This window comes from Heterodontus francisci, chromosome 34 (genome assembly GCF_036365525.1).
Source record: "Heterodontus francisci isolate sHetFra1 chromosome 34, sHetFra1.hap1, whole genome shotgun sequence".
Classification (NCBI taxonomy): domain Eukaryota; kingdom Metazoa; phylum Chordata; class Chondrichthyes; order Heterodontiformes; family Heterodontidae; genus Heterodontus; species Heterodontus francisci.
The window spans coordinates 5,636,426-5,924,783 of NC_090404.1; the positions used below are offsets into that span (position 1 = coordinate 5,636,426).

General features: G+C 45.5%; 10 protein-coding genes, 1 long non-coding RNA gene, 2 other non-coding genes and 1 pseudogene across 41 annotated transcripts; 9 read left to right on the plus strand and 5 right to left on the minus strand.

The window, feature by feature from the left end:
* Positions 1 to 6,457: 6,457 nt before the first annotated feature.
* On the plus strand, positions 6,458 to 12,551 carry LOC137348546 (zinc finger protein 16-like; the record flags this gene model as incomplete). Its single annotated transcript, XM_068013847.1, has 1 exon — positions 6,458 to 12,551. A coding segment is annotated over one exon (963 nt), but the record flags the coding sequence as incomplete, so codon positions are not given.
* A 16,579-nt stretch (positions 12,552 to 29,130) lies between these two features.
* On the minus strand, positions 29,131 to 32,627 carry LOC137348475 (zinc finger protein 436-like). Of its 3 annotated transcripts, none has more exons than XM_068013781.1 (2): positions 32,569 to 32,627; positions 29,131 to 30,669 (listed from the first exon to the last, which is right to left on the minus strand). In XM_068013781.1, exon 2 carries the CDS (start codon positions 30,345 to 30,347, stop codon positions 29,670 to 29,672), a length of 678 nt encoding a protein of 225 aa, XP_067869882.1. In that variant the 5' UTR covers positions 30,348 to 30,669; positions 32,569 to 32,627; the 3' UTR covers positions 29,131 to 29,669. The 3 variants fall into 3 exon arrangements, with proteins under 3 accessions (XP_067869882.1, XP_067869883.1, XP_067869884.1); XM_068013782.1 differs by lacking the exon at positions 32,569 to 32,627 and adding an exon at positions 32,369 to 32,478; XM_068013783.1 differs by lacking the exon at positions 32,569 to 32,627 and adding an exon at positions 31,547 to 31,576.
* A 354-nt stretch (positions 32,628 to 32,981) lies between these two features.
* LOC137348954 (zinc finger protein 22-like) lies at positions 32,982 to 37,498 on the plus strand. Of its 2 annotated transcripts, none has more exons than XM_068014190.1 (2): positions 32,982 to 33,151; positions 34,030 to 37,498. In XM_068014190.1, the coding sequence occupies exon 2, from the start codon at positions 34,662 to 34,664 to the stop codon at positions 35,058 to 35,060; it is 399 nt and encodes a 132-aa protein (XP_067870291.1). In that variant the 5' UTR covers positions 32,982 to 33,151; positions 34,030 to 34,661; the 3' UTR covers positions 35,061 to 37,498. The 2 variants fall into 2 exon arrangements, with proteins under 2 accessions (XP_067870291.1, XP_067870292.1); XM_068014191.1 differs by having other exon boundaries at positions 32,982 to 33,115.
* A 3,778-nt stretch (positions 37,499 to 41,276) lies between these two features.
* On the minus strand, positions 41,277 to 64,373 carry LOC137348473 (zinc finger protein 774-like). 5 transcript variants are annotated; one of them, XR_010969115.1, is made up of 3 exons: positions 64,217 to 64,373; positions 63,325 to 63,436; positions 41,277 to 41,557 (listed from the first exon to the last, which is right to left on the minus strand). XR_010969115.1 is itself a non-coding variant. In XM_068013779.1 (3 exons), exon 3 carries the CDS (start codon positions 50,895 to 50,897, stop codon positions 50,073 to 50,075), a length of 825 nt encoding a protein of 274 aa, XP_067869880.1. In that variant the 5' UTR covers positions 50,898 to 51,389; positions 63,325 to 63,436; positions 64,250 to 64,373; the 3' UTR covers positions 49,239 to 50,072. The 5 variants fall into 5 exon arrangements, 4 of the variants coding, with proteins under 4 accessions (XP_067869880.1, XP_067869878.1, XP_067869881.1 ...); XM_068013779.1 differs by lacking the exon at positions 41,277 to 41,557 and adding an exon at positions 49,239 to 51,389 and having other exon boundaries at positions 64,250 to 64,373; XM_068013777.1 differs by lacking the exon at positions 41,277 to 41,557 and adding an exon at positions 49,239 to 51,389.
* Positions 64,374 to 82,148: 17,775 nt separating this feature from the next.
* Positions 82,149 to 86,658, plus strand: LOC137348955 (zinc finger protein 229-like; annotated as a pseudogene).
* On the plus strand, positions 85,333 to 90,355 carry LOC137348547 (zinc finger protein 239-like). Its single transcript, XM_068013848.1, has 5 exons — positions 85,333 to 85,417; positions 86,910 to 87,034; positions 89,415 to 89,807; positions 89,893 to 90,096; positions 90,194 to 90,355. Exons 1-5 carry the CDS (start codon positions 85,333 to 85,335, stop codon positions 90,353 to 90,355), a joined length of 969 nt encoding a protein of 322 aa, XP_067869949.1.
* An 18,112-nt stretch (positions 90,356 to 108,467) lies between these two features.
* LOC137348548 (zinc finger protein 91-like) lies at positions 108,468 to 211,948 on the minus strand. The gene is made up of 27 exons (XM_068013849.1): positions 211,704 to 211,948; positions 195,418 to 195,789; positions 181,206 to 182,006; positions 181,022 to 181,098; positions 180,616 to 180,731; positions 176,088 to 176,225; positions 174,158 to 174,200; positions 173,520 to 173,570; positions 167,351 to 167,361; positions 161,563 to 161,884; positions 155,362 to 155,559; positions 152,217 to 152,321; positions 150,520 to 150,709; positions 147,772 to 147,895; positions 146,586 to 146,770; positions 146,177 to 146,273; positions 145,338 to 145,412; positions 143,913 to 144,062; positions 129,781 to 129,840; positions 128,817 to 128,995; positions 128,515 to 128,694; positions 127,652 to 127,859; positions 127,342 to 127,412; positions 126,236 to 126,364; positions 124,719 to 124,963; positions 114,939 to 115,102; positions 108,468 to 109,222 (listed from the first exon to the last, which is right to left on the minus strand). Exons 3-27 carry the CDS (start codon positions 181,676 to 181,678, stop codon positions 108,596 to 108,598), a joined length of 4,218 nt encoding a protein of 1,405 aa, XP_067869950.1. The 5' UTR covers positions 181,679 to 182,006; positions 195,418 to 195,789; positions 211,704 to 211,948; the 3' UTR covers positions 108,468 to 108,595.
* LOC137348956 (zinc finger protein ZFP2-like) lies at positions 143,700 to 176,938 on the plus strand. Of its 19 annotated transcripts, none has more exons than XR_010969163.1 (5): positions 143,700 to 143,745; positions 151,291 to 151,379; positions 158,516 to 160,042; positions 167,009 to 167,196; positions 176,701 to 176,938. XR_010969163.1 is itself a non-coding variant. In XM_068014193.1 (2 exons), exon 2 carries the CDS (start codon positions 158,984 to 158,986, stop codon positions 159,968 to 159,970), a length of 987 nt encoding a protein of 328 aa, XP_067870294.1. In that variant the 5' UTR covers positions 147,524 to 151,379; positions 158,516 to 158,983; the 3' UTR covers positions 159,971 to 160,421. The 19 variants fall into 19 exon arrangements, 1 of the variants encoding a protein (XP_067870294.1); XR_010969160.1 differs by lacking the exon at positions 143,700 to 143,745 and adding an exon at positions 147,524 to 149,505; XR_010969162.1 differs by lacking the exon at positions 143,700 to 143,745 and adding an exon at positions 147,524 to 149,223.
* On the minus strand, positions 199,174 to 212,022 carry LOC137348957 (zinc finger protein ZFP2-like). Of its 2 annotated transcripts, XM_068014195.1 has the most exons (4): positions 211,948 to 212,022; positions 211,108 to 211,228; positions 204,290 to 205,517; positions 199,174 to 199,997 (listed from the first exon to the last, which is right to left on the minus strand). In XM_068014195.1, exon 3 carries the CDS (start codon positions 205,399 to 205,401, stop codon positions 204,538 to 204,540), a length of 864 nt encoding a protein of 287 aa, XP_067870296.1. In that variant the 5' UTR covers positions 205,402 to 205,517; positions 211,108 to 211,228; positions 211,948 to 212,022; the 3' UTR covers positions 199,174 to 199,997; positions 204,290 to 204,537. The 2 variants fall into 2 exon arrangements, with proteins under 2 accessions (XP_067870296.1, XP_067870297.1); XM_068014196.1 differs by lacking the exon at positions 211,108 to 211,228 and having other exon boundaries at positions 211,948 to 212,019.
* Positions 212,023 to 222,045: 10,023 nt separating this feature from the next.
* Positions 222,046 to 222,831, plus strand: LOC137348549 (zinc finger protein 664-like). Its single transcript, XM_068013851.1, has 2 exons — positions 222,046 to 222,520; positions 222,737 to 222,831. Exons 1-2 carry the CDS (start codon positions 222,046 to 222,048, stop codon positions 222,829 to 222,831), a joined length of 570 nt encoding a protein of 189 aa, XP_067869952.1.
* A 6,132-nt stretch (positions 222,832 to 228,963) lies between these two features.
* LOC137348963 (uncharacterized) lies at positions 228,964 to 261,525 on the plus strand. The gene is made up of 3 exons (XR_010969176.1): positions 228,964 to 229,020; positions 229,904 to 230,040; positions 251,559 to 261,525. It is a non-coding gene; the product is annotated as an uncharacterized lncRNA (long non-coding RNA).
* A 4,662-nt stretch (positions 261,526 to 266,187) lies between these two features.
* Positions 266,188 to 271,265, minus strand: LOC137348476 (zinc finger protein 271-like). 3 transcript variants are annotated; one of them, XM_068013785.1, is made up of 3 exons: positions 271,228 to 271,265; positions 268,752 to 268,834; positions 266,188 to 267,745 (listed from the first exon to the last, which is right to left on the minus strand). In XM_068013785.1, the coding sequence occupies exon 3, from the start codon at positions 267,406 to 267,408 to the stop codon at positions 266,314 to 266,316; it is 1,095 nt and encodes a 364-aa protein (XP_067869886.1). In that variant the 5' UTR covers positions 267,409 to 267,745; positions 268,752 to 268,834; positions 271,228 to 271,265; the 3' UTR covers positions 266,188 to 266,313. The 3 variants fall into 3 exon arrangements, with proteins under 3 accessions (XP_067869886.1, XP_067869888.1, XP_067869887.1); XM_068013787.1 differs by lacking the exon at positions 271,228 to 271,265 and adding an exon at positions 270,870 to 271,129; XM_068013786.1 differs by lacking the exon at positions 271,228 to 271,265 and adding an exon at positions 270,865 to 271,129.
* A 10,976-nt stretch (positions 271,266 to 282,241) lies between these two features.
* trnan-guu (transfer RNA asparagine (anticodon GUU)) lies at positions 282,242 to 282,315 on the plus strand. Its single transcript has one exon. It is a non-coding gene; the product is annotated as a tRNA-Asn (tRNA).
* Positions 282,316 to 283,778: 1,463 nt separating this feature from the next.
* trnae-uuc (transfer RNA glutamic acid (anticodon UUC)) lies at positions 283,779 to 283,850 on the plus strand. The gene has a single exon. It is a non-coding gene; the product is annotated as a tRNA-Glu (tRNA).
* Positions 283,851 to 288,358: the final 4,508 nt, after the last annotated feature.

Genomic DNA, 288,358 nt, shown 5'->3' on the forward strand with positions numbered 1-288,358 from the left:
CTTGAAAGGTTTACCCCGTATCCTTAGACTATGACCCCTGGTTCTGGACTCCCCCACCATCAGGAGCATCCTTCCTGCATCTACCTTTAATGCTAGCTGCCAGTTTCTTTTCACGCTGTCTCTTTGCTTCTCTTATTTGCTTTTTCACTCCCCCTCTGGACCTTCTATATTCAGCCTGGTTCTCAATAGTATTTTCTACCTGGCATCTGTCATAAGCACACTTTTTCTTCTTTATCTTAATCTCTACCTCTGTTGTCATCCAGGGAGCTCTGGATTTGTTTGCCCTACCTTCCCCTTCGAGGGAACATACCTTGACTGTGCCTGAACTATTTCTTCTTTGAAGGTAGCCCATTGTTCAGCTACTGGTTTTCCTGCCAACTTTTGACTCCAATTTATTCGCCCCAGCTCCATTCTTGCCCCATTGAAGTTGGCTTTCCCCCAGTTAATTATAATTACTCTGGATTTCTCATTGTCCTTTTCCATAGTCAGCCTAAACCTTATGATACAATGATCGCTGTCCGCCTAAATGCTCTCCTCCTGATGCTTGATCCACTTGGCTCACCTTATTCCCAAGAACCAGGTCTAGCAGCGCCTCCTTTCTCGTTGGGCTAGCAACATACTGTGTAGAAAATTTTCCTGAATGCAGTCTAGCAACTCTTGCCACTCAATGCCCTTTACACTACTATCCCAGTCTATGTTTGGATAATTAAAGTCCCCCATTATAACTAAACTATGTTTGCACCTCAGTAATTTCCTTGCAAATTTGTTCCTCCACATCCTTCCCACTAGCTGGTGGTCTATGGACAACACCGAGCAATGTAACTGCACCTTTTTTTTCCCTTAACTCCAGCTAAATTGATTCTGTCCTTTACCCCTCTGGAACGTCCTTTTTCTCCAGCACTGCAATGCTCTCCTTAATTAATACCACCACCCTTCCCCCTTTTTTCCCTTTCTTGTCCTTCCTGAACACCTTGTATCCAGGAGTATTTAACACCCAGTCCTGCCCTTTGAGCCAGGTCTTTGTTATAGCCACATCATATTTCCACATGGCAATCTGCGCCCGTACCTCATCGATCTTATTAAGGAGACTCCGTGCATTCATATGCATGCACATTAACCCTGGCTTAGACTTTATTGCTTTCTCCCTTACTCTGACCTCACCTAATAACTTACTATCCCCTATTCTAGTGCTATCTATCTCCCCCAGTATTCTGTGCACCTTGCTATTCCTCTCTGATATTTGCTGCTGGTTTCCACACCCTGACAAATTACCAGTTCTTCTTCCCTCCAATCTGAGCTGCCTCTCGGGTTCCCATTCCCCTGCCAATCTAGTTTAAGTCCTCCCCAACAGCACTAGCAAATCTCTCTGCAAGGATATTCGTCCCAATCCTGCTAAGTCCTACCCCAGAACTGATCCCAATGCCTCGGAAGTCTGATGCCCTCCCACCTACTCCAGTTCTCCAGCCATGTGTTCAATTGCTCAATTCTCCTATTCCTATGCTCACTCACATGTGGGACTGGGAGTAATCCTGAGATTACTGCTTTTGAGGTACTGCTTTTTAATCATCTTCCTAGCTCCCTAAATCTTGCTTTCAGGACCTCATCCCCTTTCTTACCTATGTCATTGGTGCCAATGTGGACCATGACTTCTGGCTGTTCACCCTCCCCCAGAAGAATGTCCTCTCGCCATTCTGAGACATCCTTGACCCTGGTACCAGGGAGGGAACACATGATCCTGAAGTCACATCTACAGCTGCAGAAACTCCTGTCTGTTCCCCTAATTAACAAATCCCCTATCATTACTGTTCTTCCGCTCTTCTTCCTCCCCTCTTGTGCAACTGAGCCACCTGTGGTGCCACAAATGTGGCACTGACTGCAGTCCTCTGTGGAACCATCACCCTCACCAGTATCCAAAACGGAAAACCAATTGGCAAGCGAGATCGTCTCAGGGGACTCCTGCACTACCGTCCTGGTTCTCTTCGGGAATGGGTGACTGCCAGGCAGTCTCCCATTCACTATCTGCCTGCATGTTTCTAACCTGTGGTGTGACCACTTCTCTAAACATGCTATCCACATAGTTCTCTGCCTCACAGATACAGTGACTCCAGCCGCCACTTGAGTTCCGAAACCCAGAGCTCAAGCTTGTGCAGCCAGTGACTCATCCTGCAGATATGTTTGTCCAGGACACATGGTGCGTCCATGACTTCCCACATGCCGCAGGCTGTACATTCCACTCGGCCGAGCTTCTCTGCCATACCTTAACTTTACAGACTATTATAAGTATAATATAATAGCTTACTAGTTACTCATCAACAGGCTCCTTCCACTGCACCGAAGCAAGGACCAAATACTGGAAGGTGAAAAAAAAAAGCTCCCCCCCCCCCCCCCCCTCACCGAACTTGCCATTCACCAAACCAGCCAGTACCTTGTCAATAAGTCACTGAAAGTTAACATGCAGGTGCAGCAAGCAGTTAAGAAGGCTAATGGTATGTTGGCCTTTATCGCAAGAGGATATGAATACAGGAGTAGTGAAGTATTGCTTCAGTTGTATAGAACCTTGGTTAGACTGCACCTGGAGTACTGTGTGCACTTTTGGTCCCCTTACCTTAGGAAGCATATTATTGCCATAGAGGGAGTTTGGGAAGCTGGGCCTGTATTCTCTAGAGTTTCGAAGAATGAGGGGTGATCTCATTGAAACCTACAAAATACTTTAAGGGATAGACGTTAGATTTAGGCAAGATGTTTCCCCTGGTTGGGGAGTCTAGAACCAGGGGACACAATTTCAAAATATGGGGGAAGCCACTTCGGACAGAGATGAGGAGAAATTTCTTTACTCAGAGGGTTGTGAATCTTTGGAATTCTTTACCCCAGAGGGCTGTGGAAGCTCAGTCATTGAATATGAGTATTAAAGCAGAGATTGATAGATTTCTAAATAAAAATGACATAAGGGGATATGAGGATCGTGTGGCAAAAAGGCATTGTAGTGGATGATCAGCCATGATCATATTGAATGGCGGAGCACGCCCGATGGGCTGAATGGCCTCCTCCTGCTCCTATGTTTCTATGTATCATAAGAACTTGAACATAAGAAATAGGAGCAGGAGTAGTCCATTCAGCCCCTCGAGCCTGCGCCGCCATTCAATAAGATCATAGCTGAACTGTCCCAGACCTCAACTCCTCTTTCGTGCCAATGCCTCATAGTCTTGAACTCTCCAATGTTTCAAAAATCTATCTACCTCCTCTTTAAATACTTTCAGTGATCCAGCCTCCACAACTCTCTGGGGTAGAGAATTCCAGACTTCACTACGCTCTGAGAGAAGAAATTCCTTCGCACCTCAGTTTTAAATGAGTATCCCCTTATTCTGTAACTATGTCTCCTAGTTTGAGATTCCCCCACTATTGGAAACATCTTTTCAACATCTACCTTGTCAAGCTCCCTCAGAATCTTGTACGTTTCAATAAGATCACCTCTCATTCTTCTAAACTCAAATGAATAAAGGCTTAACCTGTTTAACCATTCTTGATAAGTCAACGCCTTTATCCCAGGAATCAGCCTAGTGAATCTCTTCTGAACTGCCTCCAATGCCAGTATATCCTTTCTTAAATATGGGAACCAAAACTCAACACAGTATTCCAGGTGTGGCCTCACCAACGCCCTGTACAGTTGTAACAAGACTTCCCCCTAGCAATAAAACCCAAAATTCTGTTTACCTTCTTAATTACTTGCTGCACCTGCATGCTAACGTTTTGTGCACATGTTTCATGCACAAGAACACCCAGATTCCTCTGTGCTGCACTTTTTTCGAGTCTCTCTGCATTTAAATAATAGTCTGCCTTTTGATTCTTCCTACCAATGTGCATGATTTCGTACTTTCCTACATTAAACTCCATCTGCTAAATTTTTGCCCACTCATTCAACCTATCTATATCCCTTTGCAGATTCCTTATGTCCTCATCACAACATGCCATCCCACCTATATTTGTATCGTTATTACTATTATCGTTATTATCTCCACACTCAGCATGCAGTCTGCTTTGAGGAGAGATGATCTGCTAAATGAATCATCAAACAAGGCCAAATGGGTGGAACTCAGAAATAAAAAAGGGGCAGCCACGTCATTAGGAGTGTACTATAGACCCCCAAATAGTGAGAGGGAGATAGAAGAACAAATATGTAGGCAGATTTCAGAATGCAAAAACTATAGGACAATAATAGTTGATTTGAACTACCCTAATATCAACTGGGATACTAACAGTGTGAAGGGCACAGAGGAGACAAAACTCTTGAACAGCTTTCAAGAGAACCTTTTAAGCCAACATCTAACAAGCCCAACGAGAGGGGTGCTATTCTAGATTTAGTCATCAGTGATGAAGCTGGGCAAATGGATGAACTAATAGTGGTGACCATTTTGGAGATAGTGACCATAATACAGTTAGTTTTAGCACAATCATGGAAAAGGACAAAGATAAAACAGGATCAAAGGTTCTAAATTGGGGGAAGGAAAATTTTACAAAACTGAGAGGTTACCTGGTGAAAGTGGACTGGATACAGCTACTTGAAGGCAAACCAGTGGGAGACATTCAAAATGAGATACTGCAGGCACAGTGTAGGCATGTCCCCACAAAGATAAAGGGTGGTACTGCCAAATCTAGAGCCCTCTGGTTATCTAAAAGCTTACAGTGTAAGGTCAAGCAAAAAAAGAAAGCTTATGATGATCACAAATATCTTAATACTTTAGAAAGCCAAGAGGAGTATAGAAAGTGCAGGGGTGAAGTAAAAAAGGAAATTAGAAAAGCAAAGAGAGGACATGAACAATTATTGGAAGGTAAAATCAAGGAAAACCCAAAGATGTTTTATCAGTACATTCAGAGCAAGAGGATAATTAAGGCAAGGGTAGGGCCTATCAGAGATGTACAAGGGAACTTGTGCGTGGATGCAGAAGACGTGGGCAGAGTTCTTAATGAGTTTTTTGTCTCTGCCTTCACAAAGGAGAGGGATGATACAGACATTGTAGTTAAAGAGGAGGAGTGTGAAATATTAGATACGATAAGCATAATGAGAGAGGAAGTGCTAGAGGGTCTGACATCCCTGAAACAAGTGTTGAAATGTTTACTCCACATGCACAAGGCTTCATCTGTTTAAAGCCACAACAGGAAGAGCCAATTTTCTCCTTTTCCCCGCCCCTCATTGTCTCTGGTTGGTTGGAGGACCAACCACCCGCTCGGTCCTCCAATCCTGCCCCACTCTTCCCATTGTCTTGGATGACGTCAATCATCCTGGCATTGTGAGGTGTCCATGGCTCGACGAATAACAACAACTTGTATTTAACAAAATAAACTGTCCCAAGGCACTTCACAGGAGAATGTTAAAACAAAATATGACACCGAACTACATAAGGAATTTTAGGTCTGATGACCAAAAGCTTGATCAAAGAGATAGGTTTTAAAGAGCCACTTAAATGAGAAAAGAGAGATAGAAAGGTGGAGAGGTTTAGGGAGATAATTCCAGAGCTTGGGTCACCAATGTTGGAGCAGGGGGGGCATAGAGGTAGAAGTAGAGACCCCTGCTGAATTGGAGGTCTCTGATCCTCAGCGCCCCACCCAGAATAAGAGGCAGAGGTGCCCTTCCTCTGAAGGGGGCCATAAGTTGTGGGGTCCGTCTCCTGCCGCAGGTCCATGGGCCCGCCCCCCCCACCACCATTGGGGCCTCGAGCGCTAAGCGGCTGCCCCCTGCCCCTCAGGGTAGAGTGGGGAGAGAAGCCCCTGTTAATTTAGCAACTCCTGATGAGGGGGCAGATAGACCCCCTGTGTTGGGGGAGCCTGTGGACCCCACAGAGGAAATCCCTCTTTCAGCTGATGGGTCGGATGACCTGGGTGGGGGCAAGACCTGTGAGGGTCAACTCTCCCAGCAGCCTGATGCTGGCGCCCAGGATATACCCTACCAGAGGCCAATTTGGAGAGTGCCCCGTCTGCTATGACTCTGGGCACTGGCGGGGCAGAAAATGGCCTCTCCGCCTCTGGTCCCGGCCCTGACTGGATTTTCAGAGTCAGGAACAACCGTCTCCCCTAGGCCGCTCACTAGCCCTGAGGTGGAGGGGGGTTCCTGAACCGCTGGTACCCATAGGCACAAGTTCCCTAGAAGAACCCAGAGAGGACACCTCTGCTATTGATCCTATTTACAAGCTGGTGGAGGATCTATGGGTTCCCTTTTAGGCTGACTGCCATTCTATTTTCCACCACAGGCGATTTACAGCTTTGGGGGAACGAGAGAGGAAAATATGTTCCATAGAAACTAGAATTGTCTGTTCTGAATTTCTATCCTGTACTTACAATGATGACTTATAAAAACCTTTTACAGGGTATTAGAAGGGGAGGATTTGCAGACAGGAAACTCAAACCAAAGATCAGTGGTGAGAAACCGTTCACGTGTTCTCTGTGTGGCTGAGACTTCAACTGATCATCCAACCTGGAGACACACAAGGACGTCCACACCACGGAGAAACCGTGGAAATGTGGGGACTGTGGGAAGGGATTCAGTTACCCGTCTGAGCTGGAAATTCATCGACGCACTCACACAGGGGAGAGGCCATTCACCTGCTCCGTGTGTGGGAAGGGATTCATTGATTCATCTCACCTGCGGGCACACCAGCGAGTTCACACTGGGGAGAGACCATTCTCCTGCTACGTCTGTGGGCAGGGATTTAAACGATTGTCCAACCTTCTGACACACCAGCGAGTTCACACTGGGGAGAGGCCATTCACTTGCTCCGTGTGTGACAAGGGATTCATTGATTCATCCAACCTTCTGACACACCAGCGAGTTCACACTGGGGAGAGACCGTTCACCTGCTCCGTGTGTGAGAAGGGATTCATTGACTCATCCAACCTGCGGTCACACCAGCGAGTTCACACTGGGGAGAGACCGTTTACCTGCTCTGTTTGTGGGCAGGGATTTAAGCGATCATCCAACCTTCTGACACACCAGCAAGTTCACACTGGGGAGAGACCGTTTACCTGCTCTGTCTGTGGGCAGGGATTTAAGCGATTGTCCAATCTTCTGACACACCAGCAAGTCCACACCGGGGAGAGGCCATTCACCTGCTCCGTGTGTGAGAAGGGATTCATGGATTCATCCCTCCTACTGAGACACCAGCGCATTCACACCGGGGAGAGGCCGTTCACCTGCTCCATTTGTGGGCAGGGATTTAATCAATCATCCAACCTTCTGACACACCAGCGAATTCACACAGGGGAGAGACCTTTCACCTGCTCCATGTGTGGGAAGGGATTTAATCAGTCATCCAACCTTCTGACACACCAGCGAGTTCACAGCGGGGAGAGGCCGTTCACCTGCTCTGTGTGTGGAAAGGGATTCACACGATCATCCCACCTGCTGAGACATCAGCGAGCTCACAAGTGACTGCAGGCTTTGGAGTCTGCTGTTATTGTTGCTGTTAATCACATCCAGGATGGAACCATGTTCATTCTGATATTTGGGGTTTGTTTCTGTTGATAATTAATTGATCAGCTGGGATCTAGTTGAATGGTGCAGCAAGTTCGATGGATGAAATAGTCTAATCCAGTTCCTCTGTACTTTCTCCCCAGACTTTCCCCAGCTCACTAACTCTGCTCTAGAGCTGGTTTCCTGTTTCACTGCCTCTTCCCCAGTTCTCCCATGACTTTCCATTCATCAGCTGTGTTTGACTCCACATTTATTAGGGACAAGGAAACAGGAGTCAGCCATTTAACCCCTCGAGCCTGTTCTGCCATTCAGTGAGATCATAGCTGATCTGCAACCTAACTCGGTGTACCCAGATATTTTAATACCATGGAGTTATACAGCACAGAAACAGGCCCTTCGGCCCATCGTGTCTGTGCTGGCCATCAAACACCTAACTATTCTAATCCCATTTTCCAGCACTTGGCCTGTAGCCTTGTATGCTATGGCGTTTCAAGTCCTCATCTAAATACCTCTTAAATGTTGTAAGGGTTCCTGCCTCTACGACCTCTTCAGGCAGTGCGTTCCAGATTCCAACCACCCTCTGGGTAAAAAAATGTTTCCTCAAATCCCCTCTAAACCTCCTGCCCCTTACCTTAAATCTATGCCCCCTGGTTATTGACCCCTCCGCTAAGGGAAAAAGTTTCTTCCTATCTAACCTATCAATGCTCCTCATAATTTTATATACCTCAATCATGTCCCCCCTCAGCCTTCTCTGCTCTAAGGAAAACAACCCTAGCCTTTTCAGTCTCTCTTCATAGCTGAAATGCTCCAGCCCAGGCAACATCCTGGTGAATCTTCTCTGCACCCTCTCCAGTGCAATCACATCCTTTCTATAGTGTGGTGCCCAGAACTGTACACAACTCCATCATAACCTCCCTGCTCTTATATTCTATGCCTCGGCCAATAAAGGCAAGTGTCCCATATGCCCTCCTAACCACCTTATCTACCTGTGCTGCTTCCTTCAGTGATCTATGGACACCCAAGGTCCTCTGACCCTCTGTACTTCCTAGGATCCTACCATCCATTGTATATTCCCTTGCCTTGTTAGTCCTTCCAAAATGCATCACCTCACACTTCTCAGGATTAAATTCCATTTGCCACTGCTCTACCCATTTTACCAGCCCATCTATATCGTCCTGTAATCTGAGGCTTTCCTCCTCACTTTGCAACACCACCAATTTTCTGTCATCTGCGAACTTACTGATCATACCTCCTATACCAGCTTCCCCAGTCTGTTGAAATGTGATTTTAAAAATAACTGTCATCTACATTGCATCTTTAAGGTAGGAAAGTGTCCCAAGGTGCATCTCAGAAGCTTAAACTGACAAATCAGACAAAAATTGAGACTGAGCTAAAGAAGAGGGCTGACTAAACGTTTGGTCAAAGACGCAGGTTTTTAGGAAGGTCTTAAAGGAGGAGAGATGTGGACTGGCAGAGAGATATAGGGAGGGAATTCCAGAGCTCAGGGATGATGACTGAAGGCACAGCCAATGAGACAGGGAGAGTGAGGGAGGTGTAAGACAACTGAGAGGTGATCTGATTGGAATGTGTAAGATTCTGAGGGGCTTGACAGGGTAGCTACTGAGAGGATGTTTCCCCTCGTGGGGGTTATCTAGAAATACAGGGCAGTGTCAAATTAAGGATCTCCCATTTAAAGAAGGTGATGAGGAATTTCATCTCTCAGAGGGTCATTAGTGTTTGGAATTCCCTTTCCCAACAAGCTGTGGAGGCTGGGTCATTGAATATATTCAAGGTTGTGTTAGACAGATTTTGGTTGACAAGCGTATGGGGAGGCGGGCAGGAAAGTGGAGTCAAGGCCATAGTCAAATCAGCCATGAACATGTTGAATGGCAGAGCAGGCACGAGGGGCCAAATGGCCTACATTGGCTCCTATTTCTTAAGCTGTTATGTGACTGAGGTGGAAATAGGCGGTATGAATGATGGCGCTGTTATGCAGTCGGAAGTTCATCTTGGAGTCAGAAATAACATCAAGGTTATGAGCGGTTTAGTTTAGCTTCAGACAATTGCCAGTGAAAGGGATGGAGACAGTGACTAGGCAGTGGAGTTTGTGGCAGGGACCGAAAACAATAGCTTCGCTCTTCCCTATGTTCAATTGGAGGAAACGGCTGTTCATCCAGTACTGGATGTCAGACAAGTCAGGACAGTGTGTGACTTGAAGGGGAACTTGGAGATGATAGTGTTCGCATACACCTGCTGCCTTTGTCCTTCTAGATGGTGGAAATTGAGGGTTTGGTAGGTTCTGTCAATACTCTGGTCATGTTGTAGATATATAAAATCCCTCTCCTTTGCTCCCTGCCCCTCCCACCTTTCTCTCCCCCTCTCCTCCCATGGTGGGCAGAGTCTTGTGTAGGTCCAGACTGGGTGGCAGGTTCCCTTCCCTGAAGGACATTAATGAACCAGTTGTTTTTTTTATGACAATCCAGCAGCTTCCATGGTCACTTTTTCCCAGGGCTGGCCCCATACATTACCCCACAGATTCATTCAGCTCACTTTCACAACCTGCCTTTGTGTTTCTGCGGGTTCTCTCACACTCCATTTTTCATGTTTTAAATCAATTTCACAGGGTATTAGAAGGGGAGGATTTGCAGTTGGGAAACCCAAAACAAACATCACATCATGATCTGATGGAGTCGCCCAATTTATTGTAACCTGAGTATAATCAGATTGTGAGCATGGAAGGAAAAAGCACCAATCACAAAGGAAACAAACTATACACGTGTTCTGTGTGTGAACGAGGTTTTAGCCGGTCATGTGGCTTGTTCCAACACAAGCACAGTCACACCGGGGAGGAACCATGTAAATATGGGGGCCGTGGAAAGGGATTCACCTATCCAGTTGAGCTGGAAAGCCATCCACGCAGTCACAACCCGGAGAGGCTCTTTACCTGCTCTGTGTGTGTAGGAAGGGAGTTACTGGGTCATCCAAACTCCGGAAGCACTGGAGAGTTCACACTGGGAAGAAACCTTTCAAATATCCCAACTGTGGGAATTGCTATAAACGTTCCGCTCAATTGAAGTCCCAGCACCGTGTTCACACTGACGAGAGACCGTTCAGATGTTCTCAATGCGGAACTGGATTCAAGTGACCTCACTGTACACCAGCGCATTCACACTGGAGAGAGGCCATTCACCTGCTCCGAGTGTGGGCAGGGATTCACTTGGTCATCCCACCTGCTGAGACACCAGCGAATTCAACTGGGGAGAGGATGTACATCTGCTTCTTTTGTGGGAAGGGATTTGCTGTTCATCCACCCTGCTGGCACACCAGCGCATTCACACTGGGGAGAAACCGTTCATCTGCTTTGTGAGTGTGGGAAGAGATTTGCTCATTCATGCCACCTGCTGACCCATGAGCAATTTCACAATAATGAGAGTGATTGCATTCTGCTGTTAATCACATCCAGGCCTGAAGCATGTTATCACAGTCATGAGAAGTGCAGCAATGAAAATACAGAAACAAACTCGAGTTGTAAAAATTATAACAATTTCGAAAGACTGGTACATTTGCTGTTATGACCAAGGCGGGAGTAATGCACTGTTAATTCCGTCCCACTACCCCACAGGTCACAGCATTATCAAGAACGTTTTCCACCTATCAAAGAACAGCCAAATTAGACACTATTTGTCCCACAGAATAAAGCACACCAAACCGGGTTTCTTTAAACAATAACAACATTAACTATGCATTTAAAATAAAGAATAAGTCTTAACTACAACAAGATAAATCTATATACATGAAAAGATTTTTAAAAACTCCTTATTCTTCCTAGCCCTCAAGCACAAATTCAAAAAAAATGGTTAATCGGGGAAAAGGATTTTTAGTTTACAGCTGTTTCTTAGGAATAAAAAGGAAAATATAAAATAATTGCGTTTATCACGTTATGGTAGGATGTTTTCAGTATGGTGAGGTGTCCCAGAGTTGAAAAGTCACATGCCACTCTATGTCTCTCCAGGCAACATTGATAAACAGTCTCTGATGGGTAAGCATTCAAAGCAATTTGTCTGCAGCAGGCATCACACAGGTCTTTCAGCAGGGGTGCAGCAACCAGTCTGCTCAGAACTCAGCAACAACACAGCAGTAAAAGCTTTCTGCAGGTTCCAGGGTTTCCCAAAATACAGGAGTGGCAGGGACCACACTGGATGCAGGAATTCTTCAGAGACAGGAGGCAATAGAAATCTGCCACCTTTCAAATGTAGGATTTTTTTTTTTACAGAGAAAGGACATTTCTCTGGTCTCCAGGCGGGTCACAGCCAGATTTCCAAAATGCCTGCTCCTTGTCCAAATCACTGGTCTTTTCACAATCCAAAAGTGAAACTAAACTTCAACAGTCAAGTCACATGACAATTGTAAGATTATTAGGTTACTAAAAGTTACTAACCAGCATACTAATTGTTAAAATCCAGCTATTATAAACTAACTTGTTATCATCAACTAACATTTAGCTTTATTAGAACTCTTCTTTGCAGTAAAGGCAGAGGGATTCTGGGAGATTGTGTCACGTTTTAAAATGCTTACTTGCAGCAAAAGTATGAGACCTTGAGAGAAGACAATGAAAGCATCTTCTGTGTAGATTTGCCTTGTAATGAGATAAGGAACCTGGAAATGTAAAAGCATTGAGATAAAGTAGTCAACACAAAGGGGTACTACTGGTTGAGCAAATCTGAAGGTTGCTAACCATCACAAAACGATCCTTGGTTGATTAAGAAAGGCAAACTTTAATACAAGACTAATCACGAATTGGGAGAGGGGAGGGTTAACTGGAAAGCTGTCAGGATAAAATAAGTCTTGTCCTTGCTACTGTACGGCAGAGAATTTTGAACAAGAGAGAGAGAGACTGAAAACTTGAAGACCACAAGCTGCAAGAGAAAGTTGTGTGTTCTGCCATCCAGTCTCTAATATGGATAGTATCTGTGTTACACTGTTATTTACTGCCTGAGTTTGTGACTATGGTTTATCTGAAAACTTAACAAACTTGTCCTTACATTTATCTCAATAAAGTCGATTCACAAGCTGTTGTGCTGCCATGTCTGTTCCCACCTTAGAAGGGGGTATAAAACACCCCCATCTTATCAAATCTTACATCTTGTGACTAATCTTACACAATCATAAATCTTGACCTGTCATTCCCTTGCTGAGTTGTTTGGAAGCAGCTGCCTTGCAAACTGTATTTCACTCAGTTCAAACCCACTAAGTTTCAGCAATCAATGTCTACAGAAAAATTATTTCTTCAGCTTTTAAAAGACCCCACAAAATTCTTAGTTTTCAATACCAAAACAACACTCTTGTCACACATCTGCTCTTGGCGAAATGAAATGGCATTCTTGAATGTGTTTCATTACAATGTAAAAACAGAAGTTGAAAACTTGGAAAGCATATTTTCGCACACATGCCCCTCATTTACTCTACTGGTAGTTAAAGCAACTTTGCTTTGTACCATTGTTACTCGTAACTCAACAAAGTTAAATTTGTGACAAAGTATTTGCGATGACACTTTTTTCCTGAAATGTGTACAATCTTCAAGAATCAGCCAATTGCAACTTTCCAAACATAGTCTCCCAGTTGTTTCATGTGTTCCTTCCAAGTGTCCCTATAGACCAGCCCTAGGCAAGGTGAACTGCATAGTTAGGAACACTGACCATGACTGGGTTCACTAGTCTCTGAGAAGTTTTTTGAGTATCCATTAACCTGTGTGGTATCACTTGACACTGCTAAACCCCATCCAGTGGGATAAAAGCTGATTCTTTCTTAGCTTAGATGTTAAAGGAATTTGCCAGTATCCCTTTAACAAATCTAACTTTCAAAGAAATATGGCACTACCCCTATGTCAATACAATCTTCCATGCGAGGAATTGGGTAGGAGTCTGCCTTCGTTACGGCATTGACTTTGCTGTAATCTATGCAGTCAGTTGACCCATCAGATTTAGGCACTAATACTTGTGGTTGATAGGTAAATTGTCCATTAGCAATTGCCCCTAGTATAGGTAGGTGGTAGGGAAATATAGGGACAGGTGGGGATGTGGTAGGAATATGGAGTTAGTGTAGGATTAGTATAAATGGGTGGTCGATGGTCGGCACAGACTCGGTGGGCCGAAGGGCCTGTTTCAGTGCTGTTTCTCTAAACTAAACTAAACTCCGACTGTATTGGCTGGGTTCAATTAAGCTGTTCTCCAGCATGTATTGGATTTCACCTACCTTAGACCAGAGCGGCGGCAGTCGGTGGCGGACCTGGAAGGAGGCGGATCTGGAGCGGGACCTGGAGAAATAAAGAGCAGGGCTCGAGGCCCTTGCCTACCTTAGACCAGAGTGGCGGCGGGCTCTCTATCTGTGTCAGTGGGCGCTGGGTTTGAAAAGAGGAAATAAAACTACCAATGACAACACGGGAAATCTGTAAGCTGATTCCCTGTTCCCTGGAGACAACAAAAGAAGCTGATTGGCAAGTAACTGGTAAGTTATTCCACTTCTTACATTAGCTAGCTTGTAAAGCTAAGGAATGGCAGGGCTGCTCGGCCAAGCAGAATGTGCCTCCTGTGGCATGTGGGAAGTCGTGGACATACCATGTGTTCTTGACGAACACATCTGCAGGAAGTGTCACTGGCTGCAGAAGCTTGAGCTCCAGGTTTTGGAACTCGAGCGGCGGCTGGATTTACTGCCGCATCCGCGAGGCAGAGAATTACATGGATAGGCCGTTTCAGGAGGTAGTCACCCTGGATCTTAAGAGAGCAATGGCAGAGAGGGAATGGGTGGCTGCCAGACAGATAAGAAGGTCAAGGCAGGTAGTGCAGGAGTGCCCAGAGGGCATCCCACTTTCTAACCGGTATTCAGTTCTGAGTACTGATGGGAGAGAGGATTCCTCTGGAGAGTGCAGTGAGAGTCATGACCAGAGTGCAGCGAGAGGTAGTTCAGCTGTGCAGGGAGGGAGGAGAAAGGCCAAGAGAGCAATAGTGATAGGGGAGTCTAAAGTTAGGCGAACAGACGTCATTCCAGGATAGTATATTGCCTCCCTAGTGCAAGGGGCATGGATATCACGAGTGGCTACAGGACCTTCTGGAGGGCAAGGATGCACAGCCAGAGGTCATGGTCCACATTGATACCAATGATATAGGAAGAAAGAGGGATGTGGTCCTGCAGGCTGAGTTTAGGGAGTTAGGAACGAGATTAGCAAGCAGGACCTCAAAGATAGTAATCTATGGATTACTCCCAAGGCCATATGCTAGTGAGTATAGAAATAGGAAAATACACCAGATGAATGTGTGGCTGGAGGGATGGTGCAGGAGGGAGGGCTTCAGATTTCTGGGGCATTGGGACCGGTTCTGGGAAAGATGGAACCTGTATAAGTTGAACGGTCTGCACCTGAACAGGACTGGGACTAATATCCTTGCAGGAAGGTTTGCTAGTGCTGTTAGGGATGGTTTAAACTAGCTTCACAGGTGGATGGGAGCCTGAACGCAGTCTTAGATAGGAAAATTTCAGGGCAGGGAACAGGAGGCAGAAAATTAATGAGTGACTCTGAAAGACAGAAGAAGCAAAGGTTAAAAAGTGTGCAGCAGAGGAATTTGGCAGGGTTAGAGTATTTATTTAAATGCAAGGAGGACAGTAAATAAAGCCGATGAGCTAAGGGCACAGATAGACACATGGCAACATGATATTGTTGCTATAATGGAAACTTGGCTTAAGGAAGGGCAAGAATGGCAACTCAACATCCCTGGTGCGGGATAGAGAGGGAGATAAAAAAGGAGGTGTAGCATTATTACTTAAGGAATCAATAACAGCTTTGAGGAGGGATGATATGCTAAATGAATCATCAAATGAAGCCATGTGGGTGGAGCTCAGAAATAAAAAAGGGGCAGCCACACTATTAGGAGTGTACTATAGACCCCCAAATAGTGAGAGGGAGGTCGAAGAACAAATATGTAGGCAGATTTCTGAGTGTAAAACCTATAGGGCAATAATAGTTGGGGATTTCAACTACCCCAATATCAACTGGGAAACAAACAGTGTGAAGGGCAAAAATGGGACAAAATTCTTGAACTACGAACAAGAGAACTTTTTAACCAGCACGCAACAAGCCCAATGAGAGAGGGTGCAATTCTATATTTAGTCTTCAGTAATGAAGTTGGGCAAGTGGTAACAGTGGGTCACCATTTTGGAGATAGTGATCATAATACAATTAGTTTTAGCATAATCATGGATGAGCTGGACATACAGCCAACAAAATCGGAACTCAGTGATGCCATTGATTCTCTAGCCAGCGGAAAAGCCCCTGGGAAGGACAGCATTACCCCTGAAATAATCAAGAGTGCCAAGCCTGCTATACTCTCAGCACTACATGAACTGCTATGCCTGTGCTGGGACGAGGGAGCAGTACCTCAGGACATGCGCGATGTCAATATCATCACCCTCTATAAAAACAAAGGTGACCGCGGTGACTGCAACAAACTACCATGGAATCTCCCTGCTCAGCATAGTGGGGAAAGTCTTTGCTCGAGTCGCTCTAAACAGGCTCCAGAAGCTGGCCGAGCGCGTCTACCCTGAGGCACAGTGTGGCTTTCATGCAGAGAGATCGACCGTTGACATGCTGTTCTCCCTTTGTCAGATACAGGAGAAATGCCGTAAACAACAGATGTCCCTCTACATTGCTTTCATTGATCTCACCAAAGCCTTTGACCTTGTCAGCAGATGTGGTCTCTTCAGACTACTAGAAAAGATTGGATGTCCACCAAAGCTACTAAGTATCATCACCTCATTCCATGACAATATGAAAGGCACAATTCAACATGGTGACTCCTCATCAGACCCCTTTCCTATCCTGAGTGGTGTGAAACAGGGCTGTGTTCTCGCACCCACACTTTTTGGGATTTTCTTCTCACTGCTGCTTTCACATGCGTTCAAGTCTTCTGAAGAAGGAATTTTCCTCCACACAAGATCAGGGGGCAGGTTGTTCAACCTTGCCCGTCTAAGAGCGAAGTCCAAAGTACGGAAAGTCCTCATCAGGGAACTCCTCTTTGCTGACGATGCTGCTCTAACATCTCACACTGAAGAGTGCCTGCAGAGTCTCATCAACAGGTTTGCGGCTGCCTGCAATGAATTTGGCCTAACCATCAGCCTCAAGAAAACGAACATCATGGGGCAGGACGTCAGAAATGCTCCATCCATCAATATTGGCGATTACGCTCTGGAAGTGGTTCAACAGTTCACCTACCTAGGCTCAACTATCACCAGTAACCTGTCCCTAGATGCAGAAATCAACAAGCGCATGGGAAAGGCTTCCACTGCTATGTCCAGACTGGCTAAGAGAGTGCGGGAAAATGGCGCACTGACACGGAACACAAAAGTCCGAGTGTATCAAGCCTGCGTCCTCAGTACCTTGCTCTATGGCAGCGAGGCCTGGACAACGTATGTCAGCCAAGAGCGACGTCTCAATTCATTCCATCTTCGCTGCCTCCGGAGAATACTTGGCATCAGGTGGCAGGACCGTATCTCCAACACAGAAGTCCTCGAGGCGGCCAACATCCCCAGCTTATACACACTACTGAGTCAGCGGCGCTTGAGATGGCTTGACCATGTGAGCCGCATGGAAGATGGCAGGATCCCCAAAGACACATTGTACAGCGAGCTCACCACTGGTATCAGACCCACCGGCCGTCCATGTCTCCGCTTTAAAGACGTCTGCAAACGCGACATGAAGTCCTGTGACATTGATCACAAGTTGTGGGAGTCAGTTGCCAGCGTTCACCAGAGCTGGCGGGCAGCCATAAAGGTGGGGCTAAAGTGTGGCGAGTCGAAGAGACTTAGCAGTTGGCAGGAAAAAAGACAGAGGTGCAAGGGGGGAGCCAACTGTGTAACAGCCCCGACAAACAAATTTTTCTGCAACACCTGTGGAAGAGCCTGTCACTCTAGAATTAACCTTTATAGCCACTCCAGACGCTGCTCCACACACCACTGACCACCTCCAGGCGCTAACCCATTGTCTCTCGAGATAAGGAGGCCACAGAAGAATCATGGAAAAGGACAAAGATAAAACTTGAGCATAAGTTCTACATTGGGGCAAGGCAAATTTTAAGAAACTGAGAGGTGACCTGGCGAAAGTGGACTGGATACAGCTACTTGAAGGAAAATCAGTGGCAAACCAATGGGAGGCATTCAAAAGCGAGATACTACAGGCACATTGCAGGCATGTCCCCACAAAGATAAAGGGTGGTACTGCCAAATCTAGAGCCCCTGGTTATCTAAAAGCTTACAGGGTAAGTTAAAGCAGAAAAAGAAAACTTATGATGATGACAAAAATCTTAATACTTAGAAAGCTTAGAGAAGTATAGAAAGTGCAGGGGTGAGGTAAAAAAGGAAATTAAAAAGCAAAGAGAGGACATGACAGGTAAAATCAAGGAAAACCCAAAGATGTTTTATCAGTACATTAAGAGCAAGAGGATAACAAGGAAAGGTTAAGGCCTATCAGAGATGTACAAGGGAACTCATGCGTGGATGCAGAAGCTGTGGGCAGGGTTCTTAATGAGTTTTTTTGTCTCTGTCTTCGCAAAGGAGAGGGTTGATGTAGACATTGTAGTTAAAGAGGAGGAGTGTGAAATATTAGACACAATAAGCATAATGAGAGAGGAAATACTAGAGGGTCTGACATCCTTGAAAGTGGAGAGCCGGATGGATTGCATCCCAGGTTGTTAAAGGAAGCCAGGGAGGAATTAGCAGGTGCTCTGAGCACCATCTGCAAATCCTCACTTGATACAGGAGAAGTACCAGACAATTGGAGGTCTGCGAACATTGTACTATTGTTTAAAAAGGGTGCAAGGGATAGGCCAAATAATTATAGGCTGGTCAGTCTGACCTCAGTGGTGGGTAAATTGTTAGAATCTATTCTGAGGGACAGGATAAACTGCCACTTAGAAAAGCATGGATTAATCAGGGATAGTCAGCATGTATTTGTTAAGGGAAGGTCATATCTTACTAACTTAATTGAGATTTTTGAGGAAGTAACACAAAGAATTGATGAGGGTATTGCAGTGGATGTGGTCTACGTGGACTTTAGTAAGGCATTTGACCAGGTCCCACATGGCAGACTGGTCAGTAAAATGAAAGCCCATGGGATACAGGGGAATGTGGTAGGTTGGATCCAGAATTGGCTCAGGGACTGGAAACAAAGGGTAGTACTCGATGGATGTTTTTGTGAATGGAAAGCTGTTTCCAGTGGTGTGCCACAGGGCTCCGTGTTGGGTCCCTTGCTGTTTGTGGTATATATTAATGATTTGGACTTAAATGTGGGAGACATGATTGGGTAATTTGAAGATGACACAAAAATTGGCCCTGTAGTTGATAGTGAAGAGGATAGCCGTAGACTCCAGAAACATATAAATGGTTTGGTTGAGTGGGCGAAAAAGTGGCAAATGGAAACTAGAAAAGCATGAGGTAATGCATTTGGGGAGGGCAAATAAAGCGAGGGAATACACAATAAACGGGAGGATATTGAGAGAGCTAGAAGTAGTGAAAGACCTTGGAGTGCATGTCCATAGGTCCCTGAAGGTGGCAGGACAGGTAGATAGAGTGGTGAAGAAGGCATATGGAATGCTTTCCTTTATTGGCCGAGGTAGAGAATTCAAAAGCAGGGATGTAATGCTCGAACTGTATAAAACGCTGGTTAGGCCACAGTTGGAGTATTGTGTACAGTTCTGGTCACCACACTACAGAAAGGACTTAATTGCTCTGGAGAGAGTACAGAGGAGATTTACAAGAATGTTGCCAGGGCGTAAACGTTGCAGCTGTGAAGAAAGATTGGATAGGCCAGGGTTGTTTTCCTGGAACTGAGGAGGCTGAGGGGAGACTTAATTGAGGTGTACAAAATTATGAGGGGCCTACAGTAGACAGGAAGGACCTGTTTCCCCCAGCGAGGCAGAAACCCTCAATTCTTTTAAAAGGTACCTGGACATGCACCTGAAGTGCTGTAACTGGCAAGGCTGTGGACCAGGTGCTGGAAGGTGGGATTAGATTGGGCGGCTAGTTTTTTGTTCAGCCGGCACGGACAAGACAGGCTGAATGTCCTACTTCTGTGCCATAATTTTTCTATGGTTCTGCTTTTACTTGGGACTGTTTGTCTGGAGTTAAGCAGTAAGGATGCTGTTTTATAGGAATAGATTCCCCTACATCCGCATCATGTGTGACTAAGGTTGTCCATCCTGGCTTATCCCTACAAACTCTTTTAAATGCTGTGAGTAGCCTTGTTAGGTCTTCTCGTTGTTCTGCATCTGAGTACAAAAGCATGTTGTCCAGTTTTCTTAGCCATTCTGCATTAGCTAACCAGATAGCAGAAGGTTCAATTTGTGAATTATATAGGACTCCTTCTGCCTCATACTCACTATCCCTTTCATTCTTATCTGTCCCTATTACCTGACATACCTGCATTGGCTTATCCTCCTCTCTGCAATAATATTGCTTTAACATATTGATATGACACAGCCAATTCCTTTTCTGGAAATCTGGGGTGTCAATCAAGTAATTTACCTAATCAACACTTTGGACCACCTTATACAGACTACTGAAATGTGCTTTTAATGGTTCACCCTGTAAAGCTAATAATACAAATACTTCATCCCTGGTTGAAAAGTTCGGGTCTTTGCGTTCTTGTCTGCCCACTTTTTCATGGTTGTTTGTTATACTTTAAGGTGTTCCTGAGCCACATTGCTAGCTTTTGTGAGCCTTTCCTGGAACATGAATACATAGTCTAGTACCGAAGATTCATTCTTTTGTTCTAAGAACCTGTCTTTGATGGGTTTTAGAGGATCTTTTAACTCATGTCATTAAACCAATTTGAAAGGACTAAAACCTTTAGTCTCATTCTGTGAATCTCTAGAGGCAAATAAAAGACAGTCTTGCCCTTTATCACAATCTTGGGGATATTCATGACAGTATGCCCTAATCATTGTTTTGAGAGTTAGATGTTACTTGCTAAAGCTCCCTGTGTCTGTGGGTAACGTGCCAAAGACCCTAACTGTTTGATTCCCAAATTACCCATGGCTTCTTGAAATATCTTAGATATAAAAATCTTGATCCGATTGAACTTCAATTGGTAATCTATATCTTGTAAGGAATTGGGTTAACTTCTCCACTACTGCGTTAGCAGTAATTGTCCTCAAGGGAATGGCCTCTGGAAATCAAGTGGCCATATCCATGATAGTGAGTATATATTGATGCCTCACTTTTGTTCTTGGCAAGGGTCTTATGCAGTCTACCAACAGCCTACTAAATGGTTCTTCAATAACTGGTACGAGAATTAGGGGTGCCGGTTTTATGGTAGATTGCAGATTTCCCACCATTTGGCACATATGGCATGTCCTACAAAACTGCACCACGCCCTTTGTAAGGTCTGGCAAGTAATAATGTTGACTTATAGGTGATTTGGTCTTCCAGATTCCTATATGTCCTGCTAGAGGAATGTCATAGGCTAACCTTAATAATTCCCAGCGATATTTAGGTGGTATCACTACTTGTCGAACAACTGTCCAGTCTTCGTCCGCAGGTCTATGAGGCAGTCTCCATTTCATCATCAGAACTCCGTCTCCAACATCATGGCCTCATGGAACTCCTTTTGCCTCAGCTTCTGTCAGAGTCGACTGTGCTATTCGATGTAACTCTGGATCAGCTTGTTGTGTTGCAATTATAGAAGACTTGTTAAACATCTCATTTAGATTATTTAAATCCCAAAGGAAAGTTTCAGGTACTCGGCTATCTGTTTGTGATGCCAATTTTACCTCCGGCAATGGAACTTGTTTAGCCATTACTCGGGTTACTACACATGCAGGAAATATTCCTGGAACTTGTTCCTGAAATTGTTCTGTTTCATTAATTTCACTTGGTTTCCCTGTGACTACAGGAGAAACTGATACTTTTTTTTTAGAGATACAGCACTGAAACAGGCCCTTCAGCCCACTGAGTCTGTGTCAACCATCAACCACCCATTTATACTAATCCTACACTAATCCCATATTCCTACCACATCCCCACCTGTCCCTATATTTCCCGACCACCTACCTATACGTTCTGGCCAAATCATTCCCGAGGAGTAGGTCAATTCCCTCTACCAGCAAACTATGGACAACTCCGACGGTTACCATCCCAGTCATTAGGTCACACTCTACGTGCACTCGCTACAGAAATATGGGTATATACTCCCCACCAATAGCATTAACTAAAACTTTAGCATTCAGTGCGCTCTCTGGTGGAAAAGAGTTTGGGTTTCTCCTGTATCCCTAAGTATAACAATCGGTTCACCTGCCTCACTTGAGGGATATGGAGTTACTTTTCCTTTCGACAAGAATGCCCTGTAACTTTCAGTTTATCTCATTCTCAACCCATACACTCACTTTGGTTTTTGTATCTGATTTTACAGCTGCCGTTAAAGCTACAGCCTGGTCTGCTGTACTTCTAGTCAGAGCCCCTTTCTCTACATTAGCTTTGTGTACCCCAACAAGTCCCTTGGGTTGACCTCGCAACTTCCAGCATTCTGAACAAAGATGTCCCACCTTGTGGCAATGATAACACTTTGGCTTGCACACCTCACGTGTACCCTCAGCACCTTCCTTTCTGACCTGAGGAGATAATCCTAGGGCATTCCCAGCTGTTCTTTCCTGTCCCTGACTACTTGCCTTCCTTTCCTGTCCCTGACTACTTGCCTTCCTTTCACTCTCCCACTTTCTATCCTTCTCGGGTTTGTGGGTGTGACAGACAAAGGGTTTTGACTTATTCACAAGCTCAAAATCATCAGTAATTTCCACTGCTTGCCTGGCTTTTGAAAGGTTTTGGTTCTTTACATAAGTTCTCACTACTGGAGGAATTGAATTTTTAAACTCTTCCAAGAGAATCAATTGTCTAAGGTTCTCTGGCATGGCTTCCATCTTCACTGCCCATATCCAACCATCAAAATTAATTCGTTTTACCCTCTCAAATTCTACACAAGTCTGTCCAGCCAATCTCCGGAGGTTCTGAAACTTCATTTGGTAAGCTTCAGGGACTAACTCATACGCAGCAAGAATAGCTTTTTTTGCCATCTCATAATCTGCAGAAGCCTCTTCAGAAAGCATGGCATAAACCTCTTGAGCTCTGCCCATCAACATGCTTTGCATAAGCAGTATCCAGCTTTCCTTTGGCCATTTCATTTGTTTGACTACTTTTCAAAAGAAATGAAAAAGGCCTCTATGTCCCTTTCCTCAAACTTAGGGAGAGCTTGCATAAATTTAAACAGTTTTTCACTGGGCCCTGGGCTGGATTCAGATTCTTCCTGACCAGTATTTTCCCTGGAGTCAAGACTACCCCTTTGTCTTAGTTCCATCTTTTTTAATCCAAATTTCTTGTCTTCTCTTTCACTTCTCTCTGAAGTTCAAGTTTTCTTATTGCTATTTCTTTTTCTGTTTCCTGTTGAAGCCTAAGTTTTTTTCATTTCTTGTTCCTGCTCATGTTTTTTCGTTTCTAACTGAATTCTAGCCAATTCCACTGCATCACTCTCTGACTTACTATCTTCTTCTTCCAATTTCAGATTTTGGATTATTCCGTCAATTATCACTGCTTTTTTGGCACCTGATTTCAATTCTAACACCAACTTTGCCACCAATTCTATCAATTTATACTTGATTAATGTTTTCAAGTCAGTGAGGGACACATTCTCCTTTTCCAGAAACCCTGCTGGAACTGCTAATGCTATTCCGATAGTATAGCCTTTACCCTATACGAGAAACCTGGTTCTTTATTTTTCTTTCACATTGTTACTCCCCTCACAATTAAAGTAATTAAGTGTTCGAAACGACCCCAACAAGAGACCCCCAATTCATATGTTATGACCAAAGCGGGAGTAATGCACAGTTAATTCAGTCCCACTGCTCCACAGGTCACAACATTTAGATTAGATTAGAGATACAGCACTGAAACAGGCCCTTCGGCCCACCGAGTCTGTGCCGAACATCAACCACCCATTTATACTAATCCTACACTAATCCCATATTCCTACCAAACATCCCCACCTGTCCCTATATTTCCCTACCACCTACCTATACTAGTGACAATTTATAATGGCCAATTTACCTATCAACCTGCAAGTCTTTTGGCTTGTGGGAGGAAACCGGAGCACCCGGAGAAAACCCACGCAGACACAGGGAGAACTTGCAAACTCCACACAGGCAGTACCCGGAATCGAACCCGGGTCCCTGGGGCTGTGAGGCTGCGGTGCTAACCACTGCGCCACTGTGCCGCCCTAACATATTAGTAAAGTTTCCCACCTACCAGAGAATTAGCCAAATTAAGCATTGTATTTATTCCCCAGAATAAAGCACACCAAACCAGGTTTCTTTAAACAACAAAAAATTAACTATTTATTCATAAACCAATTTTAAACGATAATGAGATAAACCTATACGTCTGAACAGATTTTATAACTTCTTATTCTTCCTAACCCTCATGCATACACATACATTCAAAACCCAATGGTTAACTGGTTTTAAAATGATGTTTTAAATTAAAGCTCTTTCTTAGGAACAATAAAATAACTGGGTTGTAAATCCTAGTGGGTTAGTTCTGATTTGGTGAGGTGTCCCAGAGTCGAATAGTCAAATGCCAAAGGTGAAATTAATGAACACTCTGTGGTGGGTCGGCATTCAAGGCAATTTGTCTGCAGCAGGCTTCGCGTAGATCTCCTGGCAAAAGGTTGTAGCAACAGGTCTACTTTGATTTCTATATACCAGTCCAGCAGAAGAAACTTTCCTCAGGTTTCAGGATCTTTCAAACACACAGAAAGGCAACAGGACTCACCTTTGTGAGGCAGAGAGTTTCCAGAGATGGGAGAAAACAGGAATCATTCCACCCTTAAGGTTTCCTATCAGCAAAGGATCCTTTCTCCAAAGCAGTGATTCTCCACAGAGTGTAGCAACTCCTCTTCCTGGGTCTTTTCTCTCTCCAGGGGTCTTCTCAACTCTCTTTAGGCAGGTCAAAACCAAATGTAACATTCCTTTTTTACACAAAAGAGACAAGCATTCCACTCAGGGAGAGTTCTTTGTCTGGTCTGCAAACCCCAGGTTTCCAGCAGCAACTGGTCTTTTACTTTCTTTCAGAGAGGTCCCTTTCTCTGGTTTCCAAAAACAGGTTCCTATGACTTTTTTTTCTTGCAAAAGAGAAACTAAAAACTCCCAAGCCACCAGTTATGTGACAGTCATTTCTCTCTGCTGAGTGGCTTGGAAAAACAGATTGCCTTGCAATTGCCCCACACAGTTCAGCATTCACTGTTCACAGAGAAATCATTTTTCTCAGTCTTAAAGGCACACAGACAACTTTTGTGACAGTCTGAAGAGATGTCTGTTGCATAATTGTACCAGCAGTTAACAGGTTCCTGTGAACTCCTCTATCTGCTATCTTAATGCAGATTTTAATCTAATTATCTTAAACGTGTCTATTTTTTAAACTCTTAAAATGGTTGACTCAGCACTGTCACACAAAGATGTTGAGTCTTCGTAGAATAATTCCGACAAGTCATTTTCAGACTGGAAACTTAAACCTGCCATTTCATGGCAGCTGGTGGAATTTAAATACAATTAATTAATAAAAATCTGGAATCGAAAACTCGTCTCAGTAATGGTGCCATGAAATTATCATTGATCATCATAAAAACCAACCTGGTTCACTAATGTCCTTTAGGGAAGGAACTCTCCTGTCCTTACTTGGTCTGGCCTACGTGTGACTCCAGACCCACAATGTGGTAGGCTCTTAACTGCCCTCTGAAATAGCTTAGCAAGCCACTCAATCGTCAAAGGCAATTGGGGATGGGCAACAAATGTTGCCTTGTCAGTGATGCCCACAACCCATGAAAGAAATTTTTTTAAAAGCCTCTTTTATTGCTGCTGTTACTCCAGGGCAGAGTCATGTCTAAAAGCCTGTTTCCATTTGGAGTTCCACAGGTCTCAGTAGTAGGGCACTGACTCTTTGTGGTGTATATCAATGATTTAGAGTTAAGTGTAGGGGACCATGATTAAGACATTTGCAGATGATACAAAAATTGGTTGTGCGGTTGACCGTGAGGAAGAAAGCTGCAGACTCCAGGGAGATATCAGTTCAGGTGGGCAGAAAAGAGGCAAATGGAATTCAACTCGGAGAAGTGCGAGGTAATGCATTTGGGGAGGGCAGACAAGGCAAGGGAATGCACCGAGAATGTAGAATCCTCCAAAATGTCGAACAACAGAAGGACCTTGGAGTGCATGTCAATAGATACCTGAAGGCAGCTGGGCAGTTAGATAAGCTGGTCAGGAATTAGCTGAAGGTTACATTCCTTTATTAGTCAAGTTCCAAAGTATAAAAGCAAGGAGACTATGCTAGAACTGTATACAACACTAGTTAGACCTTCCCCACAGCTAGAGAACTGTGTACAGATCTGGTCACCTCATTAATCATATAGAGTAAGACCAGATCAATTAATTAGCATAAACTAAAGCCATAGAGTCATTGAATTATACAGCATAGTAACAGGCCCTTCGGCCCATCGTGTCTGTGCCGGGCATCAAGCATCCATCTATTCTAATCCCATTTTCCAGCACTTGCCCCATAGCCTTGCATGCTATGGTGTTTCAAGTGCTCATCTAAATACTTCTTAAATGTTGTGAGGGTTCCTGCCTCTACCACCACTTCAGGAAGTGTGTTCCAGATTCCAACCACCCTCTGGGTGAAAATTTTTTTCCCCAAATCCCCTCTAAACCTCCTGCCCCTTACCTTAAATCTATGCCCCCTGGTAACTGATCCCTCCGCTAAGGGAAAAAGTTTCTTCCTATCTAACCTATCAATGCCCTCATAATTTTGTATACCCCAATCAGGTCCCCCCCTCAGCCTTCTCTGCTCTAAGGAAAATAACCCTAGCCTATCCAGTCTCTCTTCATAGCTGAAATGCTCCAGCCCAGGCAACATCCTGGTGAATCTCTTCTACACCCTCTCCAGTGCAATCTACTTCAACGCCAGGAGCATCCGGAATAAGGTGGGTGAGCTTGCAGCATGGGTTGGTACCTGGGATCCTGATGTTGTGGCCATTTCGGAGACATGGGTAGAGCAGGGGCAGGAATGGATGTTGCAGGTTCCGGGATTTAGATGTTTCAGAAAGAACAGAGAAGAGGGTAAAAGAGGGGGGGGTGTGGCATTGTTAATCAAGGAAAGTATTACAGCGGCAGAAAGGACGTTTGAGGACTCGTCTACTGAGGTAGTATGGGCCGAGGTTAGAAACAGGAGAGGAGAGGTCACCCTGTTGGGAGTTTTCTATAGACCTCCGAATAGTTCCAGAGATGTAGAGGAAAGGATAGCGAAGATGATTCTCGACAGGAGCGAGAGTAACAGGGTAGTGGTTATGGGGGACTTTAACTTTCCAAATATTGACTGGAAATACTATGTTTCGAGTACTTTAGATGGGTCTGTTTTTGTCCAGTGTGTGCAGGAGGGTTTTCTGACACAGTATGTGGACAGGCCAACCAGGGGCGATGCCACATTGGATTTGGTACTGGGTAATGAACCCGGCCAGGTGTTCGATTTAGATGTAGGTGAGCACTTTGGCGATAGTGATCACAATTCGGTTAGGTTTACCTTAGCGATGGGCAGGGACAGGTATATACCGCAGGGCAAGAATTATAGCTGGGGGAAAGGAAATTATGACGCGATTAGGCAAGATTTAGGATGTGTAGGATGGGGAAGGAAACTGCAGGGGATGGGCACAAACGAAATGTGGAGCTTATTCAAGGAGCAGCTAATGCGTGTCCTTGATAAGTATGTACCTGTCAGGCAGGGAGGAAGTTGTCGAGCAAGGGAGCCGTGGTTTACTCAAGAAGTTGAAGCGCTTGTCAAGAGGAAGAGGGCGGCTTATGTTAGGATGAGACGTGAAGGCTCAGTTAGGGCGCTTGAGAGTTACAAGCTAGCCAGGAAGGATCTAAAGGGAGGGTTAAGAAGAGCAAGGAGAGGACACGAGAAGTCATTGGCGGATAGGATCAAAGAAAACCCTAAGGCTTTCTATAGGTATATCAGGAATAAACGAATGATAAGAGTTAGAACAGGGCCAATCAAGGATAGTAGTGGGAAGTTGTGTGCGGAATCAGAGGAGATAGGGGAAGAGTTAAATGAATATTTTTCGTCAGTATTTACAGTAGAGAAAGAAAATGTTGCCGAGGAGATTACTGAGATACAGCCTACTAGGCTAGATGGGATTGAGATTCACAAGGAGGAGGTGTTAGCAATTTTGGAAAGAGTGAAAATAGATAAGTCCCCTGGGCCAGATGGGATTTATCCTAGGATTCTCTGGGAAGCCAGGGAGGAGATTGCAGAGCCGTTGTTGTTGATCTTTAAGTCGTCATTGTCGACAGGAGTAGTGCCGGAGGACTGGAGGATAGCAAATGTTGTCCCCTTGTTCAAGAAGGGGAGTAGAGACAGCCCTGGTAATTATAGACCTGTGAGCCTTACTTCGGTTGTGGGTAAAATGTTGGAAAAGGTTATAAGAGACAGGATTTATAATCACCTTGAAAAGAATAAGTTCATTTGCGATAGTCAGCACGGTTTTGTGAAAGGTAGGTCGTGCCTCACAAACCTTATTGAGTTTTTCGAGAAGGTGACCAAACAGGTGGATGAGGGTAAAGCCGTGGATGTGGTGTATATGGATTTCAGTAAGGCGTTTGATAAGGTTCCCCACGGTAGGCTATTGCAGAAAATACGCAAGTATGGGGTTGAAGGTGATTTAGAGCTTTGGATCAGAAATTGGCTAGCTGAAAGAAGACAGAGGGTGGTGGTTGATGGCAAATGTTCATCCTGGAGTTTAGTTACTAGTGGTGTACCGCAAGGTTCTGTTTTGGGGCCACTGCTGTTTGTCATTTTTATAAACGACCTGGATGAGGGTGCAGAAGGGTGGGTTAGTAAATTTGCGGATGACACGAAGGTCGGTGGAGTTGTGGATAGTGTCGAAGGGTGTTGTAGGGTACAGAGGGACATAGATAGGCTGCAGAGCTGGGCTGAGAGATGGCAAATGGAGTTTAATGCGGAGAAGTGTGAGGTGATTCACTTTGGAAGGAGTAACAGCAATGCAGAGTACTGGGCTAATGGGAAGATTCTTGGTAGTGTAGATGAGCAGAGAGATCTTGGTATCCAGGTACATAAATCCCTGAAAGTTGCTACCCAGGTTAATAGGGCTGTTAAGAAGGCATATGGTGTGTTAGCCTTTATTAGTAGGGGGATCGAGTTTCAGAGCCACGGGGTCATGATGCAGCTGTACAAAACTCTGGTGAGGCCGCACCTGGAGTATTGCGTGCAGTTCTGGTCACCGCATTATAGGAAGGATGTCGAAGCTTTGGAAAGGGTGCAGAGGAGATTTACTAGGATGTTGCCTGGTATGGAAGGAAGGTCTTACGAGGAAAGGCTGAGGGACTTGGGGTTGTTTTCGTTAGAGAGAAGGAGGAGGAGAGGTGACTTAATAGAGACATACAAGATAATCAGAGGGTTAGATAGGGTGGATAGTGAGAGTCTTTTTCCTCGGATGAGGATGGCAAACACGAGGGGACATAGCTTTAAGTTGAGGGGTGAAAGATATAGGACAGATGTCAGAGGTAGTTTCTTTACGCAGAGAGTAGTAGGGGCGTGGAACGCCCTGCCTGCAACAGTAGTAGACTCGCCAACTTTAAGGGCATTTAAGTGGTCATTGGATAGACATATGGATGTAAATGGAATAGTGTAGGTCAGATGATCGGCGCAACATCGAGGGCCGAAGGGCCTGTACTGCGCTGTAATATTCTAATTCTAATTCTAATCCTCCCTTTAGCGTGGCGACCAGAACAGTACACAGTACTCCAGCTGTGGCCTAAATAGCTCTTATAGTCTATGCCTCAGCTAATAAAGGCCTAATAAAGGATAAAAAATCCCATATGCCTTCCTAACCACCTTATCTACCTGTGATGCTGCCTTCAGTGATCCATGGACAAGTACACCAAGGTCCCTCTGACCCTTTGTGTTCAATTAATCAATCAGATCTAGGGGATAAAGTTAAATAACAAGGGATAGTGACAATAAGGGTTCTGCAGTCACACGTGAACTCGCTGGTACCTCTGCAGTTTCTCTGAATTGGCAAATCCCTTCCCACACACAGAGCAGGTGAACGGCCTCACCCGGTGTGAACTCGCTGGTGTGTCAACAGATTGCATTTACTTTTAAATCTCTTCTCACAGCCAAAACATTTAAAAGGTCTCTTAGCAGTGTGAACAAGTTGGTGGCCTGTGAGGTGGGACGACCGAGTGAATCCCTTCCCACATTCAGAGCAGGTGAACGGCCTCTCCCCAATGTGAATTTGCTGGTGTCTCAGAAGGTGGGACGACCGAGTGAATCTCTTCCCACACTCAGAGCAGGGAAACGGCCTTTCCCCAGTGTGAGTATATTGGTGTTTCAGCAGTTCGTTTTTACTTTTAAATCTCTTCTCACATTCAGAACATTCAAAAGTTCTCTTATCTGTGTGAGCAAGTTGGTGTCTCCGCAGGGTGGATGGATTAGGGAATCCCTTCCCACAGAAGGAGCAGGTGAATGGCCTCTCCCCTATGTGAACTTGCTGGTGTCTCAGGAGCTCGGATGAATCCCTGCAATCTTGCCCACACACAGAGCAGGTAAATGGCCTCTCCCGAGTGTGACCTCGCTGGTGCCTCAGAAGATGTGATGACTGAGTGAATCCCTTCCCACACTCAGAGCAGATGAATGGCCTCTCCCCGGTGTGAGTACGTCGATGGGTTTCCAGCTGGGATGGGCAACTGTATCCCTTTCCACAGTCCCCACATTTCCATGGTTTCTCCATGGTGCAGGTGATCTTGTGTCTCTCCAGGTTGAACAATCAGTTGAAGCCTCAACCACACACAGAACAAATGTACAGTTTCTCCCTGCTGTGATGTTTTTTCAGGCTGTGGAACTGGTTAAAGCTTTTTCCACAGTCAGTGCACTGGAACACTCACTCGGGTGTGCGTGTTTCAGTGCTTTTCATTCTTTTCCCACAGACAGAATAGACAAACATTTCTCCTTCCACATTCAGAGGCTAATGATATTCAGGTTCCGATGAATCGAGTCAGATCTTGCAAGATGTTTGGTTTGTTTCTTGTCTGCAAATCCTCCTCTACTAATTCCTGTAAAAGATAATATAGAATACACAGTAAATGCCATGCAGTCCAACTGGTCTGTGCTAGTTCTTATACACCTCATGAAGGGACTGAGTTGTGACGAGGGCAAGGAGTCTGCAAAGTGATACAGATAGGTTAAGGGAGTGGGGAAAAATTTGGCAAATGGAGTATAATGTGGGAAAATGTGAACTTCGGTAGGAAGAATAGTAAAGTAGCATTATTATTTAAATGGAGAGAGATTGCAGAACTCGGAGGTACAGAGGGATCTGGGTGTCCTGGTACATTGATTAGAGATACAGCACTGAAACAGGCCCTTCGGCCCACCGAGTCTGTGCCGAACATCAGCCACCCATTTATACTAATCCTACACTAACCCCATATTCCTACCAAACATCCCCACCTGTTCCTATATTTCCCTACCACCTACCTATACTAGTGACAATTTATAATGGCCAATTTACCTATCAACCTGCAAGTCTTTTGGCTTGTGGGAGGAAACCGGAGCACCCGGAGAAAACCCACGCAGACACAGGGAGAACTTGCAAACTCCACACAGGCAGTACCCAGAATCGAACCCGGGTCCCTGGAGCTGTGAGGCTGCGGTGCTAACCACTGCGCCACTGTGCCGCCCTTAATCACAAAAGGTTAGTATGCAGATGCAGCAAGTTAGTAGGAAGGCAAATGGAATGTAATCATTTATTGCAAGGGGAATTAAATTTAAAAGTCGCGATGTTTTGCTACAGTTGTGTAGGGTATTGGTGAGACTGCATATGAACTACTGTGTATTGGTTTGATCTCCTTATTGATAAAGGGCATAAATGCATTAGAGGCATTTTAGAGAATGATACCTGGGATGGGCGTGCGGGGGGAGGGGGTATCTTACCTGGAAAGGTTGGACAAATTGAGTCTGTATGCATTGGAGTTTAGAAGAATGAGAGGTGATCTTATTGAAACATATCAGATCCTGAGGGGACTTGACAGGGTGGATGCTTCCCCTTGTGGGAGAGACTAGAACTAGGGGACACAGTTTAAAAATAAAGGGTCACCCATTTAAGACAAAGATGAGGAGAAATATTTTCTCTCAGAGGGTTGAGAGTCCTTGGAACTCTCTTCCCCAATCCGCGGTGCAGCCAAGGTCATTGAATATTTATAAAGCAGAGGTAGATAAGTTCTTGACAAACAAGGGAGTCAAAGGATATCGGGAGTAGACGGGAAAGTGGAGTCGAGGCCTCAATCAGATCAGCCATGATCTTATTAAATGACAGAGCAGGCTCGAAGGGGCCAAATGACCTACTGCTGCTCCTAATTCGTATGTTTGCTCCCATTCCATCAATCTCATTTCAGCCTTTCAGTAGACCGTTTTATTCCCTTTGTTCTCATGTTTTCATCTAGTTTCCTTTTGAAAGCATCTCAACTTATTTGCCTCAACCCCTTCCACATTCGACCCACTCTGTGAGTAAAGAAATCTCTCCTTATTTCCCTATTGGATTTATCAGTAACTGTATTCACGGCCACTGGATTTGGATTCACTCACAAGTGGAAACATTCTCTCCACATCTACTCTGTCCAACCCATTGATAATTTTAAAGAGCTCTATCATGTCACCGCTAAGTCTTCTGTTTTCGGAATATAAAAGCTCCAGCCTGTTCAATCTTTCCCAATCGCTGTAATCTCTCAGTTTATTGAATCCATCACTGTCCCTCACCAAGACTTGTGCAGGATGGCGGCCAGTGACCCCGCTCCCCCGGGTCTGTCACCGCGTGGTAAACCCGGGGCCTGTGGCCTACCCCGGGTGTTTATGAAGCTTCCCAGCCCACTCACGGTTCCAATTCCTCCCCTGCGCCCACAATCTCCTCCCTCCTCCCACCTCCCGAGCCGCCTATTCCGCCTCACTCCGACTCTCACCCGCTGCAACAGCGTCTCCAACACTCCGAACAAAATGACACTGCGCATGCACACTGAACTCCTGTCGTGTGAATGGGGCAGATTCACCCGCGCGGAATGCTGGGTCCCAATAAACCAACACTAAAATTGAAATATACCGCATAATATTTTGCCCATGTGAAACGGAAAATAATTTACATCCCAGCCTGCAGAAGATAAATACTTTTTTTACAAAACAAACCATTTTGTGAAATGTTATTATGGGGAGTTGCGTCCATCTTTCTATGGGGCAGTGGTGCTTCATTTCGCCTGGCTAAATTGCGTTGGAGGAGTTTTGTCCCTAACAAAGATGGCGACAATGGGGCGGGGTTATCAAAACCCTTGGACGTCTGACGTTTTAGCTCCGACCGTAGGCAGGTGTGCGTGCGCAAATTACGAGTGGCGGATGTTGGGGGCGCGCGGAGGATGTTTGTTTCCGCATCGAGAAGTTTGAAGGGAGACAGTTAACGGTCGCTGGCGTCGCCATGGCTGCGGGGGCGGGGCTTGGTAACGGCGCGCGCCGGCACAGGTGGGCCATCGAGCTCGAGCTGTGCAGGAGCAGCAGGTGAGCGGCCAGGAGCAAGGCCGCGGAGAGAGCCTGGGGCTCGAGTGGGAGGCGGCAGCCGGCAGGCCTCTCTCCTGGGGAGAACACCACTCTGACTGGCGCCACCTGAAACACGGGGATTTTAATGTCACAGCCTTTGAGGGGGAGGCAATGGGTGTGAGAAAACCTGGTTGATAATTACTGTAAACAGGCAGTAAGACAGGAGCTCGAGACAGAGTGTTACCATCCTGACTTGGAATTATATCGCCATTCCTTCAGTGTCACTGCGTCAAAATCCTGGAAATCCTTCCCTGACAGCACTGTGGGTGTACCTACACGGGCTGGAGAACTGAACCCAGCCAGGGTAGAGGGAGAGAGAAAACTGGCAGTGGAGGAAAAGAGATGGTGCAGATGGGTTTGGATTTCAGCACAGGGGGGAGGGAGAGTATGTTTATGTTTAGAGATACAGCACTGAAACAGGCCCTTCGGCCCACCGAGTCTATGCCGACCATCAACCACCCATTTATACTAATCCCATACTCCTACCACATCCCCACCTGTCCCTATATTTCCCTACCACCTACCTATACTAGGGGCAATTGCTAATGGTCAATTTACCTATCAACCTGCAAGTCTTTGGCAAATGGGAGGAAACCAGAGCACCCGGAGGAAACCCACGCAGACACAGGGAGAACTTACAAACTCCACACAGGCAGTACCCAGAATTGAACCCGGGCTGCTGGAGCTGTGAGACTGCGGTGCTAACCACTGCGCCACTGTGGGGATTTACAGCTTTGGGGGAACGAGAGAGGAAAAAAATTTCCATAGAAACTAGAATTGTCTGTTCAGACTTTCTATCCTGTATTGACAGTGATAACTTTTGTAAACTCCTTTTCCAGGATGTTAAGGAAATAGTTTGCAGTTAAGAAAGTTAGACCAAACATCATGTGAAGATTTGACAGAGTCACTCGATTCATCAGGATCTGAATATCATCGGCCTTGAATGTGGAAGGAGAAATGTTTGTCTTTTCTGTCTGTGGGAAGAGATTTCAGTGTGACCGGAAAAGCACCGAGATACACACACACCCGAGTGAGAGTGTTCCAGTGCACTGACTGTGGAAAGAGCTTTAACCAGTTACACAGCCTGAAAAAACATCACCCCATTCACAGCGGGGGGAAACTGTACACGTGTTCTGTGTGTGGATGAGGCTTCAACTGATCATCCAACCTGGAGAGGCACAAGGACACCCACACCACGGAGAAACCGTGGAAATGTGGGGACTGTGGGAAGGGATTCAGTTGCCCATCCCAGCTGGAGACTCATCGGCACAGTCACACAGGGGAGAGGCCGTTCACCTGCTCCGTGTGTGAGAAGGGATTCAGGAATTCATCCAACCTGTTGAGACACCAACGAGTTCACACTGGGGAGAGGCCATTCACCTGCTCCGAGTGTGGGAAGGAATTTATTCAGTCATCCAATCTGCTGATACACCAGCGAGTTCACAGTGGGGAGAGGCCGTTCACCTGCTCCATGTGTGGGAAGGGATTCATTGATTCATCATACCTGCTGAGACACCAGCAAGTTCACACTGGGGAGAGGCTGTTCACTTGTTCCGTGTGTGGGAAGGGATTCATTCAGTCATCCCACCTGCTGATACACCAGCGAGTTCACACATGGCAGAGACCGTTTACCTGCTCTGAGTGTGGGAAGGGATTCATTCAGTCATCCCACCTGCTGAGACACCAGCGAGTTCACACTGGGGAGGGGCTGTTCACCTGCTCTGAGTGTGGGAAGGGATTTATTCAGTTATCCCACCTGCTGAGGCACCAGCGAGTTCACACAGGAGAGAGGCCGTTCACCTGTCCCGTATGTGGGAAGGGATTCATTCAGTCATCCCACCTGCTGAAACACCAGCGAGTTCACAAGTGACTACAGGCGTTGGATTCTGCTGTTAATAACATCCAGGACTGAACAATGTTCATTCTGATAGTTGGGGTTTGTTTCTGTTGATAATTAATTGATAAGCCAGGATATAATTGAATGATGCAGCAGGTTCGATGGGCTGAACAATCTACTCCAGATCCTCTCAAATTTCTCCCCAGACGTCCCCCAGTCTTTAATTCTGCTCAAGTGCTGGTTTCCTGTTGCACGGCCTCCTCCCCAGTTCTTCCATGACTTTCCATTCATCAGCTGTGTTTGACTCCATGTTTATTAGGGACGTGTGAACAGGAGTCAGCCATTTAACCCCTTGAGTCTGTTCTGCCATTCAATGAGATTATGTCTGATCTGCAACCTAACTCCGTGTACCCAGATATTATTTTAATACCAGCTTCCCCAGACTGTTGTAATGTGATTTTAAAAACAACTGTCATCTACATTGCATCTTCAAGGTAGGAAAGTGATCCAAAGTGCATCTCAGAAGCTTAAACTGACAAATCAGACAAAAATTGACACTGAGCTGAAGAAAGGGTTATTAGGAGGGCTGACTTAAAGCTTGGTCAAAGATGTTGGTTTTTAAGGAGGTCTTAAAGGAAGAGAGATGTGGACTGGCAGAGAGATATAGGGAGGGAATTCCAGAGCTCAGGGCCAATGACTGAAGGCAGAGCCAATGGGACAGAGAGTGAGAGTGTAAGAGGCCAGAGTGGGAGGAATGTAGAGTTCTCTGAGGGTTATATAGCTGGAGGAGGTCACAGATATAGGGAGGGGTGAGGCCTTGAAGGGATTTGAACCCAAGATGAGAATTTTAAAATGGAGGCATTGGTGGACCTGGAGCCATTGCAGGTCAGTGAGCACAGTAATGATGGATGAGTGGGACTTTGTGGTGGTTGGGGTAAAAGGCAGCAGAGTTTGGATGAACTCAAGTTTAAGCAGGGTGGAGGTCAGACAGAACAGCATTAGAATATATAAGCAGGCTGACAACACAGAAGCACTGGAGGGGTCAAGACAGGTGGTGCTGAGGTAGAGATGGATGTCATCAGTGTACATGTGGAACATGATGTCATGTCTTCGGATGATGGCACCACAGGGTAGCAGATAGATGAGGGATAGAAGGGGCCATCAATAGATCCTTGGGAGACTCCAAAGGTAATGGGGTGAGAAGAGAAGCCATTGCTAGAGATTCTTTGGCTCTGATTGGATCTGTCTGAGTGAAGGCAAGTGAGGTCAGTCCTGCTCAGTTTGTAGTAAAAATCTTGTTTAAAAAGCTTGTAGTACAGTTATTTGTAATACTTGAGTAATCAAATTATATTAATTGATTGACCTAATATGTTCTACTTAATTGTAATCAATGTTGGACACTGTTCCCATGTCACTGCATCTTTATCTGTGAAGATGTAGCTACATTCTTATCTGACAGGTGAAACAGACCACATGGCCGAGGCCTACGTGTAAAACTACAGTTTGTGGTTTAATCACAGAGTTATTGCAGTGAAGACAGTCAAGGTTGAATAGTCCAGTGTCTGGAGCTGTGTCCAGACACAAACTCCCTAACCATTAAAATGTATCAGCTATACCTGATACATAAAACTGTCAGAGCCTTCAGCCTTGAGTTCTGTGTTTTAAATTAGTTAGTTCTTTTAATAAAGCATTCACTTGTTAATTGCACAGTAATTCCTTAAAAAGCAGTTATTTTCTTTCGAATTATAGAATAGCCTATGCATTACTTTGGCTCTAAGTTTAAGAATTAAGTTCTGTAATTAGTTTTGTAGTCTTTTCCCTTTTGCTCTTGTTACTTATCAGCCTGCATTCAGTGAGTGTATCCAGCTGTATTTCATAAGTGTATCTTTCTCCCTCATCTTTACACACTGATTGTCTTTATACGCTGGTTTCATACATGTCCTGTGTACATTTTATGTATGAAGTAGTTTTATAATTTCTGTATTAAAGTTGAGGCTGTGTAATGTGCTATTGTGTAACTGATGGGTACTGCGTATCACATGGCGCCATAGAATCTTATTAGAAAACCATTAAATTTAATGAAAGGACAAAAAATGCTGTAATGAGGGGTTCTGTTCCGCAGGTGACTGACACCTGAGGGGAACCATTCAAGAAATGACATCCGCCAGTGACTGGCATTCTAAAGAACCCTATCAGAGGCTGATCACACTGCCTGAACCAATCACAGGCTGGGAACACCACTGATCATGAGTATGGGCAGTGCACCAGAAAGGGTTAAAAAGACTAGCTGCCAGCAACACTGTGTGAAGTTGGAGACTGCATACCCAAAGTGAGAGAGAGAGGAGACCACTTGTCAACTTGTGCCCAAGGCTGAATCAGGAGGCAAGACTTGCATTGTGCCAGTGAAGTCGCTGCCTAACTTTTGATAACTAATATTTTTGTTACTTAATAAATATTTCCTGGTATTACAACTCCAGATTATCTCTTATTGCCTGCATGGTTATAGTTTCAAAAGGACAAATTAATATTAATTATGTAAAGACTCACATAGTTAGAGTTAATAAGACCCAGAACTCTTACAGTAGGGATTCACTCAGTCATCCCACCTCACTGAACATCAACTTATTCACACTGATCAGAAACTGTTTACATGTTCGGACTGTGAGAAGGGCTTTAAAAAAGGATCTGCCAAAACACCAACGCACCCACTCGGGACAGGCCGATCATTTGCTCTGTGTGTGGGAAGGAATTCACTCAGTCATCCCACCTGCTGAAACACCAGCGAGTTCACAAGTGACAGCAGGGATTGGACAAAGTCCCACATAAGAGATTAGCATGTAAAATTAAAGCGCATGGGATTGGGGGTAGTGTATTGCGATGGATAGAAAATTGGTTGGCGGACAGGAAACAAAGATTAGGGATAAATGGGTCTTTTTCGGAATGGCAGGCGCTAACTAGTGGGGTACTGCAGGGATCGGTGCTAGGACCCCAGCTAGTCACAATATACATTAATGATTTAGATGAAGGAAGTAAATGTAATATCTCCAAATTTGCAGATGACACAAAACTGGGTGGGAGGGTGAGTTGTGAGGAGGATGCAGAGAGGCTTCAGGGTAATTTGGATAAGTTGAGTGAGTGGGCTAATGCCTGGCAGATGCAGTATAATGTGGATAAATGTGAGGTTACGCACTTTGGTAGCAAAAACAGGAAGGCAGATTATTATCTGAACGGCTATAAACAGAGAGAGGGGAATATGCAGTGAGACCTGGGTGTTCTCGTACACCAGTCGCTGAAGGTAAGCATGCAGGTGCAACAGGCGGTAAAAAAGGCAAATGGTATGTTGGCCTTCATAGCGAGAGGATTCGAGTACAGGAGTAGGGATGTCTTGCTGCAATTATACAGGGACTTGGTGAGGCCACACCTGGAATATTGTGTGAAGTTTTGATCTCCTTATCTGAGGAAGGATGTTCTTGCTATAGAGGGAGTGCAGCGAAGGTTTACCAGCCTGATTCCTGGGATGGTGGGACTGACGTATGAGGAGAGATTGAGTCGGTTAGGATGATATTCACTGGAGTTCAGAAGAGTGAGGGGGGATCTCATAGAAACCTATAAAATTCTAACAGAACTTGACAGGGTAGATGCAGGAAGAATGTTCCTGATGGTGGGGGAGTCCAGAACCGGGGGTCATAGTCTAAGGATACGTGGTAAACCTTTCAGGACTGAGATGAGGAGAAATTTCTTCACCCAGAGTGTGGTGAGCCTGTGGAATTCGCTACCACAGAAAGCAGTTGAGGCCAAAACACTGAATGTTTTCAAAAAGGAGTTAGATATAGCTCTTGGGTTTAAAGGGATCAAAGGGTATGGGGTGAAAGCGGGAACAGGCTACTGAGTTGGATGATCATAATGAATGGCGGAGCAGGCTTGAAGGGCCAAATGGCTTACTCCTGCTTCTATCTTTCTATGGATTCTGATGTTATTGCTGCTGTTAATCACATCCAGGTCTGAACTATGTACCTTCTGACAGAAGGGGCTTATTTCTGCTGACGTTAATAAACTCCAGCCCAGTTATCGTGGTTAATATTCTGATAACTTTCAAACGAATTAATGTTGTTTCAAACACACACTTTATTGGGTCCTTAATTTCTCCAAGATAACTATAGACTAATTGATGTCCTGTTACCAACTCTTCTATTTTTGGGCCTTTTCTCCTTTCGAACTCTAGATTATTTCAGTTCTCATAACATTGGTTACTCTTACGGACAACTCCCATCTCCCCATACCCTTCCAGAGTGCCTCTGCTAGCCTTAGGATCCAGGGCAGATATCAGTAACACACCCGGGATAACTAAACACAAATTCCAGTCTGTAATTCACTTTCAGCTACTGGACTTAGAATGTGTCGCACAGCATCTCTCACAACTTCAATGTGTGAATATAGCACCACACCTGCAAACCTGATTTAAATGTAAATCCACTCAGGAAATTATTTAACAGGAGCCTTTTAGGTTGATTAGACTCTCTGAAGGTGCCAATATTATAAACCCACAACTCCACCTGCAGGTAATAAAAGCAAAATACTGCGGATGCTGGAAATCTGAAATAAAAACAAGAAATGCTGGAAATACTCAGCAGGTCTGGCAGCATCTGTGGAGAGAGAAGCAGAGTTAACGTTTCAAGTCAGTGACCCTTCTTCAAAACTGGCAAATATTCGAAATGTAAAAGGTTATAAGCAAGTAAAGCAGGGGTGGGGCAAGAGATAACAAAGGAGAAGGTGTAGATAGGACAAGGTCACAGAATAGCTGACCAGAAGGTCGTGGAGCAAAGGCAAACAATATGTTAATTGTGTGTTGAAAGACAAAGCATTAGTACAGATAGGGTGTTAACGGACTGAAAATTGAACAGCCGCAAGTACAAATATGAAAAAAAAAGTGGGTAAGCAAACTGAACAAACTAAGATGAAATAAAATAAAATAAACACAAAAGAAATTTTAAAAGAGAAAAGAAAATAACTAAAAATAAAAGTAAAATGGGGGGCCCGTCATGATCTGATTATTGAACTCAATGTTCAGTCAGGCAGGCTGTAATGTGCCTAATAGGTAAATGAGATGCTGTTTTTCGAGCTTGCCTTGATGTTCACTGGAACACTGCAACAATCCCAGGACACAGGTATGAGCATGAGAGCAGTGGGGGGGGGGGGGGGGGGGGGGGGGAAGTGTTGAAATGGCAAGCATCTGGAAGCTCGGGGTCCTGCTTGCGGACCGAGCGGAGGTGTTCCGCAAAGCGGTCACCCAGTCTGCGTTTGGTCTCCCCAATGTAGAGGAGACCACATTGTGAGCAGCGAATGCAGTATACTACATTGAAAGAAGTACAAGTAAATTGCTGCATCACCTGAAAGGAGTGCTTGGGGCCTGGGTAGTGAGGAGAGAGGAGGTAAATGGGCAGGTATTACACCACCTGTGATTGTAGAGAAAGGTGTCATGGGACTAGGACGAGGAGGTGGGAATAATGGAGGAGTGGACCAGGGTGTCACAGAGGGAACGATCCCTTCGGAATGCTGACAGGGGGAGGGGAAGATGCGTTTGGTAGTGGCATCACGCTGGAGGTGGCAGAAATGGCAGAGGATGATCCTTTGGATATGGAGGCTGATGGGGTGGAAAGTGAGGACAAGGGGAACCCTGTCGCAGTTCTGGGAGGGAGGGGAAGGGGTGAGGGTAGAGGAGCGGGAAATGGGCCGGACACAGTTGAGGGCCCTGTCAACCACAGTGGGGGGGAATTCTCGGTTGAGGAAAAAGGAAGGCATATCAGAAGCGCTGTCGTGGAAGGTAGCATCATCAGAGCAGATGCGTCAGAGACGGAGAAACTGTAGGTAATTAGTTCAAATCATCTCATGTTTCAAATTCAAGTGGGGTTTATATTGTGGCGACTTTTACACGTCTGGATAAATTTAGGTTCTTGATTTCGTAAATCCATGCTGACTCTGTCCAATTCTTCCACTGTTCTCCAAGTGCTCTGCTATAAAATCTTTGATAATGGACTCTAGAATTTTCCCCACTACCGACGTCAGGCTGACTGGTCTATAGTTCCTTGTTTTCTCTCTACCTCCCTTTTTAAATAGTGGGGCAATGATTAGATTCTCTCTTGTTGGAGATGATCATTGCCTGGCACTGTGTGGCATGAATGTCACTTCCACTTATCAGCCCAAGCCTGAATGTTGTCCAGGTCTTGCTGCTTATGGGAATGGATTGCTTCAGTATCCGAGTAGTTGTAAATGGCACACAGCACTGTGAAATCATCAGCGAGCACCCCCACCTCTGAGTTATATTGGACAGAAGGTCACTGATGAAGCAGCTGAAGATGGTCGGGCCTAGGACATTGCCCTGAGGAACTCCTGCAGTTTTCCTTCTGATTCCCATTGACTTCAAAAAGTGGAGGTCAGATAGATTCGGAAACTTGGTAAAATGTTATGTCGAGAGATAGGTAATGGGAAACCTTTTAACAATTAATTCAGAATTCACAGTGATTGCCCATTTCCTGAAAAAAATAATAAAAACACAATAATAGTGGTTGAACTGTGGCTAACAAGAGAAGTTAAAGATATTGAAGAAGGAGGCTAATAATGTTGCCTATAAGAGTTGTAAGTTTGAGGATTGGGAGGATTATAAAATTCAGTAAAGGATGACCAGGAAATGGTTAAAGAAGGAGATAATAGGATATGAGAGTAAACTAGGGACAAAAACAGGTTGTAAAAGCTTTTATGGGTATATAAAATGGAAGAGATTAGTGAGAGTGAATGTGGGCACCTCAGGGGCAGAGACAGGAGAAATTATATTGGGGAATAAGGAAATGGCAGAGACATTAAACAAATACTTTGTATCTGTCTTCATGGTTGATGTGCCAGACACCCTGGACACAGTCCATAATCTCTCAAGATGGGATGACACCATCACGGTAGAAGACACATTCTGGAAGTAATAGCGAACCAAGGGTCTAGTGAGAATGAGGAACTTAGGGATATAATCATAAGTAATGAAATAGTCCTGGAGAATTTGATGGGAATAAAAGCCAACAGATCTCCTGGACCTGATGGCCTACACCTAAGGGTTTTAAAAGAGGTTTTGATCTTCCAGAATTTCCTAGATTTTAGAATATTCTCCAATGATTAGAAGGGAGCAAATGTAACACCACTATTCGAGAAAGGAGGGAGAGAGAAAGCAGGGAATTACAGGCCTGACATCAGTAGTAGGGAAATGCTAGAGTATTATTAGGGAATGTAATAATGTGGTTCTTAAAAAAATCATAATATGATTGCGCAGAGGCAGGAATCCTCACAACATTTAAGAAGTATTTAGATGAGCACTTGAAACGCCATAGCATACAAGGCTATGGGTCAAGTGCTGGAAAATGGGGTTAGAATAGATAGGTGCTTGATGGCCGACATGGACACGTTGGGCCGAAGAGCCTTGTTTCTGTGCTGTATAACTCTATGGCTCTAAATGTGGAGTTGGGGCTGAGATGAGATCAGCCATGATCGTATTGAATGGCAGAGCTGGCTCGAGGGGCTGAATTGCCTACTTCTGCTCCTAGTTCTTATGTTCTTAAATCAGCATTTGCTGCACAGAAGTTAGCCTTTTCATAACACTCATCGGAAGGAGATGGTGATATCACAAAAAGGGACGATCAGTGGGGCTTTAAGTCAGTACCTGACTCACACCAGGATGAGTCCAATTTCCTTCCACTCTGGGGGGGTTAATGTTGTTCTTATCCACCATCGGCTTCACGGCCCCTGATTAGAAATGACTGGAAACATTGGTCCAATTGTGTCTGTATGAGGTCACAGCCCCGGGCTCATCTTGGGTATTGTGTCATAGAGTCATATAGCACAGAAACAGGCCCTTCGGCCCATCGTGTCCACGCCGGCCATCAAGCCTATCTATTCTCATCCCATTTTCCAGCACTTGGCCCATAGCCTTGTATGCTATGGCTTTTCAAGTGCTCATCTAAATACTTCTTAAATGTTGTAAGGGTTCCTGCCTCTACCACCCCTTCAGGCAGTGTGTTCCAGATTCCAACCACCCTCTGAGTGAAAAAAAATTCCTCAAATCTCCTCTGAACCTCCTGCCCCTTACCTTAAATCTATGCCCCCTGGTTATTGGCACCTCCATGAAGGGAAAGAGTTTCTTCCTATCTATGCTCCTCATAATTTTGTATACCTCAATCAGGTCCCCCCTCAGCCTTTTTTGCTCTGAGGAGAACGACCCTACCCTATCCAGTCTCTCTGCATAGCTGAAATGCTCCAGCCCAGGCAACATCCTGGTAAATCTCCTCTGCACCCTCTCCAGTGCCATCACATCCTTCCTATAGTGTGGTGACCAGAACTTACACAGTACTCCAGCTGTGGCCTAACTAGCATTTTGTACAACTCCATCATAACCTCCCTGCTCTTATATTCTATGCCTTGACTAATAAAGGCAAGATCCCACATGCCTTCCTAACCACCTTATCTACCTGTGCTGCTGCCTTTAGTGATCTATGCACAAGTACATCAAGGTCCCTCTGACCCTCTGTACTTCCGATGGTCCTACCATCCATTGTATATTCCTTTGCCTTGTTAGTCTTCCCAAAATGCATCACCTCACACTTCTCAGGATTAAATTCCATTTGCCACTGCTCTGCCCATCTATATGATTAGATTAAATTAGATTAGAGATACAGCACTGAAACAGGCCCTTCAGCCCACCGAGTCTGTGCCGAACATCAACCACCCATTTATACTAATCCTACACCAATCCCATATTCCTACCAAACATCCCCACCTGTCCCTACATTTCCCTACCACCTACCTATACTAGTGACAATTTATAATGGCCAATTTACCTATCAACCTGCAAGTCTTTTGGCTTGTGGGAGGAAACCGGAGCACCCGGAGAAAACCCACGCAGCCACAGGGAGAACTTGCAAACTCCACACAGGCAGTACCCGGAATCGAACCCGGGTCCCTGGAGCTGTGAGGCTGCGGTGCTAACCACTGCGCCACTATGCCACCAACTCCCCACTCACCCCTGGAGCAGGGAAGCAGGCTGCAGTTGTTCGTGCCGTGCTTCCCGTGCAGAGACAGGGCTGCCTACCGTACAGCTAATTGCGGCAGTGGCAGGATGAGGCCTTTAATTGGGCATTAATTGTCCAGTTAAGGGCCTCAGTTGGTGGTGGGGCTAAATTGTGGCTGAGGTGTGAAGGTGGCGGGGTCCCCCCTGCCACCATCCTGTAATCTAAGGCTTTCCTCCTCACTATTTACAACACCACCAATTTTCGTGTCATCTGCGAACTTACTGATCATACCTCCTGATGACCCTGGAGTAGCAGCTGCTCTGTGTCTCAAGTGGAGAGTCAATATCAGCATAACAGAAAATGAGATCAAGAGAGATAGACAGAGAGAGTGAGTGATAATCAGAAAGTGAGCCAGTCAAATGGAGAGAGAAAGACAAAGAGAATGAAAGACAGAGAGAGAGAAAGAGTGATAGACTGACAGTGAATTTCAAATTTTGATATGGATATATTTTAGTTGGGTAATGTTATTAAAGGATATGGAACCCAGCTGAGTAACTGTACCTAGGGAATAGGTCTTTCAGAGAGCCAGTGCAGATACAATGGGCCAAATGGCCTCCTGCACTGTAACAATTTTGTGAATTGAGATATTGATCAATCTTGAGGTAACTAAATGGTGGAACAGATTCGAGGGGCTGAATGGCCTCCTCCTGTTCACATGTTCCTCTATTTTACAGGATCATGAGACTGATGCCCTGAGGCTCCTCTCTCAATACCAGGGCCTTCAATTCCTGACAGTTATGGAGTAAGGTGTTATGATCCCCATGGAGATCACCAAAACAGCAGACAAACCCTACTCAACGACCTCCCTTTCTGCAGCTGTGATACTAACCCGGATTAACAATGCCATTCCCCCACCTCTTTTACCTCCCCTCCCTATTCCTTTTGAAACATCTAAACCCCGGAACATCCAACATCCATTCCTGCCCCTGTGATATCCAAGTCTCCGTAATGGCCACAACATCGTAGCTCCAAGTACTGATCCATGCTCTAAGTTCATCACCCTTATTCCTGACACATCTTGCATTAAAATAGACACATTTTAACCCATCATACTGGCTGCAACTTTGCCCTGTCAACTGTCTAACCTTCCTCACAGACTCTCTGCACTCTGTATCTGCTTGTCCAACAGCTACCCCATCCACTGATCCATAGCTCCGGTTCCCATCCCCCTGCCAAACTAGTTTAAACCCTCCCGAGGAGCTCTAGCAAACCTCCCGCCCAGGATATTGGTGCCCCTCCAGTTCAGATGCAACCCGTCCTTCTTGTACAGGTCCCACCTTCCCCAGAAGGTATCCCAATGATCCACATATCTGAAGCCCTCCCTCCTCCACCAGCTCTGTAGCCATGTGTTCAGCTGCACTCGCTCTCTGTTTCTCGCCTCACTAGCACGTGGCACCGATATCAATCCTGAGATTACTACTCTGCTTGTCCTGCCTTTTAGCTTCCAACCTAACTCCCTATATTCGCTTTTCAGGTCCTCATCCCTCTTCCTAGCTATGTCATTGGTACCGATGTGTACCACGACTTCTGGCTGCTCCCCCTCCCCCTTAAGAATCCTGTAGACTCGATCCAAGACATCCCTGACCCTGGCACCCAGGAGGCAACATACCATCTGGGAGTCTCGTTCGCGACCACAGAATCTCCTGTCTGTTCCTCTAACCATCGAATCTCCTATCACTATAGCTCTCCTATTCTCCCCACTTCCCTTCTGAGCCACAGAGCCAGGCTCAGTGCCAGAGACCTGACCGCTGTGGCTTTCCCCTGGTAGGTTCTCCCCCCCCCCCCCCCCCCCCCCCCCCCCCACAACGGTATACTTATTATTGAGGGGAACGGCCACAGGGGATCCCTGCACTGTGCGCCTATTCCCTTTCCCTCCCCTGACGGTCACCCAGCTACCTTTATCCTGTAACTTAGGTGTCACTACTTCCCTATAACTGCTCTCTATCACCCCCTCAGCCTCCCGAATGATCCGAAGTTCATCCAGCTCCAGTGCTTAAAGATTATAAATTAAAGATCAGATGCAAAGATAGATGTCTCAGATTTATTCGGCAGTCCGCTCAGCAGAGATGGCACTGAATAGTCATAAAGTTCCTCAAAACCATGAACTTCTTCAGGTGCATTTCCAACTCCTGTTCTCCAAGACACAAACACAGATGTATTGCCTTCTCGTTGATAGCGAGCGTTGCAGACTTCCCTATAATGTTTCAGTCTTGTCACCTCTCACCAGCCTCAGTCCTACTCACAACAGTTTTACTGGTGTGGTTCCACCTGTAACTCTAAGTCACTGAAAACAGCTGTAGCAACTCATGTTTGCCAAAGGCCAGCTCCCAGAAATAAGTATTCCCATTTTGCAACCTGTCTTTTGAAAAACTAGCAGCTTGCCTGGAAGAACAGCCTGCAGCTTGCTTCCACACTGCAGACCTGGGAACTGACCATTTAATAGCTCTGGTCGCATGACTCTTTCATTTAACCTTGTTCTGACTTCCCAGACCTCTGAAAATTTTCGCTGCATTTCCCAGTAAATGACTGTCTCAAAAAACAAGCTTCGACACCAAAGTCCTTGCACCTAACAGGACATTCAATAAGTCAACTGTTCAGATAAAAGTCTGCACATGAGGGTATTCAGGGTACCCTAGACAGGACAACAACCTCCCCTTCATAGATACACGATCCCGACTGAAAGACAATGGTGAGTCTGGGCAGAATGATGGGTGGATACAGTGTGTGTTGTCATTATAATGATAATCCGACCCTCAATAAATAAACCAAGGAGTGAAATATGAAACATGAGATTTAATTTGGAGCAAATCAGATCTGGGATTGTCTTTCTCACACATGAATGTCAAGATGGCCCATGTTACCGGGGCTGGTGGAGCTGGACAGGGCCTGACCCAGCACCGACAGGACAGGACATTCCCACTGGGAGGTGATATAAAGCTGAATTAACACTCGTGTATCATTTTCATTGTTTAATTAATTTTACAATGAGATTCAGTGGATATTTCCTGTCAGGTTACCCTCCAGCTGAAAGGAAGATAAAAGTTTTCACATCACCAATCACATCAATGTTCACTATAACAGACAGTCCTGGAAAACGTTCCTGCAAATCCCTTTAACAGGATGCTGATGAACTTTACATTCAGAAATGTAAATGTACAAGGGGTTTATAGTATCATTTAGGTGTGGGATCTGTGATTACTAATCCATTTGAAAAGGGGACCTTCAACCAAAACTCTGAGAATCACTGCTGTTGATTCGATGTAACGCTACGTACTCATTGTAATTCTCTGTAACTCTATGTTACTATATCTGACTCCTGACGTAGCTGGAAAAGCTTTTCCTATTAATACCACAATTATGCACCATCTCTGAGCTTCTCTAATGGCTGCTTTTTGTCTCCCTCAATTGTGGGTGATATTTGTCCCTATTAACCTGTAAACTGAATTCATCTTGATCCAAACTGGCTTCAATGTAAGACAGTTCAGGGAGTCAGGAATCATTCACCCCAAGACCTACACTAGCAGGTAAAACCCCAGACAGTTCCTTAGTAAGGATTCCTCTATTTCCTCAATGTATATTTGTCAGGATACTGAAACCCAGCTCCTGGAGGCTCCACTCCCTGAGCCTACAACCTTCAGCAGGGTCAGTGATGGAGTTCCACAGCAGGAGTGATTCCAGAATAACTGTCGGGATCACACCCTCATGGATGCTCCGGGTTATTTAGTTTTAATTATCCTGGTGTCTAACTTGCACACGTCAATAAAACAGGGAACTCCTGGTAACACTGCAGGTTCTTCATTATCTGGAGATCAAATGTGTGTTGTATTATTGTCCCAGCAGTTAACAGACTCCTGTGAACTCCTCTGTCTGCTATTTTAATGAACACCTTAACCTATTTATTTTAAATGGGTTTGTTTTAAATAAGTTAACATCTACTTTGAAATGGTAGATTCAGGACTGTCACACAAACATGTTAAATCTTTGTAGACTAATTACCACAGTCATTTTCAGATTGGAAGCTTAAAACTGCAATTTCACTCAGTCAGGAACAGATCACAGTTTTACACCTATCTCTGATTTGACATCACATTTCTAGCATTTACCATTGTTCTTCCTGACTCTAAACACATTTGTAAAGGAATCGTCTGTTCCGCACCCAGCCGCTCGAGAGCGCGGCTGGGACACATTTCTTACACACCTCAGGATTAACCCACACGGGGACTTTGCTGTCAGTGAAGAGAGAAGAGAAAGGCCAAAAAGTGCCTTTTGTCCCTCTCAGTGAGACCCTGATGGACTGTGTCCAGGCTGAAGTTCAGTTCCTTCCATACGATCCTTCCCCAGATTGTCCTTTCTGAGCTCCAGCCTGGTGATGTTAAACACTCAGAAGGAAAGACAAAAATCTACAACAATGTGTTTAAATCAAAGTTGATTTATTGATAATTTATCCAGAATATTAACAGCCAGCCCAAATGGAGAGGTTATCAGCAGGAACACTTCCCAACTATCAGAATAGAAACATAGATAACATATGGAGTAGAAGGAGGCCATTTGGCCCATCATATCTATGCCAGACAAAAACAGAGCTATCCAGCCTAATCCCACTTTCCAGCCCTTGGTCCATTGCCCTGTAGGTTACAGAAACCCAAGCGCGTGTCCAAGTGACTTTGAAATGTGATGAGGGTTTCTGTCTCTACTACCCTTTCAGGCAGTGAGTTCCAGACCCCCAGCACCCTCCCAGTGAAATGATTTCTCCATTTCCCTCTAACGCTTCTGCAAATTACTACAAATCTATGCCCCTTGGTTATTAACCTCCCCACAAAGAGAAACAGGTCCTTCCTATCCGCTATATCTAGGCCCTGCATAATTTTAAACACCTCAACTAAACCTCTCCCCAGCCTCCTCTGTTCCAAAGAAAACAACCCCAGCCTATCCAATCTTTCCTCATAGCTAAAATTCTCCAGTCTTGATAACATCTTCATAAATCTCCTCTGCACCCTCTCTGTTGCAATCACTCCTACCCTATAATGCGGTGACCAGAACTGTCCATGTATTCTGGCGGTGGTTTCACTTTAGGGGAGATGGTGATGTCGTGGTAATATCACTGGACTAGTAATCCAGAGGCCTGGGCAAGTGCTCTGGGGACGCAGGTTTGAATCCCACCCCAGCAGATGGTGACATTTGAAATCAATTAATAATAAATCTGGAACTAAAAAAAGCTAGTCTGATGATGGCCATGAAACCATTGTCGTTTGTTGTAAAAACCCATCCGGTTCACTAATGTCCTGACCTGGTCTTGCCGACATGTGACTTCAGACCCACAGCAATGTGGTTTTCTTTTAAATGGCCTCGCAAGGCTCTCAGTTCAAGGGCAATTTGACATGGGCAATAAATGCTGGCTCTTGTACGACTAAAGGAAAGTATCCCGTATGCCTTCCTCACCATTTTATCTACCTGCCCTACTACCTTCAGACATCGGTGGATATGTACTCCATGGTCCTTCTGTCCTTCTACACTTTGCAGGATCCTATCATTCACTGTTTATTCCCTCGTCTTCTTTGTCCTCCCCAAATGCATTCTCTCACTTTCCCAGTTAAATTCCCTTTGCCAGTTTTCTGCCCATCTGACCAGTCCATTGATAGTTTCCTGCAGTCCGCAGCTTTCTTACTCAAAGTCAACCACATGACCCATTTTGTATTATCGGCAAACTTCTTAATCATGCCCCCCTACACTTAAGTCTAAATTATTGATACATACAATGAGAACTAAGTGGCCTGGTACTGAGCCCTGTGGAAACCCAACTGAAAACGAGCTTCCAGTCAGGATTCAGCCCCGGATGTGACTAACAGCAGCAATAACAGCAACAGAATTCAAACCCTGCAGTCACTTGTGAACTCGCTGGTGTCTCAGCAGATTACTTGAATCAGCAAATCCCTTTCCACACTCACAGCAGGTGAACGGCCTCCCTCCCAGCGTGAACTCGCTGATGTCTCAGCAGATTGCCTTTACTTTTAAATCTCTTCTCACAGTCGGAACATTTAAAAGGTCTTTTATCTGTGTGAACAACTTGGTGTATTTGAAGGTGAGATGACTGAGTGAATCCCTTCCCACACACAGAGCAGGTGAATGGCTTCTCCCCAGTGTGAACTCGCTGGTGTTTTAGCAGGGTGGATGGATTAGTGAATCCTTTCCCACAGTCAGTGCAGGTGAACTGCCTCTCCCTAGTGTGAATTTGCTGGTGTCTCAATACATGGAATGACCGAGTGAATTCCTTCCCACACTCAGAGCAAGTGAACATCCTCCCCCCAGTGTGAGTACGTTGGTGTTGCTGCAGGTAGCTTTTACTTTTAAACCTCTTCTCACAGTCAGAACACTTAAAAGGTCTCTTGTCTGTGTGAACAAGTTGGTGTGTCAGGAGGTGGGACAACTGACTGAATCCCTTCCCACACAAGGAACAGGTAAACGGCTTCTCCCCAGTGTGAACTCGCTGGTGTGTTAGAACGCGGGTTGACCGAGAGAATCCCTTCCCACACACGGAGCAGGTGAATGGCTTCTCCCCAGTGTGAGTACGTTGGTGTTGCAGCAGGTCATTTTTACTTTTAAATCTCTTCTCACAGTCAGAACATTTAAAAGCTCTCTTATCTGTGTGAACAAGTTGGTGTGTCAGCAGGGAGGATGGATTAGGGAATCTCTTCCCACACACACAGCATGTGAACGGTTTCTCTCCAGTGTGAACTCGACGGTGTTTCAGCAAGTGCGATGAATTCATGAATCCCTTCCCACACACGGAGCAGGTGAACGGCCTCTCCCCAGTGTGACTGCGTCGATGAGTTTCCAGCTGGGATGGGTAATTGAATCCCTTCCCACAGTCCCCACATTTCCACGGTTTCTCCGTGGTACGGGTGTCCTTGTGTCTCTCCAGGCTTGACAATCAGTTGAACCTCAGCCACACACAGAACACGTGTACAGTTTCTCCCCACTGTGAATGGGGTGATAGTTTTTCAGCCTGTGTAACTGGTGAAAGCTCTTTCCACAGTCAGTGCACTGGAACACCCTCACTCGGGTGTGTGAGAGACTTGGTGCCGTTCCAGTCACACTGATGTTTCAAATCTTTTTCCGCAGACAAAACAGACAAACCTTTCTCCTTCCACATTCAAAGGATTTTCAAAGGATATTCAGGTCCTGACGATCTGACTCAGTCAGATCTTGATGTGATGTTTGATTTGAGTTTCCCATCTGCAAATCCTCCCCTTCTAATCCTCTGTAAAAGGAGATTATATAGAATGACATAGACTACACAGTGCACAAACAGGCCATTCAGTCCAACTAGTCTCTGCTAGATTAGATTAGATTAGAGATACAGCACTGAAACAGGCCCTTCGGCCCACCGAGTCTGTGCCGACCATCAACCACCCATTTATACTAATCCTACACTAATCCCATATTCCTACCAAACATCCTCACCTGTCCCTACATTTCTCTACCACCTACCTATACTAGTGACAATTTTTAATGGCCAATTTACCTACCAACCTGCAAGTCTTTTGGCTTGTGGGAGGAAACCGGAGCACCCGGAGAAAACCCACGCAGACACAGGGAGAACTTGCAAACTCCACACAGGCAGTACCCGGAATCGAACCCGGGTCGCTGGAGCTGTGAGGCTGCAGTGCTAACCACTGCGCCACTGTGCTGGTGCTTATATACATCATGTGTCTGTTCCTCTTCCATCTACCTCATTTCAGCCTTTCAGCAGATCTTTTTATTCCCTTTGTTCTCATGTTTTCATCTAGTTTCCTCTTGAAAGCATCTCAACTATTTGCCTCAACCAATTCCACATTCTACCCACTCTGAGTAAAGAAAATCTCTCCTTATTTCCCTATTGGATTTATCAGTAACTGTATTCATGCCCCCTAGATGTGGATTCACTCAAGTGGAAATATTCTCTCCACGTCTATTACGTCCAAAGAGCTCGATCACGACACCGATAAGTCTTCTGTTTTCCAAATAAAAAAAGCCCCAACCTTTTCAATCTTTCCCGAAAGCTGTAATCTTGCAGTTTACAAAAGGCATCACTGTCAGTCCAGGATAGAAATTCACACGGCTGCATTTGTTGACAACGCAACCACTAGGTGGCCCTGTACTAACAATGCGCAAATGCAGCCTCATCCACTTAAACGTCACTGTCTGCGATGTTCAGGCTGCTGCCAGGATTAAAGATGGCGCTGCTCAATTTATCACAGAAAAACAACTTCAGCCCATGGCAGCAGACAATGGACATGTTTGATAGATGGCGAACATTGTGATGTTAAAGTCTCATCGAAGGACAGCACCTCTGACAGTGCTGCACACCCTCTGTAATTCTGTGAGGTTTCTGTGCCATCCTGCTCTCCAGCCACTCACTCCCAGCTTCCACCTTCTCCACCATCCCTCCAGACGCTAGCTCGAGACCGTGCTACTTCCCTCCTCTCGGCCACGTGTTCCTACATTTCCCCGTCACCCCTCGCAGTGCGATTTGCTTCTTCAGGCGCAGCGAATGGCCAAGAGGAGGGAAGCGGCCCATGGCCTAGAACGAGTATCTGGAGGCATGGGGGGAGGGAGGGGGAAAGAGAGCAGGGAGTGAGCGGCCGGAGAGCTGGGGGTGGGGGCAGTGGGCAGGAGGCAAGGAGCGAGCAGTCTGGAATGAGTGGCTGACAGGGGAAGAGCGTTTTTCTGCATTTGTGCCAGTTGGTCCAGGCAAGGCAGGAAGGACGTAGGCGGCACTTGCGCAGCATCTCAGAGCACAGGAGACCGTTTGCGCATGCGTGCAGCTTGGAGCGCTCTGATGACGTCAGCGGGACGTCAGGAGTCACTTTGAATTCACAGCATTCTTTCCTCCTGCTTCCTGGCCCAGAATGGTCATGCGTGCGCCCTACTGCACATTGCCTCCTATAAGGATGGCGCCCATTACTCCGGGCCTGTCACCAGGAGAAGCCCCACAGCTGCCGTGCCACTGCAGTACAAACGCGGGACTGGCAGCTTCTTAAATCAGGACTCGAGGCCAACACCAGGTGTTTATGAAGCCTGACGGCCCACACTCCGGCTTCATTCCTTTCCTGCACTCGGCGGTTTCTCACCCACTGCCATTCAACACAATCATTTCTGTCCCGCTCCAGCATCCAGTCTGCACCGTGCCTGTGCGGGGGCTCCTGTAGTGAGGGTAGGGCACATTCTGCCCCGTGGGGAACGCTGGGTAACAGCTCCGCCATTGAAAGACCATTTTACTGAACAGAAAATAGTATTATGATCCTATTGTGATTGGACCCAAAGGGCCAAGATATAAAGTTATCAATTGATACAGAAACCCAAGTGGACGTGCCCTCCGCCATAATTCTGTCCTGCATGTGATTAACAGTAGCAGTTAAAGCAGAACTAACCCCGGGTCCCTGGTCTGTCAGCAGGTGAGGTGAACAAGCGAATCTCGTTCCACTCACTTCCAACAGAACTGTGGGTGTACCTGCACCCCAAAGACAGCAGCAGTTCATCAAGACAGCTCACCACCATCTTCTCAAGGGCAATTAGGGATGGGCAATAAATGCTGGCCTACCCAGCAATGCCCACATCCCATGAACAAACAGTAAAAATAAAACTGTTCACAAGTCTATTGTGCAGCACAGCATCAAATGCCACATCAACATAACTGAGTAAATCCCTTTGCACACGAACTCAGTCATTACAGCATAGAAGGAAGCCATTCAGCCCATTGAGTCCATACTGGTTCTCTGCAAAGCCATCCAGTCAGTCCCACTCCACCACTTAACCCCCATAACCCAGCAGGTTTATTTCCCTCGAGCGCCCATCCAATTTACTTTTGAAATCTTATCATTGTCTCCGCTTCCACTAATCTCGTAGGCAGCAAGTTGCAGGTCAAAATCACATGCTGTATAAAAAAAGTTCTCCTTCATAATCCCCCTACATCTCTCATCCAAAACCTTAAATCTGGGTCCACTGGTCCTTGTACCATCAGCTAATGGGAACAGCTTTTGTCTACCCTATTCAAACCAGTCATATTCTTGTATATCTCTATTAAATCTCCCCTCAATCTACTTTGCTCCAAGGAGAACAACCCCAGATTCTCCCACCTAGCCTTGTAGCTAAAATCGCCTATTCCCTGGAACCATTCTGGTAATGGGCTGACAATTGGTAAGTAACATTCACGTCATACAAGTGCCAGGTAATGACCAGCTCCAACAAGAGAATCTAACCACCTCCTCATTATTTTAAACAGCATTACCGTCGTTGAATCCCCCACTATCAACATCTAGGGGTTACTATTGACCAGAAGATCAGGTCAGAAGCTGGGAATTCTGCAGCGAGTAATTCACCTCTCGACTCCCCAAAGCCGGTCCACCATCTGCAAGTCACAAGTTTTTTGTGTGCGTTATTCTTTCATAGGATGTGGACGTCGCTGGTTTTAGTTGCTCATCCCTAATTGCCCATGAACTGAGTGGCTTGCTCAACTATTTCAGAAGGCAGTTAAGAGTCAACCACATTGCTGTGGGTCTGCAGTCATGTATAGGCCAGGCTAGGTAAAGACGGCAGATTACCATCAGCGAACCAGTGATAATGACAATCAGTGTTAGTTTCATGGCACCATTACTGATACCAGCTTTCAATTCTAGATTTTATGAATTAATTGAAGTTAAATTTCACAGCTGCCTGATGGGATTTAAACATAGGAACACAGGACTTAGGAACAGCCCTGCAAGCCTGCTCTGCCATTCAATAAGATCATAGCTGATCTGGTTGTGGTCTCAACTCCACTTTCCTGTCTGGCCCCTCCCCCATAACCCTTGACTCCCTTGTTTATCAAAAATCTATCTAACTCAAAGAACAAAGAACAGTACAGCACAGGAACAGGCCATTCAGCCCTCCAAGCCTGCGCCGATCTTGATGCCTGCCGAAACTAACACCTTCTGCACTTCCGGGGCCCATATCCCTCTATTCCCTTCCTATTCATGTATTTGTCAAGATGTCTCTTAAACGTCGCTATCGTATCTGCTTCCACCACCTCCCCTGGCAGCAAGTTCCAGGCACTCTCCACCCTCTGTGTAAAAAAACTTGCCTCGCACATCCCCTCTAAACTTTGCCCCTCGCACCTTAAACCTATGTCCCCTAGTAACTGACTCTTCCACCCTGGGAAAAAGCTTCTGACTATCCACTCTGTCCATGCCGCTCATAACTTTGTAAACCTCTATCATGTCGCCCCTCCACCTCCGTCGTTCCAGTGAAAACAATCCGAGTTTTTCCAACCTCTCCTCATAGCTAAAAACTCAGCCTTGAATAAATTCAATGACCCAGTCTCCACTGCTTTCTGGAGAACAGAATTTCACACACTATCGACCCTCAGAGAAAAAAAAATTCTCCTCATCTCCGTCTTAAAAGGGAGACCTCTTATTAGGGTCATAAGAGTTATAGAGCACAGAAACAGGCCATTCGGCCCATCGTGTCCATGCCAGCCATCAAGCAACAATCTATTCTAATCCCATTTTCCAGCACTTGGCCCATAGCCTTGTATGCTATGGTGTTTCAAGTGCTCATCTAAATACTTCTTACATGTTGTGATGGTTCCTGCCTCTACCACCCCTTCAGGCGGTGTGTTCCAGATTCCAACCACCCTCTGGGCGAAAACATTTTTCCTCAAATCCTCTCTAAACCTCCCGCCCCTTACCTTAAATATATGCCCCTGGTTATTGACACCTCCGCTAAGGGAGAGAGTTTCTTATCTACCCTATCTATGCTCCTCATAATTTTGTATACCTCAATCAGGTTCCCCCTCAGCCTTCTCTGCTCTAAGGAAAACAACCCTCACCTTTTCAGTCTCTCTTCATAACTGAAATGCTCCAGGTCAGGCAACATCCTGGTGAATCTCCTCTGCACCCTCTCCATGACAATCACATCTTTCCTAGTGTGGTGAACAGAACTGTACACAGTACTCCAGCTATGGCCTAACTAGCGTTTTATACAGCTCTTCGACTGTGTCCCCTAGTTCTAGTCTCCCCCAAGCAATTAAGGCGGCTAATGGTATGTTAGCCTTTATCACAAAAAGATTTGAGTACAGGAGTAGTGAAGTCTTGCTTCAATTATATAGAACCTTAGTTAGACCGCATCTGGAGTACTGTGTACAGTATTGGTCTCCTTATTTAAGGAAGGATGTAAATGTGCTGGAAGCAGTTCAGAGACGGTTTACTAGACGGATACCTGGAATGGGCAGGCTATCTTATGAGGAAAGTTTGGACAGGCTAGGCTTGTATTTGCTGGAATTTAGAAGAGTTAGAGGCCATTTGATTGAAACATATAAGATTCTGAGGGGTCTTGACAGGGTGGATGTGGAAAGGATGTTTTCCCTGTGGGAGAATTGCAAACAAGGTGTCACTGTTTGAAAATAAGGGTCACCCATTTAGGACAGAGACCAGGAGAAATTTTTTCTCTGAGGTTCGTGAGCCTTTGGAACTCTGCCTTAAAAGGCGGTGGAAGCAAAGTCTTTGAATATGTTTAAGGCAGAGGTAGATAGATTCTTGGATAAGCAAGGGGGTGACAGGTTATCGGGGGTAGGTGGAAATGTGGAGAAATCAGTTCAGCAATGAACTTATTGAATGGCGCAGCAGGCTCGAGGGCCCGACTGGTCTACTCCTGCTCCAAATTCACATATACGTAAGAGGGTCTGTCCTATGAAGGGAGATTGGGGAAACTGGGCCTGTATTCTGTCTAAACCTACAAAATACTTAAAAGAATAGACAGGGTAGATGCAGCCAAGATGTTTCCCCTGGTTGAGGAGTCAAGAACCAGGGGACACAATTTCAAAATAAGGGGGAAGCCACTTGAGAGAGATGGGAAGTTTCTTTGCTCAGGGGGTTGTGAATCTTTGGAATTCTTTACCCCAGAGGGCTGTGGAAGTTCAGTCATTGAGTATGTTTAAAGCAGAAATTGACAGATTTCTAAATACCAATGACATAAAGGGATATGGGGATAGTGTGGGAAAAAGGCATTGAAGTGGATGATCAGCCATAATCATATTGAATGGCGGAGCAGGCTCGATGGGCTGAATGGCCTAGTCCTGCTCCTATGTTCCGTGCAACTGCAGAAAAACTTCCCTTTTATATCTTTATTTTTTTTTTATATACACTTGTATATTCCATTGCCCTTGCAATAAACGACAACATTCCAATTGTCTTCCTAAACACTTGCTGTACCTGCATACTAGCTTTTTGTGATTCATGTACCAGGACACCCAGATCCCTCTGGAGCACTGAGTTCTGCAATCTCTCTCCATTTAAATCGTATACTGCTTTTCTATTCTTCCTGCCAAAATGAAGTTGTTCTAATTTACCCACATTATATTCCATCTGCCAAAATTTTGCCCATGCACTTAACCTATCCATATCATTTTGTAGACTCTTTACCGCCTCTTAACAACTTACTTTCCTTCCTATGTTGGTGTCATCAACAAATTAAGCTACCATACATTCAGTCCCTTCATCCAAGTCATTGATAGATATTGTAACTAGTTAAGGCCCCAGCATTGATCCCTGTGGCACTCCACTGGTTACAGCTTGCCAACCTGAAAAAGACTCATTTATCCAGTGTTCCCAGGGTCTCTGGTTACTAGTCCAGTGATATTACCATGATGCCACCGTCTCTCCACTACAGGACTGTGATGGAACACTCTCCACTTGTCGGGATGAGTGCAGCTCCAACATTCAGGGAGCTCGACACCATCCAGGACAAAGCAGCCTGCTTGATTGGCATCCCATTGGCACCAACCTAAACATTCACTGCCTCCACCACTGATGGACAGTGGCTGCAGTGTGTACCATCTACAAGATACACTGCAGCAACTCACCATACCTCCTAAACCAGTGAACTCCTCCACTTAGGAGGACAAGGGCAGCAGACGCATGCGAACACCACCATCTGCAAGTTCCTCGCCAAGACACACACTATCCTAACTTGGAAATCACCGTTCCTTCACGGTCACTGGATCAAAATCCTGGAACTCCCTCCCTTACAGCAGTGTGGGTGGACCTACACCAGAGGCGCTGCAGCAGTTCAAGGTAGTTCACCACCACCTTCTCAAGGGCAGATAGGGATGGGCAACAAATGCTGGCCTTGCCAGCGATGCCCCACACCCCATGAAAACTAACAACTAACCAGAATCTCCTCTGCACCCTCTCAAGGACCTTCACATCCTTCCTAAAATGTGACCAGGACTGGATGCAATACTCCAGTTGGAGCCAAACCAGAGCTTGATAAAGTTTGAGCAGAACTTGCCTGCCTTTGTACTCAATGTTCCTATTTCTGAAGCCCAAGATCCCATATGCTTTGCTACTCTCTCAATGTGTCCTGCCACCTTCAAAGATCTATGCGTATGAACCCACAGCTTACTCTGTCCCTGTCCACTCTTTAGAGCTGTGCCATTCAGTATATATGACCTCTCCCTATACCTTCTGCCCAAATGCCTCACCCCACACTTCTCTGTATTAAATGCCATTTGCCACTTTTCTGCTCATTCTGCTAGCCTATCTGTGTCCTGTTGCAGTCGACTGGTATCATCCTCAGTTTGCCAAACCTCCAAGGTTATCATCTGCAAATTTTGAAATTTTACTCAGTATTCCAATATCCAAGTCATGTATTTATATCAAAAAGCAGTGGTCCTCACAATGACCTTTGGGCAACACCACTGACTACCATCCTGCAAGCTGAAAAACTGCTATTTACTACACTCGCTGTTTGCTGTCCGCTGTCCTTAAACCAGGTTTTTAAAAAAAATCCAAACTGACACTGACCCCCCTATTCCATGAGCTTAATTTTGTTAACCAGCTTTTTATGTGGTACTTTGTCAAATGCTTTCTTAAAATCCACACAGCCAACATCCACTGCATTCCCTTCATCAACTTTCTCTGTCAGTTCATCAAGAAATTGAATTAGATTCGTCAAATATGATCTGCCTTTTACAAATCCTTACTGGCTCTCCTTAATTAACTCAAAACTGTCCAAGTGCCTGTTCATTTCTTCCCCTGCTTGTTATTTCTAAAACCTTACCCACCACTGATGTTAAAAAACTATTCCCACCAGTAACTTCTTTCCTTTGCTATTTATCTCCATCCAAACTGAATCTACATCTTGATCTTCCGAGCCAAGATCATTTCTCACGACTATACTGATCGCATCCTTTATTAACAGAGCTACTCCACCTCCTTTTCCTTTCTTCCTATCCCTTTGAAGTGTAAAATACTCTAATATTTAGCTCCCAGCCTTGGTCACCTTGCAATCACATCTCTGAAATGGCTATCATAGCACAAATAGAAATAAATGGTTATGATATCAATTCATCCACATTGTTACAAATGCTGCATGCATTCAGATAAAGTGCCTTTTATTTTGTCTTTTTACTATTTTTCCCTACTCTGAACTGATTTGCTGGTGCACTCTTACTCTTACACACTCTATCGCTTCCTGTCACACTCTGGTTATCACTGTCAGTATTACTACCCTGCAATATTGTCTTCTCCTTTTTCAGTAACTTTCTAAATTTCCCCTCACCTGAACACTGACCACCACTATTTAGTTTAAAGGCCTAATATTACGATTAGCCAGGACACTGGTCCCAGTGCGGTTCAGGTGAAGGCTGTCCCAATGGTATAGCCCCCTCTTTCCTCAGTACTGGTGCCAATGCCCCATGAAGTGAAACCCATTTCTCCTACACCAATCTTTGAGCCACACATGCAACTCTCCGATCTTATTTACTCTCAGCCAATTTGCTTGTAGCACAGGGAGTGATCCAGAGATTATTACCTTTGTGGTTCTTTTTAAATTTAGCCCCTGGATACGCATACTCCCTCAGCAGAACCTCTTTCTTAGTCCTACCTATGTTGTTGGTACCCACATGGACCACGACAACTGGATCCTTCCCCTCCCACTTCCACTAAGTTCCTCTCCAGCCTCGAGGAGCTGTCCTTAATCCTTGCACAGGGCAAGCAACACAGCATTCAGGATTCATGCTTCTGGCTGCAGAGAATCTTATCTTTCCCCTTAGACTGTTACATATATATTCTTTTTCATTCATTCATGGGGTGTAGGCATCACTGGCCAGGCCAGCATTTATTGCCGATCCCTAATTGCCCTTGAGAAGGTGGTGGTGAGCTGCCTTCTTGATCTGCTGCAGTCCATGTGGGGTAGGTACACCCACAGTGCTGTTAGGAAGGGAGCTCCAGGATTTTGACCCAGTGACAGTGAAGGAACGGCGATATAGTTCCAAGTCAGGATGGTGTGTGACTTGGAGGGGAACTTGCAGGTGGTGGTGTTTCCATTCATTTGTTGCCCTTGTCCTTCTACTTGGTAGAGGTCGTGGGTTTGGAAGATGTTGTCTAAGGAGCCTTGGTGCGTTGCTGCAGTGTATCTTGTAGATGGTACACACTGCTGCCACTGTACATTGGTGGTGGAGAGAGTGAATGTTTGTGGATGGGGTGCCAATCAAGTGGGCTGCTTTGTCCTGGATGGTGTTGAGCTTCTTGAGTGTTGTTGAAGCTGCACCCACCCAGGCAAATGGAGAGTATTCCATCACACTCCTGACTTGTGCCTTGTAGATGGTGGGCAGGTTTTGGAGTCAGGAGGGGAGATACTCGCCGCAGGATTCCTAGCCTCTGACCTGCTCTTGTAGCCATGGTATTTATATAGCTACTCCAGTTCAGTTTCTGGTCAATGGTCGCCCCTAGGATGTTGACAGTGGGGGATTCAGCGATGATAATGCCATTGAATGTCAGGGGAGATGGTCAGATTCTCTCTTGTTGGAGATGGCACTTGTGTGGCGTGAATGTTACTTGCCACTTATCGGCCCAAGCCTGGATATTGTCCAAGTCTTGCTGCAGTTCTACACGGACTGCTTCAGTATTGGAGGAGTCATGAATGGTGCTGAACATTGTGCAATCATCAGCGAACATCCCCACTTCTGACCTTATGATTGAAGGAAGGTCATTGATGAAGCAGCTGAAGATGGTTGGGCCTAGGACACTACCCCTAGGAACTCCTGCAGTGATGTCCTGGAGCTCAGATGATTGACCTCCAACAAACACAACCATCTTCCTTTGCGCTCGGTATGACTCCAACCAGCAGAGGGTTTTCCCCGATTGCCACTGACCTCAGTTTTGCTCGGGCTCCTTGATGCCTAACTCGGTCAAATGCTACCTTGATGTCAAGGGCTGTCACTCTCACCTCACCTCGAGTTCAGCTCTTTTGTCCATGTAGAAACCAAGGCTGCAATGAGGTCAGGAGCTGAGTGGCCCTGGCAGAACCCAAACTGAGCATCACCGAGCAGGTTATTGCTAAGCAAGTGCCGCTTGATGACACTGTTGATGACACCTTCCATCACTTTACTGATGATTGAGAGTAGGCTGATGGGGCGGTAATTGGCCGGGTTGGACTTGTCCTGCTTTGTGTGTACAGGACATACCTGGGCAAGTTTCCACATTGCAGGGTAGATGCCAGCTTTGTAGCCGTACTGAAACAGTTTGGCTAGGGGCACGGCAAGTTCTGGAGCACAGGTCTTCAGTACTATTGCCAGAATATTGTCAGGGCCCATAGCCTTTGCAATATCTAGTGCCTTCAGACGTTTCTTGATATCACGCAGAGTGAATCGAATTGGCTGAAGTCTGGCATCTGTGATGATGGGGACTTCAGGAGGAGGCCGAGATGGATCATCAACTCGGCACTTCTGGCTGAAGATTGTTGCAAATGCTTCAGCCTTATCTTTTGCACTGATGTGCTGGGCTCCCCCATCTTTGAGAATGGGGATATTTGTGGAGCCACCTCCTCCAGTTAGTTGTTTAATTGTCCACCACCATTCATGGCTGGATGTGGCTGGACTGCAGAGCTTAGATCTGATCTGTTGGTTATGGGATAGCTTAGCTCTGTCTATCGCATGCTGCTTACGCAGTTTGGCATGCAGATAGTCCTGTGTTGACACCTCATTTTGAGGTATGCCTGGTGCTGCTCCTGGCATGCCCTCCTGCACTCTTCATTGAACCAGGGTTGGTCTCCTGGCTTGATGGTAATGGTAGTGGGGGGGATATGCCGGGCCATGAGGTTACAGATTGTGGTTGAGTATAATTCTGCTGCTGCTGCCCCGACTTGAATGGCCCCCCTGCACACGGTGTCATGGTCAGTTTGCTCATCCACTCTGCAGTCCCTGCTCTTGTCCAAACAATCTACAAGAACCTTGAACCTGTTGGACAGGCGCAAGGGCCGAGGCTCTTCTGCTTCTGTGTCCCCACATTTGCCTCACTCACAGTCACACCCTCCTGTCCCTGACCATGGACCAAATCTGAAGTACCTAGCCTAACGGGTGTGACTGCCTCCTGGAACAAAGCGTCCAGGTGATTTTCCCCTTCCCTATTACATCGCAATGTCCGAATCTCAGACTCTAGCTCATCAACTCTGAGCTGAAGTTCCTCGAGCTGCAGACGCTTACTGCAGATGTGGTTGCTGTGGATCACACTGGTGTTCACCCAGCCCCCACAGGCTGCAGCTGCAACACATCTCCTGCCCTGCCATCTTTATTGTGTTTTATTTAACTAATTAGGTTTCAAGTTTAGAAATATCACTGATAATTTGTCGTTCTATTAAGTAGTTTAACTAGTTAGCATACAAATTTAATACTTTTATCTCGCCAGTACCAGCTTAAACTACTGACCCAGTGTGGAAAAGAAAAAAACCTTAAAACACAACCACTCACACATCTGCTCCCTAATTGATGCCTCTGGGCTGTAGCTCTCACTGTCTCCAGCTCCCTCTCTTGGATCACTGCTTGTTATGTAAAAGTTCAGAACAGCACCCCCTCCCTCACTGCACCAAATTCCCATATTTAGCAAATTCCCGAGTTTAGCTCTCTGTCTCACAATTACACAGCACTTTGTGCATTAGCAAGACCTCCTGCATTTATACTAACTAGAATTCCACAGACCTGAGTCAGGTCCTGCTGACTGGGGAACCAGTTCTAACTAGCTAACTAAGTAACTAACTGTGCAGCTGACACTTGCAGGTAGTTTGTTTACCATTCACTAAGACTGAAAGGAACTATGATTAAATATTAAAGTCAAGTTAAATGCGAAATGGAAACCTGACTCGATTTTAGAAAGAGGTCAACCTCTGAAATTTCCACTTACCAAATTCCCAAATTAAGCACTGTGTCACGCAGCACTCTGTTTCTGTTTACATTAATCCAGAGGCCGTGAGTTCAAATCCTGCCTCGGCAGTTTGAGAATTGAAAGTCAAAATCTGGAAATAAAAAATCTGGTTGTCAGTAGATGTGACCATGAAGCTACTGGATTGCCTAAGAATGTTCATTTATACAGCATCTTTCCCCAACCTCAGGATGTTCCAAAGCACTTTACAGCCAATTAAGCATCTTTAAAATGTGTACTCACTCTTGTAATGTCGGATAATGCGGGCAGCCCAAGCTGTGTACAGCAAGATCCCACAAACAGCAAACACCAACCAACCACCCACCTTTTCACAACAGGCATAAAATTGGTTCATTCCCTCAAGGGATGGAAACCTGCCGTCCTTACCCGGTCTGGGCCTGTATAAGTGACTGAAGTCTTACACTAACATGGATGACTATTAACTGCCCCTGAAGTGGCCGAACGAACCACTCAGTCGTATGAAACCGGTTCAAGGAGGCGGCCGCCCACCACCAGCACCTTCTCAAGGGGAGACTAGGGACAGGGTAATAAATACCAGCTTTACCAGCGATGCCCACATCCCAAGAATGAATTAGTAAAAACTTGCAGCCAGTCCTTTCCTCAAAGGGACTGGTGGAAAATCTGAAGCCCACCCACTGGAGACACCAAAACCCATCCAAGCTCAGTAATTATCAACCAGGTTTTCTCGCACCCATTGCCTCCGCCTCAAAGGCTGTGACATTAAAATCCCCGTGTTTTAGTGTTTTGGGTGGCCCCAACCAGTGTGGTGTCCTCCCCAGGAGAGAGGCCTGCCGGCTACCGGCTACCACTCGAGCCCCAGGCTCTCTCCGCGGCCTTGCTCCTGGCCGCTCACCTGCTCCTGCACAGCTCGAGCTCGATGGCCCACCTGTGCCGGCGCGCGCCATCACCAAGCCCCGCCCCCGCAGCCATGGCAACGCCGGCGACCGTTAACCATCTCCCGTTCAAACTTCTCGACGCGCGAAAAAATGCGCCAACAATCGCTGCCTCGCAGATCGCGCACGCGCACCAACTGCGTTCGGAGCCGCAATGTCAAACGTCATCATCGCCTTCTTTGTTCGGAGCAAAACTCTGCCAACGCCATTAAGCCAGGCGAAATGAAGCGCCACTGCCCCGTAGAAAGATGGACACCACGCTCAATGCGAACATTTCACTTCGAGTCATAGAGTTATACAGCACAGAAACAGGTCCTCGGCCCATCGTGTCAGTGCCGGCCATCAAGGACCTATCTTTTCTAATCCCATTTTCCAGCACTTGGCCCGATGCCTTGTCTGCTGCGGCATTTCAAGTGCTCATCTAAATACTTCTTAAATGTTGGGAAGGGTACCAACCCTTCAGGCAGCGTATTCCAGATTGCAACCAATCACAGGGTGAAAACATTTTTCCTCAAATCCCCTCTCAACCTCCTGCCCCTTATCTTATATCTATGCCCCCTGGTTATTGACATCTCTGCGAAGGGATAAAGTTTCTTCCTACCTACCCTATCTCTCTCTGCCCTTCATAATTTTGTATACTTCTATAAGGTCTCCCCTCAGCCTTCTCTGCTCTAAGGAAAACAACCCTCGCCTATCCAGTCTCTCTTCATAGCTGAAATGCTCCAGGCCAGGCAACATCCTGGTGAATCTCCGCTGCACCCTCTCCAGTGCAATCACATTCTTCCGATGGTGTGGCGACCAGAACTGTACACAGTACTCAAGCTGTGGCCTAACTAGCGTTTCATACAGCTCCATCATAACTTGTGGTTGCTGGCCATTTCAACACTCCCCCCTGCTCTCATGCCCACATCTCTGTCCTGGGATTGCTGCAGTGTTCCAGTGAACATCAACGCAAGCTCGAGGAACAGCACCTTGTTTACTGATTAGGCACGCTACAGCCTGCCGGACTGAACATTGAGTTCAATAATTTCAGAGCATGACGGGCCCCCCTTTTTATTTTTAGTTATTTTTTTCTTTTTTGTGTTTGTTTAGTTTGTTTCTACTGTGCCGACCCACTTTTTCATGTTTGTGCTTGGGGCCAAACTGTTCAGTTTTCTGTCAATTAACACCCTCTGTATTAACAGTTTGTCTTTCACCACACCAGTAACATACCGTTTGCCTTTGCTCCATGACCTTCTGGTCAGTTATTCTCTGTGACCTTGTCCTATCAACACCTTCTCTTTTGTTATTTCTTGCCCCACCCCCACTTTACTTGCTTAAAACCTATTACATTTTTAGCCTCTGCCAGTTCTGATGAAGGGTCACTGACCTGAAACATTAACTCTGCTTCTCTCTGCACAGATGCTGCCAGAACTGCGAAGTATTTCCATTATTTCTTGTTTTTATTTCAGATTTCCAGCATCTGCAGTATTTTGCTTTTATCACAACTTGCTTGTTTTGTGAAAAAAGTATTTATCTTTTGCAAGCTTGATTAGAGATAGTCAGCATGGCTTTGTGAGGGGCAGGTCATGCCTCACAAGCCTTATTGAATTCTTTGAGGATGTGACAAAACACATTGATGAAGGAAGAGCAGTGGATGTTGTGTATATGGATTTTAGCAAGGCGTTTGATAAGGTTCCCCATGGTAGGCTCATTCAGAAAGTAAGGAGGCATGGGATACAGGGAAAATTGGCTGTCTGGATACAGAATTGGCTGGCCCAGAGAAGACAGAGGGTGGTAGTAGATGGAAAGTATTCAGCCTGGAGCTCGGTGACCAGTGGTGTTCCGCAGGGATCTGTTCTGGGACCTCTGCTCTTTGTGATTTTTATAAATGACTTGGATGAGGAAGTGGAAGGCTGGGTTAGTAAGTTTGCCGATGACACAAAGGTTGCTGGAGTTGTGGATCGTGTGGAGGGCTGTTGTAGGTTGCAACGGGACATTGACAGGATGCAGAGCTGGGCTGAGAAGTGGCAGATGGAGTTCAACCTGGAAAAGTGTGAAGTGATTCATTTTGGAAGGTCGAATTTGAATGCAGAATACAGGCTTAAAGACAGGATTCTTGGCAGTGTGGAGGAACAGAGGGATCTTGGGGTCCACGTCCATAGATCCCTCAAAGTTGCCACCCAAGTTGATAGGGTTGTTAAGAAGGCGTATGGGGTGTTGGCTTTCATTAACAGGGGGATTGAGTTTAAGAGCCGCGAGGTTATGCTGCAGCTCTATAAAGCCCTGGTTAGACCACACTTGGAATATTGTGTTCAGTTCTGGTCGCCTCATTATAGGAAGGACGTGGAAGCTTTAGAGAGGGTGCAGAGGAGATTTACCAGGATGCTGCCTGGACTGGTGGGCATGTCTTATGAAGAAAGGTTGAGGGAGCTAGGACTTTTCTCATTGGAGCGAAGATGGATGAGAGGTGACTTGATAGAGGTGTACAAGATGATGAGAGGCATAGATAGAGTGGATAGCCAGAGACTTTTTCCCAGGGCGGAAAGGGCTATCACCAGGGGGCATAATTTTAAGGTGATTGGAGGAAGGTTTAGGGGAGATGTCAGTGGTAGGTTCTTTACACAGAGAGTGGTGGGTGCGTGGAATGCACTGCCAGCGGTGGTAGTAGAAGCAGATACATTAGGGACATTTAAACAACCCTTGGATAGGTACATGGATGATAGTAGAATGAAGGGTATGTAGGTAGTTTGATCTTAGAGTAGGTTAAAGGGTCGGCACAACATCGTGGGCCGAAGGGCCTGTACTGTGCTGTACTGTTCTATGTTCTATGTTCTAAGCTGAGATGGACCATATTTGTCGTTTTTCTCCAGCAAAATATTATGCAGGTATATTTTAATTCTAATGTTGGTTCATTTGTACCCATTTATCTCCCATTACAAAGATGGCCGATATCGCTGAACCTGCCATTAAGACTTTCAATGGTGGGGCTATTACCCACCATTCCACGCGGAAGTGAATCTGCCCTATTCACACTACATGAGCTCAGTGCGCAGGCGTAATGCTGGGCTGTATCCGGGGCATGCGCAGTATCATTTTGATCAGACTGCTGGAGACGCTTTTGGGGCGGGAGAGTCGGACTAAGGCAGGCCTGGGCAGCGGGGTCACTGGCCGCCATCCTGTACAAGTCTTGGTGAGGGACAGTGATGGATTCAGTAAACTGAGAGATTACAGCGATTGGGAAAGATTGAACGGTGGAGCTTTTTTATTCCCAAAACAGAAGACTTAGCGGTGACATGATAGAGCTCTCTAAAATTATCAATGGGTTGGACAGAGTTGAATTGGAGAGAATGTTTCCCCTTGTAAGTGAATCCAAATCCAGGGGCCATGAATACAGTTACTGATAAATCCAATAGAGAAATAAGGAGAGATTTCTTTACTCAGAGAGTGGGTAGAATGTGGAAGTGGTTGAGGCAAATAGTTGAGATTCTTTCAAAAGGAAACAGATGAAAATAAGAGAACAAAGGGAATAAAAAGCTCTGCTGAAAGGCTGAAATGAGCTAGATGGAATGGGAGCAGACAAGCACCAGGTTTATAAGCACAGTCTAGTTGCACTGAATAGCCTGTCTATGTACTGTGTATTCTATGTCATTCTATATAATTTCCTTTCACAGGGGTTTAGAAGGGGAGGATTTGCAGATGGGAAACTCAAACAAAACATCTCATCAAGATCTGACAGTCACTCTATCATCAGCCTTTGAATGTGGAAGGAAAAATGTTTGTCTCTTCTGTCTGTGGGAAAAGATTTCAAACATCAGTGTGACTGGAAAAGCACCGAGACACACACACCCGAGTGAGAGCACTGACTGTGGAAAGAGCTTTCACCAGTTACACAGCCTGAAACACATCACACCATTCACAGCACGGAGCAACTGTACATGTGTTCTGTCTGGATGAGGCTTCAACTGATTGTCTAACCTGGAGAGACACAAGGACACCTGGACCACGGAGAAACCGTGGAAATGTGGAGACTGGGAAGGGATTCGATTACCCATCCCAGCTGGAAACTCATCAACACAGTCACACCGGGGAGAGGCTGTTCACCTGCTCCGAGTGTGGGAAGGGTTTTGCTAATTCAAACAACTGAGACACCAGCGAGTTCACAAGAGACAGCAGGGATTGGTTTCTGCTGTTATTGCTGCTGTTAATCACATCCAGGGCTGATTCCTGACTGGAAGCTTGTTTCCAGTTGGGTTTCCACAGGGCTCAGCACTAGGCTGCTTGCTTTTTATGGTATATAGCAATGATTTAGATTAAGAAGTTTGCAAATGGTACAAATATTGGTCGTGTGGGTGACAGTGTGGAAGAAAGCTGCAGGAAGATATCAATGGACTGATCAGGTGAGCAGAAAATTGGCAAATGGAATTCATCCTGGAGAAGTGTGTGGTAATGCATTTGGGGAAGGCTAACAAGGCAAGGGAATACAATATTACTGGTGGAATATTGACAAGTGTAGAGGAACAGAGAGACCTTGGAGTGCATGTCCACAGATCCCTGAAGGCAGCAGGACAGGTAGATAAAGTGGTTAAGAATGCATACAGGATACTTTCCAGAATTGCCGAGGTATAGAATATAAGAACAGCGGGTATTTCCAGTATTTTCTGTTGATGAAACATCACAGACCTCAAATGTTAATTTTGTTTCTCTCTCCACAGATGCTGTCAGACCTGCTGAGAATTCCCAGAGTTTTCTGTTCTTATTACAAGAACAGGGAGGTTATGCTGGACCTGAATGAAACACTAGTTAGACCATAACTAGAGTAGTGAATGCTGTTCTAGTCTCCGCATTACAGGAAAGATGTGATCACACCAGAGAGGGTGCAGAGGAGATTTACAGAGGATGTGCCAGGACTGGAGAATTTTAGCTATAAGGAAAGATTGGATAGGGTGGGGTTGTTTTCTTTGGAACAGAGGAGGCTGAGGGGAGGTTTAATTGAAGTGTATAAAATTATGAGGGGCCGAGACTGAGTGGATAAGAAGGACCTGTTTCTCTTAGCAGAGAAGTTAATAACCAGGGGGCATAGATTTAAAGTAATTGGGAGAAGGATTTGAAGGGAGTGGAGAAATCATTTCACCCAGAGGGTGGTGGGAGTCTGGAATTCACTGCCTGAAAGGGTGGTCGAGGCAGAAACTCTCATCGCATTAAAAAAACACTTGCATAAGCACTTGAAGTGCTGTAACCTACAGGGCTACAGACCAAGAGCTGGAAATTGGTATTAGGCGAGATAGGTCTTTTTCAGCTGACACAGATACAATGGGCTGAATGGCCTCCTATGCTATAAATTTTCAATGTTGTTATTCTGATAGTTGAGGTTTGTTCCTGCTGATGTTACTAACCTGTCTAACTGGGCTGGAGGTTAATATTCTGGAGAGATTTGAAATAAATCAGCTTTGTTTTAAACACTTTGTTGCAGATTTTTGTCTTTTCCACCTGAGTGTCCCAGCCACTGTCTTCCATGGTTCAGAGCTCTGAGGCACAGAACAGAAGGCTCCTTTACAACTGTGTTTCGAGTCAGGAAGAACAACAATGAATGTGGAAACGTGCTGTCAAATCAGAGATTGGAGTAAAACTGTGATCTGTTCCTGACTGAAAGTGAAACAGCAGGTTTAAGTTTCCAGTCTGGAAAAGACGTGAGACAGTTCAGGACAGATTGAAACAGATTGCCAGGTTATGACAGAGCTGTTAAATGACTATTTCACATCAGTCTGTACTCCTGTGGATGATGCTCAGATTCCAGCTGTGGGATGTGCTGTCGGCACTAACACATAAATATTAAAATAGAAAGGGATTGTCATCCTGGATAAAATAGGAAATCTCAAACTAGATGGTGCTCCAGGTCCAGATGATATCCACCCAAGGGTGTTTAAAGAGATGGGACGGGTGCTCTCTGAGCCCCTTGCCCGTATCTTCAACAGCTCAATAGTCAGGGATTGTTCCTGAGATTGGAAGTTCATATAGTTCCCATTTTCCAAATCGAAGACAAATCAGAGCCAGGGAACTACAGGCCCATCAGTGAGAGCTCGATCACAGGGAAGATGCTTGAAGGGATCCTGAGAGATGCTGTTTCTGATCACTGGGGAAGAGAAGGAGCCATTAGAGATACTAGACATGGCTTCTGGAAAAGAAGGTCACATCTTACAAACTTGTTTGTGTTTTGTGAAGACGTTGCTATGTTGGTGGATGAGGGGAATCCGGTTGATATTGTCAATCTCAGGGTGTAATCCAACAACAACTTGTATTTACATAGAAGGTTGTGTGTCTGGAGGAGGTTACAGAGATACTGAGGATCCGGTTGACATTGTCTATCTCAATCATGTCAAACTCATTTTCCATGGTGGGTCTGATCCGATATCCTGCCACTGGGTGAGGGCCACATTCAGCAGAAGTTATTAAAATAGAACTAGAAGCAGATAAACTATATCGGTATTTACTGACAGATTTTATTCACTGCTCCAGCTGCTCCCGATGCCTGGCACCTCTTAGCTTGAACCATCACATCAACACTTGAAGCAAATGACTGGGCTGAGGCCTGTCTTGGATAAAACAACAAGGACCACTTGTCATCACAGAATCATAGAAATTTACAGCACAGAAGGAGGCCATTTAGCCCACTGTGTCTGTGCCAGTGAGAAACAATTATTCAGTCTAATGCCACTTTCCAGCTTTTGGTTCTTAATCCTGTAGATTACAGCACCTCAAGTGGATATCCAAGTCATTTTTAAATAGGATGAGGGTTTCTGCCTCTCCCACTATTTCAGGGAGTGAGTTTCAGACTCCCACTACCCTCTGGGTGAAATATGTCCTCAACTCCTCCCTAATCCTACCAATTATTTTAAATCTATGCCTCCTGTACATTGACCTCTCTGCTGAGTGAAATAAGTTCTTCCTAACCAATCTATCTGGGACCCTCATAATTTTCTACACCTCTATTAAATCTCCCCTCAGCTTCCTCCATTTCAAAGAAAACAACCCCAGCCTATCCAATCTTCATAACTAAAATTCTCCAGTCCTGGCAACATCATTGTAAATCTCCTCTGTACTGTTTCTAGTGTGATCACATCCTTCCTGTAACAGAGTGACCAGAACTGTACACAGTACTCTATCTGTGGTCTAACTATTGTTTTGTTCCAGCATAACCACTCTCCCATCTTCCATTGACTTCACTGTAATGGAAACTGACAGTTGGAACCTGTCAGCATTTGAACAATATTTACAAATGATTCAAGAGTTTTCTGTTCTGTCCCCTCGAGGTGTTAGAGAACAGATATTCTCCTGTGCGCAGTGAGCTGCAGTGTTGAGGAGATGGTGGTATGTCACTGGCTAATACCCTGGGGGTATGGGTTCAAACCCCACCATGGCAGCTGGTGGAATTTAAATTGAATTAATTAAAAAATCTGGCATTGAAAGCTAGTCTTAGTAATGGTGTTATGAAACTATCATTGTTGTAAAAACCCATCTGGTTCAATCATGTCCCTGAGGGAAAGAAATTACTCGGTCCTTGCCTGGTCTGGCCTACATGTGACTGCAGACCCACAGCAATTTTGTAAGATAGATCGCTGCTTGGTGTACTGTCTTAAAAAGTATAAGCTTAATTCGAAGTGATGATGATAAGTAATAATGCTTTAAATATTGTTAAAGTAACTATAATATGTGTAAGCTCAGTTAAACATGCTATGAGGCTGAGAAGCAAGCCTGATACTGAGCCAAGGTTATGTGAAAAAAAGTGGCAGAGCAGCGAAAAAGAAACCTTGAGTTAAATATGCAAAGAACGTAGTGGTATGTTTGAAACTAACAGATAATGAAAAACAGAACATTAATTAAGTTACAATTAAAACAGAAGGTTGAAAGCTTTGAAGATCTGTTTTCACTAGAGTTAAAGACATTGCTGTAATTCATGTAACACTGTTTGTATGAAGTTTCTAAATAAGGAATAAGTAAGTTGCAAGAAAGTGGAACAAAGTGATCCTAGAAAATCAAGCATAAATTTAATGATAAAGTTTTCAAAAATGCTGATTAAACAGAATGAGTGAGATAGCCCAGGCGATTATCAGTTGCCACGTCGGCTCAAAGGAGAAAAAGGGTTTAAAAGAATAGCTATTGAACATGAGAAGCAGCACAAAAAACCCAGAGGAAGAAAGAAAAGAATTTTCAGTCAACTGAACACAGCAAGAGAAAGAGACACTGTGACACATTGACTTAGAGGGCTCATTAATCTACACCCCATTTCATAACAGCAAAGGTTACACTGAGACAAGGTTCAGTCATTTTTCATTACAGGTAAAATACAGAGCAGTCCAGCAGCACACTGGCAGCTTAACAGAGTCTCATCAGCCTGCAGGCGCCTGTTAAATAGATATTTCCTGAGTGGATTGAAATTTAAACCAGGTTTGCAAGTGTGATGCTCTATTCACACATCAAAGGTAAGAGAGATGCAGTGGGACACACACTAAGTCCAGTAGCTGAAAGTGGTTAACAGACTGGGTTTTGTGTTTAGTGTTCCTGGGTGTGTTACCGATACCTTCCCTGGATCCCAAGGCTAGGAGAGGCACTCTAGAAGATATGGGGAGCTGGGACTTGTCCAGAAGAGTAACCAAAGGTATGAGAACTGAAATAATCTAGAGTTAGAAAGGAGAAAAGGCCCAAAGATGGACCAGTCGCTAACAGGATGTCAATTAGTCTCCTCTTATCCTGGAGAAATATAGAACAGAACACACTGTATTTCTGCTAAACTGATTCATTTGACAGAAATCCAGAATATTAAACTCCAGCCCAGTTCGAAGGGTTATTAACATCTGAAGAAACAAAGGATTTGATTAACAGTAGAATCCAACCCATGCAGTCACATGTGAACGCGCTGGTGAATCAGCAAGCGAAATGATCGAGTGAATCTTTTCCCACACATGGAGCAGGTAAGTGGTCTCTCAGCAGTCTGAACTCACTGGTGTTCAATCAGGTGAGTTGATTGTCTGCAGCTCTTCTCACAGTGAGAGCAACTGAATGCTCTCTCGTCAGTGTGAACAAGCTGGTGTTTAATTAGATCTGGTGAGATTTTAAAGTGGTTCCCACAGTCTGAACATTTAAAAGGCCTCTCATTTGTATGAACTCGCTGGTGTAACTGGGTCACAGAGGAATCCCTTCCCCCACACGGAGCAAGTGAACGGTCTCTCTCCGGTGTGACTGCGCCGATGGGTATCCAGCTGGAATTCCTTCCCACAGTCCCCACATTTCAATTGTTTCTCCATGGTGTGGGTGTCCTTGTGTCTCTCCAGGTTGGATGATCAGTTGAAGCCTTATCCACACATAGAACACATGTACAGTTTCTCACTGCTGTGAATCGTGCAATTTTTTTTCAGGCTGTGTAACTGGTTAAAGCTCTTTCCACAGTCAGTGCACTGGAACACTCTCACTCGGGTGTGTGTGTCTCAGTGCTTTTCCAATCACACTGTTGTTTGAAATCTTTTCCCACAGACAGAACAAACAAGCATTTCTCCTTCCACGTTCAAAGGCTGATAATATTCAGATCCTGATGAATCGAGTGACTGTCAGATTTTGATGGGATCTTTGGTTTGAGTTTTCCATCTGCAAATCCTCTCCTTCTAATACCCTGTAAAGAAGAGTTTACAAAAGTCATCACTAAGTACAGGATAGAAATTCAGAACAAATAATTCTAGTTTCTGTGAAACATTATTTCTTCTCTCATTTCATTTCCCACACCACACACTTTCCCTCCTCCCTGTGCTGAAATCTGAACCCATTGCACCATGTCAAATATTTTTCCTTTCACACAAATTTTCTCTCCTCCACTGAAGGTGCTGAATCTGACTGGGTTCAGTTCTACATTCACTGCTCCCCCCCTCTCTCTCCTCCCTTGAAGGTACTGACTCTTTCTGGGTGTATGTGCTCTCTCCCCCCTCCTCCAACACTCTGACCCTCCCTGTCCATTGTAATATCTCCCAGTTCTGGTGATGGTCTCTCCCTGACCATCACCATTTCATAAAATCATACAGCACAGAAGGAGGCCATTCAATCTACCGTGCCCCTGCTGGCTCTCTGAACGAGCAATCCAATTAGTCCCATTCCTATAAGCTTTCCCTGTAGCCTTGGAAAATTTCCCCTTTTAAGTTTTTATCTAATCCCCATTTGAAACTTATAATTGAGTCTGCTTCCTCCATCCTTTCAGGTACTGTATTCCAGATCAGAACAACTCGCTGACTAAAATCATTTCTCATCCCCACCCCCTGGCATTTTTGGCGAATTATTTTAAATCTGTGTCCTCTAGTTACTGACCATTCTGTCACTGGAAACAGTTTCTCCCTCTCTACTCTATGAAACCCCTCAGAATTTTGAACACCTCTTATTAAATCTCCAGTTAACCTTCTCTGCTCTCAGGAGAACAATCCCAGCTTCTCCAGAGAACTGGTATCGTTCTAGTAAATCTCCTCTGCACCCTCTCTGAGGCCTTGCTGTCCTTTCTGGTGCCCGGAACTGGACACATTACTCTAGCTGAGATCTAACTAGTGATTTATAAAGGTTCACCATAACCTCCTTGCCTTTATTCTCTATGCTTCTATTTATAAAGACAAGCATCGATTCTGCTTTTTAAACAGCTTTATCACTTTGTCCTGTCACCTTCAAAGATTTGTGTACAAACACCTCCAGGTCTGCCTGATCCCACAGTCCATTTAAAATTGTACCATTTAGTTTATTATTCCTCTCCTCAATCTTCCTTTCAAAATACATCTTGGTTGTATTAACCCACCTGCTGGAACCGCGCTCTCTGCCACAGCCCCCCGAGCCGACCGCGCATGCTCAGCTGGCACCTCCCTGGGTGATTGACGGACGGTCCGGACTAATCGGAAGGGCGGGGGCGGGACTGGAGGACTCTGCGGGCGGTGGGTCATCCAACCAATCGGAGAGAGTGAGGGGCGGGGCTCGTGGCACCGAGTGGACGGGACCCTAATCGATCCACCAGCCCCGCCCCCTCTTCCTATTGGCCCGGAGCTGCCGTCAATCACGGGGGCATTGTGAGCTGTCAGAGAGAGAAAGCAGCAATGATTTTCAACAGCAGCTTCTTCCCATTCTGTCTCCCTCTCCCTGTCCACACACAGTCCGGGAATGGCCTCTCCCTTCCCACACTCACTCCATGACTCCATGTTCCTACAAACAGCTCCCGACTCCCCTGAACTTGGGCCGGACTCAATGCTGATCTCTGAGTTCTTCATTAAGATGGAGAGTGAAGTTGTTGAATCCGAAACTAAGGTCCTGAGTCTAAATAAAGGAAACTACGAAGGTATGAGGCGCGAGTTGGCTATGGTAGACTGGGGGACTACTCCTACTTCTATGTCCATCTGCAAACCCGCTGCCAAAGCGGTGTTGCTGCTGGAAGGAGGCTGCTGTTTGCTCCCTTCCCCCGGGACCGGGATCTCTCCATTCCCGGCTGTTTCAACCCATCTTCTTCCACTCACAGGCAGTGCTGGGGGGAGGGGAGCACAGGTGGGGATTTCTGCAACAAGTCAGAAAATATAAATCATTGGGAACTTTTCCCAATTGACTTTTCTTAGATTCTGAGCAAAGCTTCGGAGATTGGTTGAAAAGTTCAGACAACGTTGAAAACGTTGAAATTCAATTTGGGATCCTTCTGTGCAGGGTATTTGCTGTTCGTGAACCCCATCTTCAGAAAGTAATCCTTGTAGAAACATATTTGGAACGGAGTCAGTCGGTGTGTTTGCTGGGACCGTGCAGGGGTTAATATTTCATGATAACAGATTAATTTAATCAGAGTGAAACACTCATTCACTGAGAGTAATATCTAACGGCCCTGAGCTGCAGGACTACAGAGAGCACAGCAGGGAAGAGCAGGTTAAACATGGGGCATTGTTTATTACTGGCTGGCACTTTCCCTGAGTGTGGGATTAATACAGCGTCTGTCTCTGCTACAATATCAGTGAGAGCTGAAACTACATCTCCAATAGGATCTTTCTGGATAAGATGGAAATTTACTGGCTTTCTGTATCTGATGCTGACTGTGTCTCACTTTCATAACTCCCTCTGTCTCTGTTTATCCCTCAGCTCTCTCTCTCTCCTCGCTATCTATTCTTTCCTACTGTATGTATGTTTTCTGCATTCATGGGATGTGGGCATCACTGGCAAGGTCATCATTTATTCCCCATCCTTAATTACCCTTGAGAAAGTGGTGGTGAGATGCCTTCTTGAACCACTCCAGTCCATGTGGTATCAGTACAGCCACAGTGTTGTTTGGGAAGGAGTTCCAGCATTTTGACACAGCGACAGTGATATCGTTCCAAGTCAGGATGGTGTGTGGCTTGGAGGGGAACTTGTGGTGGTGTTCCTCAGCATCTACTGCCCTTGTCTTTCTAGGTGGTAGAATTGAATGTGGCAATTGATGGTGGCAGGACAGGTTGAGAGCAGTTAATAAAGCATTTCTTTTATATCCTTCCATGAGATGTGGGTGTTGCTGGATAGGCCAACATTTATTGCACATCTCTAATTGTCCTTGAGAAGGTGGTGGTGAGCTGCCTTCTTGAACCGCTGCAGTCCTAGACGAGTAGGTACACCCGCAGTGCTGTTGGGAAGAGAGTTCCAAGATTTTGACATGACAACAGCAAAGAAACAGCGATATCGTTCCAAGTCAGGATGGTGTGTGACTTGGAGGGGAACTTGCAGGTGGTGGTGTTCCCATGCATCTGCTGTCCTTATCCTTCGAGGTACTAGAGGTCATGGGTTTGGAAGGTGCTGTCGAAGGAGCCTTGGTGCATTGCTGCAGTGCATCTTGTAGATGGTACACACTACTACCACTGTGCATCGGTGGTGGAGGGAGTGAATGTTTGTAAATGGGGTGCCAATCAAGCGGGCTGCTTTGTCCTGGATGATGTCGAGCTTCTTGAGTGTTGTTGGAGCTGCACCCATCCAGGCAAGTGGAGAGTATTCCATCGCACTCCTGACTTGTGTCTTGTAGATGGTGCACAGGCTTTGGGGAGTCAGGAGCTGAGTTACTCGCCGCAGGATTCCTAGCCTCTGACCTGCTCTTGTTTAGTTTAGTTTAGTTTAGAGATACAGCACTGAAACAGGCCCTTTGGCCCACCGAGTCTGTGCCGACCATCAACCACCCATTTATACTAATCCTACACTAATCCCATATTCCTACCACATTCCCACCTGTCCCTATATTTCCCTACCACCTACCTATACTAGTGGCAACTTATAATGCCCAATTTACCTAGCCACGGTATTTATATGGCTACTCCAGTTCAGTTTCTGGTCAATGCTAGCCCCTAGGATGTTGATAGTGGGTGATTCAGCGATGGTAATGCTAGGATTCTATCATTCTCTGTGCATTACCTTGCCTGTTTGCCCTCCCCAAATGCATTATCTCATTATCTTCCCTGGACTGAATTCCATTTGCCAATTTTCTGCCCATCGAACCAGGCCGCTGATATCTTCCTCCAGTTGATCCAACCATATGAATTAGGAGCAGAAGTAGGCCATTCAGTCCATCGAGCCTGCTCCACCATTTAATAAGATCACGGATGACCTGTTTTTGTCTCGAATTCCACACTCCTATCTACCCCCGATAATCTTTGATTCCCTTGCCTGACATGAATCTAACTAGCTCAGCCTTAAAAATATTCAATGACCCCGCCTCCATTATCTTCTGAGGTAGAGAATTCCAAAGTTGCATAACCTTCAGAAAAAATTTCCCCTTGTTTCTGTCCTAAAAGGGCGTCCCCTAATTTTAAAACAGTGCCCCCTAGTTCTGGACTCACCCACAAGAGGAAACATCCTTTCCACATTCACCCTGTCAAGACCATTGAGGATCTCATATACTTCAATCCAGTCTCCCCTCACTCTTCTAAACTCCAATGAAAACAAGCCCAGTCTGTCCAACCTTTCCTCATAAGATAACCCGTTCATTCCAGGTATCAATCTAGTAAACCTCCTCTGAACCACCTCCAATGCTTCACATCATTCCTAAAATAAAGAGACCAAAACTGCACACAGTATTCGAGATATGGTCTCACCAATGCCCTGTATAACTGAAGAATAACATCCTTACTTTTATTTTCACTTCCTCTCATAATAAAGGATAGCGTCCCATTAGCCTTCTTTATTATTTGTTGTACCTGCATATTAACTTTTTGACTCATGCACTAGAACACCTAGATCCCTCTGCACCTCAGATTTCAGCAGTCATTCTCTGTTTAAGTAATACTCTGCTTTTTATTCTTCCTGCCAAAGTGAACAACTTCACATTTTACCACATTATACTCCATCTGCCAGATTTTTGCCCACTCACTCAACCTATCTTTATTGGTCTGCAACCTCCTTATGTCCTCTTCACAACATACTTCCCGACCTATCTTTGTGTCATCTGCAAATTTAACTACCATGCCATCACTCCCCTCATCTATGTCATTGATATTAATTGTAAAAATTTGAGGCCCCAGCACAGACCCCTGCGAGACTCCACTCATCACATCCTACCAATCAGAAAAGGACCCATTTATGCATACTGTCTGTTTTAGAACCATAGAACCACGGAAAAATTATGGCACAGAAGGAGGCCATTCAGTCTGTCATGTCCGTGCTGGCCGAAAAAACTAGCCGCCCAATCTAATCCCACCTTCCAGCACTTGGTCTGTAGCCTTGAGAGTTACAGTACTTCAGCTGCCTGTCCAGGTACCTTTTAAAAGAATTGAGGGTTTTTGCCTCCACCACCATTCCTGGCAGTGAATTCCAGACACCCACCAGCCTCTGGATTAAAAGGTTTTTCCTCATGTCTCCTTTAATCACCTTAAATCTGTGCCCTTTGGTAATTGACCTCTCCGCTAGGAGAAACAGGTCCTTCCTGTCTACTCGATCAGGCCCCTCATAATTTTGTACACCTCAATTAAGTCACCCCCTCAGCCTCCTCTGTTCTAGGGAAAACAACCCTAGCCTAACCAATCTTCCCTCATAGCTGCAACTTTCAAACCCTGGTAACAGTTTTGTAAATCTCCTCTGTACTCTCAGCCAACCAATCTACTATCCATGCTAATATGTTATGCCCTACACCATGAGCTCCTACTTTGTGCAATAACCTTTTCTGTGGCACCTTGTCAAATGCCTTCTGGAAATCCAAGTGCAATACGTCAACGAGCTCCCCTTTATCCATGGCGCATGTTACTCCTTCAAAGAACTCCAATAAATTGGTTAAACATGATTCCCCTTTCACAAAACCATGCTGACTATTTCCAATTACCTTGAGTTTTTCTAAGTGCCCACCTCGATTCGATCACCTTCGTCAAGCTAACTGGTCTATGGTTACCAGTTTTCTGCCTCTGTCTTAAAGTAGTCAGTGGAAAACCATTGGGAGGCATTCAAAAGCGAGATACTACAGGCACAGTGTGGGCATGTCCCCACAAAGATTTAAGTGTGCTACTGCCAAATCTAGAGCTCCAGTTATCTAGAAGCTTACAGGGTAAGTTAAAGCAGAAAAAGAAAGCTTATGACGATCATAATTATCTTAATACTTTAGAAAGCCTAGAGGTGTATAGAAAGTGAAGTAAAAAAGGAAATTAGAAAAGCAAAGAGAGGACATGAAAAATTATTGGCAGGAAAAATCAAGGAAACCCCAAATATGTTTTATTAAGAACCCTGCCCACATCATCTGCATCCTTACATAAGTTCCCTTATACATCTCTGATAGGCCCTACCCTTTCGTTAGCTATCCTCTTGCTCTTAATGTACTGATGAGTATTTTGTCTCTGTCTTCACAAAGGAGAGGGTTTATGTAGACATTGTAGTTAAAGAGGAGGAATGTGAAATATTAGATATGATAAGCATAATGAGAGAGGAAGTACCAGAGGGTCTGACATCCTTGAAAGTGGATAAATCGCTAGGACCGGATGGGTTGCATCCCAGGTTGTTAAAAGTAGCCAGAGAGGAAATAATAGATGCGCTGAGGATCATCTTCAAATCCTCACGAGTTACAGAAGAGGTACCAGATGATTGGAGGTCTGTGAACGTCGTACCATTGTATAAAAAGGGTGCGAGGGATTGGCCAAATAATTACAGGCCGATCAGTCTGACCTCGGTGGTGGGTAAATTATTGGAATCTATTCCGAGGGACAGGATAAACTGCCACTTAGAAAGGCACAGATTAATCAGGGATAGGCAGCACAGATTTGTTAGGGGAAGGTCATGTCTTACTAATTTAGGATTAATGAGGGTAGTATCGTGGATGTGATCTACGTGGATTTTAATAAGGCATTTGACAAGGTCCCACATGGCAGACTGGTTAGTAAAATGAAAGCCCATGGGATACAGGGGAATGTGGTAATTTGGATCCAGAATTGGCTCAGGACCAGGAAACAAAGGGTAGTAGTCGACAGATGGAAAGCTGTTTTCAGTGGTGTTCCACAGGGCTCAGTGTTGGGTTCCTTGCTGTTTGTGTTATATATTAATGATTTGGACTTAAATGTGGGAGGCATGATTGGGAAATTTGATGATGACACAAAAATTTGCCGTATAGTTAATAGTGAAGACTCTATTCTGGCTGTAGACTCCAGAATGATATCAATGGTTTGGTTGAGTGGGCGGATAAGTGACAAATGGAATTCAATCCAGAGAAGTGTGAGGTAATGCATTTGGGGAGGGCAAATAAAGCAAGGGAATACACAATAAACGGGAGGATATTGAGAGGGGTAGAAGAAGTGAGAGACCTTGGAGTGCATGTCCACAGGTCCCTGAAGGTGGCAGGACGGGTAGATAGAGTGATGAAGAAGGCATTTGCAATGCTTTCCTTTATTGGCTGAGGTATAGAATACAAAAGCAGGGATGTAATGCTGGAATTGTATAAAATGCTGGTTAGGCCGCAGCTGGAGTATTGCATACAATTCTGGTCACCACATTACAGAAAGGACATAATTACTCTGGAGAGAGTACAGAGGAGACTTACAAGAATGTTACCAGGGCTTGAAAGTTGGAACTACGAGGAAAGATTGGACAGGCTAGGGTTGTTTTCCCTGGAACTGAGGAGGCTGAGGGGAGACTTAATTGAGGTGTACAAAATTATGAGGGGCCTAGGTAGTGTAGACAGGAAGGACCTATTTCCCCTGGCGGGGAGGTCAGTTATCAGGGAACATAGATTTAAGGTGATTGGTAGAAGTATTAAAGGGGACATGAGGAAAAACCTTTTCACCCAGAGGGTGGTGAATATCTGGAGTTCACTGCCAGGAACAGTGGTGGAGGCAGAAACCCTCAATTCTTTCAAAAGGTACCCAGACAAGCACCTGAAGTGCTGTAACCTGCAAGGCTATGGACCAGGTGCTGGAAGGTGGGATTGGAATGGGCGGCCAGTTATATCGGCCGGCACGGACATGATGGGCTGAATGGCCTCCTTCTCTGCCGTAATTGTTCTTTGGTTCTAAAGGATTTGCAGATGATAAACTCAAATGAAACATGGCATCAAGATCTGACAGAGTCACTTGATTCATCAGGACCTGAATATCACCGGTCTTTGGATATAGAAGGTAAAAGCACCAATCACAAAGTGAGAAACAGTGCATAAGTTCTGTATGTGAACAAATCTTCAACCAATTGTATGGCCTGTGAGACTCCTACGCCCACCTGAATTAATAGTATAAATGTCGACTGTGGTACAGATTCATTTGACGTCTGACATGGAAACCGATGGATACAGTTATTTCAATCGGAAAGCAGAAAATTATTTCTCATTTATGACCGATGGCACGAATGAGGGTCTCTTACCCAGCATTCCAGGCGGAAGTGAATGTGCCCTAGTCACACTAACAGGAGCTCAGTGCGCAGACGCAGAGCTGACGCCTCTGGAGCACGCGCAGTGCCACTTTGATCGGATCTGTGCGAGCGCTGGAGACGCTTTGCAGCAGGTGAGAGTCAGAGCGGCGCAGGGGAAAAATGGAGAGGGCGGGTGAGCGGGGAGGCTTCGGAAACACCTGGTGTAGGCCTTAAGCCCCGAATAAGCATCTCCAGGTCCCGTGCTAACAGCTCCTGGGCTTTTTCCCCGGACAAGTCGGGATTCACGGCCGCCATCTTGACTTAGCGGGGAACAGAGCGCATGCGTTGCCATTGTGGTGACGACACAGTGAGTGGGCGGGGCTTCAAGCTCCCAGTGACCAGGAGAGAAAATCATTGACTCATTGATTTGATTCTCACTCTGCAAACAGGGGCTGGAGAACTGAACCCAGCCAGAGTAGAGGGAGGGAGAAAACTGGCAGTGGAGGAATGAAATGGTGCGATGAGTCTCTATGACTCTATTTCAGCACAGGGAGGAGGGAGAATGTGTGGGATGGGGATTTACAGCTTTGGGGAACAAGAGAAGAAAAAATGTTCCATAGAAACTGGAATTGTATGTTCAGAATTTCTTTCCTGTACTGACAGTGATGACTTTTGTAAACTCCTTTTACAGGGTATTAGAAGAGGAGGATTTGAATACTCAAACCAAACGTCATTTGAAGATCTGACAAGGTCACTCAATTCACCAAGACTTGAATATCATCGCCCTTTTAATGCAGAAGGAGAAATGTGTGTGGCGTCTGTCTGTGGGAAAATATTTCAGACATCAGTGTGACTGAAAAAGCACCGAGATACCTATACCTTAGTGAGAGTGTTCAAGTGCACTGACTGTGAAAAAAGCTTTAACCAGTTACACAGCCTGAAAAAAACATTCACTGCAAGGAGAAACTGTACATGTGTTGTGTGTGGATGAGGCTTCAACTGATCATCCAACCTGGAGAGATACAAGGACACCTGCACCACGGAGAAACCTTGGAAATGTGGAGACTGTGGGAAGGGATTCAGTTACCCATCCCTGCTGGCAACTCATCGACGCAGTCACACTGGGGAGAGGCCATTCACCTGCTCCATGTGTGGGAAGGGATTCACTGAAGCATCCCATCTGATGAGACACAAGCGCATTCACACCGGGGAGAGGCCGTTCACCTGCTCTGTGTGTGGGAAAGGATTCACTGAAGCGTTCCATCTTTTGAGACACCAGCAGATTCATACTGGGGAGAGACCATTCACCTGCTCCATTTGTGGAAAGGGATTTAATCAGTCGTCCACCCTGCTGACACACCAGCGAGTCCACACTGGGGCGTGGCCATTTACCTGCTCCGTGTGTGGGAAGGGATTCACTCGGTCATCCCACCTGCTGACACACCAGCGAGTTCACACTGGGGAGAGGCCGTTCACCTGCTCCACTTGTGGGCAGGGATTTAAGCAATCGTCCCACCTGCTGACACACCAGCGAGTTCACACTGGGGAGTGACTGTTCACCTGCTCTGTGTGTGAGAAGGGATTCATTAATTTATCCCTCCTGCTGAGTCACCAGCGCATTCACACTGGGGAGAGGCTGTTCACCTGCTCCATTTGTGGAGAGGAATTTAATCGATCATCCACCCTGCTGTCACACCAACCAATTCACACTGGGGAGAGGCCATTCACTTGCTCCGTATGTGGGAAGGGATTCACTCAGTCATCCCTCGTGCTGAGACACCAGCAAGTTCACACTGAGGAGAGGCCATTTACCTGCTCCGTGCGTGGGAAGGGATTCACTCGGTCATCCCACGTGCTGAAACACCAGCAAGTTCACACTGAGGAGAGGCCATTTACCTGCTCCGTGCGTGGGAAGGGATTCACTCGGTCATCCCACGTGCTGAAACACCAGCAAGTTCACACTGAGGAGAGGCCATTTACCTGCTTCGTGTGTGGGAAGGGATTCACTCGGTCATCCCACGTGCTGAAACACCAGCAAGTTCACACTGAGGAGAGGCCATTCACCTGCTCCGTGTGTGGGAAGGGATTCACTCGGTCATCCCTCATGCTGAGACACCAGCAAGTTCACACTGAGGAGAGGCCATTTACCTGCTCCGTGTGTGGGAAGGGATTCACTCGGTCATCCCTCATGCTGAGACACCAGCAAGTTCACACTGAGGAGAGGCCATTTACCTGCTCCGTGTGTGGGAAGGGATTCACTCGGTCATCCCTCATGCTGAAACACCAGCAAGTTCACACTGAGGAGAGGCCGTTTACGTGCTCCGTGTGTGGGAAGGGATTCACTCGGTGATCCCACGTGCTGAAACACCAGCGAGTTCACAAGTGGCTGCAGTAGTTTGGATTCTTCTGTTATTGCAGCTGTTAATCACATCCAGAACTGAATCTTGACTGGAAGCCTTTTTCCAATTGGGTTTTCACAGGGCTCAGCATTAGGCTGCTTGCTTTTCATGGTCTATATCAATGATTTAGACTTAATTGTTGGGGCCATCATAAAAAGTTTGCAGATGATACACAGTTGATAATAAAGAGGAAAGATAACAATGAGCTCGTCGGGTGGGAAGAAAAATGGCAAATGGAAGTCAATCTAGAGAAGTGTGAAGTAATGCTTTTTGGGAGGGCAAACAAGGCAAGGGAATACACAATAATATGGTAGGATGAAAAGTGTTGAAGGACAGTGTGACCTTGGAGTGCATGTCCACAGATATCTGACACTAGCAGGACAGGTATATAAGGTGGTGAAGAAGGTGTATGGATTACTTTCCTTTATTAGCCGAGGCCTAGAGTATAAGAGCAGGACAATTATGGTAGAACTGTAAAAAACCACTAGTTACACCACCCTTTTCCCCCACCCACACAGCTAGAGAACTGCGTACAGTTCTGGTCTCCGCATTAATCAATAAGGCAAGATCTATTAATTAGCATAAAACCAAAGCCAATTTGATAATTTATCATATAATTACATTCTCTGTTCAATTAATCAGCAGATCTAGGGGATAAAGTTAAATAACAAGGGATAGTGACAATAAAGGGTTCTGAATTTTTCAGTAAATTAAAATCTGAGATATATAGATAAGAATTCAGTAAAATAAATATTTAAGTTAACTCCCTATAAAAGAAAGTGATATCGGCATAAAGGAAGCAGCTGACCGTTGAGCTGATGAATCTTTATTTATTTAGATCTTCAGTTTTTTCCGGTTAAGTGGAGTGACCATTCTGTTCTATGTGGGATCACCAGGACACTTTCTGTGTCCTGGACAACTACATGTGCAGGAAGTGTCATCAGCTGGAGCAGCAGGAAGCAAAAGGTAATGGTCAAGAGGTGTTTTTGTGACTGGAAGGCCGTTTCCGTGAGGTTCTGCATTGCTCAGTACTATATCAATATCAATGTCACTATAGGTCAATGATTTAGACTCTAACATAGGGGTTATGATTAAGACGTTTGCGGCCTTGTGGTTTCTAGTGAGGAAGAAAGTTGTAAATTGCAGGAAGATATCAATAGGCAGGTCAAATGAGCAGAAAAGACGGAAATGGAGTTGAATCTGTTGAAGTGTGAGGTAATGCATTTGGGGAAGGGTAACATGGCAGGGAATACAATATTACTGGTAGAATACTGAGAAGTATAGAGGAACGGAGAGACCTTGGAGTGCATGTTCACAGATCCGTGAAGATAGCAGGACAGGTAGTTAAATGGTTAAGAGTGCATACGGGATACTTTCCTTTATTAGCGAGGCATAGAATATAAGAGCAGGGAGTTTCCAGCGTTTACTGTTGATAAAAGGTCACAGACCTGAAACGTTAATTGTTTTTCTCTTCACAGAAGCTGCCAGACCTACTGAGTATTTCCAGCATTTTCTGAAAGAGCAGGGAGGTTATGCTAGACCTGAATAAAACACTAGTTAGACCACAGCTAGAGTACTGCATACAATTCTGGTCACCACATTACAGGTTGAGTGTGATTGCACCAGAGAGGGTACAGGGGAGATTTATGAAGATATTGCCAGGACTGGAGAATTTTAGCTAAGGTGAAAGATTGGATAGGCTGAGGCTGTTTTTTTATGGAACAGAGGAGGCTGAGGGGAGATTTAATTGAGGTGTATAGAATTATGCAGGGCCTAGATGTAGTGGACAGGAAGGACCTGTTTCCCTTAGCAGAGAGATCAATAAGAAGGGAACATATATTTAAAGTAATTGGCAGAAGGATTAGAGGGGAGTGGAGAAATCATTTAACCCACAGGCTGCTGGGGGTCTGGAACTCACTGCCTGAAAGGGTGGTAGAGGCAGAAACTCTCATCACAGTTAAAAAAAAAACACTTGGATACACATTGGGTTTCTGTAACCTACAGAGCAATGGACCAAGAGCTGGAAAGTGGGATTAGACTGCATAGCTCTGTATTGGCTGGCATAAATTTGATGGGCCAAATGGCCTCCTTCTGTCCCATACATTTTCTATGTTTCTATTCTAATAGTTGGGGATTGTTTCTGCTGATGTTCATAACCCCTCTACTGGATAGATTTGAAATAAGTCAGCTTTGTTTTATACACATTCTTGTAGATTTTTGTCTTTCTCACCTGAGTGTTTAACATCACCTGGCTGGAGCTCAGAAAGGACAATCTGGGGGGAGGATCGTACAGCAGGAACAGAACTTCAGCCCGGACACAGTCCTTCAGGGCAACACTGAGAGGGACAAATGGTACTTTGTTCTTTCTCGACTCCCTTCGCTGACAGCAAAGTCTCTGTATGGGTTAATCCTGAGGCGTGTAAGAAATGTGTCCCAGTTGCTCTCTTCCATGGTTCAGAGCTCCTGAGCACGGAACAGAAGACTCCTTTACAACGGTGTTTAGAGTCAGGAAGAACAACGGTGAATGCTGGAAACGTGCTGTCAAATCAGACACTGGAGTATAACTGTGATCTGTTCCTGACTGTAAGTGAAATTGCAGGTTTAAGTTTCCAATCTGAAAATGACTGGTAATTATCCTACAAAGATTTAACATGTTTGCGCAACATTCCTGAGTCCATCATTTTAAGACGGGTGTTATCTTATTTAGAATAAACCTGTTTTAAAATAAATAGATTAGAAACTTCAGTAAAATAGCAGATGGAGGAGTTTACAGGAGGCTGTTAACTGCTTGTACAATTATACAACAGCCATTTGATCTCCAGATAATGAAGAACCTGCAGTGTGTTTCCAGGAATTCCCTATTTTATTGATGTGTGCAAGTTAGACACCAGGATAACAATGACCCGGAACATCCACAAGGCTGCTACACCGACAGTTACCGTGGAATTACTCCCGCTGTGAAACTCCACCACTGACTGACCCTGCTGAAGGTTGTAGGCTCAGGGAGCTGGGCCTCCAGGAGCTGGGTTTCAGTATCCTGACAAATATATATTGAGGAAATAGAGGAATCCTTACTAAGGAACTGTCTGGGGTTTTACCTGCTAGTGTAGGTCTTGGGGTGAATGATTCCTGACTCCCTGAACTGTCTTACATTAAACCCAGTTTGGATCAAGATGAATTCAGTTTACAGGTTAATAGGGACAAATATCACCCACAATTGAGGGAGACAAAAGGCAGCCATTAGAGAAGGTCAGAGATGGTGCATAATTGTGGTATTAATAGGAAAAGCATTCCCAGCTACGTCAGGAGTCAGAAATATAGTAACATAGAGTTACAGAGAATTACAGTGAGTATGTAGTTACATCGAATCATCAGCAGTGATTCTCAAAAGATTTTTGTTTGAAGGACCCTTTTCAAATGGATTAGTAATCAGAGACCCCACACCTAAATTATACTGTAAACTCCTTGTACATCTACATTTCTGAATGTAAAGTTCATCAGCATCCTGTTAAAAGGATTTGCAGGAACGTTTTCCAGGACTGTCTGATATATGCAACATTGGTGTGATTGCTGATGTGAAAACTTTTATCCTCCTTTCAGCTGGAGGGTAACCTGACAGGAAATATCCACTGAGTCTCATTGTAAAATTAATTAAACAATGAAAATGATACACGAGTGTTAATTCGGCTTTATATCACCTCCCAGTGGGACTGTCCTGTCCTGTCGGTGCTGGGTCAGGCCCTGTCCAGCTCCAGCAGTCCCAGTAACATGGATCATCTCGACATCCATGTGTGAGAAAGGCAATCCCAGATCTGATTTGCTCCAAATTAAGTTTCATGTTTCATATTTCACTCCTGGGGCCAGTTTGTTTATTGAGGGCCCGATTATCATTACAATGACAACACATACTGTATCCACCCATCATTCTCCCCGGACTCACCATTGTCTTGCAGTCGGGTTTGTATATCTATGAAGGGGAGGTTGTTGTCCTGTCTAGACCACCCTGAATACCTTCACGTGCAGACTTTTACTGAACAGCTGAACAAAGAACAGTACAGCACAGGAACAGGTCATTCGGCCCTCCAAGCCTGCGCCGATCTTGATACCCATCTAAACTAAAACCTTCTGCACTTCCGGGGCCCATATCCTTCTATTCCCATCCTATTCATGTATTTGTCAAGATGCCTCTTGAACATCACTATCGTACCTGCTTCCACCACCTCTCCCGGCAGCAAGTTCCAGGCACTCACCACCCTCTGTGTAAAGAACTTGCCTTGCACATCCCCTCTAAACTCTGCCCCTCGCACCTTAAACCTATGTCCCCTAGTAACTGACTCTTCCACCCCGGGAAAAAGCTTCTGACTATCCACTCTGTCCATGCCACTCATAACTTTGTAAACCTCTATCATGTCGCCCCTCCACCTCCATCGTTCCAGTGAAAACAATTGGAGCTTATCCAACCTCTCCTCATAGCTAATGCCCTCCAGACCAGGCAACATCCTGGTAAACCTCTTCTGTACCCTCTCCAAAGCCTCCACGTCCTTCTGGTAGTGTGGCGACCAGAATTGCACGCAATATTCTAAGTGTGGCCTAAGGTTCTGTACAGCTGTACAGTTGACTTGTTGAATGTACTGTTAGGTGCAAGGAGTTTTTTTTTTGAGAAAATGAAACTAAAAGCTTCAGAGTTCTGGGAAGTCAGAACCAGGTTAATGGAGACAAAGTCATGTGACCAGAGCTATTCAATGGTCAGTTCCCAGCTCTGCAGTGTGGAAGCAAGCTGCAAGCTGTTCTTCCAGACAAGCTGTTTGTTCTTCAAAAGACAGGCTGCAAAAAGGGAAAACTTATATCTGGGAGTTGGCCCTTGGCAAATATGAATTGCTACAACTGTTATCAGTGACTTAAGGAGTTACGGATGGAACCACACCATTAAAACTGTTGTGAGCAGGACCGAGGACATTGAGAGGTGTCAAGACTGAAACATTATCGGGAAGACTGCAACGCTCAGTCATCACAGTTCACAATACATGAACTTGTTCACAATGATAAGAGACCTTTTAAATGTTCTGACTGCGCAAAAAGCTTTAAAAGCAAAAAGCATCTGGCGACACACCAGCGAGTTCACACTGGGGAGAGACCGTTCACCTGTTCTATTTGTGGGAAAGGATTCACTGATTCACCAAACCTGCTGATCCACCAGCGAGTTCACACTGGGGAGAGGCCATTCACCTGCTCTATCTGTGGGAAAGGATTCACTGATTCACCAAACCTGCTGATCCACCAGCGAGTTCACACTGGGGAGAGGCCATTCACCTGGTCTGTATGTGGGAAGGGATTCACTGAACCTGCAGATCCACCAGTAAGTTCACACTGGGGAGAGGCCATTCACCTGCTCTATTTGTGGGAAAGGATTCACTGATTCACCAAACCTGCTGATCCACCAGCGAGTTCACACTGGGGAGAGGCCATTCACCTGCTCTATCTGTGGGAAAGGATTCACTGATTCACTGAACCTGCAGATCCACCAGCAAGTTCACACTGGGGAGAGGTCATTCACCTGCTCTATTTGTGGGAAAGGATTCACTGATTCACCAAACCTGCTGATCCACCAGCGAGTTCACACTGGGGAGAGGACATTCACCTGCTCTGTATGTGGGAAGGGATTCACTTGTTCATCCAACTTGCTGACACACCAGCGAGTTCACACTGGAGACAGGCCATTCACTTGCTCTATCTGTGGGAAAGGATTCACTGTCATCCAACCTGCTGAAACATCAGCAACTTCACAAGCGACTACAGGGTTGGATTCTGCTGTTATTGCTGCAGATGGTGGATGATACAAAACTTGGAAGCATTGTGAACTGTGAGGAGGATAGTGTAGAACTTCAAAAGGATATAGACATGTAGGTGGAATGGGCAGAGGGATGGCAGATGAAGTGCAAAGTGAAGAAATGTGAAGTGATTTGTTTTGGTAGGAAGAACATGGAGAGACAATATAAAATAAAGGTTACAATTCTAAAGGGGGTGCAGGAGCAGAGGGGCCTTGGTGTATATATGCATAATTCATTGAAGGTGGCAGGACAGGTTGAAAGAGCAGTTAATAAAGTATTCGGTTTCAAGAGCAAGGAGGTTATGTTGAACTTGTATAAGAGACTAGTTTGACCTCAGCTGGAGTATTGCATCCAGTTCTGGGCAGCGAACTTTTGGAAGGATGTGAAAGTGTTAGACAGGGTGCAGGAACAATTTGTGAGAGTGGTTCCAGGGATGAGAAACTTCAGTTATGAAGATAGATTGGAGATGTTAGGACTGTTTTCCTCAGAAAAGAGAAGGTTGAGAGGTGATTTGATAGAGTTATCAAAATCATGAGGGCTCTGGACAGAGTGGATAGAAACAAACTTCCCACTCGTGAAAGGATCGAGATGGAGAGGGCACAGATCTTTTTCACACAGCGAGTGGTTAGGATCTGTAATGCACGGCCTGATGGAGGCAGGTTCAATCGAGACATTCAAGAGGGAATTAGACAGTTATCTGAAAAGGAAGAATGTGCAGGGTTAGGGGGAGAAGGTGGGGGAATGGCATTAGGTGAATTGCTCAAACGGAGAGCTGGTGCGAACAAGATGGGCCGAATGGCCACCTTCTACCCTGTAACAATTTTGTGACATGTTCATTCTGATGTATAAATCATAGAATCATTCAAATTTACAGCACAGGAGGAGGCCATTTAGCCCATCGTGTCAATCCAGCCTGATCCCACTTCCCAGCTGTTGGCTCGTAGCGTTGTGGGTTATGGCATTTCAAGTGCATATCCAAGGCAGGAAAGTAGTGTTAAGACCACAATCAGATCAGCCATGATTTTATTAAATGGCGGAGCAGTCCAGAAGGGCCGAATGGACTCCTTCTCCTCCTATTTCTTATGTTCTCATGTAATTACGAAGGGTGAAGCTGTGACTGCACCTTTAACTGTATGACCCCCTACTCTCCCTTTATGAATGAGTGACGTGTTCAGCTGAAGATTCCTATTGATAGTTTTCTGGGCGGTCTCCTTATTCTGATCATTCATGGTGTTTGCCATGACCCATCGAGCCTTGGGCGAGTGAACCCGTCTATGTGGTGCTGGGCCGCCGGCTCTTGTGTTTCTCTCCATCTCCTTTATTCCCGCTCCGCCCGGCGATTCCCGCTCTCTCTCTCTCAGCGGATTGGAGCCAACTGAAATCAAAGTCTTTCAATGGCGGGTGTTATGCCCCAGAATGCACCGCGGGGTGGAACCCGCCCTAATCTTGTTGCAGGAGCCCAGCGCGCAGGCGCGGGGAGGGTGAGTGGCTGCGCGCCCAGCGGACGGAGCTGGGAAGCGAGTGCGGGGACGGCAGAGGATGGAACCGCTGGGGAGGCGGAGCCGCAGCGCTTTGAACAGGGAGCGCGGACTCAGAGTCACAATTCGAGGGCGCAGCAGCTCACAGTGTTTGGAAGGTATGAGAAGCTGGGACTTGTCCATGAAAGTAACCGAAGGTATGATAAATAAAATAATCTCGAGCTGGAAAGGAGAAAAGGCCCAAAAATGAATCAGTCCCGAACGGAACATCATCCCCTTATCTTGCAGATATTAAGGACTGGACAGTTTGTGTGTTTCATTTATTTGATATTTATCAGGAATACGAAACTCCAGCCCAGTTACAGGGTTTATTAACATCAGTAGAAATGAACATATTTCATTCTGGATGTGATTAACAGCAGCAATTACATCTGAATCCAACAATAACAGCACACTTCACCGGAGCAATTAAAGCAAAATTTGACATGGAGCCACATATTAGGGCAGATGGTCAAAGGGTTAGGTTTTAAGGAGCCAATAAGGAAAAAAGAGAATTAGAGAGACAGTTGTTTAGGGAGGGAATTCCAGAACTGGGCGACCAAACACCAATGGTGGAGCTATTAAAATGGGGATGCTCAAGACGCCAGAATTGGATGTGTGCAGATATCTCAGATGGCTGTGCGGCTGGAGGAGGTTACAGAGATAGGAAGGGACAAGGCTATTGAGTGCTTTGAAAACAAGAATGAGAATTTTAAAATCGAGACATGGTTTAACTGGGAGCCACTGTCGGCCAGTCAGCACAGGGGGTAATAGGTGAACGGGATTTGCTGCAATTTAGGAGATGGGCAGCAGAGTTTTTGATGCTGTCAATTTTACAAAGGGTAGAGTGGGGGAGGTCGGCCCAGCAGTGTGTTAAATATTCAGGTCTGGAAGTATCGAAAGCATGAATGGGCATTTCAGTAGCAGATGAACTAAAACGGACAGAGTCAGGTGATGTTACAGAGGTGGAAGTAGGTGATCTTAGTGATGATGTGCATGTTGGTCAGAAGCTTATTTCGGCTCAAATATGACACCAAGGTCTGGTTCAGCCTCAGAGTTATCAGGGAGTTGGTGTTAAGGGAGCAGAGTTTGGAGCGGGAACAAAAACAATGCCTTCAGTCTTCCCGATATTTAGTTGTAGGAAATTTCTGCTCATCCAGTGCTGGATGTCGGTTAAGCAGTCTCATGGTTAGCAATGGTGGAGGAGACGAGAGAGGTAGAGCTGGGTAGAGTCAGTGTAATGTGAAACTTGACACTGTGTTTTCACATGATGTCACTGAGGGGCAGGAAGAAGATGAGAAATAGGAGGAGCCAAGGATAAATCCTTGGGGGACACCAGAGGTAACTGCATGAATGGGAAGAGAAGCCAATGCAGGTGGTTCTCTGGCTACAATTAGATAGATAAGAATGGAACCAGGTGAGTGCAGTCCCACCCAGCTGGACGACAATGGAGCAGTTCTGGAGGAGGATGGTGTGGTCAACAGTGTCAAAGGCTGCAGACAGGTCGAAAAGGACCAGGAGGGATAGTTTTCATTTGTCACAGTTAAAGTCATCTGTGACATTGATAAGTGCCATCTCGATATTGTAGTAGTGGCAGAAATCTGATTGGACGGATACCAGCATGGAGTTCTGGAAGAATTGGGCAGGGATTTGAGAGGCTTCAGCACATTTAAGGATCTTGAAGCAGAAAGGGAGATTGGCGATGCAAAGGACAGTGGGATCAAGGTTATAATATCCGTTAACATGGGAAACAGGAAGAAAAGCTGTGTGGGCAGAGGGGGCATGAGCTGAGGTTGAATGAAATGAGAGAAAGATGTGAGTTCAGGGTTAGGGTAAAGGGGAACATTAGGGGACGTTTGGCTCAATGGGCTGGGGGAAGAGAGGGAAGCAGCAGAGGCAGCAGAACGGATAGACTCAATCTTACTGACACTTGTTATTGGAGTTGAGGGAGGAGGAGACTAGATTGAGGGTGAAGAAGATGGTTTGCAGTTGAGAAAGGATCCTGGAATAAAGAGCAGTTTTAGCAGATGAGAGCAGAACTGATAGTTCTTTATGTGGTCCAGCAAGATCTGGCAATGAATAGCTTAAACAGTTCTCTGGCCTATAAGTTCAATCTTTGTCTGTTGGACTAAAGGGAGTGGAAATGAGGGCTGTACCGGGGGAGTGACCAGGGTGAGAGAGAGGAATGGTTTTAATGGGGACTTAAGGCATCAAAAGTGGAGGTGAGGGTGTGGTTGAACAGATCAGTAGCTGCAGAAGGTGGTAAATGCAGGGTCAAATGTTAGACAGTTGGGATTGTGAAAGTGCTGTTGTAAGCGAATTGGCAGAGACATTTTTCCAGGGGCAGTCACTGATGGGTGGGGAAAGGGGATGTGGGAGGAAAGTGATACATGGAAGTGATCAGAAATGACCATATCTGTGATTGACACAATGTGAGTAAAAAGATCGCTTAAAATGGCAAGGTCGAGGTTGTAGCCATGAATATGGATAGGAGAGTTAACATGGAGGGAGAGATTAAGGGAGGATTCTAAGGTAGTAAACTCAGAGGAGAGAGAGCAGGATGAGTTGAGATGGAGTTGAAATCGCCAAGGATGAGAAATCACTTAGTGCAGAAGCTGAAGGTGGAGAGCATTAAAGATATTTCAGTGTAAAAAGTGGCATGGTACTGCCATTTGAGTAAGTGTTCCAAAATTCTATCACCCTTTGTGTGTAGAAGTGTTTCCTAACTTCAGTCCTGAAAGATCGATCTCTGATTCCAAGACTATCTCCCCTAGTCCTAGTCTCATCAACCAGTGGAAATAGATAGAGAGAAACTATCAGTTCCCTTTAATACATGGAAAACTTTGATCAAATCACTCCCTAAACTTTAAATTCCAGGGAATACAAACCCCTAGTTTGTGTAATCTCTAGCCCTAATTTAATCTTTGGAGTCCAGTTAACACTCTGGTTAATCTAGACAGTATTCCCTCCATATTCTTTCTAAGGTGTAGTGTTCAGAACTGAGCACAGTGTCCTTCTGGAGAGAAAGGGAGAAATAAACTTTCAGATGGTGTAATGGATGTTGTTTTTAGATGGTAAAGATGGAGGTGGGAATGTGTAGAATGGGGAATTTACAGCTAAGGAGGAACAGGAAGGGAAAAAATGATCTACACAAAGTAGAATTGTCTGTTTTGAATTTCTATCCTATACTTAAGGCAGTGAATGTTGTAAAAATAATTTTATGGGAATTAGAAAAAGACATACAAACATACGAATAGGAGCAGGAGTAGGCCCCTCGGCCCCTCAAGCCTGCTCTGCCATTCATCGAGATCATGGCTGATCTGATTGTAACCTCAAATCCACATTCCCGCCTACCTACAACAACCTTTCACCCCCTTGCTTATCAACACTCTATCTACCTCTGTCGTAAAAATGTTCCAAGACTCTGCTTCCACCACCTTTTGAGGAAGAGAGTTCCAAAGACTTACGACTGTCTGAGAGAATAAAAAAATTCTCCTCATCTCTGACTTAAAGGATTTGCAGATAGTAAACTCAAATCAAACATGGCATCAAGATCTGACAGTGTCACTTGATTCATCAGGATCTGAATATCATCCGTCTTTGGATATGGAAGGAAAACGCACCAATCACAAGGTGAGAAATATGCACATGTTCTGTATGTGAACCAATTGTAAGGCCTCTGAGACTCCTGCGCCACCTGAATTAATAGTGTGGGGACTGTGAGAATAGATTCATTTGCCGTCTGAGCTGTAGACCCATGGATACAGTTATTTCAATCGGATCACAAAAAATTATTTCCTATTTATGACCTAAGGCACTCAATGAGGGGCTGTTACCCAGCATTCCAGGCGGGGGTGAATGTGCCCTATTCACTCTAATAGGAGCTCAGAGCGCAGGCGCGGAGCTGGACTATAGTTGGAGCTTGCCCATTATCATGTGCAGGGGGGCGGGGGGATGGGGTGGGCGGAGAGGTTTCAGAAACACCTGGTGTAGGCCGCAAGCCCCGAATAAGAACCTCCAGGTCCCCGCGTTTGAGGCTCCGGGGCTTTGACCCGGAACAGGCCCGTGCAATGGCCGCCATCTTGGCTGAGTGGGGACCAAAGCACATACGTTGTCATCTTGGTGACGACACAGAAAGTGGGCGGGGCTTCAGGGTCCCAGTGATCACTGTGGTTGACAGGGCCCTCAACCGTGTCCAGCCCATTTCCCGCAACTCTGCCCTCACCTCCCTCCCAGAACCACGACAGGGTTCCCCTTGTCCTCACTTTCCAGCCCACCAGCCTTCACATCCAAAGGACCATCCTCCGCCATCTCCAGCGTGATACCACCACCAAACACATCTTCCCCTCCCTTTCCCTGTCAGCATTCCGAAGGGATTGTTCCCTCTGTGACACCCTGGTCCACTCCTCCATTACCCCGACACCTCATTTCCTTCCCATGGCACCTTCCTCTGCAATCGCAGAAGGTGTAATACCTGCCCATTTACCTCCTCTCTCCTCACTAAGGTCCCAAACACTCATTTCAGGAGAATCAGCAATTTACTTGTACTTCTTTCAATGTAGTATACTGTATCCGCTACTCACAATGTGGTCTCCTCTATATTAGGGAAACCAAACGCAGACTGGGTGATCGCTGTGAGGAACACCTCCGCTCAGTCCGTAAACATAACCCCGAGCTTCCCGTTGCTGTCCATATCAACAACCCCCCACCCCCACTGCTCGAACACCCACATCTCTGACTTGGGATTGCTGCAGTGTTCCAGTGAACATCAATGTAAGCTCGAGGAACAGCATCTCATTTACTGATTCGGCACACTACAGCCTGCCGGACTGAACATTGAGTTCAATAATTTCAGAGCATGACGGGTCCCCCTTTTTACTTTTATTACTTTTTATTTGTTTATTTTATTTTAGTTTGTTTCTACTGTGCCTACCGACTGTTTTTTTTCAATGTTTTTCCTTAGGGCCAGGGTTGTTTATTTTTCTGTCCATTAACACCCTCTCTGCACTAACGCTTTGTCTTTCAGCTCACCATTAACATACCGTTTGCCTTTGTTCAATGACCTTCTGGTCAGTTATTCTCTGTGACCTTGTCCTATCAGCATCTTCTATTTTGTTGTTTCTTGCCCCACCCCCGCTTTACTTGCTTAAAACCTTTTACATTTCTAATATTTGCCAGTTCTGAAGAAGGGTCACTGACCTGATATGTTAACTCTGCTTCTCTCTCCACAGATGCTGCCAGACCTGCTGAGTATTTCCAGAATTTCTTGTTTTTATTTAAGAAAAGATATACTTACACTGGAGGCTGTGCAGCGAAGATTTACTAAATTGGTCCCTGGGATGAGGGGGTTGTTCTATGTTGAGAGGCTGAGTAAATTGGGTCTATATTCTCTGGAGTTTAGAAGAATGAGAGGTGATCTAATTGAGACATACAAGATTCTGAAAGGGCTTGATAGGATAGAAGCTGAGAGATTGATCCCACTGGTCAGGGAGTCTAGAACACGGGGACACAGTCTCAGGATAAGGGGTCAATCATTCAAGGCTGAGATGAGGAGAAATTACTTCGCTCAAAGGGTTGTGAATCTTTGGAATTCTCTCCCCCAGAGGGTTGTGGATGCTCCATCATTGAATACATTTAAGGCTGGAAAAGAAAGATTTCTCATGGGGAATCTAGGGAAAGGGGTAGCGGGCTGGAAAGTGGAATTGAAGCCCAAGATCAGCCATGATCGTATTGAATGGCGGAGTAGACTCGATGGGCCATATGGTCTACTTCTGCTCCTATTTCTTGTGTTGTTGTGTTCTGGACAGACTGGGGCCTGGTCATGTCACTGTCCCCCTGTTGATTAGTTGAAAAATGCAGCAAATGTTCTCAGCAATGACCTTGTAGAGATAAGTTCACAGATCATCAAAAAGCAGCTCCCTGGAATGTCTCTGGTCAAAGCAGCCATGGCACCTGGATTAACATGACAATGGGCAAGATCTCAGCACCGATTAGCCCCTTTCACATTTTAAATCTGTTCCCTCTTTATAGCGGGGGATGTGTAAATGGTGCTGCTGAGACTGTCCATGTTAGTGAGTGACAGAGAGAAAATGAGCACTGGGATCTTGCTGTGCCTTTTATTTTAAAGTTTTGCCTGGTTTTCATTTCTCTCTGGCATGATTTTTTTAAAGCTGCCACATGTCGATGCAGAGAGAGAGATTTAGATTTTTTAGATTTAGAGATACAGCACTGAAACAGGCCCTTCGGCCCACCGAGTCTGTGCCGACCATTAACCACCCATTTATACTAATCCTATGCTAATCCCATATTCCTACCACATCCTCACCTGTCCCTATATTTCCCTACCACCTACCTATACTAGTGACAATTTATAATGGCCAATTTACCTACCAACCTGCAAGTCTTTTGGCAGGAAACTGGAGCACCCGGAGAAAACCCACGCAGACACAGGGAGAACTTGCAAACTTCACACAGGCAGTACCCAGAATTGAACCCGGGTCGCTGGAGCTGTGAGGCTGCGGTGCTAACCACTGCGCCACTGTGCCGCCCAGAGTGTGTGTTTCGCAAGAGGAATCCTGTAGAGAAAAATAATAATAAATATATATGTTTCTCTGTCACTCATTCTTACCTACAGGAAAGGTTTTCAGGGCTTTGAGATTTTTACAAGGGGGAACGGGTCCCTCAGAAACACAAAGATTGAGAACCGCTGCTCCAGAGCACCCAATGTAAACTGTATATTTCACCCTCTCCATCTCTTCCTGTAACTTTATCTCTGCACCTCCCTGGCTGTTCATATCTCAGACTCTCCACATCTTTCTTTATATCTCTGTATCTCTTGACATCCTTTCATCTCTGTCTTTCTATATTTTTACAAGTTCTGAATCTCTCTCCATCTCTTCTGCCCTTCCCTCTCTGTCAATATCTCTGCCTTCTGCTCTCAGTTCCTATCACTTGTTCCTCCCTCCCTCTATGTTTATTTCTCTCTCACTCAGATCAGTCCTTCTCCCTGGATTCTGTCTCAGTGCCTCTCACTGGGGAGATTTGGACTCGGTGTTGTACAGGTGATAATGACCCGGGATCCTACTTTCCATCTCTTCCATTAACATATTGTTTGCCTTTGCTCCATGACCTTTTGGTCAGCTATGTGGCCTTGGCCAATCTACACCTTCTCCTTTGCTATCTCTTGCCCCACCCCCACCTCACTTGCTTATAACCTGTGACATTTCTAATATTTGTCAGTTCTGAAGAAGGGTCACTGACCCAAAACGTTAACTCTGCTTCTCTTTTCACAGATGCTGCCAGACCTGCTGAGTGGTTCCAGCATTTCTTGTTTTTATTTCAGATTTCCAGCATCCGCAGTATTTTGCTTTTAATTAAATAAATAAATGCACCATTTAGTTTAGTGATACAGCACTGAAACAGGCCCTTTGGGCCACCGAGTCTGTGCCAACCATCAACCACCCATTTTATACTAATCCTACACTAATTCCACATTCCTATCACATCCCCACCTACCTATACTAGGGGCAATTTATAAAGGCCAATTAACCTATCAACCAGCAAGTCTTTGGCATGTGGGAGGAAACCCACACAGACACAGGGAGAACTTGTAAACTCCACACAGGCAGTACCCAGAATTGAACCCGGGTCGCTAGAGTTATGAGGCTGCGGTGCTAACCACTGCGCCATTGTGCCACCCCATGTACCTACATTAGAAATATTTTAAGTTATTGGCGTCAAAGGAACGAATGAAAATTGATTTTATGAATACACAATATGGGGCTATTGTACAGCTGGTATTAGAGAAAACAATTCTGAACACGGTGGACCATTTTGATGATGTTTTACCTGCATCAAATAACTTTATCTCTGTTGATGTAAACTCAGAGACCCTGCCTGTATTTGTTCCAGTCTCACTGCTAACAGGTGATGAAAGTGCCTGTGGAATTGTCACTGAGAGCTGAACACTTTCAAATCCAATTCCACACACCGAGTCCCAGAATCATCACTCAGAATCACCGCTGGGAAAGTAGGAAACTGCTCCAAATACACAACAGGACAGGCAGCTCGTGAAAAACTATTCAACTTTTGGTGTGTAGACTTTTCCCAGAACTACAAATAGGACAGTGTGACAATATAAACGGTGAGTGTGTGTGTGTGTGGCTGTCATGTTTCTGTATAAACTGTGGGTGTTTATGTTCTGAGTGCGATGCTTTGTATGTGTGTCAGTTGTAAATTTACTTTTATTTTTATCATATGCATCAGGTTCTAAATATATAAATATTAATGATTGATACTGTGATACTTGTAAATGTATTGTGGTGTATCAGTGTGGTAGTTCTGACTACATGTGTGTGTTATTTGTGAATGTATCTGTGTACATCTGTGTTGTGTATTTAGGTATAAATGAAGAGAGAAATAAATAGGCAGAAAATACTTTCCAAATGAAGACAGATTCAGCCGAAAAATGAACAAAGAACAGAGACACATGTAAATGGGTTTGTAAGAAGCAGATTATGAAACGGATTTTTTTTCCAGTGCAAAAATTCAAAATCGACACCGATACCTTCAATTATATCTACAATGGTCAGAAAGTTACCTACTAGCCGGCCTTGGTGGTCTAGTGGTTAGGATTCGGTGCTCTCATCGTCTGTGGCCTGGGTTCGATTCCCGGTCAAGGAAGCATGCCTTTACAAAGTTAGTCCGTCAGATATCCTCCAGAAAAAAAGGAACAGTTTCGATCTCTACGAACAAACCAGCGCACTGAAGGAAATGTCCCCCAAGTGACCAAGGACCTTTCCCGTGTTAGGTGTAGTTGATATCTACTGCTCTGCACTAGCGATTACCCTCTTTAGCCTCAGCTCAGAGCAAGTGTTGAGGAAGAAGGTGAAATACTGATTCTTCTGCACTCACTTTAACAAACATTTCACCGTTCCAAACCACACAAGTCAGACTGGAAAATATCCAATACAAAGTCATTAAGGCTCTTCCAAATTGCCTTTTCGGAATCAGATCACTCTCATTCAGATCCATTTGGACGGAAATCGGCCGCCCCACGTCTCCGGGAAACACCATTCTAATCCTGGGAATGGGGTGAGTTTAGTTAGGAAAGTGGATTGCGTGTCATCTCAACTGCACATTCTCAAAATCACATTTCCAGGATGTGAGATTCATGGACAAATTCAACATGTTTCAGCTCTGACAAGAGAAACTGGACAGGTTTACACAGGAACTAGCACTGCGGGACAGGGATACCCAGGGACTAGCACTGCGGGGCAGGGGTACCCAGGGACTAGCACTGCGGGGCAGGGATACCCAGGGACTAGCACTGCGGGGCAGGGATACCCAGGGACTAGCACTGCAGGGCCGGGATACACGGAAACAAGCACTGCGGGGCAGGGATACCCGGGAACTAGCACTGTGGGGCAGGTATACACAGGAACTAGCACTGCGGGGCAGGGATACACAGGAACTCGCACTGTGGGGCAGGGATACACAGGAACTAGCACTGTGGAGCAGGGATACACAGGAACTAGCACTGTGGAGCAGGGATACCCAGGAACTAGCACTGCGGGGCAGGGATACACAGGAACTAGCACTGTGGAGCAGGGATACCCAGGAACTAGCAATGCAGGGCGGGGATACACAGGAACTAGCACTGTGGGGCGGGTATACACAGGAACTAGCACTGTGGAGCAGGGATACCCAGGAACTAGCAATGCAGGGCAGGGATACACAGGGATTTGCACTGTTGCTCAGAGATACCCAGGACCTGGAACTAGGGGACGGGGCTAGGCAGAAAGTAGCACTGCTGGGCAGGTCTACACAGTGTTACAGTCACATGGTGTGGGTTGTGCGTGGTTCCCGCTGTTCAGCTACCACCTGACTGCAGCAAGTGTTTTTGCTATTCGGGCTTTATTTCTGTTTTATTTGTCAAATAATCAGACAGCGACAGGTTTTCTTGTGGGATTAAAAGATGAAGATTAATTATTTATAGAACAATATGCCTTATCGCAAAATTGGTGCCACTGCACCCACTCTGGCATTCACTCGCGCACTCACAGACATACACACAGACAAGAAGAGACAGATAGAGAGGAAAAGGGGTCAGTGTTTCAAGTGGGGTGGGGTTTCAGATTCATGGTAAATCTGTTGAACTTTCCCAGTGGTCAATTTCCCTTTACTTGCAGGCCAGCGGTATTTGTAACTTTCTCTGTTGTTTGAAATTTCAGTTTGAAGACAGGGGATCACTTCCAATTCTCTGCTGCACATGTTGAAATGTAGAATTCACAGCAGGGCACCTTCCTTTTTGGCTTGCTGGATTTCCCCCCCAGCTCTCAGCTGGACAAGCTTTGGTGATGCTTTTTCCTGGGTCTCTCTCTCTGTCTCCAGAGAGCTACCATTTAATCTAGAAGTCTCTCACATCTTGATTCTGTTGGGAAACACGGATGTTACTCCCTGTGGTGACCGCCAATGGCCCAGGATGTGGCTACATCACATCTTCTTTGTTCACAAGAACTCATTCAACTCAAAAACTTCTCTTGATGTTCTCAGGTTGGGTGTAATTGACACCTCTTAGCAATGGAATGGATCCTTCTGGCCTTGCCAGATATTAGGTAATTTGAATATACAAAGGATGATTCAAGACAAAAGCGTTATTAATGGAGCAAGGCAAAAAAGAAAAGATGGGAGACCTGTTCTGGAGCAGTCATCTGTATCTGCTGTTGTTGGGAATGTGTTGCTTCTACGTTCAATTATCTCACTTCTGTTCCACACTGAAAATCTCAATCCTTCTCTGCCATTGTCTGTTGTAAACATTTCATTGATCAAACCACCACAAATCACACAGGAAAAAAGTCTTCAATTTGATGTGAATAAAGTTCAGGAGGAGTTCCCTAATTTCTCCCCCTAATCTAATGAATCAGATCATTCTCATGGGGATCTCTTTTGATGTGATCCCGCCGCTCCCTGTCCCCGAGGAAATGGCCATTCCAATTCTGTTACTCTGAGCAGTTTTTTTGGGACAGGTGTTTAACTGGAAATTCACACTTTTGAAGTGTCATCATTCAATGTACATTCGGCTGCACCGACAAACCTGTCTCACACTTGCAGTGCAGCGGAGGACAGATTTCACTGGTAAACCAGCAATTGTGATATAAACAATTTCCACTTCTTAGCTGCATCTCCTTCCAAACATTGCAATCTATTTTACTCAGGATTTTCTTCCTGGATTTAATATTTACCTACATGGTGCCCTCACCCTGAAGTGAGATTCTCTTCAATATCCAACACAGATTGAATTGCAAACCTGATGGACAAACAATGAAATAACATAAATCCCATGGTGCTGACCGTTACCTGCACAGCAGGCAAGGTCACGTGGTTAAGGTGATGGAACTCAATGCCCTGCGACAACCTCCTTAATGATAGATTCCAGCATTTTCACTATGACTAATGTTAGACTAACTGGCCTGTTGTTTCCTGCTTTCTGTCACCTTCCTTGAAGAGACACAAAAGATGCTGAGACGCTGTTTCCCGGGGCTGGAGAGTCCAGAACTAGGGCAGAATATCAGGACAAGAGGAGCATCATTTCAGTCTGAGATGAGGAGACATTTGTTCAGTCAGAGGGTTGTGAATCTTTGGAATTGTCTCCCCCACAGAGCTCTGGATGTTCAGTCGATGAGTATATTGAAGGCTGAGATGGAGAGATTTTTGGACTGTAAGGGAATCAGGCACTTTAGGGATTGTGTGTGAAATTGTAGTTGATGTGGAGGATCAGTCATGATCTTATTAAATGTCAGAGCAGACTCGAGGGAGCTTATGGCCTAATCCTGCTGTTATTATTCATGTTATTACTGAGTGCCCAGACCACCCAAATCTATGTTATTTATGATTTTGTTTGAACAAGATTGGCAGCTCCATCTAGTCTGTAGTCATGGCCCAGTGGTTAAGGTGGTAAAATAATAATTTGTTGGGGTTTCCTGCGCAGGTTCAAAACCTGCAGAATGTGCTCCTGGCTGTTTCTAAATTTAACCAGTTCTTTGCCGACATAGTTGTCAGTCGTGTGGAAAAAAGTTCTCCACTTTCCAACCTCTACAAGCTTTCACAAAACTTACAGTCATAAATGGAACAAAAATGAGCCAACTGGGTGGATCTCTTTCTGTCTGTCTCTCTTTAGCTCTCCATCACTCTCGGTCTATGTATCTCTGTGTGTCTCTGTGTCTTTCAGTCCCCCGAAGGGGTGAACATATTTTTGACCATCTCAACCTGCATTGATATAATTTGTGTAGTTTCATATTCAAATAATACGGATGAAAATATCAGGATAAAAAGATACAAGAGGAGATGGCATCTTTCTGTATTGTCTTCAGTGGAGACTATTTAGTGACTCAGTGCCCGTATGCTGCAAAGTGGATGATGATTGAAATTGTCACTGAGCAACATTGAAACAGACTGAGACTGAGTAGTTGTGATCCAGTGGTTAGGCGAATGGGGACATCGAGAGAATGAACTAATAAATAAAAATAGACCAAACTGAAATCCCTCAGCCATTAGGAATTGTTTCTACTGCTGTCAGTGTTCTCGCCATACGAATTAGGAGCAGAAGTAGGCCATTCAGCCCATCGAGCCTGGTCCACCATTTAATAAGATAATGGCTGATCTGTTACTGTCTCGAATTCCACGCTCCCTTCGACCACCAATAACCTTTGATTTCCTTGCCTGACATGAATCTATCTACCTCCGTTTAAAAAAAAATATTCAATGACCCCGCCTCCACCACCTTCTCAGTCAGAGAATTCCAAAGTTGCATATCCCTCTGAGAGAGAAAAATTCTCCTCGTCTCTGTCCTAAAAGGGCGTCCCCTAATTTTCAAACAGTGCCCCCTAGGTCTGCACTCACCCACAAGAGGAAACATCCTTTCCACATTCACCCTGTCAAGACCGTTCAGGATCTTATATACTTCAATCAAGTCTCCCCTCACTCTTCTAAACTCCAATGAAAACAAGCCCAGTCTGCCCAACCTTTCCTCATAAGACAACCCATTCATTCCAGGTATCAATCTCGTAAACCTCCTCTGAACCGCCTCCAACGCATTTACATCATTTCTTAAATAAGGAGACCAAAACTGCACACAGTATTCAAGATGTGGTCTCACCAATGCCCTGTATAACTGAAGCATAACATCCTTACTTTTATTTTCAGTTCCTCTCATAATAAAGGATAACATTCCATTAGCCTTCTTTGTTACTTTCTGTACCTGTATACTAACTTTGTGTGACTCATGCACTAGAACACATAGATCCCTCTGCAACTCGAAATTCTGCAGTCATTCTCTGTCTAAGTAATACTCTGCTTTTTTATTCTTCCTGCCAAAGTGAACAACTTCACATTTTCCCACATTATACTCCATCTGCCAGATTTTTGCCCACTCACTCAACCTATCTCTATCGGTCTGCAACCTCCTTATGTCCTCCTCACAACATACTTTCTTAACTATCTTTGTGCCATCTGCAAATTTAGCTACCATGCTCCCCTCATCTAAGTCATTAATATAAATTGTAAAAATTTGAGGCCCCAGAACAGACGCCTGCAGGATTCCACTTGTCACATCTTGCCAATAAGAAAAGGACCCATTTATGCATACTGTCTGTTTTCTGCCAGCCAGCCAATCTTCTATCCATGCTAATATGTTGCCCATTACACCTTGAGCTCCTACTTTGCACAATAACCTTTTATGTGGCACCTTATCAAATGCCTTCTGGAGATCCAAGTACAGTACATCAATGGGCTCCACTTTATCCATGGCGCATGTTACTCCTTCAAAGAACTCCAATAAATTGGTTAAACATGATTTCCCTTTCACAAAACCATGCTGATTATTCCCGATTACCCTGAGTTTTTGCAAGTGCACAGCTACAACCCTCTTAACGATCGATTCTAACACCTTCCCCACAACAGACATCAAGCTAACTGGCCTATAGTTACCTGTTTGCTGCCTCCCCCCACCCTCTCTTCTTGACTAGATGGGTTATATTTGCTACTTTCCAGTCTGATGGATCCTTTCCAGAATCTAGTGAGTTTTGAAAAATTAACACCAACGCATCTACTACTTCATTAGCCACCTCTTTTAAGACCCTAGGATGAAGTCCATCAGGATGCGCGGACTTGTCAGCCCGCAGCTCCATCAGTTTGCTCAGTACCACTTCCGTGGTGATTGTAATTTCACCAAGTTCCTCTCTTCCTTCCACCTCCTGATTTACAGCTATTACTGGAATGTTTTTGTATCCTTTATAGTGAAGACAGAAGCAAAATATTTGTTCATTTCATCCGCCATTTCCTTATTATCTACTATTAACTCCCTATTCTCACTCTCTAGAGGACCAACACTCACTTCACTTACTCTTTTCCTTTTTAAATAGCTGCAGAAACTCTTGTTATCCGTTTTTACATTTAGAGATAGCTTCCTCTCATACTCTGATTTTTTTTCTCCTGATTAACCTTTTAGTCATTCTCTGCCATTCTTGATATTCTGACCAATCATCTGACCTGCCATTCATCTTTGCACAATTATATGGTTTTTCCTTAAGGTTGATGATTTCCTTAATTTCTTTAGTTAACCACGGATGGTGGGTCCTCCCCTTAGAATTTTTATTTATACGCGGAATATACTTAACCTGAGTATTGATCTATCTCCTAGCCTAGTAACCCAGTTCATTTCAGTTAGCTCAGCTTTCATGCCCACATAGTTGCCCTTATTTAAGTTTAAGATACTGGTCTTCTCTCTTTCAAACTGGATGTAAAATTCAATCATATTGTGATCGCTGCTACCTAGAGGTGCCTTTACTCTGAGGTCATTAATTAATCCTGTCAGGTTACACAATACCGAGTCTAATGTAACCTGCTGTCTGGTTGGTTCCAGAACGTGCTGCTCTAAGAAACTATCTCGAAAGCATTCTATGAACTCCTCATCCAGGTTCCTATTGTCAATCTGATTTCCCAGTTTATATGTAGATTAAAATCACCCATGATTACTGCCATCGCTTTATCACAAGCACCCAATATTTCTTCTTGTACACTTCGTCCTACATTGTGGTTACTGTTCAGGGGCCTGCAGACCACTCCCACTCGTGACTTCCTTCCCCTACTATTCCTCATCTCCACCCAAACTGATGCTACATCCTGATCTCCTGAACCAAGGTCATCTTTAACTATTACACCAATGCCATCCTTGATTAACAGTGCTACCCCTCCACCTTTACCTAGCTTCCTATTCTTCTTGAACATCATATACCCCTCAATATTCAGGATCCAATCCTTGTCATCCTGCAACCACATCTCCATAATGGCTATCAGATCATATTTATTTACTTCAATGTGTGCCATCAGTTCATCTACTTTGTTATGATTGCTACATGCATTCAGATACAGAGCCTTTAGTTTTGCCTTTTTGTAATACCTAGTCTTGACTGTTGGTGTGTTCTTAGGTTTTGTTCTCTCTGTCCCTTTCTGCCACTCTCCACCCTTCATTTCCCATATTACTATTCTGCTCTCCTGCCTTGGACTCGGCCCCTTGGTTTACTACATCTACCAAGGCTTGATCCCTCTCCTCCTTGTTTAGTTTAAAGCCCTCTCTACTTCCCTAGTTAAACGGTTTGCTCGAACACTGGTCTCAGCACAGTTCAGGTGCAGACCATTCCAAAGGTACAGCCCCCACTTTCCCCATTGCTGGTGCCAGTGCCCCATAAACTGAAACCCACTTCTCCCACACCAGTCTTTGATCCACGTAGTCATTTCACTAATCTGCTGTGCCCTCTGTCAATTGGCACGTGGCTCAGATAATAATCCAGAGATTAGTACTCTTGAGATCCTGCTCTTTAATTTGGTGCCTAGTTCCTCATACTAAGCAGAACCTCTTTCCTAGTCCTACCTATGTCGTACCATCAAGGACCACGACAACTGGATCCTTCCCCTCCCACTCCAAGTTCCATAGTGCTGCTGCTTGTGTCTGCGTTCTACGTTCATTCTTTCAGCTGAATCTGTCATTTGGAAAATACTTTCTCTCTGACTTTTCCATTGTACTTAAATAAATGTATACACTTCTGGGAATGATGGGCATGGATTTGGGAGCTGAGAACACTTCCAAGGACTTTAGAGGGGAAAAGGAGGTTGGGGCTGGGCAGGGAGTTTGCAAAGCCAGTGGGGTCAAGGTTTTTTTTTTGAGGAGGGGTTGATGTCGGCAGCTCTAAAGGAGTGAGGGATAGTTCCTGAAGAAAGGTAATGGTTAATAATGTCAGCTAACATGGGGAAGTTGGCTGGTCAGCAGTTTCGTGAAAATAGGGTTGAGGAGCAGGAGGTGGGTCTCATGGAGAAGATGAGCTGGGAGTGGGCACAAGGGAGATAAATAAGCAATGAGAGAAAGATGCGAGGTCAGGGCTCGAACAAGGGGAATCTTTCGAGGCAGTTTGGTCCAGTGGACTAGTGGAAGGGAGGGAAGCAGCAGAGGCAGCTGATTGGATGGTCTCAAACTTAGTGACAAACACGTCCATGTGCTGCTCACACTTGGAGGTGAGGATGGAGGAGATGGGGCAGAGGGAGAGCAGTTCAAAAGAAATTAACTTGTAGAGATGTTAAAAATACTCAACACAGTGTGTGTTTAACACAAAGCTGATTTATTTGACTTTTATCCATAACATTAACCCCTGCAACTGGGCTGGAGTTCATTAAAAACAGCAGAAACAGACCCCAATGAACATGGTTCAGTCCTGGACATGATTAACAGCAGAATCAAACCACTGTAGTTACTTGTGAACCCGCTGGTGTCTCTGCAGGGTGGATAACTGCGCAAATCCCTTCTCACAGACAGAGCAGATGAACGGCCTCTCCCCAGTGTGAACTCGCTGGTGTGTCAGCAGGTTGGATGAATTTGTGAATCCCTTCCCACACACAGAGCAGGTGAACGGCTTCTCCCCTGTGTGAACTCGCTGGTGTCTCAGCAAGGTGGATAACTGAGTGAATCCCTTCCCACACATGGGGCAAGTGAAAGGCCTCTCCCCAGTGTGAACTCGCTGGTGTGTCAGCAGGTTGGATGAAGTCGAGACTCCCTTTCCACACTCAGAACAGTTGAACGGCTTCTCCCCGGTGTGAACTTGTCTGTGTCTCAACAGGTGGGCTGACTGGGTGAATCCTTTCCCACACACGGAGCAGATGAACGGCCTCTCCCCAGTGTGACTGCGCCAATGAGTTTCCAGCTCAAATGGGTAATTGAATCCCTTCCCACAGTCCCCACATTTACACGGTTTCTTCCCAGTGTGACTGCGCTTGTGTCTCGACAGGCCAGATGAATGGCTGAAGCCTCGTCCACACACAGAACATGTGTACAGCTTGGCTCCACTGCGATCGGTGCTTTGTCCTTCCATTTTCAAAATCTGATGATATTCAGGTTACGAGAAATTGGGCGACTCAGTCAGATCCTGATGTGATGTTTGGTTGGAATTTCCGGGCAAATCCTCCCCTTCTAATATCCTGTGAAATTGATTGAAAACAAAAAAAAGGGGAGTATGAGAGAATCCTAAAAAAATACACAAAGGCAGGTTGTGCAATTGAGCTGAATGAATCTGGTAATTTGTGGAGCCGGCACTAAGAAAAAGTGACCATGAAGCTGCCAGAGTGTCTTATAGCCCCAACTGGGTCAATGATGCCCCGTCAGTGAAGGGAATGTGCCGGATGGCTTGGGCAGACACAAGATTCCCCTGTTGGGGGGGGGGGGGGGGGGTGCGGGGGGAGGTGGGAAGAAAGAAAGAAAGAAAAAGAGAGCGGAGAGAGAGAGAGAGACAGAGAAAGCCCACCTCTCTCTCTCAACTCTGAGGTTCACAGTCCCGGTGTCATATTTGACCCCAAGCTGAACTGCCGACCACATATCCATCTGTCACTAAGACCCCACAGGCTCCCGGTTAAGTTGCATCTGAATTTTAAAACACAGATCCTTGTTTTCAAATCCCTTCATGGCCTCGCCCCTCACTCTCTCTATAATCTCCTCCAGCCTTACAACCCTCCGACAGATCTGGACTCATCTAATTCTAATAGTAACACCTGGGAGCTTGGGCCAATGTTGGGAGAGCTGCTCCAGAGGCTAGTCCTCGGTGGTGGGTAAATTATTACAATCAACTCTGAGGGACAGGATAAACTGCCACTTAGAAAGGAACGGACTGATCGAAGATAGTCAGCATGGATTTGTTATGGGAAGGTCATGTCTTCCTAACTTAATTGAATTCTTTGAGGAAGCATCAAGGAGGATTGATGAGGGTAGTGCAGTGTATGTGTTCTACATGGACTTTAGTAAGGCATTTGACAAGGTCCCACATGGCAGACTGGTCAGTAAAATGGAAGCCCATGGGATACAGGGGAATGTGGCACGTTGGATCCAAAATTAGCTCAGTAACGGGAAACAAAGAGTAGTCATCGACGGATGTTTTTGCGAATGGAAAGCTGTTTCCAGTGGCGTTCCACAGGGCTCAGTGTTGGGCCCCTTGCTGTTTGTGGTATATATTAATGATTTGGACTTAAATGTGGGAGGCATGATTGGGAAATTTGATGATGACACAAAAATTGGCCGTGTGGTCAATAGTGAAGAGGATAGCAGTAGAATCCAGAAACATATCAATGGTTTGGTTGAGTGGGTGGAAAAATGACATGGAATTCAATCCGGTCAAGTGTGAGGTAATACATTTGGGGAGGGCAAATAAAGCGAGGGAATACACAATAAACGGGAGGATATTGAGAGGGGTAGAAGAAGTGAGAGACCTTGGAGTGCATGTCCACAGGTCCCTGAAGGTGGCAAGACAGGTCGATCGAGTGGTGAAGAAGACATATGGAATGCTTTCCTTTATTGGCTGAGGTATAGAATTCAAAAGCAGGGATGCAATGCTGGAACTGTATAAAATGCTGGTTGGGCCACAGCTGAAGTATTGTGTACAGTTTTGGTCACCACATTACAGGAAGGGCATAATTGCTCTGGAGAGAGTACAGAGGAGATTTACAAGAATGTTGCCAGGGCTTGAAAGTTGCAGCTATGAGGAAAGATTGGATAGGCCAGGGTTGTTTTCCTTAGAACAGAGGAGACTGAGGGGTGACTTAATTGAGGTGTACAAAATTATGAGGGACCTAGATAGAGTAGACAGGAAGGACCTGTTTCCCCTAGCGGAGAGGTCAATTACCGGGGGCACAGATTTAAGGTGATTGGTAGAAGGATTAGAGGGGACATGAGGAAAAAGTTTTTCACCCAGAGGGTGGTGGGTGTCTGGAATTCACTGCCAGGTATGGTGGTGGAGGCAGAAACCCTCAATTCTTTTAAAAGGTACCTGGACATGCACCTGAAGAGCTGTAACTGGCAAGGCTGTGAACCAGGTGCTGGAAGGTGGAATTAGATTGGGCGGCAAGTTTTTTTCAGCCGGCACGGACATGATGGGCTGAATTGCCTCCTTCTGTGCTGTAATTTTTCTATGGTTCTAGTTAAGCAACAGCCTGACATAGTCACACTCACGGAATCATACCTGACAATGTCCCAGACACCATCATCACAATCCCCGGGTCTGTCCTGTCCCACTGGCAGGACAGACCCACCAGAGATGGTGGCACAGTGGTATACAGTAGGGAGGGAGTTGCCCTGGGAGTCTTCAACATTGACTCTGGACCCCATGAAGTCTCATGGCATCAGGTCAAATATGGGCGAGGAAACCTCCTGCTGATTATCACCTACCGCCCTCCCTCAGCTGATGACTCAGTACTCCTCCATGTTGAACACCACTTGGAGGAAGCACTGAGGGTGGCAAAGGGCACAAAATGTACTCTGGGTGGGGGACTTCAATGCCCATCACCAAGAGTGGCTCGGTAGCATCATTTCTGACCAAGCTGGCTGAATCCCAAAGGACATAGCTGCTGGACCAGGTCTGCAGCAGGTGATGAGGGAACCAAAAGGGGAAAACCCACTTGAACTTGTTCTCTCCAAACTACCTGTTGCAGGTGCATTTGTCCATGACAGTATTGGTAGGAGTGTTCACCGCACAGTCCTTGTGGAGACAAAGTCCCGCCTTCACATTGCAGGCACCCACCATCATGTTGTGTGGCACTACCACTGTGCCAAATGGGATGGACTTCGAACAGATCTAGCGACTCAAAACCGGGCATCCATGAGGTGCTGTGGGCCATCAGCAGCAGCAGAATTATATTCAACCACAATCTGTAACCTCATGGCCTGAATATTCCCTACTCCCTACTCTCCCATCAAACCAGAGAACCAACCCTGGTTCAATGAAGAGTGCAGGAGGGCATGCCAGGAGCAGCACCAGGCATACCTCAAAATGAGGTGTCAACCTGGTGAAGCTACAACCCAGGGCTACTTGCGTGCCAACTGCGTAAGCAGCATGCAATAGACAGAGCAAAGCAATCCCATAACCAACGGATCAGATCTAAGCTCTGCAGTCCTGCCACATCCAGTCGTGAATGGTGGTGGACAATTAAACAACTGACCGGTAGAGGAGGCTTCACAAATATCCCCATCCTCAATGATGGGGGAGCCCAGGACTTCAGTGCAAAAGATAAGGCTGAAGCATTTGCAACAATCTTCAGCCAGAGGTGCCGAGTGGATGATCCACCCCGGCTTCCTCCTGAAGTCCCCATCATCACAGATGCCAGTCTTCCGCCACGTGATATCAAGAAACGACTGAAGGCGCTGGATACTGCAAAGGCTATGGGCCCTGACAACATTCTGGCAATAGCACTGAAGACCTGTGCTCCAAAACTAGCCACACCCCAAGCCAAGCTGTTCCAGTACAGCTACAACACTGGCATCTACCCGACAATGTGGAAAATTGCCCGGGTATATAGTTCCAAGTCAGGATGGTGTGTTGCTTTATCACCGTTCAAAACGCTGGAACTCCCTTTCTAACAGCACTGTGGATGCACCTAAACCCCAAGGACTGCAGCGGTTCAAGAAGGCAGCGCACCAGCACCTTCTCAAGGGCAATTAGGGATGGGCAATAAATGCTGGCCTGGCCAGCGACACCCACATCCCATGAATGAATATTTAAAAAAAAATTCTAGCCACTTGAGTATCATTGATTTAAATTGCTTCACCATCGGTGGCTGCACCTTCACCTGTTCAAGCCGAAGCTCTGGAATTCTCTCCCTAAACCTCGCTGCCTTTGCACCTCACTTTCCTCCTTTAAGACACTCCTTAAAACCGAGCTCTTTAATCAAAGCTTTTGGTGGCTTGCCCTAATATCTCCTTATGCGACTTGATGTCAAATGTTGCTTCATAAGAGTCATGTAAAACACAGTGGAAAATTTTAATACATTAAAGGTGCTATATAAATACAATTGTTGTTGTTTACTTGGACGTATATCGCCATTCATCATCACTGGGTGAAAATCCTGTAACTCCATAACCAACACCATTGTGGCAGCACCTTCACCATACAGACTGCAGCAGTTCAGGAAGAAGGCCCAACATCACCTTCTCAATGGGCACCTGGGCTTTGGCTAGTGACTCCCACATCCCAAGAATGAATTTTAAAAATCTCTATATGTAAAATGAATTAATAACCTCAACAGAAATACTTGTTCCTAAAACAATACTCTTTTACATTACATGGCAGTGTCTTTTTAGCAACCTAATCTCCCCTAGAATCTACCTCCCTTGACAGTCCCACATCAGATGTCGGGCCAGACTGGGCTCAAAAAAGTACTTGGCGTTAAACCCAGCAGCTTCTCCTCCATCTCCACTCCAGCTCAAACTGATGGAGCCAACAAGACCTGCAAAGGAGGCCAGGAAATGACTTCAGCATCCAATACCCACCCCGATACAAATCAGCTCTTAATTGGTCAGTCTGTGTTTCTAGACTCGCTTCTGACAGCAGTACCTACTATAAAACAAAAGCAAAATACTCTGGATGCTGGAAATCTGAAATAAAAAGGAGAAAATTGTGGAAATACTCAGCAGGTCAGGCAGCAGCTGTGGAGAGAGAAACAGAGTAAATGTTTCAGGGTGTGTGGAATGAATTACGGGAATTAAAAATGGTGCAAAATTTGGTGGTCAATATAAGCTCAGAAATAGAAGAGAAATGGACTATAGCACAGGAAAAACAATTCCTGGCCAGGAAAGATACTGTGGGAAGATAAAGCTGATAACCCAGCAGCGCACAGTTGGGGGATGGGCAGCAATTATAGAGTCAAAGAGAGATACAGCACTGAAACAGGCCCTTCGGCCCACCGAGCCTGTGCCGACCAACAACCACCCATTTATACTAATCCTACATTAATTCCATATTCCCTACCACATCCCCACCATTCTCCTACCACCTACCTACACTAGGGGCAATTTACAATGGCCAATTTACCTATCAACCTGCAAGTCTTTGGCTGTGGGAGGAAAGTGGCGCACCCGGCGGAAACCCACACGGTCACAGGGAGAACTTGCAGACTCCACACAGGCAGTACCCAGAACCGAACCCGGGTCACTGGAGCTGTGAGTCTGCGGTGCTAGCCACTGTGCCGCCCCATTGAAACCTCATTTATTCAAGGTGGGCAGAAAAAACAGCAAAATACCAAATAAGGTTAAAATACTAGAGGCAGAGGAAGTCAGACAATGGCAGAGAGGTGATCGGGGAGGGCAGAGGTGAAACACAGCAATGGATGGACATGGATTCAAATCAACTGCAAAGGTGCACATCAGCCTCAGAGCCATGGAATCTCTCACAGATAACACAGCATAGCACTAAAACTTCTAAATTGTAGATAAATGCTCAAAACTAATCACCTCTGAAACGATTTCCCTGTTTTCAAATTTGAAACCTCAAGCTGGAGCTGCAGCTGAAAAGATCTCAGAAGCCCTGGAGTCAGGGGTTTCAGAAATCCCGCCACTGAGGAAATACCCAGTGAGATGAATGACCCTGAAACCCCGCCCACTCTCGGTGTCGTCACCAACATGGCGGCGCATGCGCTCTGCTGCCTGCTCAACCGAGATGGCCGCGGTTCACCTGGGCCCGTTCCCGGGGAAAAAGCCCCGACGCTGCAAACGCGGGACCTAGAGGTTCTTATTCCGGGCTTGCGGCCTACACCAGGTGTTTCTGAAACCTCCCCGCCCACCTGCCGGCTCCATCCTTCCGCTGCGCCCCGCCGACTCTCACCCGCGAGAAAACCGACGCCAGCTCCCGCACAAATCTGATCAAAGTGAGACTGCGCATGCTTCAGAGACAGTCTAGCTCCGCGCCTGCGTATTAGGCTCCTGGAGGATGAATAGGGCACATTCACTTCAGCGGTGAATGTTGGGTAACATATTTTGTCAAGGGCGTCAAGTGTCATGGGTTGGGCGGGGGGACGGGGTTGCGAGGGGGGCGTGGTGTAGGGGAGGGTTGGCATTGCAGAATGTGGAGCTGAGGCCACAGACAGATCAGCCATGATCCTATCGAATGGCGGAGCAGGTTTGATGGGCCGAATGGCCTAGCCCTGCTCCGAATTCTTGTATTTGTTCTTATCCACACCATTGAAAGTCCCAGTTATGAAACGGAGAATGATTTGCTCTGATCATGTCACAAGTCCATTTACAGCTCCTTCCAGCAGATCAGAGCAATGAGGCTGCTTCTGTCTCCAGTCTCCTAGCCCTGGTTTATCTGAGTGAGCCTTACCTTGCAGGTTCAGTCCACAGGCTTCAGCAGTAAATGTACTGTCACTGTCCATCACATATTGCAAACTCCATTTTAAATTTTAGCAAGTTTCCTGTCCTGCACCTTATCAAATATTACCATCGCTGAATCCCCCACTATCAACATCCTAGGGGCTACCATTGACCAGAAACTGAACTGGAGTAGCCATAAAAATAGGATGGCTACAAGAGCAGGTCGGAGGCCAGGAATCCTGTGGCGAGTAACTCACCTTCTGACTCCCCAAAGCCTGCCCACCTTCTACAAGGCATAAGTCAGGAGTATGATGCAATAATCTCCACTTGCCTGGATGGGTGCAGCTCCAACAACACTCAAGAAGCTCAAACTATCCAGGACAAAGCAGCTTGCTTGATTGGCACCCCATCCACAAACATTCACTCCATCCAACACTGTCGCACAGTGGCAGCAGTGTGTACCATCTACAAGATGCACTGCAGCAATGCACCAAGGCTCCTTAGACAGCACCTTCCTAACCCGCAACCTCTAGCAACTAGAAGAACAAGGGCAGCAAATGCATGGGAACACCACCACCTGCAAGTTCCCCTCCAAGTCACACACCATCCTGACTTGAAACTATATTGCTGTTCCTTCACTGTCACTGGGTCAAAATCCTGGAACTCCCTTCCTAACAGCACTGTGGGTGTACCTACCCCACATGGACTGCAGCGGTTCAAGAAGGCAGCTCACCACCTTCTCAAGGGCAATTAGGGATGGGCAATAAATGCTGGCATAGCCAGCGACACCCACATCCCATGAATGAATAAAAAAAAAAACACCTTTTGACAATCCATCTACATAAGATTCACTGCATTTCCTTTCTCACTACAGTGTGTTATTGCTTCAAATAATCCCTGCTGTCTGTCCTGAATGAATCCATTTCACGAACAAATGTTGAAATGTTTGAATTAGAATTAGAACATTACAGCGCAGTACAGGCCCTTCGGCCCTCGATGTTGCGCCGACCTGTGAAACCATCTGACCTACACTATTCCATTTTCATCCATATGTCTATCCAATGACCACTTAAATGCCCTTAAAGTTGGCGAGTCTACTACTGCTGCAGGCAGGGCGTTCCACGCCCCTACTACTCTCTGAGTAAAGAAACTACCTCCAACATCTGTCCTACATCTATCACCCCTCAACTTAAAGCTATGTCCCCTCGTGTTTGCCATCACCATCTGAGGAAAAAGACTCTCACTATCCACCCTATCTAACCCTCTGATTATCTTATATGTCTCTATTAAGTCACCTCTCCTCCTCCTTCTCTCCAACGAAAACAACCTCAAGTCCCTCAGCCTTTCCTCGTAAGACCTTCCCTCCATACCAGGCAACATCCTAGTAAATCTCCTCTGCACCCTTTCCAAAGCTTCCACATCCTTCCTATAATGCGGTGACCAGAACTGCACGCAATACTCCAGGTGCGGTCTCACCAGAGTTTTGTACAGCTGCAGCATGACCTCGTGGCTCCGAAACTCGATCCCCCTACTAATAAAGGCGAACACACCATTTGCCTTCTTAACAGCCCTATTAACCTGGGTAGCAACTTTCAGGGATTTATGTACCTGGACACCAAGATCTCTCTGTTCATCTACACTACCAAGAATCTTCCCATTAGCCCAGTACTCTGCATTCCTGTTACTCCTTCCAAAGTGAATCACCTCACACTTTTCCGCATTAAACTCCATTTGCCATCTCTCAGCCCAGCTCTGCAGCCTATCTATGTCCCTCTGTACCCTACAACATCCTTCGGCACTATCCACATCTCCACCGACCTTAGTGTCATCCGCAAATTTACTAACCCACCCTTCTACACCCTCTTCCAGGTCATTTATAAAAATGACAAACAGCAGTGGCCCCAAAACAGATCCTTGTGGTACACCACTAGTAACTAAACTCCAGGATGAACATTTGCCATCAACCACCACCCTCTGTCTTCTTTCAGCTAGCCAATTTCTGATCCAAAGCTCTAAATCACCTTCAACCCCATACTTCCGTATTTTCTGCAATAGCCTACCATGGGGAACCTTATCAAACGCCTTACTGAAATCCATATACACCACATCCACTGCTTTACCCTCATCCACCTGTTTGGTCACCTTCTCGAAAAACTCAATAAGGTTTGTGAGGCACGACCTACCCTTCACAAAACCGTGCTGACTATCGCTAATGAACTTATTCTTTTCAAGATGATTATAAATCCTGTCTCTTATAACCTTTTCCAACATTTTACCCACAACCGAAGTAAGGCTCACAGGTCTATAATTACCAGGGCTGTCTCTACTCCCCTTCTTGAACAAGGGGACAACATTTGCTATCCTCCAGTCTTCCGGCACTATTCCTGTCGACAATGATGACATAAAGATCAAGGACAAAGGCTCTGCAATCTCCTCCCTAGCTTCCCAGAGAATCCTAGGATAAATCCCATCTGGCCCAGGGGACTTATCTATTTTCACACTTTCCAAAATTGCTAACACCTCCTCCTTGTGAACCTCAATCCCATCTAGCCTAGTAGCCTGAATCTCAGTATTCTCCTCGACAACATTTTCTTTCTCTACTGTAAATACTGACGAAAAATATTCATTTAACGCTTCCCCTATCTCCTCTGATTCCACACACAACTTCCCACTACTATCCTTGATTGGCCCTAATCTAACTCTAGTCATTCTTTTATTCCTGATATACCTATAGAAAGCCTTAGGGTTTTCCCTGATCCTATCCGCCAATGACTTCTCGTGTCCTCTCCTTGCTCTTCTTAGCTCTCCCTTTAGATCCTTCCTGGCTAGTTTGTAACTCTCAAGCGCCCTGAGCCTTCACGTCTCATCCTAACATAAGCCTTCTTCTTCCTCTTGACAAGCGCTTCAACTTCTTTAGTAAGCCACGGCTCCCTCGCTCGACAACTTCCTCCCTGCCTGACAGGTACATACTTATCAAGGACACGCAGTAGCTGCTCCTTGAATAAGCTCCACATTTCGATTGTTCCCATCCCTGGCAGTTTCCTTCCCCATCCTACGCATCCTAAATCTTGCCTAATCGCATCATAATTTCCTTTCCCCCAGCTATAATTCTTGCCCTGCGGTATATACCTGTCCCTGCCCATCGCTAAGGTAAACCTAACCGAATTGTGATCACTATCACCAAAGTGCTCACCTACATCTAAATCTAACACCTGGCCGGGTTCATTACCCAGTACCAAATCCAATGTGGCATCGCCCCTGGTTGGCCTGTCTACATACTGTGTCAGAAAACCCTCTTGCACACACTGGACAAAAACTGACCCATCTAAAGTACTCGAACTATAGTATTTCCAGTCAATATTTGGAAAGTTAAAGTCCCCCATAACAACTACCCTGTTACTCTCGCCCCTGTCGAGAATCATCTTCGCTATCCTTTCCTCTACATCTCTGGAACTATTCGGAGGTCTATAAAAGACTCCCAACAGGGTGACCTCACCTCTCCTGTTTCTAACCTCGGCCCATACTACCTCAGTAGACGAGTCCTCAAACTTCCTTTCTGTCGCTGTAATACTCTCCTTGATTAACAATGCCACACCCACCCCCCCTCTTTTACCATCTTCTCTGTTCTTACTGAAACATCTAAATCCCGGAACCTGCAACATCCATTCCAGCCCCTGCTCTACCCATTTCTCCGAAATGGCCACTACATCGAGATCCCAGGTACCAACCCATGCTGCAAGCTCACCCACCTTATTCCGGATGCTCCTGGCGTTGAAGTAGACACACTTTAAACCAGGTTCTTGCTTGCCAGTGCCCTCTTGTGTCCTTGTAACCTTATCCATGACCTCACTACTCTCAACATCCTGTACACTGGAACTACAATTTAGGTTCCCATTCCCCTGCTGAATTAGTTTAAACCCCCCCCAAAGAGCACTAGCAAATCTCCCCCCCAGGATATTGGTACCCCTCTGGTTCAGGTGAAGACCATCCTGTTTGTAGAGGTCCCATCTACCCCAGAAAAAGCCCCAATTATCCAGGAAACCAAAACCCTCCCTCCTGCACCATCCCTGCAGCCACGTGTTCAACTCCTCTCTCTCCCTATTCCTCGCTTCGCTATCACGTGGCATGGGCAACAACCCAGAGATAACAACTCTGTTTGTTCTCGTTCTAAGCTTCCACCCTAGTTCCCTGAATTTCTGTCTTAAATCCCCATCTCTCTTCCTACCTATGTCGTTGGTGCCTATGTGGACCACAACTTGGGGCTGCTCCCCCTCCCCCCTAAGGATCCCAAAAACACGATCCGAGACATCACGAACCCTGGCACCTGGGAGGCAACACACCAACCGTGAGTCTCTTTCGTTCCCACAGAACCTCCTATCTGTTCCCCTAACTATGGAGTCCCCAATGACTAATGCTCTGCTCCTCTTCCCCCTTCCCTTCTGAGCAACAGGGACAGACTCCGTGCCAGATACCCGTACCCCATTGCTTACCCCTGGTAAGTCGTCCCCCGCAACAGTATCCAAAACGGTATACCTGTTGTTGAGGGAAACGGCCACAGGGGATCCCTGCACTGCCTGCTGCTTCCCTCTCCTTCCCCTGACGGTAACCCATCTACCTACTTCTTTTACCTGAGGTGTGACTACCTCCCCATAACTCACACTCACATTTGCTCCACACTCACATGGTTTCATCTGTTTTAAGCCACAACAGAAAGTGCCAGTTTTCTTTTGGAGTTTGAGCGAAATCAGGTTTAAAAATAATGCAGAGTTTCAGCCAATAAGAGAGTTATGCGCACAGCCCCGCCCACTCAGTGCTGCAGGTGCCTCCTCTCACCCACTCTGGTTAGAGAATCAACTGCCCCTACAGTCCTCCAGCCCTCCCTGCTCTTCCTGTTGATTCACATCAATCAACCAGACATTGTGCTGAGCATGAGCAGGCTGATAACAACAACTTGTATTTACATAGCACCATTAACATAATAAAACGTCCAAAGGCACTTCACAGGAGCATTGTAGAGCAAAATATAACACCGAGCCACGAAGGAGCTTTTAGGTCAGGTGAGCAAAACCTTGGTCCAAGAGGTAGGTTTTATGGAACAACTTTAAGGAGGGAAGAGAGTTGAAGAAGTTGAGGGAGATTATTCCAGAGTTAGGGCCGAGGCAGCTGAAGGCATAGCCTGCAATGGTGGAGCTATTAAAATCGGGGATGCTCACGAGGCCAGAATTCACGAGCACAGATAGCTCAGACGTTTGTGTGGCTGGAGGGGAGTACAGAGATAGCGAGGAGAGAGGCCATGGAGGGATTTGAAATCAAGGATGAGAATTTTAAAATTGAGTTATTTAATAGGGAGCCAGTGTAGATCAGCAAGCTCAGAGGGTATGGATGAACGGAAATTGGAGCGAGTTAGAATATGGGCAGCAGAGTTTTGAGTCTGTGAAAAAAAACACAGTCTGGTTCAGCCTCAGACAGTTTCCAGGGAGAGGGATGGTGCTGGTGGCTAGGAAACAGAGTTAGTTGGGGTGGGGTGGGGGGGGGGGGGGGGGTGGAGGTATGGGGGGGACTGAAGACACCAGTTCCCAATATCTCCATCAAAACTCCAGCCCCTGAAGCCACATCTGGGTCTGGACACCTGAATGATGCCTTTAGTCCTTCCTGTCCTCAGTCTGCATACGAATTAGGAGCAGGAGTAGGCCACTCGGCCCTTCAGGCCTGCTCCACCATTCAATAAGTTCATGGCTGAACTGATTACTCCACATTTCCACCTACCCCCGATAACCTTCCACCCCCTTGCTTATCAAGAATCTACCTACCTCTGCTTTAAAAATATTCAAAGACTGCTTCCACTGCCTTTTGAGAAAGAGAATTCCAAAGACTCACGACCCTCTGAGAGAAAAAATTCTCATCATCTCTGTCTTAAATGGGCGAACCCTTATTTTTAAACAGTGACCCCTAGTTCTAGATTCTCCCACAAGGAGAAACATCCTTTCCACATCCACCCTGTCAAGACCCCTCAGGATCTTATATGTTTGAATCAAGTCACCTCTTACTCTTCTAAATTCCAGTGGATATAAGCCTAGCCTGTCCAATCTTTCCTCATAAGACAACCCGCCTATTCCAGGTATTAGTCCAGTAAATCTTCTCTGTACTGCCTCCAACGCATTTACATCCTTCCTTAAATAAGGAGACCAATACTGTATGCAGTACTCCAGATGTGGTCCCACCAATGCCCTGTATAGTTGAAGCATAACCTCCCTACTTTTGTATTCAATTCCCCTCGCGATAAATGCTACAATAACATTCCATTAGCTTTCCTAATTACTTGCTGTACCTGCATACCTTTGCGATTCATGCACTAGGACACCCAGATCCCTCTGCATCTTAGAGCTCTGCAATCTCTCACCATTTAGATAATATGCTTCTTTTTTATTCTTCCTGCCAAAGTGGACAATTTCACACATTATACTCTATTTGCCAGGACTTTGCCCACTCACTTAACCTATCTATATCCCTTTGCAGCCCCTTTATGTCCTCTTCACAAGTTACTTTCCTACCTATCTTTGTGTCATCACCAAATTTAGCAACCATACCTTTGGTCCCTTCATCTAAGTCATTTATATAAATTGTTAAAAGTTGAGGCCCCAGCACAGATCCCTGTGGCACACCACTCGTTACATTTTGCCAAACAGAAAATGACCCATTTATGCCTACTCTGTTTCCTGTTAGCCAGCCAATCTTCTATCCACGCCAATATGTTACCCCCTACACCATGAGCTTTTATTTTCTGCAATAACCTTTGATGTGACACCTTATCAAATGCCTTCTCGAAATCCAAGTACAATACATCCACCGGTTCCCCTTTATCTACAGTACATGTAACTCCCTCAAAGAACTCCAATAAACTTGTTGAACATGATTTCCCTTTGATAAAGCCATGTTGACTCTGCCTGATTACCTTGAATTTTTCTAAATGCCCTGTTCTAAAGTATTTCATAATAGCTTCTAACATTTTCCTTAAGACAGATGTTCAGCTAACTGGCTGCAGTTTCCTGGTTTCTGTCTCCCTCCCTTTTTGAATAAAGGAGTTACATTCACTATTTTCCAATCTAACAGAACCTTCCCCGAATCTAGGGAATTTTTGAAAATTAAAACTAATGCATCAACTATCTCACTAGCCACTTTTTTAACACCCTAAGATGAACTCCATCAGGACCCCAGGACTTGTCAGTCCGCAGCTCCAACAATTTGTTCAGTACCACTATCCTGGTGATTGTCATTTTCTTGAGTTCCTCCCTTCCTTCCATTTCCTGATTTACAGCTAATACTGGGATGTTACTTGTATCCTCAATAGTGAAGACCGATGCAAAATTTCTGTTCAATTCATCTGCCATCTCCTTATTATCCATTATTAATTCCCCAGACTTTCTCTCCATAGGACCAACGCTCACTTTGTTAACTTTTCTTTTTTAAATAGCTATAGAAACTCTTACTATCTGTCTTTATATTTCTCGCTAGCTTTCTCTCATACTCTATTTTTCCTTCCTTATCAATCTTTTAGTCATTCTTTGCTGTTTTTAATATTCTGTCCAATCTTCTGACCTGATTCCTATCTTTTTGCAATTATAGACTTTTTCTTTAAGTTTGATACTATCTTTAACTGTTTTAGTTAACCTCGCATGGTGGGTCCCACCCTTGGAATTTTTCTTTCTCGTTGAAATGTATCTATTCTGTGCATTCTGAAATATCCTCTTAAATGTCTGCCACTGCATCTTTATTGACCTATCCCTTAACCTGATTTGCCAGTTCATTTTAGCTAGCTCTGATTTCATGCCCTCATAATTGCCCTTATTTAAGTTTAAAATACTAGTCTTGGACCCACTCTTCTCTCCCTCAAACTGAATGTAAAATTTAATCATATTATGATCGCTGCTACCCAGGGGAGGCTTAACTATGAGCTCATTAATTAATCCTATCTCGTTGCACAATACCAGGTCTCGTATAGCCCGATGTCTGGTTGGCTCCAGAACATATTATTCCAAGAAATTGTCCCAAAAACGTTCTATGTACTCCTCATCTAGGCTATCTCTGCCCATCTGATTTTTCCACTCTATGTGTAGGCTAAAATCCTCCATAATTATCGCAGCACCTTTCTGAAAAGCTGCCATTATTTTTTCCTTTATACCCCGTCCTATAGTGTGGTTAATGCTAGGTGGCCTGTACACGACTCCCACAAGTGACTTCTTGCCTTTATGATTTCTCATCTCTACCCAAACTGCTTCTACATCCTGGTCTCCTGAACTTAGGTCAACTCTCTCTATTGCGCTAACACCATCATTAATGAACAGAGCCAACCCTCAACATTTCCTAGCTTCCTGTCCTTCCTAAATGCCATGTATCCTTCAATATTCAGGTCCCAATCTATGTCATCCTGAATACTACGTGGATTCACATACAAAGCCTTTAGTTTTGTCCTTTTATTATTTTTGTAACCTCTAGCCTTATCTGTTGATTTACTCTTAGATTTGTATGCTTTGTCCCTTCCTGTCACAGTCTGTTTATTATTTCCCATATTAATATCTTTCTCTCTTGCCTTGTCTCTACTCATTGATTGACCATATCTTTTGATCCCTTGCCCCCACTATTCAGCTTAAAACCCTCTCCACTTCCTTAGTTATGCAGCTCGCTCAAACACCGGCCCTAGCATGGTTCAGGTGTAGACGGTCCCAACGGTACAGCCACCACTTTCCCCAGTTCTGGTACCAGTGCCCCATGAACCGGAACCCACTTCCACTACACCAGTCTTTGAGCCACACATTAATTTCTTTAATCTTATTTTCCCTATGCCAATTTGCATGTGGTTCAGGTAATAATACAGAGATTATTACCTTTGAGGTCCTGCTTCTTAATTTGATGCCCAGTTCCTCATACTGACTATGCAGAACCTCTTTCCTTGTCCTGCCTATGTCGTTGGTACCTACATGGACCACGATGACTAGATGCTCCCCTCCCACTGTAAGTTCCTCTCCAGCCCTGAGCAGATCTCCCAAACCCTGGCACCGGGCAAGCAACACAGCCGTCTGGACTCTTGCTCTTTGCTGCAGAGAACAGTGTCAATCCCCCTAACTGTACTGTCCCCTACTACCACTACATTCCTTTTTTCTCCCTCCACTTTAATGGCTTCCTGTACCATGGTGCCATGGTCAGGTTGCTCATCCACCCTGCAGCTCCCACTCCTGTCCTCTGGGTCCCCTTACCTGCCTCAGCTGCAGCCACATGCTCCTGTCGCTGACCACTGACCAAATCAGAAGACCCTATCCTCAGAGGTGTCACCGCCTCCTGGTACAAAATGTCCAGGTAACTTTCCTCCTCCCTGATGTGTTGCAGTGTCTGCAGTTCAGACGCCAGTTCAACAACTCTGAGCCGAAGCTCTTCGAGTCGCAAACAATTACTGCGGACATGTTTGCCCTGGATCACGCTGGCATCCAGGAGCTCCCACATGCTGCAGCCATGACACATATATCACAGAACCAGCTGTTTAATATGGAATGCTGATCCAGACTTTCCACTGACTCCTCTTGTCCAATGGTACAATTCACTCTCCCTCCAGGCTTTTAATAATTCCTTTGTTTGGACCAGTTGCCATGTTTCATTTCTCATATTTGGACAGTGAGCTCAATCCTCTGAGCCCTGTTATTCTCCCTCATCTTGTCTTTCAGCTTCTCTTGTGTATTTCCAGACCAGTAATAGCTTGCTCACAATTTTAACCACACTCATGGAGGGAGCAGATCATTCTCTACATATCAGAATTTAATCCTTTCTCTCTTTTCCTGTCAGCAATGACCTTGTTTACAGGAACACAGATTGCAAATTTTCTGGGAATCTAACTTTGCCTAAAATAGTTCAGTCTTCACAGAAACATCATTTCATAGAATTATAGAAATTATCGAATGGTTACAGCCATTTGGCCTGTCGTGTCCCTGCCAGCTCTCTGCAAGAGCAACACACCTAGTCTCACTCTCTCGCCTTTTCCCCAGAGCTCTGCAAAGTTTTTCTCTTCAGACGATTATCCATTTCCCTGTTGCAGGCCTCAATTGAATCTGCCTCCACCATATTCTCAGGCATTGTATTCCAGGTCCAAACCACTCACTGCATAAAAAAGATTTTCCTCATGTCGCTGTTGCTTTTTTTCCACCAATAACCTTAAATCTCTAAAACCTTAAGTGTCGTCTTGTTCTCAAACCTTCCACATTTCTCCCCACCTACTCTGTCCAGACCCCTCATGATTTTAAACACTGTTCAGTTAACTTCGTATAATGATCCATGATAGACATCATTGTGAGCTATAATAGTATAATAATCCACAATAAACATTGTGTCCAATTATTTACAATAGTTCAATGGTCATGATAACCATGAAATAGATTCATAGAAACTTACAGCAGAGAAGGCAGCCATTCAGCCCAGCATGTTTGTGCCAGCTCCGTGATAAAGCTTAGACCCACATCCCTGTTTTTTGTCTGTAACGTTGCAAGTTTCTCATCAAGTTCCTGTCCAACTCCCTTTTAAAATGACTTGTGGAATCCACCTTTTCAGACAGTGCGTTCCAGATCCTGACAACTCTCTGAGTGGAAACATTTCTCCTCATCTCCATCTTTTGCCAATGATTTTGAATCTATGACTCTGATTAATGATCCACTCACCAGAGGAAATAGTTTTTCTCTGTCTTCTCTATCAAAATCTCTCATTATCGTGAAAACCTCTATTAGCTCACCTCTTAACCTTCTGTTTCAAGGATAACATTCCTAAATTTTCCAACCTTTCCTGATAGCTGAAGTTCCTCATCACTGGTAATATCCTGGTAAATCTCCTCTGTAGCCTTTCGAAGGCTTTTACAGCTTTCCTGAAGTGTGGTGTCCAGAATTGTCCATAATATCCAGCTGAGGCCTAACCAGTGATTTATAAAGTTCCAGCATGATCTCTGTATTCCTCTATTCTATTATATTCTATTCCTCTATTTGTAAACCCAAGTAACCCAGATGCTTTTTAACCACCTTATCAAGTTGCCCTGCCACCTTTAATGATTTGTGTATACGGACACCGAGGTCTCTCTGCTCTACACTTTTCAAAGTTATGCCTTTTATAATTAGTCTGTCTTTCTATATCAGTCCTCCCAAAGTACATCACTTCACATTTCTCCACATTGAACTCCATCTGCCATGATTCTGCCCATTTCACCATCCTGTCTCTGCCATCCTGATGTTTCATCATCATCTAATACTTTGCCAAGTTTTCTATTATCTGTGAAGTTTACAATGCTGCTCCCGAAATGCGTTATTGACCGTGAATCACTTTGGGATGTTCTGAGGGTGGGAAAGGTGCTAAATCAACACAAGAACTTTCTTCCTCTTTTACAGCCCATTTAAAGATGTAGATTTTTCCCCAAAATTTAAATTAGGGATTGATATTCAAAGTTAACTGTTTGACTGTCGAATAACTCCCACATGCCAAAGACTTGCTGGTTGATAGGTAAATTGGCCATTATAAATTGCCCCTAGTATAGGTAGGTGGTAGGGAAACATAGTGACAGGTTGGGTGTGGTAGGAATATGGAATTAGTGTAGGATTAGTATAAATGGGTGGTTGATGGGCGGCACAGACTCGGTGTGCCGAAGGGCCTGTTTCAGTGCTGTATCTCTAAACTAAACTAAACTTCAGCTGGGAGTCAGTGAATTAATAGGAAAGATCCCAGACAGCGGTTCTTCAAGCTACAGTACAGGCCCAACAGCTTAATCAGGAGACCTCGGCAACTCCACATACTGTCCACAGGGGAGTTCTCCTGGTGCAGTGGGACAAACATTCCTGCTTCAACCAACAGCACCATAAAAACTTGATTAATCGGTCACTCGTCCCATTTGCTGTCTGTGGGATCTTGCTGTGCACAAATTGATACTGCAAAACAACAGGGTGAGCACTTCAAAAGGAAGTAACTTACAACTGGAGTTTATTATCAGCAGAAACAGACCCCAACTGTCAAAATGAATGTGTTACAGTCCAGGGTGTGATTAACAGCAGAATCCTACCCCTTCCATTACTTATGCATTTGCTGGTGTGACAACTGTGTGGATGACTGAGTGAATCCTTTCCCAAACACAGAACAGGTGAATGGCCTCTCTCCAATATGAACTCACTGGTGTGTCTGCCGGGTGGATGATACTGAGTGAATCCCTCCCACACACGGCGCAGGTTAATGACCTCTCTCCAGTGTGAGTGTGCTGGTGTATGGTGAGGTCAGATGATCGCCTGAATCCAGTCCCACAGAGAGAGAATCTGAACGGTCTCTCACCAGTGTGAATATGTTGATGACAAGTCAGTTCCCCAGAACTTCTATAGCACTTCCTGCAGAGAGGACATTTAAAAGGTCTCTCGTCAGTGTGTAATCACTGATGTGTCAGCAGGTTGGATGACAGAGTGAATCCATTCCCGCACTCAAAGCTGGTGAATGGCCTCTCCCCAGTGTGAATTCACTGGTGTGTCAGCAGGTGAGATGATCTCCTGAACTTCTTCCCACAAGGAAAGAAGCTGCATGGGTGGAACTGGAGTGAATGTGCTGGTGCTCTGCAGAAACACTTGTTACTAAAACAGTATTATTTTACATTGCACATAGAGAGTGTTTAACAACATAATCTCTCCTAGAATGAATCTCCATTGGAAACGGTTGGGCTCTACTGGGCTGAAAAGTACGCAGGGTTAAACCCAGCAGCTTCTCCTCCATCTCTATTCCTGCTCAAACCCAAACTGATGCAACAAAAAGGACCTACACAAGCCTGGGACCGACTTCCGCATCCAACACACACCCTAATACAAACCAGCTCTTAAGTGGTCCGTTTGTGTTTCTAGACTCGGTTCTGTGAGCAACGCCTGCGATAAAATGAGAGTAAAATACTGCAGTTGCTGGAAATCCCGAACTAAAGAGAGAAAATGCTGGAAATACTCAGCAGATCAGACAGCATCTGTGGAGAGAGAATCAGAATTAACGTTTCAGCTCACTAACTTTCCGTCAGCCTGCAATAAAACACTTACAGACAGGCGATGACCAATGGCGGCCACAATTCCCGCAATGCTCTGCGTCCCAGAAACCGCTCTACCCAACGCGCTGATTTCCCAGGTGTTTAGAGTGCGCATGCTCCCCAGGGCCAGGCGCGGGGCATTCTGGGCGGCCTCTGTCCTTGTCCTTTGTTGCGGGTCGGACGCGGTGAAAACGGGAGAAGAAACGAGGAAGCGGTGGGTAGGATGGGGAAGGCGCTGCACCATCGGGTTAATGATGCCCCCTCCCTCCCGGGGCCCTCACCGCACGTCTGCCGCCCTTTGCGGCTCTGATGCGGGCCGGGGTTTGAGAGCCGCTGAGACTCGGTGTTGCTGAGGCTCCGGGTAGACAGGCGGCCTCCGGGGGCGGAGCCTTCTCGCACCTGCGCTTTGCCACCCTTCTGATAGCGATACACCGTAGTTATCTGCGCTGAGCATTCTGGGTAGCCCTATGTGCCATTGGTTCGTTATGGCACGCACAGAGGAAAGTTAGAGTAATTGACTTAACAGCCAATGTGTAACTGAATCCAGCCAGAAACAGCACCTTCAGAGAGGGGTGAAAAGTCGACGGAAAGGTGGGAGATGGTGCGATGGTTTGGATTTCAGCACGGGTCGGAGGCAGAGTGTGGGGAAGTGAGATGTACATCTTTGGGGGAACAAGACAGGAAAGAATGTTCCATAGAAACTAGAATTGTCTGTTCTGAATTTCTAGCCTATACTTACATTGAGGGCTTTGTAAACTCCTTTTACAGGTGGCAGGACCATATCTCCAACATAGAAGTCCTCAAGGCGGCCAACATCCCCAGTATATACGCCCTACTGAGCCAGCGGCACTTGAGATGGCTTGGCCATGTGAGCCGCAGGAAGATGGCAGGATCCCCAAGGACGCATTGTACAATGAGCTCATCACTGGTATCAGATCCACCGGCTGTCCATGTCTCCACTTTCAAGACGTCTGCAAACTCGACATGAAGTCCTATGACATTGACCACAAGTCGTGGAAGTCAGTTGCTAGTGATCGCCAGAGCTGGTGGACAGCTATAAAGGTGGGTCGAAGAGACTTAGCAGTTGGCAGGAAAAGAGAAAGATTTGGAAGGAGAGAGCGAAATATGTAACAGCCCAGACAACCAATTTTATCTACAGCGCCTGTAGAAGAGTCTGTCAGTCTAGAATTGGCCTTTATAGCCACTCCAGGCACTATTCCACAAACCACTGACCACCTCTAGGTGCTTACCCATTGTCTCTCGAGACAAGGAAGCCAAAGAGAATAGGGGGAGGATTTGTCCACTGGAAACTGAAACCAAACATCACATCAAAATCTGATATTTAATCGATTTATCAGGACCAGAATATGACGAGCCTTTGAATTTGGAAGTAGAGATGTATGTCTGTTCTTTATGTTAGAAAAGATTTCAAACTTCAGTGTGACTGAAAAGGCACCGAGACACAAGCACCTGAGTGAGAGTGTTCCGGTTACACAGCCTGAAAAACCACTGCACCATTCACAAGGCTTCAACTGATCAACCAACTTGGAGAGACACAAGGACACCCGCACCATGGAGCAACTGTGGAAATGTGGGGATTGTGGGAAGGGATTCAGTTCCCCATCCCATCTGGAAACTCACTGTCCAGTCACACTGGGAGAGGCGGTTCACCTACTCCATCTGTGGAGTACACTCTGTCACAAAACCTGCTGACCCACCAGCAAGTTCACTCTAACAAAAGACCGTTCAAATGTTCTGACTGTGAGAAGAGCTTTAAAAGTGGACACCACCTGATGCAACACCAGCACATTCACACTGGGGAGCGACCGTTTACCTGCCCCTTGTGTGGGAAGGGATTCATTCAACCATCCACTCAGCACAGGCACCAGCGAATTCATTTGACTGCAAGGGTTGTGTTAGACTTGATAAGATAGGGGTGTTTTATACCCCCTTCTAAAGTGCGAATAGACTTGGCAGCACAAAGCTTTTTATGAATCGGCTTTATTGAGATAAAGGTCAGTTAAGTTTTCAGGTAAACCACAGTTACAAACTCAGGCAGTAATTAACAGTCTAACACAGATACTACCCGTATTAGAGACTGGGTGGCAGAGCGCACAACTAGTTTCTTTTGCACTTTTGATCTTCAAGTTTTCCTGGTCAGTCTCTCTCTCCCTCTCTTGTCTCTTGTAGTTGTTCAAAAATTCTCTGCCGTATAGTATCAAAGACAGGATTTCTTTTATCCTGGCAGCTTTCCAGTTAACCCTCACCTCTCCCAATCAGTGATTAGTCTTGTATTAAAGGATGCCTTTCTTAACCAACCAAGGATCATTTTGTGATGGTTGCTAACCTTTCAGATTTGCGCAAGTAATACCCCCTTTGTGTTGACTACTTTATCTCAATGCTTTTCCATTTCGAGGTTCCTTGTCTCATTACAGGGAAAATCTACACAGAAGCTGTTTTCACTGACTGCTCTCAAGTGCTCGCCCTGCAAATAAGCATTTTAAACTTGACAGAATCTCCCAGAATCCCTCTGCCTTGACATCTTGTTCATTCTGTGCCCTATTTCCAAATTTTTCCACTTTATCATACTACAAGGAAGGGTTCTAATAAAGCTAAATGTTAGTTTATGATTAAAAAAAAAGTTAGTTGTTAGTTTATAACAGCTAGAATTTAACAATTAGTGCTCTGGTTAGTAGCTTTTAGTAACCTAATAATCTTACAGTTGGATTCTGCTGTTATTGCTGCTGTTAACCATGTTCATTTTGATAGTTGGAGTTTGCTTCTGCTGATAATAAACCATATAAGTCAGCTGGAGTTTCATATTCTGAATATGTGTCTGATAAACCAGCATTGGTTTAAACACATTGTAGATTTTTGTCTTTCCCACCTCCATGTTTTGCATCACAAGGTTGGAGCTCAGAAAGGACAATCTGTGGGTGAGGGCAGAAATCGTATAGCGGAAACAGAACTTTATCCTGGACCCAGTCCTCCAGGGTCACACTGAGAGAAGCAAACAGCACTTTGGTCTTTCATGTCTTTCTTCACTAACAGCAAAGTCCCCATGTAGGTTAATCCTGAGGCGTGTAAGAAGTGTATCCCAGTGGCTCTCTTCTATGGTTCAGAGCTCCTAGGCATGGAACTGAAGGCTCCTTTACGACAGTTTAGAGTAACGAAGAACAACAATAAATTGTGGAAACGTGCTGTCAAATCAGAGATTGGTGTAAAACTGATCTGTTCCTGACTGAAAGTGAAACGGCAGGTTTAAGTTTCCAGTCTGAAAATGACTGGTAATTATTCTGTGAAGCTTTAACATGTTTGTGTGACAGTCCAGAATCTACAATTTTAAGGCAGGCATTAACCAATTTAAAATAAACTCAATTAGTCTACATTAAAATATCAGGTGGAGGAGTTCACAGGAGTCTGTTAACTGCTGGTACAATTATACAACAGACATTTGACCTCCAGATAAAGAAAGTCCTACAGCGTGTTTCCAAGAATTTCCTGTTTTATTGATGTGAGTGTTAGACACCACTATAGCTAAAAATAAATGACCCATTGTGATCCTGACAGTTACTCTGGAACTCCACTACTGACCCTGCTGAAAGTTGGAACCAGAGGCACCTTTACTAAGGAACCATCAGCAGTTTTGCCTGCCAGCGTAGGTCTAGGGGTGAATGATACCTGACTCCTGAACTGTCTTACACTGAACCCAGTTCAGAACAAGATGGATTCAGTTCAGAATAGGGACAAATATCACCCATCTTTCCATCGATTCTGCTACCTGATCCTTGAGTCTACACAGACTGACCTAGGTCATCTTTATTAAACCTCAGTCTGATTCCACTCAGGCTGTTGAGTGAGTGGATTCACTCTTGATAAATGAACAAGGAAGAAACCAGACCACAAGTCATACCCTAAACACAACATATTGCTAAATTTGGGCACTCGGATATATTATAGGCATGTATAAATGTAATCAGTATTATTCAGCAGTTGAACAAAAAATCTCTAATGGACAGAGTTACTTAACAAAAGCAGAAGAATATGTGACACTGACTATTCAGTGATTGACAGTAAATCAGTATTTATGGAATTTATGGATACTGAGTATTAATTACAGCAGGGACCAGAGGTTATAAATTGGTGAGACTGAGAGTAATTCCGTTGATAGCTAACAAGTTCACAGCTTTGAACAGCCCATCTAGCAAATGCCTTAAGTCTACTTGTGATTACCAACATTCAGAGCTTACACAGCCTCATCTCAAGTTACAGAACTGACTTTCTCCTGTCAATATCGTGCTGCAGAATTGTCTTGTGATCTGTTTACTTGTTCATCTTTTGTTAAATACAATTGCTATGAGGATTTATATTTAAAACAATGTTTGCAGAAATGATGGTCTATTCACACATGAACGACAGATGCTATGGGGCACACGCTAAGTCCGATAGGGGTATTGACATTAGAAATAAACCCCAACTGTCAGAATGAACATTCATGTGTGAATCGAACATCGTGTCTGCAGACCTCATTTTAAATTTAATTCCATTCAGAAACTGTATTGAACTAAAGACGAACAAGGAAACAGATCATAGCCCAAACCTGCAGTTCTATATTGACGCGAGAATGTCTGTTCTGTTGATTGAGGATGAGATTGTGTAAGCTCTGAATGTTGGTAGAATCATAGAATGATTACAGCAGAGCAGGAGGCCATTCAGCCCATCGTGACTTTGCTGACTCTCTGAAGGAGTAATTTACCTTGTGCCAAGCTCCTTGTAGCACAGCATATTTGTCCTTTTCAGATAATAATCTAGTTCTCTCTTCAATGGGTCGATTGAACCTGCCTCCACCACACTCTCCGGCAGTGCATTCCAGATCCTAACCACTCGCTGTGTGAAAAAGCTTTTACTCATTGTCGCCATTGCTTCTTCCGCCAATTACCTTAAAGCTGTGCCCTTTGGTTCTCCATCCTTCCGCCAATCTGAACACTTTGTCCCTATCGACTGTCCAGACTTCATATGATTTTGAACGTCTCTATCAAATCTCCTCTTAACCTTGTCTACTCCAGGGAAAACAGTCCCAACTTTTCCATTCCATCTATGTAACTGAAGTTCCTGATCCCTGGCACCATTCTCGTGAATCTTTTCTGCACCCTCTCTCATGCCTTCACATCCTCCCTAAAACGTGGTGCCTAGTACTCAAGTTGAGGTTGAACTAGCGTTTTATACAAGTTTAACATAACTTCTTTGCTTTTGTACTCTATGTCCCTATTGATAAAGTCTAGGATGGTGCATGCTTTATTAACCATTCTCTCAACTTGTCCTGCTACCTTGAATGACTTATACACATATACACTCATAATCACATAAACCTTGAGATATATGATAGACATACTCTTCAAAGCTATTGGTATATCAAATATTGACAAAATTACTCTTAAATTAATCTCACCAATGTATAACCTCAGACTCCGGTCCCTACTGTAATTAATAGATACCCAATAGCCTGTGTAACCTGTTTTGTGAAATAGCTCTACCCATTAGTGCTCAACTGCTGGATAATGCTGATTACATGAATATAAAATTTCTTGGTGCAGCTTTATGTTAAAATACTCCATAGAAACTTACAAGAGTAAACACATATAAGAAGGCTGGTTAGAGAACAAAATGCGGGTAAGGTACTTTGCATCAGTTTGCACAAAAGTGAGGGATGAAGCAGACATTGTAGTTAAAGAGGAGGAGTTTTAAATATTGAATGGAATAAGCATAGTAAGGGAGGAAATTTTAAGCCGTTTAGCATCCTTGTAAGTGGATAAATCACCAAGCCCAGATGAATTGCATTCCAATTCAAGAAGAGAAGCGAGGGAAGAAATAGCGGAGGCTCTGACCATCATTTTCATTCTCCTCTGGTTTGAACAAAATCATAAATAACCATTGATTTGCATGACCTGGGCATTCAACAAAAAACATAAAAATAACAGCAGGATTAGGCCATAAGCTCCCTCGAGTCTGCTCTGACATTTAATAAGATCATGACTGATCCTCCACATCAACTACAATTTCACACACAATCCCTAAAGCGCCTGATTCCCTTACAGTCCAAAAATCTCTCCATCTCAGCCTTCAATATACTCATCGACTGAGCATCCACAGCTCTGTGGGGGAGACAATTCCAAAGATTCACAACCCTCTGACTGAACAAATGTCTCCTCATCTCAGACTGAAATGATGTTCCTGTTATCCTGATACTCTGCCCTAGTTCTGGACTCTCCAGACCCGGGAAACAGCGTATCAGCACCTTATGTGTCTCCTCATTTCAGGAAAGGAGGGTGACAGAAAGCAGGCAACAACAGGATAGTTAGTCTAACATCTGTCATCGTGAAAATGCTGGAATCTATTATTAAGTAGGTTGTAGCATTCTCCCTTTTTAAACAACAGAACAACATTAGCAGTCCCCCAGCACCAGAGGGGAATGAAAATGATAGTCAGAGCCTCTGTTATTTCTTCCCTTGCTTCTCTAAGTAAACTGGGATACTTTTCATCAGGGTCTGGTGATTTATCCACTTTCAAGGATGTTAAAAGGCTTAATATTTCCACCCTCACTATGTTTATCCCATTCAATATTTCACACACCTCCTCTTTAACTAAGCAGATGCAAAGTATCCCTCAAGAAAAATAGACACATTTTGGTGTCTAACCGGCCCTCTTATATGTCTTTACTCTTTTAATTTTCTAAGTTGTATTTTAACATGAAGGTACACCAAAACATTTGTCCAAAGAGACTGTTAATAGCGTAATAATGAGCTGCTTGGGTGACTGCTTTGCTGAACACCTCCGCTCAGTCCGAAAGCATAACCCCGAGCTTCCAGTTGCTTGCCATTTCAACACTCCCGCCCGCCCCCCAATTTCAACATTTGTCTTTGGCCTGCTGCAGTGTTCCAGTGAACATCAACACAAGCTCGAGAAGCAGCACCTGATCTTTCGATAAGGCACTCTCCTGCCTTGCGGACTTAACATTGAGTTCAATAACTTCAGAGCATATTTTTTTAACCATGTCCCTGCTTTTCTTGTAGTCAGAGCTGCTCATTATTTAGCTATTAACAGTCTCTTTGGACTAATGCTTTGTCTTTCACCACAAGCATTAACACACGCTTTGCCTTTGTCCCAGGACAACTTTGTTATTTAATCTCTCCTGCCCTATCAAATACCTTCCCCTTTGTTCTCTCCCCCATCCCCTCCCTTTCACTTGCTCAAAACCTAATTCTTTTCTAATATTCGCCAGTTCTGATGAAAGGTCACAGACCTGAAACGTTAACTTTGCTTCTCTCTACACGGGTTTGTTTTCATTTCAGTCTGTTTCAATGTTGCTCAGTGACAATTTCAATCATCATCTGCTTTGCAGCATACGGGCACTGAGTCACTAAATAGTCTCCACTGAAGACAATACAGAAAAAGTCCATCCCCTCTTGTATCTTTTTATCCTGATATTTTCATCCATAATATTTGAATATGAAACTACACAAATAATAGGAATGCAGGCTGAGATGGTAAAAATGTGTTCACCCCCTCAGGGGACTGAATGACATGGAGACACATGGAGGGTGAAAGACAGACAGACTGACAGAAAGAAAGGGAGTCGCCCACTTGGTTCATTATTGTTCAATTTCTGACTGGAAGGTCATGGATGCTTGCAGCTAAATGGAAATGAGAAATCTGCAGTGGTTTGAAGGTGGAAGATTGTCCGTCTACACAATGGACGACTTGCGCAGCAAAGACCTAGTCAAATTTACAAATAAGCAGGAATGCAGTCAGCAAGATTCAACCCTGCACAGGGAGATCCCAATGGATTTCTAGTTTGAGGGGCCTGGATAGAGTGGAGGTGAAGAGTCTATTCACCTTAGCAGAGAGGTCAGTAATGAGGGGGCATAGATTTAAAGTGATTGGTAGAAAAATTAGAGGGGAGATGAGGAGAAACCTTTTCACCCAGGGGGTGGTGATGGTCTGGAACTCACTGCCTGAAAGGGTAGTTGAGGCAGAAACCCTCAACTCATTCAAAAGGAGTCCGGATATGCACCTCAAGTGCCGTAAGCTGCAGGGCTACGGACCAAATGCTGGAAGGTGCGATTAGAATAGGTGCATCTTTTTTGGCTGGCACAGACATGATGGGCCAAGTGGCCTCTTTCTGTGCCTTAAACCTTCTGTGATTCCTCCGGCACGCTCCCTGCGCTGAAACTGAGTCTTTCTTCCACAGGCTTTTGTTAATATCACAATTGCTGGTTTACCAGTGAAACCTGTCCTCCGCTGCACTGCAAGTGTGAGACAGGTTTGTCGGTGCAACCGAATGTACATTGAATGATGATACTTTAAAAGAGCGAATTTCCAGTTAAACCCCTGTCCCAAAATAAAAACGCTCAGAGTCATAGAATTGGAACGGCCACTTCCTGGGGGACAGGGAGTGGCGGGATCACATCGAAAGGGATCCCCATGAGAATGATCTGATTCATTAGATCAGGGGGAGAATTTAGGGAACTGCTCCTGAACGTTATTCACATCAAATTGAAGACTTTTTTCCTGTGCGATTTGTGGTGGTTTGATCAATGAAATGTTTGTAAAAGACCACGGAAGAGAAGGATTGAGATTTCCAGTGTGGGACAGAAGTGAGATGATTGAATGTGAAGCAACACATTCCCAACAAGAGCAGATACAGATGACTGATCCAGAACAGGTCTCTCAGCTTTTCTTTCTTTACTTGCTCCATTAAAAATGCTTTTGTCTTGGATCATCCTTTGTATATTCAAACTGTCGACTATCTGGCGAGGCCAGAAGAATACATTCCATCGCCAAAAAAGGAAGGCACCCTGCTGTGAATTCTACATTTCAACATGTGCAGCAGAGAATTGGAAGTGATCCCCTGTCTTCAAATGAACTTTCAACCAACAGAGAAACTGACAAACACCTCAGACCTGCAAGTAAATGGAAATTGACCTCCAAGGAAGTTCAACAGGTTTACAGTGAACCCCGAAACCCGACCTCACTTCAAACAACTTGCTCCTTTTCCTCTCTATATGTCTCTGTGTGTGTCTGTGCGTGTGAGTGAATGCCTGAGTGGGTGGAGTTGCAACAATTTTGTGATAAGGCAGATGTTCAATAAATAATTAATCTTCAATTTTTGTAGCTACAAGTAAACCTACAAGTCACTGTCTGATTATTTGCCAAATAAAACAAAAGTAAAAATCTAATAGCAAAAACACTTGCTGCAGTCAGGTGTGAGCTGGACAGTGGGAACCACTCACAACCCACACCATGTGACCGTAACACTGTGTAGACTTGTCCAGCAGTGCTACTTCCTGGGTAGCCCCGCCTCATAGTTCCAGGTCCCGAATATCTCTGTCTAACAGTGCAAATCCCTGTGTATCCCCACCCTGCAGTGCTAGTTCCCAGGTATCAGCGCCCCGCAGAGCTTGTTCCTGTGTCTCCCCGCCCCGCAGTGCTCGTTCCTGGGTACAGTGCCACACAACAGGCTTGTGAGCAAAGTTATAGCTCATGGAATAAATGGGACGGTAGCAACATAGATACAGAATTGGCTGAGTGACAGAAAACAAGGAGTGGCGGTTAATGGATGTTTTTCAGGGGTGGATAAAGGTTTGTAGTGCTGTTCCCCAGGGATCAATGTTGGAACCCTTGCTATTCCTGATATACATTAACATCCTAAACCTCGGCTTACAGGGCACAATCGCAAAGTTTGCAGATGATACAAAACCTGGAAGCATTGTGAACTATGAGGAGGATAGAAAGGCCATAGACAAGTTGGTGGAATGGGTACCATACTTGAGGAAGGATGTGAAGGCGTTAGAGAGGGTGCAGAAAAGATTCACGAGAATGGTTCCAGGGATGAGGACTTCACTTTTGAAGATAGATTGGAGAAGTTGGGACTGTTTTCCTTGGAGAAGAGAAGGCTGAGAGGAGATTTGATAGAGGTATTCAAAATCATGAGGGGTCTGGACAGAGTAGATAGAGAGAAACTGTTCCCACTCGTGAAAGGATTGAGAACGAGAGGGCACAGATTGAAAGTAATTGGTAAAAGCAGCAAAAGCGACATGAGGAAAAACTTTTCACACAGCGAGTGGTTAAGGTCTGGAATGCACTGCCTGAAAGTTCAGTGGAGGCAGGTTCAATTGAAGAATTCAGAAGGGAATTAGACTGTTATATGAGAAGGAAGAATGTGCAGGGATACAGGGAGAAGGTGGGGGAGTCGCACTAGGTGAAATGTTGATTAGAAGAGCCAGTGCAGACACAATGGGCTGAATGGCCTCCTTCTGTGCTGTAACAATTCTGTGAATACCTAAGCCACAAGGAAATTGCCTTGGGGTAAATCTGATCAGACAGTTGAATGTGTGGCTCAAAGATTGGTGTGGGGGAATGGATTTTGATTCATGGGGCACTGGGAACAGAAGGAGCTGTACTACTGGGATGGCCTTCACCTGAACCCCGCTGAGACTAGCGTCCTGACGAATCATACAACTAGGGCTGTGGAGAGGGTTTAAGCTAAATAGTTGCGGGGGTGGTGGGGAGAAGAGTTGAGGTGAGGGGAAATTTAGAGAGTCAAATAAAAAGGACAAGGCAGTAGTGCAGGTTAGCAATCCAGGTAATGATAACCAGAGAGTGACAGGAAGGGACAGAGTGTACCAGCATAAGAGCAGACCAGCAAATAAATAAGGCCAGAGTACGGAAAAATAGTAAAAACATGAAATTAAAGGCACTTTATCCGAATGCACACAGCATTCATGACCAGATGGATGAATTGATAGCACAGGAGAAATAAATGTGTGTCACCTGATAGCCAATTCAGAGATGTGGTTGCAAGGGGACCAAGGTTCTGAGCTAAATATCAAAGGGTATTTGATATTTCGATAGGATAGGAAGAAAGGAAAAGGAGGTGGAGTAGATCTGTTAATAAAAGATGAGATCAGCACAGTAATGTGAAATGATCTTGGCTCAGAAGATCAAGATGTAGAATCACTTTGGGTGGAGATAAGAAATAATAAAGGAAAGAAGTCACTGGTGGGAGTAGTTTATAGGCCCTTAACAGTAGGTACAGTCGAGGACAGTATATAAATCAAGAAATAATGGGGGATTGTAGGAAAGGTACTGCAATAATTGTGGGCAATTTTTAATCTTCATACAGGTTGGACACAGGTAGCCTGGAGGAGCCTTATCGAGTGTATTGGGCCAGTTTCTTGGAACCAACCCGGGAGCAGGCTAATTTAGGCCTGGTAATGTGTAATGAGACAGGATAAGTAAATGGCCTCGTAGTAAAGGATCCTCCAGGCAACAGTGATCATAACATGATAGAATTTCACATTCAGTTTGAGGGTGAGAAGTTTGGGTCTGAAACTAGTGTTGTAAACTGAAATAGACAATTACAAGCGTACAAAGACAGAGCTGGCTAAAATGGACGGGGAAAATAAGTTAAAAGGTTAGAGAGTAGAGAAGCAGGGGCAGACATTTAAGGAGATAGTTCATAGCTCTCAACTAAAATCAGTTAGCCTCACATCTGTCACAGGGAAAATGCTAGAATCCATTACTAAGCAAGTAGTAGCAGTACATTTAGAAAACCACAATGCAATCAAGCGGAGTCAATATGGTTTTATAACAGGAAAATCGTGTTTAACAAATTTATTAGAGATCTTTGAGGATGTAACAAGCAGGATGGATATGAGGAACCAGGAAATTTACTGTTGGAGCCCCTTCCCCCAACTCCTTTTCTGGTACATGGATAACTGTATCGGTGCCGTTTCCTGCTCCCGCCCAGAACTGGAAAACTATCAATTTTGCTTCTAGTTTCCAACCTTCTCTCACCTTCACATGGTCCACCTCTGACACTTCCCTTCCCTTCCTCGACTTCTCTGTCTCCATCTCTGGGGATAGGCTGTCTACTAATATTCATTACAAGCCCACCGACACTATGCTTCAATAAGTATATAAAAGGGAAGAGAGTAGCTAAAGTGAATGTTGGTCCACTGGAGGATGAGACTTGGGAGTTAATAGAAGGGAACACAGAAATGGCAGAGACACTAAATCAGTATTTTGCTTCAATTTTCATGGTGGAGGACACTAGTACCAACCCAACAGTACCAGGTAAGGCAGAGGTTATAGAAAGGGAGGAACATAGAACAATCATCATCACTAGGGAAAAAGTACTGAGCAATCTATTGGGGTTTAAGGCAGACAAGTCCCCAGAGCCTGATGGCCTACATCCTAGGTCTTAAAGGAAGTGGTATTGGAGATAGTGGACCCATTGGTTATAATATTCCAAAATTCTCTGGATACGGGAAATGTTCCAGTGGATTGGAAAAAAGCTAGTGTAACGCCCTTATTCAAAAAGGGAGGGAGGCAGAAAGTAGGAAACTATAGGCCAGTTAGTTTAACATCTGTCATTGGGAAATTGTTAGAATCCATTATTAAGGAAGTAATAACAGGACATTTCGAAAGTCAAAACTCAATCCATCAGAGTCAGCATGGTTTTATGAAGGGTAAATTGTGTTTCGTTAATTTGCTAGAGTTCTTCGAAGCTGTAACAAGCAAAGTGGATAATAGGGATCCTATAGATGTAGTTTATCTGGACTTCCAGAAGGCATTTGATACAAAAGGTTAATACACAAGGTAAGTTCACATGGGGTTACGGGCAATTTATTAGCTTGGATAGAGGATTGGCTAACCAACAGAAAACAGAGAGTCAGAATAAATGGGTCCTTTTCTGGTTGGCAAGATGTAACTAGTGGGGTGCCACAGGGTTCGGTCCTCGGGCCCCAACTATTAACAATCCATATAAATAACTTGGATGCATCGATAGAAGGTACTATAGCCAAATTTGCGGATGACATTAAAATAGGTGGGACAGTAAGTTGCAATAAAGAAATAAGAAATCTACAAATGGATATGGATAGATTAGATAAATGGGCCAAAATTTGGCAGATGGACTTTAATGTGGATAAGTGTGAGGTTATCCATTTTGGTCGGAAGAATAGAAAGGCAAATTATCTAAATGGAGAGAAACTTCAGAGTGCTTTGGTGCAGAGGGATCTGGGTGTCCTTGTGCATGCATCACAGAAAACTAGTTTGCAGGTACAGCAGGTGCTATGGCAAATGGAATTTTGGCATTTATTGCTCAAAGAATAGAGTATAAAAGTAGGGAAGTGTTGCTGCAACTGTACAAGGCTTTGGTGAGACCGCACCTGGAGTGTTGCATACAGTTTTGGTTCTCTTACTTGAGAAAGGATGTAGTTGCATTGGAGGCAGTTCAGAGGTGGTTCACTAGATTGATTCCAGCGATGGGGGATTTGTCTTATGAAGAGAGATTGAGCAGTTTAGGCCTTTACTCTCTGGAGTTTAGAAGAATGAGAGGAGATCTTATTGAGGTATATAAGATGATTAAAGGGATTGACAAAGTAGACAGAGAGGATGTTTCCTCTTTGGGGAAATCTAGAACGAGAGGTCATAGTTTTAGGATAAAGGGTAGCAGATTTAAAACAGAGATGAGGAGAAATTACTTCTCTCAAAGGGTTGTGAATCTATGGAATTCACTAGCCCAGAGTGCGGTGGATGCCGGAACATCGAATAAATTTAAGGAGAAGATAGACAAATTTTTTATTAGAAATGGGTTGAAGGGTTATGGAGAACGGGCAGGAAAGTGGAGTTGAGGCCAAGATGAGATCAGCCCTGATCGTATTGAATGGCGGAGCAGGCTCGAGGGGCTGAATTTCCTACTCCTGCTCCCAGTTCTTATGACTCCCACAGCTATCTCGACTACACTTCTTCACACCCTGCCTCCTGTAAGGACTCCATTCCATTCTCCCAGTTTCTCCATCGCCGAAGCATCTGCTCTGATGATGCTACCTTCCACGACAGCGCTTCTGATATGTCTTCCTTTTTCCTCAACCGAGGATTCCCCCCACTGTGGTTGACAGGGCCCTCAACTGTGTCCAGCCCATTTCCCGCACCTCTACTCTCACCCCTTCCCCTCCCGCCCAGAACTGCGACAGGGTTCCCCTTGTCCTCACTTTCCACCCCACCAGCCTCCAGATCCAAAGAATCATCCTCCGCCCCTTCCGCCATATCCAGTGTGATGTCACCACCAAACCCATCTTCCCCTCCTTTCCCGACATCATTCCGAAGGGATCGTTTCCTCCGCGACACCCTTGTCCACTCCTCCATTACCCCCACCACCTCATCCCCTTCCCACGGCACCTTCCCCTGCAATTGTAGAAGGTATAATATCTGCCTATTTACCTCCTCTCTCCTCACTTTCCAAGGCCCCAAACACTCCTTTCAGGTGAAGCTGCGATTTACTTGCACTTCTTTCAATTTAGTATACTGTATTCACTGCTCACAATGTGGTCTCCTCTACATTAGGGAGACCAAATGCAGATTGGGTGACCGCTTTACAGAACACCTCCGCTCAGTTCGTAAGCATGATCCCGAGCTTCCGGTTACTTGCCATTTCAACCCCCCCCCCCCACCTTGCTCTCACGCTCACATCTCTGTCCTGGGATTGCTGCAGTGTTCCAGCGAACATCAACGCAAGCTCGAGGAACAGCATCTCACTTACCGATTAGGCACACTACAGCCTGCCGGACTGAACACTGAGTTCAATAATTTCAGAGCATGATGGGCCCCCTATTTATGTTTAGTTATTTTTTTCTTTGGTTATTTTATTGTAGTTTTTTTAGTTTGTTTCTACTGTACCTGCCCACTGTTTCTGTTTTTTTTAATGTTTGTGCTTGGAGTGTTTTGTGCTTTACAGTCTATTCACACCCTCTCTGTACTAACGCTTCGTCTTTCAGCACACCATTAACAAATTGTTTGTCTTTGCTCCTTGACCTTCTGGTCAGTTATTCTCTGTGACCTTCTCTTTTGTTATCTCTTGCCCCATCCCCCGCTTTATTTGCTTAAAACCTTTTTAATTTCTAATATCTGCCAGTTCTGATGAAGGGTCACTAACCTGAAACGTTAACTCTGTTTCTCTCTCCACAGACGCAGCATTTCTTGGTTTAATTTACTGTTGGATCTTATTCACACCAGAGAAGCCCAGTGCGCAGGCGCGGGGCTGGTCTGTATCTGGAGCATGCGCAGAGTCATTTCTATCACAGTTGTGAAAGTGCTGGAGACGCTTTTACAGCGGGTGAGAATCGACGGGGCGCAGGGGAGGAATGGAGCCGGTGAGTGAGCGGAGAGGTTTCAGAAACACCTGGTGTAGGCCGCAAGGCCCAAATAAGAGCCTCGAAGTGTCCCGCGTTTGCAGGTCCAGGGCTTTTTTTCCCCCTCGGGAACGGGTTCAGATAGAGCGGGGAGCAGAGCGGATGTGCGGCCATATTGGTGACGTCACTGAGTAGGCGGGGCTTGAGTCCGTGACCAGAGCGATAATGATTGACAGGACCCGCTCGCGCGTGCGTCGCTTTCCCAGGCCCAGAATCTCGGTTGCCAGGACTATTTTGCGCAGTCGCAGTTGGTCTATGTGAGCCGTGACGTCTTCATGCTGTGGCATTGCTTGGTGACGTCATCCCACTCGCTGGGTATTTCCTCAGTGACGTGATTTTTGAAATCTCTGCCTCCAGGGTTTCTGAGATCTTTCCAGCTGCAGCTCCAGGAGGAGCTGCAGTATATGGGCATCACTGGCTAGGCCAGCATTTATTGCCAATCCCTAATTGCCCTGAAGAAGGTGGTGGTGAGCCCTCTTCTTGAACTGCTGCAGTCCTTGGGGTGTAGGTACACCTACAGTGCTGTTAGGAAGGGAGTTCAGGATTTTGACCCAGAGACAGTGAAGGAACGGCGATGTAGTTCCAAGGCAGGATGGTGTGTGACTTGGAGGGAACTTTGCAGGTGTTGACGTTCCCATACATCAGCAGCCCTTGTCCTTCTAGATGGTAGAGATCGCAGGTTTGGAAGGTGGTGTTGAAGGAACCTTGGTGAGTTGCTACAGTGCATCTTGTAGATGGTACGCACTGCAGCCACTGCCCGCCAGTGGTGAAGCGAGTGAGTGTTGAAGGTGGTAGATGGGGTGTTGATCAAGTGGGCTACTTTCTCCTGGATGGTGTCAAGCTTCCTGAGTGTTGTTGGAGCTGCACCCAACCAGGCAAGTGGAAAGTATTCCATCACACTCCTGACTTATGCCTTGTAGATGGTGGACAGGCTTTGGCGAGTCAGGAGATGGGTTACTCACTACAGATTCCCAGCATCTAACCTGCTCTTTTAGCCACAGTATTCACGTGGCTGGTCCAGTTCAGTTTCTGGTAAATGTTAACCTCGAGGATATTGATAATGGGGGATTCAGCAATGCTAATACTGTTGAATGTCAAGGGTAGATGGTTAGATTCTCTCTTATTGAAGTTCTCATTGCCTGGCACTTGTGTGGCATGAGTGTGACTTGCTACTTTTCAGCCCAAACCTGAATTTTGTCCTGATCTTGCTGTATATGGATACGGACTGCTTCAGTATCTGAGGAGTTGTGAATGGTACTGAGCATGCATCGTACAATTATCAGTGAACATCCCCACTTCTGAATTTATGATGGAGAGAATATCATTGATGAAGCAGCTGAAGATGGTTGGGTCCAGGAACTCTACCTTGAGGAACTCCTGCAGAATGTCCTGGGGCTAAGATGATTGGCCTCCAATAACCACAACCACCTTCCTTTGTGCTAGTTACAACTCCAACCAGTGGAGAGTTTTCCCTCTGATTCCCATTGACTCCAGTTTGGCTCAGGCCATACTCAGTCAAATGCTGCCTTGATATCCAGGGCAATCACTCTCACCTCGCCTCTGATTTCAGCTCTTTTGCCCATGTCTGGATTAAGGCCTAGAGCCGAGTGGCCCTGGCGGAACCCAAACTGAGCATTGGTGAGCAGCTTATTGCTGTTTAAGTGGTGCTTAATAGCACTGTCAACAACACCTTCCATCACTTTACTGATGATGAAGAATAGACTGATGGGGCGTTAATTGGCTGGATTGGATGTGTCCTGCTTTTTGTGGATGGGACATATCTGGGCAATCTTCCACATTGTCAGGTAGATGCCAGTGTTGTTGCTGGACAGGAACAGCTTGGCTAGGGACGCGGCTAGTTCTGCAGCACATGTCTTCAGTACTACAGCCGGGATATTGTCAGGACCCACGGTCTTTGCAGTATCCAGTGCCTTTAGCTGTTTCTTGATATCACACTGTGTTATCTGTGAGAGGTTCCATGGCTCTGTGGCTGATGTGCTCTTTTGCTATGGATCTGAATCCATGTCCATCCATTGTTATGTTTCACCTTTGCCCTCTCTGATCGCCTCTCTGCCATTGTCTAACCTCCGCCCTCTCGTCATGGCTGTATTTCACCCATGTTTGATATTTTGCTGTTATTTCCGCTGACCATGACTAAATTAAGTTTCCACCACTGCCCAGCCTCCTGACCATGCGCTGCCGGATTATCAGTTTTATCTTCCCACAGTATCTTTCATGGTCAGGAATTGCTTTTCCTGCACTATTGTCCATTTTTCTTCCACTTCTGAGCTTCTACTGACCATGAAATTCTGCACCATTTTTATTCCCTGTAATTCATTCTGCTCACCCTGAAACACTAACTCTGTTTCTCGCTCCACAGATGCTGCCTGACCTGCTGAGTATTTCCAGCATTTTTTCTTATTTCAGATTTCCAGCATCCGTAGTATTTTGCTTTTCTTTTATTGCAGGCATTGCTCACAGAACAGAGTCTGGAAACACAGACAGACCAATTAAGAGCTGGTTTGTATCAGGTTGGGTGTTGGATATGGAAGTCAGTCCCTGGCCTCCTGTGTAGATCTTTTCTGCTGCATTAGTTTATGCTGGAGTGGAGATGGAGGAGAAGCAGCTGGGTTTAACCCTGGGTATTTTCGAACCCAGTCCGGCCCAACAATTTCCAAAGTGAGACTGTCAAGGCAGGTAGATTCTAGGGGAGATTAGGTTGCTGAGCAGATACTGTCAGTACAATGTAATAGAGTACTGTTTTAATAAGTATTTCTGCAGGGGCTTTTAATCCATTTTACATATACAGCTTTTTAAAATTCATTCTTGGGATCTGGGAGTCACGAGCAGCCCAGCATATGTTGTCAATTCCCAGTTTGCCCCTTGAGAAGGTGATGTTGGTCCGCCTTCTTGATCCGCTGCAGATCTTGTAGTGAAGGTGCATCCACAATGCTGTTAGGTAACGATTTACATGATATTCACCCAGCTATGATGAAGGAATGGCTATATGTGTCCAAGTCAGTATGTCATTTCGGGGAACTTGGAGGTGGTGGTGTTCTCTTGTTTCCCTTATTATTTTATCTTGTGGAAGTTGCAGGTCTGGAAGTTTCTGTCAGAGTTCTGGCTGAGTTGCAGATGTAGAAAGTTCCTCTCCCCCTCCCTCTCTCTCTCCTCCCATAGAGGCTGGTGCCTTGTGTAGGCCCAGACCGGGTGCCAGGTTCCCTTTCCTGAAGGACATGGGTGAACCAGTTGGGTTTTTACGACAATCTGGTAGCTTTGATGGTCACTTTTTCTGAGTACAGCCCCCACAAAATACCAGATTGCTTCAGCTCAGTTTCACAAACTGTCTTTGTATTTTTGTTGGTAGATGCGAACCTCAAGCCTCCCATCATATCAAGATCTGAAAGAGTCACTCAGTTTATCGGGCTTTGAACATGGAAGCAAAAAGCACTGCTCACAGCGGGGAGAAACCGCACACGTGTTCTGTTTGTGGACAAGGCTTCAATCAACTGGCCTGTCGAGACATAAGAGCAGCCACACCAGGGAGAAACCGTGTGAATGTGGGAAGGGATTCCATTGTCCGTCTGAGCTGGAAATTCATCGACGCACTCACACTGGAGAGAGGCCGTTCACCTGCTCGGACTGTGGGAAGAGATTCACTGGTCATCCAGCCTCCATACACACCAATGAGTTCATACTGAAGAAAGAGTTTTTAAATGCCTAAGCTGCAACAAAAGTGCACATTCACTGAGGGAGCACCAGCGTTCCACACCGTTCAGCTGCTCTCACTGTGGAAAGAGTTTCAGGCGATTGTTTGCCGTGCTGCAACACCAGCAGCTTCACACTGGGGAGAGGCCGTTCAACTGCTCTGTGTGTGGGAAGGGATTCACTCGGTTATCCAACCTCCAGACACACCAGCGAGTTCACACAGGGGAGAAGCCGTTCAACTGCTCCTTGTGTGGAAAGGGATTCATTACTTCATCCAACCTGTTCACACACCAGCGAGTTCACGCTGACTGTGGGATTGGGTTCAGGCCACCATCCGAGTTCACAGTGGGGGGTGGGGGGAAAGTACATGTATTCTGTGTCTGACTTGAACTGATCATCCAACCTGGAGAGTCACAAGGACACCAGAACCACAGAGAAACCATGTAAATGCAGGGACTGTGGGAAGGGAGTCAATTACCCATCCCTGCTGGAAATTCATCAACGCAGTCACACGGGGAGAAGCCGTTCACCTGCTTTTCGTGTGGAAGGGGATTCACTCAGTCAACTACTCTGTTGAGACACCAACGAGTTCACACTGGGGAGAAGGCATTCACCTGCTCTGTTTGTGAGAAGAGATTCACTAATTCATCAAAACGTCTGACACACCAGTGTGTTCACAGTGTGTTCCACAGTGACTAGAATTGTCTGCTCTGATTTTCTATCCTCTACTGACAGTGATAGCTTTTGTAAACCCCTTTTTACAGGGATTAGAAGGGGAGGATTTGCAGACTCAAACCCAAACCAAAGTTCACATTACGATCTGAATATGATCGGCCTTTGAACGTGGAAGGGTAAATATTTGTCTGTTCTGTCTGTGGGAAAAGATTTCAAACATCAGTGTGACTGGAAAATCACTGAGACACACACACACCCGAGTGAGAGTGTTCCAGTGCACTGACTGTGGAAAGAGCTTTAACCAGTTACACAGCCTGAAAAAAAATCACACCATTCACAGCGTGGAGAAACTGTACGCGTGTTCAATGTGTGGACAAGGCTTCAGTTGATCATCCAACCTGGAGAGACACAAGAAAACTCGCACCACGGAGAAACCATGGAAATGTGGGGACTGTGGAAAGGGATTCAGTTGCTCATCACTGCTAGAAACTCATCGACGCAGTCACACTGGGGAGAGGCCATTCACCTGTTCTGTCTGTGGAAAGGGATTTTATCAAGCATCCAACCTGCTGACACACCAGCAAATTCACACTGGGGAGAGGCTCTTCACTTGCTCTGTGTGTGAGAAGGGATTGACTAATTCATCCCTCCTACTGAGACACCAGTCCATTCACACCGGGGAGAGGCCGTTCACCTGCTCCATTTGTCGAAAGCAATTTAATTGATCATCCAATCTGCTGAGACACCAGCAAGTTCAGAAGTGACTGCAGGGTTTGGATTCTGCTGCTATTGCTGGAATTGAATCCTGACCAGAAACCTGTTTCCAGTTGGGTTTCCAGAGGGCTCAGCACTAGGCCCCTTACATTTGTGGTTGTATATCAGTGATTTAGACTTAAATATAGGGGCTTTGATCAAGAAGTTTGCAGGTGATAACAACAATGGGTCCTATGGTTGATAATAAAGAAAACCTGTGCTCCAGAACTTGCACCTCTAGCCAAGCTGTTCCAGTAAAGCTACAACACTGGCATCTACCTGGCAATGTGGAAAATAGCCCAGGTACATTCTGACTCCCCAAAGCCTGTCCACAATCTACAAGGTACAGGTCAGGAGTGTGATGGAACACTCTCCACTTGCCTGGATGGGTGCAGCTCCAACAACACTCAAGAAGCTCAACACCATCCTGTATTTTTTTTTAATTCATTCATGGGACGCAGCCATCACTGGCCAGGCCAGCATTTAATGCCCATCCCTAATTGCCCTTGAACTGAGTGGCTTGCTAGGCCATTTCAGAGTCGACCACTTTGCTGTGGGTCTGGAATCACATGTAGGCCAAACCAGGTAAGGAGGGTAGATTTACTTCCCTAAAGAACATTAGTGAACCAGATGGGTTTTTAACAACAATCGGCAATGATTTCATGGTCACCATTAGACTAGCTTTTTAATTGCATATTGATGAATTGAATTCAAATTTCACCATGTGCTGTGGTGGGATGCGATCCCAGTCCCCAGAGCACTAGCCTGGGCCTCTATATTACTAGTCCAGTAACATTACCACTATGCCACTGACTCCCCCCCAAGACAAAGCAGCCCACTTGATTGGCACCCCATCCACAAACATTCATTCCCTCCACCACCGACGCACTGTGGCAGCAGTGTGTACCATTTACAAGATGCACTGCAGCAACTCACCAAGGCTCCTTAGACAGCACCTTCCAAACCCGCAACCTCTATCATCTAGAAGGACAAGGACATCAGATGCACGGGAACACCACCATCTGCAAGTTCCCCTCCAAGTCACACACCATCCTGACTTGGGACTACATCGCTGTTCCTTCACTGCCGCTGGGTCAAAATCCTGGAACTCCCTTCCTAACAGCACTGTGGGTCTACCTACACCCCAAGGACTGCAGTGGTTCAAGAAAGCAGCTCACCACCAGCTTCTCGAGGGCAATTGGGGATGGGCAATAAATGCTGGACTAGCCAGCAGCACCCACGTCCCACGAACGAATAAAACCTGCAGGGATATGGAGCAAGTTATGGAAAGTGGAAATAGGCTGGATAGTTCTTTTTTAGCCAGCACAGAAATGATGGGCCGAATGGCCTCATTTGTCGCGAGTTTTCTATGTTTCTGTTCTGACAGTTGGGGTTTGTTTCTCCTGATGTTAATAACCCCTCTACCTGGGCTAGAGTTTAATATTCTGGATAGATTTGAAACACAGTTTTGTAGATTTTTTGTCCTTCCCACCCGAGTGTTTAACATCACCCGGCTGGAGCTCAGAAAGTACAATCTGGGGGGAGGATCATACGGCAGGAACAGAACTTCAGCCTGGACATAGTCCTTCAGGGTCATACAAAGAGGGACAAATGGCACTTGGGTCTTTCTCCTCTCTCTTCACTGACACCAAAGTCCCCTTGTGGGTTAATCCTGAGGTGCGTATGAAATGTGTCCCAGCTGCTCTCTTCCATGGTTCAGAGCTCCTAGGCACAGAACAGAAGGCTCCTTTACAACTGTGCTTAGAGTCAGGAAGAACAACGGTGAATGCTGGAAACGTGATGTCAAATCAGAGATTGGAGTAAAACTGTGATCTGTTCCTGACTGCAAGTGAAATTTCAGGTTTAAGTTTCCAGTCTGAAAATGACTGGTAATTATTTTATGAAGATTTGATGTGTTTGTGCGACCGCCCTGAGTCTACCACTTTAAGGCAGGCATTAACTCATTTAAAATAAGCCCAGTTCAAATAACTTGGTCAAAGCCTACATTAAAATGGCATGTGGAGGAGTTCACAGGAGCTTGTTAACTGCTGGTACAATTATACAAGAGACATTTGATCTCCAGATAAAGAAGGGTGTTTCCTGCAGCCATGTCTGTAATGGCTATCAGATCGTACTTATTTATTTCTATTTGCACCATCAGTTCATCTGATTTGTTTCGAATTCTACTTGCATTCAGATTCAGAGCCTTTAGTTTTGTCCTTTTATTATTTTTGTAACCTCTAGCCTTATCTGCTGATTTACTGTTAGATTTGTACTCACTGTCCCTTCCTGTCACGGTCTGTTTATCTTTTCCCATATTAATACGTTTCTCTCTTGCCTTGTCTCTACCCTTTGTGCTGGATGTGATAGAGGTTTGGAACAGGGTATCGTGGAGGGAACGATCCCACCAGAATGCTGAAAGCGGAGGGGAAGATGTGTCTGGTGGTAGCACACAGGAGGTGAGGGAAATGATGGAGGATGATGTGTTGAATGTGGATGTTGGTAGGGTGAATAGTGAGGACAAGGGGAACCCTATAGTGGTTCTGGGAGAGGGGGAAAGGGGTGATAGCAAAAGTGTGAGAAATGGAATGAACAGGATAGAGGAGGCTGCAGGGAGTGGGTTAATAAACCCTGGGGCAACGCGGGCTTCACACACACTGAGCGTAGTCCCAGGCCCCAATATAAAATAGGGAACGTTATCCGATTTACAACCAACTGGTGTAGGTCTCAAAGCCAGAATAAGAACCTTCCAGTCCCATGTTTGTATCTAATCCGTGGTGTACTTGCCGTGGGAGTGTTTGACGTGACAGTGTAGAGGGAGCTTTACTCTATATGTAGCCCTTGCTGACTGGTAGAGGCATTGCCATGGCGAATGCACCAGTTTACGGTGACTGACTGTTAACTGCTAAGCTTTATTTAACATTTACGTCAGGCAGCTTGACTCTGATTGGTTAAGGCATTGCCCTGAGGAATGAACCAGCGAATGGCTGTCACTTACTTTGTTCTGCTGAAACAGGCGCAATGTTTGTACATGTTCTTTCTGTCTGCAAAGAACAGGGCCCTGTGTATTAATACATGTCGCCCTCAGTAAGCGCAAATGCACCACACTGCGAGCCCTACTGACAATCTTAAATTGTTTGTCAGTGTAATTCTTAGCACACTGTGGATTATTTAGCAAATGTTGTCCAATCGCTGAATCACATCTAATGTCGGACACTGTGTGTTTTGAGTTTTGCAAGCAGGACTGGTGCATTCGCCATGGCAACACCTCCACCAATCAGAGTTCACTTGCCAACCAATCAGCACTCTCTTCTCATGCAGTATAAGTTGCTGTTTTCCCTTGTATTTGTAATTCTCCTGGTTCTTGTGATTGTCCAATACGAAAATCTTCGACAACATGTCTTTATTTTAAGCAATACTCAAGTTATTTTAAATTGTAAAAAATACTGTTTAGGTCTTAACTGCAGCATTATGTCCAGTTCTGGTGCTACACTTTTGGAAATATGTGAAAACAGTAGGGAGAGCGCAGAAAAGATTCACAAGAATGGTTCCAATATGAGGAACATCAGTTGCGTGGATAGATACATCGGTACGAACATACGAAATAGGAGCAGGAGTAGGCCACTCGGCCCTTCGAGCCGGCTCCTCCATTCAATAAGTTCATGGCTGAACTGATTACTCCACATTTCCACCTACCCCTGATAATCTTCCACCCCCTTGCTTATCAAGAATCTATCTGCCTCTGCCTTAAAAATATTCAAAGACTCTGCATTCCGCTGCCTTTTGAGAAAGAGAATTCCAAAGCCTCACAACCCTCTGAGAAGAAATTTCTCCTCATCTCTGTCTTAAATTTTTTATTTATTTTATTTTGAAATACAGCACTGAAACAGGCCCTTCGGCCCACCGAGTCTGTGCCGACCAACAACCACCCATTTATACTAACCCTACAGTAATTCCTTATTCCCTATCACCTCCCTACACTAGGGACAATTTACAACGGCCAATTTACCTATCACCTGCAAGTCTTTGGATGTGGGAGGAAACCAGAGCACCCGGCGAAAACCCACACAGGCAGTACCCAGAATTGAAACCGGATCCCTAGAGCTGTGAGGCTGTGGTGCTAACCACTGCGCCACTGTGCCGCCAAACAGTGACCCCCTGGTTCTAGATTCTTCCACAAGGGGAAACATCCTTTCCACATCCACCCTGTCAAGACCCCTCAGGATCTTATATGTTTCAATCAAGTCACCTCTTACTCTTCTAAATTCCAGCGGATACAAACCTAACCTGTCCAATCTTTCCTTGTAAGACAGCCCACCCATTCCAGGTATTAGTCTAGTAAACATTCTCTGTACTGCCTCCAACACATTTACATCCTTCCTTAAATAAGGAGACCAATACTGTACACAGTACTCCAGATATGGTCTCACCAATAACCTGTATAGCTGAAGAATAACCCCCTTCTTTTGTATTAAATTCCCCTCGCGATAACCAACAACATTCTATCAGCTTTCCTAATTACTTGCTGTACCTGCATACTCACCTTTTTGCGATTCACGCACTAGGACATCCAGATACCTCTGCATCTCAGAGCTGTGTAATCTCTCACCATTTAGATAATATGCTTCTTTTTTATTCTTCCTGCCAAAGTGGATAATTTCACACATTCCCACATTATACTCTATTTGCCAGGTCTTTGCTCACTCACTTAACCTATCTATATCCCTTTGTAGCCTCCTTATGTCCGCTTCACAAGTTACTTTCCTACCTATCTTTGTGTCATCAGCAAATTTAGCAATCATACCTTCGGTCCCTTCATCTAAGTCATTTATATAAATTGTAAAAAGTTGAGGACCCAGCACAGATCCCTGTGGCACACCACTCGTTACATTTTGCCAAACAGAAAATGACCCATTTATGCCTACTCTCTGTTTCCTGTTAGCTAGCCAATGTTCTGTTCATGCCAATATGTTATCCCCTACACCATGAGCTTTAATTTTTTGCAATAACCTTTGATGTGGCACCTTATCAAATGCCTTCTGGAAATCTAAGTACAATACATCCACCGGTCCCCCTTGATCCACAGCACATGTAACTCCCTCAAAGAATTTCAATAAATTGGTTGAACATGATTTCCCTTTCACAAAGCCATGTTGACTCTGCCTAATTACCTTGAATTTTTCTAAATGCCCTGCTATAACATCTTTTAATAACTTCTAACATTTTCCCTAAAACAGATGTTAAGCTAACTGGCCTCTAGTTTCTTGCTTTCTGGCTCCTTCCCTTTTTGAATAAAGGAGTTGCATTCGCTATTTTCCAATCTAACGCAACCTTCTAGGGAATTTTGGAAAATTAAAATTAATGCATCAACTATCTCGCTAGCCACTTCTTTTAACACCCGAGGATGAAGTCCTTCAGGACCCAGGGACTTGTCAGCCCGCAGCTCCAACAATTTGTTTAGTATGACTTCCCTGGTGATTGTAATTTTCTTGAGTTCCTCCCTTCCATTTCCTGATTTACAGATAATACTGGGATGTTTCTTGTATCCTTAATAGTGAAGACCGATGCAAAATATCTGTTCAATTCACCTGCTATCTCCTTATTATCAATTATTAATTCCCCAGACTCACTTCCTATCAGAGCAACGCTCATTTTGTTAACTCTTTTCTTTTTAAAGTATCTATAGAAACTCTTACTTTATATTTCTAGCTAGTTTTCTCTCGTACTCTAATTTTAACTTCCTTATCAATCTTTTAGTCATTATTTGCTGTTTTTTATATTCTGTTCAATCTTCTGACATGCCTCCCATCTTTGTGTGATTATAGGCTCTTTAAGTTTGATACTATCTTTAACTGTTTTAATTAACCACGGATGACGGGTCCGACCTTGGAATTTTTCTTTCTCAGTGAAATGTATCTTTTCTGTGTATTCTGAAATATCTCCTTAAATGTCTGCCACTGCATCTCTATTGACCTATCCCTTAAGCTAATTTGCCAGTTCAGTTTAGCTAGCTCTGCTTTCATGCCCTCATAATTGCCCTTATTTAAGTTGAAAATACTAGTCTTGGACCCACTCTTCTCTCCCTCAAACTGAATGTAAAATTCAATCATATTATGATCGCTGCTACCTAGGGGGTGCCTTAACTATGAGGTCATTAATTAATCCTATCTCGTTGCAGATTGCCAGGTCTTGGATAGCCTGCTCTCTGGTTGGCTCCGGAATGTATTGTTCCAAGAAATTGTCCCGAAAACATTCTATGTACTCCTTATCTCGTTTACCTCTGCCCATCTGATTTTTTTCACTCTATATGTAGGTTAAAATCCCCCATAATTATCGCTGTATCTTTCTGACAAGCTGCTGTTATTTCTTCCTTTATACCCCATCCTACTGTGTGGTTAACGTTAGATGGCCTGTACACCACTCCCACAAGTGACTTCTTACCTTTATGATTTCTCATCTTTACCCAAACTGCTTCCACATCCTGATCTCCTGAACTTAGGTCAACCCCCTCTATTATGCTAATATCATCATTAATTAACAGAGCTACCACTCCACCTTTTCCTAGCTTACTGTCCTTCCTAATTGCCATGTACCCTTCAATATTCAGGTCCCAATCTATGTCATCTTGCAGCCATGAGTCTGTAATGGCTATCAAATTGTACTTATTTATTTCTGTTTGTGCTCTCAGTTCATCAGTTTTGTTTTGCATGCTACGTGCATTCAGATATAAAGCCTTTAGTTTTGTCCTTTTATTACTTTTGTGACTCTAGTCCTATCTGTTGATTTACTCTTAGATTTGTATGCTCTGCCCCTTACTGTCACAGTCTGTTTATTATTTCCCATATTAATACCTTTCTCTCTTGCTTTGTCGCTACTCCTTGATTTACCATATCTTCCCAAATTTGATCCCTTGTCCCCACTATTCAGTTTAACTACTTTCCTAGTTGGTACCTACTGGCCCCAGCACAGTTCAGGTGTAGACGGTCCCAACGGTACAGCCACCACTTTCCCCAGTACTGATGCCAGTGCCCCACGAACCGGAACCCACCTCTACCGCCCCAGTCTTTGAGCCACACATTAATTTCTCTAATCTTAGTTGCCCTATGCCAATTTGCACGTGGTTTAGGTAATAAACCAGAGATTATTACCTTTGAGGTTTTGCTTAATTTAGCGCCTAGTTCCTCTTACTGACTCTGCAGAACCTCTTTCCTTGAGCCGCCTATGTCGTTGGTACCTACATGGAACACAGGGTGGCACAGTGGCGCAGTGGTTAGCACCGCAGCCTCACAGCTCCAGCGACCTGGGTTCAATTCTGGGTACTGCCTGTGTGGAGTTTGTAAGTTCTGACAAGTCTGCGTGGGTTTCCACCGGGTGCTCCGGTTTCCTCCCACAGCCAAAAGACTTGCAGGGTGATAGGTAAATTGGCCATTATAAATTATCCCTAGTATAAGTAGATGGTAGGGAAATATAGGGACAGGTGGGGATGTGGTAGGAATATGGGATTAGTGTAGGATTAGTATAAATGGGTGGTTGATGGTCGGCACAGACTTGGTGGGCCGAAGGGCCTGTTTCAGTGCTGTATCTCTAAACTAAACTAAACAATGACTGGATCCTTCCCCTCCCACTGTAAATTCCTCTCCAGCCCTGAGCAGATGTCCCGAACCCTGGCACCGGGCAGGCAACATAGCTGTCTGGACTCTCACTTTTTGCTGCAGAGAACAGTGTCAATCCCCCTAAAAAAATTCCTTTTTTCTCCCTCCACTGGAATGGTTTCCTGTCCGATGGTCCCCTCGTCAGGTTGATCATCCACCCTGCAGCCCCCACTTTCATCCAAACAAGCTGAAAGAACCTCAAACCTGTTGGACAATCTCAAAGGACGAGGCTCCTGCTTTCCTGCCCTCTGGGACCCCTTACCTGCCTGAGCTGCACCCACACTCACCTGTCCCTGACCACTGACCAAATCAGAAGACCCTATCCTAAGTGGTGTGACCGCCTCCTGGTACAAAATTTCCAGGTAACTTTCCCCCTCCCTGATGTGTCGCAATGTCTGCAGCTCGGCCTCCAGTTCAATGACTCTGAGCCGAACCTCTTCAAGCCACAAACACTTCCTGCAGACCTGTTTGCCCTGGATCACACCGGCATCCAGGAGCTCTCACATGCTGCAGCTGTGACCATCACCTGTCCTGCCATAGTTAATGTGTTTCAATTAACTAAATTATTTTATTCAATTATTTATTAGATTGGAGAAGTTGGGATTGTTTTCCTTGAAGAGAGGGTTGAGAGGAGATTTGATAGAGATGTTCAAAATCATGAGGGGTCTGGACAGAGTAAATAGGGAAAAACTGTTCCCATTGATTGAAGAATCGAGAAGAAGAGGGCACAGATTTAAAGTAACTGGCAAAAGAAGCAACGGTGACATGAGGAATAACATTTCAAGTAGCGAGTGGTTAGGATCTGGAATGCACTGGCTGAGAGTGTGGTGGAAGCAAGTTCATTTGAGGCATCGAAGAGGGATTTGGATTGTTCTCTGTGAAGAAGGAATGTGCAGCAGGACTACGGGGACAAGGTGGGGGAGTGGCACTAGGTAAATTGCTCCTTCAGAGAGCCAGTGCAGACACAATGGGCTGAATGGCATCCTTCTGTAACAATTGTGTGATTCTGGGTCATGTATTTTTAGTTATCTTGGTGTCTGACACTCATCAATAAAACAGGGAATTTCTGGAAACAGGCTGTAGGTATTGTTTTAGCAGATGATCAAATGTCTATTTCATACTTGTTCCAGCAGTTAATAGGATCCTGTAAACTCCTCTATGTGATATTTTGATGCAGACTTGAACCAATTTATTTTAAATGAGTTTACTTTCAGTAAGTTAAGACTGATTTTAAATTGGTAGACTCAGGACAGTCTTTGTAGAATATCTATTACAGTCATTTTCTGGGCTGTCACCATTCTGGGAAATTCACAGCGGAGGAACCCAGTGCGCAGGCGCCGAGCTGGACTGTATCTGGAGCATGCGCGGTATCACTTTGAACAGTGCTGTGCGGGAGCTGGAGTCGCTTTTTTTAGCGGGTGAGGATCGGCGGGGCACAGGAGAGGAATGTGGCCGGCGGGTGGTCGGGGAGGCTTCAGAAACATCTGGTGTAGGCCGTAAGCGCCGAATAAGAACCTTCAGGTCCCGCGTTTGCGGCTCCGGGGCTTTTTCCCGAACAGGCCCAGTTTAATGGCCGCCATCTATTTGAGGGGGGGCAGAGCGCATGTGTGGCCATCTTAGTGACGACACAGAGTGGGCGGGGCTTCAGGGTCCCAGTGACCAGGAGAGAAAATCATTGACTCATTGATTTGATTCTCACTCTGCAACACAGGGGATGGAGAACTGAACCCAGTCAGAGTAGAGGGAGGGAGAAAACTGGCAGTGGAGGAAAGAGATGGTGCGATGGCTTTGGATTTCAGCACAAGGAGGAGGGAGAGTGTGTGGAACGGGGATTTACAGCTTTGGGGTAACGAGAGAAAAAAAATGTTCCATAGAAACTAAAATTGTCTGTTCTGAATTTCTACCTTATACTCAATGATGAGGTTTGCAAACTCCTTTTACAGGGTATTAAAAGGGGAGGATTTCCAGACAGGAAACCCAACCAAAAATCAGATCAAGATCTGACAGAGTCACTCGCTTCATCAGTACCGGAATGTCATTGGCCTTTGAATGTGGAAGGAGAAATGTTTGTCGTCCTAACTGTGGGAAAAGATTTCAAACATCAGTGTGACTGGAAAAACACCGAGACACACATACCCGAGTGAGTATGTTCCAGTGCACTGACTGTGGAAAGAGCTTTAACCAGTTACACAGACTGTAAAAACATCACACTATTCACAGCGGGGACTAACCGTACACCTGTTCTGCATGTGGACGAGGCTTTAACTGATCATCCAACTTGGAGAGACACAAGGACACCTGCACCAGGGGGAAACCATGGAAATTTGGTGACTGCGAAGGGATTCATTTCCCCATTTGAACTGGAAACTCATCAACACAGTCACACTGGGGAGAGGCCGTCCACCTGCTCCATGTCTGGGAGGAGGTTCAGTCGTGCATCCTACTGTCCGACCAACCAACTTGTTCACTCTGATCAGAGACCTTTTAAATGTTCTGATTGTGAGAAGAGATTTATAAGAAAAAAGGATCTGCTGACACACCAGCGAGTTCACACCGGGGAGAGGCCGTTCACCTGCTCTGTTTGTGGGAAGGGATTCACTCAGTCAGGCAACCTGCTGACACACCAACGAGTTCACACCGGGGAGAGGCCGTTCACCTGCTTTGTGTGTGAGAAAGGTTTCACTCAGTTATCCTCTCTGCTGACACACCAATGCATTCACACTGGGGAGAGGCCCTTCACCTGCTCCGTGTGTGGGAAGGGATTCACTCAGTCGGGCAGCCTTCTGACACATGAACGAGTTCACACTGGGGAGAGGCCATTCACCTGTTCTTTGTGTGGGAAGAGATTCACTCGGTCATCTCACCTTCTGACACACCAGTGCACCCAAACTGGGGAGAGATTGTTCATCTGCTCTGACTGTGGAAAGGAGTTCACTAATCCATCCAAGCTTCTGACACACCAGCGAGTTCACAATGGGGAGAGGCCGTTCATCTGCTCCATGTGCGGAATGGGATTTACTCAGTCATCAGCTCTGCTGACCCACCAACTTGTTCACACTGATCAGAGACCATTTAAATGTTCTGACTGTGAGAAGAGCTTTAAAAGCAGAAACTACTTGATGCAACACCAGCGCGTTCACACTGGGGAGAGACCGTTCATCTGCTCCATGTGTGGAAAGGGATTCACCCAGTCATCAGCTCTGCTGACCCATCGACTTGTTCACACTGATCAGAGACCATTTAAATGTTCTGACTGTGAGAAGAGCTTTAAAAGCAGAAACTACTTGATGCAACACTTGCGAGTTCACACAGGGGAGAGGCCATTCATCTGCTCCGTGTGTGGGAACAGATTCAATAATTCATCCGCCCTGCTGAGACACCAGCGAGTTCACAAGTGACTGCAGGGATTGGTTCTGCTGATATTGCTGCTTTTATTTTTTCTTCAATTGGATGTGGGCATCGCTGGCAAGGTCAGTATTTGTTGCCCATCACTAATTGACAACTGAGTGGCTTGCTAGGCCATTTCAGAGGACGGTTAAGAGTCAACCACATTGCTATGGGTCAGGAGTCACATGTAGGCATGCAGTTAATCACTTCCTGGTTGTCTTCTTTTGTCTGCTATTGAATTAAAGATTTAATGAGCTGTGCTGCAAAATTTTGTTGACTGGGAATTCTTATCTGTGGTTTACAGTAATTCTGCTCCCAAATTTCAAAATTCTGTTTCTGATTCCTGTTATGATCCTGTAGTTTTCTTTTTCTTTTCCGGGAAGTATGCGGTGTGCCTTTAAAGCTGTAAAAGGATCAGTACTTCTTAAAGGCAACAAGCTCCAGAGACTGAGTTAAAGAAATAAAAGCAAAATACTGCGGATGCTGGAAATCTGAAACAAAAACAAGAAATGCTGGATTCACTCAGCAGGTCTGGCAGCATCTGTGGAAAGAGAAGCAGGGTTAACGTTTCGGGTCAGTGACCCTTCTTCGGAACTTCGAACCCTTCCGAAGAAGGGTCACTGACCCGAAACGTTAACTCTGCTTCTCTTTCCACAGATGCTGCCAGACCTGCTGAGTGAATCCAGCATTTCTTGTTTTTGTGACTGAGTTAAAGAATGCGTTCTCGTTGCCCCAGGATACAGCCACTCGGAGACTGTGATTCAAAGAGTGTATTCTGGTTGCTCACCGTACAGCCACTCAGGACCAAGGACACGAGATACATTGTTGGCGGTTGACGTTTTAAACTAGCTAAAAAACTGGCTTTTGACAGATATATAGACAGTCAGCTGGACCAGCATATACTGAAGGAAATGAAAGCTCTGTCTCCATTTATTTAAACCCTATTTATTATACTCTCAGAATTCTGATGTCAAGCCACATTAATTTCTTAAAAGAAAATAACCAATTCCTTTAACTACTGAACTGTAATTGTTGAAATTCATTGCTGGAAAAGAAGTGCACCAATTCAACTGCTGAATTAGACTATGGACTGTTCTACTGTTGAATAATCCTTTTTTCCCCATTAGATGGCTGTGAGGACTTCACGCAACCTTGGACTATTCCACATTGGAAGATTTCACTTCGGCAGGAGTGTAGATATGCCAGGACACTAATTTTTTTTCTATTTTAAATGTTTATATCTTGGAGTTTAAGAATTTAGTTTTTCTAATTAAACAGTTAATTTGTTGATCGAAAGACACCTGGTTTGGTTAGCCTCATTCGTGGGTTAATAAATGGTACAATTATCTGGGTCTTTAATTTGGAAAATTTAAAATATGTTAGGTGATCTGTGGAGCAACGGGACTGAATCAACGGTGCATTTCTCCCACCACAATCAGAATCATATCATTAGATTGGGGGCATTGACTTGAGCGGTCAGTCATATCATTCCTCAGTCCAAATTGTTTGTGTAAATTGTGAATAACAATGGTCCCAACATTGCTGCCTGTTGAACACCACTTCCCACCTTTTGCAAGTCTGAGAAGCTACTCTCAATCCCTACTGTCTGTTTTCTGTTTTGTAACCAGCTTGGTATCCATAACAGTACAATCTGCAAGGTGACCATGGTCAGGCTGTGTGGAGTGTAGGGTCAGGCAGCGGAATGGATGGAAAGATGATGACAAAATAGAAATCAGAGGATTGTATTTATGGAGACTGTACAGACTAGAGACACAGTGCACCAGTGGTGAGGAGGTGGGTATTGACGCCTGCAGCAGGGGCACTGACAAAGAAGACTTCTCTGATTTGTAGGTCCAGGATGGGTGGGGTCCATGGGGCTTTGGCTCCAGCCTCTCTTTCATGGTCTTGTCTGTGCTCAGGTGACCCTGGAGAAGGAGGTCCAGTGTCCATGTTACACTTGGTGACTTCCACAATCAAGGCAAAGATCGAACTGCACATTCACATTTGGATTTAACTGTGTATCATTGTATTGCTGTTGTTGTTTGTTTCATATTTGTGATGCATTAGGGCACTTATCGTATTTAATGGTTTTTGTTTTTATTCCATGACACTGGGTCAAGTTCACCTCAATTCGTTCGTGGGATGCGGGCGTTGCTGGCTAGGTCAGAATTTATTGCCCATCCATAATTGCCCTTGAGAAGGTGGTGGTGAGCTGCCTCCTTGACCTGCTGCAGTCCATGTGGGATGCAGATACACCAACAGTGCTGTTAGGAAGGGAGTTCCAGGATTTTGACCCAATGACAGTGAAGGAACGGCGATATAGTTCCAAGCCAGGATGGTGTGTGGTTTAGAGGGAACTTGTAGATTGTGGTGTTTCCATGCATCTGCTGCCCTTGTCCTTCTAGTTGGTAGCGATTGCAGGTTTGGAAAGTGCTGTTGAAGAAGGCTTGGTGAGTTGCTGTCATGCATTTTGTATTTGGTACACACTGATGTCACTGTATGTTGGTGGTGAGGGATTGAATGTTGAAAGTAGTGAATGGGATGCCAATCAAGTGGGCTGCTTTGTCCTGGATGGTGTTGAGCTTCTTGAGTGTTGTTGGAACTGCACCCATCCAGGCAAGTGGCGAGTATTCCATCACACTCCTGAATTGTGCCTTTGTTATGACCGACCGCTCCTGTCAAAGCCCCCAATCAAAATATACAATTCTGATTGTGGTGGGAGAGATGCACTGATCATTCAATCCCATCGTTCCACAGATCGCCTAACATATCATTTAAAACTTTCCAAATTGAAGAAAGACCCAGCCAAATTGTACCATCCATTAACCCCCGAATGAGGCTAACCAAACCAGGTATCTTTAAATCAATACATTAACTCTTTAATTGTAAGAACTAAATTCTTAAACACTATGAAGGTATAAACAACATTTAAAATAGAAAAAATTAGAGTCCTTGCAAATTTACAGTCCAATGTTGCTTGAAGTCCTCACAGGATGTTGCTCGATGTCCTCACAGAATGTTGCTTTCCTTCTTCAGCGAATTTCAGCAGTTAACGACTTGCAAACACTTTCAACAGAATCTATCTGACTTTAGAGTTTTTGAGGGATTAAAGATTGTCACAGTCTAACTTCCCTTCCTTCAGTTTAAATTACCAGAGATCTATGTATTGGCTTGATGTTTTTAGAATTTTAAGAGATAATAATTAAACAGACTAAAATCCTATTCCTTCAGTTTAAATGGTTGACAGCTCTTTTTCAGGTGTGCTCATCACAGCTGTCTGTGTATTCTGTGTCTGTGTGTTCTGTTAGGACAAATTGTCTCCAGTAAAAGCCAGTTCAAACTGAATTGAAACAAATGTATTGCATCAGGCTCACTCCCAGTGACTGTTTCTATGGTATCGAGAATGCACCCTTTGAATTGCAGTCTCCAAAATGGCTGTTTCTAAGGCAACAAAAATGCACCTTCCTATAACTCCTGAGGCATGCTGGTTCCTAAAGCAATACTGATCCCTTGCAAGCCTTTAAAGGCAAACCGCATATTCCGAATAAAAACTACAGGACCGTGACACCTTGTAGATGGTGGACAGGCATTGGGGAGTCAGGAGGTAAGTTACTCGCCACAGAATTGCCAGCCTCTAACCTGCTTTTGTAGCCACAGCATTTATGTGGCTGGTCCACTTAAGTTTCCGGTCAATGGTAACCCCCAGGATGATGTTAGTGGGGGATTCAGCGATGGTAATACCATTGAACATCAAGAGGAGATGCTTGAATTCTCTCTTGTTTGATTTGGTCATTGTCTGGTACTTGTGTGACACGAATGTTACTTGTCACTTATCAGCCCAGCCTGGATGTTGTCCAGGTCTTGCTGGATCTGGACACGGGCTGCTTCAGTATCCGAGGAGTTACGAATGCTGCTGAACATTGTGCAATCATCAGCAAACATCCCCACTTCTGACCTTATGATGGAGGGAAGATCATTGATGAAGCAGCTGAAGATGGTTGGGCCGAGGACACTACCCTGAGGAACTCCTGCAGGGATGTCCTGGGACTGAGATGATTGACCTCCAACAACCACAACCATCTTTGTGTTAGAGGTATGACACCAACCAGCCGGGAGTTTTCCCCCTGATTCGCATTGACTCCAGTTTTGCTTGGGCTCCTTGATGCAATACTCGGTCAAATGCTGCCTTGATGTCAAGGGCAGACACTCTCACCTTACCTCTTGAGTTCAACTCTTTTGTCCATGTTTGAATCAAGGCTGTAATGAGGTCAGGAGCTGAGTGGCTCTGATGGAACCCAAACTGAGCATCAGTGAGAAGGTTATTGCTGAGCAAGTGCTGCTTGATGTCACTGTTGATGATCCCTTCCATCGCTTTGCTGATGATCGGGAGTGGACTAATAGGGTGGTAATTGGCCAGGTTGAATTTGTTCTGCTTCTTGTGTACAGAACATATCTGGGCAATTTTCCACATTGCCAGCTAGATGCTAGTGTTGTAGCTGTACTGGAACAGCTTGGCTAGGGGTGCGGCTAGTTCTGGAGCACAAGTCTTCAGTACTATTACCGGAATGTTGTCAGAGCCCATAGCCTTTTCAGTAACCAGTGCCTTCAGCCGTTTCTTGAAAGCACGAGGAATGAATTGGATTGGCTGAAGACGGGCATCTGTGATGCTGTGGACCTCAGGAGAAAGTCGAGATGGATCATCCACTCTGCACTTCTGGCTGAAAATGGATGCAAATGCTTCAGCCTTGTCTTTTGCTCTGATGTGCTGGGTTCCCCCATCATTGAGGATGGGGGTATTTGTGGAACTTCCTCCTCCTGTTATTTGTTTAATTGTCCACAGCCATTCATGACTGGATTTTACATGACTGCACAGCTTAGATCTGATCCGTTGGTTATGGGATCACTAAGCCCTGTCTATTGCATGCTGCCTGTGCTGTTGGCATGAAAGTAGTCCTGTGCTGTAGCTTCACCAGGCTGACACCTTATTTTTAGATATGCCTGGTGCTGCACCTGGCATGCCGTCCTGCACTCTTAATGGGACCAGGGTTGGTCCCTCGACTTGGTGGTAATGGTAGAGTGGGGGATTTGCCAGGCCATGAGGTAACAGATTGTGGTCGAATACTAGTCTGCTACTGCTGATGTCCCATAGCGTTTCTTGGATTTCCATTTTGAGTTTCTAGATCTGTTAGAAATCTATCTGCTTGCTGCCCTCAGTGCCTTTTCCAATTGGTATTCAACCATGGAGAAGCACTGATTCAGCAGCTGAGGTAGGGGTTGGAGGTGGTTGCGGCAGTAGGTAGTAATCAGCAGGAAGTTTCCTTCCCCATTTCTGACCTAATGTCATGAGACATCATGGGGTCCGGAGTCACTGTTGAGGAGTCCCAGGGCAACTGCTTCCCGACTGAATACCCACGGTGGCACCACCTCCGGTGGGTCTGTCCTGCTGGTGGGACAGAACGTACCCAGGGGTGGTGATGGTGGTGTCTGGGTCATTGTTTGTAAAATATGGTTCTGTGAATATGACTGTCAGGCTGTTGCTTGACTAGTCTGTGGGACAGGTCTCCCAATTTTGGCACAAGCCCCCAGATGTTAGTCAGGAGGACTTTGCAGGGTCGATAAGGCTGGGTTTGCCGTTGTCATTTCCAGTGCCTCGTTCAATGCTGAGTTTGAGGCCAAAACATTGTAGGTTTTCAAGAAGGCGTTAGATATAGCTCTTGGGTCTAAAGGGATCAAAGGATATGGGGCGAAAACGGGAACAGGTTACTGAGTTGGATGATCAGCCATGATCATAATGAATGGCAGAGCAGTCTCTAAGGGCCTACTCCTGCTCCTATTTTCTATGTTTCTATTTGGCTGTCCGGTTTCATTCCTTTTTTTAGACTTTATGGTGGTTTGATACAACTGAATGGATTGCTGGACCATTTCAGAGGGCAGTTACGAGTCAACCACATTGCCGAACAGGTAGTGAAAAGGCCCAGTCTTAATTTAATGACAAAAAATAAATTTTCTATTCAGCAATTGCAGTTTTCAGTGACTGTGTTTACTCAGAACACCCGGAGCATAAGAAAGCCCCCTATCAATGGCTACAGGACTGCAGTGAGTAATGGCAGATTGATTACCCAGGACTCCGCGCGGGTCAGATAGTCCCCTATGAATGAGCCCAGTGCATCGGCGCGGTGAGGGCGGCGAGGAAGTTGCTGGGCAGTGCTCCGAGCATGCGCAGGTCACTGGTGAAGACGGACTGCAGTGGAACAGGCGGCTCAGGAGGAGATTGTGGGTGCAGGGGAGGAACTGGAGCCGTTGCTGGGCTGGGAAGGTTCATCAACACCTAGGATAGACCTGAACCCCTGAATAAGAGCTCCGTGGTGACAGACCCGGGGATGAGGGGACCCTGGCCGCCAACTTGTAAGTTGGAGTCAGGGCAGAGCGGGGAGACGCGCCTTCTTCCGTTTGACAGGCCCGTGTTACCCAGGCAACCTTGCGCCATCTTCGTAGAGGAAGGAGGGCGCACGCGTGGCCATCTTGATGAGGGAGAGAGTGGGCGGGGCTTCAGGGTCAAAAGCGAAAATCTGGATGGAAACGGAAATTGCTAGAAATCCTCAGCTGGTCAGACAGCATCTGTGGACAGAGAAGCAGTGTTAACGTTTCAGGTCAGTAACTTTTCATCAGAAGTGGGAAAGTTAGAGATGTAACACGTTTTAAACAAATACAGAGGCAAGGAAAGGGGGAGGGGAGGAAAGAACAAAAGGGAAGGTCAGTGATAGGGTGGAAGGCAGGAGAGATTAAATAGCAAAAGAGAGGATGGTGCAAGACAGAAGAACATGGTAATGGGACAGATAAAGAAACACAAGATGACTTTAGAGGATACGTAACTGGCAGCAGCAGAATCATTACCAACACTTGCTGCAAGTCTGAAAAAATAGGAGCGGTGGTTCTGATCTGAAATTGTTGATCTCAATGAGTCTGGGAGAGGTGGTCATTGACTCATTTCTTTTGTCACTCTGCACTCTGGGGGTTTCTCACCATTTTCTCTCCTCCTATATTTACAGACGCCCCCTGCCCAGTTGTGAATTTCTATCCTGGACTGACAGTGATAGCTTCTGTACCCTTTTACAGGCTATTAGAAGGGGAGGATTTGCAGACTGAAAGCTCAAACCAAACATCACATCAATCCCTGACAGTCACTCGATTCATCAGGACCTGAATATCATTGGTCTTTGAATGTTGAAGCAAAAAGGTTTGTGTGCTCTGTCTGTGGGAAAAGGTTTCCAGTATCGGTGGGACTGGAAAAGCACTGAGATTAGATCACACCTGGAGTAGTGTGTTCAGTTCTGGACACCAGACAACAGGAGGGATATATTGGTCTTTGAGGGAGTGCAGTGCAGATTTACCTGAATGATACCTGGATTCCAAGAGTTGAATTAGAAGGAGAGTTTACACAAATATGTCATACTGTCATTATGGCTGAGACGTAGGCCATTCAGCCCATTGAATCCATGCCAATTATCTGTCAAGTAATCCAATCAGTCCCATTCTTCTGCTCTGCTCCCACAAGTTTATTTCCCTCAAGTGCCTATCCAATTTGCTTTGGAAATCAGTGATTGTCTCTGTTTCCACCACCCTTGGAGGCAGCAAGATCAAGGTCATTATCACTCACTGTTAAAAAAAGCTTCTAGCTCACATCCCCCCGATATCTCTTGCCCAAAGACTTAAATCTGTGCCCCCTAGTCCTTGTACCATCAGCTAATGGGAATAGCTTTTGTTTGTCTACCTTATCTAAACCTATCATAATCTTGTACACCTCCTTTACTTCAAAGAGAACAACTCCAGCTTCTTCAACCTAGCCTTGTAGCTAAATTCCCCTCTCCCGAGAACCATTCTGGTAAATCTTCTATGCACCCTGTCAAGGACCTTCACATCCTTCTGAAAGCATGGTGACCAGAACTGGATGCAGAAACTCTCGTTGTGGCCTAACCAGAGCTTTATAAAGAATATATATATATATTCTTCACTAACTACTCTCTCAATATGTCCTGTCACTTTCAAAGATCAATGGACATGCACTCCCAGGTCCCTCTGTTCCTGAACACTCTTTTAAACTTTGCCATTAACTATATAATACCTTTCCCTATTTGTTCTGCCAAAATGCTACAAGAGCAGGTCAACAACACTCAAGAAGTTCGACACCATCCAGGACAAAGCAGCCCACTCGATCGGCACCCCCATCCACCACCTCCTTACACATTCAATCCCTCCACCACTGGTGTACAGTGGCAGCAATCTGTACCATGTATAAGATGCACTGCAGCAACTTACCAAGGCCTCCCCCGACAGCACCCGCGACCTCTACCACCTGGAAAGACAAGGGCAGCAGATGCATGGGAACACCACCACCTGCAAGTTCCCCTCCAAGCCACACACCATCCTGCCTTGGAACTATATCACCGTTCCTTCACTATCACTGGGTCAAAATCCTGGAACTCCCTTCTTAACAGCACTGTGGACCGACACCACACAGACTGCAGCAGTTCAAATAGGCGGCTCACCAACAAGGGCATTTCGGGATGGGTAATAAAAGTTGTCCTTGCCAGCAATGCTGATATCCCATGAAAGAGTAAAAAAAGAGCCTTCAGCCAATCTAATCACCTCGCACCACGCTACCCTCATATCCCTCTATTCCCTTCAACCTCAAGCTTCCCCTTAAATGCATCATTGCCATCTGCTTCAATCACTCCATGTGGCAGTGATCTCCACATTCTCACCTCTCTGAGTAGAGAAATTCCTCCTAAATTCTTTATTTGACATTTTAATTTCTATCTTATATTGCTGACCCCTTGTTCCAACTTACTTATAATTTTGAAGACCTTTATCCGATCTCCTATTTTCCAGAGAAAGGAGACCCAGCCTGAAAAATCTTGTTGGATAGTTACATCCTCTCTGGTGACATCTTTCTAAATCTATTCTGCTTTTTCTTCAGTGCTTCAATTGCCTTTTTATTAATGGAGACCAGAACTGCACACAGCCCTTCAAGTGTGGGATTGGGGGTAATATACTGCAATGGATTGAGAATTGGTTAACAGACAGAAAGCAGAGGTTAGGAATAAATGGGTCATTCTCAGGATGGCAGGCTGTTACTAGTGGGGTATTGCAAGGATCAGTGCTTGGGCCACAGCTGTTCACAATCTATATAAATGACTTGGATATGGGGACCAATTGCAATATTTCCAAATTTGCTGATGACACAAAGCTACATGGGAATGTAAGTTATGAGGAGGATACAAGGAGGCTTCAAGGGGATTTGGACAGGCTAAGTGAATGGGCACGAACATGGCAGATGGAATATTATGTCAATAAGTGTGAAGTGAGCCACTTTGGTGGAAAAAACAAAAAGGCAGAGTATTTCTTAAATGGCGAGAGTTTGGTACGTGTTGATGTCCAAAAGAGACCTGGGTGTCCTTGTTCATGAGTCACTAAAAGCTATTATGCAGGTACAGCAAGCAATTAGGAAGGCAAATGGTATGTTGGCCTTCATTGCAAGGGAAGTTGACAACAGGAGTAAAGATGTATTGCTTAAATTGGATAAAGCATTGGTGAGACCACAGCTGGAATATTGTGTTCAGTTTTGATCTCCTTATCGAAGGATGGATGTCCTTGCCATAGAGGGAGTGCAACAGAGGTTCACCAGACTACTCACTGGGATGCCGGTATTGTTTTATGAGGAGAGATTGCAGAAACTGGGCCTGTATTCTGTGGAGTTGCGAAGAATGAGCGGTGATCTCATTGAAACTTACACAAAATTCTTACAGGGCCTGACAGGGTGGATGTGGATAGGATGTTTCCCATGGCTGGTGAGTCTAGAATCAGGGAACATAGAGTCAGAATAAGAGGTAGGCTATTTAAGACTGAGATGAGGAAGAATTTCTTCACTCAGAAGGTGGTGAATCTTTGGAATTCTCTACCCCAGAGGGCTGTGGAAGCTCAATCATTGAGCATGTTCAAGACAGAAGTTGATAGATTTCTGGATACTAATGAGAGATATGGGGATAGTGGGGATAAATAGCGTAGAGGTAGATGATCAGCCATGATCTGTTTGAATGGTGGTGCAGGGTCGATGGGCTGAATGGCCTACTCCTGCTCCTATTTCCTATGATCCTATGTGCTCCGGGCACCGCCCTTTCGGAAAGATGCGAGGGCATTGGAGAAGGTGCAGAAAAGATTCACGAGAATGGTTCCAGGGATGAGGAACTTCAGTTACGTGACTGGGTTGGGGAAGTTGTGACTGTTTTCCTTGGAGACGAGAAGGTTGAAAGGAGATTTGATAGAGGTGTTCAAAATCAGGAGGGGTCTGGACAGAGTAGATCGGGAGTAACTTCCCATTGGTGGAGGGATCGAGAAGGAGAGGGCACAGATTTAAAGTCATTGGCAAAAGCAACAATGGCAACATGAGGAAAATCTTTCTCACGCAGCAAGTGGTTAGGATGTGGAATGCACTGCCTGAGAGTGTGGTGGAGGCAGGTTCAATTGAGCTGTTCAAGAGGGAGTTGGATTGTTATGTGAAAAGGAAGAATATGCTGTGGGAGAAAGCGGGAGAGTGGCAGTAGTAAATTGCTCTTTCGGAGAGCGAGTGCAGACACAATGGACTGAATGGCCTCCTCCTGTGTTGTAAGAATTCTGTGGTCGAAACAAGGTTCTCTATAAATTTAATAGTACCTCCCTGCTGTTGGATTAAATTCCTCTCGATGAAACTGGGGATTTCCTTTGTTCTATTGTAGTCTTATAAACATGTGTCGCTCCTTTCAGTGATTTCTGTGAGTGTATTCCAGATCTCTTGCTCCTCTACTCCATTTAATTTCTTTCATTCTGTTTACAATTTATATCAATGACTTGGATGAAGGGACTGAATGTATGGTAGCATAATTTGCTGATGACACCAAGATAGGAAGGAAAGTAAGTTGTCGAGGAGGTAAAGAGTCTACAAAGTGATATAGATAGCTTAAGTGAGTGGGAAAGAAATAGGCAGGTGGAGTATAATGTAGGGAAATGTGAACTTGTTCACTTTGGCAGGAAGAATAAAAAAGCAGTATACGATTTAAATGGAGAGAGATTGCAGAACTCGGTGGTACAGAGGGAATTGGGTGTCCTGGTACATGAATCACAAAAGTTTAATATGCAGGTACAGCAAGTGATTAGGAAGGCAAATGGAATGTTGGTATTTATTCCAAGGGGAATCGTGTGTAAAAGTAGGGAGGTTTTACTGCAGCTGTACAGGGCCTTGGTGAGACCATATAGAATCGTAGAAAATTTGCGGCACAGAAAGAGGCCACTTGGCCCATCGTGTCTGTACTGGCTGAATAATGAGCCACTCAGCCAAATCACACTTTCCAGCATTTGGTCTCTAGCCCTGCAGGCACTTGAGGTGCATATCCAGACTTCTTTTCAATGTGTTGAGGGTTTTTGCCTCTACCAGCCTTTCAGGCAGTGAGTTCCAGACCTCCCACCACCCCCTGGGTGAAAAAACATTTCCTCATCTCCCCTCTAATCTTCCTACCAATCACTTTAAATCTATGCCCCCGAGTCACTGACCTCTCTGCTAAGATAAATAGACCCTTCACCTCCACTCTATCCAGGCCTCTCATAATTTTGTATATTTCAATCAGATCTCCACTCAGCCTCCTCTGTTCCAAGGAGAACAACCCCAGCCGATCCAATCTTTCCTCATGGCTGCATTTTTCCAGTCCTGGCAACATCCTCATAAATCTCCTCTGTACCCTCTCTGGTGCAATTACATCCTTTCTGTAATGAGGTGACTAGAACTGCACACAATACTCATGTTGTGGCCTAACCAATGATTTATACAGTTCCAGCATAACCTCCCTGCTCTTATATTCTATACCTCGGCTAATAAAGGAAAGCATTCCGTATGCTTTCTTAACCACCTTATCGACCTGTCCTGCTACCTTCCGGGATCTGTGGACATTCACTCCAACTTTTCCGAGTGCCGGCCCCTCAAATGACCAGATTCATTCAGCTCGATTTCACATCCTGCTTGTGTGTTTTTGTGGGTTCCATCTCACGTTTCCTTTTTCCTTTTTTAAATTCAGTTTGCAGGATATTAGAAGGGAAGTATGGACAGGCAGGAAACTCAAACCAAACTTCACATCAAGATCTGACAGAGATGCTCAATTCATCGGTATCTTAATATCATTGGTCTTTGAACATGAAAGCAAAATGCTGTGGTGGGGAGAAACCATACACGTGTTCTGTGTGTGGACGAGGCTTCAGTCGATCATCTGGCCTGTCAAAACACAAGCGCAGTCACACCGGTGAGAAACCGTGTAAATGTGGGGACTGTGGGAGGGGATTTAATTACCCGTTTGAGCTGGAAAGTCATCGACGCACTCATACCGGGGAGAGACCATTCACCTGCTCTGTGTGTGGGAAGGGATTCACTCATCCATCCACCCTGCAGACACACCAGCGAGTTCACACTGGGGAGAAGGGGTTCACTTGCTCCGTGTGTGGGAAGAGATGCATGTTTTACTCTGCCCTGCTGAGACACCAGCAAGTTCACAATGACAAGAGACAGTTTAATTGTGCTGACTGTGACAAGAGCTTTAAGAGCCCACATATACTGAGGGAGCACCAGCGCATTCACACTGGTTACACACCATTCAGCTGCTCTCACTGTGGGAAGAGGTTTGGGCGAATGTCCAGCCTGTTGATACACCAGCGAGTTCACACCGGGGAGAGACCATTCACCTGCTTTGAGTGTGGAAAGGGATTCACTGATTCATCCAGCCTGCTGATACACCAGCGAGTTCACACTGGGGAGAGGCCGTTCAAATGCCCAGACTGTGGGAAGTGCTATAAAAGTGCTGGGGAGCTGATGCATCATCAGCCAGTTCACACTGAGGAGAGACCGTTCGGATGCTCTTATTGTGGGACTGGCTTCAGGCGATCAGCTGACCTCACTGTACACCAACGTACTCACACGGGGGAGAGGCCGTTCAGCTGTTCCATCCGTGGGAAGGGATTTGCTCGTTCATGCAACCTGCTGCGGCATCAGCACATTCACACAGGGGAGAGGCCATTTATCTGCTCCTTGTGTGGGAAGGGATTCACTCGTTCATCCACCCTGCTGAGACATCAGCGAGTTCACAAGTGACTGCAGGAGGTGAATTCTGTTGTTAATCAGATCACAGACTGAACCGTGTTCATTGGGATCTGTTCCTGCTCATGTTAATGAACTCCAGCCCAGTTATAGGGGCTAATATTCTGGACAATTGCCAAATCAGCTTTATATGAAACACACAGTGTGCCAATTCTTTTTAACATCTCTAAGCCAAGATAGTTCCTTTTGAAGTGTTGTCCCTGGCAGTTTGTGCACAGCAAGATCCATGAGGTGAGTGACCGATTAATCAAGTTTTTATGGTGGTGCTGGTTGTAGCAGGAATGTTTGTCCCACTGCACCAGGCCATCTCCCTTGTGGACAGTATGTGGAGTTAGTGAAGTCTCCTGAGATGAGAGTGGAGCTGATCGAACTGTCGGGCCTGTGTGTACCTTGAACAATCGCCATCAGTGATCTTTCCTCGTAATCCACTGATGTTATATCTGCAATAAAATAGCTTTAAATATAAATTCTAATTTAATATTTAGAATAAAACTACAAATGGGCTCTAATAGAGAAAAACATTTCTTAAAACCATAAAATATAGGAGCAGGAGTAGGCCATTTGGTCCCTCCAGCCTGCTCCGCCATTCAATAAGATCACAGCTGATCTGATTGTAGCCTTCACTCCGTTTTCCTCCCTGCCCCCCATAGCCCTCAACTCCCCTAAAGTTCCAAAATCTGTCTCCCTCAGCCTTAAATATATTAAATGAATTGGCCTCCCCAGCTCTTTGAGGTAGAAAATTCCAAAGATTCACAACCCTCTGTGAGAGGTAATTCCTCCTGATCACTGTCAAAAATGGGAGATTCCTTATTCTGACACTATCCCTGACGCCCCCCACCCCCCTCCCCCTGCCCCAAATTTGTTCGGAGATTGCTTATATTTCTTTTCTAAAATATGTTTGAAGGACTTACAGCTGAATTATGGACATGGATTCGTCTGGAATCTTGAAGAAGCTGAACTTTGTGGGGGTTTTTAAAAGAAGTTCCCCGAAGGTTTGGAATGAGAGTAAACAGTTACTGGAAGGCACCTGTTTTCAAAGATCCCAGCAGGTCTTGTTTTGACTTGGAGAGCTGTTTGCAGAGAAATGACAAGCCAAGATTTATAGATGTCATAAGACTGGACATCTGAAAGGTTTGGGTTTCAATTTGTACTGTTTAAAAAAAAAAGGACGGTTGGTGTTTCTTCCTTCACAGAAGAAAAACAGCTCATTTTTCTCTTGAAAAGGAATCCTGCATCAAGAGATTCCTATTTCCACCTGTATTTGAAGAAAGCCTGCACGTTAAAATAACTTGCATGTCAAATGTGTGAAACTGAAACCTTTGTTGCTGCATTTCCTGCTGTCAGACTTATTTGAAGCCTTCTGTAGCTGCATTTCTTAGAAAGCCTACCCAAACTGATCATCAACCTCGCTTGGAAAGAACTGTTCTTGGAAGAGCCCATTCACAGCCGCCAAAGCCTTTGGGACACCTCACTGAAACAAAGGACATCTTTCCATACCTTCTTTTCAACCTAAGTTTTTTTTAATACATTTTATTTTCTTGTAACAGCTTTAACCAAAAATCCCTTTTCCTGGTTTACTAATTGTGTATGTATGTGTGTGTGGGGGCTAGGATAAATAAGGGGCTTTAATATTCCAATTTGTATGTATGTTCTACATCATTGTTGGTTAAAACGTGGTTCATTATACACTGATAATTTTGTTGTTTATTAGAGAAACCTGGTTGGTGTGCTTTATTCTGGGAAAAACTAGAGTATATGATTGACAGTTTCAGTAAGTGGGAAAATGTAAATGTATGTTGTGACCTATGGAGAAGTGGGACTGAATTAACAGTGCACTCCTCCCACTTTGGTCGTAACAAGTTCTAGATTCACCCATGTGGGGAAACATCCTCTCAGTATCTACCTTGTCAAGCCCTCAGGATCTTGTATGTTTCAATAAGATCATCTCTCATTCTTCTAAACTCCAATGAGTATCGGCCCATCCTGCTCAGCTGTTCCTCATGAGACAACCCTTCATCCTAAGAACCAACCGTGTGAACCTTCTCTGAACTGCCACCAATGCAAGTATATCCCTTCTTAAATAAGGAGACAAAAACTATACACAATACTCTTGGTGTGGTCTCACTAACACACTGTACAGTTGTAGCAAGACTTTCTTACTTTATACTCCATCCCTCTTACAATAAAGGCCAACATTACATTTGCCTTCCTAATTATTTGCTGTACCTGCATACTAACTTTTTGTGATTCATGAATGAGGACACTCAGATCCCTGTGTATAACAGCATGTTGTAGTTTCTCTCCATTTAAGTAATATTTTGTTTCTCTATTCTTCCTACTAAGGGGGATAAGTTCACATTTTCCCACATTATACTCCACTGCCAATTTTTTTCCCACTCTCTTAACCTATCTATATCCCGTTGCAGACTGTTTGTGTCCTCCTCACAACTTGCTTTCCCACCTAGCTTTGTATAGTCAGCAGATTTGGTTACACACTTGTTCCCTTCATCCAATTCATTAATATAGATTGTAAATAGTTGAGGCCGAAGTACTGATTCATGTGGGACCCCACTAGTTACAATTTGCCAACCTGAAGGTGACCCATTTTCCTGACTCTTTGTTTTCTGTTAGTTGGCCAATCCTCTATTCATGCTAATATATTACTCCCAATACAATAGGCTCCTACCTACCTTATGTGGCACCTTATCAAATGCCTTTTGGAAATCCAAATACACTACATCTACTGGTTCCCCTTTATCCATCCAGGGAGCATTTGACTGAGTGTGGCATCAAGGAGCTCGAGCAAAACTGGAGTCAATGGGAATCAGGAGGAAAACTCTCCACTGGTTAGAATCATAGCTAGCGCAAAGGAAGATGGTTGTGATTGCTGGAGGTCAATCATCTCAGCTCCAGGACTTCACTGCAGGAGTTCCTCAGGGTAGTGTCCTAGGCCCAACCATCTTCAGCTGCTTCATCAATGACCTGTCTTCAATCATGAGGTCAGAAATGGGGATGTTCGCTGATGGTTCCACAATATTCAGTAGCATTTGCGACTCCTCAGATACTGAAGCAATCTGTGTCCATATGCAGCAGACCTGGACAACATCCATGCTTGAGCTGATATGGCAAATAACATTTGTGCCACATAAGTGCCAGGAAATGATCATCTCAAACAAGAGAGAGTCTATTCATTTCCCCTTGATGTTCAATGGCATTACCATCGCTAAATCCCCAACTAACAAGATCAAGAAACTGAACTGGACCAGCCACCTAAATATTGTGGTTCCAGGAGCAGGTCAGAGGCTGGGAGTTCTGTGGCAAGTAACTCACCTCGTGGAGAGTGAAGGAGTGTCAGTTTGAAATTGGAGGGAGGGGGAAGGAGTGTCAGTATGAAGTTGGAGGGAGGGAGAAGGATCCACCTTGAACTGGGGACAGGGTGAAGAAAAAGCAACATTGGTCACAAGACTGCTGTGGCCAGTGTACTTGTGAGTTGGAACTGTGATCAGAACAGATATCTCCTGAATTTGACTTGGATTAATATTCTTGTCTTTTTCCTTCTGAAAATCTCAGGGCATATCACAGTTTTCCACAGCCTTACAGACACTTCAACAACTTCAAGTCACAGCTGACAGTGGAATTATCTGAGGGCTGAAAGGACTCTCGAAACTCTCTCACTGTATTGTAAAAGAATGTTGTCCAACCTTTTCTGGCAGAGGGCCGCATTATGATTTTTGCTTGACCTGGGGCTCGTGAGCGAATTTCAAAAGATAAAGGCATTAAAAATTTATCTTACTAATAAAAACAACAAATGTGTATTTTTGTGAAGAAGCTTTAAATGTGAAGACTAATTTATTGACTTACTTATTCATCACGATATTGAAAACTGATTTAGTGAGATACCTGGCATTGTTTTTGCTTGCATAAGTAGTCAATCCCTGGCTGCACACTTGATGTAGCGATGCAGAGTATTCTGGATAGATTTCCATCTGTCAGGAGAGACCTTGATCTCTCTCTCTGCTTTCCCTGCTCTGTGTGTGTGTGTATGCATAAGTGTTGTTCTCTCTTCCCTGCCCTCTAGGAGCAGGGGACACAGATTGAAAGTTTTGGGCAATAGATGCAGGGGGAATATGAAGCACTTTTTTATGCAGCGGGTGGTAATGACCTGGAACTCGCAGCCCACAAGGGTGGTGGAAGTGGAGACGATCAATGACTTCAAGAGGAAGTTGGATCGCCACCTGAGAGAAATAGACTTGCAGGGCTATGGGGATTGAGCCAGGGAGTGGGACTGACTGCATAGCTCTGTGGAGAGCCGGCATGGGCTGGATGGACAGAATGGCCTCCTCTGTACTGTAAGTAAATTACTCTTTGATTCTCCCCCCCATCTCTCGCACTACCCCCCCCCCCCCCCGCCCCCCGCCATCCCCCGTCTGTCTGCCTCTCTCTGTATCTCCTTCTCTGTCTCTCTCTTCCAGCCCTCTCTATCTATCCTCCCGTCTCTCTCCACCCCGTGTCTCCAGTCTTCCCCACTCCCTGCTCAGTGTCCCCCGCCCCCCTCCCCCCCCCCCACCGTGTGTCTCTCCCCCTTCTGGCAGGCTTTTAAAAAAAAGTCAGAACCTGCTGTAAAACCCCTGGGTCTGTTGGGAAACTGCTGTTCCCGATGTTAGCACCTGTTGGCTGTGAAACTGACAATGGGATGTTTTTAAAGAGGCCGCTCTGTAAGAAGAAGACAAAGGGAAATTTGCCATCTCCAGTCACGGTGAGGATGAGGAATGGCCTGAAGGCTAGATGGAAACGTTATGCAGGCTGGATCCTGGCCCACAGGCTGTATGTTGGACAATGCTGTTGTAAAAGAATGTGATCAGACCTATCCTAAACCATCTTTTCTTCAATTCAATTCTTTCTTGTATATATCTTTCACATTGACCCCTGCAGAATTCTTCTCTTTTCTATTAACAAACCACTTCTCACTTCCAGTTGGTCACTTTGGCAGAAAAGGAAAACCAGTTCGATTTGATATCTGATTGTAACCAATTCACAACCTTTCACCACTCCAATAATCGTCAGAAAAAGCAAATCTTACATTACAAATAGTTGATTTGAGTTCAGTGGGTTCTGATTCTCACATTGCAAGATGGAAGTGGCATCAGTGATGGAGTTACAAAAACCAGCTTATTTCCAGAGTGCAGTCTGAGACTTGGGCCTGGGGTTCCTCTTGTCAGCACAATCTCACTGCCACCCAGGTCCACACAATGTTTGAAACTTCGTAAATAGTTGGTGCCCACACTGCACGTCCCTCTGTGTGAAAATGCCGAGGAAACTCCAATCCTGGATGTGGTGTACAGGGCAGTTCAACTACTGCTGGATACAACTGCAATATTATTGTCTTCAAAGCAACCACATTCTGTACAACTGAGGCCATTGATCTGTGTCTAATTATTTCAGTCAAGTTCCAGTTACTATCCTCCAGTCCTCATGGAAGGTCACACTATTATACACCTAATGATATCCAGAATGCTGAAACCAACATGAGGAAAAACACAAAGATAAAATGACTACAGCTCAGCTGAGTATCAGTAACATTTTCAGTATTAAATGTTGATATTTTCAGTGTTTATTTTGAGGTTTATTCAAATACATTGATTTTTCTTCTCTTTAAAAAAATCACGGGATACGTGGTGAAAAGCAGAAAACCCCAAGGATCACCTTGACCTTGTCATTCTCTTAATCACTGGCAAGGCCATCTCTGTTCACTGCCTTGGATCCGTCACCACTCACATTCCCCTTCTTTGTGTCCATCCTGGAAAAAACTCTCCCCAAGTCACTTACAACTGCTCTTTCAAACTCTCAACTGTCTCCCCATTGGCCGTCCATTTGTCACAATACTTCTGTAACTGGCGATCTGCTCAATCACTCTCTCAATCCCTGATGCCTTTTCCCTCAGTAAAACCCTGACTCTCTCCCACCCTTGTCACTCCTCCATCTTCACTTCCTCATGTCTAAGGAACTCAGATTTAAACATAACTGGCCCACAACTGGTTTAGCCATTCATTGCCAGAGTCAGCTACACCACACGTCAAGCCCTATCTGGCCCTGCTCTCCTCTGCCAAAACTACTCACTATTTCAGGATCATTCTTGAAAGCAAAGATAACCCCAGCTTCTTTTCTCCACTATCGTCTCCTTAAACCTCTTTCACCTGACCTCAAAGATGTGTAAGGAGATCATGGATTTCTTTGTCACTAACACTGAGACCGTCCATTCAGCTGCATCCTCCTCTTCTCCACCAAGTCAAACATCCTCAGGTTCCCTCACCCTGAACCTGTCTAGTTTTTCTACCATCATGTCCTCTCCAAGCTCATCGTATCCATGAGACCCATCTCCTTCTCTCTCACCCTCATTCCCACTAAACTGATCAACCAACTTCCCTTCCTGGCCCTCGTGCTAACTGCCATTGTAAACAGTTCCCTTTCCTCAGGTATTCCTGTTCCCTTTTAAAACTGTCAATATCACCCACCTCCTCAAAACCCCCACCCTCAACCCCTCTGTCCTTGTAAACTACCACCTCATTTTCAACCTCTCATTCCTCTCCAAAGTCACTGAATGTCTTTATTCCTCCCAAATCCGTGCCCACCTTTCCCGTAACTCCATGTGTGAACCTTTCCAATCAGGTTTCCATCCCTACCACAGCAATGAAACAGCTCGAATCCATGCCACAAAGGACATCCTCTGTGACTGTCGGGCTCTATCCTTCCAATTACTTTCTGACCTCCCAGTCAACTACATCATCCTCCAACGCCTCTCTCCACTGTCCAGCTGAGTGGGACTGACCTCACTTGGTTCCACTCAAACCTATCCAATCGTAACCAAAGAATCTCTAGCGATGGCTTTTCTTTCCACCCAGTTACCTTTGGAGTCTCCCAAGGATCTATCGATGGCCCCTTCTATCCTTCATCTATCTGCTGCCCTGTGGTGCCATCATCCAAAGACATGACATCAGGTTCTACTGTACACTGCTGACACTCATCTCTACTTCACCACCACCTCTCTTGACCCCTCCAGTGCTTCTGTATTGTCAGCCTGCTTGTCTATTCTAATGCTCTTCTCACTGACCTCCACCCTGCTTAAACTTGAGCTCATCCAAACTCTGCTGCCTTTTACCCAAACCATCACAAAGTCCCACTCATCCATCACTACTGTGCTCACTGACCTACAATGGCTCCAGGTCCACCAATGCCTCCAGTTTAAAATACTCTTCTCTGGTTCAAATCCCTTCAAGGCCTCACTCCTCCCTATATCTGTAACCTGCTCCAGCCCTACAACGCTCATAGAACTCTGCATTCCTCCAAGTCTGGCCTCTTACACATCCCTTACTCTCTCTGTCCCATTGGCTGCACCTTCAGTTATTGGCCCAAAGCTATGGAATTTCCTCCCTATATCTCTCTGCCAGTCCACATCTTTCCTCCTTTAAGACCCTCTTAAAAACCTACATCTTTGACCAAGCTTTTAGTCAGCCCTCCTAATATCCCCTTCTTTAGCTCAGTGTCAATTTTTGTCTGATTTGTCAGTTTAAGCTTCTGAGATGCACCTTGGGACACCTTCCAACCTTAAAGGTGCAATGTAGATGACAGTTGTTTTTAAAATCACATTACAACAGACTGGGAAGCTGGTATTAAAATAATATCTGGGTACATGGAGTTCGGTTGCAGATCAGCCATGATCTCATTGAATGGCAGAACAGGCTCGAGGGGCTAAATGGCCGACTCCTGTTTCCATGTCCCTAATAAACATGGAGTCAAACACAGCTGATGAATGGAAAGTCATGGGACAACTGGGGAGAAGGCAGTGCAACAGGAAACCAGCACTTGAGTAGAGTTAGAGAGTGGGAGAAAGTACATAGGAACTGAGGTAGGCCATAATATGAGTTATCAACATAAACAAACACCAACTGCCAGAATGAACATTGTTCAGTCCTGGATGTGATTAACAGCAGCAATAACAGCAAAATGCAATCCCCTGCAGTCACTTGTGAAACTGCTGGTGTAGCAGATGGGATGGCCGAGTGAATCCCTTCCCTCACACAGAGCAGGTGAATGGCCTCTCCCCAGTGTGAACTCGCTGGTGTGCCAGAAGGTTGGCCGATTGTTTAAATCCCTTCCCACACTCTGAACAGGTGAATGGCCTCTCCCCAGTGTGAACTCGCTGGTGAGCTAGAAGGTTGGATGATTGTTTAAATCTCTTCCCACACTCTGAGCAGGTGAATGGCCTCTCCCCAGTGTGAACTCGCTGGTGTGCCAGAAGGTTGGACGACTGTTTAAATCCCTTCCCACACTCTGAACAGGTGAATGGCCTCTCCCCAGTATGAACTCGCTGGAGTTGCAGGAGGTTAGACAATTGCTTAAATCCCTTCTCACACAGGCAGCAGATGAATGGCCTCTCCCCATTGTGACACCGCCGATGAATTTCCAGTTCAGATGGGCAACTGAATCCCTTCCTACAGTCCCCACATTTCCACGGTTTCTCTGTGGTGCGGGTGTCTTTGTGTCTCTCCATGTTGGATGATCAGTTCCAGCCTTAGCCACACAGAGAAGACATGTACGGTTTATTTCCACTGTGAATGGTGCAACTTTTTTTTCAGGCTGTTAAAGCTCTTTCCATAGTCAGTGCACTGGAACACTCTCACTCGGGTATCTATGTCTCAGTACTTTTCCAGTCACACTGATGTTTGAAATCCTTTCCCACTGACAGAAAACACAAATATTTCTTCTTCCACATTCAACGGCTAAGGATATTGAGGTCCTGATGAATCGATTGACTCTGTCAGATCTTGACGTGATGTTTGATTCGAGTTTGAGTCTGCAAATCCCCCTCTTTTAAAACTCTGTAAAAGGAGTTTATAAAAGTCATCACTATCAGTACAGGATAGAAATTCTGAACAGACAATTCTAGTTTCTTTTCTTTTTTTTATTTATTTTGAGATACAGCATTGAAACAGCCCTTCGGCCCACTGAGTCCGTGCCGACCAACAACCACCCATTTATACTCACCCTACAGTAATCCCATATTCCCTATCACCTACCTACACTAGGGGCAATTTACAACGGCCAATTTACCTATCGACCTGCAAGTCTTTGGATGTGGGAGGAAACCGGAGCACCCGGCAAAACTCACACAGACACAGGGAGAACTTGCAAACTCTGCACAGGCAGTACCCAGAATCGAACCCAGGTCCCTGGAGCTGTGAGGCTGCGGTGCTAACCACTGCGCCACCACAAAGCAATACCCTCTGTCTCTGGGTTACTAGTCCAATGACAATACCACCACGCCACCACTTCCTCCTCATATGTTCTATGGAACATTTTTTCCTCTCTTGTTCCCCAAAGCTGTAAATCCCCGTCCCACACACTCTCCCCCCTCCCTGTGCTGAAATCCAAAGCCATCGCAGCATTGGCGCCATTTCTTTCCTCCACTACCAGTTTTCTCCCTCCCTCTACTGTGACTGGGTTGAGTTCTTCAGTCCCTGTGTGCAGAGTGAGAATCAAATCAATGATTTTCTCTCCTGGTCAGTGGGACCCCGAAGCCCCGCCTACTCACGGTGTCGTCTCAGACTGCGCATGCGCTCTGCTCGCGCTCAACCAAGATGGCGGCCGTTACTCGGGCCTGTTCTCGGGAAAAAGCTCCGGAGCAGCAAACGCGGCACCTGAAGGTTCTGATTCGCGGATTGCGGCCTACACCAGGTACTTCGAAAGCCTCCCCGCCAACCCGCAGGCTCCATTCCTCCATTCCTCCCCTGCACCCCGCCGACTCTCACCCGCTGCAAAAGCGTCTCTGGTACTCGCACCGCTCAGATCAAAGTGACACTGCGCATGCTCTAGATACAGTCAGCCCCTGCACTGATCTCCTGTCCTGTGGAAAGGGCACATTTATTGTTCCTTGGAATTCTGGGGAGCAGATTCGCCTTTGGCAGACTCCGTAATCGATTGAAAAATAATTTTCCGTGATCCTATTGCGATGAAATTAAGACAACATTAGCACAGAAACCCAAGTTCAAGGGCTCTGGGCTATGCTCCAGGTCTGGATATGATGCTCGTGCTGTTGGGGAGAGTTTAAACTAAATTGGCAGGAGGTTGGGAACTTCACAGGGAAGAAAACAAAACTAGTAACAGGAAGTAGAGAAATAGTAAACGAAATTGGAAGGCAGGAGAGATGATGGCAAACATCAACTAGGATCGGAATGAGGAATAAAGTTTATTCAAAGTTAAGGGCACTCTATCTGAATGTACGCAGTATTCGAAACAAGGTAGATGATTTGAAGGCACAAATAGAGGTAAATGGGTATGACTTATTTGCCATTACGGAAATGTGGCTACAGGATGACCAGGACTGGGAACTGAATATTCAGGGATGGTCGTCATTTAGGAGGGATAGGCTGAAGGGATAAGGAGGTGGGGTAGCACTGTTAATAAGGGCCGAGATCAGTACATTAGTGAGAGAGGATCTTAGATCAAAGGAGCAAGATGTAAAATCAGTTTGGGTGGAGCTAAGGAACAGCAATGGGCAGAAAACATTGGTGGGAGTTGTTTATAGGCCACCAAACTGTAGTGGTAATGTTGGGCATGGTATAAATCAGGAAATTAGAGCTGCATGTAGTATGGGCAATACAGTAATAATGGGCGGCTTCAATTTACATATAGATTGGGCAAATCTAATTAGCAGTATTGTTATGGAGGATGAATTGCTGGAGTGTGTACAACATGGGTTTCTGGTGCAGTCTGTTGAAGAACCAACTAGGGATGGCATATTTTAGGTTTAGTATTATGTAACGGGAAAGGGTTAATTAATAACCTTGCTGTAAAGGAGCCATTAGGAAATCTTCTTCTTCTTCTTTCGCCTTCTTGTCTCGAGAGACAATGGGTAAGCGCCTGGAGGTGATCAGTGGTTTGTGAAGCAGCGCCTGGAGTGTCTATAAAGGCCAATTCTAGAGTGATAGACTCTTCCACAGGTGCTGCAGATAAAATTGGTTGTCGGGGCTGTTACACAGTTGGCTCTCTCCTTGCACTGTCACAGGACTTCATGTCGCATTTGCAGACGTCTTTAAAGCTGAGACATAGACAGCCGGTGGGTCTGATACCAGTGACGAGCTCACTGTACAATGTGTCCTTGGGGATCCTGCCATCTTCCATGCAGCTCACATGGTCAAGCCATCTCAAGCGCCGCTGGCTCAGTAGTATGTATATGCTGGGGATGTTGGCCGCCTCAAGGACTTCTGTGTTGGAGATGCGGTCTTGCCACCTGATGCCAAGGATTCTCCGGAGGCAGTGAAGATGGAATGAATTGAGACGTCACTCTTGGCTGACATATGTTGTCCAGGCCTCGCTGCCATAGAGCAAGGTACTGAGGACACAGTCTTGACACACTCAGACTTTTGTGTTCTGTGTCAGTGCGCCATTTTCCCACACTCTCTTGGCCAGTCTGGATACAGCAGTGGACACCTTTCCCATGCGCTTGTTGATTTCTGCATCGAGAGACAGGTTACTGGTGATAGTTGAGCCTCGGTAGGTGAACTCTTGAACCACTTCCAGAGCGTGGTCGCCAATATTGATGGATGGAGCATTTCTGACGTCCTGTCCCATGATGTTCATTTTCTTGAGGCTGATGGTTAGGCCAAATTCGTTGCAGGTAGCCGCAATCCTGTCGATGAGACTCTGCAGACACTCTTCTGTGTGGGATGTTACTGCAGCATCGTCAGCAAAGAGGAGTTCCCTGATGAGGACCTTCCATACTTTTCTCAAGATAGTAGCCCTTCGTTTTGCAAGCTGGAACGTCAGAACTATGTGTCCGGGCCTATGGGAAGACCTTACACAAATCAACGATTCTCAGAAGACAGCCATCATTAACGACGAGCTGAGTAGACTCAATGTGGACATTGCAGCACTTCAGGAGACACATCTCCCTGCGAGCGCATCTCTAAGAGAGCAAGACTACACCTTCTTCTGGCAGGGTAGGGATCCTGAAGAGCCAAGACAGCATGGAGTGGGCTTCGCCATCAAAAACTCTTTGCTCAGCATGATAGAGCCACCTTCAAATGGCTTGGAACGCATACGGTCCATCCGACTGCTCACCACCTCTGGTCCAGTACACCTACTCAGCATCTATGCTCCAACACTCTGCTCCCCACCTGAAGTTAAAGACCAGTTCTACGAGGAACTCCATAATATCATTAGTAGCATTCCGAATACCGAACACCTATTCCTGCTGGGGGACTTTAACACCAGGGTTGGGGCTGACCATGACTCATGGCCCTCCTGTCTTGGGCGCTATGGCATTGGAAGGATGAATGAGAATGGACAGAGACTGCTGCAGTTGTGTACCTTTCACAAACTCTGTATCACCAACTCGTTCTTTCATACTAAACCCTGTTAACAGGTTTCATGGAGGCACCCAAGATCACATCATTGGCACCAGCTGGACCTCATCGTCACAAGGTGAGCCTCTTTAAACAGCGTTCAAATCACACACAGCTTCCACAGTGCGGACTGCGACACCAACCACTCCCTGGTGTGCAGCAAGGTTAGACTCAAACCAAAGAAGCTACATCACTCCAAGCAGAAGGGCCGCCCGCGCAGCAACAATAACAGAATTTCTTATCCACAGCTGTTACATAAGTTTCTAAAGTCACTTGAAAAAGCCCTTAAAACACTCCTACAGGGGATGCAGAGACCAAGTGGGCCCACATCAGAGACACCATCTATGACTCAGCAATGACCACCTATGGCAAACGTGAGAAGCAGAATGCAGACTGGTTTCAATCTCACTTTGAAGAGCTGGTACCTGTCATAGCCACGAAGCACATTGCACTGCTGAACTACAAGAAAGCCCCCAGTGAGTTAACATCCGTAGCACTTAAAGCAGCCAGAAGTGCTGCACAAAAAACAGCCAGGCACTGCGCAAATGACTACTGGCAACACCTATGCAGTCGTATTCAGCTGGTCTCCAACACCGGAAATATCAGAGGAATGTACGATGGCATTAAGAGAGCTTTTGGGCCAACCATCAAGAAGATCGCCCCCCTCAAATCTAAATCAGGGGACACAATCACTGACCAACGCAAACAAATGGACCGCTGGGTGGAGCACTACCTAGAACTGTACTCCAGGGAAAATGTTGTCACTGAGACCGCCCTCAATGCAGCCCAGTCTCTGCCAGTCATGGATGAGCTGGACGAACAGCCAACAAAATCGGAACTCAGTGATGCCATTGATTCTCTAGCCAGTGGAAAAGCCCCTGGGAAGGACAGCATTACCCCTGAAATAATCAAGAGTGCTAAGCCTGCTATACTGTCAGCACTCCATGAACTGCTTTGCCTGTGCTGGGATGAGGGAGCAGTACCCCAGGACATGCGCGATGCCAATATCGTCACCCTCCATAAGAACAAGAGATCCACCATTGACATGCTGTTCTCCCTTCACCAGCTACAGGAGAAATGCCGCAAACAACAGATGCCCCTCTACATTGCTTTCATAGATCTCACCAAAGCCTTTGACCTCGTCAGCAGACGTGGTCTCTTCAAACTACTAGCAAAGATTGGATGTCCACCAAAGCTACTAAGTATCATCACCTCATTCCATGACAATATGAAAGGCACAATTCAGCATAGCAGCGCCTCCTCAGACCCCTTTCCTATCCTGAGTGGTGTGAAACAGGACTGTGTTCTTGCACCTACACTGTTTTGGATCTTCTTCTCCCTGCTGCTCTCACATGCGTTCAAGTCTTCAGAAGAAGGAATTTTCCTCCACACAAGATCAGATGCCAGGTTGTTCAACCTTGCCCGTCTTAGAGCGAAGACCAAAGTACGGAAGGTCCTCATCATGGGAACTCCTCTTTGCTGACAATTAGGAAATAGTGACCACAATATGATAGAATTCTACATGAAGTTTGAAAGAGATATAGTTTATTCTGAAACTAGGGTCTTAAATCTGAACAAAGGAAACTATGAGGGTATGAGGGACAAGTTGGCTATGGTGGATTGGGAAAACACATCAAAAGTTTGATGGTAGACAGGCAATGGCTAGTATATAAAGACGTATTACACAGTTTACAACAAATATACAATTCTCTAAGACACAAAAATGCAACAGGAAAGGTGAATCGACCGTGGGTAACAAAATAAGTTAAGGAATGCATTAGGTCAAAGGAAATGGCTAATAAAGTCGCCAGAAAAAGTGGTAATCCCGGGGATTGGGAGCAATTTACAGTCCAACAAAGGAGGACAAAGAAACTGATAAAGAAAGGGAAAAGAGATTATGAATCGAAGCAAGCTAGAAACATAAAGGCAAACTGTAAAAGCTTCTTGAGGTATGTGAAAAGGAAACAATTAGCAAGGACAAACGTGGGTCTATTGCAGGGGGAGGCAAAAGTGTTTGTGGTGGAGAATGAGGAAATGGCAGAGAGACTAAACATTACTTTTTGTCTGTCTTCACGAAGGAAGGCATAGAAAATCTCCCAGAAATAAAAGGGAACCAAGGGACTTGTAAAAATGAGGAACTGAAAGTAATTAGTACCAATAAAGAGGTAATACTCGAAAAATTAATTGCATTGAAAGTTGATAAATCCCCTGGACCAGATGAGCTATATTCCAGAGTGTTGAAGGAGGTGGTTAAAGAGAAACTGGATTTATTGTGAGTTATCTTTCAAAATTCTAAAGATTCTGGAAGACTTCCTGCTGACTGGAAAGTAGCAAATGGAAACCCCACTGTTTAAGAGAGAAGTGAAAGAGAAAACTGAGAACTATAGACCTGTTAGTTCGACGTAAGGAGTAAAATGTTGGAATCTATCATAAAGGATGAGATAACTGGACACTTGGAAAATAATTATAAGATTGGCAGAGTTAAAATGGATTTGTGAAAGGGAAATCATGTTTGACAAACACATTGGAGTTTTTAGAGAGTGTTACTTGCAGCAGAGATAAAAGCGAAACAGTGACTCCTGACAATGTAGCCAAGCGCTGACATCATCAGTGCATTCCCAGACATGCACCTGCAAATCGATTTCTTCCAGCAAATATGGTGCTGCACATGCACAGCCTACACGAGCACCTGGCTTGCCAGGACTAATTCACGCATGTGCGTGAAAACATCATCGTGTGAAGTGGGAGGGAGTGGGGGAAGAAGGGGGAGGGCGTGAAGAGGAAGAAGTTGGAGGGTGTGAAGGGGAAGAAGTGGGAGGGTGTGAAGGGGAAGACGTGGGAGGGTGTGAAGGGGAAGAAGTGGGAGGGTGTGAAGGGGAAAAAGTGGGAGGGTGTGAAGGGGAAAAAGTGGGAGGGTGTGAAGGGGAAAAAGTGGGAGGGTGTGAAGGGGAAAAAGTGGGAGGGTGTGAAGGGGAAAAAGTGGGAGGGTGTGAAGGGGAAAAAGTGGGAGGGTGTGAAGGGGAAAAGGTGGGAGGGTGTGAAGGGGAAAAAGTGGGAGGGTGTGAAGGGGAAAAAGTGGGAGGGTGTGAAGGGGAAAAAGTGGGAGGGTGTGAAGGGGAAGAAGTGGGAGGGTGTGAAGGGGAAGAAGTGGGAGGGTGTGAAGGGGAAGAAGTGGGAGGGTGTGAAGGGGAAGAAGTGGGAGGGTGTGAAGAGGAAGAAGTGGGAGGGTGTGAAGGGGAAGAAGTGGGAGGGTGTGAAGGGGAAGAAGTGGGAGGGTGTGAAGGGGAAGAAGTGGGAGGGTGTGAAAAGGCAGAAGTGGGAGGGTGTGAAGGGGAAGAGGTGGGAGGGTGTGAAAGGGCAGAAGTGGGAGGGTGTGAAGGGGACGAAGTGGGAGGGTGTGAAGGGGACGAAGTGGGAGGGTGTGAAGGGGACGAAGTGGGAGGGTGTGAAGGGGAAGAAGTGGGAGGGTGTGATGGGGAAGAAGTGGGAGGGTGTGATGGGGAAGAAGTGGGAGGGTGTGATGGGGAAGAAGTGGGAGGGTGTGATGGGGAAGAAGTGGGAGGGTGTGAAGGGGAATAAGTGGGAGGGTGTGAAGGGGAAGAAGTGGGAGGGTGTGAAGGGGAAGAAGTGGGAGGGTGTGAAAGGGAAGAAGTGGGAGGGTGTGAAGGGGAAGAAGTGGGAGGGTGTGAAAGGGAAGAAGTGGGAGGGTGTGAAAGGGGGAAAGTGGGAGGGTGCGAAGGGGAGGAAGTGGGAGGGTGCGAAGGGGAGGAAGTGGGAGGGTGCGAAGGGGAAGAAGTGGGAGGGTGCGAAGGGGAAGAAGTGGGAGGGTGCGAAGGGGAAGAAGTGGGCGGGTGCGAAGGGGAAGAAGTGGGCGGGTGTGAAGGGGAAGAAGTGGGAGGGTGTGAAGGGGAAGAAGTGGGAGGGTGTGAAGAGGAAGCAGTGGGAGGGTGTGAAGGGGAAGAAGTGGGAGGGTGTGAAGGGGAAGAAGTGGGAGGGTGTGAAAAGGCAGAAGTGGGAGGGTGTGAAGGGGAAGAGGTGGGAGGGTGTGAAAGGGCAGAAGTGGGAGGGTGTGAAGGGGACGAAGTGGGAGGGTGTGAAGGGGACGAAGTGGGAGGGTGTGAAGGGGAAGAAGTGGGAGGGTGTGATGGGGAAGAAGTGGGAGGGTGTGATGGGGAAGAAGTGGGAGGGTGTGAAGGGGAAGAAGTGGGAGGGTGTGAAGGGGAAGAAGTAGGAGGGTGCGAAGGGGAAGAAGTGGGAGGGTGCGAAGGGGAAGAAGTGGGAGGGTGCGAAGGGGAAGAAGTGGGAGGGTGCGAAGGGGAAGAAGTGGGAGGGTGCGAAGGGGAAGAAGTGGGCGGGTGCGAAGGGGAAGAAGTGGGCGGGTGTGAAGGGGAAGAAGTGGGAGGATGTGAAGGGGAAGAAGTGGGCGGGTGTGAAGGGAAAGAAGTGGGAGGGTGTGAAGGGGAAGAAGTGGGAGGGTGCGAAGGGGAAGAAGTGGGAGGGTGCGAAGGGGAAGAAGTGGGAGGGTGTGAAGGGGAAGAAGTGGGTGGGTGTGAAGGGGAAGAAGTGGGAGGGTGTGAAGGGGAAGAAGTGGGAGGGTGTGAAGGGGAGTTAATGAATGATCAATGTACTCTAAGAATGAAATTATATTATGCTCGCACATTTGATTATGTAATAGTAATGTTTAAATTGTGCTTCCTTTAACATTACATTGCTTATGCTTTTGCTTTGAAAATGACATTGTAATTGCGCAAGTGTACTACCTAAGAGACATGAGAGTGTGAGATCCCTTGGACATAGCCCTGCAGGATCAAAGTGGGGACTGTAGACCCAGTAAAAACACACACAGAAAAAACACATAAGAACTTAATTAAAACAAAGGGGCTAGTCACACAACAATGAACAGTGTGTTGAAGCGGGATGAGTAGAAAGGTGCACAGCACACAGATCGTCGAGGAATTCTGGATAGTATGGAAAAGATGTTGAGGAGGATCCCAGACACAGTCCGTGCACGTATCAGATAAAGGGAGTTGGCATGGACACCAGATATGGTTAAACGCATAATAGACACTGGGAAACTGTGAAGTTTTGAACAGGTTCTCACTGAGCCAAATAAGGAATTATCATTATGTCATTATACCAGACCCCTATGGGTAAGTAAGAGGGGAGGGTCTTAGAAACAAGATTTAACCCCTGACTGAAACTGAGGAAGGTACGAGAACCCTGGGGAATAACACTCGAGAAGATCCCTGAGCCAGGGGCTCAGAGAACAGAAGAGCAGCCACAAGACTGTTCACCTCGTGTCTTGACGGGTAGTATATTGTGCAAGTAGTGACTTAGCAGTTGGCAGGAAAAAAGACAGAAGCGCAAGGGGAGAGCCAACTGTGTAACAGCCCCAACAAACAAATTTTTCTGCAGCACCTGTGGAAGAGCCTGTCACTCTAGAATTGGCCTTTATAGCTACTCCAGGCGCTGCTCCACACACTACTGACCACCCCCAGGCACTTACCCATTGTCTCTCAAGATAAGAAGGCCAAAGAAGAAGAAGAAGAAAAAGAAGTGAGAGCTTGTACTTGATGAGTTTTGATACTGTACAAGTAGTGAGAGCTTGTACTTGATTTAGTGTGTGAATAAAATATTGATATACCTTTCACCAATCGGATTCCGTGGGTTCTTTAAGAGTAAGTGTGTGTTAGGCACAACAGGATTCAGTTGCCGGTCTGAGCTGGAAATTCATCAGCGGAGTCATACTGGGGAGAGACCATTGATTTGCTGCCTGTGTGACAAGGGATTTAAGCAATTGTCGAACCTTCTGGCACACCAGCGAGTTCACACTGGGGAGAGGCCATTCACCTGCTCAGAGTGCGGGAAGGGATTTAAGCAATTGTCGAACCTTCTGGCACACCAGCGAGTTCACACTGGGGAGAGGCCATTCACCTGCTCAGAGTGCGGGAAGGGATTTAAGCAATTGTCCAACCTTTTGGCACACCAGCGAGTTCACACTGGGGAGAGACTCACTGTTCTGTCTGAGGGAAGGGATTCACTCAGTCATCCCATCTGCTGATGGTTGCAGTTTGCTGTTATTGCTGCTGTTAATCGCATCCAGGACTGAACCATGTTCATCCTGACTGTTGGTGTTTGTTTATGTTGATAATAACTCGTATTATGGCCTGCTCCATTTCCTATGTACTTTCTCGCCAGACATCTCCCACTCTCTAATTCTGCTCAAGTGCTGATTTCCTGTTGCACTGCCTTCTCCCCAGTTCTCCCATGACTTTCCATTCATCAGCTGTGTTTGACTCCATGTTTATTAGGGACATGGAAACAGGAGTCAGCCATTTAGCCCCTCGAGCCTGTTCTGCCATTCAATGAGATTATGTCTGATCTGCAACCTAACTCCATGTACCCAGATATTCGTTTAATACCAGCTTCTCCAGTCTGTTGTAATGTGATTTTAAAAACAACTGTCATCTACATTGCACATTTAAGGTTGGAAGGTGTCCCAAGGTGCATCTCAGAAGCTTAAACTGACAAGTCAGACAAAAATTGACACTGAGCTAAAGAAGGGGATATTAGGAGGGCTGACTAAAAGCTTGGTCAAAGATGTAGGTTTTTAGGAGGGTCTTAAAGGAGGAGAGATGTCGACTGGCAGAGAGATGTAGGGAGGGAACTCCAGAGCTTAGAGCCAATGACTGAAGGCACAGCCAATGGGACAGAGAGTGAGGGATGTGTAAGAGGCAAGAGGTGGAGGAATGCAGAGTTCTCTGAGGGTTGTACAGCTGGAGGAGGTTCCAGATATAGGGAGGGGTGAGGCCTTGAAGGATTTGAACCCGAGAAGAGAATTTTAAAATGGAGGCATTGGTGGCCCTGGAGCCATTGTAGGTCAGTGAGCACAGTAGTGATGGATGAGTGGGACTTTGTGATGGCTGAGGTAAAAGGCAGCAGAGTTTGGATGAGCTCAAGTTTAAGCAGGGTGGAGGTCAGTGAGAAGAGCATTAGAATAGACAAGCAGGCTGACAACACAGAAGCACTGGAGGGGTCAAGAGAGATGGTGGTGAGGTAGAGATGGTTGTCATCAGTATACATGTGGAACGTGATGTCATGTCTTCGGATGATGGCACTTTGGGGTAGCAGATAGATGAGGGATAGAAGGGGCCATCAATAGATCCTTGGGAGACTCCAAAGGTAATGGGGTGAGAAGAGAAGCCATTGCTAGAGATTCTTTGGCTCTGATTGGATAGGTCTGAGTGGAGCCAAGTGAGGTCAGTCTCACTCAGCTAGACAGTGGAGGAGAGGCCTTGGAGGATAGTGTGGTTGACTGGGAGGTCAGGAAGTATGAGGAGGGATAGTGTCCCACAGTCACAGAGGATGTCCTTTGTGGATTCGAGCTGTTTCAGTGCTGTGGTAGGGATGGAAACCTGATTGGAAAGGTTCACACGTGGAGCTACGGGAAAGGTGGGCACGGATTTGGGAGGAATAAAGACATTCAGTGACTTTGGAGAGGAATGAGAGGTTGAAGATGAGGTGGTAGTTTACAAGGACAGAGGGGTTGAGGGTGATGGTTTTGAGGAGGTGGGTGATGATGACAGTTTTAAAAGGGAGTAGGAAATACCTGAGGAAAGGGAACTGTTTACAATGGCAGTTAGCACGAGGGCCAGGAAGGGAAGTTGGTTGATCAGTTTAGTGGGAATGGGGTGAAAGAGAAGGAGGTGGGTCTCATGGATACGATGAGCTCAGAGAGGACATGATGGGAGAGAAACTAGAGAAAGACACAGGTTCAGGGTGAGGGAAGAGGGAACCTCGGGGGATGTTTGACTTGGTGGAGAAGAGGAGGATGCAGCTGAATGGATGGTCTCAGTGTTAGTGACAAAGAAATCCATGAGCTCCTTGAACTTGTTTGAGTTCAGGTGAGAGAGGTTTAAGGAGACGGTGGTGGAGAAATGAAGCTGGGGTTATCTTTGCTTTCAAGAATGATCCTGAAATAATGAGCAGTTTTGGCAGAGGAGAGCAGGGCCAGATAGAGTTTGATGTGTGGTGCAGCTGGCTCTGGTAATGAATGGCTAAACCAGTTGTGGGCCAGTTATGTTCAAATCTGAGTTCCTTAGACTTGAGAAAGTGAAGATGGGGGAGTGACAAAGGTGGGAGAGAGTCAGGGTTTTACTGAGGGTAAGGGGTCAGAGGTTGAGGGAGTGATTGAGCAGATCGTCAGTTGCAGAAGTATTGTGACAAATGGACAGCCAATGGGGAGACAGTTGAGAGTTTGAAAGAGCAGTTGTAAGTGACTCAGGGAGAGTTTTTTCCAGGATGGACACAGAAGGAAGGGGAATGTGAAAGGTGACGGATACAAGGCAGTGAACAGAGATGGCTTTGCCTTGATTAAGAGCATGACAAGGTCAAGGTGATACTTGGGGTTTTCTGCTTTTCACCACGTATCCCATGATTTTTTTAAAGAGAAGAAAAATCAATGTATTTGAATAAACCTCAAAATAAACACTGAAAATATCAACATTTAATACTGAAAATGTTACTGATACTCAGCTGAGCTGTAGTCATTTTATGTTTGTGTTTTTCTCAATGTTGGTTTCAGTATTCTGGATATCATTAGGTGTATAACAGTGTGACCTTTCATGAGGACTGGAGGATAATAACTGGAACTTGACTGAAATAATTAGACACAGATTAATGGCCTCAGCTGTACAGAATGATGTTGCTTTAAAGGCAATAATACTGCAGTTGTATCCAGCAGTAGTTGAACTTCCCTGTACACCACATCCAGGCTCGGAGTTTCCTCGGCATTTTCACACAGAGAGACGTGCAGTGTGGGCACAAACAACTTACGAAGCTTTAAACATAGCGCGGACTGGAGTGGAATTGAGATTGTGCTGACGAGAGGAAACTCCAGGCCCGAGTCTCAGACTGCACTCTGGAAATCAGCTGGTTATTTTTGTAACTGATGCCACTTCCAGTTTGTAATGTGAGAATCAGAACCCACTGAACTCAAATCAAATGTTTTCAATGTAAGATTTGTTGTTTCTGATTATTGGCGCGGTGAATGGTTGTGAATTGGTTACAATCAAATATTAAATTGAACTGGTTTTCCTTTTCTTCCAAAGTGACCAACTGGAAGTTGGAAGTGGTTTGTTAATAGTAAAAAGCAGAATTCTGCAGAGGTCTTGTCTGGGACCCTGGTATTTGTACAATTCATTTCAAATAAGAAATACAGCACAGGGGGCTTACAGTTTTCTGGAATTTACTGATTGGAGCAAACTGGACTTATGGGACCAGCATAAGAGGGATCCAAGTGATGGATAAATTCATCTATTAACACACATTGAACAGTCAATGTGAAATATATATACAAGAAATAATTGAATTAAAGAAAAGATGGTTTAGGATAGGTCTGATCACATTATTTTACAACAGGGTTGTCCAATATATGGCCGCGGGCCAGGATCCAGCCTACCAAATCTGGCCTGCAGACCGTTCCTTATCCTCACTATGACTGAAGATGACTGCAGACCCTTTGTCTTCTTCTTACAGAGCAGCCTTTTTAAAAACACCCCACTGTCAGTTTCACAGCCAACAGCTGCTAACATCTGGAATAACAGTTTCCCAACAGACCCAGGGGTTTTCCAGCGGGTTCTGACTTTTTTTTAAAGCCCGCCAGAAGGGGGAGAGACACACAGAGAGGGGGGACACTGAGCAGGGAGTGGGGAACACTGGAGACACGGGGTGGAGATAGATGGGAGGTGAGATAGAGAGGGTGGGAGGAGAGAGACAGAGGGCGGAGAAGGAGACAGAGAAAGGGAGGAGGAGACAGTGAGAGAGGCAGACAGTGGGGGAGAGAGAGATGGGTGGGGGGAAGAGAATCCAAGAGTCATTTACTTACAATACAGAAGGAGGCCATTTTGTTCATCCAGCCCATGCCAGCTCTCCACAGAGCTATGCAGTCAGTCCCACTTTCTGGTTCAATCCCCGTAGCTCTGCAAGTCTATTTCTCTCAGGTGACCATCCAACTTCCTCTTGAAGTCATTGATCGTCTCCACTTCCACCACCCTTGTGGGCTGCGAGTTTCAGGTCATTACCAGCCATTGCATAAAAAAGTGCGGCCCTCCGCCAGAAAAGGTTGGACAATCCTGCTTTACAACAATACACAGTGAGAGAGTTTCGAGAGTCCTTTCAGCCCTCAGATAATTCAACTGTCAGCTGTGACTTGGAGTTGATGAAGTGTCTGTAAGGTTGTGGAAAACTGTGATATACCCTGAGATTTTCAGAAGGAAAAAGATAGGAATATTAATCCGAGTCAACTTCAGGAGACATCGGTCTGATCACAGTTCCAACTCACAAGTACAGTGACCATAGCAGTCTTGTGACCAATGTTGCCTTTTCTTCACCCTCTGTCCCCAGCTCAAGGTGGATTCTTCCCCCTCCCTCCAATTTCACACTGACACTCCTTCCCCCTCCCTCCAATTTCATACTGACACTCCTTCCCCCTCCCTCCAATTTCATACTGACACTCCTTCCCCCTCCCTCCAATTTCATACTGACACTCCTTCCCCCTCCCTCCAATTTCATACTGACACTCCTTCCACCTCCCTCCAATTTCATACTGACACTCCTTCCCCCTCCCTCCAATTTCATACTGACACTCCTTCCCCCTCCCTCCAATTTCACACTGACACCCCTTCCCCCTCCCTCCAATTTCATACTGACACTCCTTCCCCCTCCCTCCAATTTCACACTGACACTCCTTCCCTCTCCCTCCAATTTAATACTGACACTCCTTCCCCCTCCCTCCAATTTCACACTGACACTCCTTCCCTCTCCCTCCAATTTAATACTGACACTCCTTCCCCCTCCCTCCAATTTCATACTGACACTCCTTCCACCTCCCTCCAATTTCACACTGACACTCCTTCCCCCTCCCTCCAATTTCATACTGACACTCCTTCCCCCTCCCTCCAATTTCACACTGACACCCCTTCCCCCTCCCTCCAATTTCATACTGACACTCCTTCCCCCTCCCTCCAATTTCACACTGACACTCCTTCCCCCTCCCTCCAATTTCACACTGACACTCCTTCCCCCTCCCTCCAATTTCATACTGACGCTCTTTCACTCTCCAGGAGGTGAGTTACTTGCCGCAGAACTCCCAGCCTCTGACCTGCTCCTGTAATCACAGTATTTAGGTGGCTGGTCCAGTTCAGTTTCTTGATCTTGTTAGTTGGGGATTTAGCAATGGTAATGCCATTGAACATCAAGGGGAAATGGTTAGATTCTCTCTTGTTTGAGATGGTCATTTCCTGGCACTTGTGTGGCACAAAAGTTATTTGCCACTTATCAGCCCAAGCCAGGTCTGCTGCATATGGACACAGACTGCTTCAATATCTGAGGAGTCGCAAATGCTACTGAATATTGTGCAATCATCAGCGAGTACCCCCACTTCTGGCCTTATGATGAAGCAGCTGAAGATGGTTGGGCCGAGGACACTACCCTGAGGAACTCCTGAAGTGATGTCCTGGAGCTGAGACGATTGACCTCCAGCAATCACAACTATCTTCCTTTGCACTAGCTACAATTCTAACCTTTTTAAAAATTCATTCATGGGATGTGGTCGACGCTGGCCAGGCCAGCATTTATTGCCCATCCCTAATTGCCCTTGAGAAGGTGTTGGTGAGCTGCCTTCTTGAACCGCTGCAGTCCATTTGGGGTAGGTACACCCACAGTGCTGTTAGGAAGGGAGTTCCAGGATTTTGACCCAGTGACAGTGAAGGAACGGCGATATAGTTCCAAATCAGGATGGTGTGTGATTAGGAGGGGAACTTGCAGGTGGTGGTGTTCCTATGTATTTGCTGCCTTTGTCCTTCTAATTGGTAGAGGTCGCAGGTTTGGAAGGTGCTGTCTAAGGAGCCTTGGTGCATTGCTGCAGTGCATCTTGTAGATGGTACACACTGCTGCCACTGTGCGTCGGTGGTGGAGGGAGTGAATGTTTGTAGATGGGGTGCCAATCAAGCGGGCTGCTTTGTCCTGGATGGTGTCGAGCTTCTTGAGTGTTGTTGGAGCTGCACCCATCCAGGCAAGTGGAGAGTATTCCATCACACTCCTGACTTGTGCCTTGTAGATGGTGGACAGGCTTTGGGGAGTCAGGAGGTGAGTCACTCGTCTCAGGATTCCTAGCCTCTGACCTGCTCTTGTAGCTATGGTATTTATATGGCTACTCCAGTTCAGTTTCTGGTCAATGGTAACCCCGAGGATGCTGATAGCAGGGGATTCAGCGATGGTAATGCTGTTGAATATCAAGGAGAGTTGTTTAGATTCTCTCTTGTTGGAGATGGTCATTGCCCGGCCCTTATCAGCCCAAGCCTGGATATTGTCCAGGTCTTGCTGCATTTCTACACGAACTGCTTCAGTATCTGAGGAGTCACGAATGGTGCTGAACATTGTGCAATCATCCGTGAACATCCCCACTTCTGACCTTATAATTGAAGGAAGATCATTGATGAAGCAGCTGAAGATGGTTGGGCCTAGGACCCTAGGACCAGCGGAGAGTTTTCTTCCCGATTCCCATTGACTCCAATTTTGCTGGAGCTCCATGATGCCACACTCAGTCAAATGCTCCCTGGATGGATAAAGGGGAACCAGTAGATGTCGTGTATTTGGATTTCCAAAAGGCATTTGATAAGGTGCCACAAAAGGTAGGTAGGAGCCTATTGTGTTAGGAGTAATAAATGAGCACGGATAGAGGATTGACCAACTAACAGAAAACAAAAAGTCAGGAAAATGGGTCACCTTCAGGTTGGCAAATTGTAACTAGTGGGGTCCCACATGAATCAGTACTTCGGCCTCAACTATTTACAATCTATATTAATGAATTGGATGAAGGGAACAAGTGTGTAGCCAAATCTGTTGACGATACAAAGGGACAGCAAGTTGTGAGGAGGACACAAACAGTCTGCAACGGGATATAGATAGGTTAAGAGAGTGGGAAAGAATTGGCAGTAGAGTAAATTTGTGGGAAAATGTGAACTTATCCCCCTTAATAGGAAGAATAGAAAAACAAAATATTATTTAAATGGAGAGAAACTACAACATGCTGTTATACACAGGGATCTGAGTGTCCTCATACATGAATCACAAAAAGTTAGTATGCAGATACAGCAAATAATTAGGAAGGCAAATGTAATGTTGGCCCTTATTGCAAGAGGGATGGAGTATAAAAGTAAGAAAGTCTTGCTACAAATGTACAGGGTGTTAGTGAGAACACACCAAGAGTATTGTGTATAGTTTTTGTCTCCTTATTTAAGGAGGGATATACTTGCATTGGTGGCAGTTCAGAGAAGGTTCACACGGTTGTTTCTTAGGATGAAGGGTTGTCTCATGAGGAACAGTTGAGCAGGATGGGCCGATACTCATTGGAGTTTAGAAGAATGAGAGATGATCTTATTGAAACATACAAGATCCTGAGGGTTTGACAAGGTAGATACTGAGAGGATGTTTCCCCACATGGGAGAATCTAGAACTTGTTATGACCAAGGTGGGAGGAGTGCACTGTTAATTCAGTCCCACTTCTCCATAGGTCACTGCATACATTTAAATTTTCCCACTTACCGAAACTGTCAATCATATACTCTAGTTTTTCCCAGAATAAAGCACACCAACCAGGTTTCTTTAATAAATAACAAAATTACAGTGTATAACGAACCACGTTTTAACCAGCAATGATGTAGAACATACATACAAATTGGAATATTAAAGCCCCTTATTTATCCTAGCCCCCACACACACATACATACACGACTGGTAAAGCAGGGAAAAAAGGGGATTTTCGGTTAAAGCTGTTACAAGGAACTAAAAGGAATTTTTAAAAAACTTAGGTTGAAAAGAAGGTATGGAAAGATGTCCTTTGTTTCAGTGAGGTGTCCCAAAGGCTTTGGCGGCTGTCAATGGGCTCTTCCTGGAACAGTTCTTTCCAGGTGAGTTGATGATCAGTTTGGGTAGGCTTTCTAAGAGATGCAGCGACAGAAGGCTTCAAACAAGTCTGACAGCAGGAAATGCAGCAACAAAGGTTTCAGTTTCACACATTTGACATGCAAGTTCTTTTAACGTGCAGGCTTTCTTCAAATACAGGTAAAATAGGAATCTCTTGATGCAGGATTTCTTTTCAAGAGAAAGATGAGCTGATTTTCTTCTGTCCAGGCAGAAACACCAACTGTCCTTTTTTAACAGTTCAAATTGAAACCAAAACCTTTCAGAAGTCCAGTCAAATGACATCTATAAATCTTGGCTTGTCATTTCTCTGCAAACAGCTCTCCAAGTCAAAACAAGCCCTGCTGGGATCTTTGAAAACAGGTGCCTTCCAGTAACTGTATAATCTCATTCCAAACCTTCAGGGAACTTTTAAAAACCCCCACAAAGTTCAGCTTCTTCAAGATTCCAGACGAATCTATGTCCATAATTCAGCTGTAAGTCCTTCAAACATATTTTAGAAAAGAAATATAAGCAATCTCTGAACAAACATGGGGCAGGGGGAGGGGGGCGTCAGGGATAGTGTCAGAATAAGGAATCTCCCATTTTTGACAGTGATCAGGAGGAATTACCTCTCACAGAGGGTTGTGAATCTTTGGAATTTTCTACCTCAAAGAGCTGTGGAGGCCAATTCATTTAATATATTTAAGGCTGAGGGAGACAGATTTTTGAACTTTAGGGGAGTTGAGGGCTATGGGGGGCAGGGAGGAAAACGGAGTGAAGGCTACAATCAGATCAGCTGTGATCTTATTGAATGGCGGAGCAGGCTGGAGGGACCAAATGGCCTACTCCTGCTCCTATATTTTATGGTTTTAAGAAATGTTTTTCTCTATTACAGTCCATTTGTAGTTTTATTCTAAATATTAAATTAGAATTTATACTTAAAGCTATTTTAGTGCAGATATAACATCAGTGGATTACGAGGAAAGATCGCTGACGGCAATTGTTCAAGGTACACACAGGCCCGACAGCTCCACTCTCATCTCAGGAGACTTCACCAACTCCACATACTGTCCACAAGGGAAATAGAAACACAGAAAAATTGGAGAAAAGGTAGGCCATTCGCCCCTTCGAGCCTGCTCCCCATTCAATACAATCATGGCTGATCATCCAAACTCAGTACCTGTTCCCGCTTTCTGCCCGCATCCCTTGATCCCTTTAGTCCCAAGAACTATATCTAACTCTTTCTTGAATATATTTAATGATTTGGCCTCAACTGCTTTCCGTGGTAGAGAATTCCACAGGTTCACCAATCTCTGAGTGAAGAAATCTCTCCTCATCTCAGTTCTAAATGGCTTACCCCTTATCCTTAGACTGTGACCCCTGGTCCTGGACTCCCCCATCATTGGGAACATCCTCCCTGCATCTAGTCTATCCAGTCCTGTTAGAATTTTGTAGGTATCTATGAGATCCCCTCTCATTCTTCTAAACTCAAGCACATACAAGCTTAAATTGACCCAATCTCTCTTCGTACGTCAGTCCTGCCATCCCAGGAATCAGTCTGGTGAACCTTCACTGACTCCCTCCATAGCAAGAACATCCTTCCTCAGATAAGGAGACCAAAACTGCACACAATACTCCGGTTGTGGTCTCACCAAGGCCTTGTATAATTGCAGCAAGACATCCCTGCTCCTGTACTCAAATCTTCTCGCTAGAAGGCCAACATACCACTTGCTTTCTTAACTGTCTGCTGCACCTGCATACTTACCTTCAGCGACTGATGCAGAAGGACACCCAGGTCTCGCTGCACCTCCCCTTTTCCCAATCTGTCACTGTTCAGCTAATAATCTGCCTTTCTGTTTTTGCCACCAAAGTGGATAACCTCACATTTATCCACACTGTATCGCATCTGCCATGTATTTGCCCACTCACTCAACCTGTTCAAATCATACTGGAGCTTCTCTGCATTCTCCTCACAGCTGACACTCCCACCCAGCTTTGTGTCGTCTGCAAACTTGGATATATTACATTTAATTCCCTCATCTATATCATTAATATATATTGTGAATAGCTGGGGTCCTAGCACTGATCCCTGCGGTACCCCACTAGTCACTGCCTGCCATTCAGAAAAAGACCCGTTTATTCCTTCTCTTTGTTTCCTGTCTGCCAACCAGTTCTCTATCCGTGCCGGTATATTATCTCCAATCCCATGAGCTTTAATTTTGCACACTAACCTCTTATGTGGGACCTTATCAAAAGCTGTCTGAAAGTCCAAATACACCACATCCACTGGTTCTCCCTTATCTATTCTACTTACATCCTCAAAAAATTCCAGTCGATTTGTCAAGCACGATTTCCCTTTCGTAGATCCATGTTGACTTTGTCCGATCCTGTCACTGTTTTCCAAGTGCTCTGCGATTACATCTTTTATAATAGACTCTAGCATTTTCCCCACGACTGATGTCAGGCTAACCGGTCTATAATTCCCTGTTTTCTCTCTACCTCCTTTTTAAAATAGTGGGGTTGCATTAGCTACCCTCCAATCCATTGGAACTGTTCCAGAGTCTATAGAGTTTTGAAAAAATGGCCAGAAATGCATCTACTATTTCTAGGGCCACTTCCTTAAGTACTCTGGGATGTAGATTATCAGGCCTTGGGGATTTATCGGCCTTCAATCCCATCAATTTCCCCAACACCATTTCCCTATTAAAACTGATTTCATACAGTTCCTCCATCTCACTGGACCCTATGTTCCCCAACATTTCTGGGAGGTAATTTGTGTCCTCCTTGGTGAAGACAGAACCAAAGTGTGTATTTAATTGGTCAGCCATTTCTTTGTTCCCCATTATAAATTCCCTCGTTTCTGACTGTAAGGGACCCACATTTGTCTTCACTAATCTTTTTCTCTTCACATATCTATAGAAGCTTTTACAGTCAGTTTTTAATGTTCTCTGCAAGCTTACTCTCATACTCTATTTTCCCCTTCTTAATCAATCCCTTTGTCCTCCTTTGCTGAATTCTAAACTGCTCCCAATCCTCAGGTTTGCTGCTTGCTCTGGCCATTTTATATTTCTCCTCCTTGGATCTAAGACTATCCCTAATTTCTTTTGTAAGCCAGGGTTGAGCCATCCTTTCGGTTTTATTTTTGCACCAGACAGGAATGAACAATTGTTGAAATTCATCCATGCGCTCTTTAAATGCTAGCCATTGCCTATCCACTGTCAACCCTTTAAGTAACGTTCCCCAATCTATCATAGCCAACTCCCGCCTCATACCTTCATAGTTTCCTTTATTTAGATTCAGGACCCTAGTCTCGGAATCAACTCTTTCACTCTCCAGCTTAATGAAGAATTCTATCATGTCATGGTCGCTCTTCCCCAAGGGACCCAGCACAACAAGATTGTTAACTAATCCTTTCTCATTACACAATACCCAGTCGGGGATGGCCTGTTCTCAAGTTGGTTCCTCAATGTATTGGTCCAAAAAACCATCACGTACGCACTCCAGGAATTCTTCCTCTATAGTATTATTGCTAATTTGGTTTGCTCAATCTATTTGTAGATTAAAATCAAGCATAATTACAGTTGCACCCTTATTGCAAGCGTCTCTAATTTCCTGTTTAATGCCATCCTCTGCATCATCACTGCTGTTTGGGGGGCTATATACAATCCCCACTAACGTTTTCTGCCCTTTGGTGGTTTCTTAGCTCCACACATACAGTTTCCACATCAGGATTCTCTGAGCTAATATCCTTCCTCACTATTGTATTGATTTCCTCTTTTACTAACAACGCTACTCCACCTCCTTTCCCTTTTGCCTGTCCTTCCAAAATATTGAATACCCTTGGATGTTCAGTTCCCATCCTTGGCCACCCTGCAGCCATGTGTCCGTAATTGCAACTATATTGTATCCATTGACATCTATTTGTGCAGTTAATTCACCTACCTTATTGCGAATACTCCACGCATTGAGACACAATTCCTTTAGGCTTGTCTTTTTAACATTCTTAGTCATCTTAGCATTATTTTGCACTCTGGCCCGATTTGTTTCTTGACCTTGATTTCTATGCCTTCCACTTTTGCCTTTTTGTTTCTTGTTTTTCATTTCTATCCTTGTTTCCTCCTCCTCATTCTCCTTGCTCAGGTTCCCATCCCCCTGCCATTGTAGTTTAAATCCTCCCCAACTGCACTAGCAAATACCCCTCTGAGGATATCGGTTCCCGTCCTACCTGGGTGTAACCCATCATGCTTGTACAGGTCCCACCTTCCCCAGAACCAGTCCCGATGTCCCAGGAATCTAAATCCCTCCCTCCTGCACCATTGAGATCCTGTGATTACTACCTTTGAGGTCCTGTATTTAAATTTAGCTCCTAACTCCTTAAATTCATCTTGCAGGACCTCATCCTTTTTCGACCAATGTTGTTGGTACCAACATGTACCACAACCATTAGCTGTTCACCCTCCCCCTTCAAAATGTCCTGCAGCCACTCTGAGACATCCTTGACCCGAGCAACAAGAGGCAACATACCATCCTGGAGTTTTGTATGCAGCCACAGAAACATGTCTGTTCCCCTTACAATTGAATCTCCTATCACTATGGATCACCCAGTCTTTTCCCTCCTTTGCTGTGCAGCAGAGCCATCCATGGTGCCACGAACTTGGCTGTTGCTGCTTTTCCCTGAGAGGCCACCCCCCACCCCCCCACAACAGTATTCAAAGTGATGTCCTGGTGTAGTGGGACAAACATTCCTGCTTCAACCAGCACCACCATATTAACTTGATTAATCGGTCACTCACCTCATTGCTCTTTGTGTGATCTTGCTGTACACACGCTGCCAGGGACAGCATTTCAAAAGGAACTATCTTGTCTTAGAGATGTTAAAAAGAATTGGCACACTGTGTGTTTCACAGAAAGCTGATTTGGCAATTGTCCAGAATATTAGCCCCTATAACTGGGCTGGAGTTCATTAACATGAGCAGGAACAGATCCCAATGAACACGGTTCAGTCTGTGATCTGACTAACAACAGAATTCACCTCCTGCAGTCACTTGTGAGCTTGCTGATGTCTCAGCAGGTTGCATGAACGAGCAAATCCCTTCCCACAGATGGAACAGCTGAATGGCCTCTCCCCAGTGTGAGTACGTTGGTGTACAGTGAGGTCAGCTGATCGCCTGAAGCCAGTCCCACAGTAAGAGCATCCGAACGGTCTCTCCTCAGTGTGAACTGGCTGATGATGCATCAGCTCCCCAGCACTTTTATAGCACTTCCCACAGTCTGGGCATTTGAACGGCCTCTCCCCAGTGTGAACTCGCTGGTGTATCAGCAGGCTGGATGAATCAGTGAATCCCTTTCCACACTCAAAGCAGGTGAATGGTCTCTCCCCGGTGTGAACTCGCTGGTGTATCAACAGGCTGGACATTCGCCCGAACCTCTTCCCACAGTGAGAGCAGCTGAATGGTGTGTAACCAGTGTGAATGCGCTGGTGCTCCCTCAGTATATATGGGCTCTTAAAGCTCTTGTCACAGTCAGCACAATTAAACTGTCTCTTGTCATTGTGAACTTGCTGGTATCTCAGCAGGGCACAGTAAAACATGCATCTCTTCCCACACACGGAGCAAGTGAACCCCTTCTCCCCAGTGTGAACTCGCTGGTGTGTCTGCAGGGTGGATGGATGAGTGAATCCCTTCCCACACACAGAGCAGGTGAATGGTCTCTCCCCGGTATGAGTGCGTCGATGACTTTCCAGCTCAAACGGGTAATTAAATCCCCTCCCACAGTCCCCACATTTACACGGTTTCTCACCGGTGTAACTGCGCTTGTGTTTTGACAGGCCAGATGATCGACTGAAGCCTCGTCCACACACAGAACACGTGTATGGTTTTTCCCCACCACAGCATTTTGCTTTCATGTTCAAAGACCAATGATATTAAGATACCGATGAATTGAGCATCTCTGTCAGATCTTGATGTGAAGTTTGGTTTGAGTTTCCTGCCTGTCCATACTTCCCTTCTAATATCCTGCAAACTGAATTTAAAAAAGGAAAAAGGAAACGTGAGATGGAACCCACAAAAACATACAAGCAGGATGTGAAATTGAGCTGAATGAATCTGGTCATTTGAGGGGCCGACACTCGGAAAAGTTGACCATGAAAGCTGGTGGATTGTCGTACAACCCCCAACTGGTTCACTAACATCCTTCAGTGAATGGAGCTGCCACCTGGTCTGGACCTAGACAAGACAAAGCCCCTGGGATCCAGGGGAATGTAACAAGCTGGACACAAAATTGGCTCAGTGGCAGGAAACAAAGAGTAATTGCTGGCAGGTGTTTTTTAGCGACTGGAGGACGGTTTCCAGTGGAGTTCCGCAGGGCTCAGTACTGGGTCCACTGCTTTTTGTGGTATATATTAACAATTTGGATATAAATATAGGGGGCGTGATCAAGAAGTTTGAAGATGATACAAATTGGCCGTATGGTTGATAGCGAAGTGGACGGCTGAACACTGCAGGAAGAAATCAATGGAATGGTCAGGTGGGCAGAAAAGTGGTAAATGGAATTCAACCTGGAGAAGTGTGAGGTGATGCATCTGGGGAGGTCAAACAAAGCAAAGGAGTATACAATTAATGGGAGAATACTCAGAGGTGTAAAGGAAGTGAGTGAATGTCCACAGATCCCGGAAGGTAGCAGGACAGGTCGATAAGGTGGTTAAGAAAGCATATGGAATCCTTTCCTTTATTAGCCGAGGTATAGAATATAAGAGCAGGGAGGTTATGCTGGAACTGTATAAATCATTGGTTAGGCCACAACATGAGTATTGTGTGCAGTTCTAGTCACCTCATTACAGAAAGGATGTAATTGCACCAGAGAGGGTACAGAGGAGATTTATGAGGATGTTGCCAGGACTGGAAAAATGCAGCCATGAGGAAAGATTGGATCGGCTGGGGTTGTTCTCCTTGGAACAGAGGAGGCTGAGTGGAGATCTGATTGAAATATACAAAATTATGAGAGGCCTGGATAGAGTGGAGGTGAAGGGTCTATTTACCTTAGCAGAGAGGTCAGTGACTCGGGGGCATAGATTTAAAGTGATTGGTAGGAATATTAGAGGGGAGATGAGGAAATGTTTTTTCACCCAGGGGGTGGTGGGAGGTCTGGAACTCACTGCCTGAAAGGCTGGTAGAGGCAAAAACCCTCAACCCATTGAAAAGAAGTCTGGATATGCACCTCAAGTGCCTGCAGGGCTAGAGACCAAATGCTGGAAAGTGTGATTTGGCTGAGTGGCTCATTATTCAGCCGGTACAGACACGATGGGCCAAGTGGCCTCTTTCTGTGCCGCAAATTTTCTACGATTCTATATGGTCTCACCAAGGCCCTGTACAGCTGCAGTAAAACCTCCCTACTTTTACACACGATTCCCCTTGGAATAAACACCAACATTCCATTTGCCTTCCTAATCACTTGCTGTACCTGCATATTAAACTTTTGTGATTCATGTACCAGGACACCCAGATCCCTCTGTACCACCGAGTTCTGCAATCTCTCTCCATTTAAATCGTATACTGCTTTTTTATTCTTCCTGCCAAAGTGAACAAGTTCACATTTCCCTACATTATACTCCACCTGCCTATTTCTTTCCCACTCACTTAAGCTATCTATATCACTTTGTAGACTCTTTACCTCCTCGACAACTTACTTTCCTTCCTATCTTGGTGTCATCAGCAAATTATGCTACCAGACATTCAGTCCCTTCATCCAAGTCATTGATATAAATTGTAAACAGAATGAAAGAAATTAAATGGAGTAGAGGAGCAAGAGATCTGGAATACACTCACAGAAATCACTGAAAGGAGCGACACGTTTATAAGACTACAATAGAACAAAGGAAATCCCCAGTTTCATCGAGAGGAATTTAATCCAACAGCAGGGAGGTACTATTAAATTTATAGAGAACCTTGTTTAGACCACAGAATTCTTACAACACAGGAGGAGGCCATTCAGTCCATTGTGTCTGCACTAGCTCTCCGAAAGAGCAATTTACCACTGCCACTCTCCCGCTTTCTCACACAGCATATTCTTCCTTTTCACATAACAATCCAACTCCCTCTTGAACAGCTCAATTGAACCTGCCTCCACCACACTCTCAGGCAGTGCATTCCACATCCTAACCACTTGCTGCGTGAGAAAGATTTTCCTCATGTTGCCATTGTTGCTTTTGCCAATGACTTTAAATCTGTGCCCTCTCCTTCTCGATCCCTCCACCAATGGAAGTTACTCCCGATCTACTCTGTCCAGACCCCTCCTGATTTTGAACACCTCTATCAAATCTCCTTTCAACCTTCTCGTCTCCAAGGAAAACGGTCACAACTTCCCCAACCCAGTCACGTAACTGAAGTTCCTCATCCCTGGAACCATTCTCGTGAATCTTTTCTGCACCTTCTCCAATGCCCTCGCATCTTTCCGAAAGGGCGGTGCCCGGAGCACATAGGATCATAGGAAATAGGAGCAGGAGTAGGCCATTCAGCCCATCGACCCTGCACCACCATTCAAACAGATCATGGCTGATCATCTACCTCTACGCTATTTATCCCCACTATCCCCATTTCCCTCATCAGTATCCAGAAATCTATCGACTTCTGTCTTCAGCATGCTCAATGATTGAGCTTCCACAGCCCTCTGGGGTAGAGAATTCCAAAGATTCACCACCCTCTGAGTGAAGAAATTCTTCCTCATCTCAGTCTTAAGTGGCCTACCTCTTATTCTGAGACTATGTTCCCTGATTCTCGGCTCACCAGCCAGAGGTAACATCCACCCTGTCAGGCCCTGTAAGAATTTTGTAAGTTTCACCTCTCATTCTTTGAAACTCCAGAGAATACAGGCCCAGTTTCTGCAATCTCTCCTCATAAGACAATCCCACAGGGGTTCGTCTGGTGAACCTCTGTTGCAATCCCTCTTTGGCAACTATATCCATCCTTAGATAAGGAGACCAAAACTGAACACAATACTCCAGCCGAGGTCTCACCAATGCTTTATACAATTGAAGCAATACATCTTTACTGCTGGACTCAAATCCCCTTGCAATGAAGGCCAACATACCATTAGCCTTCTTAATTGCTTGCTGCACCTGCATACCAGCATTTAGTGACTCATGAACAAGGACACCCAGGTCTCTTTGGACATTAACACGTACCAACCTCTCACCATTTAAGAAATACTCTGCCTTTTTGTTTTTTCTACCAAAGTGGCTCACTTCACACTTGATTATGATTAGAGATACAGCACTGAAACAGGCCCTTCGGCCCACCAAGTCTGTGCCGAACATCAACCACATATTTATACTAATCCTACACTAATCCCATATTCCTACCAAACATCCCCACCTGTTCCTATATTTCCCTACCACCTACCTATACTAGTGACAATTTATAATGGCCAATTTACCTATCAACCTGCAAGTCTTTCGGCTTGTGGGAGGAAACCGGAGCACCCGGAGAAAACCCACGCAGACTTATTGACATTATATTCCATCTGCCATGTTCGTGCCCATTCACTTAGCCTGTCCAAATCCCCTTGAAGCCTCCTTGTATCCTCCTCATAACTTACATTGCCATGTAGCTTTGTGTCATCAGCAAATTTGGAAATATTGCAATTGGTCCCCATATCCAAGTCATTTATATAGATTGTAAACAGCTATGGCCCAAGCACTGATCCTTGCAATACCCCACGAGTAACAGCCTGCCATCCTGAGAATGACCCATTTATTCCTACTCTCTGCTTTCTGTCTGTTAACCAATTCTCAATCCATTGCAGTATATTACCCCCAATCCCACACTTGAAGGGCTGTGTGCAGTTCTGGTCTCCATTAATAAAAAGGCAATTGAAGCACTGAAGAAAAAGCAGAATAGATTTAGAAAGATGTCACCAGAGAGGATGTAACTATCCAACAAGATTTTTCAGGCTGGGTCTCCTTTCTCTGGAAAATAGGAGATCGGATAAAGGTCTTCAAAATTATAAGTAGGTCGGAACAAGGGGTCAGCAATATAAGATAGAAATTAAAATGTCAAATAAAGAATTTAGGAGGAATTTCTCTACTCAGAGAGGTGAGAATGTGGAGATCACTGCCACATGGAGTGATTGAAGCAGATGGCAATGATGCATTTAAGGGGAGGCTTGAGGTTGAAGGGAATAGAGGGATATGAGGGTAGCGTGGTGCGAGGTGATTAGATTGGCTGGAGGCTCTTTTTTTACTCTTTCATGGGATATCAGCATTGCTGGCAAGGACAACTTTTATTACCCATCCCGAAATGCCCTTGTTGGTGAGCCGCCTATTTGAACTGCTGCAGTCTGTGTGGTGTCGGTACACAGTGCTGTTAAGAAGGGACTTCCAGGATTTTGACCCAGTGATAGTGAAGGAACGGTGATATAGTTCCAAGGCAGGATGGTGTGTGGCTTGGAGGGGAACTTGCAGGTGGTGGTGTTCCCATGCATCTGCTGCCCTTGTCTTTCCAGGTGGTAGAGGTCGCGGGTGCTGTCGGGGGAGGCCTTGGTAAGTTGCTGCAGTGCATCTTATACATGGTACAGATTGCTGCCACTGTACACCAGTGGTGGAGGGATTGAATGTGTAAGGAGGTGGTGGATGGGGGTGCCGATCGAGTGGGCTGCTTTGTCTGGATGGTGTCGAACTTCTTGAGTGTTGTTGACCTGCTCTTGTAGCATTTTGGCAGAACAAATAGGGAAAGGTATTATATAGTTAATGGCAAAGTTTAAAAGAGTGTGCAGGAACAGAAGGACCTGGGAGTGCATGTCCATTGATCTTTGAAAGTGCCAGGACATATTGAGAGAGTAGTTAGTGAAGAATATATATATATTCTTTATAAAGCTCTGGTTCGGCCACAACGAGAGTTTCTGCATCCAGTTCTGGTCACCATGCTTTCAGAAGGATGTGAAGGTCCTTGACAGGGTGCATAGAAGATTTACCAGAATGGTTCTCGGGAGAGGGGAATTTAGCTACAAGGCTAGGTTGAAGAAGCTGGAGTTGTTCTCCTTGAAGTAAAGGAGGTGTACAAGATTATGATAGGTTTAGATAAGGTCGACAAACAAAAGCTATTCCCATTAGCTGATGGTACAAGGACTAGGGGGCACAGATTTAAGTCTTTGGGCAAGAGATATCGGGGGGATGTGAGCTAGAAGCTTTTTTTAAACAGTGAGTGATAATGACCTTGATCTTGCTGCCTCCAAGGGTGGTGGAAACAGAGACAATCACTGATTTCCAAAGCAAATTGGATAGGCACTTGAGGGAAATAAACGTGTGGGAGCAGAGCAGGAGAATGAGACTGATTAGATTACTTGACAGAGATTTGGCATGGATTCAATGGGCTGAATGGCCTACGTCTCAGCCATAATGACAGTATGACATATTTGTGTAAACTCTCCTTCTAATTCAACTCTTGGAATCCAGGTATCATTCAGGTAAATCTGCACTGCACTCCCTCAAAGGCCAATATATCCCTCCTGTTGTCTGGTGTCCAGAACTGAACACACTACTCCAGGTGTGATCTAATCTCAGTGCTTTTCCAGTCCCACTGATACTGGAAACCTTTTCCCACAGACAGAGCACACAAACCTTTTTGCTTCAACATTCAAAGGCCAATGATATTCAGGTCCTGATGAATCGAGTGACTGTCAGAGCTTGATGTGATGTTTGGTTTGAGCTTTCAGTCTGCAAATCCTCCCCTTCTAATACCCTGTAAAAGGGTACAGAAGCTATCACTGTCAGTCCAGGATAGAAATTCACAACTGGGCAGGGGGCGTCTTTAAATGTAGGAGGAGAGAAAATGGTGAGAAACCCCCAGAGTGCAGAGTGACAAAAGAAATGAGTCAATGATCGTCTCTTCCAGACTCATTGAGATCAACAATTTCAGATCAGAACCACTGCTCCTATTTTTTCAGACTTGCAGCAAGTGTTGGTAATGATTCTGCTGCTGCCAGTTACGTATCCTCTAAAGTCATCTTGTGTTTCTTTATCTGTCCCATTACCATGTTCTTCTGTCTTGCACCATCCTCTCTGTTGCTATTTAATCTCTTCTGCCTTCGACCCTATCACTGACCCCTTTTGTTCTTTCCTCCCCCTCCCCATCCCCTCCCCCTTTCCTTGCCTCTGCATTTGTTTAAAGCCTGTTACATCTCCAACTTTCCCACTTCTGATGAAAAGTTACTGACCTGAATCGTTAACTCTGTTTCTCTGTCCACAGATGCTGTCTGACCAGCTGAGGATTTCGAGCAATTTCTCTTTCCACCCAGATTTTCGCTTTTGACCCTGAAGCCCCGCCCACTCTCTCCCTCATCAAGATGGCCACGCGTGCGCCCTCCTTCCTCTACGAAGATGGCGGAAGGTTGCCAGGGTAACCCGGGCCTGCCAGCGGAAGAAGGCACGTCTCCCCGCTGTGCCCTGACTCCAACTCACAAGATGGCGGCCAGCGTCCCCTCATCCCCGGGCCTGTCACCACGGAGCACTTATTCGGGGGCTCAGGCCTATCCTAGGTGTTGATGAACCTTCCCAGCCCAGCAACGGCTCCAATTTCTCCTCTGCACCCACAATCTCCTCCTGAGCCGCCTGTTCCACTGCAGTCAGTCTTCACCAATGGACTGCGCATGCTCGGGGCACTGCCCAGCAATTTCCTCCCCCTCCCCACCGCGCCGACGCACTGGTTTCCTTTCGTCTTTCCTAGGGGACTATCTGACCCGCGAGGAATTCTAGGTAATCAATCTGCCATTACTCTCTGAGGTAGTGTAGTCATTGAAAGGGCACTTTCTCATCCCCGGGCAGTTCCGAGTAAACACACCATGGTTAAAAACTCCAAATGATGAAGTGAAAATTCATTTTTTGGTCATTAAATTAAGATTGTGCCTTTTTCACTACCTGTTCAGCAATGTCGTTGACTCACAGCTGCCCTCTGAAATGGTCTAGCAAGCCATTCAGTTGCATCAAACCACCATAAAGTCTAAGAAAAGGAATGAAACCCAGCAATGGCCTAGGCACCAGAAACGACAACGGCAAATCCAGCCTTGTCGTCTGCCGTCCTCCTGACTAACAGGCTGGGGGCTTGTCCCAAAATTGCGAGACCTGTCCAACAGACTCGTCAAGCAATGGCCTGACATAGTCATATTCAGCAGCAGGACAGACCCACCAGAGGTGGCGGCACAGTGGATATACACAGTGGCGGGAGGTAGTTGCCCTGGGACTCCTCAACAGTGACTCCGGACCCCATGAAGTCTCATGGCACCAGGTCAGAAATGGGCAAGGAAACCTCCTGCTGATTACCGCCTACGGCCGCACCCCCCTACCTCAGCTGATGAATCAGTGTTTCTCCATGGTTGAATACCAATTGGAAGAAGCACTGGGGGAAGCAAGGGGATAGATTTTGAACAGATCTAGAAACTCACAATGGGAATCCAAGCGGCGCTATGGGCCATCAGCAGCAGCAGAATTGTATTCGACCACAATCTGTAACTCCGTGGCTTGGGAAATCCGCCACTCTACCATTACCACCAAGTTGAAGGACCAACCCTGGTTCCATAAAGAGTGCAGCACCAGGCATACCTAAAAATGAGGTGTCAGCCTGTTGAAGCTACAACACAGGACTACTTTCATGCCAAACAGCACAAGCAGCATGCAATAGACAGGGCTTAGCAATCCCATAACCAATGGATCAGATCTAAGCTGTGCAGTCCTGCTACATCCAGTCATGAATGGCCGTGGACAATCAAACAACTAACAGAGAGGAGGAAGTTCCACAAATATCCCCATCCTCAATGATGGGGGAGCCCAGCACATCAGAGCAAAAGACAAGGCTGAAGCATTTGCAGCCATCTTCAGCTCCTAAGGTCCCCAGCATCACAGATGCCCGTCTTCAGCCAATCCAATTCTTTCCACATGATATCAAGAAATGGCTGAAGGCACTGGTCACTGAAACATTCCGGCATTGATACTAGAGACTTGTGCTCCAGAACTAGCCGTGCCCCTAGCCAAGCTGTTCCAGTACATTTACAACACTGGCATATACCTGGCAATGTGGAAAATTGTCCAGATATGTTCTGTACACAAAAAGCAGGACAAATTCAACCTGGCCAATTACCACCCTATTAGTCCACTCCTGATCATCAGGAAAGTGATGGAAGGGATCATCGACAGTGCTGTCAAGCAGCACTTGTTCAGGAATAACCTTCTCACTGACTCTCAGTTTGGGTTCTGCCAGAGTCACTCAGCTCCTGACCTCATTACAGCCTTGGTTCAAACATGGACAAAAGAGTTGAACTCCAGAGGTGGGGTGAGAGTGACTGCCCTTGATATCAAGGCAACAGTTGACCGAGTATGGTATCAAGAAGCCCAAGCAAAACTGGAGTCAATGGGAATCAGGGGGGAAACTCTCAGCTGGTTGTTGTCATACCTAACACAAAGACGGTTGTGGTTGTTGGAGGTCAATCATCTCAGTCCCAGGATATCACTGCAGGGGTTCCTCAGGGTAGTGACCTAGGCCCAACCATCATCAGCTGCTTCATCAATGATGTTCCCTCCATCATAATGCCAGAAGTGGGGATGTTCGCTGATGATTGGACATGTTCAGCACCATTCGTAACTCCTCAGATACTGAAACAGCCCGTGTCCAGTTGCAGCAAGACCTGGACAACATCCAGGCTGGGCTGATAAGTGGCAAGTAACATTTGCATCATACAAGTGCCAGGCAATGACCATCTCCAACAAGAGAGAATTCAAATATCTCCCCTTGATGTTCAGTGCCATTATCGTCAGCTACTATCAACATCCTGAGGGTCACCATTGACCAGAAACTTAAGTGGACCAGCCACATAAATACTGTGGCTGCAAGAGCTGGTTAGAGGCTGGCAATTCTGTGGCGAGTAACTCACCTCCAGTCTCCGCAATGCCTGTCCACTATCTACAAGGTACAAGTCAGGAGTGTGATGGAATACTCTGCACTTGCCTGGATAGGTGCAGTTCCAATAACACTCAAGAAGCTCAACACCATCCAGGACAAAGCAGCCCACTTGATTAGCACCCCAGCCACTACCTTCAATATTCAATCCCTCATCACTAACGTACAGTGGCAGCAGTGTGTACCATATTCAAGATGCACGACAGCAACTCACCAAGCCTTCTTCAACAGCACTTTCCAAACCCGCAACCTCTACCAATTCGAAGGACAAGGAGCAACAGATGCATGGAAACACCACAATCTGCAATTTCCCCTCTAACCCACACACCATCCTGACTTGGAACTATATCGCCGTTCCTTCACTGTCGTTGGGTCAAAATCCTGCAACTCCCTTCCTAACAGCACTGTTGGTGTATCTGCACCCCACACAGACAGCAGCAGGTCAAGGAGGCAGCTCACCACCACCTTCTCAAGGGCAATTACAGATGGGCAATAAATTCTGGCCTGGCCAACGACACCGTCATCCCATGAACAAATTGAGGTGAACTTGACCCAGTGTCATGGAATAAAAACAAAAACGATTACGATAAGTGCCCTAATGCATCACAAATATGAAACAAACAACAATAGCAATACAATGATGCACAGAAATAGTTAAATCAAAATGTGAATGTGCAGTTTGATCTTTGCCATGGTTGTGGAAGTCACCAAGCGTACACAGACACTGGATCCTCCTTCCCCAGGGCCACCTGAGCACAGACAAGACCATGGAAGATAGGCTTCAGCCAAAGCCCCATGGACCCCGCCCATCCCAGAACTACAAATCAGAGAAGTCTTCTTTGATAGAGCCCGTGTGACAGGAATCAATACCCACCTCCTCACCACTGGTGCACTGTGTCTCTAGTCTGTACAGTCTCCGTAAATACAATCCCCTGATTTCTATTTAGTCATCATCTTTCCATCCATTCTGCTGCCTGACCCTGCACTCCACACAGCCTGATCATGGTCACCTTGCAGATTGTACAGTTATGGATACCAAGCTGGTTACAAAACAGAAAACAGACAGTAGGGGTTTAGACTAATTTCTCAGACTGGCAAAAGGTGGGAAGTGGTGTTCGACAGGCAGCAATGCTGGGACCACTGTTATTGACAATTTACATAAACGATTTGGACTCAGGAATGTTACGTCTGACCGCTCAAGACAAGGCCTCCAATCAAGTTATATGATTCTGATGTGGTGGGAGAAACACACTATTGATTCAGTCCCATCCCTACACAGATCGCCTAACATATCATTTTAAACTTTCCAAATTAAAGTAAGACCCAGCTAAATTCTACCATCTATTAACACTGGAATGAGGCTAACTAAACCAGGTGTCTTTAGATCAACAAATTAACTGTTTAATTAGAAAAACTAAATTCTTAAACTCTATTAAGATATAAACAACATTAAAAATAGAAAAAATTAGTGTCTTTGCATATTTATGTTCCTGCCAAAGTGAAATCTTCCAATGTGGAATAGTCCAAGGTTGCTTGATGTCCACACAGCCGTCCGATGAGGAAAAAAGGGTTATTCAACAGTAGAACAGTCCTTAGCCTAATTCAGCAGTTGAATTAAAAACAAGAAATGCTGGAACCACTCAGCAGGTCTGGCAGCATCTGTGAAAAGAGAAGCAGAGTTAATGTTTCGGGTCAGTGACCCTTCTTCGGGAACTCCGAAGCAGTTGAATTGATGCTCTTCTTTCCCAGTGATGAATTTTAACAATTAGAGTTCAGTAGTTTAACCAATTCCTTTTCTTCTTTTAAGAAATTAATCTGGTTTGACATCAGAATTCTGAGAGTATAATAAATAGGGTTTAAATAAACAGAGAGCTCTCATTTCCTTCAGTATATGTTGGTCCAGCTGTCTGTCTGCGTATCTGTCAAAAGCCAGTTTTTCAGCTAGTTTAAAATGTCAATCAGCGACAATGTATCTCATGTCCATTCTGTAATGAGGTAACCAGAGCTGTACACAATACTCAAGTTGTGGCCTAACCAATGAGTTATACAGTAGTAAAACCGTGCACCATTTCTCTTAATGATTAAGATCTCCATACAGTTTTAAGATAGAATTTGCAATAGGTGGTGGACAGTGACTGTATTTACTGCTGGATGCCAGTACGCAGGCGCAGTGCCACTTTGATCGGAGCTGTGCGAATGCCGTAAACACATTTCCAGCAGGTGAGAGTCATCTTCGTGGCCATCTTCGTGACGACACAGAGAGTAGGCGGGGCTTCAGGCTCCCTGTGACCAGGAGAGAAAAATCATTGACTCATTGATTTGATTCTCACTCTGCAACACAGGGGCTGGAGAACTGAACCCAGTCAGAGTAGAGGGAGGGAGAAAACTGGCAGTGGAGGAAAGAAATGGTGCAGCGGCTTTGGATTTCAGCACAAGGAGGAGGGAGAGTGTGTGGGACGGGGATTTACAGCTTTGGGGCAACAGGGATACTGCAGGGTGTTCTGCAGGGATTGGTGCTGGTACTCTTGCTGTTCGTAGTGTACATTAATGATTTAGATGTGGTATGATCAGTAAGTTTGCAGATGACACGGGAATTGGCGGTGTTGTAAATAGTGAGGAGGAAAGCCTTAGATTATAGGACAATATAGATGGGTGGAGCAGTGGCAAATGGAATTTAATCCTGAGAAGTGTGAGGTGATGCATTTTGGGAGGACTAACAAGGCAAGGGAATATACAGTGGATGGTAGGACCCTAGGAAGTACAGAGGAACCTTGGTGTAGTTGTCCATAGATCACTGAAGGCAGCAGCACAGGTAGATAAGGTGGTCAGGAAGGCATATGGGATACTTGCCTTTATTAGCCGAGGCATAGAATATAAGAGCAGGGAAGTTATGATGGAGATGTATAAAATGCTAGTTAGGCCACAGCTGGAGTACCGTGTACAGTTCTGGTCACCACACTATAGGAAGGATGTGATTGCACTGGAGAGGGTGCAGAGGAGATTCATCAGGATGTTGTCTGAGCTGGAGTATTTCAACTATGAAGAGAGACTGGATAGGCTAGGGTTGTTTTCCTTAGAGCAGAGAACACTGAGGGGGGACCTGATTGAGGTATACAAAATTCTGAGCGGCATAGATCGGAAGAAACTTTTTCCCTTAGCGGAGGGGTCAGTAACCAGGGTGCATAGATTTAAGGTAAGGGGCAGGAGGTTAGAGGGGATTTGAGGAAAAGATTTTTCACCCGGAGGGTGGTTGGAATCTAGAGCGCACTGCCTGAAGAGGTGGTAGAGGCAGGAACCCTCACAACATTTAAGAAGTATTTAGATGAGCACTTGAAACGCCATAGCATACAAGGCTATGGGCCAAGTGCTGGAAAATATGATTAGGATAGGTGCTTAATGGGCAGCACAGGCATGATGGGCTGAAGGACCTGTTTCTGTGCTGTATAACAATGACTCTATTTCAAACAAGAGAGGAGAAAATGTTCTATAGAAACTAGAATTGTGTGTTCTGAATTTCTATCCTGGACTTACAGTGATGATTATTATAGACTCCTTTTACAGGGTATTAGAGGGGGAGAATTTGCAGACATTGATTTTATTTTCAATCTGTACATAGGGGGTTTCCCACCATCGATCCTGAAGGTGCTGGTAAGTGCCAGGGTTACTGTTTACATCCCACTGAATTGCAACAAATTATCTGAAATTGTTGAACTCATTGTTGAATCCAGAAGACTGAAGCGCCAATTGAAAGATGAGGTGCTTTTCCTTGAGCTGCTTGGAGAAATACCTAGCACAAAGGAAGATGGTTGTGATTGTTGGAGGTCAATCATCTCAGTCCCAGGATGTCATTGCAGGTGTTCTTCAGGGTAATGTCCTGGGCCTAACCATCTTCAGCTGCTCCATCAATGACCTTCCCTCCACCATAAGGTCAGAAGTGGGAATGTTTACTGATTATTACACAATGTTCAGCACCATTCGCGACTCCTCAGATACTGAAGCAGTCCGTATCCAGATGCACCAATACCTGCACAACATCCAGGCTTGGGCTGATAAATGTCAAGTAACATTCACGCCACACAAGTGCCAGACAATGACCATCTCAAACAAGGAAAAACATCTAACCATCTCCCCTTGATGTTCAATGGCATCACCATCGCTGAATCCCCTGCTATTAACATCCTTGGGAGGTGACCATTGACCAGAAACTGATCTTGACCAGCCAGGTAAATACTGTGGCTTAAAGCCTGGCTCGGGTATAAAATTAAAAGTTGACCCAACCACAGCCAACCCGAACCCGACCCCTTTAATTATTTTTCATATCTGATCCGACACGACACGAATATCTGTTCCGGCAGCAGGCTAGTCCTGAAGATGGAGTTGTGGGGAATCATGGGTAAGCCTGATCCCGTGACTTCCCGGAAGCAGTGTCCAGCCCGACCTGAACCCGAATGCTGGACTTGGAATCTCGATCCGACTCGACCTGACCCGAACCCGACACCTGTAGTCGGCTCTAGTTGGGTTCGGGTTGGGTAGCCAGGCTTTTCTGTGGCTACGAGAGTATGTCAGAGGCTGGGAATTCTGCAGTGAGTACCTCACCAGTGACTCCCCAGAGCCTGTCCACCGTCTACAAGTTATGAGTCAGGAGTGTGATGGAACACCATCCACTTGCCTGGATGGGTGCAGCTCCAAAACCACTCAAGAAGCTCGTGTTACGACCATGTGAGAAAGAGGTCTCGGGTTCCTTTTCAGCCTTCACCTGGTCTTACTGTAACAGGGTTTAAATTTTAAACACACCGTGTTTTTAGCTCCCCATTGGTGAACCCTGTTCACTGTTTTCCAATTATATGGCAAAGAAACCAGCAAACACACAGGTTTTCTTAGGTTTAAAGAAAAGTGAAATTTATTAAACTGAAACTCTAATTTGGTTGACTCCTACGGATACACAACGCGCCCACGCTAGCATGCATACGCGATACACACATGCTGATAGGAACAGAAAGAGAGAAGAAAAAAAGTGGAAAAGTTTGAGGCAATATCTGAAGAGTTTTTGTTCTGGGTCTTCAAGCTCACTGTAGAGTCCTTGCTTGTAGGTAGATCTGTTGGGGCCCAGTATTCTTAAACCTTGTTCGATGTAGGAGACTTTTGTCTCTTGGGGTTCAAGTGTCTTCGGTGGGTTTTTGAAGTCCGTGAGAAAGAGATGGGAGCAAGCAGACAGGCAGGAGGTCTTCTTCAGACCCAGAGCATTCTGCGTTCTGCCAATTCAAACACTGTCTCTCCAATTTAAAACTTTCAGTTCAAGCTCTGCAACAGCCAGTTAGTCATGTGACAAACTGGTCTGACGACATGTTTGTGGATTGTATTGGAGCAGGGGAGAGCTCCTTTGTTCCCAAACACTGTCTGTTAATATGTAAAAATGTTTTTCTAGCCAGGGGCCTGGCAACCCCGTGTAATAGGCCTTCTCTGCCCAGCAACAATGTGAAATTTCATGTCCATGTGGCCAAATTAATGTGCCTCATACTTGGCAGGTGGGGGCCTGCATGACACTCGACACCACCCAGGACAAAGCAGCCCACTTGATTGGCATCCCATTCACAAACATTCACTCCCTCCACCACTGATGCACAGTGGCAGCAGCGTGTACCATCTACAAGATGCACTGCAGCAACACATCAAGACTCCTCTGACAGCACATTCCAAACCCGTGATCTCTACCACCTTGAAGGACAAGGGCAGCAGATGAAAGGTCACAGACCTGAAACATTGATACTGCTTCTCTCTCCACATATGCTGCCTGACCAGCTGAATATTTCCAGCATTTTCTGTTTTTATTGCATGGGAACACCACCACCTACACGTTCCCCTCCAAGCCACACATCATTCTGACTTGGAACTATATCACCATTCCTTTTCTATTGCTGGGTCAAAATCCTGGAACTCTCTTCCGACAGCACTCTGAGTGTACCTATCCCACATGGACTGCAGCGGTTTATGAAGGCAACTCACCGCCACCTTCTCAAGGGCAATCAGAGATGGGCAATAAATGCCAGTGTGGCCAGCAACGCCCAGATCCCGTGAATGAAGAAAATAAAATTAGGTGAACCCTTATATCTGAGGGTTGTAGGGCTGGAGGAGATTATCGAGATAGTGAGGGGTGAGGGCATGCAGGGATATGAAAACAAGGATGAGAATTTTTAACTTGAGGTGCTGCTTCACTGGGAGCCTATATAGGTCAACGAGCACAGTGGTGATGGGTGAACAGGACATGGTTCGAGTAAGGACGTAAGCAGCAGAGTTTTCGACTATCTGAAGTTTACAGAGAGTAGAATGTGGGAGGCCAGCCAGGAGTGTGTTAGGATAGTCAAGCTGAATGATAACAAATGCATTGATGTAAATTTCAAAGGCAGTTGAGCTGAGGCAGTGGCGAGGTCAGACGATGAAGGGTTTGTCTTATGAGGAGAGGGTGAGCAGGTTGGGCCAATATTCATTGCAGTTTAGATGATTGATCTAATTGGAATGTCTATTACTTGGAAGGGGCTTGACAGGGTAGATGCTGAGAGGATGTTCCCCCTCGTGGGGAATCTGGAAATACAGGGCTCAGTTTCAAATTAAGGGGTCTCCCATTTAAAGAGGGAGATGAGGAGGAATTTAGTGCTTGTAATTCCCTTCCCCAGCAAGCTGTGGAGGCTGGGTCATTGAATATATTCACGGTTGAGTTAGACAGATTTTGGTTGACAAGTGTTATGGGGAGGCAGGCAGGAAAGTGGAGTCAAGGCCACAGTCAGATCAGCCATGATCATATTGAATGGCACAGCAGGCTCGAGGGGCCGAATGGCCTACATTGGCTCCTGTTTCTTATATTCTTATGTGACTGAGATGGAAATAGGCGGTATGAATGATGACGCCGATATGCATTTGTAAGCTCATCTTGGGGTCAAATATGACACCAAGGTAATGAGCCATTTGGTTTAGCCTCCGACAATTGCCAGGAAAGGGTTGGAGTCAGTGACTAGGCAGTGGAGTATGTGGCAGGGACCGAAGACAATAGCTTCGCTCTTCCCAATGTTCAATTGGAGGACATTTCTGTTCATCCAGTACTGGATGTCAGATAAGTCAGGACAGTGTGTGACTTGGAGGTGATGGTGTTCACATACACCTGCTGCTCTCGTCCTTCTAGGTGGTGGAAGTTGAGAGTTTGGTATGTTCTGCCAATACTCTGGTCAAGTTGTAGATATATGAAAACCCTCCCCTTCACTCCCTGTCCCTGCCACCTCGCCCTCTCTCTCCCTCCTCCCATAGAGGGCAGTCTTCTGTAGATCCAGACTGGGTGGCAGGTTCCCTTCCCTGAAGGACATTAATGAACTAGTTGGTTTTTTACGACAATCCGAAGGGCCGGCCCCATAAATTACCCCACAGATTTATTCATCACAATTTCACACGGTGCCTTTGTGTTTTTGTGAGTTCTCTCACACTCCCTTTTTCTTGTTTTAAATCAGTTTCACAGGGTATTAGAAGGGGAGGATTTGCAGTTGGGAAACTCAAACCAAGCAGCACATCATGATTTGATGGAGTCGCCCAATTTATCGTAACCTGAATATCATCAGATTTTGAGCATGGAAGGAAAAAGCACCAATCACAATGGAGACAAACCATACACGTGTTCAGTGTGTGGACGAGGTTTCAGTCGATCATGTGGCCTGTTGAGACACAAGCACAGTCACACCGGGGAGGAACCGTGTAAATATGGGGGCTGTGGAAAGGGATTCAATTATCCAGTTGAGCTGGAAACTCATCCACACAGTCAGACCCTGGAGAGGCTGTTTACCTGCTCAGTGTGTGGGAAGGGATTCACCGCGTCAGCCAACCTCCGGCAGCACCGAGTAGTTCATGCTAGGAAGAAACCTTTTAAATGTCCAGACTGTGGGAATTGCTATAAACGTTCTGCTCAATTGAGGTCCCATCAACGTGTTCACACTGACGAGAGACCGTTTAGCTGCTCTCAATGTGGAACTGGATTCAAGCGATCAAGCGACCTCACCGTACACCAACGCATTCACACTGGAGAGAGGCCGTTCATCTGCTCAGAGTGTGGGCGGGGATTCACTCGGTCATCCCACCTGCTGAGACACCAGCGAGTTCACACTGGGGAGAGGCCATTCACCTGCTCCACATGTGGGAAGGGATTTGCTTGTTCATCCACCCTGCTGACACACCAGCGAGTTCACACTGGGGAGAGGCCATTCACCTGCTCCGTGTGTGGGAAGGGATTCATTGATTCATTCAACCTGCTGAAACACCAACGAGTTCACACCGGGGAGAAACCGTTCATCTGCTTCGTGTGTGGGAAGAGATTTGCTCATTCATGGCTCCTGCTGACACATGAGCGATTTCACAAGTAACGAGAGTGATTGCATTCTGCTGTTAATCACATCCAAGACTGAACCATGTTATCACACTCATGAGAAGTACAGCAATGAAAATACAGAACCAAAGTGAAGAATTGTAAAAAATTATAATAATTTCAAAAGACTGGTACATTTGCTGTTGTTATTACCAAGGCGGGAGTAATGCACTGTTAATTCAGTCCCACTACTCCACAGGTCACTGCCTATCAAGAAAGTTTTCCACTTACCAAAGAATAGCCAAATTAGACACTTTATTTGTCTCCCAGAATAAAGCACACCAAACCGGGTTTCTTTAAACAACAGCATAACAAGTCTTAACTACTAACGAGATAAACCTATATATGGAACGATTTTTAAAAACTCCTTATTCTTCCTAGCCCTCATGCACACATACATTAAAGAAAACAGTTAACTGGGGAAAAGGATTTTTGGTATACAGCTGTTTCTTAGGAATAAAAAGGAAACATTAAAATGATTGAGTTTATCATGTTCTGGTGGGACGTTTCTGGTACGGTGTGGTGTCCCAGAGTCAGATGTCACTTGAAGTGTCTCCAGGCGAGGTTGATGAAGAGTCTGTGATGGGTAGGCATTCAAGGCAATTTGCAGCAGGTATTACACAGGTCTTTCAGCAGGGGTTCAGCAACCAGTCTGCTCAGGACTCACAGAACAACACAGCAGTCGAAGCTTTCTGCAGGTTCCAGGGTTTCCCAAAACACAGGAGTAAAAGGAATCACACTGGATGATGGAATTCTTAAGGGACAGGAGGCATAGAAATCTGTCATCTTTCAAGTGCAGAATTTCTTTTCAAGAGATGCAGGTTTCCTTTACAGAGAGGGGTCATTTCTCAGGTCTCCAGGCAGGTCACAGCCAGATTTCCAAAATGCCAGCTCCTTCCTTGTCCAAATCACTGGTTTTTTCACAATCCAAAAGTGAAACTAAACTTCAACAGTAAAGTCACATGACAATCATAAATCTTGATCTGTCATTCCTCTGCCGAGTTGTTTGAAACAGGTATTTCACTCAGTTCAAACCCACCAAGTTAAGCAATCAATGTCCACAGAAAAATCATTTTCTCAGTTTTTTTTAAAAACACGCAGAATTCTAAGTTTTCAATACCAAAACAAAACTCTTGTAACACCTCTGCCCTTGGTAAAATGAAATGCCGTTCTTGAATGCGTTTCATTACAATGTAAAAACAGAAGTTGAAAACTTTTAAAACATATTTTCACACACATGCCCCCTCATTCACTCTATTGGTAGTTAACGCAACTTTGTGCCATTTTTACTCATGTAAGTTAAATTTGTGACAAAGCACCTGCGATAACATTGTTTTTTTCCTGAAAAGTGTTCAATTTTCAAGCAATAAGGCTTTAACAATAAACTCCATCTGAATACGCTGACATTTTGGTTTTAAATTTTTCCACAAAGGTTCTCCCAATCAGCCAATTGCAACTTTCCATACATAGTTTCCCAGTTGTTTCATGCGTTCCTTGCAAGTGTCCCTATAGACCAGCAGCTCAGCAAGGTGAGCTGCACAGTTAGGAACAGTGGTCATGACTGATGAAGTTTATCGAGTATCCATTTCAAGCATCACTTGACACTGGAATACCCCATCCAGTGTGATAAAAGCTGATTCTTCCTTAGCTTGCGGTATTAAAGGAATTTGCCAGTATCCCTTGAAGAAATCTATCTTTGTAAGAAACATGGCACTGCCCCTCTGTCAATACAGTCTTCCAAGTGAGGAATTGGGTAGGAGTCTGCCTTTGTTACTGCATTGACTTTTCTGTAGTCTATGCAAAGTCAGTTGACCCATCAGGTTTAGGCACTACTACTATTGGTGAACTCCAGCTGCTTTGACTAGGTTTGATTAAGCTGTTCTCCAGCATGTATTGGATTTCTGCACAGTTCAGCATTCACTATTCACAGTGAAATCTTTTTTCTCAGTCTTAAAGGCACACAGACAACTTTTGTGACAATCTGAAGAGCAAAAGTCTGTTGCATAATTGTACCAGCTGTTAAGAGGCTCCTGTGAACTCTTCCATCTGCTGTTTTAATACAGACTTGAAATTATTTTAAACGGGTCTATTTTAAAAAAACTCTTAAAATGGTTGACTCAGGACTGTCACACAAAGATGTTACGTCTTCGTAGAATAATTCCTACAGTCATTTTCAGACTGGAAACTTAAACCTGCCATTTCATGGCAGCTGGTGGAATTTAAATACAATTAATTAATAAAAATCTGGAATCAAAAACTAGTCTCAGTAATGGTGCCATGAAACTAACATTGATCGTCATAAAAAGCCATCTGGTTCACTAATGTCCTTTAGGGAAGGAAATCTGCTGTCCTTACCTGGTCTGGCCTACATGTGACTCCAGGCCCACAGCAACGTGGAAGGCTCTTAACTGTCCTCTGAAATAGCCTAGCAAGCCACTCAGACGTCAAGGGCAATTGGGGATGGGAAACAAATGCTGACCTTGCCAGTGATGCCCACAACCCATGAAAGAAACTTTTAAAAATCCTCTTTTATTGCTGCCGTTACTCCAGGGCTGAGTCATGTCTAAAAGCCTGTTTCCAGTTGGAGTTCCACAGGTCTCAGTAGTAGGGCACTGACTGTTTGTGGTGTATATCAATGATTTAGAGTTAAGTGTAGGAGACCATGATTAACAGGTTTGCAGATGATAAAAAAATTGGTTGTGCGGTTGACAGTGAGGAAGAAAGCTGCAGACACCAGGGAGATATCAGTGAACTGGTCAGGTGGGCAGAAAAGAGGCAAATGGAATTCAACTCGGAGAAGTGCGAGGTAATGCATTTGGGGAGGGCAGACAAGGCAAGGGAATGCACCGAGAATGTAGGATCCTCCAAAGTGTGGAGCAACAGAAGGACCTTGGAGTGCATATCAACAGATACCTGAAGGCAGTAGGACAGGTAGATAAGGTGGTCAAGAAGGAACAGGGGTTACTTTCCTTTATACGTCGAGTCCTAAAGTATAACAGCAAGGAGACTATGCTTGAACTGTATAAAACACTCGTTAGACCCTTCCTACAGCTAGAGAACTGTGTACAGATCTGGTCACTGCATTAATCATATAGAGTAAGACTAGATCAATTAATTAGCATAAAACTAAAGCTAATTTTATAGTTTATCATATAATTACAGTCAGTGTTCAATTAATCAATCAGATCTAGGGAACAAAGTTAAATAACAAGGGATAGTGACAATAAGGGTTCTGCAGTCACAAGTGAACTCGCTGGTACCTCTGCAGTTTCTCTGAATTGGCAAATCCCTTCCCACACACAGAGCAGGTGAACGGCCTCACCCGGTGTGAACTCGCTGATGTGTCAACAGATAGCTTTTACTTTTAAATCTCTTCTCACAGCCAAAACATTTAAAAGGTCTCTTATCAGTGTGAACAAGTTGGTGTATCCACAGGGTGAATGGATTGGGGAATCCCTTCCCTTCCCCTGTCTGAACTTGCTGGTGTCTCAGAAGGTGTGACAACTGAGTGAATCCTTCCCACACTCAGAGCAGATGAATGGCCTCTCCCCAGTGTGAGTACGTCGATGAATTTCAAGTTGCGATGGGGAACTGAGTCCCTTCCCACAGTCCCCACATTTCCATGGTTTCTCCATGGTGCAGGTGACCTTGTGTCTCTCCAGGTTGGATATCAGTTGAAGCCTCAACCACACAGTGAACACGGGTACAGTTCCTCACTGTGACTGCTGTGTTGTTTTTTTAGGCTGTGGAACTGGTTAAGGCTCTGTCCACAGTCAGTGCACTGGAACACTCACTCGGGTGTGCGTGTTTCAGTGCTTTTCCTTTTCCCACAGACAGAATAGACAAACATTTCTCCTTCCACATTCAGAGGCTAATGATATTCAGGTTTTGATGAATCGAGTGACTCTGTCAGATCTTGCCAAGATGTTTGGTTTGTTTCTTGTCTGCAAATCCCCCTCTACTAATTCCTGTAAAAGATAATATAGAATACACAGTCGACAAACATGCCATTCAGTCCAACTAGTCTGTGCTAGTTCTTATACACCTCATGAAGGGACTGAGTTGTGACGAGGGCAAGGAGTCTGCAAAGGGATACAGATAGGTTAAGGGAGTGGGGAAGAATTTGGCAAATGGAGTATAATGAGGGAAAATGTGAACTTTGGTAGGAAGAATAGTAAAGTAGCATTATTATTTAAATGGAGAGAGATTGCAGAACTCGGAGGTACAGAGGGATCTGGGTGTCCTGGTACATTAATCACAAAAGGTTAGTATGCAGATGCAGCAAGTTAGTAGGAAGGCAAATGGAATGTTGTCATTTATTGCAAGGGGAATGGAATTTAAAAGTTGCAACGTTTTGCTATTGGTGAGACCAGATATGAACCACTGTGTACAGTTTCGATCTCATTTAAGAAAAGATATAAATGCATTAGAGGTAGTTTAGAGAAGATTCACTCGACTGATACCTGGGATTGGGGGGGGGGGGGGGGGTGCAGGGGGAGGGGGTATCTTATAAAGAAAGGTTGGACAAATTGAGTCTGTATCCATTGGAGTTTAGAAGAATGAGAGGTGATCTTATTGAAACATATCAGATCCTGAGGGGACTTGACAGGTGGATGCGTCCCCTTGTGGGAGAGACTAAAACTAGGGGACACAGTTTAAAAATAAAGGGTCACCCATTTAAGACAAAGATGAGGAGAAATATTTTCTTTCAGAGGGTTGAGAGTCCTTGGAACTCTCTTCCCCAATCCGCGGTGCAGCCAAGGTCATTGAATATTTTTAAAGCAGAGGTAGATAAGTTCTTGACAAACAAGGGAGTCAAAGGATATCGGGAGTAGACGGGAAAGTGGAGTCGAGGCCTCAATCAGATCAGCCATGATCTTATTAAATGACAGAGCAGGCTCGAAGGGGCCAAATGACCTACTGCTGCTCCTAATTCGTATGTTTGCTCCCATTCCATCAATCTCATTTCAGCCTTTCAGTAGACCGTTTTATTCCCTTTGTTTCCTTTTGAAAGCATCCCAACTTACTTGCCACAACCACTTCCACATTCTACGCACTCTGAGTAAAGAAATCTCTCCTTATTTCCCTATTGGATTTATCAGTAACTGTATTCATGGCCCCTGGATTTGGATTCACTCACAAGTGGAAACATTCTCTCCACATCTACTCTGTCCAACCCATTGATAATTTTAAAGAGCTCTATCATTTCACCGCTAACTCTTCTGTTTTCGGAATATAAAAGCTCCACCCTGTTCAATCTTTCCCAATCGCTGTAATCTCTCAGTTTACTGAATCCATCACTGTCCCTCACCAAGACTTGTACAGGATGGCGGCCAGTGACCCCGCTCCCCCGGGTCTGTCACCGTGGGGTAAACCCGGGGCCTGTGGCCTCTTATTCAGGGCCTCAGGCCTACCCCAGGCGTTTATGGAGTTTTCCACTCACGGCTCCAGTTCCTCCCCTGCGCCCACAATCACCTCCCGACCCGCCTGCTCAGCCTCAGTCCGACTCTCACCCGCTGCAACAGCGTCTCCAGCACACCAATCAAAATGACACTGCGCATGCTCCAGATGCAGTCCAGTACTGCGCCTGCGCGCTGGGCTCCTGTATTGTGAATAGGGCAGATTCACCAAATAAAAGCAAGATGATGGAAATCTGAAATAAAAACAGAAAGCGTTGGAAATACTCAGCAGGTCAGGCAGCATCTGTGGAGAGAGATGCGGTGTTCGCATTTCAGGTCTGTGACCGTTCATGAGAACAGATTAGGGAAGATTCACCTCCGCGCGGAATGGTGGGTAATAGCCCCGCCATTGTAAGTCCTAATGGCAAGCTCAGAGATGTTGGCCATCTTTGTAATTGGAGACAAATGAGTACAAGTGAACCAACATTACAATTAAAATATACCTGCATAATATTTTGGTGGAGAAGAACGCAAGCAAAGTCCATCCCAGCTTGCAAAAGACAGTTGTCCACAAACAAGCAATTGAAATCTGGGAGTGTTGTCCATTTTTCTATTGGGCCTTGGCGCTTCATTTCGCCTGGCTTAATGGCGTTGGTGGAGTTTTATCCCTAACAAAGATGGCGGCGATGACATCAGGATCCCGCCCAGAACGCAGCTGGTGCGCGTGTGCGAAGTGCGTGAGCGGCGGTTGTCAGAGGATTTTTTTTCGCATCAATATTTTCGAACAGGTAATGGTTAACGGTCGCCGGCGTTGCCATGGCTACGGGGGCGGGGCTTGGTAACGGCGCGCGGCGGCACAGGTGGGCCATCCAGTTCGAGCTGAGCGGCCAGGAGCAAGGCCGCGGAGAGAGCCTGGGGCTCGAGTGAGAGGCGGCAGCCGGTAGGCTGGCCTCTCTCCTGGGGAGGACACCACTCTGACTGGGGCCACCCAAAACACTGAAACACGGGGATTTTAATGTCACAGCCTTTGCGGGGGAGGCAATGGGTGCGAGAAAACCTGGTTGATAATTACTGAGCTTGGATGGGTTTTGGTGTCTCCAGTGGGTGGGCTTCAGATTTTCCACCAGTCCCTTTGAGGAAAGGACTGGCTGTAAGTTGTTACTAATTCATTCTTGGGATGTGGGCATCGCTGGTAAAGCTGGTATTTATTACCCTGTCCCTAGTCTCCCCTTGAGAAGGTGCTGGTGGTGGGCGGCCGCCTCCTTGAACCGGTTTCATACGACTGAGTGGTTCGTTCGGCCACTTCAGGGACAGTTAATAGTGAAACATGTTAGTGTAAGACTTCAGTCACATATACAGGGCCAGACTGGGTAAGGACAGCAGGTTTCCATCTCTGGAGGGGCATGAATGAACCAATTTTATGCCAATTGTGAACAATTGGACTACCTGGTCCTTTATCTCATTGCTGTTTGTGGGATCTTGCTGTACACAGCTTGGGCTGCCCACATTATCCTACATTACAAGAGTGAGTACACATTTTAAAGATGCTTAATTGGCTGACAAGTGCTTTGCAACAGTGAGGTCAGGAAAGGTGCTGTATAAATGAGCGTACTTAGGTAATCCAGCAGCTTCGTGGTCACTTCTACTGACAACCAGCTTTTTTATTTCCAGATTTTGACTTTCAATTCTCAAACTGCCACGACAGAATTCGAACTCTCGGCCTCTGGGTTAATGTAACCGAACCACAAGTCACATGAAGTTCTGCTCGACCGAGTGCTGCGTGACAGAGTGTTTAACTCAGGAATATGGTAAGTGTGGGAATTTCAGGGGTTGATCTTTTTCTAAAATCTAGTCAAGTTTCCATTTAGCTTGACTTTAACATTAAGTTGTAATTCACTTCCGTCTTTGTCAGTGGTAAACAAGCTGCCTGCTAGTGTCAGTTACACAGTTAGTTACTTAGGTAGCTAGTTAGAACTGGTTCCCTTCCCAGCAGGGCCTGACTCAGGTCTCTGGAATTCTAGACTTTGGGAATTTGGTGCAGTGAGGGAGAAAATGCTGTTCTGGTCTTTTACAGAAGAAGCAGTGATCCAAGAGAGGGAGCTGGAGATGGTGAGAGCTGAAGTCCAGAGGCATGAATTAGGGAGCAGGTAGGTGATTGGCTGGTGAGTTTTCTAAACTGGATCAGTAGTTTAAATTGGTACTGGGGAGATAAAAGTATTTTATTACATTTGTAGGTTAACTAGTTAAACTGCTTTAAAATAAACTACAAGTTATCAGTGATATTTCTAAACTAGGAATCTAATTAGTTATATAAAACACAATAGAGATGGCTGGGCAGGTAATGTGTTGCAGCTGTAGCATGTGGGAGCTGGTGAATACCAGTGTGATCCACTGCAACCACATCTGCAGTAAGTGTCTGCAGCTCAAGGAACTTCAGCTCAGAGTTGATGAACTAGAGTTTGAGATTCGGACAGATCGATGCATCAGGGAGAGGGAAAGTTGTTTGGATACTTTGTTCACCCCTTAGGCTAGTTACTTCAGATTTGGTCCAAGGTCAGGTACAGGAGGGTGTGACTGTGAGTGAGACAGGTATGGGGATCCAGAAGGTAGCACTGTAGGAGCCTCAGGCCTTGCAATTGTCCAACTGGTTCGAGGTTCTTGCAGCTTGTGTGGATGAGAGCAGGGACAGCAGGGAGGATGAGCAAACTGACCACAGCACCTTGCTGCAAAGGCCATTCAAGTGGGGGGAGTAAAAGCGAATGTAATTGTAGGGGACAGTATAGTTAGAGGGAGAAATACTGTTCTTTGCAGCTGAGAGCGTGAGTCCCAAAGGCTGCGTTGTCTGCCCAGTGCCAGGGTTGAGGATATCTTCGCGGGGCTGGAGAAGAACTTGGAGTGGGAGGGGAAGGGTCCAGTTGTTGTGGTGCACATGGGTACGGAGCTAGAGCGGCAGCTGGGGACACTGGAGCATCCACGAGGTGGAGAGTATCGTGGATAGCACGTACAGAGAGGTGGTCACACCGCAGGCTCAGACCCCACAGGCAGGAAGGGAATGGATGACCACCAGGCAGAGCAAGAGGACTAGGCAGGCAGTTCAGGAATCTCCTGTGGCTTATTCCCCTGCAAAACAGATATACTGCTTTGGATACTGTTAGGGGGAATGGCCTCTCAGGGGAAAGCAGCAACTGTCCAATTTGTTGCACCACGGTAGGCTCTGCTGCACGGGGGAGGAGTAAAAAGTGTGGGAATGCAATAGTTATCGGGGATTCAATTGTAAGGGGAAGAGATAGGTGTTTCTATAACTGCAAAAGAGACTCCAGGATGTATGTTGTCTCCCTGGTGCTAGGGTCAAGGATGTCTGAGTGGTTACAGGACATTCTGAAGGGGGAGGGTGAACAGCCAGTGATCGTGGTACACATTGGTACAAACGATGTAGGTTTAAAAAAAAAAGGATGCGGTCCTAAAAGCAGAATACAGGGAGCTAGGAATTAAGTTGAAAAGTAGGACCTCAAAGGTAGTGATCTCAGGATTACTGCCAGTGCCACGTGCTTGTCAGAGTAGAAATAGCAGGATATATTGGATGAATACGTGGCTGAAGAGGTGGTGTGAAGGGGAGGGTTTTAGATTCCTGGGACATTGGGACCGGTTTTGGGGGAGGTGGGACCAGTACAAACTGGACGGGTTACACCTGGGCAGGACTGGGACTGATGTCCGAGGGGTAGTATTTGCTAGAGTGGTTGGGGAAGGTGTAAACTAAAATGGCAGAGGGGATTTGAACCTTTGCAAGAAGTCAGAGGAGGGGGGGGATTAAAGACAAGAACAAAAAAAACAGTAAGGGGAATAAGAAAAGTGATGGGCAGAGAAATCAAGGGCCAGAATCATACAGGGCCACAGTGAAAAATAGCAGGAAGGGGCCAAGTAATGTTAAAAAGACAAGCCTTAAGGCTTTGTGCCTTAATGCGCAGAGCATTTGCAATAAAGTGGATGACTGAATTATGGAGACATGGCTGTGAGGTAACCAGGGATGGGAAATGAACATCCAGGGGTATTCAGTATTTAGGAAGGACAGACAAAACGCAAAAGGCGGTGGAGTTGCATTGCTGGTTAAAGAGGAAATTAATGCAATCGTGAGGGAAGATATTAGCTGTGACGATGTGGAATCTGTATGGGTAGAACTGAGAAACACTAAGGGGCAAAAAATATTAGTGGGGGTTGTATATAGACACCCAAGCTGCAGTGGTGATGTTGGGAATGGCATTAAACAGGAAATTAGAGACGCATGTAATAAAGGAACATCTGTAATTATGGGTGAGTTTAATCTGCATATAGATTGGGCAAATCAAATTACTCACAATACTGTAGAGGAGGAATTCCTGGAGTGTATACGGGATGGTTTTCTGGACCAATACGTTGAGGAAGCAACTAGAGAACAGGCCATCCTAGACTGGGTATTGTGTAATGAGAGAGGAATAATTGACAATCTAGTGGTGTGAGACCTCTTGGGGATGAGCGACTATAAAATGGTAGAATTCTTCATCAAGATGGAGAGTGACGTAGTTGATTCTGAGACTAGGGTCCTGAATCTTAGTAAAGGAAACTACGAAGGTATGAGGCGCGAGTTGGCTATGACGGATTGGGAAATGTTACTTCAAGGGATGACGGTGGATAGGCAATGGCAAACATTCAAAGAGCGCATGGATGAATTGCAACAATTGTTTATCCCTGTCTGGCGCAAAAGTAAAATGGGAAAGGTAGCCAAACCATGGCTTACAAGGGAAATTAGAGATAGCATTAGATCCAAGGAAGAGGCATATAAATTCGCCAGAAAAAAACAACAGACCTGAGGATTGGGAGCAGTTTAGAATTCAGTTAAGGAGGACCAAGGGATTGATTAAGAAGGGGAAAATAGAGTATGAGAGCAAGCTTGAGGGGAACATAAAAACTGACTGTAAAAGTTTCTATAGGTAGATGAAGAGAAAAATATTGGTGAAGACAAATGTAGGTCCCTTACAGTCAGAAACAGGGGAATTTATTATGGGGAACAGAGAAATGGCTGATCAACTAAATAGATACTTTGGTTCTGTCTTCACAAAGGAGGACACAAATATCATACCAGAAATGTTGGGCAGCACAGGGCTTGGTGAGAGAGGGGGACTGAAGGAAATCCATATTAGTAGAGAAATGGTGTCGGGGAAATTGATGGGATTGAAGGCTGATAAATCCCCAGGGCCTGATGGTATGCATTCCAGAGTACTTAAGGATGTGGCCCTAGAAATAGTGGATGCATTGGTGGTCATCTTCGAAGATTCTATAGACTCTGGAACAGATCCTACAGATTGGAGGGTAGCTAATGTAACCCCACTATTTAAAAAGGGAGGTAGAGAGAAAGCAGGGAATTATGGACCAGTTAGCCTAACGTCAGTAGTGGGGAAAATTCTAGAGTCCATTGTCAAAGATTTTACAGCAGAGCACTTGGAGAACAGTGATAGAATCAGGCAGAGTCAGCATGGATTTATGAAAGGGAAATCTTGCTTGACAAATCTACTAGAATTCTTCGAGGATGTAACTAGTAGAGTTGACGAGGGGGAGCCAATGGATGTGGTTTATTTGGACTTTCAGAAGGCTTTCGACAAAGTCCCACATAAGAGATTAGCGTGTAAAATTAAAGCGCATGGAACTGGGGGTAGTGTATTGCGATGGATAGAAAATTGGTTGGCAGACAGGAAACAGAGTAGGGATAAATGGGTCTTTTCCGAATGGCAGGCTGTGACTAGTGGGGTACCGTAGGGATCGGTGCTCGGACCCCAGCTATTCACAATATATATTAATGATTTAGATGAGGGAACTAAATGTATTATCTCCAAATTTGCAGATGACACAAAACTGGGTGGGAGGGTGAGTTGTGAGGAGGATGCAGAGAAGCTTCAGGGTGATCTGGACAAGTTGAGTGAGTGGGCAAATGCATGGCAGATGCAGTCTAATGTGGATAAATGTGAGGTTATCCACTTTGGTAGCAAAAACAGGAAGGCAGATTATTTTCTGAACGGCTATAAACTGGGAGAGGCGAAGATGCAGCGAGACCTGGGTGTTCTCGTACACCAGTCGCTGAAGGTAAGCATGCAGATCCAACAGGTGGTAAAAAAGGCAAATGGTATGTTGGTCTTCATAGCGAGAGGATTCGAGTACAGGAGCAGGGATGTCTTGCTGCAGTTATACAGGGCCTTGGTGAGGCCACACCTGGAATATTGCGTGCAGTTTTGGTCTCCTTATCTGAGGAAGGATGTTCTTGCTATAGAGGGAGTGCAGTGAAGGTTTACCAGACTGATTCCTAGGATGGCGGACTGAAGTATGAGGAGAGATTGAGTCAGTTAGGATTATATTCACTGGAGTTCAGAAGAGTGAGGGGGGGATCTCATAGAAACCTATAAAATTCTAACAGGACTTGACAGGGTAGATGCAGGAAGGATGTTTCCGATGGTGGGGGAGTCCAGAACCAGGGGTCATAGTCTAAGGATACTGGGTGAACCTTTCAGGACTGAGATGAGATATTTTTTCACCCAGAGTGTGGTGAGCCTGTGGAATTCGCTACCACAGAAAGCAGTTGAGGCCAAAACATTGTATGTTTTCAAAAAGGAGTTAGATAGAGCTCTTGGGTCTAAAGGGATCAAAGGGTATGGCACAAAAGCAGGAACAGGTTACTGAGTTGGATGATCAGCCATGATCATAATGAATGGTGGAGCAGGCTCGAAGGGATGAATGGCCTACTCCTGCTCCTATTTTCTATGTTTCTATGTACCAATGACATAGGTAGGACTAAGAAAGAGGTTCTACTGAGGGAGTATGAGCACCTAGGGACTAAATTAAAAAGATGAACTGCAAAGGTGATAATCTGTGGATTACTACCTGAGCCACAAGCAAATTGGCTTGGGGTAAGTATGATCAGAGTGTGGAATGCATGGCTCAAAAATTGGTGTGGGAGAAATGGATTTTGATTCACAAGAAATAGGAGCAGAAGTCGACCATATGGCCCATTGAGCCTGCTCTGCCATGCAATACGATCATGGCTGATCTTGGACTCAATTCAACTTTCCTGCCCACTCCCCATGTTCCTTGATTCCCTGCGAGACTAAAAATCTATCTATCCCAGCCTTAAATGTATTCAATGATGGAGCATCCACAATCCTCTGGGATGGAGAATTCCAAAGATTCGCAACCCTTTGAGTGCAGTAATTTCTCCTCATCTCAGTCCTGAATGATTGACCCCTTATCCTGAGACTGTGTCCCCGTGTTCTAGATTCCCTGACCAGTGGGAACAATCTCTCAGCTTCTACTCTATCAAGCCCTTTCAGAATCTTGTATGTCTCGATTAGATCACCCCTTGTTCTTCTAAACTCCAGAGAATATCGGCCCAATTTGCTCAGCCTCTCATCATGGGACAACCCCCTCATCCCAGGGACCAATCATAAATCTTCGCTGCACTGCCTCCAGTGCAAGTATATCCTTTCTCAAATGTGGAGACCAAAACTGCACACAGTATCCCAGGTGTGGTCTCACCAAAGCCCTGCATAATTCTTTGGCAAGTTGGCAGATTTCCTTCCCTAAAGGACATTTGTGAACCAGATGGGTTTTTACGACAATCGAAGATAGTTTCATGGCACAATTATTGAGACCAGCTTTCAATTCCATATTTTTAAAAATTAATTAATTTAATTTAAATTCCACCAGCTGCCGTAATGGGATTTGAACCCATGTACCTAGGGCATTAGCCTGGACCTCTGAATTACTAGTCCAGTGACATGACCACTACATCACCATCTCCCCTTGACAGGGTAGATGCTGAAAGGATGTTTTCCCTTGTGGGGGAGACTAGAACTAGGGGACACAGTTTAAAACTAAGGAGTTGCCCATTTGAGATGGAAATGAGAAATGTTTTCTCTGAGGGTTGTGAGTCGTTGGAACTCTCTTTTCCCCAGAGAGCATTGAAGGCAGGGTCATTGAATATTTTATGGTATATAAATTCTTGACTAACAAAGGAGTCAAAGGGTATTGGGGGTAGGTGGGAAAGTGGAGTTGAGGCCACAATCAGATCAGCCATGATTTTATTAAATGGTGGGGCAGATGCAAAGGGGCCGAATGGCCTACTCCTGCTCCTAATTCGTATGTCCGTATGGGGGAGGGATCCACCAAGAAACATAATCAGCCTAAATGTAAACAAAACAGGGAAGGAGAGCATAGGAATGAATAAAGAAGAACATTGATAGCAAATAGGGAATAAATTGAGGTATAGAGCAGGAGTTTGTAAAGATGGTGAAACATAAAGTGAGAGGAAATTCTATCAAAAATGAGTTAACATGTCTGTACAGAAATGCACACAGTGTCCGTAATAAAACTGGGGAGCTGGAGGCACTCATGCATTGGGAGAAACCAGACATAGTAAGGATTACTGAGACCCGGCTACAGAAAAATCAGGACTGGGAATTAAACATTGTGGGTGAGTTAATTTAGAAATAATGGAGAGGGGATAGGGGGAGGTGGAGTACCTGCACTTATTAGGGGTAACATAACGGCAGGAGAAAAATGTGACACAGCTATCAGCAAGACAAAAATAGAATCCATATGGATTCTATCAGGCTAATAGCTGTCGTCTACAGACCACCTCATAGTGGAAGGGAGGGGGAGGAAGAAATATATAGACAAATTATGGAATTAGGAACATAAGAAATAGGAGCAGGAATAGGCTGTTCGGCCCCTCGAGCCTGCTCTGCCATTCAACTAGATCATGGCTGATCTACTTTAACGCCATTTTCCCGCACTATCCCCATAATCCCTTGATATCTTTGATATCTTTAATATCTAGAAATAGTGATTGACAACGCAGCCGGCAGCTGATGTCATCAGACTGCGCACATGTGCAGATTGGCTCCTACTCTCTGCGCATGCGCTGCGTTCTGCATTGCCAAGACTGGTTGGCACATGCGCAGATGACATCATTGCGTAATGCGGGCAGAGAGTGGGGGTGGGGGAAGCGGGGAGAGCGTGGCCAAAGACCTTGGTGGTGGCAGGTGCGCGCTCCTCCTTCTCTTCCCCACCCCCCCCGGCTCGCTCCCTCCCCGCCCCGCTCGCGCTGTCCCTCCGGCCATTGTGTGCTGCCATGTGATTAGGTTGCTTTCGTGTGATTATTTGAGCAGCGCCATCTTTAATCCTGGCAGCTGCTTGACATCGCAGACTGTGACATTTTAGTGGCACAGGCTGCATTTGGACATGTGCCACTGCAGTATCGCCTAGTGGTAGTGTTGTCAGCAAACGCAGCCATCTAGAAATCTATCAGTCTCTATCTTGAACATGAACAAAGAACAGTACAGCATAGGAACAGGCCATTTGGCCCTTCAAGCCTGCTGCGATCTTGATGCCTGCCTAAACTAAAACCTTCTGCACTTCCGGGGACCGTAACCCTCTATTCCCATCCTATTCATATATTTGTCAAGATGCCTCTTAAACGTCGCTATCGTACCTGCTTCCACCACCTCACCCGGCAGCAAGTTCGCTCAATGACTGAGCCTCCACAGCCCTCTGGGGTCGAGAATTCCAAAGATTCACCACCCTCTGAATGAAGAAATTTCTTCTCAATCTCAGTCCCGAATGGCCTATCTTTTATTCTGAGACTGTGACCCCTGGTTCTAGATTCCCCCACCCAGGGGAAACATCCTTCCTGCATCTACCCTATTGAGCCCTGTACAAATTTTGTATGCTTCAATGAAATCACACCTCATTCTTCTAAACTCTAGAGAATATAGGCCCAGTCTCCTCATAAGACAATCGTGCCATCCCAGGGATCAGTCCGGTAAACCTCTGTTGCACTCCCTCTATGGCACGTATATCTTTCCTTAGTTAAGAAGACTAAAACTGTACACAATACTCCAGGTGCCGTCTCATCAAGGCACCATACAATTGCGACTAGACTTCTCTACTCCTGTACTCAAATCCTCTTGTAATAAAGGCCAGCATACCATTTGCCTTCCTAATTGCTTGCTGCATCTGCATGTTAGCTTTCAGTGACTTATGAACAAGGACACCCTTTGGCCATGAAGACTTCCTAATCTCTCACCATTTAAGAAATACTCTGCATTTCTGTTTTTCCTACCAAAGAGGATAACTAAACATTTTTCCACATGGGATTCCATCTACCATGTTCTTGCCTACTCACTTGCCTGTCTAAATCCCCTTGAAGCCTCTTTGCATCTTCCTCACAACTCGCCATTCCCACCTAGTTTTATGTCTTCAGCAAACTTGGAAATATTACATTTGGTCCACACATCCAAATCATAGATGTAGATTGTGAACAGTTGGGGCCCAAGCACTGATCCTTGCGGTTCTAGTGCAACCCTACTAGTTACAGCCTGCCAACCTGAGAATGACCCGTTTATTCCTACCCTCTATTTTCTGTCCGTTAACCAATTCTCAATCCATGCCAGTATATTAGCCCCAATCCCACATGCTCTAATTTTGTTTACTAACCTAATATAAAAGCAAAATACTGCAGATGCTGGAAATCTGAATTAAAAACAAGAAATGCCGGAAATACTCAGCAGGTCTGGTAGCATCTGTGGAGAGAAAAGCAGAGTTAATGTTTTAGGTCAGTGATTTTTCATCAGAACTGGCAAAGACTCTCTGTACTTCCTAGGGTCCTACCATCCATTGTATATTCCCTTGCCTTTTTAGTCCTCCCAAAATGCAACACTTCACACTTCTCAGGATTAAATTCCATTTGCCACTGCTCTGTCCATCTTACCAGCCCATCTATATCGTCCTGTAATCTAAGGCTTGCCTCCTCACTATTTACAACACCACCAATTTTCGTGTCATCTGCAAACTTATTGATCGTACCTCCTATATTCACATCTAAATCATCAATGTACACTACAAACAGCAAGGGTCCCAGCACCAATCCCTGTGGTACACCACTGGTCACAGGCTTCCAATCGCAAAAACAACCCTTGACTATCACCCTCTGCCTCCTGCCACCAAGCCAGTTTTGGATCCAATTTGCCAAATTGCCCTTGTTCCATGGGCTCTTACCTTCTTGACCAATCTCCCATGCGGGACCTTTTCAAAAGCCTTACTGAAGTCCATGTAGACTACATCAACTGCTTCACCCTCATCTACACACTGAGTCAGCTCCTCGAAAAATTCAATCAAATTTGTTAGAGTTGCTCTCCCCCTGACAAAGTCATGCTGACTATCCTTAACTAATCCCTGCCTCTCCAAGTGGAGATTAATCCTGTCCCTCAGAATTTTTTCCAATCGTTTCCCGACCACTCTTGTTAGACTCACTGGCCTGTAATTACCTGCTTTATCCCTACTACCCTTCTTGAATATTGGTAACACATTCAGTGTTCTCCAGTCCTCTGGTACTTCTCCTGTGGCCACAGAGGATTTGAAAATTTGTGCCGAGTTCCTGCAATCTCCTCCCTTGCCTCACGGCAGCCTGGGATACATCTCATCTGGGCCTGGGCCACGTTTAAGCCCGCTAAAACCGCAAATACCTCCTCCATTTCAATGCTAATTTGTTCAAGAAAATCACAATCCCCCTCCCTGATCTCTACACCTACATCATCCTTCTCTATAGTGAACACAAATGAAAAGTAATCATTTAAAACCTCACCTCAGTGGTTAGCACCGCAGCCTCACAGCTCCAGCGACCCGGGTTTGGTTCTGGGTACTGCCTGTGCGGAGTTTGCAAGTTCTCCCTGTGACCGTGTGGGTTTCCACCGGGTGCTCCGGTTTCCTCCCACAGCCAAGACTTGCAGGTTGATAGGTAAATTGGCCATTTTAAATTACCCCGAGTGTAGGTAGGTGGTAGGAGAATTGAGGGAAGGTGGGGATGTGGTAGGGAATATGGGATTAATGTAGGATTAGGATAAATGGGTGGTTGATGGTCGGCACAGACTCGGTGGGCCGAAGGGCCTGTTTCAGTGCTGTATCTCTCTATGGCTGGTGGATCGTGAATGTAATTCCTATATACAAGAAGTGGCATAGAATGTGCCCAGGGAATTACAGACCAGTCAGCTTAACATCAGTGATAAGAAAAATAATGGAATCACTACTAAAGGAGAGAGTAGAAGAACGTTTAGAAATGAAAGGAACAAAGAACAGCACAGGAACAGGCCATTTGGCCCTCCAAGCCTGCGCCGATCTTGATGCCTGCCTAAACTAAAACCTTCTGCACTTCCGGGGCCAATATCCCTCTATTCCCATCCTATTCATGATTTTGTCAAGATGCCTCTTAAACGTCGCTATTGTACCTGCTTCCACCACCTCCCCCGGCAGCAAGTTCCAGGCACTCACCACCCTCTATGTAAAGAACTTGCCCCGCACATCCCCTCTAAACTTTGCCCCTCTCTCCTTAAACCTATGTCCCCTAGTAATTGACTCTTCCACCCTGGGAAAAAGCTTCTGACAATCCACTCTGTCCATGCCTCTCATAACTTTGTTATGTCATGTCACCCCTCCACCTCCGTCGTTCCAGTGAAAACAATCCGAGTTTATCCAACCTCTCCTCACATCTAATGCCCTCCAGACCAGGCAACATCCTGGTAAACCTCCTTTGTACCCTCTCCAAAGCCTCCACTTCCTTCTGGTAGTGTGGCGACCAGAATTGCACACAATATTCTAATGTGGCCTAACTAAGGTTCTGTACAGCTGCAGCATGACTTGCCAATTTTTATACTCTATGCCCCGACCGATGAAGGCAAGCACGCCGTATGCCTTCTTGACTACCTTATCCACCTGCATTGCCACTTTCAGTGACCTGTGGAGCTGTATGCCCAGATCTGTCTGCCTGTCAATACTCCTAAGGGATCTGCCATTTACTGTATACTTCCCCCCCCTGCATTAGACCATCCAAAATGCATTACCTCACATTTGTCCAGATTAAACTCTATCTGCCATTTCTCCGCCCAAGTCTCCAACCGATCTATATCCTGCTGTATATATAATAATCAATAGCCAGCACGGATTTCAAAAGGAAAAATCTTGCTTGACCAACCTTATTGAATTTTTTGAGGAGGTAACAGAGGTAATGGTAATGCGGTAGATGTAATTTATCTGGATTTTCAAAAGGCCTTCGATAAGGTGCTCCATAATGAGTACGTTCAGAGAATGTGGAGTCAGGGCACAAGTGTCAGAATGAATTCATTGCAGCAGCTTTTTCGGGAGCAGAGTGTGAGCGAGTGAGCAGCTGGGAAGGTCAGTTTGAAAGTAAATTTAATTTCCTTTTGTTTTTCGGCGGAGGCCAGGGGGCTGCTGGGTAAGTAAAACACTATATATTTGGGCGGTTTCTGAACCCGAGACACCACACTTGTCGTGTCTCCCACCCGCCCTCCTCCTCTAACCAAAAAAAAAGGACTCGGTGGGGTGTTTATAAGGTAAGGCTTTTTCTATTTCTCTGGTTTTATCGTGATTGGTAAAAACTTTTCGTTCCTTTTTCATTTAACTAAGTTAAGCTTAAGATTAAAAATGGCAGGAGATCTCAGACCCGTGTCATGCTCCTCTTGCTCAATGTGGGAGCTCAGGGACATGGCTGATGTCCCTGACTCCTTCACGTGCAGGAAGTGTGTCCAACTGCAGCTCTTGTTAGACCGCATGACGGCTCTCGAGCTGCGGATGGACTCACTTTGGAGCATGCGCGATGCTGAGGAGGTCGTGGATAGCACGTTTAGTGAATTGGTCACACCGCAGATTAGGATTGCTGAGGGAGAAAGGGAATGGGTGACCAAAAGGCAGAGAAAGAGCAGGAAGGCAGCGCAGGAGTCCCCTGCGGTCATCTCCCTCCAAAACAAGTATACCGTTTTGGATACTGTTGAGGGAGATGGCTCACCAGGGGAAGGCAGCAGTGGCCAGGTCCATGGCACCGTGGCTGGCTCTGCTGTTCAGAAGGGCGGGAAAAAGAGTGGAAGGGCTATAGTCGTAGGGGATTCGATTGTAAGGGGAGTAGATAGGCGGTTCTGTGGTCGAAAACGAGGCTCCCGAATGGTATGTTGCCTCCCAGGTGCACGGGTCAGGGATGTCTCAGATCGGCTGCAGAACATTCTAAAGGGGGAGGGTGAACAGCCAGTTGTCATTGTGCACATAGGCACCAATGATATAGGTAAAAAACGGGATGAGGTCCTACAAGCAGAGTTTAGGGAGTTAGGAGCCAAGTTAAAAAGCAGGACCTCAGAGGTAGTAATCTCAGGACTGCTACCAGTGCCACGTGATAGTCAGAGTAAAAATGAAAGAATAGTCAGGATGAATGCGTGGCTTGAGAGATGGTGCAGGAAGGAGGGGTTCAGATTTTTGGGACATTGGGACCGGTTCTGGGGGAGGTGGGACTATTACAAATTGGACGGTCTACACCTGGGCCGGACTGGAACCAATGTCCTTGGGGGTGCTTTTGCTAATGCTATTGGGGAGGGTTTAAACTAATGTGGCAGGGGGATGGGAACCAATTGAGGTCAGTTGACAGTAAGGAGGTAGTAACAAAAGCCTGTAAGGAATCAGATAATGAAGTCAGTGTGACTAAGGGGAAGAGCAGGCAGGGAGCAGATGATGAATATAAAGGGACTGGTGGTCTGAGGTGCATTTGTTTTAATGCAAGAAGTGTAGTAGGTAAGGCAGATGAACTTAGGGCTTGGATTAGTACCTGGGAGTATGATGTTATTGCTATTACTGAGACTTGGTTGAGGGAAGGGCATGATTGGCAACTAAATATCCCAGGATATCGATGCTTCAGGCGGGATAGAGAGGGAGGTAAAAGGGGTGGAGGAGTTGCATTACTGGTCAAAGAGGATATCACAGCTGTGCTGAAGGAGGGCACTATGGAGGACTCGAGGAGTGAGGCAATATGGACAGAACTCAGAAATAGGAAGGGTGCGGTAACAATGTTGGGGCTGTACTACAGGCCTCCCAACAGCGAGCGTGAGATAGAGGTACAAATATGTAAACAGATTATGGAAAGATGTAGGAGCAACAGGGTGGTGGTGATAGGAGATTTTAATTTTCCCAACATTGACTGGGATTCGCTTAGTGTTAGAGGTCCAGATGGAGCAGAATTTGTAAGGAGCATCCAGGAGGGGTTTCTAGAGCAGTATGTAAATAGTCCAACTCGGGAAGGGGCCATACTGGACCTGGTGTTGGGGAATGAGCCCGGCCAGGTGGTTGAAGTTTCAGTAGGGGACTACATTGGGAATAGTGATCACAATTCCGTAAGCTTTAAAATACTCATGGACAAAGACGAGAGTGGTCCGAATGGAAGAGTGCTAAATTGGGGGAAGGCCAACTATACCAAAATTCGGCAGGAGCTGGGGAATGTAGATTGGCAGCAGCTGTTTGAAGGTAAATCCACATGTGATATGTGGGAGGCTTTTAAAGAGAGGTTGATTAGCGTGCAGGAGAGACATGTTCCTGTGAAAATGAGGGATAGAAATGGCAAGATTAGGGAACCATGGATGACAGGTGAAGTTGTGAGACTAGCTAAGAGGAAAAAGGAAGCATACATAAGGTCTAGGCGGCTGATGAATGACGAAGCTTTGAAAGAATATCGGGAATGTAGGACCAATCTGAAACGAGGAATTAAGAGGGCTAAAAGGGGTCATGAAATATCTTTAGCAAACAGGGTTAAAGAAAATCCCAAAGCCTTTTATTCATATATAAGGAGAAAGAGGGTAACGAGAGAAAGGATTGGCCCACTCAAGGACAAAGGAGGAAAGTTATGTGTGGAGTCAGAGAAAATGGGTGAGATTCTAAACGAGTACTTTGCATCGGTATTCACCGAGGAGAGGGACATGACGGATGTTGAGGTTAGGAACAGATGTTTGATTACTCTAGGTCAAGTCGGCATAAGGAGGGAGGAAGTGTTGGGTATTCTAAAGGGCATTAAGGTGGACAAGTCCCCAGGTCCGGATGGGATCTATCCCAGGTTACTGAGGGAAGCGAGAGAGGAAATAGCTGGGGCCTTAACAGATATCTTTGCAGCATCCTTAAACACGGGTGAGTCCCGGAGGACTGGAGAATTGCTAATGTTGTCCCCTTGTTTAAGAAGGGTAGCAGGGATAATCCAGGTAATTATAGACCGGTGAGCCTGACGTCAGTGGTAGGGAAGCTGCTGGAGAAGATACTGAGGGATAGGATCTATTCCCATTTGGAAGAAAATGGGCTCATCAGTGATAGGCAACATGGTTTTGTGCAGGGAAGGTCATGTCTTACCAACTTAATAGAATCCTTTGAGGAAGTGACAAAGTTGATTGATGAGGGAAGGGCTGTCGATGTCATATACATGGACTTCAGTAAGGCGTTTGATAAGGTTCCCCATGGCAGGCTGATGGAGAAAGTGAAGGCGTTTGGGGTCCAAGGTGTACTAGCTAGATGGATAAAGAACTGGCTGGGCAACAGGAGACAGAGAGTAGCAGTAGAAGGGAGTTTCTCAAAATGGAGACGTGTGACCAGTGGTGTTCCACAGGGATCCGTGCTGGGACCACTGTTGTTTGTGATATACATTAATGATTTGGAGGAAAGTATAGGTGGACTGATTAGCAAGTTTGCAGACGACACTAAGATTGGTGGAGTAGCAGATAGTGAAGGGGACTGTCAGAGAATACAGCAGAATATAGATAGATTGGAGAGTTGGGCAGAGAAATGGCAGATGGAGTTCAATCAGGGCAAATGCGAGGTGATGCATTTTGGAAGATCCAATTCAAGAGTGAACTATACAGTAAATGGAAAAGTCCTGGGGAAAATTGATGTCCAGAGAGATTTGGGTGTTCAGGTCCACTGTTCCCTGAAGGTGGCAACGCAGGTAAATAGAGTGGTCAAGAAGGCATACGGCATGCTTTCCTTCATCGGACGGGGCATTGAGTACAAGAGTTGGCAGGTCATGTTACAGTTGTATAGGACTTTGGTTCGGCCACATTTGGAATACTGCGTACAGTTCTGGTCGCCACATTATCAAAAGGATGTGGATGCTTTGGAGAGGGTGCAGAGGAGGTTCACGAGGATGTTGCCTGGTATGGAGGGCGCTAGCTATGAAGAGAGGTTGAGTAGATTAGGATTATTTTCATTAGAAAGACGGAGGTTGAGGGGGGACCTGATTGAGGTGTACAAAATCATGAGAGGTATAGACAGGGTGGATAGCAAGAGGCTTTTTCCCAGAGTGGGGGATTCAATTACTAGAGGACACGAGTTCAAAGTGAAAGGGGAAAGGTTTAGAGGGGATATGCGTGGAAAGTTCTTTACGCAGAGGGTGGTGGGCGCCTGGAACGCGTTGCCAGCGGAGGTGGTAGATGCGGGCACGATGGAGTCTTTTAAGATGTATCTAGACAGATACATGAATGGGCAGGAAGAAAAGAGATACAGAACCTTAGAAAATAGGCGACATGTTTAGAGAGAGGATCTGGATCGGCGCAGGCTTGGAGGGCCGAAGGGCCTGTTCCTGTGCTGTAATTATCTTTGTTCTTTGTTCTCTTTGAATTGCTAGCTGGCTTCAATGACGAAAATGTAGTATTTCCAAGTTCGCGGATGACACAAAACTAGGTGGGAATGTGTGTTGTGAGGAAGATGCAAAGCGACTTTAAGGGGATTTAGACAGAGTTGGTGAGTGGGTAAGAATGTGGCAGACGGAATATAATGTGGAAAAATGTGAGGTTATCCACTTTGGTAGGAGGAACAGATGTGCAGAGTATTTCTTAAATGGTGAGAGATTAGAAAGTGTCGATGTACAAAGGGACCTCGGTGTCCTTGTCAATAAGTCACTGAAAGCTAACATACAGGTGCAGCAAGCAATTAGGAAGGCTAATGGTATGTTAGCCTTTATCACAAGAGGATTTGAGTACAGGAGTAGCGAAGTCTTGCTTCAATTGTATCGAACCTTGGTTCGACCGCACTTTGAGTACTATGTGCAGTTTTGGTCCCCTTACCTTAGAAAGGATATAATTGCTATAGAGGGAGTGCAACGAAGATTCACCAGACTTGTTTCTGGGATGGCGGGACTGTCTTATGAAGAGAGATTGGGGAAACTGGGCCTTTATTCTCGAGAGTTTAGAAGAATGAGAGGTGATCTCATTGAAACCTACAAAATACTTAAAGGTATAGACAGGGTAGACGCAGGTAAGATGCTTCTCCTGGTTGCGGAGTTTAGAACCAGAGGACCCAATTTCAAAATAAGGGGGAAGCCACTTAGGGCAAAGATGAGAAGAAATTTCTTTGCTCAGAGGGTTGTGAATCTTTGGAATTCTCTACCCTCAGAGGGCTGTGGAAGCTCAGTCATTGAGTATGTTTAAAGCAGAGATTGATAGATTTCTAAATACAAATGACGTAAGGGGATATGGGGATAGTGTGGGGAAAAAGGCATTGAAGTGGATGATCAGCCATGATCATATTGAATGGCGGAGCAGTTAAATGGGCTGAATGGCCAACTCCTGCTCCTATGTTCCCAAGCTCAACTGCTGGATAGCTGATTACATTTATACAGAGTTGTGTGCCAAATTTAACTAAGTTATGATTTGTAACCAATAAACAATATTTGGGGCATGAGTTGTAGTCTGGTAATTTGGGGATTATCAGCAGTTTGAGGGGAACCCGACTGAGGTTTGATGAACATTAGAACATAAATATAGGAGCTGGTGTAGGCCATTTTGCCATCAAGCCTGTTCCTCTATTCAATAAGTAGAAGACACAAAAAGCACCCCAAGAGTAGTAGAAAATCAGGAGGCAAAAGGGAGGGAGGAACTTAAAACTATCACTGTGAAATAGTAATGGGAAAACTAATGGCTGACAAGTCCTTAGACCTGATGGCCTGCATCCTAAGGTTTGAAAAGAAGTGGCTGCAGAGGCACGTGAAGGAAATAAACTTGCAGGGCTACAGGGATTGAGTGGGGGAGTGGGACAGACTGGATTGGCCAGTGGAGAGATGGCATGGACTCGATGGGTCAAATGGTCTCCCCCATGCCATAAATGACTCTAATGAGAGACAGTGGATACATTGTTTGTAATCTTCAAAAATTCCCTAGATTCTGGAAAGGTCTCATTGGACTGGAAAACCACAAATATAACACCCCTATTCAAGGAAGGAGGGAGACAGAAAGCAGGAAACTATAAACAAGTTAACCTAACATCTGTCATTGGGAACACACTGGAATCTATCATGAAAGTAGCAGCAGAACATTTAGAAAATCATAATGCAATCAAGCAGAGTCAATGTGGCTTTATGAAAGGAAAATGGTGCTTGACAGATTTATGGGAGTTCTTTGAGGATTGAGTGAACAGGGTGGATAAAGGGGAACCAGTAGATGTAGTGTATTTGGATTTCGAAAATGCATTTGATAAGGTGCCACATTAAAGTTTACTACACAAGAGCTCATGGTGTTGAGGGTAATACATTAGTAGAGATGTAGAGCATTAGATAACTAACAGGAAACAGAGTTGGGATAAATGGGTCATTTTCAGGTTGGCCAACTGTAACTAGTTGAGTCACCGGGATCAGTGCTGGGGCCTCAACTATTTACAATCTATATTCATGACTTGGATGAAGGGACCGAGTGCATTGCAGCCAAATTTGCTCACGATTAAAAGATAGGTAGGAAAGCAAGTTGTGAGGAGGATAGAGTTTTAGTTTTACTTTAGTTTAGAGATACAGCACTGAAACAGGCCCTTCGGCCCACCAAGTCTGTGCCGACCATCAACCACCCATTTATACTAATCCTACACTGATCCCATATTCCTACCACATCCCCACCTGTCCCAATATTTCCCTACCACCTACCTATACTAGGGGCAATTTATAATGGCCAATTTACCTACCAACCTGCAAGTCTTTTGGCTGTGGGAGGAAACCGGAGCACCCGGAGAAAACCCACGCAGACACAGGGAGAACTTGCAAACTCTACACAGGCAGTACCCAGAATTGAACCCGGGTCGCTGTAGCTGTGAGGCTGCGGTGCTAACCACTGCGCCACTGAGTCTGCAAAGAGATATAGATAGGTTAAGTGAGTGGGCAAAAACTTGGCAGATGAAGTATAATGTGGGAAAATGTGAGGTTATCCATTTTAGGAGGAAGAATAGAAAAGCAAAATATTACTTCACTTGACAGACTATAAAATACTGTGGTACAGATGGACCTGGGTGACCTTGTTTGGGAAACAAAAAGTTAGCATGTAGGAACAGAAAGTAATTGGGAAGGCAATTGAAATGTTGGCCTATACTGCAATGGGAATGGAGTATAAAAGTAGGGAAGTCTTGCTACAACCGTAAAGGGCATTGGTGAGACCACACCTTGAGGAGTGTGCACAGTGTTGGTCTCCTTATTTAAGGAGGGACATACTTACATAGGAGGCAGTTCAGAGAAGGTTCACTCGGTTGATTCATGGGATGAAGGAGTTGACCAATGAGGAAAGAGTGAGTAAATTGGGCCTATACTCATTAGAGTTCAGAAGATTGAGAGGTGATCTTATTGAAACAAATAATGATTCAGAGGCAGCTTGACAGGGTAGGTACTGTGAGGATGTTTTCCCTTGTGGGGGAATCTAGAACGAGGGGGCATCATTTCAGAATAAGGGGTCTCCCATTTAAGACCGAGATGAGGGGGAATTTCTTCTCGAGGGTTGTTAATCTTTGGAATTCTCCACCCCAGAGAGTAGCGGAGGCTGAGTCATTGAATATGCTCAAGGCTTAGATAGATTTTTAAACTATAGGGGAGTCGAGGGTTATGGGGAAAGGCAGTAAAGTGGGGTTGAGGCCAAGATCAGATCAGCCATAATCTTATTGAATGGCGGAGCAGGCTCAAGGAGCCGTATGGTCGACTCCTCCTATTTCTAATGTTCTCCTCAGTGTCCACTACAAACTCTGCTCCCTCGCTACTGACTCCATCTCACTCTCTTCCTGGCAACTATCTGTGGCTGAACTAGACTGTTTTGCAACCTGTGTAACACCTTTGACCCTGAAATGAGCTTCCAACCACATCTACATCATCACTGAGACCACCTATTTCCATCACTCTAACATTGCCCGACTCTGCCCGTGCCTCAGCTTCTCTGCTGCTGAAACCTGAACTATTCCAATACAATCCTGGCCAGCCTCCCACAATTTACATTCTGTAAACTTGAGGTCATCCAAAACTGTGCTGCCGGTGTCCTTCCTGATGCCCAGTGCCGTTCACCCATCATCCCTCTGCTCACTGACCGATGTTGGTTCCCAGTTCCATAACACCTTGATTTTAAAGTTGTCATCCTTGTTTTCAAGCTCCTCCATGGCCTTGCGCTCTCTATCTCTGTAATCTCCTCCAGCCCCACAACCCTCTGAGAACTGAATAAAAAGAGCAAAGGTCAGAAATGTAAGTGATTAGTTGATAAGCTTGCATTGTGTTATCTAATAGTCTACAGTTTTGAATTTGATGCTCTCTCTACTGTGGCCAGGGTATGATTCCTGCTCAGGGGCTTACTATTTAACAAGATTGCTTGAAATTCAAAATCTTTCAAATGCAATGAATAACTACAACAGTTAGGCCCTCAAATATTTACAATCTATATTAATGACTTCAATGAGAGACCGTATCCAAGTTTGCTGACAATACAAAGCTAGGTGAGAATGTAAGCTGTGAGGAGGACACAAAGAGGCTGCAAAGAGATATAGACAGGTTAAGTGAGTGGGCAACAAGGTGGTCGATGGAGTATAAGGTGGGGAAGTATAAGGTTATTCACTTTGGTAGGAAGAATAGACAAGTAGAATATTTTTTAGAAAGCGTGAAACTTGTAAATGTTGATGATCAGAGGGACTTGGGTGTACTGCAAGGAACGCAGATGCTGAGAGGATATTTCCCCTGGCTGGGGAATCTAGAAGTGGGGTGATTGGGGCACACTCTCAGGATAAGGGGTCAATCATTTAGGACTGAGATGAGGAGAAATTTCTTCACCCGAGAAGGATGTGAATCTTTGGAATTCTCTACCCCGGAGGGTGTGGATGCTCCATCATTGCATACGTTTAAAGCTGAGATAGACAGATTTTTGGTCTCTCTCGAATCGAGGGATATGGGGAGCGGGCGGGAAAGTGGAGTTGAGTCAGAAGATCAGCCATGACAGTACAGCAGGCTTGAGAGCCCGAATGGACTACTGCTCCAATTTCTCATGTTCTTCTGTAGATATCTATGCTCATCTAATTCTGGCATCTTGCTTCTCCCTGATATTGATTGCTCCACCACTTGTGGCAGTGCATTCAGCTGTCTGGGCCCTAAGTGCTGGAATTCCTTCCCTAAACTTCTCTCTCTCTCTACTGACTTTCTTTCTTCAATATGCTGCTTTAAACCTCCCTCTTTGACCAAGCTTTTGGTCATCTGATCTAATATCATAATGTGGCTCAGTGTCAAATTTTGCTTTATAACATTCCTGTGAAGTGCCTTGGGATGTTTTATTATGTTAAAGACGCTATATAAATACAAGTTGTTGAGGGCTGGATTCATTTGGGCAGAGGATGAGACACAGGTTCAGGTGGTGATGGACATCCTGGTGCATCATTGACCACCAACAATAATTATGTAACATATCGAGGACTCGAGAAACCGAAACATGCCCCCAATTAGATACATAAACAAAATGAATTCTTTTCAGAGGCATAAAATGTGACCTAAGTCAAGATAGAGCCAACCTTGTGAAACAAAACCTCATCATGTAGGACGAGTGAGTCCTTACTTGGTGTGAGAGACGAGGGAAAGTCTTTCCCGTGGTGTGCGGCCTCTTTGACTGACAATAGTCACATCAGGGTCAGTGTCCTGACAGGTTTTTAAATCAGGTATAACTGGAGTCTGTCGTACCGGTACCAGTGATTGTGCATTGGGTGGATCCCATTGAATCCTTTCCATAGCAGCTTTCCTGGTGAGGAAGTCTGCTTAGTTATTACCGTCCACCCTCTTCACTAACTCCTGCTCCTGATGTACCTTCATCTTACAAACAGCAATTTGTCCTGGACACTTCCCAGCAATATCCCAGATCATTGGGAGTTCAGAGTGGTGGGTGAGCAGTTTCCTTTCTGCTGTGGAGAAGCCTTGTTTTTGCCAGAGAGGGAGATATTCTGTGAGGGAATTACAACTAAAGGAGCTGTCAGAATAGATGGTGATTCTATCAGTTTGAAGGACTGTGAGCCGGTTGGATTTTTACGACATTCTGGCAGATTTCATGGTCACTTTTTCTAGTGCTGGCCCCAAACATTACCAGATTCATTCAGCTCAATTTCACAAACTGCTTCTGTGTGTTTTTTTTTTTTGGTTCTTTCTCATGCTCCCTTTTCCTTTTTTAAATTCATTTTACAGGTGTTAGAAGGGGAGAATTTGCAGACGGGGAACTCGAACCAAATATCACGTCAACATCTGACAATCATTCAGTTCATCAGGATGTGAATATCATCAGCCTTTGAACATGGAAGGGAAAAGCACCATTCACCGTGGGGAGAAACTGTACGTGTGTGTGTGTGTGTGTGTGGACAAGGCTTCAGCTGTTCATCTGGTCTGTTGAAACACAACGGGGAGAAACTGTGTAAATGTGGGGACTGTGGGTTGGGATTCAGTTACCCATTTGAGCAGGAAATTCATCAGTGCATTCACACTGGGGAAAGATGATTAACCTGCTCTGTCTATAACAAGAGATTCACTGATTTCTCTTGCCCTGCTGAAGCACCAGTGAGTTCACACTGATGAGAGACCTTTTAAGTGCCAAGACTGGGAAGTGCTATAAAAACAAATCTGGGGAACTGATGTGTCATCAACATGTTCGCACTGACGAGAGACCGCTCAGGTGCTTGCACTGTGGGACTGGGTTCAGGCGATCATCTGACCTCACTGTACGTGAGCAGATTCACACTGCGGAGAAGCCGTTCGCCTGTTCCCTGTGTGGGAAGGGATTCACTCAGTCATCACAGCTCACAACACACCAATTTGTTCAGTGATGAGACCTTGTAAAATGTTCTGACTGTGAGGAAAAACTTTAAAAGCAAAAAGCATCTGATACACCAGCGAGTTCACAGTGAGGAGGCCGTTCACCTGTTCCGTGTGTGGGAAGAAATTCATTGATTCACTGAACCTGTTGATCCACTGATGAGTTCACATTGGAGAGAGGCCATTCACCTGCTCAGTGTGTGAGAAGGGATTCACTCGGTCATGCCGCCTGCTGAGACACCAGCGAGTTCACAAATGATTGCAGAGGTTGGATTCTGTTGCTGTTGCCATTTGTTACATCAGGACTGAACCATGTTCATTCTGACATAGAAATCATAGAACCCTTGAAATTTACAGAACAGAAGGAGGCCATTTGGTCCATCATATCCACGCTGGCCAACAAGTAGATATCCAGCCTAATCACACTTTCCAGCTTTTGGTCTGTAGCCTTGCAGATTATGGCACTTAAAGTGCATATCCAAGTACTTTTTAAATGTTATGAGGGTTTCTGCCTCTACCATCTGCTCAGTCGGGGTTTGTTTCTGCTGATAAACTCCAGCCCAGTTATAGGGGTTAATATTCTGGAAAACTGAAACATATCAGCTTTGTTTTAAACACATTGTTTTCTTTCCTACCTGAGTGTTTAACATCACCTGGCTGGAGCTCAGAAAGCACAGTCTGGGGGAGGATCATACGGCAAGAACAGAATTTCAGCCTGGACACAGTCCTTCAGGGTTACACTGATGGACAAACGGCACTTTGGTCTTTCTCGTCTCTCTTCACTGAGAGCAAAGTCCCTGTGTGGGTTAATGCTGAGGTGTGTAAGAAATGTGTCCCAGCCGCTCTCTTCCATGGTTCAGAGCTCCTGGGCGCAGAACAGAAGGTAAAGGCCTGCTACCCGACCTGAACCCGACGACGTATCAGGTTCGGGTCGGGCCGCTCTTCGGGGTCCGGCCTTTGGGCTCGTGCCGGGTCCAGGCCAGGCTGGGTCTGGGTTGGGCACACACAGTAAGGTATGTGTTAAAGGTTAAAAACTTTACCTAAGCTGCGAGTCCAGGACGTCAAGCAGGGAAACTGAGTCTGCACAGTGAGCATGTGAACATCTATATGACATCATCACGCTCATGCTGCAGATTGGGAGTCGGAAGGTAAGTGAAGGGAACGTTGCGGTTGTTGGGTCAGGCTCCAGGGGGAAAATGGAGGGACTCGGGCCAGGTCGGGCTGCGGTCCCGTTGGGATCGGGTCAGGTTTTTTTCGGTGACTTAAGCAGGCCTTTAACGGAAGGCTCCTTTACAACTACGTTTAGAGTCAGGAAGAACAATGGTGAATGAGATTGGTGCAAAACTGTGATCTGCTCCTGACTTAAACCTGATGTTTCACTTCTGGTTTCCAGGCTAAAAATAACTAAAAATCCTACAAAGATTTAACGTTTTTTTGAGAGAGATCTCAGTCCACCATTTTAACGCCTCTGTAAAATAAATTGGTTAAAGTCTGCATTAAAGACGCAGATTGAGGAGTTCACAGGAGTCTGTTAACTAGTAGTACAATTATACAAGACGTTTGATCTGTAGATAATGAAGAACCTGCAACGTTTCCATAAATTCCTCATTTTGTTGATTTGTGCTTCCCACATACTGTCCCTTTAAATAGATACCTCAATCCCACAGGCAAGCAGCGGAGTCAAGGGTTATGCGGAGGTGGGGTGCAGGAAAGTGGAGTTAAGGCCACAATCCGACCAGCCATGATCTTATTAAATGGCGGAGCAGGCCCAAAGGGTCAATTGGCCGACTGCTGCTCCTATTTCTTGTTTTGTATTACTAGAATAACACAAGAGAAACCTACAGAAGGGTGAAGCTGTGTCTGCACCTTTAACTGTATGACCCCTTTATAAATGAGTGACGTTCAGCTGACATTCTGGGCAGTCTCCTTATTCTGATTATTAATGCTGCTTGCTGTGACCCACAGAATCTCAGAATTGTTACACTGCAGAAGGCCATTCAGCCCATCATGTCTGCACTGGCTGTCTGAAAGAGCAACTCCCTCAGTTCCATCCCCCTGCCTTCTCCCCGTAACCCTGCGATTCTTCCTTTTCATATAACTGTCTAATTCCCTTTTGAATGCTTCAATTGAACCTGCCTCCACCACGTTCTCAGGCAGCACAATCTCACTTCCACCCAACTCCACACAATATTTTAAGCTTCGTAAATTGTTTGTGCCCAGACTGCACATCTGTGTGTGAAAATGCCAAGGGAACTCCGAGCCTGGATGTAGCGTACAGGGCAGTTCAACTACTGCTGGATACAACTACAATATTATTGCCTTTAAAGCAACCACATTCTCTACAACTGAGGCCATTGATCTGTGTCCAATTATTTCTGTTAAGTTCCAGTTATTATGCTCCAGTCCTCATGAAAGGCCACACTGTTAAACACCTAATGATATCCAGAATGCTGAAACCAACATTGAGAAAAAGCACAAAGATAAAATGACTGCAGGCTCAGTTGAGTATCAGTAAAATTTTCAGTAAAATTTTCAGTAATTTAATTGGTTTAAAATTGATAAAGAGGAAGTATTAGATAGGCTCTCTGTACTTAAAGTGGATCAAACACCAGGACCAGATGGGATGCATCCAAGGATAGCGAGGGTGGAAATCACAGAGGCTCTGGCCATAATTTTTCAGTCTTCCTCAGACTCAGGTGGTGCCAGAGGACTGGAGAATTGCAAACGTTATACTGTTCAAAAAAGGTGTAAAGATAAGCCCAGCAACTACAGGCCAGTCAGTTTAACTTTGGTCGAAAAACTAGAAAAAATAATTTGGGACAAAATCAATAGTCACATGGACAAATGTGAGTTAATTAAGGAAAGTCAGCACAGACTTCTGAAGGGAAATTTGTGGTTAACTAATTTGCTAGAGTTTTTTGAGAAGATAACAGAGAGAGTTGATGAGGGCAATGCTGTTGATGTATACATGGACTTTCAAAAGGCATTTGATACAGTGCCACACAACAGACATATGAGTAAACTTGTAGCTCATGGTATAAAAGGGACAGTAGCAACATGGACATGAAATTGGCTGAGTGACAGGAAACAAAGAGTAGTGGTTAATGGATGTTTTTCAGGCTGGAGGAAGGTTTGTAGTGGAGTTCCCCAGGGATCAGTGTTGGAACCCTTGCTTTTCCTGAAATATATTAATGACCTAGACCTTGGTGTACAGGGCACAATTTCAAAGTTTGCAGATGACACAAAATTTGGAAGCATTGTGAACTGTGAGGAGGATAGTGTAGAACTTCAAAAGGACATGGACAAGTTGATGGAATGGGCAGACAGGTGGCAGATGAAGTTCAATGCAGAGAAATGTGAAGTGAGACAATATAGAAAAAAAGGGTACAATTCTATAGTGGGTGCAGGAGCAGAGGGACTTAGGTGTATATGTGCATAAATCATTGAAGGTGGCAGGACAGGTTGAGATAATGGTTAATAAAGCTTACAGTATGCTGGGCTTTATTAATAGGCATAGCGTACAAGAGCAAGGAAATTATGTTGAACTTGTATAAGACACGAGTTCAGCCTCAGCTGGAGTATTGCGTCCAGTTCTGGGTGCCGCACTTGAGGAAAGACGTGAGAGCATTGGAGAAAATACAGAAAAGATTCACGAGAATGGTTCCAGGGATGAGGAATTTCAGTTGTGAAGATAGACTGGAGAACTTAGGACTGTTTTCTTTGGAGAAGAGAAGGCTGAGAGGTGGTTTGATAGAGGGATTCAAATTCATGAGGGGTCCGGACAGAGTAGATAGAGAGAAACTGTTCCCACTCGTGAAAAGATCAAGAACGAGAGGGCACAAGAACGAAAGTATTTGGTGAGAGAAGCAAAAGTGACAAGGAAAAACCATTTGACACAGTGAGTGGTTAAGGTCTGGAATGTGCTGCCTGAGCACGTGGTGGAGGCTGATTGAATCAAGGCCTTTAAAAGAGAATTGGACAATTATCTAAAGAGGAAAAATGTGCAGGGCTATGGGGAAAATGTAGGGGAGTGGAACTAGGCAAGTTGCTGTTGCAGAAAGCTGGCACAGACATGATAGGCCAAATAGATTCCTCCTGTCCAGAATCATTCCATGATTCTTATCTTGGGGGCATCAAATACTGAGCATTCTGCATGTTGGAAACAAAGCTGATTTATGCAATATTTATACAGAATGTTAAACTCCACTCCAGTTATGGGGATCAATAACATCAGCAGAAACAAATCCCAACTGCCAAAATGAACATGATAGTCCTGGCTGTGATTAACAGCAGAATCCAATCCCTGCAGTCACATGTGAACTCACTGGTGTCTCAGCAGGTTTGATGACAGAGTGAATCCCTTCCCACACCTGGAGCAGGTGAACGGCTTCTCCCCAGTGTGAATGCACTGGTGTCTCAGCAGGTAATTTCTGCTTTTAAAACTCTTCTCTCAGTCAGAGCATTTAAAAGACCTCTTATTAGAGTGAACTTGCTGGTGTCGCAAAAGCTGCTTTGACTGCGTGAATCCCTTCCGACACACAGAGTAGGTGAATGGCCTCTCCCCAGTGCCAGTGCGCTGGTGTATCAGAAGATCACTATTGGTTTTAAAGCATTTCTCACAGTCAGAGCATTTAAACTGTCCCTTATCACTGTGAACAATTTGGTGTCTCAGCAGAGCAGATGACTGAGTGAATCCTTTTCCACAATCAGAGCAGGTGAACAGCCTCTCCCCAGTGTGATTGCATCGATTAGTTTCGACCTCAGATGGGTAACTGAATCCCTGGCCACAGTCCCCACATTTCCGTGGTTTCTCCATGGTGCGAGTGTCCTTGTGTCTCTCCAGGTTGGATGATTAGTTGAAGCCTTGACCACACATAGAAAACGTGTACAATTTCTCCCTGCTGTAAATGGTGTGCAATGTTTTTTTCAATCTGTGTAACTGGAACACAATCACTCAGTTGTTTGCAGGTCTCGGTGCTTTTCGAGTCACACTGCTATTTGAAATCTTTTCCCACAGACAGAAGAGAAACATTTCTCCTTCCACATTCTACAAACAGGTCCTGATAAATTGAGTGAATCTGTCAGATCGTGACATGTTGGTTTGAGTTTGACTCCTTGGAAAAGGAGTTTATAAAAGTCATCACTATCAGTACAGGGTAGAAATTCTGAACAGACAATTCTAGTTTCGATGGAACATTCTTTCCTCTCTTGTTCCCCCTAAGCTGTAAATCCCCGTCCCACACTCCCTCGTCCCTGTGCTGAAATCCAGACCCATCGCAGTATCTACACCATTTCTTTCCTCCACTGCCAGTTTTCTCCCTCCCTCTGTTCTGACTGGGTTCAGTTCTCCAGTCCCTGTGTGCAGAGTGAGAATCAAATCAACGAGTCAATGATTTTCTGTCCTGGTCACTGGGACCCTGAAGCGCCGCCCATTCTCTGTGTCGTCGCTGTTCATCAGGCGCCTGTTCCCGAGGAAAAGCCCCGGAGCTGCAGATGCGGAATCTGGAGGTGGTTATTGGGGGCTTGCGGCCTACACCAAGTGTTTCTGAAGCTTCCCCGGCCACTCACCGACTCTCACCCGCAGCGATGTTTCCAGCACTCGCGCAGCTCTGATCAAAGTGACACTGCGCATGCTCCAGATACAGTCCAACTCCGCGCCTGCACGCTGGGATCCTGTCGGCAATTGGACACCTTGATTTCCACGGTGGATGCTAGTTTGATGCACATCAACCTGTGCATTAGGGAATAGGGAATGATTGTTTGTGATCAAATTGAGATGAAATTAGCAAACTACTCAGACAGAAACCCAATTGTATGGGCGATCTTTGATCGTTGAGCCTGGCTGTGTTTAATAACAGCTTTGGATATATTTGCCTGAGAGGGCGTGCAAGGAACTTAGGCTCACAAGATTTAGGACGCTTGAGAGGGTAGATCCTGGGAAGGCGTTTCCCCTAGTTGGAGAGTCTAGAACCGGGGGTGACAGAGTCAGAATAAATTTCAGGCACTTAGGGCAGAGATCAGTGAATATTTTCACTCAGGATTGAAATCATCTTCCTCAAAGGGCTGTGGATTGTCCGGCCTTGAGTACATTGAAGATAGCGAGTGATAGATTTTTGGATACTAGGGGAAACACAGAATATGTTGAAAGTGCAGGAGGGTGGTGACAGAACAGCAGCCATGATTTTATTGAATGATGGAAGAGACGCTCTGTCTCTCTCTCTGTCTCGCAATTTAAAATCTTTAATATGTAAAAAACATGCCGGACACAGCAATCTGATGTCATTTTAAAAAAAAAAGCTTACACAGAAATATTTCATAGTACATTTCAATTAAAATTACATCTGAGATAGAGACAGAGATATTGACAGAAAGAGGGAGAGGGAGAACAAGAGGGACAGAGATGCAACCTAGATAGGAATTTAGAAGAATAAAAGCCAAATACTGTAGATGGTGGAAATCTGAAATAAAAACAGAAAAGTCTGAAAATACTCAGCAGGTCAGGCAGCAAATGTAGAGAGAGAAGCGGAGTTAACATTTCAGGGCCGTGACCTTTCATCAGGAATTTAGGAGATACAGTTAGGGAGAGAGAGGGACAAGAGACACAAAGAGAAAGAGACAGATACACACATAGGGTGCGTGTGACTGTTTTAATCTTTTAAGCCTTTGGTTTATAAGTGTGACTTGTATTTGGATGTTGCTGAGAGATTGTCTGTGAAACTGAGAGAGGGAACCCTGTTCTCTTGTGGTACTATTTTGTTTAAGTATAGTCCTGCCTCATCTTTTTATTAATTCCCACCTAATTCCCTGTCTATGATCACATTGCTGTTTGTGGGATCTTGCTGCGCACATATTGTCTGCTGCATTCCCTACAGTACAACAGTGACTATACTTTTAAAAAATAATCCATTGAGGTGCATTCATGAGTACTTTTTTGCCCAATATTATAGCAAGTCGAACAAGAGAGGGCACAGTTTTAGACTTAGTTTTAGGAATTGAAGATGAGCAGGTGGAAGGAGTGGCAGTAGGAGAGCATTTTGGTGATAGTGATCATAATTCAGTCAGTTTTAACATAATTATGGAAAAGGACAGGGATGGAACAGGAGTTAGAGTTCTCAATTGGGGCAAGGCCGATTTTACTAAACTGAGGAGTGATTTAGCGAAAGTGGACTGGAAACAGCTACTTGAAGGTAAATCAGTGTCAGAACAGTGGGAGGCATTCAAAGGGGAGATTCAAGGGGTTCAGAGTAAACATGTTCCCACAAAGAAAAAGGGTGAGACGGCCAAATATAGACCCCCATGGACGTCAAGGAGCCTACAGGGTAAGATAAGGCAGAAAAGGAAAGCTTACGTCCGACACCGAGAACTCAATACTACAGAAAGCCAAGAGGAGTATAGAAAGTGGAGGGGTGAAATCAAAAAGGAAATTAGGAAAGCAAAGAGAGGGCATGAAAGAATATTGGCAATCAAAATCAAGGTGAACCCAAAGATGTTTTATCAATATATTAAGAGTAAGAGGATAACTAAGGAGAGAGTAGGGCCTATAAAAGACCAAAAAGGCAACCTATGTGTAGGAGCGGAAGATATTGGTGTGGTTCTTCATGAATACTTTGTGTCTGTCTTCACAAAAGAGGGGGATGATGCAGATATTGTAGTTAAGGAGGAAGAGTGTGAAGTATTGGATGTGATAAACATAGGGAGAGAGGTGGTATTAATGGGATTAGTATCCTTGAAAGTTAATTAACCACCAGGGCCAGATGAAATGTATCCTAGGCTGTTCAAAGAAGCAATAGAGGAAATAGCAGAAGGTCTGACCATCATTTTCCAGTCCTCACTGGATACAGGTGTGGTGCTAGAGGATTGGAGAATTGCTAACGTTGTACCTCTGTTTAAAAAGGGAGCAAAGGATAGACCAAATAATTACAGGGCAGCCAATCTAACCTCAGTAGTGGGCAAATTGTTGGAATCTTTTCTGAGAGACAGGATAAACTGTCACTTAGAAAGGCACAGGTTAATCAAGGATAGTCAGCATGGATTTATTTAGGGAAGATCTTGTTTGATCAACTTGATCGAATTTTTTGAAGAGGGTTCAAGAAAGATAGATGAGGGTAGTGCAGTTGGTGTGGCCTACTTGGATTTTAGCAAGGCTTTTGACAAGGTCCCACATGGCAGACTGGTTAAAAACAAAAATCCCATGGGATCCAGGGAAATGCAGCTAAGTGGATACAAAATTGGCTCAGTGGCAGGAAACGAAGGGTAATTGTTGATGACTGTTTTAGCGATGGAGGGCTTTTTCCAGTGGCATTCCGTAGGGCTTAGTACTGGGTCCCTTGCTTTTTGTGGTGTATATTAACGATTTGGACATAAATGGACGTAAAACAAGAAGTTTGTGGACGAAACAAAGATTGGCCGTGTGGTAGATAGCGAGGAGGATAGCTGTAGGCTGCGGGAAGATATTGATGGTTTGGTCAGATGGGCAGAAAAGTGGCTAATGGAATTCAACTTGGAGAAGTGTGAGGTGATGCATTTGGGGAGGTCAAACAAGGCAAACGAATACACGATTAATGGGAAAATACTGAGAAGTGTAGAGGAAGTAAGGGATCTTGGGAGTGAATGTCCACAGATCCCTGAACATAGCAGGACAGGTTGATAAGGTGGTTAAGAAAGCATATGGAATCCTTTCCTTTATTAGCCGAGGTATAGAATACAAGAGCAGGGAGGTTATGCTGGAACTGGATAACACATTTGTTAGGCCACAACTTGAGAACTGTGTGCAGTTCTGGTCACCTCATTACAGAAAGGATGTAATTGCACTAGAGAGGGTACAGAGGAGATTTACGAGGATGTTACCAGGACTGGAAAAATGCAGCTATGAGGAAAGATTGCATAGGCTGGAGTTGTTCTCCTTGGAACAGAGAAGACAGAGGGGAAATCTTATTGGATTGTAATTTCGAGGGGCCTGGATAGAGTGGAGGTAAAGGGTCTATTCATCTTAGCAGAGAGGTCAGTGATGAGGGGGCATAGATTGAAAGTGATTGGTAGAAAAATTAGAGGGGAGATGAGGAAAATATTTTTTCACCCAAAGGGTGGTGGGGGTCTGGAACTCACAGGCTGAAAGGGTAGTTGAGGCAGAGACCCTGAACTCATTCAAAAGGAGTCTGCATATGCACCTCAAGTGCCATAAGCTGCAGGGCTACGGACCAAATGCTGGAAGGTGGGATTAGAATAGGTGGATCGTTTTTCGGCCAGCCCAGATATGATAGACCAAGTGGCCTCTTTCTGTACCTTAAACTTTCTATAATTTCTATGACTGTAAAGCACTCCTCAGGCTTAAAATTAAAGTCATTTACTTCAGCCCGTTATATTTCCCGACTAAAGCTTGTGTTTTAGCAGTGCGATGGTTAAATGAAATGTGCAGCTGTATAAAAGCGCGGCATAAAACAAAACATCAAAAGGCGCATTCCCTGGACACTGAGCAGCAACCTGGGCCTGAGTTCACCCCTGGGCCTGATCCTGGGGAGCCTACCTGCCCAGTGGCTGAGCTCAGGCCCAGGACATCTGGGCTGAAGGAGGGTGCGGGGGGAGGGGGGGAGGGATTGAGATGGAGATGGCTATGGCGATGGAGGTCTCTGTGCCTCAGCACCCCTCCCGGAATAAGAGGAGGAGGTGCCCCTCCTGCTGAATTACAGGGACAATCTCCTGGCTTGAGTCCTCAGGCTGCCCACACAACTGACACCATCAGGGCCTCGAACCATGGGCAGGACAATCCTCAGGACAGGGGGAGGGGATAAGCCTCGGTAAGTTTGGTAATTCCTGGGGAGGGGAGTGGGGCCCTGCCTATTGTGGGGGAGCCTGTGGACCCCTCAGGAGGCAACTATCCATCTGCCGTTGGGTCAGGTGCCCTGGGTGGAGGGGAAGTGAGGTTCCCAAGGATCAGCCCTCCCAGCTGAAGTCTAGTCCCACCCAGGATGTACCCAAACCAGTCACTAATGTAAATAATGCCCTGCCTGCTGAGCCTGTGGGCGCTGGTGGGGTGGGAAATGGCCTGCTCTCGCCACCTCTCGTCCCGGCTCTGTCTGGATTTCCACAGTCGGGAGCAACATCTCTCCTGGGCCGTTCAACAGCCCGGGGACAGAGGTGGAGGGGGGTCCCGAACCGCTGGCACCCACTGGCCCAGTTTTCCCAAAGCAGCCCAGGCAGGACTCATCCACCTTCGATCCTGGGGGTGAGATTGTGACACAAGTGGGACCAGCTGGCGTGGCTGGGACATCTGCCTCATGTGTGTCGTGGGTGTGTTGGCCGCTGGCGGTGACTACCCAGAGGACGATGGGGACTCGGTGTGGGGCACAGAGGACAATATTGGATCCATCACCAGTGAGACAGTGGACACCCTTGTGCCTCCTACGGAGTCTCCTCTATTCCCCATTGCAGCACTCTGGGATCCCTTGCGGCCTGCAGGGGTTGCTGCAATAAATTACACTGATGGTCGGATCAGGTGTTGATCATCTGATCCGTCTGTGCTGTCCGCAAAGAGGTGCCTAAGGGCGGGGATGTGAAAAAGTTTGTGTGACACTGGTTCAATGTGTTCCTCTCTGGGTTGCTGGGGGTAAAGGCCGGCTCGGGTCTGCAAATGAAACCTGACCCAGCAGAACCACATCCGACCTGGCCCGAGTCCTTTCATTTTTTCCCACGCCCAACCCGACCATCAGTTAATCTAGCTTCCGTTTTTCACTTTGTTACTTATCTGCACAAGCTTAAAAAAACTGTAACTAAACAACCTTTCTAGTCCAAAAAGTACATTAACATTGGAGCCACTTACCGGAGGTGGTGATAGAGTGTGTCCGACACGACCCGAGCCCGAATGCCGGACCCGGAAGAGCGACCCGAACCCGACACATCATCGGGTCCCGTTGGGTTCGGGTCGGGTAGCCATGCTCTAGCTGGGGGAATGGAAGGTGACGAGCACTTCCACTTCCCTCCTCATAGTAAGATGTTGGAGATGGGATCAAGGTACTTTTGACATGGAGCTATCCATAGCTAGCCTCAACATCAATGGCAGCAGGGGGCTCTCCGCAGATTTCACAATCTCAGTCCTCAGGGAAGGGAGTTATGTGGTGAGCGTTCTGCAGGAATTCCACACTGTTTCAGGAGACGAGAGCCAGCAGATTTTTTTTGCCGCATCCTCCGTGAGGATCAATTGGTCCAGGCAGCGGGCCATCGTGGGGTCCGTCTGCCCTGATTGCCTGCTCCTCTTCCGAGGTTACATTCGTGGCAGGGTGTTCCTGGAAGGGGAGCACGTGGTGTCTGCTGGTTTGCTTGAGGCCTCCTGTGACCAGTGGACACCGCAGGGGCTGGAGTAAATCATACATGCTGAAAATTGTATTTTAATTTGAGTTTTATTTATCTGCTTTCAATAAAGTGTTATGACTGACCACTCAAGACAAAGCCCCCAAGTAAAATATATGATTCTGATTGAGGTGGGAGAAACGCACTGTCAATTCAGCCCCGTCCCTCCACAGATTGCCTAACATATCACTTTAAACTTTCCAAATTAAAGAAAACCACAGCCAAATTGAACCATCTATTAACCCCCGAATGAGGCGAACCAAACCAGGTATCTTTAGATCAACAAATTAACTGTTTATTAGAGAAAACTAAATTCTTAAACACTACTAAGACATAAACAAAATTAGAAAAAAAAACAAGTCCTTGCAGATTTACGCTCCTGCCGAAGTGGAATCTTCCAATGTGGAACTGTCCAAGTTTGCTTGAAGTCCTAGCAGCCGTCTGATGGGGGAAAAAAAAAAGGTTCTTCAACAGTTTGACAATCAGTCATTTAGTTCAACAGTTGAAGTGTTGCTCTTCTTCTCCAGCGATGAATTTGGCAATTACAGTTCAGTAGTTAAAGTAATTGGTTATTTTCTTTCAAGAAATAAATCTGGCTTGACTTTTCAGAATTTCTGAGAGTATAATAAATAGGGTTTAAATAGACAGAGGCAGAACTCTCCTATTTCCTTCAGTATATGCTGGAGGGCATTCTGTGTGTCTGTCAAAAACCAGTTTTTCAGCTAGTTTCAAATATTAATCACAACATTGTATATTTAATCTTAGTCTCTGAGTAGCTGTATCCAAGGCAACCAGGATGCACATTTTAAGCTGGTTGGTTCCCATTCTGTACGGTTATATCCAATAGCAATCAGAATGCACCTTCTCTAACTCCTGAGGCTTGCTTGTTCTTAAAGCAGTGCTGACCCTTGGCTGACTTAAAGACACACCGCAGATTTCCCCAAAAAAACAATAATTTCATAACAAAAGTTATTTATGTAAAATGTCTGAGGAATAAAGGCCGGCTCGACAAAATAAAAGCGGTATAAAAGCCACCTTAAAAAAAAAGAAAAAAAACAGGTTAGCTACAGATTAAAGCTCCCTCTACACTGTCCCGTCAAACACTCCCAGAGCAGGTACAGCACAGGTTAGATACAGAGTAAAGCTCCCTCTACACTGTCCCATCAAACACTCCCAGAGCAGGTACAGCACGGGTTAGATACAGAGTAAAGTTCCCTCTACACTGTCCCATCAAACACTCCCACAGCAGGTACAGCACAGCTTAAATACAAAGTAAAGTTCCCTCTACATTGACCCATCAAACACTCCCAGAGCAGGCACAGCACAGCACAGCTTAAATACAGAGTAAAGTTCCCTCTACACTGTCCCATCAAACACTCCCAGAGCAGGTACAGCACAGGTTAGATACAGAGTAAAGCTCCCTCTACACTGTCCCATCAAACACTCCCAGAGCAGGTACAGCACGGGTTAGATACAGAGTAAAGTTCCCTCTACACTGACCCATCAAACACTCCCAGAGCAGGTACAGCACAGGTTCATTTACAGAGTAAAGCTCCCTCTACACTGTCCCATCAAACACTCCCAGAGCAGGTACAGCACAGGTTAGATACAGAGTAAAGCTCCCTCTACACTGTCCCATCAAACACTCCCAGAGCAAGTACAGCACAGGTTAGATACTGAGTAAAGCTCCCTCTACACTGTCCCATCAAACACTCCCAGAGCAGGTACAGCACAGGTTCATTTACAGAGTAAAGCACCCTCTACACTGTCCCATCAAACACTCCCAGAGCAGGTACAGCACAGGTTAGGTACAGAGTAAAGCTCCCTCTACACTGTCCCATCAAACACTCCCAGAGCAGGTACAGCACAGGTTAGATACAGAGTAAAGTTCCCTCTACACTGACCCATCAAACACTCCCAGAGCAAGTGAAGCACAGCTTAAATACAGAGTAAAGCTCCCTCTACACTGTCCCCATCAAACACTCCCAGAGCAGGTCCAGCACAGCTTAAATACAGAGTAAAGCTCCCTCTACACTGTCCCCATCAAACACTCCCAGAGCAGGTACAGCACAGCTTAAATACAGAGTAAAGTTCCCTCTACACTGACCCATCAAACACTCCCAGAGCAAGTACAGCACAGCTTAAATACAGAGTAAAGCTCCCTTTACACTGTCCCATCAAACACTCCCAGAGCAGGTACAGCACAGCTTAAATACAGAGTAAAGCTCCCTCTACACTGTCCCATCAAACACTCCCAGAGCAGGTACAGCACAGCTTAAATACAGAGTAAAGCTCCCTCTACACTGTTCCCATCAAACACTCCCAGAGCAAGTACAGCACAGCTTAAATACAGAGTAAAGCTCCCTCTACACTGACCCATCAAACACTTCCAGAGCAGGCACAGCACAGGTTAGATACAGAGTAAAGCTCCCTCTACACTGTCCCCATCAAACACTCCCAGAGCAGGTATAGCACGGGTTAGACGTCTTAATGTTCATGAAAGGAGCTACAAAAATACAGGTCCTTCTTTAACAGAGGAGAAAAGGTCCAAAAATGATACAGTCAACAGCAGCATTTCAATTAGTCTCCTCTTTTCCTGGAAACAAATACTCCACACAGTGTGTATTGGAATTAAAACTGATTTATTTGACATTTATCCAGAATATTAAACTCCAGCCTAGTTATATGGGCTATTGACATCAGCAGAAACAAACACCAATTGTCAGAATTGACATGGTCAGTCCTGGATGTGATTAACAGCAGCAATAACAGCAGAATCCAACCCCTGAAGTCACTTGTGAAGTTGCTGGTGTCTCAGCAGATGGGATGAACAAGTGAATCCCTTCCCACAAACAGAGCAGGTGAACGGTCTCTCCCCAGCGTGAGTGCGTTGGTGTCTCAGGAGATCATTTCGACTTTTAAAGCTCTTCTCACAGTCAGAACAGTTAAAAGTTCTCTGATCACTGTGAACAAGTTGGTGTGTCAACAGATCAGATGACTGAATGAATCCTTTCCCACACACGGAGCAGGTGAACGGCCTCTCCCCAGTGTGAACTCGTTGGTGTTTTGGCAGAGAGGATGACTGAGTAAATCCTTTCCCACACACGGAGCAGGTGAAAGGTCTCTCCCCAGTGTGGACTCGCTGGTGTCTCAGCAGGTTGAATAAATTAGTGAATCCCTTTCCACAGTCAGAGCAGGTGAATGGCCTCTCCCCAGTGTGAGTGCGTTGGTGTTTGAGCAGGTTCGACGACTGGGTGAATCCTTTCCCACACAAAGAACAAGTGAACAGCCTCTCCCCAGTGTGAGTGCGTTGGTGTCTCAGCAGCTCATTTCTGCTTTTAAAGCTCTTCTCACAGTCAGAACATTTAAAAGGTCTCTCATCAGTGTGAACTCGCTGGTGTGTCAGCAGATCAGATGACTGAGTGAATCCTTTCGTACACAGGGAGCAGGTGAACGGCCTCTCCCCAGTGTGAACTCGCTGGTGTTTCAGCAGAGAGGATGACCGAGTGAATCCCTTCTCACAAGCAGAGCAGGTGAACGGTCTCTCCCCAGTGTGAACTCGCTGGTGTGTTAGCAGGGTGGATGGATTAGTGAATCCCTTTGCACAAATGGAGCAGATGAACGGCCTCTCCCCAGCGTGAGTACGTTGGTGTTTCAGCAGCTCATTTTTACTTTTAAATCTCTTCTCACAGTCAGAACATTTAAAAGGTCTCTTATCTGTGTGAACAAGTTGGTGTGTCAGAAGGTGGGATGACTGAGTGAATCCCTTCCCACACACGGAGCAGGTGAACGGCCTCTCCCCAGTGTGACTGCGCCGATGAGTTTCCAGCTCAGACGGGTAATTGAATCCCTTCCCACAGTCCCCACATTTCCATGGTTTCTCCATGGTACAGGTGTCCCTGTGACTCTCCAGGTTGGACGTTCACTTGAAGCCTTGTCCACACACAGGACTAGTGTACAGCTTCTCCCTGTTGTGAATGGTGTGATGTATTTTCAGGCTGTGTAACTGGTTAAAGTGCTTCCCCACACAGTGCACTGGAACACTCTCACTCGGGTGTGTGTGTCTCGGTGCTTTTCCAGTCACACTGATGTTTGAAATCATTTCCCACCGAAAGAACAGACAAACATTTTATATTCAGGTCCTGATGAATCGTGTGACTGTCATCTTGATTTGCTGCTTGGGGTTTGTGTTTCTTGTCTTTAAATCCTCCCCTTCTAATCCCCTGTAAAAGGAGTTTACAAAAGCCATCACTGTCAGTCCAGGATAGAAAGTCAGAACATTCTCTCCTGCTTCCTGTCCCAGGATGGCAGTGCATGTGCCCTGCTGAACATTGCCTCCTATAATGATGGCAGCGATTAACCTGGCCCGTTACTGGGAGAAACCGCACAGCTGCCACCCCGCTTGGGTGCAAACGAAGGACCTGTAGCTTCTTATTCTGAGGCATTTGTAAACCGGATAATGTTCCCTGTTTTATATGGGGACCTGGGGCTGCACTCGGTGCAGCCTGCAATGCCCCAGAGTTTGTTAAAGCCATTCCCGCCAGCTGCCTTCTTCCTGTTCCATTCCATTTCCCGCACTTTTGCTCTTATCCCTTCCCCGTCTCCCAGAAGCACGATAGGGTGGATCTTATCCTCACCTTCCATCCCACCAGCCTCCACATCATCCGCCATCATTTCCCCCACCTCCAGTGTGATGCCACCACCAAACACATCCTCCCCTCCCATTTCAGCATTCTGGTTGGACTGTTCCCTCCACGACCCCCTGGTGCAAACCTCTAACACATCCAACACCCATTTCCCTTCCCATGCAAGCACAGGAGATGTAACACCTGCCCTTTTAACTCCTCCCTTCTCACTGTCCAAGGCCCCGAACACTCTCTCAAGGAGCATCAGCAATTTTACTTGTACATCTTTCAATTTAGTATACTATATTCAAGATGCGGTCCCCTATACATTGGGGAGACCAAATGCAGATGAGGTGACCGCTTTGTGGAATACCTCCGTTCAGTTCGCAAGCATGGCCCTGAACTTCTGGTCACCTGTCCTCTGAATTCTCTGTTCCACTCCCACTCTGCCCTCGGCCTCCTGCACTGTTCGAATGAAGCTCAACAGAAGCTCCAGGAACAGCAGTTCATCTTTCAGTTTGGCATTTCAGATTTCCAGGCTCAACACTGAATTCAACAATTTCAGATCATTCTGTGGGATGTAAACAGTAACGCCGGCACTTACCAGCACCTTCAGGACAGACGGTGAGAAACTCCCTGTGTGCGGAGTGAGAATAACATTGTCTGCAAATCCTCCACTTCTTATACCTTGTAAAAGGAGTTTACAAAATTCATCACTGTCAGGACAGAATAGAAATTCTGAACTTACAATTCTAGTTTCCATGGAAGATTTTTTCCTCTCTTGCTCCCCCAAAGCTGTAAATCCCTGTCCCACACACTCTCCCTTCTCCCTGGGCTGAAATCCAAACCCATCTGCACCATCTCTCCTCCACTACCAGCCTTCTCCCTCCCTCTACTCTGGCTGGATTCAGTTCTCCAGCCCCTGTGTGCAGAGTGAGAAACAAATCAATGAGTCAATGATTTTCGCTCCTGGTCACTGGGACCCTGAAGCTCCACCCATTCTCTGTGTCAAAGAACAAAGAACAGTACAGCACAGGAACAGGCCATTCGGCCCTCCAAGCCTGTGCCGATCTTGATGCCTGCCTAAACTAACACCTTCTGCACTTCCGGGGCCCATATCCCTCTATTCCCATCCTATTCATGTATTTGTCAAGATGCCTCTTAAACGTCGCTATCGTATCTGCTTCCACCACCTCCCCCGGCAGCACGTTCCAGGTACTCACCACCCTCTGTGTAAAGAACTTGCCTCGTACATCCCCTCTAAACTTTGCCCCTCTCACCTTAAACCTGTGTCCCCTAGTAACTGATTCTTCCACCCTGGGAAAAAGCTTCTGACTATCCACTCTGTCCATGCCGCTTATAACTTTGTAAACCTCTATCATGTCGCCCCTCCACCTCCGTCGTTCCAGTGAAAACAATCCGAGTTTATCCAACCTCTCCTCATAGCTAATGCCCTCTAGACCAGGCAACATCCTGGTAAACCTCTTCTGTACCCTCTCCAAAGCCTCCACGTCCTTCTGGTAGTGTGGTGACCAGAATTGCACGCAATATTCTAAGTGTGGCCAAACTAAAGTTCTGTACAGCTGCAGCATGACTGCCAATTTTTATACTCCATGCCCCGACCAATGAAGGCAAGCATGCCGTATGCCTTCTTGACTACCTTATCCACCTGCGTTGCCACTTTCAGTGACCTGTGGACCTGTACGCCCAGATCTCTCTGCCTGTCAATACTCCTAAGGGTTCTGCCATTTACTGTATACTTCCCACCTGCATTAGACCTTCCAAAATGCATTACCTCACATTTGTCCGGATTAAACTCCATCTGCCATTTCTCCGCCCAAGTCTCCAACCGATCTATATCCTGCTGTATCCTGTGACAATCCTCATCACTGTCCGCAACTCCACCAACCTTTGTGTCGTCCGCAAACTTACTAATCAGACCAGCTACATTTTCCTCCAAATCATTTATATATACTACAAAGATCAAAGATCCCAGCACTGATCCCTGCGGAACACCACTAGTCACATCCCTCCATTCAGAAAAGCATCCTTCCACTGCTACCCTCTGTCTTCTATGACCGAGCTAGTTCTGTATCCAGCTTACCTCTGATCCCGTGTGACTTCACCTTTTGTACCAGTCTGCCATGAGGGACATTGTCAAAGGCCTTTCTGAAGTGCATATAGATAACATCCACTGCCCTTCCTTCATCAATTATCTTTGTCACTTCCTCAAAAAACTCAATCAAATTAGTGAGACACGACCTCCCCTTAACAAAACCATGCTGCCTCTCACTAATAAGTTCCTTTGTTTCCAAATGGGAGTAAATCCTGTCCCGAAGAATCCTCTCTAATCATTTCCCTACCACTGACGTAAGGCTCACCGGCCTATGATTTCCTGGATTATCCTTGCTACCCTTCTTAAACAAAGGAACAACATTGGCTATTCTCCAGTCCTCTGGGACCTCACCTGTAGCCAATGAGGATACAAAGATTTCTGTCAAAGCCCCAGCAATTTCTTCCCTTGCCTCCCTCAGTATTCTGGGGTAGATCTCATCAGGCCCTGGGGACTTATCTACCTTAATTCTTTGCAAGACACCCAGCACCTCCTCCTTTTTGATAATGAGATGACTGAGACTATCTGCACTCCCTTCCCTAGACTCATCATCCACCAAGTCGTTCTCTTTGGTGAATACTGATGCAAAGTACTTATTTAGTACCTCACCCATTTCTTCTGGCTCCACACAGATTCCCTTCTCTGTCCTTGAGTGGACCAACCCTTTCCCTGGTTACCCTCTTGCTCTTTATATCTGTATAAAAAGCCTGGTGATTTTCCTTATTCCTGTCGTCACCAAGATCGCCGCGCATGCGCTCTGCTCCCCGCTCAGCTAAGATGGCGGCCGTTTAGCTGGGTCTGTTTCTGGAAAAAGCCCCAGAGCTGCAAAGGCGGGACTTCGAGGTTCTTAAAGAAGAGAAAAATCTGGAGGTTCTTATCCGGGGCTTGCGGCCGACACCAGGTGTTTCTGAAGCCTCCCCGCCCACCCGCCGGCTTCATTCCTCCCCTGCACCCCGACGACTCTCACCAGATACAAAAACAGCTCCAGCACTCGCACAGCTCTGATCAAAGTGACACTGCGCATGCTCCAGATTCACTCTAGCACTGCGTCTGCGTTCTGATCTCCTGCGAAGCGAATAGGGCACATTCACTTCCGCGGAGAATGCTGGGTAATAGATCCTCCATGGTGCTTGGAAAAGATTTCTCCGCGATCCTACTGAGATGACATTTTGAAAAATTCACACAGAAACCCAAGTTAGAGGGCCCTCTGCTATGCTCCAGTCTCTGAAGTTCACAGCTCACTTCAATGGTGTCTCAGCAATTGGGGTTAATTTCTTCCCACACAGAACATTTAAACAGCAGTTCTCCAGTGGGAGAATATGCGGATCGTGCATCAGCTAATTGGAAATTTTGAAAATGTTCCCCCAGTCCGTGTTAAAAACAACTCTTCTAATGTGGAAAACGCTCCCAAGACAGGTACAACATGGATTCGATACAGAGTAAATCTCCCTCCACACTGTGCTGTCAACACGCTCAGGGCAGTTACAGCACGGGTTAGATACAGACTAAAGCTGTCTCTGCACCAGGGTTGTCCAATATATGGCCTGTGGGCCAGGATCCAGCCTGCCAATGGTTTCCATCCAGTCCACAGATGTACTTCGTAGGGAAATTTTCCATTGTCTTCTTTATTTATTTTATTTAGAGATACAGCACTGAAACAGGCCCTTCAGCCCACCGAGTCTGTGCCGACCAACAACCACCCATTTATACTAACCCTATAGTAATCCCATATTCCTTACCACCTACCTACACTAAGGGCAATTTACAACAGCCAATTTACTTATCACCTGCAAGTCTTTGGCTGTGGGAGGAAACCGGAGCACCCGGCGAAAACCCACACGGTCACAGGGAGAACTTTCAAACTCCGCACAGGCAGTACCCAGGATCGAACCGGGGTCTCTGGAGCTGTGAGGCTGCGGTGCTAACCACTGTGCCGCCCCAGTCAGACTGGCTTTTTAAAAGTATTGCGCTGTCAGTTTCACATCTGACAGGTGCTTGGAGCAGGATTAGCGGTTTCCCAACGTCAGTCAGTTTCGGGATTTTCCGGCGGGCTTTTTAAAGAAAAGTCAGATTCTGCCGGAAACCCTGAATTTGTCGGAAGTTGGGAAACCACTGTCCCCGATGTCAGCACCTGTGAGCTGTGCAACTGACTTGCAATTTTTCGAAACAGTTATTGACCAACCACAAAGCTGCTGTGCGGAGCATTCCCGCTCCCTGCAATTGTCAGAGAGAGAGGGGGCAGAGAGAGAGGGGCAGAGAAAGAGAGGGGCAGAGAGAGAGAGAGAGAGAGAGGGAACAGAGAGAGAGAGGGGGAGAACAGGGAGAGAGAGGCGGACAGATAGAGAGGGGGGACAGGAAGAGGCGAATACATAGAGAGGAGGAACAGAGAGAGAAAGGGGACAGAGAGAGAGAAAGAGGGGGAACAGAGAGAGGGGGAGGACACAGAGAGTGAGGACGACACAGAGACTGGTGTAACAACACAGAGTGTGGGGGGGGGGGGGGTAACACGGTGGGGGTGGGGAGGACAACACAGAGAGGGGGAAACACAGGAAAAGAGAGGGACAGAGAGAATGCGAGAGAGAAGAGAGGCAGAGAGAGCATGATCAAGATCACTCCTGACAGATGGATATCTTTCCGGAATACACTGACTACTTGTGCAAGCAACAACGTTCCAGACATCTCACTAAATCAGTGTTGAACATAGTGACAAGAAAGTAAGTCAATAAATTAATCTTCTCATTTAAAGGTTCTTCACAAAAATGCACATTTGTTGTTGTTTTGATTAATAGTAAGATCAATTTTAATGCCTTTCTGTTTGCAAAACTGTCTCACCCCTGTAATTAATATTAAGTTTTTAAACTGACGAGAACACCTAATTCCCTTTCGAATGCTTCAATTGAACCTGCCTCCACTACGTTCTCAGGCAGCACATTCCAGACCTGAAACTCTCGCTGCATGAAAAAGTTTTTCTTCATGTCACTTTGGCTTCTCCTACCAAATATTTTAAATCTGTGCCCTCTCATTCTCGATCCTTTCATGAGTGGGAACAGTTTCTCTGTCTACTCTGTCCAGACCCCTCATGATTTTGAATACCTCTATCAAATCACCTCTCAGCCTTCTCTACTCCAAGGAAATCAATCCTAACTTCTCTAATCTATCTTCTTGGCTGAAATTCCTCATCCCTAGAACCATTCTCCTGAATCAGAAGGTTACTGCCCATCCCTGGGATGCAAGATACTACAACGTGGGACAGACCACCTCGTACACTGAGCACAGGCTGAGGGAAACACAGGCAGATTGAATCCTGGACACGAAACCTCTGAGCAGCATTGACAAAATATCCAAGCGAGTGAAACTTCCTTAGGGCTTCAATGGAGAAACTCCGGAGGAAACAGTTTCTGGGAACTTGTTCCTCATGAACATTTCTTCTCATGTGAAAGGGGCTAAAATCCTTTTAAATTTAACAACGGCTGCAGCAGATTCTTGGTGTCCTAAGCAAATTTTTTCAACCAAACACTTAAAATACTGTCTGCAAAACGAGAAGGGGTCAAAGTTAACGGCTCGCACAGCAGAAAAATATTATTACATTTTTGACTGTCACTCGGCAGACATAATAGCATGTCTGCTAATATGCAACAGAAATTCATGTAGATTAACATTCAGTCTCACAGAGTAGCTAAGAGTAATGTGGATCCTTAAAGACAGACACATGTGATATTGTGACGGAAACTAATCAAATGGCAGACATGCTAAATAATAATTTTGTATCCGTCTTCATAGTAGAGGAAGAGGAAAAATTGCCAGGGAGTTATAGAAATGGAGCTGTAGGTTTGGTCAATATCAAAGCCCCTCATTTCTTATGAAATGGAGGAAGAAGAGCCATGAAGAGGATTTAGGCGCCAGAATGCTCCATAACTGGAGCAACGAAAGGCGCAAATACAAGTAAAATACTTTCCAAAATGTTTCAGCGTAAAATTCTTTCAATTTATTTCGAAGCTGACTGTTGTGCTTCTGAAAATGAGCACCATGGGATTTGTGTTACTGAGTGATTTTTTTTTCATTGTTTGTCCATCAGGTTTGCAATTCAGTTTGTGTTGGATATTGAAGAGAATCTCATTTCAGGATGAGGACCACAATGTAGGTAAATATTAAAACCAGGAAGAAATCCTGAGTAAAATGGATGGCAATGTTTGGAAGGAGGTGCAGCTAAGAAGTGGAAAATGTGAATGATGTTATTGATGATTGAGTGGAATGTATCACACCCTCAGGCTTTTGTCAGTCGATTTCCTTCTCCACCTTGGAATCCAGATCAAACTGAGATAAGGTATGATATAAGGTATGTTTTTCAGGCCTGACTAGTTCGGTTGGTTGAGCATGAGATCCTTAATCTTAGGGTAGTAGATTCGAGTCCCACGTTGGGCGAATTGAACTTTAAACTTTGTCATTTTATGGGTAAATCCGGCTCTCCATTCCAACGGCACTCTCCCTGCATTGAAAATGAATCTTTCTCCCGCAGGCTTTTGTTAATACCACAGTTGCAAGTTTACCAGTGAAACTTGCCCTCCGCCTCACTGCAAGTGTGAGAGACAGGTTTTTAGGTGCAGCCTAATGTACAATGAATGATGATACCTTAAAACTGTGAGTTTCCACTCAAACCCCTGTCCCAACAAAACTGCTCAGAGTCACAGAATTAGAACGGCCACTTCCTGGGGGGCCGATAGCGGCGGGATCACATCGAAAGTGATCCCCATGAGAATGATCTCGTTGATTAGATTAGGGGAAGAAATTAGGGAACTCCTCCTGAACGTTATTCACATCAAATTGAAGAGTTTTGTTCCTGTGTGATCTGTGTTGGTTTGATCAATGAAATATTTCAAAAAGACAACGGAAGAGAAGGATTGAGATTTCCAGTGTGGGGCAGAAGTGAGTTAACTGACCAGAGAAGCAACACATTCCCAACAAGAGCCGATACAAAAGATTGATCCAGAACAGGTCTCCCATCTTTTCTTTCTTTATTTGCTCCAATAACAACGCTTTTGCCTTGAATCAGCCTTTGTATATTCAAACTGTTTACTTTCTGGCAAGGCCAGAAGGATACATTCCATAGCTAAGAGGTGTCTATTACACCCATCCTGAACCTATCAAGACACGGTATTGAATTGAATGGGTTCTTCTGAAACAAAGAAGTTATGAAGTAGCCACATCCTGGGCCATTGTCAGTCACCACAGGGAGGGAGATCTGTGTCTCCCAACAGAAGCAAGATGTGAGACACTTTGAGATTAAACAGTAGGTATCTGGAGAGAGAGAGAGAGAGAGAGACCCAGGAAAAAGCATCACCAAAGTTTGTCCAGCTGAGAGCTGGAAGAAAATCCAGCAAGCCAAAATGGTAGCCGCCCTGCTGTGAGTTCTACATTTCAATATGTGCAGCAGAGAATTGGAAGTGATCCCCTGTCTTCAAACTGAACTTTCAACCAACAGAGAAATTTACAAACACCCCAGGCCTGCAAGTGAAGAGAAATTGATCTCTGGGAAAGTTCAACAGGTTTATCGTGAACCCCGAAACCCGACCCCACTTCAAATCACTTCCTCCTTTTCCTCTCTATCTGACTCTTCTTGTGTCTGTGTGTGTGTGAATGTGTGAGTGGGTGCCATTGGGATAAGGCATGTGGTGAAACAAATAATTAATCTTCAGTTTTTAAACTTACAAGAAAACCAGTCGTTGTCTGTTTATTTGTCAAATAAAACACAAAGGGGTTAAAACCCTAATAATAAAAACACTTGCTCCGGTCAGCAGGGAGTGAAACAGTGGAAACCATCCACACCCCTCACCACGTGGCTGTAACACTGTGGATACCTGTCCTGCAGTGCTAGTTCCTGGGTATACCTGTCCCGCAGTGCTAGTTCCTGGGTATCACTGCCCCGCAGTGCTAGTTCCTGGGTATCACTGCTCCACAGTGCTAGTTCCTGGGTATCACTGCCCCGCAGTGCTAGTTCCTGGGTATACCTGTCCCGCAGTGCTAGTTCCTGGGTATCACTGCCCCGCAGTGCTAGTTCCTGGGTATCACTGCCCCGCAGTGCTAGTTCCTGGGTATCACTGCTCCACAGTGCTAGTTCCTGGGTATCACTGCCCCGCAGTGCTAGTTCCTGGGTATCACTGCTCCACAGTGCTAGTTCCTGGGTATCACTGCCCCGCAGTGCTAGTTCCTGGGTATCACTGCTCCACAGTGCTAGTTCCTGGGTATCACTGCCCCGCAGTGCTAGTTCCTGGGTATCACTGCTCCACAGTGCTAGTTCCTGGGTATCACTGCCCCGCAGTGCTAGTTCCTGGGTATCACTGCCCCGCAGTGCTAGTTCCTGGGTATCACTGCCCCGCAGTGCTAGTTCCTGGGTATCACTGCTCCGCAGTGCTAGTTCCTGGGTATCACTGCCCCGCAGTGCTAGTTCCTGGGTATCACTGCCCCGCAGTGCTAGTTCCTGGGTATCACTGCCCCGCAGTGCTAGTTCCTGGGTATCACTGCTCCACAGTGCTAGTTCCTGGGTATCACTGCCCCGCAGTGCTAGTTCCTGGGTATCACTGCTCCACAGTGCTAGTTCCTGGGTATCACTGCTCCACAGTGCTAGTTCCTGGGTATCACTGCTCCACAGTGCTAGTTCCTGGGTATCACTGCTCCACAGTGCTAGTTCCTGGGTATCACTGCTCCACAGTGCTAGTTCCTGGGTATCACTGCTCCACAGTGCTAGTACCTGGGTATCACTGCTCCACAGTGCTAGTACCTGGGTATCACTGCTCCACAGTGCTAGTTCCTGGGTATCACTGCTCCACAGTGCTAGTTCCTGGGTATCACTGCCCAGCAGTGCTAGTTCCTGGGTATCACTGCTCCACAGTGCTAGTTCCTGGGTATCACTGCTCCACAGTGCTAGTTCCTGGGTATCACTGCCCCGCAGTGCTAGTTCCTGGGTATCACTGCCCCGCAGTGCTAGTTCCTGGGTATCACTGCTCCACAGTGCTAGTTCCTGGGTATCACTGCTCCACAGTGCTAGTTCCTGTGTAAACCTGTCCAGCTTCTTTCGTCAGAGCTGGAACATGTTGAAATTGTTCGTGAATCTCACATCCTGAGCTTGTGATTTTGAGAATGTGCGGTTGAAACGACACATTAGCCATCTTATTAGCCAGCTCATTTCACTGAGATTCTGATGGTGGATTTCTCTCTCTCTCTCTGTGCCTTTCCATCTTTCTGAATGAGAAACAGCAGAGAGAGAGAGAGTGAGAGAGAATGGAAAGTGTGAGAGTAACAGTGGAAGAGCAAAACAGAGAGGCGGGAGAAGAAGAGACAGAGGATTTGGGGTCTCCAGCGTGTTGTCGTTGCCCAGCTCCCAGCCTGTGGAGTAAATCTCCTCAGTCATACCCTTCCAGACAGTCTGAGTTGCAAAAATAAATCCTGGAACGGTGATTTTAAAAGGTCTCCTAAAGGAATCAACAGCTTCTTCCTATTGTAACATTGAATGTACAAAACAGCAATCCTGGGCTGAGTTGTTACGGGGCAGTGAACAGAAGAGGGACAGGGAATCACCAGTGTTTGTTTTTACAATGAGCGATAAACAGACGGTGAGATACAGAGAGAAATAGAGGGAGAGAAACAGATTGAAATGACAGGTTAAACAGAGAGAGACACTGGGGGTCTCCAGTGTTTAGTGACCGCCCAGCTCCCTGTTTATGTAGGGTAGCATCCACTTCTCACACCCTTCCCAATGGTCTGATTTGTAATGATCAATCCTGGGACAATGATAAGGAATTAGCACCTTAATGGCAGTTTTAAAGAGAGTTGAGCAGCTTCTGGACAGACTGGGGCCTGGTCATGTCACTGTCCCCCTGTTGATCAGCTGAAAGATGCAGCAAATGTTCTCAACAATGACCTTGTAGAGATAAGTTCACAGATCATCAAAAAGCAGCTCCCTGGAATGTCTCTGGTCAAAGCAGCCATGGTACCTGGATTAACATGACAATGGGCAAGATCTCAGCACCTAATAGCTCCTCTCGCATTTTAAATCTGTTCCCTCTTTAAAGCGGGGGATGTGTAAATGGTAAAAGCAAAATACTGCGGATGCTGGAAATCCGGAAAAAAAACCCAAGAAATGCTGGAACCACTCAGCAGGTCTGGCAGCATCTGTGGAAAGAGAAGCAGAGTTAACGTTTTCGGGTCAGTGACCCTTCTTCTGTTCCGAAGATGCTGCCAGACTTGCTGAGTGGTTCCAGCATTTCTTGATGTGTAAATGGTGCTGAGATTGCTGTGTCTTCATTTTAAAAATCTTTGCTTTGTTTTTAGCAATGTTTCATTTCTCTCTCTCCAGGAGATGTTTGAAGTTACAATATGTCGATGCAGAGAGGTTTTGGCAAGAGGAATCCTTGGACAATAGCTTCCTCCCGAAGGGAATAATAAAGATATGTTTCTCTGTGTCACTTATTCTTAACTACAGAAAATGTTTTAGGGGTTTTGAGATATTTTTACAAGGCGGAGGAGGAGGGGACCCTCAGAAACACAAAGATTGAGAACCGCTGCTCCACAGCACCCAATGTAACCTGTATATTTCACCCTCTCCATCTCTTCCTGTAACTTTAACTCTGCACCTCCCTGCTGTTCATATCTCAGCCTCTCCACATCTTTCTTTATATCTCTGTATCTCAATCTCTCGACATCCTTTATATCTCTGCCTCTGTATATTTTTTTACAAATTCTTAATCTCTCTCCATCTCTGTCAATATCTCTGCCTTCTGCTCTCAGTTCCTATCACTGGTTCCTCCCTCCCTCTCTGTTTATTTCTCTCTCACTCAGATCTGTCCTTCTCCCTGGGCCTCTGGTTCCTGTCTCAGTGCCTCACACTGGGGAGATTTGGACTCGGTGTTGTACAGGTGATAATGACCCGGGATCCTGCTTTCCATCTCTCCCGAGTTTTACTCGCGTTGATATAAAAACAGGGGAGAGATGTGAAATAGGCGGCAGGTTCACAACCACTCAGTTAACACTATTGCACCAAGTGAAATGAGGAGGTTAATTATACGGGGGTGGGGGTGGTGCGGTTGGAGGTGAGGACTGTTCACAGTGTAGGGCTCAGAGACACACACAGAAACTCACACAGTCCCACAACACGGTTCAGAAACACACACAGAAAGTCACACAGTCCCACAACACGGCTCAGAGACACACACAGAAACTCACACAGTCCCACAACACGGTTCAGAGACACACACACAAACTCACACAGTCCCACAACACGGTTCGGAGACACACACAAACTCACACAGTCCCACAACACGGTTCGGAGACACACACAAACTCACACAGTCTCACCACCCGGTTCAGAAGCACACACACAAACTCACACAGTCCCACAACACGGCTCAGAGACACACACAGAAACTCACACAGTCCCACAACACAGTTCAGAGACACACACACAGAAACTCACACAGTCCCACAGCACGGTTCAGACACACACACAAACTCACACAGTCCCACGACACAGTTCAGAGGCACACACACAAACTCACACAGTCCCACAACACGGCTCAGAGACACACACACAAACTCACACAGTCCCACAACACGGTTCAGAGACACACACATAAACTCACACAATCCCACAACACGGTTCGGAGACACACACAAACTCACAGTTTCACCACCCGGTTCAGAAACACACACAGAAACTCACACAGTCCCACAACACAGTTCAGAGACACACACACAGAAACTCACACAGTCCCACAACACGGTTCAGAGACACACACACAAACTCACACAGTCCCACAACACGGTTCAGAGGCACACACACAAACTCACACAGTCCCACAACACGGCTCAGAGACACAGACACAAACTCACACAGTCCCACAACACGGCTCAGAGACACACACAGAAACTCACACAGTCCCACAACACGGTTCAGAGGCACACACACAAACTCACACAGTCCCACAACACGGCTCAGAGACACACACAGAAACTCACACAGTCCCACAACACGGTTCAGAGACACACACAGAAACTCACACAGTACCACAACACGGTTCAGAGACACACACACAAACTCACACAGTCCCACAACCCGGTTCAGAGACACACACATAAACTCACACAATCCCACAACACGGCTCAGAGAGACACACAGAAACTCACACAGTCCCACAACACGGCTCAGAGACACACACAGAAACTCACACAGTCCCACAACACGGTTCAGAGACACACACAGAAACTCACACAATCCCACAACACGGTTCGGAGACACACACAAACTCACACAGTCCCACAACACGGTTCGGAGACACACACAGAAACTCACACAGTCCCACAACACGGTTCGGAGAAACACACAGAAACTCACACAGTCCCACAACACGGTTCAGAGACACACACAGAAACTCACACAGTCCCACAACACGGTTCAGAGACACACACAGAAACTCACACAATCCCACAACTCGGTTCAGAGACACACACACAAACTCACACAGTCTCACCACCCGGTTCAGAAACACACACACAAACTCACACAGTCCCACAACAAGGTTCAGAAACACACACAAACTCACACATCCAACAAAACTGTTCAGGCACACATAAACAAACTCACACAGTCCCACAACACGGTTCAGAGACACACACAAACTCACACAGTCCCACAACACATTTAAAATACCTAATGAACGAGATAGAGTTTAAAACCATCGACCCCACCACCCTGACTGTATCGGTCCATTCCAGGAGCAGAGGAGGGACCAATGGCTCTGACCAGTCCTGATATTGCATAAGGCTTGTCACTCAAACCACGCTCCATCCAGCTCAGAGTGAGTCACCTACCAGGTAGCAGCTTTCTTTGTCTCAGAATCTGTCCCCCAGGTATGGGAGAGTCCAAGCTGAATCTGTCTGTATCCGGGAGGGATGATGGACCTTCTGCCATGTGGCAGTCTCCTGAATGAAGCCTCTTTCCCAGGGGAGCCGAGTGTAATAGTAGCTGCCCGGAGATAACCCTTCAACCATTTGACTGCAAGAGCCAAAACACTGGGATACTGGGAATCTGAAATGAAAACAGAAAATGCTGGAAATCAGTTCAACCATAAACTTATTGAATGGCGGATACGACTCGAGGGGCCGAGTGGCCTACTCCTGCTCCTGTTCCTCTGAAATCCTCAGGAAGTCTAGCAACAAATCTAGAGAGGGAAACAGAGTAAAGGTTTCTGGTGGGTGGCCTTCAGAATTGATGAAAGGTCACTGACCTGAAACGTTAACTCTGCTTTGTTCTCCACAGATGCTGCCTGACCTGCTGAGTATTTCCAGCACCTTCTGCTTTTGTTTAAGGTCTGGGATAGGGTAGAAATATGGCTCGGAGAGATTCTATGTCAGGGGAGAGATGTAGGGAGGAGGAGAGGATGGCCGCGAGTTTAGAGGAGAGTGAGAGAAAGAAGAGTTAAAACGGAGATTGAACTTACCGAGCAGAAGTTGTTCAGTGCAGAGGCTGAGTGAGGGTTCCTGTATCACACTTTGTCCTCACACACACCTTTAACAATCTCCCTCCTGTTGGATTCTGTCTGGATCAACGATGCTCCAAGTGGGAACGGGTCCATGTCAGTTAGATTTTATCTGTTGTCTTATTGTCAAGATTTGTATTAGCAATCTGACGTTGTTAATTGCGCTTTCTTTTGCACTGAATACAATGATTTAATTACCACGCTCGTTTTGGTGTTGTCCCCTTCTGAATGTCTTACAAAAGAAATTCGTAAACAACAGTTCTCCGGTTAAGGTAAAATTGCAGGGGAGAAATTCTGATTTATTCCACCAGATGGCAGTACAAACCCAGAGATCATCCCGCAGAGTCTGTCTGGAAAAGCTGATACCTGCCAGGATTAGACAGATCACGTTGCCTGAAACTTTAATTCACTAGCACACGAGTTTAAAGCGTCTTGCAGGACTAGTGTCTGGCGGTCTCTGTGGCGCAATCGGCTAGCGCGTTCGGCTGTTAACCGAAAGGTTGGTGGTTCGAGCCCACCCAGGGACGGCATCTTCAGCTGATACTTTTTCCTCCCCCTTCAGCATTCATTGTCACACAGTTCTGGGCTGTCAGTGTGTGCTTTCATGCAAGAATTGTTCCTCAAGCATTATCAGCTCTGCATTAAGTTCTCGCTTGAAGTTTCATCGAAGTAAATTTCAAATAAAATGAGGAAAACAGCAAATAAGCGTACCGTGTACCTACATCTAACCCAATGGACTTACATTATGTCATGGGCTTCAAACAAAGGAATGAAAATCGATTCTATATGGGGCACAATATGGGGCTAATGCAAAACTGGCATTCGGGTAAACAATTCTGAACATGGTAAAACCTTTCAATGACGCTTCACGCGAATCAAATAACTTCATCTCTGTTGATGTAAACTCAGAGACCCTGCCTGTATTTGTTCCAGTGTCGCTGCTAACAGGTGATGAAAGTGCCTGTGGAATTGTCACTGAGAGCTGAACACTGAGCAGTGAATTTCCTTTAACTTTCAAATCCAATTCCACACACCCGAGTCCCAGAATCATCACTCAGAATCACCGCTATGAAAGTAGGAAACTGCTCCCAATACATAACAGGACGGGCAGCCCGTGAAAAACTATTCAACTTTTGGTGTGTCGACTTTTCGCAGAACTTCAAACAGGACCGTGTGATAACATAAACTGTGAGTGTGTGTGGCTGTCATGTTTCTATATAAAGTGTGTTTATGTTCTGAGTGCAATGCTTTGTATGTGTGTCAGTTGTAAATTTACTTTAAATTTTATAATATACATCAGATTCGAAACATATAAATATTAATGATTGATACTGTCATGCTTATAAATGCATTGTGGGTGTCTGAGTGAGCTGGTGCTGAATAGATGTGTGTGTTTTTGTGTGCTATTTCTCAATGTGTTGGTGTGTATCTATGTTGTGTATAAATTTATTTAAATGCAAATGAAAAGTAAGCGAGAAATAAATAGGCAGAAAGTAGTTTTCGATGAAGACAGATTGAGCCGAAAAAGTGAACGAAGAACACAAACACGTAAACAGATCTGTAAGCAGCAGAGTTATGAAATAGATTTACATCCAGCACAAAAAGTCAAAGTTATATCAAAATTAACATCGATGCAATAAAACCAAAAAGTGCTGGAAATACTCAGCAGGTCTGGCAGCTTCTGTGGAGAGAGAGAAACAAAGTTAACATTTCAGGTCAGTGACCTTTCATCAGAATTGGCAAAGGTTAGAAATGCAGTAGATTTTAAGCAAATAAAGTGGTGGAGGGAAACAGAAGGTGCTGATAGGACAGAGGGTCATAGAGAATAATTGACAAGGAGGTCATGGTGCAAAAACAAAGAGTGTTAATGGTGTACTGAAAGACAAAGCGTTAGTGCAGAGAGAGGGTGTTAAATGACACAATAATGAAAACCCCAATAAAACACCGATGTTTTGAATTATATCTACAGTGGCTGGAAGATTTGCACCGTTCCTTGGTGGTCTAGTGGTTAGGATTCGGCGCTTTCACCGCTGCGGCCCGGGTTCGATTCCCGGTCAAGGAAGTCGGTTTTAAAGAGTAGCATAACAGTTTTGATGAAGGGCAGTTCTTTCATCATCGGTCGGACAGCAACGCTCTCTCCACAAAGGCTGCCAGAGGTGCTGAGTATTTCTTGTGTCTCATTTTATATTAGTAAAACAACATCCTGTTACACACTGCAGGAAAAGTGTCTCAAGTAACCAGGGACCTTTCTCGTGTCAGGCAAAGCTATTATCAGCTGCACTCCATAAACATCTTACCTCTCAGTCTCAGGTCAGAGAATGCCTTGAGGAAGAAGGTGAAGTACTGAATCCTCTGCACTCACTCGAACAAACATTTCACCGTTCCAGACCACACAAGTTACACGGGAAAATATCCATTACAAAGTCATTAAACTCCTGAAGGAGCTTCCGAATTTCCTTCCCTGAATCTTCGGAATCAGAACCCTCTCGTTGGGATCCATTGGGATGGGAACCGACTGCCCTCCACCTCCGGGAAACACCATTCTAATCCTGGGAATGGGGAGAGTTTTGTTTGGAAAGCGGATTTCACGCCGTTTCGAGTGCACGTTTTTAAATGATGTTTCCAGCATGTGCGATTCACGGAAAAATTCTATATATTTCAGCTCTGACAAGAGGAGCTCAACGGAGATAGATAGGAACTAGCACTGCGGGGCAGGGATACCCAGGAACTAGCACTGCGAGGCGGGGATACCCAGGTACTAGCACTGCGGGGCAGGGATACCCAGGAACCAGCACTGCGGGGCGGGGATACCCAGGAACCAGCACTGCGGGGCAGGGATACCCAGGAACCAGCACTGCGGGGCGGGGATACCCAGGAACCAGCACTGCGGGGCAGGGATGCCCAGGAACTAGCACTGCGGGCCAGGGATACCCAGGAACCAGCACTGCGGGGCGGGGATACCCAGGTACTAGCACTGCGAGGCGGGGATACCCAGGTACTAGCACTGCGAGGCGGGGATACCCAGGAACCAGCACTGCGAGGCGGGGATACCCAGGTACTAGCACTGCGGGGCAGGGATACCCAGGAACCAGCACTGCGAGGCGGGGATACCCAGGAACCAGCACTGCGAGGCGGGGATACCCAGGTACTAGCACTGCGAGGCGGGGATACCCAGGAACCAGCACTGCGAGGCGGGGATACCCAGGTACTAGCACTGCGGGGCAGGGATACCCAGGAACCAGCACTGCGAGGCGGGGATACCCAGGAACCAGCACTGCGAGGCGGGGATACCCAGGTACTAGCACTGCGAGGCGGGGATACCCAGGAACCAGCACTGCGAGGCGGGGATACCCAGGTACTAGCACTGCGAGGCGGGGATACCCAGGAACCAGCACTGCGAGGCGGGGATACCCAGGAACCAGCACTGCGAGGCGGGGATACCCAGGAACCAGCACTGCGGGGCGGGGATACCCAGGAACCAGCACTGCGAGGCGGGGATACCCAGGAACCAGCACTGCGGGGCGGGGATACCCAGGAACCAGCACTGCGGGGCAGGGATACCCAGGTACTAGCACTGCGGGGCAGGGATACCCAGGAACCAGCACTGCGAGGCGGGGATACCCAGGAACCAGCACTGCGAGGCGGGGATACCCAGGTACTAGCACTGCGAGGCGGGGATACCCAGGTACTAGCACTGCGGGGCGGGGATACCCAGGTACTAGCACTGCGAGGCGGGGATACCCAGGTACTAGCACTGCGGGGCGGGGATACCCAGGTACTAGCACTGCGGGGCGGGGATACCCAGGTACTAGCACTGCGGGGCGGGGATACCCAGGTACTAGCACTGCGGGGCGGGGATACCCAGGAACCAGCACTGCGGGGCAGGGATGCCCAGGAACTAGCACTGCGGGGCAGGGATACCCAGGAACCAGCACTGCGGGGCAGGGATACCCAGGAACCAGCACTGCGGGGCAGGGATACCCAGGAACCAGCACTGCGGGGCGGGGATACCCAGGAACCAGCACTGCGGGGCAGGGATACCCAGGAACTAGCACTGCGGGGCGGGGATACCCAGGAACCAGCACTGCGGGCCTGGGATGCACAGGAACTAGCACTGCGGAGCAGGGATACCCAGGAATGTGCACTACTGGGCAGGTCTACACAGTGTTACAGCCATGTGGCAAGAGGTGTGGGTGGTTCCCACTGTTCAACTCCCACCTGACCGGAGCAAATGTTTTTGTTATTAGGGTTTTAACACCTTTGTGTTTTATGTGTCAAATAAACAGACAGTGACAGGTATTCTTGTAGGTTTAAAAACTGAAGATTAATTATTTGTTGAGCAATTTGCCTTATCCTAAACTTGTCCCAAATGTATCCATGCACACATTCACACACACACGTACAGACACAGGCCTGGGGTGTTTGTAAATTTCTCTGTTGGTTGAAAGTTCAGTTTGAAGACAGGGGATCACTTCCAATTCTCTGCTGCACATGTTGAAATGTAGAATTCCTGTTTGGCTTGCCGGATTTCCCCCCAGCTCTCAGCTGGACAATCTTTGGTGATGCTTTTTCCTGTCTCTCTCTCTCTCTCTCTCTCTCTCACTCTCCAGAGAGCGAGAAGTCTCTCACATCTTGCTTCTGTTGGGAGGCACAGATCTTTCTCCCTGTGGTGACCGACAATGGCCCAGAATGTGACTACTTCACATCTTCTTTGTTTCAGAAGAACCCATTCCACTCAAAACGTCTCTTGATGGGTTCAGGATGGGTGTAATTGACACCTCTTAGCTATGGAATGTATCCTTCTGGCCTTGCCAGAAAGTAGACAGTTTGAATATACAAAGGATCATTCAAGGCAAAAGCGTTGTTTTTGGAGCAACTAAAGAAAGGAAAGATAAGAGACCGGTTCTGGATCAGTCATCTGTATCTGCTCTTGTTGGGAATGTTGCTTCTCTGTTCAATTATCTCACTTCTGTCCCACACTGGAAATCACAATCCTTCTCTTCCTTTGTCTGTTGTAAACATTTCATTGATCAAACCAACACAAATCACACAGGCAAAAACTCTTCAATTTGATATGAATAACGTTCAGGAGGAGTTCTCTAATTTCTTCCCCTAATCTAATGGGGCTTCAGAGTCCCCGTGACCAGCAGAGAAAATCATTGACTCATTGATTTGATTCTCACTCTGCACATAGGGACTGGAGAACTGAACCCAGTCAGAACAGAGGGAGGGAGAAAACTGGCAGTGGAGGAGAGAAATGGTGCAGATGGTGCAATGGGTTTGGATTTCAGCACAGGGAGGGGGGAGAGTGTGTGTGTGACGGGGATTTACAGCTTTGGGGGAACAAGAGAGGAAAAAATGTTCCATAGAAACTAGAATTGTCTGTTTTGAGGTTCTATGCTGTACTGACAGTGATGACTTTTGTAAACTTTTTACAGGGTATTAAAAGTGGAGGATTTGCAGACAAATTTATTCTCACTCTGCACACAGGGGATTTCTCACCATCTATCCTGAAAGTGCTGCTAAGTGCCAGGGTTACTGTTTACATCCCACTGAATAGTAACTGAAATTATCTGAAATTGTTGAATTCAGTGTTGAGTCCGGAGGTCTGAAGTGCCAAATTGAAAGATGAGCTGCTGTTCCTCGAGCTTCTTTTGACCTTTATTGGAACAATGTAGGAGGCCGAAGGCAGAGTGGGAGTGGAACGGACAATTAAGATGACAGGCGAGCATAAGTTCAGGGCCATGCTTGCAAACTGAACAGAGGTGTTCCACAAAAGTGGTCACCTGACATGTGTTTGGTCTCCCCAATGTATAGAGGACCGAATCATGAATATAATATACCAAATTGACACAAGTACAAGTAAATCACTGTTGCACCTTGAGGGTGTATTTGAGGCCTTGGACAGTGAGAAGGGAGAAGCGAAAAGGGCAAACGTTACATCCGACTGTTCAAGACAAAGCCCCCAATCAAAATATACTATTCTGATTGTGGTGGGAGAAACACACTGTCGAGTCAGTCCCGTCTCTCCACAGATCGCCGAACATATCAATTAAAACTTTCCAAATTAAAGAAAATCATAGCCAAATTGATACATCTATTAACCCCCGGAATGAGGTGAACCAAACCAGGTGTCTTTAGATCAACAAATTAACTGTTTATTAGAAAAACTAAACTCTTAAACTCTAAGATATAAACAACATTTAAAAAAAATAATAAAGTCCTTTCAGATTTACGCTCCTGCCAAAGTGGAATCTTCCAATGTGGAACAGTCCAAGATTGCTTGAAGTCCTCGCAGCCGTCCGATGGGAAAAAAAAGGTTCTTCATCAGTAGGACAGTCAGTAATCTAGTTCAGCAGTTGAAGTGATGCCGTTATTTTCTAGCAATGAATTCCGCAATTACAGTTCAGTAGTTAAAGTAATTGCTTATTTTCTTTTCAGAAATTAATTTGGCTTGACTTATAAGAATTCTAAGAGTATAATAAATTGGGTTTAAACAGACAGAGGGAGAGCTCTGTCTTATTTCCTTCAGTATATGCTGGCAGACAGTCTGTGTGTCCATGTCTGTCA

Bases quoted from the DNA above. Each gene is read 5' to 3' on its own strand.
- LOC137348475 (XM_068013781.1), bottom strand. From the start codon at position 30,347: ATGGAGAAACCATGGAAATGTGGGGACTGTGGAAAGGGATACAGTTGC.
- LOC137348954 (XM_068014190.1), top strand. From the start codon at position 34,662: ATGTGTGGGAAGGGATTCATTGATTCATCATACCTGCTGAGACACCAG.
- LOC137348473 (XM_068013779.1), bottom strand. From the start codon at position 50,897: ATGAATTCATCGCACTTGCTGAAACACCGTCGAGTTCACACTGGAGAG.
- LOC137348547 (XM_068013848.1), top strand. From the start codon at position 85,333: ATGTGGGATCACCAGGACACTTTCTGTGTCCTGGACAACTACATGTGC. The intron at 89,808-89,892 runs GTAAGTTCACAC...CTGATCCACCAG, and splicing joins CTGAACCTGCAGATCCACCA to CGAGTTCACACTGGGGAGAG. The intron at 90,097-90,193 runs GTATGTGGGAAG...TCTGTGGGAAAG, and splicing joins AGAGGACATTCACCTGCTCT to GATTCACTGTCATCCAACCT.
- LOC137348956 (XM_068014193.1), top strand. From the start codon at position 158,984: ATGTCTGGGAGGAGGTTCAGTCGTGCATCCTACTGTCCGACCAACCAA.
- LOC137348548 (XM_068013849.1), bottom strand. From the start codon at position 181,678: ATGGAGAGACACAAAGACACCCGCACCACAGAGAAACCGTGGAAATGT. The intron at 173,571-174,157 runs GTGCCTTCCAGT...ATTTTATTGCAG, and splicing joins GCTGGGATCTTTGAAAACAG to ATATAACATCAGTGGATTAC. The intron at 129,841-143,912 runs GTGACGTCACCA...GTTTGGTTTCAG, and splicing joins ACTCAAGCCCCGCCTACTCA to TTTCCAGTGGACAAATCCTC.
- LOC137348957 (XM_068014195.1), bottom strand. From the start codon at position 205,401: ATGAAAGCAAAATGCTGTGGTGGGGAAAAACCATACACGTGTTCTGTG.
- LOC137348549 (XM_068013851.1), top strand. From the start codon at position 222,046: ATGGAAGGAAAAAGCACCAATCACAATGGAGACAAACCATACACGTGT. The intron at 222,521-222,736 runs GTGGGCGGGGAT...AACACCAACGAG, and splicing joins GCCGTTCATCTGCTCAGAGT to TTCACACCGGGGAGAAACCG.
- LOC137348476 (XM_068013785.1), bottom strand. From the start codon at position 267,408: ATGGAGAAACCATGGAAATGTGGGGACTGTGGGAAGGGATTCAATTAC.